This window comes from Lepisosteus platostomus, chromosome 3 (assembly GCF_059453375.1).
Source record: "Lepisosteus platostomus isolate fLepPlt1 chromosome 3, fLepPlt1.hap1, whole genome shotgun sequence".
Lineage (NCBI taxonomy): Eukaryota > Metazoa > Chordata > Actinopteri > Semionotiformes > Lepisosteidae > Lepisosteus > Lepisosteus platostomus.
Genome location: NC_142613.1, coordinates 24,012,127 through 24,292,500, shown reverse-complemented (window position 1 = coordinate 24,292,500; position 280,374 = coordinate 24,012,127). Strand labels below are relative to the sequence as shown.

Genomic DNA, 280,374 nt, shown 5'->3' with positions numbered 1-280,374 from the left:
GCAGTATGTGTCATTCGGGGTCTCCTAAAGTCCACAATGAGTTATTTTGTCTTGTTGACATTCAGGGCTAGGTTGTTGTGATGGCAACAGCTTGTCACATGCTCCACCTCTCTCCTATATGCAGACTCATCATTGCTGATGATCAGCCCAATAACTGTGGTGTCGTCAGCAAACTTAATAATGTGGTTGCTGCTGTATGTGGCTGTACAGTCATAAGTGAATAAGTGAAAAACATATTTAATATTTCATGACCCACTATTTATGATCACTGTAGAAGAGATATTGTTGCCATTGTTCACCGCCTGAATGCCGAGCTGTAATCTATAAATAGCATCCTAACATAGGTGCCCCACCTGTCTAAATGTTCGAGGGATATTTTACTGGAGACATACAGTAGAATCATCAACTGACCTACTTGAGTGGTAAGCAAACTGATGGTTTGGGTCAAGAGAGTCTGGAATAGTACTATTTACATATGACAATACTAGTCTTTCCAGGCACTTCATAACCACCAAAGTGAGTGACACTTGGCAATAATCATTCAAACACTATACCTTGGTTTTCTTGGGCAGTAACACAATGGTAGTTTTACTGGTTTTCACTCTCTTAAAAGCTCCAAATATCTCATGTATATTGAGCTGTAAAATAAAGTCCCCTGGTTCACTGAGACCTTTGATTGTGGGCTCGGTGTTCTGACACTAGCACCACACTGACACCACTTCTCTTGGTGTCAGTGTGGTGCTACTTCACCACTGCCCAACGCGCAGAACAAACACGTTGGACAATGTTTACACTCCCTTCTGGGATGGTTACAAAGCCCTCCCCCGACCTCCTTTCGGCAAATCTGATCACGCCTCCGTTCTGCTACTTCCCGTTTACAAGCAAAAGCTTTAACAGGAGAAGCCAGCGTTAAGAACCATTCAACGTTGGTCGGATGAATCAGATTTTATATTAAATCACTGTTTTGCTAACCCTGACTGGCAGATCTTCCGCGAAGCTGCTGAAAATAATATAAATCTGTATATGGACTATGTTACTGGGTACATCAGTAAATGTAGTGAAGACGTGGTTCCCAGGATTACTGTTCGCACATATCCAAATCAGAAACCGTGGATAAATGGTGAGATACGCGCCAAACTGAATGCTAGGACAGCTGCTTTCAATTCTGGCAATATGGGTAAATACAAAAAATCCAGATACGACCTCAGGAAAGCCATCAAAAGAGCTTAATACAACTACAGAGTAAAACTAGAGTCATATTATCACGGCTGCAACACACGGACCATGTGGAGTGGTATACGCACCATTACAGACTACAAAACGCAACCCAGCTATATCGCACAACAGTCTGCCTCTCTTCCTGATGAGCTAAATTCATTCTATGTTCGGTTTGAGATCAGCAACACAGATCCAGTCAGGAAGATTCCAGAAATCCAAGACGGAAACCCACTGATCACTGATGTGTGTAAAGTTTTTAAAAAGACCAATCCACGCAAGGCTCCTGGCCCCGATGCCATCCCTGGCCGCGTTCTGAAGGCATGTGCAGACCAGCTGGCAGATATCTTCTCGGAAATATTCAATCTCTCCCTAGCTCAGTCTATAGTTCCTTCCTGCTTTAAGAAAACCACCATTGTCCCTGTTCCTAAAAAATCCAGAGTCAGCTGCCTAAATGACTACCGCCCTGTTGCACAGTTATCATGAAGTGTTTCGAGCGGTTGGTCAAAGCATACATCACCTCCTCACTGCCTGACACCCTAGACCCACTGCAATTTCCATACCGCCAGAACAGGGCAACAGAAGATGCTATTGCCACTGCCCTCCATATTGCCCTCTCACATCAGGATAAGAAAGGAACTGTTTGAATGCTGTTTGTTGATTACAGCTCAGCATTCAATACCATAGTGCCCTCAAAGCTCGTCATCAAGCTCCAGGACCTGGGACTGAACACCTCCCTCTGTAACTGGATCCTGGACTTCTTGACAGAACGTCCGCAGGTGGTGAGGGTGGGCACCAACATATCCTCTACCCTGACTCTAAACACTGGAGCCCCCCAAGGCTGTGTGCTTAGTCCTGTCCTCTACTCCTTATTTACCCATGACTGTGTCACCAGGGATAACTCAAACATCATCAAGTTTGCGGACGATACAACAGTCATTGGCCTGATCACAGATGGTGAGGAGTCTGCATACAGGGAGGAGGTTGAAACCCTGGCAGTATGGTGCCAGGAGAACAACCTCTCTCTGAACATCAGTAAGACTAAGGAGATGATTGTAGACTATAGGAAACATCAGGGTGGAGACCACACACCTATTCACATCAATGGGACTGCAGTGGAGAGGGTCAGCAGCTTTAAGTTCCTGGGAGTTAACATCTCAGAGGATTTAACCTGGACCCACCACACCAACACCGTGGTCAAGACAGCACAGCAGCGCCTGTTTTTTCTCCGGAGGCTAAAGAAGTTCGGCATGCCATCATATATCCAGGCCAACTTCTACAGGTGCACTATTGAGAGCATCCTGACTGGTTGCATCACTGCCTGGTATGGGAGCTGCTCTGCACGGGATTGCAAAGTATTGCAGAGGGTGGTGAAGTCAGCGCAGCTTATCACCAGCTGTGAGCTACCAAGCATCCAGGAGATCTACTCAGCTAGATGTCTGATGAAGGCCAGGTCCTTTCTCAAGGACCCCAGTCATCCCAGTCACAAACTGTTTTCCCTCCTACCGTCTGGTAAATGGTACCAAAGCATTCGGTCCAGGTCGAACAGACTACGGAACAGCTTCTACCTCCAGGCAATAAGACTGCTAAATAGCCAACCTGTAGCTCTTTAGCAAATCACCTGTAATCGCTACATGGACACACAATTCTCACTATATTCAGCATAACTGCACTACATGTATGTATTGCACACACCATGGACACATAACAGCTCTACTCACATTGAGTTTTATTCAATTTAAAAAATGTAACCTAAATTTTGTGATTTTTGTGTTTTTGTGAATTTTTGTGATTTTTGTGATTCTTGTAATTTTTGTGAGCTCGCAGAAAAAGACATTTCATTGCCAGCAACTACTGCTGCATGCCGTATTGTTGTGCATTTGATAAATAAACTTTGATTTGATTTGATTTTGATTTGATTTCTTAACCCACTTCCTCTTGACACTTTGTGTCCCTGTTTTCTCTGTGCTTGAGAAGCAAAACCAAATACTTCTGTTTCCACAGAAGGCAGATAGAGTCTCTATGCGTACTGGTAGGTTAATTGGCTTCTGGGAAAATGGGCCCTGGTGTGAATGTACAGTGCCTTGCGAAAGTATTCGGCCCCCTTGAACTTTTCAACCTTTTGCCACATTTCAGGCTTCAAACATAAAGATATAATTTTTTTATTTTATGTGAAGAATCACCAACAAGTGGGACACAATTGTGAAGTGGAACGAAATCTATTGGATTTTTGAAACTTTTTTAACTAATAAAAAAATGAAAAGTGGGGCGTGCAAAATTATTCGGCCCCTTTACTTTCAGTGCAGCAAACTCACTCCAGAAGTTCAGCGAGGATCTCTGAATGATCCAATGTTGTCCTAAATGACTGATGGTGATAAATAGAATCCACCTGTGTGTAATCAAGTCTCTGTATAAATGCACCTGCTCTGTGATAGTCTCAAGGTTCTGTTGAAAGCGCAGAGAGCATCATGAAGACCAAGGAACACACCAGGCAGGTCCGTAATACTGTTGTGGAGAAGTTTAAAGCCGGATTTGGATACAAAAAGATTTCCCAAGCTTCAAACATCCCAAGGAGCACTGTGCAAGCGATCATCTTGAAATGGAAGGAGTATCAGACCACTGCAAATCTACCAAGACCTGGCCGTCCCTCTAAACTTTCAGCTCAGACAAGGAGAAGACTGATTAGAGATGCAGCCAAGAGGCCCATGATCACTCTGGATGAACTGCAGAGAACTACAGCTGAGGTGGGAGAGTCTGTCCATAGGACAACAATCAGTCTTACACTGCACAAATCTGGCCTTTATGGAAGAGTGGCAAGAAGAAAGCCATTTCTCAAAGATATCCATAAAAAGTCTCGTCTAAAGTTTGCCACAAGCCACCTGGGAGACACCCCAAACATGTGGAAGAAGGTGCTCTGGTCAGATGAAACCAAAATCGAACTTTTTGGCCACAATGCAAAACGATATGTTTGGCGTAAAAGCAACACAGCTCATCACCCTCAACACACCATCCCCACTGTCAAACATGGTGGTGGCAGCATCATGGTTTGGGCCTGCTTTTCTTCAGCAGGGACAGGGAAGATGGTTAAAATTGAGGGGAAGATGGATGCAGCCAAATACAGGACCATTCTGGATGAAAACCTGTTGGAGTCTGCAAAAGACCTGAAACTGGGACGGAGATTTATCTTCCAACAAGACAACAATGATCCCAAACATACAGCAAAATCTACAAAGGAATGGTTCACAAATAAACGTATCCAGGTGTTTGAATGGCCAAGTCAAAGTCCAGACCTGAATCCAATCGAGAATCTGTGGAAAGAGCTGAAAACTGCTGTTCACAAACGCTCTCCATCCAACCTCACTGAGCTCGAGCTGTTTTGCAAGGAAGAATGGGCAAGAATTTCAGTCTCTCGATGTGCAAAACTGATAGAGACATACCCCAAGCGACTTGCAGCTGTAATCGCAGCAAAAGGTGGCTCTACAAAGTATTAACGCAAGGGGGCCGAATAATTTTGCACGCCCCACTTTTCATTTTTTTATTAGTTAAAAAAGTTTCAAAAATCCAATAGATTTCGTTCCACTTCACAATTGTGTCCCACTTGTTGGTGATTCTTCACATAAAATAAAAAATTTATATCTTTATGTTTGAAGCCTGAAATGTGGCAAAAGGTTGAAAAGTTCAAGGGGGCCGAATACTTTCGCAAGGCACTGTATACGTGTTTTTGTTTGTGTGTGCCCTGTGATGGATTGGTGTCCCATCCAGGGTGTATCCTGCCTTATGCCTGTTGCTTGCAGGATACTGTACTGTAGGTTCTGGCAACCTTGCAACCTTGTATTAGATAAAGCAGTTAGAAGATGGATGGCTATGTCTCAATTATTGGCATAGTAGTTCCATTTCATACTGTAGGTTTTGAATACAAAAACTGTGTCAAATCATCAGTTCCTTTACATTGACTTTTTGCCATTCCTTTGTGTTTTACATGCTTTATCATATAGAAAGGATTACTATGTTAGCCCTACAAATCAATCACTAAATTTGACAGCAAAAATCAAAAGAAAGAAATTCTAATGAAACATGAGTTGTCAGATATTAATCTAATATTTAAATACACCACCAGTAAAATTTAAAATTATTTAATTCCCTAAGGTGATTAGATTTATGTTACACCACTCTCTATCAGTATATCATTACTGCAGGATATTTTATAATTATACTAATACTTATACTGAGACTAAAATTTCAAATAATTTCTCGTGGTGTTCCCAGGCGTTGGGGAACGCAGGTTTCAGAAATGGGCCATCAGAGTTACAGTGTAAAACCAAGAGGGAGACAAACTCCATTTGCTGGCAAAGCTACTTCTTCAGAGACTGAGCACATAGTTTGCAATGATCTGAAAGTGTTAGGGTAAATATTAAAGTAATTCCACTTACTGTGCTGTGCTCATTTGATATAGGGTAGAGTGCTCCCTAAATAAACATTCCTACAATTGTTTCACACTGTCACAGCTCAGTTTTTACTGAAGCTACACCTGCCCCTAAATTTACTGTCTACTTACTGTACATAAAAGTTTACACTTACAAGGAGCTTTACATCAGAATGTTGTAATATTCTGGTGTAATATATTGCTGCAATATTCACTTTATGAAGGTACATTTACTCACCTGTAGTATAGTGTAATGAGTAAGCCTGTGGAGTAATGACTTGTGGGTTGTAAGTTTAAGGCACTGCCTTAAGTGTATTTGAGTGAGGTACTTTACCCCAATTGCTCCAGTCTACCCAACTGTATAAATAGGGAACGTTTGCTGGGGGGTAGCATCTGCAATGGACTGGCATCCCATCCATTGGAGGAATCTTGTGCTGTCCATTTACTTAACACCATGGAAACCAGGATATGTCTTGGACCAATAAGATGGTCTGGCTTCGATGGTCATGATCTAATATTAACTAATATTTTTATAGCCCAACAATGTTGTCCCAGCAATATTTTGTGAACATTTATTTCTAACAAAAACACCATTGCAATCCATGACGTAAACACAATATAAAAATTCTGACACAAATAGTACTGCAAATTCTCACATGCTCAAAGTGAAGAACAGTATAATCTATACTTCCTACTGCATATACTGTACAGTGTCAAAAAATAAGTTTCAATAAGTTAAGTTTTTAATATAATCAAAAATCTTTTTCTTTTTTTTTAAACAAAAGATTTACTATTACACCGATGCTCAGACAACTCACACAAGTTATTCAAATAGTCTTGAAGTTGTGCAGTTTCCAAATAACCAGAGAGGTAGGTTTGAAAGATATAAACAAAGTTTGTGATGACTCCTGCACAAGGGGCTTTTCAACAAACCCTAATGAACATTAAGGATTTGAAACAGCATTTGTGCAACAAAATATTGGGAAAACATGCCTTGCTCGGTACTCAGTTGTTCTTCAAGTGTAAAAGCATAACATCTTGTACTGTATATGATTACTATTACTGTTATTTGCAGATGTGTGCCACATTGCTGACGAGTACATGAAAGCAATCAAAAACATGCTGCAAATACCTGACCATGTTACTAGAACGTTAACTATAACAATAATATAAAGCCTGAGTTTAAGACTGATGTGAATAGATTTCAAGAGTGACTTCGGATTTAAGTTTGGCTTACTTGTAGAGAGATAGCATTGTTAGATATATCTGATATTCAACAAAGCATAAAGAGGCTTCATTCATTCATCTTCCATCTTGGCAAGGTCTCATCTGGTAGCTCGTTAATTATAAGGAGGTAAAATAATCTAGTACATACTACACTAGGTCATACATTTTACATGTGCTGAAGGCTCAAATACTACTGATTGATTGTTTAAGTGGTGAAATATTAGTAATCAGCACATCGAGTCAAGCTAGATACTGTGCTCTCACTCTGCAAACCTAACCTTAAAATTATGCTGAATTAAGGAAAAACATTAGATAGATCTAACTGTGGAAATCTAGAAACATTAAAATACAGCCAAGACACCAGGGCTAACTCCCCTAGTTACATAAACAGGTCCATTGTATCTTTAATGTCAAAGTAATTAGGCCCTTGGGTCAGCATCTCATCCAAAGTACAGCATCCCTTACAGCACAGTGTCCCTGGTCACCATACTGGGACTTTGTTTTGGAATTTCTGGTACAGTACACATGTAAGTGTGCAACCTACTAGTCTACCAGTACTACTTGTGTTCCATAGAGGCCTGCCATTTCATTACTGACCTTGATTAGCTTCTGACAAGATCAAGCAACAGGGTGGTAATGTTGCTGACAATGCAAACAGTAGCATTGTATGTCAATACAAGGGTGAATTCAAGCTGGATAATATACAGTAGCAAAGTGTGTTTTAAATTACATGAGCATAATTTATTATTTATCCAGGATGTGAAATAAGCTTTTTTGAATATAATATTGCATCAATATATTTTTATCCTTCTCATACTACATAACAGAACTGCATCAGTATGGAAAAATAATTAAAATATATGCATTGTCAAACTATAACCTTGCACCATCACCTTTTTCCCATATTCCCATCAATATATGGAGTGAGATTAACCTAATTATTTTAACGTAGCCTATTATTTATGAGGTCCTCATCTTTCTCTCTTACATAACAGAGGAGGCTGATACCCAGGCAGGCTCTGAATTTGTGACCTTACACCTGCCCATGATATGAGATAAGTAACTATAGTATAGCTACTGAGTCAAAAAACACTACAATTACTGTATAGACTAAAAGAGGACAAAAATGAAACTGGTATGAGGTTGCTATAGTATCATACATACAGTATAACACAGTGGGATTCATTTCCTTGGTAATACTTTTTAAATTCTTAATGGATTACACCTTTATTAAATCCTGAAAATAAACAATTATGAGAGTATAAATACCATTTGGAAAGGCTGCTCCCCTTTTTTAAAAACAAACATTTCTTCGTCTAACTCTTAAAATGTTACAACTGGTATTAAGTTATCAGTAAATGTTATGTCAACCCATCAGTGCATCAGTGAAAAGGTTATCTTAAAATTATACAAGGCCTGGACACTTATGTTGTAATGGTGAGCAGAGCAGTCAGGTGTGCTTCTTATTTTGAATAGTTAAGCATGTTTTAAGTGACTCTGCTTATGTTTATATATACAGCTGCAAATGTATTTGCACATTGTGGCTCAAACACAATTACTATTTGATCAAGTGTAATAAATCTTGTTCATGTACAGTATATGTCAACAGCTTCTCTAGGTCCTAATAATAGATAAACCTAACCTAATGAAAAAAATGACACAAAACATCATACTCTTTTATTTTCAATTGATGCAACTTTCAATATGTGGGAAATATACTTTGTGTGTGTTTTTCCTTCAGTGTTCTCCAGAAATGGCCGTTTTCATCACAATTAAACTGATCTCAAACCTTTGGTGAACTGACTTCTGCATCCCTACCAATTCATGTGCCAGATCTCTCATAACTGAAATTGTTACCTACTGCTTGGGCACATTGTTGACATTTTGTTATGTAGGTAGCTGCATCAGCATGTGCAGGCTGCAAAGGAACAAGTAAAGGTTTATTCAACAGTAAAAACAAAAGAGATACTGTAAAACATTTTGGCTGTGGAGCCTTCTTCAGCCTTCTTCTACTTGTTCATTTCTTTTTACTTTTTATTTAACCACTCTAATTTCCTGTTCCCCTGCCCTTATCTATCTATGTAATAGATCTATCCTTATCTACTGTATGTGATAGATAAAAAAATACTAATAGCTTAGGTGCATTTTCAATGCTTGGCAGCATACTGTACTGTATAGTGTTCGTGTAATGTTTTTTACACATGACTTTGACATAAAGTTAAAGATATATTGTGTTGATACAGTTTTTAGCATCAGCCAAAGCTGAGGAAAAAAACTCAAGAAAAAAAAAAGTTAGATTTAAAAGTTATGAATCAATATATATTTATTCATATTTGTAAAGCAGGAATGCAGAAGAGACCACGTGACAATGCCAGCACACTTGATACCAGGAGACCAACACTGCCAGGTGACAGTTGTTTTTTTGTATATTTTTGTGTAGCTACAGTAAGTGCTATATTCCTGTAAGCTTGCCAGGCCCATTAAATGAGACCTCTCTTCTCCCCCTCCTCCAAGCTAGAGTCTAAAATAAGACTGAAATCCTTTTCCTCCTCACTGGCTTTATAAGCCTCTTAATTAGGTTAGTAGAATGACTAATTTCACACTTTTTGTAACAGTTTTTATCCCTAATGTGGAATTTGGTTCCCTCTGAAGAATAAAACTGTGCCTCATGTTATGTGTTTTTCCCCCTAACAGGTGTTAATTTTCTGAAAGACACCTCTGATAACCTCACAAACCCATTACCTGTCCCTATTCATTATAGTCCTGTTATGATATAACCTTGACAGAAGTACAAAAACTAGCATTAACAAGTAGCTTACATTCAATCCTCTTAAATCTGTTATATCTATATCTATTAATGAGACAGCGTTCAGCCTGCAGTGAATGCTGGGGAGGACAGCTTTGAGTGAAGGCTGTTCTAGCAGCAGGGCAAAGACAGTCCAAGATGAGCTCTGAAAATCCAGAGTAAAGCTGGGAATTGAGCCGGCAAGGCGGAAATCTGAGATTCGAGGCAGGAGTGGACTGCTTTGAGTAAAGGCTGTTTCATCGCTGAGTGAGGGCAGTCTGCAATGAGCTCTCAGATTCCGGAATGACAAAGCTGCTTGGAGATGAAGCCAAGTTAACAGCATGAGTGAGACAGCTGGAGAAGAATCCAGAGTTCCAGACAGAAGTGGACTGCTCAGGAAAAAGCCATCACAGAGTCAGTCCGAGAGAAACCGCCCAGGGGTGGGATGAAAGGATGTGTTGGCAGTATTTCCATTGAACAGTAGTATGATGAAGTACTGCTGGATAAGCACTTCCAGAATTTAAAGGGAAAAGGGGATGATGGACTTATTCGAGTCCTATTTGGTGAGTAAGTGTCATGATCATAATCCTCCCTCTTAAGGGCGCGCCGGCTCTTTCACATTTTAGTTGACTATGTGCACCTGCCTCCTATCTTGCCTGCCCCTACTTAGTTAGGCCAGATGCTCTCTCTACTTGTGGCTCTGCATTGGAAAATGGACGCTTGGAGGCCCGCCTACCACCAAGTCACCCTACGTCTGCAGCTTGAGGGCAAAGGTCTCCTATCAGCGTCCTGACCCAGCTGAGTCCAGGGCTCAGAGCACCTGGGCTCATCATCCCTATTTTTATTCCCCGTCCCTGGACCAGATCCCTCATTTTGTTTTGTCTTTGATGGATCACCAGGTACTGGACCTCTGGACTTCTCCCTGGATTACCCCCTGGACTCCTCTGGACTTGTTCGCCATGGCCACGCAATCCCGAGCACCAGTTCACAGTCTCCACACCCCCCTGTTTGTCAACCTGGTCAGTTCCTTGCCATCTCCTCCCCGTGTCCGTTTCACTTACTTCAGGATTATACCGTCTGCATAGAATTCTGACCTGTGAATCGTTACAGTAAGAGGACAGACCGAAAGAAGGTCCAGTCTCAATGGTGAACCCTGGAAACCAGTGAGCCCTCATGAGAATGCTCCAGTTTCCCAGGGTAACCACAGGCCAAGAGATGGCGCAAGATGGTGGTCAAAAGAATTAGAGCTGTTTTAAATATTAATAGTAAAAAAAATTGTTAGAAAGAAGACATTTGTCAATTCCTCAAAAGTCCAAAGGCCTTTATCTTTAAAACTAGATACATTGTTTGTAGCCTAGAAGGCTCACTCCTGTCATTAGAAGATCATTTTTCCAAATAATCTAATAAATGAACCTTCCATAAATGTTTCCAGATCATGCCAATTTTTTAAAGAAAGTGCAGTAATGGGACTGAATCTTAATTTCAATTTTATTCTGGGGATGCCAGTAAACAATATATTCTTTTACTATGTGTGGTCATTCTACATCTGCTTCTACATTACATTGAGCAATATTTGAGTCTATATTGGTCCATGTTTTCAAAGACCTACAGTAACTTAAAAAGCAATATATATACTATAACAATATAGTTTTATGTCAAAAAGATACAGTTCAAAGCATCACTGACTTTTGTGCTTTGTTAGATAGTTTTAAATGAATGCAGGTACATCTTTGCATTCCAAACCAATTTAGATGTAACATACTGTAATTGCCTTCCTTAAAGAAGGTAGAATAATGGAATGAGAATAGTATTTATCCATCCATTTTCTAACCGCTTCATCCAATTCATGGTTATGGGGGAGCTAGAGCACAAGACAGGACACAACCTGGATGAAACACCAGTACATTGCAGGAATTAATGGTAACATTACAATATAAAAATATCCAATGGTCTGTTTGAATTGTAGTTGCCCTGCCTTGTAATTATAAATGCAGGGAAGATAAATGCACTTCTGCAAGTCTTGTAAAATGCTCGTTTTTAAAAACCTAAAAAAATGTGACTTTAAGGCCTCATCCTTTAGTGGAGCAGCATTCACTAAGGAGCGGAGGGTACCTAGGCCCCCAGAGCAATGTCCCAGAACATTCCTTTTCATCACTTATTTTGTCCAAACAAGATTCTCTTCTTTTCCTTACTTTATTTTTGTCAGAAGACATTAGTCTATTTCTAAGTCGTTGAATCTCCTGTACCACAAATTTTACATTGAGTTTCTTTTGTGAGGCTTTGAATGTGACTTCGTTAAAAGGAAATGTTAGTATGAAGTCACCAACACGAGATGGAGGTCTAATATTCTCTGGAGGGTTTTGGTTCCAGTGGAATGTAAGAGTTCTGTATCTTTGAATGTGAATGGGTGGTAGCGTAGAAAAACCCTGTGATGAATGCTTTAAAATAAGCTTTTTTCTGGTGAGTGACAAGTCTTTTTTTGGTGACACAGGTTTAATACTTGAGTCCTGAATTGGTACTTTGCAAAGTGGAGGACATTTAGATGCCTTTGATACTGTAACATATTCTGAGCTATATGTAGAACATGAAGCATCGCTTCTGCTTCTCCAATCTGCTTTTGAACACTGTAATTCTATAGATTTGAGTTGTTTTGTTTCATCAAAGTGTAACTCACTGCTAAAGTTTAGTTTGTCCAAAAAAGATTTACTACTGTTTGTGTTGTGTGATGTAGAAATGCACTTTGGAAGTAACAGCACTGGAGGATATGTTGATTCCAGAGCCTGTGCACTGGACTTGCAAGGATGTCTATACTGTTCCCTCAAGTAACCACTCTGTCTAAGGCTGTCTATTTTCTTGTAGTTCAGTAAATCAACTAGGTCATGGAGAAGTCTTTTCTTCACAGTCACATCTGCAGCACAGTCCAGAGACAGCGCTGGGCTGTAGTTCACCTCCAAGAGCCAAGGTTTGATGCTGTCATCGATCAAGATGTCAAATCCAAAAAGCTCAATACAGTTGGGGCTGAATGGAAGAGAAGGCGCTATTGTAAGCACAGTGAGAGTTACTATGCTGTTGATTCCCTGCCATAGAAGGATCTCATCAAAATTCTGGCTGTGCAGAAAGCAACGGAACTTACTCATGGTCCACTTACAACCTGGACCTACTCTCTCTTTGTCTGTAGTATAAGATGGGCCAAACTTGTTGATACTAGTGTTGGTCAGATGAGAATACAAATTGTCTAGGCAAGTCAATTGGTATTTCTCTGTTGCAAAACGTACCAGACCCTCTTGGTAAATGTAAATCGTGAGAGGGTGAAAACTTCTCACACAAACATAAATCCGAAGGTCAAACTTGTACCCAGAGATCAATAGAGGATTGCTGATATACCTCTGTACAATGACAGAGGAGTCATATGTCAGTTTTTTAATGTCATCAAAAATAAATATACCTCTTCCCCTGGAGAGATCTACTGGCTTGCAGATCCAATACCCTGGTTTTCCTCCATTTGCTGCCTTTTCTTTTGTGTATTCTCCCAGAAATTTTGTGTAATCATTTGGAAGGATGTAAGCGGTGGGGCTAAAATCATAGAGGGCTGAGCCAAAGGTGCCCTTCATCCTTTTCAGATTCCTTGCCAACCAGTCTTTTCTTGTTATGCCCAATGTTTTGGGATGGTGGTTCAGCCTTTGCCAAGGTAATATGTTTTCAAACTCTACATCACGAAAAACAGAAGTGCGCCAATACAAATTCCAGTCACCTTCTTCTTGCTCTCGTTCACTGTATTCCTTCCATCCACGTTCCAGCAGAACCTCTCGCACCAGCTCAGGTGCATTCTCATGAAGCCGAAACACCATGGGTACAGCTTCAGCTGATGTCATGCTCTGGAATGTTTCACCTGTGGACTTGAAGTAGAAAGAGATTAATAGACACCAAAAATATAACCAAATTGATCATCATACATTCTTGGTTTAGTCGGGTGTAAGAAAAACTAAATACCTAAATAGGATAAAGTATGTACCAATACTCAACTTTTCTCAGCCAAAACAGACACATTAATAAGTAATTTACCATTAATCTCTAAAGGCACAGGTACCATGGTCAAGAAAAACATAAAGTTCACGTTTATTTGTCATTCCAGCCATATACAAGTATGCAGTGAAACTAAATATCATTCCTTCTAGTCCACGGTGCAAATACAAACAGGACACTGACATTGACATTATAGACAGGAAACACATACTGCAAAGTGCAAATAATGCATATTTCTAAGGCAAATACATACTGTAATACAATATACACTAAAACACCGGGGGAATTTAAACCCTGTTTCTGGAATTGGAGTGGGAGCAAGTAGATTCCAGGGTGTTGAGGAGCCTGACAGCCTGTAGGAAGAAGCTGTTACAGAGTATGGTGGAGCTAGCCTGTACACTGCGATATCTTTTTCCAGATGGTAGGAGGGCAAAGAGTTTATGGGAGGGGTGGGAGGAGTTGGAGGGGTCATCTACTATACTGGAGGCCCTGTGTAAGCAGTGTTTGTGATAGATGACAGAAATGGTAGGTAGGGAGGCTCCAATGATGTTTTCAGCTGTTTCCACAATTCTTGCAGGGTCTTGCTGTCTGAAGCATTGCAGTTCGCAAACCAAACAGTGATAGAGCTGGTCAAGGTGCTCTCAATGGCGTTTCTGTGGAATGTGGTAAGAATGGGCGGGAAAGGTTTTTGCTCCTCAGTCGTTGCAGGAAATAGAGACACTGCTGTGCTTTCTTGGCTAGGGAGGTGGTATTGAAGGACCAACTGAAGTCATCTGTAATGTATCTGTGTAATGTGTATCTCTTTTGTTTTATTTACGTTAAGAGATAGGTTGTTGTTTGTGCATCAGTCCACTAGTTGCTCCACCTCCTCTCTGTAAAAATCAATCCACATTAAATCCATTAACATATACTGTACATAAAGCTATGTAATAAAGTCAGGTCTAGCAGTGGTAATGTACAGTATAATACCTGTACATTATGTGGGTATCATATGAAAGCCCTCCTGGGTTGACATCTTAAAGTGCATCAATTTCCCTGTTGAAGTTTTAAACTTTAGTCATCCTGAGCAAATACTAACTATTACAGACAGTTGATAGACAGATAGACTAGATTCCAGTTTATGGGTGGATATAAAAGTGGAAATACAATTAAATAGCATGTAAATCATACAAATTAGAGGAAATTAATTCCACAATAATCTCAGTCAAGCAGGTTGCTTTAAATGATAAAATTCCATTACATGCGAGACCTGGGGAAAGGATCAAATTAAACAGATAAAGTAATTCATTAAATTTCCTACAATAACTAATAGTAGAAACAGAGGGGAGGCTAAGTAGCTAAGAAACTACAAACAGTAGCTACAGTGAGTAGTTCATGTAGCAGTGGAATGAAGTAAATCTTCTAGTTCATTTTTGAGGAGTAAGTAAGACGCAGTAGGTATCCAAAACATGTTATGAAGGGTTTTATGCCTATAAAACCCAGGTAGGCAGAGACCTGCACAGAATACTCAAGAGAAAACTGCAAGATGTAAACTAACTTTGGGACTTTAATTCCAATGGAACTTAAGCTTTTGTAAGTAGTACGTATTTCCAGCTTTCAGGAAATATCTTTCATCTTTTGAAGCTGTGATAATGAGGACATAAATAAATCTCGTATTCTAAGATATTTTCATAAGGGTTTTGAATTATACTGTACAAGTCTGCAGAAGTCTGAACTTCTAAAAAAAAGCTTCCTTGGGACATCAACTGACTTGTTTTTTCTAGTTATTTTTGTGACAAAATAACATGTCAAATGTCATTCAAAGCAAAAACATTCACAGTTGACAAGTTACAAGCAGTTTGCATAATATCTATAATAGACAGGCAATGCATGGAAGGACTGGAAATTTAATAGCACAAGAACCACACTATTTCAAAATTAGAATATAATGGTCACTCTGTGTTACAACTATTAAAACATGTGATAACCCTTGCCATCACATGTCAAATCTTCATAATAAGGAATAATGTTTACATCGATTGTATGTGTGTGATATTTTTATTCACTAAACGTTCACTTAATACTGTTTATAAAGCTAGGATCTTAGCAACCCTGTTCTTGGACTAAATTGTTTTTTTATCACCAGGATTATTTATGGTTACTAACAACAATACAGTACTTGAAAAGATCCTTTTATTCAATTGTCAGAGACCAGAGTAAGTGAATCTTCAGTATTGGTCTTTTGATTCGTTTTTCTAACACTTTTCTTACAGAAGCACCAAACCCCAGCACTCCATCATGGTGGTAACCAGCATCTGTAAAAATTCCTATAATAATAGGTATAATTCCTGTGTATTTCTAAAGGTATATTATTACAATAATACCTATAATAAAAGGTATTATTATGACTTATGATACTACTAGCACAATCAATCACAGTGGTCATCATCGGGGGCTAACATTTGACTATTAATACATACTTATCTTCAATACAATAATCTAAAAATTTTACAGTACAGTAACTATTAAAAGGAAATTAATTTTAGTTTTGTTCACCTTTAAATTCTTAAGACAATTTGCATTTATTTCTAAATAAAGCCATTAAAAATCATCAAATTACATGATTTATAGCAGTAGATTTTATTATTCTATACAGAACTACAGTATGTGTCAGATAAATAATTATTGTAACATGTCATTTAGTAACTGTATTATCCAGGCGGATGCAGAATGATTTTAGAGATGATGTACCATATCATGCCACATAATTAAAAACGCTGGATTTAAAACGCTTGCTCACTGGGTGGCTTCGGTTTTTGAGACAGAAATGCAAACACCTGTAAACTGTTATGTAACATAGACTGCGCTACCTTTTTTCTGCTTGATAGTAAGAACCAAATGTAAACTAGTACAATTTAACAAAACGTTTTTTCTTAGCTTACTAAAACACTTACTATACCTTAATTTCCCTGCAATCCAGATTTCCAGAGCAGCCTCGGTGTCGCTATTTCAGTCTGTGCACCGCTCATTGTTATTGATTGCAAAATTTCTTGCTCCTGCCTTGTAAGTGCTCCGCACCTGTTGCTAGGACGCAAAGTCGTGTGTTCGTTCATTGTGTTTTTGTGCCTACGAAAGCTGACTTCTTACTTTCTGTAATGTGGTCGATACAATACTGTACGTCAGCATTTACAGTAATTAGTTGCCTGAACATTTTTCTAATTAGTATCTTACGTTCTTTTTCTTTTTATATGCGTTCTTTTTGTGCATATACAGTATATAGAAAAAGTGATGTATATAACAATGCTAACAAACTCAAACTATAAGGTAACATGCCACATACAGTATGTACAGTATAATTACAGAGGCTTCCTAATCATATAAAATAAATAATATAAATAATTTCTCAAAAAGAGAAACAATTTAGTGAAAGCTTAGGAATTTCATGATTTCTAGCATTCAGTCTAGGAAAGAATACAATAGAATAATTTCACCCATTCACCCAAGAATTTATAATACCTTTGAGAAGTGTATAAAGTTCTCATAATATTTTGCATAAAACAGAATGCATGAGGCTTGTAAAGATGTACAGTACTTGTTTTCTCCAATTTATTTAGTTGAATTACTTTTAAAACATTAATCTACAGATACCTAAAACTGTTCTATACAGTATGTAAATTAGACATGTACTGTACATGCACACATAAACACTAACCACATTTGTATCCCTTCAAAAAGGGAGTATAGAGCCCTCCAAAAGTAAACAGCAAAGTCAAACTGTTATTTGTGCTTTTTAATCATATTTTTAATCAATTTGTATTTTGATTTAAAAATTATTACAGATGATAAATACAATATACTATACATTTTTTTTGAGTACTGTAATTCAATGCCTATACTTGGTCATATCAAAATAAAAAAATACTTTGGGGTCAACCCACTAATTTAATAAGAATGTGAATTCTTCACAAATAATTCTAAAAGCCTTATGAGTTCTTAATGGATACTCCAATTAGGTAAGCTATTACAGTAGTCTGAGTCTGATAAAATATGGTGTGTATCAAGGATGCTAACCTAGCAGTGTAGTTCAAATGGAGCCCTTGTGATGTTTCTTACATACAGTATATAGGATCCAGGTTTTCAATTTCAGTCAAATGTCTACTTTCAGCAATATCAATAACAAAATCACTAATTTGTGTAGTTAATGTTGGGAGCCATAAATGATATCTGAATATTCTTTGTTAACATGGATTGCTAAATTTTCTTTTATCAGAATACTTTTAGTGTGAAGCATGACAGATATGGATTTTTTTCTAAGTTTATAACAGATAGTATGGTAATAAGGGAGTGGTGTCAAATCCTCTCAAAGTTTAATATTCAGGTACAACATAATATGTATTATATTAGTAGAACAGAATATGAAGTCAACAATACTGCAGCATGGACGAGTTTTAAGATAAAGACTTTTGAGTGTCTCAAAGAAAACTAACCATAATAATTGTTTTTAAAGTTCACAACCAATGGGTTTTAATGTTCTTAATTCACCTGTATGCTTTGAAAAAAAAAAGAAATTCATTCAAAAAGTTTAACACGTTAACACAAAATAGTTTGCTAAAATTTTGTTTCAGAAATGATTAGCTTTTCTGGCACTTTCTTTGATACATTGTCTTCTCTCACTGTAGGATTCTTGTACTCTTTGTATTCCACCAACCCATAGAGTGCCATTGAAACAACCAGAACTCCTATCAAGACATACAGTTTAATGTCCAAACAGATTAAGTTGCTGTAAGCAAAAGCGATCACAAATCCCACCGACTCCCAGAGTCGATAATTGGCAAATGCTGCCTCCTTGTGTTCATGAAAGAGAACTCCATAGAGGGCTAGAAAAAAAAATCATTCAGGTTAGGATAGATACTGAAAATAACACTTAATTTAACTAATCTATAAATTGTAACTATAGCAATGATGAACTGATTGAAACAATTCTTATTTACATAATTACATAATATGTGTAATCCTAACTACCACTTATTTAATGAATAAGAGATTAGTGTTGTTAAAATAATCCTAACAATCCTAATTTTCAAGAATTGTGCATGAAATGTTGGTTACTGTTGTGCCAGCTGCACATGAGCAAAATCAAAGTATATCTGGGAGCTCTGGTAACTTGCCATTGGTTTGTGTCTGCCACACAGCATCTGCCATTCCCCAAAGAGCAGGAAATACAAAGAAGACTGCTAGCTGGTCTGGATGAGGTTTCCACAAGAGCAGGGCTATTATACAGCTAAAATTTGACACGGTTGCTGCAAGAGAAAAGCAGAGATACAAAATGTTTTGTGATCTTTTATATATTAACATCGTAAAGTATACAGCTGCTTGAGTACATATGTCCTTAAAGCAATAAGGTGTAAATGGGAACTTGTGAAGACTGTGCCTTGTCCTGAAACCAGTAGTAGTTTTATCAAAATCAGGGTTAAAGACAAAAAGTCTAAACAAAGATTTATGCTGAATATAAACTTTGTTTCAGGGACGTATACTGTAAAGATGATTCACCAAAGTGATTGAGAGTTTAATCTGTCAATTATTTTACATGTAAAACCTTAACCCTGGCTTCAGTTATGCTTTGATGGATCACTTTACTTTTACCACATCACAAAAACAAACGCTTATTTGTGTTCTGACAAGAAAATGATATTTAGAACACATGTAATCTTGTTCTGGAGAAAACACTTCTTACCCAAGCCAAATAAGGCTGCTCTTCCTGTATACTGTGCCAGCTTTCCAAAGGCATAGGAACATAATGAATTTGTTGCACCAAAGCAGATCATCACAAAACCAACAAAATGTATTCCCAATGCACAGGTGACATAGTACTGGAAAGATAGTTGTGAATAAAAACATAAATGTCAGTTTAAGAAAGTAACTTCCATCTAGTCATAAATAGGTTGATGTATTGTTTCCCCATGTGATTATTCAACACCTTTATTTTTGTAACTAATTAAATATTTTTTTCAAATAAGTCAATCAATACTATTTGTCCATGCAGTTTGATTTCTGCATTTTTGTTTTACTATTAAGATGAAAACATCAAATAAACTAATTTGTCAATTACTACCCAGGATAATGAAGTATAGAACAAAAATCAGTGGCTGAAACAGACAAGCCTAGGTGTACAGATATTTACAGTAAGCAAAAGAAATGCTTGTACACTTGGTCTAGGTGTGGTTAAACGTTTGGTGAAGCTTGGACATTCTTATCACTCTGCACAGTAACAGTAACAAGTATTATTAGTACTTTAAAAATAGTAATTAATTTAAAGAACATATACGTTTCATTTAATGTCAGAGCTCTGAAAAAGCACACAAAGAATATAATCTCTTTTAATACAGAAAGAAGAAACAGAGGCTGGTGGTGCTTTGCTTCTGTCTCACAATGACATTTTAAAAATAAATTGTGATTAATTCCCTATTTTTCAAAAGAGCAACTTTTCTGTTCAAGGGTGTTCTCTTACTTTGGTGTAATCTCCTGCAAGGAAGCCCTGCTCAAAACCACTGTACATTGTCAGAGGGATGAGCAGAATCTGTCGCTTGTCAGAGAGGTGTTTGAAAGTGGCCAGAAAAACTGTCCAAAATGGATCTCTGTTGTCCCTGAATTCACGAGCTGCATCTCTGTCAAGGTTGTCCAGGAAAACTGCCACAAAGATTATAGCCAGGACTCCAACACCTGCAAAGGTCACAAACACAGCCTCTGAGCTACAGTACATTATGCTGTCACAAAGGATTGAGTTGCAGAATATGGGATAAGGAGAAGCACATTCAGCAAGAATGTTGTTGAAACCTAAGAAAGTTTTGAGAAAAATGGTTGCTTTAGAAGTGAATCAACAGATTTTGACTTGTCCTGGGCAGATACAGTATCACAAAGATGAATGAACTGCTTATGAGATGGTAAATTGAGCCACCACCTCCACCGCAACTGCGTGGTATCCTGATGTCCTGGTGTCCTGATTCACTAGGGAATGGCATCTGCTGTATAAGCAACAGGTGCATAAATACAGTATTGCAGTGCAGGAAGACCAGCTACGTCCTGACGTTGCTATAAATATGAATGATTATAATTAATCTAGGTTGTTTAGTTTGTTGAATGGTTTATAGAAGGATTAGGAGAAACATGAAAATACTGAACTCAATTAACAGTCTTTCTTCTTACAGTGTATATGCATTCTATGCAAAGAAATCCATAAAGGTCTTTAACAGTAATGCTTTGTTAGACATGTACTCAGTTTTTGCAAATGCTTTGTTTTGTTTTCATTCTAACATAAATTCTCAAATGCAGATGATTAAACTCTATGCATAAATTGTATTCATTTTATGAAAAACTATATTAGCAATGCATTTTTAAAACCTAGAATTGGTTTATTAGGTTGTGGCTAACACTCAACTCCTGTGACTTCCTGGATGCCTACAGACTTTCAGTGAACCAAATGAGGAACACTTTTCTCCTCAGTAAAACTTCTGTAGGAACTTGTGTCAAAAGATGAATGGTTCTTTGGGGGCAGACTGAAAAAATACATTGTTCCTATCCCATCTCCCCTCTTGCAGTACAGGAATCCTCGCTGTCAGCCAATATTTAAAGAAATATTTCACAGGTACAAACAAGGTGGGTATAAAAATAAATAAAATAACATTTTAAAAATAAACAGAAGACTTAAATGTGTAAAAAAACATTTTACATATGAAATGAATACAATATATTTAACTCTTCAAGACCCAAGCATTGATCTGAGAAAGAAAAATGAACACTCTTTGTTATATCATGTATCATACCATTGCTACTTTTATGTAACACAGGGTCTCCCAGTGTTGAGTAACTGTACATGTGCACAAACTTACCTATATAACTGCCCAGAAGAGTATTGACTAATGTGTCTGAAGGCCTTGTTGAGTTTCCTGCAGCTTCACCAGTGTACTCACAGCTGCCTGCTCCACAGAACTTCAGGTCTTCTTCAGGTATTTCAGCTTCAGAATGAAAAATGAATACCAAGCAATATTTTTTAAAGTGCCTTTTACACAAAGGCATTCCAGAGCGCATTAGGTTGCAGAACTTTTAAAAAGATCAGTTTAAATTTAAAAGAGTGTAATGTTTCAGCAAAAGTGTTTACTGAAAAAGGAGTGTCAAAGACAAGGTTCACGTCAACTGATGGCTATAAACAGAACTATAGTATTAAAGTCATGGCCTTTGGGTACCAACAAGCCTGCAATTTCTAGCCTAAAGGAATAATAATGAATATATGGACAAATTAACTTCTGTTGATAAGGCTTACCCATCCTAACAAGGACTTTATACGTTATTATGCAGCAATACAGTATGTTGCATAACGTTTTATGGTAATCCTATAATATGCCAGAGACTATAATGTGCCAGAGACATTTTCTCAGTCTGTATACTTGTTGCTCTATATTTACACACTCAATGATTAGAAATGCCTGCATAACATCTTGGAAGATGGTTTTATGCTCTTTTTACAAAAGTGGGTAAAGCAATCAGCCGTGAAAGAAGTAAAGGAATTAATTGCCTGAAAATGCCTTTATATTTGTTGTATACAGGGAGGTAAATAAGGGAAGATTATGCATACAATACATGATTTAAAGGAGTACTGCATAGATCTTTTGGAACAGCTATTGCTTCCATCACTAAGGCCAAATGTGCTAGAGAGACTTACGCCATTGCACTAAAATACATCATGACGACAAAGGGCAAGGCATCATCAATGCTTTGATAACCAGCTTCAAGCCTATTTCCCCTATCTACAAAAACAACAAGAAAGCCTTCAGAAAAGAGTTAAGTACAGTATACTCCATGAGACAGGCATTGCAAGTTCAGTTTCAGGTCTAGGCAATGTCACCAGTCAACTGACTACTGTATGTTTCCCCAAGCGGCAGCACACAATTGGCTGAGAGTCACTGAGGAATGGGTTGAAATTAATCAGAACAGCTTTAATAATAATAATAATAATAATAATAATAATAATTGCTTACACTTACATAGCGCTTTTCTGGACACTCCACTCAAAGCGCTTTACAGGTAATGGGGACTCCCCTCCACCACCACCAATGTGCAGGATCCACCTGGATGATGCGATGGCAGCCATAGTGCGCCAGAACGCTCACCACACTTCAGCTTTCAGTGGGGAGGAGAGTAGAGTAATAAAGCCAATTCATAGATGGGGATTATTAGGAGTCCATGATTGGTAAGAGCCAATGGGAAATTTGGCCAGGACACCAGGGTTACAACCCTACTCTTTTCGAGAAACGCCCTGGGATTTTTAATGACCACAGAAAGTCAGGACCTCGGTTTTATGTCTCATCCGAAGGACGGCGCCTATTTACAGTATATTGTCCCCGTCGCTATACTGGGGCATTAGGACCCACATAGACCGCAGGGTGAGCGCCCCCTGCTGGCCCCACTAACACCTGTTCCAGCAGCAACCTTAGTTTTTTTCTCAGTACTCCCATCCAGGTACTGACCAAGCTCACACGTGCTTATTTTCAGTGGGTTGCCAGTTGTGAGTTGCAGGGTGATATGGCTGCTGCTTCTTAGCTTCTGACTCAAAACTGCTTCAACCTTAGTTGTACAACTGACAGGATTATCCTATTGGTTTCATTCTTGTTTTTTTCTGGTTGTGCCAATCTCTGACAAACATCATCAAGCTGACAGCTCTCACACAGACACCATTGGTTGCTTCCGCAGACATTTCCGTTACAGCCACAGCTAAGAGCAACACAACACTTCAATCATTCTCCTCCCCCTCGCTTATAGAAGTGTTAGTGTCCCACATCATATTTCATAGCATTTCTAATTATGACCTAAAGTTAGAACAATTCCAAAGGAAATAAGAGGATCTAATTTTATTTTTTTACTTACCAATTCCTGTATCTTGCCCAAAGATAAGAGAAGACATGAGGTTTCCCCACACTGCAGATGACTGAAATATTAAAAAGAAGATCCCAAAATATTGGTTGACAACATCGGGACCTCTCTTGTTGTCCTTTTCAGCTTGCAGGTTTCCACTAATAGTGAGGTAGGTACACTTTGCAGACCACAAAGGAGAGCCTCCTAACCCCAAAATCACAGAGGTGGTGATTAGAGTTGCCCTGAGAAAGACAAAAAACAATGTTTCAAATACTCTGACGATAGTTGGCAATATTCAGATATTAGCAGAGTTTTATTAGAAGTCCAATCAAAGAAAATATTAAATGGGAATCAACAAATATATTAGTTTGGAATTCCTGATAAGCTAAAGAGAAATTTACATACAGTGTCTTGCAAAGGTGTGCAACTCCCTGCAAAGTTTTCACCTAATGTTACTATCTGAGCTTACAATCATGGAACATTCAAATGGGACTTTATATTTAGAGAATACACAAATCTATTTATAAAAAATGGTACAGATAAATGTGCTAATCATATGCAAATCTAAAGTAAAATTCTAAAGAAATTCCATAATCTGAAGATTCTCAATTCCTTTCACTATTTTCCTTTGCTACAGCAACAGTTAGTCAAATCAAATGTAAAATAGTAATAAAATCTCAGAATGAGTGTACTGCCCTCTGTCTGTGTGTTATCAAAGTGTTTAACTTGATGTCTCAGTAAATACATTTGTCTTTGTAAGTTCAAAACTTTGTAAGTTTGTAACCAGCTACCATATCACCCTGCAACCTCACAACTGGAAACCCACTAAAGCTTAGCATGTGTGAGCACGGTCAGTACCTGGATGTAGACCACCTGAAAAAACTAAGGGTGCTGCTGGAAGAGGTGTTAGTGGGGCCAGCAGGTGGTCTGTGTGGGCCCTAATACCCCAGTATAGTGTTGGGGACACTACACTGTAAAAAGGCACCATCCTTCAGATGAGATGTAAAACTGAGGTGCTGACAGTCTTTGGGCATTAAAAATCTTGGTGTTTCTCGAAAAGAGTAGGAGTGTTACCCTGGCATCCTAGTCAAAATTCCCATTGGCCTTTACCAATCATCGCCTCCTAATAATCCCCATCTACAAATTGGTTTCATCCTCTCCACTGTTAGCTGCTGTATGGTGAGCACACAGGTGCACTATAGCTACCAACGCATCATCCAAGTTGATGTTACACGTTGGTGGTGTTGGACTCCCACTTACCTGTAAAGTGCTTTGAGTGGAGTGTCCAGAAAAGCGCTATATACAGTAAGTATGACGAATTATTATTATTAAGTTCCCTCAAATATGAAATTTCAAGCAACAAATAACATAATGTTATGATAATTTGAATTTGAAGACCAAGGAACCTTTAATTTGATTACTTACTGTACATTATTTACTTTACTTTGTTTGTGATTACAGAAGTTGCTTTGAATCATTCTTTGAGTGAAATTAAATGGAATGTGCATTATGCCACTCAAATGCTATCAAGATCAGAAAAGACTCCAAACTGAGTATTTGAATTAGCAGGGAGCTGGTTAGGCAGGCCACTGTGAAGATATCAATAATTTGAGAGATTTGCTAAATTTGTAAGATGTATGGACAATATCCCAGTCTCTACACAAAGCTGGACTTTATAGGGGGATTGTAAGAAAAAAGCCTTTACTGAAAAAGACATCTTAAATCTTGTAAGAGAGATACTGTGGCAGAGGATTTTATGGACAGACAAAGCAAAAAATTTAATTTATGGTATAAATGGAAAGCATTAAATAAGACGCAATCCATACAAAATTTATCACCTGGTGAGCATCATCCCAACTGTCAAGCATGGTGGTAACCATATTATGGATCTGCGTCTCATAAGAAGGGACTGGGACGTTTATTAAAACTAAGGTAAAAATAATAAAGAGCATAACCTGCTCAGGATTAAAACTAAAAGTGGTAAATGTAGATGTCAAGTACTGTAGATGTCTTTTAGTGGACCAGTAACAGTCCATCAATTATCCACAACAAGCTTGTCAGAAGTGTAACAAGGAAGAATGGACACTTTTACATCAACATACTGAGTCTCTTACCATGTCCTCCTGTCACCACCTTTTCTCTCTTGTACCTGCCTGATTTATCAGCAGCCATATCACTCTGCAACTCAAGAAAGGCAACCCACTGAAGCTAAGCAGGTGTGAGCCTGGTCAGTACCTGGATTGGAGAACTCCTGGGAAAAACTAAGGTTGCTGCTGGAACAGGTGTTAGTGGGGCCTGCAGGGGGCGCTCACCCTGTGGTCCATGTGGGTCCTAATGCCCCAGTATAGGGAAGGGGACACTATACTGTAAACAAGTGCCGTCCTTCGGAAGAGACATAAAACTGAGGTCCTGACTTTCTGTGGTCATTAAAAATCCCAGGGCGTTTCTCGAAAAGAGTAAGTGTGTTACCCCGGCATCCTGGTCAAAATTCCCATTGGCCCTTGCCAATCATGGCCTCCTAATAATCCCTATCTATGAATTGGCTTTATCACTTTGTTCTCCTCCCCACTTATTGCTGATGTGTGGAGAGCGTTCTTGTGCACTATGGCTGCCGTCCCATCATCCAGGTGGTGCTGCACATTGGTTGTGGTGAAGGGGAGTCCCCATTTCTTGTAAAACACTTTGAGTGGAGTGTCCAGAAAAGTGCTACAGTATATAAGTGTAAGTAATTATTATTATTATTATTATTATTATTAGTAGTAGTAGTAGTAGTATTATTATTAGTATTATTATTATTATTATATGAGATCTTTAAATAACATGACTCACAGCTGCCCATTAAGGTAATGAATCACATCTGTTAGCTTCCAGATGAGCACCAGCTGACACCATTGTAGCAGCAAGGCAAATGATTACATTAAGCTTTATTATAGATATCTAAAAGTTAGTTGGACCTTTTGTTGATGGCCAGAATACCAGAGTTTATTTTGTAGTAAACAATCAATAAAAATCAGTTTCAGTAAATACAAGACACTCACATCACTACATCCTGTCACTGTGCACTAACCAAATCCTTCTTCAAAATGTAAGTAAAAATATTTCTGTCAATATTTTATCTAAAATAAAATGGAAAATATTGGTACTGTTCCCTTCGCGTCACTGTTATTGTCATACTGATTAAACACGGGAATATTCCTTTTCTTCTTGTGTTTACTCCTTTACTTTCTATTTTCATCAAGATTACATTACATTTTTTCAAGTTTGAAATGTATTGGAAGCCTTCAGCTCAATGCTGATTGTACGTGCTCATGCTTTCTTCTACCATATGTATCATATTGAACTTTTCAAATTATCTCTTATTTTTCATCAGAGTAATTACTTTAAAATATGTATCATCCTGAATAAAGACACCACATAATATTGGTGGCTTCAACCAGAACAGGCAAAAATGTATTTATAGACATAGTAAAGAAGTAATTGGAATTTACCAGCCAGGGTAGAAGTTGCCGACTGAATATGCCACATAGCAAGCCATGGATGCAACAATGGTCCATTTGCAGCCCAAATTCTTAATAAGAATGGGTGGTAAGAACATTGAAGACAGGATGATAGATGCATAGATGACACTCAGAGATGCTACACCCATCCCTTCACTGGCATTAAGGCTGCTCTGAAACCAAAAACCAAAGTGCAAGTATAAGATTGAGATGATTTATTCACATTTATAGGTCCTTTTTATTATTGTTGTCATGACATAAGTTGAATTATAGCCAGAAATATTACTCTTTTAATTGTACAACTTGTATAAGGTAAATATGGCATACCAGGCACACCAAAGTAATGTATCTGAGAACCACTGACTGCAACACAATGTTACAGTAGTTTTCTTAGGAATTTAGATTTTATGTGATTGCAATTGTGTTTGAAAGAATTGCAATGAATGTACCCCAGTAGAGAGAGGCTGTTAAGGAGGAAAAATGCTGGCAATATATTATTTTCTGGTATTCGAAATAGTTTACTGGCACATGATTTATAGACCAGTCATTTACTGTATTTGATAAATTAGGGGTCTAAAAAACAAATGAACACAATAATGTTCAACAATGATTTCACAATAAAACAGTAAGTAGAGACCAATCATAAATATCATAATTACATAAAAAGTTATTTGTAAAACTGAATAAACTACTAGACCCTAAGCTGCATAGAACAAACTGGTCAAATGAAACAGTCTTGTGGTTTGCTCCCAAAACATACTTAATTTTCAGTGTTTTCAAATTATTTTGATGTATTGTTACATTTTTAACATGTGTTTTGCAGACTTTAGTCTTAACAAATTTGTTATTTTTGTTTCATGGTGGATTGAGTATTTGCTCCCATTCAATGCTGCTTGCTGTATGCAGTCTTTTTGTGCTCAGTTATACAAAATTATATTTCTCTAGTACATCAGGTTTAAAACTTACTGTATGTCTTCAGCATGATAAAGAGTAAACAATTGTCAGGCTTACTGGACTTTTCTATGTATGTTTGTGTCAGTTATAGTATAGTTAAACCATAGCTCATTTTATTCTGAGGTGTTTAATTTAGGCTCTATTTTTTGTGTATAAAAATAAAAGAGATAAGATAAAAAGAGAATATTACAGAGCTGCTTGCACCATGCTTTTCAGTAAAGAAATTAGAGAAAATTAAATTACAAAAGTCACTTCAAACATTGTATTCACTTCAAACAACAACATTTTCAAATTGTTTGTTGTTAAGTGGTTTAATTAGTTATGAAACAACAATTGATATAAAATAGGTTCCATCAAAGGTCATTTGATTTCTAAAGCTACATTTCTTTAAAAAGTACTTGTGTTTTTTTTAAATATATGCAACCTAAATAAACCTAAATGTTTGTTACGATTAGAACACTATAGCTTTCACAGCAAAATGAACTTCCCTTTTCATTGTAATGTCAATAATACTATTAATGATCCACAAAGACACTGTAGCCCTGTCAGAAACTCTCTCTTACTATGTAATGCACTACCTGTAAACTTTGAAGACCCCCATATGCAGTGAAGAGCAGCAAAAATCCAAAAGAGACAACAAGGACATTTTTCATATTTCTTCCCATTTTTTCTCAGGCTACTTATCCTCCGAGAGAAAAGGGAAACAATGCAGCTTTTTAGAACAGCAACAGGTTTCCACAGTGATTGAGACCTAATCTAAACAACTTCTGATTAGCCTTGGTGGAAAAAGAATCATTGCAAATACTATTTGAAGGCAAAGTTCAGAACAGTTAGGTGTCCTCCATAAAGTGCTGAAAACCACCCTAGAATGGATTGAGATTTATATTGGTTTCCTTATCAGCGAGGACAAGGAAATCTTATCTTTGTTTCAGGAATTTTCACTAGCTATATATAAACAATGTGGGTGTCTTAACTTGACAGCATAATAGTCACCAAAACGTTTACAGTAAAATTAAAAAATACAGTAATTTAACTTTAACACAATAACCTACAGAAATAGTCAAATATTTTTGGGAAGGCTCTACAACCAAAACATTGTGTCTCTTTTCTTTTTCTTTTGGCATGGAATAAACCTGTACCTCTTCGTTTGTCATACATTGTTAGCGAAAAAAGTCTGTCCCACGCCATGCCTTCAGCATTTCCGCTAAATGAGCTGCAGTTTGGCATTCATGAAACTAACTGTAATTTTCAATTAGTAAATATATGAACATTTATAGATTAGGTAGTGTATATTATTATTATTTTCTATTTATGGCAGGTGCCTGAAAAAAATTAGACAGTGAGGAACCAGAGTGACTACACTGTGGAATATATTTCAGTCCACTAAAAAAGTGGTTTCTCAAAATGAGCAAACATACACTTTTAAATAAAGGTGTGAGTCAAAATTGTACTTAAGTTTCTCATAGCATGTGAATTCCATGAATGTGAATGTGAATTCCATACAGATGCAGGCAGCATTAGGGAAGAGGGAGGCAGAGGTTCCGTGGACACAATATACTGTGTTTTATAGCACTGGTATGAGTGCAGGAGAGCAGTCTTGAAAGGGAGGAGAGAACATTCCTGTCCAGTGTAGCACCCTGCCTATGAAGTTCAAACTTCAGATAACACACAGAAAGTAACATATTTTGAAGTTAGTACTTTATTATTTGCAAATAACAAAACCTAACTCCATTTAACAGCTCCAAAGACAACGTGCTTTATCACAAAAATTTAACAATAATCCAGTAAGTGGCTTAAATCCTGTATGAAAAAAAAGAAGGAAGAAAACACAACGTTTCGGCTGTGGAGCCTTCTTCAGGCGTGAGGCTCACACATGAAGAAGGCTCTATGGCCGAAACGTTTCTTTCTTCTTTTTTTTCAGCATGGAATAAACCTATTACTTGTTCCTTTGCAGCCTACGCATGCTGACGCAGCTACCCACCTGAACTATTAAATCCAGTATGCTTATTAAAAGATCAACATGGAAGAACTCCTAGCTTCACAGGAGTTCTAGTATGGCTTGTTCCATAATCCAGTAACCCTCTGTGTAAAGAAATGCCTCCCTTTTCTCAATTTTAAATTTAATTCCACAAGAAGATGCCCACTGTGTTGACTTTTTCAATGCCTTTGAGAATCTTGAGTACCTTACTGAAGCCCCATCATAATCTTTGTTCAAGACCTAAAACACAGTTTTAACCTATTAACCACAGTTTTTTAGCCAGTTAGAGTAAAACATTTCTTAACATTTCTAAATCCAGGAATAACCGATTCGACGGGAATATCCTTTTGTATCTTTTGATCAAAATTGAACACAGAGTATCCCAAAATTGCTATACCAGGGGAAAACAATGTGTTCATATAGGCACCTAAGTTTTTTTTTTAATGTAAGAGTAGAATCAATCTTGAATTTATTCAAGTCTTTTATTTTTTTTGACAGATTTATGTTTGAGAACTTAACTTGATTGTTCACAATACCAGGATTGAGATGATATTTACTTGGCAGAGCAGAAGTCCTGATACAGAACTTTACATTACATAATTAACAAGTCACCACTTATGTGTATCTTTTTTCTATCAGTTTTTAATTAAACTACATCTGTTTTTATACAGTTATTTTTCAGCAGTGCTGTGCAGATCTTGAAATTTGTACCTTGCCTCCATCCTTGTTCAACTTATAATAAGGCTTTTCTACATAACATATAGCAAGAAAAAAACAGGTTCCTGCTTAACTATTTACTGTAACTCCCGGAACAATTAACAGTCACGTGTAATCGCATTGATTCTGCCACAATATTCTTGTAAAGGCTTCTTATCTAATCAGCATACAGTAGGTATGGGCATATGAGTGCCCATAATTTGGTTGTTTCCTGGAATGTAAGTGAGGCTTATTCACTAAGGTATTTTGAAAACCAATCAAATTGTCTTTTTTATAACATAATTAATCTTATTTGCGATGTGGTATTTATCTGTTTATTGGTTTAATAGTGTTCCTGTCAAGTGGTGCATTTTGACTCCACCATTACTAAAACAATTGTAAATTTTATGTTGAAAAAATATATAATGCACAAGCTGATTCTACATGTACAGCCATTAAAATATCATAACTCTTTTTTAGCCTTTTTTTATTATAATAATGATAATCTAGCATAACATTTCATAGCATTTTATTTATTGCATTTAGGTTGCTTAGTTCTAGAAAAAAAAAGAGACATATCATTTATGTGTCATTCCTTTGATATAACAACTGTTGCCAACGAGTCATTATTTGGAAAATAATTATCCATCTTGTCACACTGTTTAGATAATGTTAATACGATAATTTTATTTATAATATCTTTCAACTCTGACAAGACTTTATGCTGTATGCTGATTGTCTCTTTTTATCAACTCTGTTAGTGTGTCAACTATAGTTTAGCTATTTATGGTTTTGGAATCAGTCGAAAAACTTATTCAGGATTTTTTGTGACGTATTTGATCCAAATCAAAGTAAATTTGAAGTTTAAGTTCACAACAGTATATTGTTTTCATTTTAAAACTTTATGTACTTTTCTCTCCCATTAATCTCTCCTATCTGTGAACTGTTATCTTCCTATACATATACTGTACACGTTGTTTGTAAACTTTAGACTTTGATTCTTCTTTTAATTACCAAAACAAGGGGAAGCTCTGGACACCATGCTTCCTGATCTGTTGCTCCAAACCTGTGAAAAGAACTCTCAGCACATACTGTATTATGTATTGCAAGTCAGTCAGCACTTTTAAATCTTCACTTTAAAACCTATTAATACAAAGTTAATCTAGATACAATGGGGAAACCTGGCTAGTGTCCACATTTCCAGCTTCAAAATAAGGGGATGTTGACTGTGATATAGTGGTCCCAGCCTCAGTGATTAAAGCAATGGTAAAGTCTACCATAGTTTCCCTTAGTTAATTAAGTTCTAGGTAAATGATTAAGTTTTAATCATCAGTTCAGGAACAGGGCATAAAACAGGCAGACAGAAAAAAAGGGAGAGGAAAAGGGAGATGTTGAAAGCAGGACCTCCTTATTCAGATTGTCCAGAAAGACTAGATGAGAGCTAAATATTTAGAGATTTTACTATTCTGTTGTTTTAGGAAATTCTCCTGTGTGATTTTCTCTGTAAAGAATCCCTTGATTAAAAATGGCCTTTCTTGTTGGTGAATGTATTTTTAGAATAGGGAGGTTCCCCTTCATTTTGTGGCATCTGAGTTTACAGAGGAGATTTAGCTGTAGGTTGCATTCTGTTAAGTATAGAAGGCAGCTCTTCTTTAACTTTATTTCTTCGATTGGATTTGTATGCTAAGTTGTGTGTGTTCCCTTTTTCTAGTGTGTGCTCCTTTTCCTAGGGGTGTGGTCCTTCTTAACATTCACTTGTATAATTGGCCTATTCAGGCTCACAATCTGCTGAATCCTATGGGTGAAAATAGAGGCTTTAGTTTGTTACCCTTTGCAATTGTCTGCTTTTAGTTATATAAATAATTTTAAAGCTATAGGAGATGTGGCCAATTCTTATGGTGTTCTTAATAATTTCACTCCGTGCTTGCAAGAAGTATTTGGGTATTTCTGGTAAACGTTTTTCTGACTCACCTCTTGCTTTTAGTCCAGATATACCAAAAGATATACTGTACCAAATATCCTATGGGAAGTTTGATGAAGTTTGAAGGGCATGGTTTAATAAAGGTATATGATTTAAATCACTATTTAAAGCTATATGATTTTTTGGGAAGCCCATGTTTTGTATATTTTGTCTTCAAGTCAGTTTGTAAATATATCTTTTTCTTTTGTTAATTAAGAGTGGAAGGGGGAGACAGATTTATTGATGTATCAATTTGATTATGTTCTCTTTTATTGTAACAAAATAAGAAAATTGAAATAAAATCAGATACTCAAAGTAAATACTTTTACTAAAATAAATACAATGATATTAAAACATGGTTCTAGGATAAAAAGTTACTTCTCAAGATTGATAATGTTGAGTACTGAATTATACTTATCTAGCAACAATGGATGTATGACTCCCGCACAGAAGGAGAGAGCGAACTGACAGAGTTCACATTCATGAGAATCAATAAATCAGGCATATTTCAATTAGTATGCAGTAGCCTGTGTCTGCTGTTCCTATTCAGGGCCTGTGCAAGCAAAAGTATGAATCTTTAAATGAATCTCAGGTAGCACTCAGACATAAAATGAATACAGTATTGAATCCACTAAGCTTACCTTAAAATAAAACACATTATTTAATATAAAACATCAAGATTAGCAATTATCCTTTAAACAATTATAGTTCTAAATACAAGTTTTTTGTCCTAGGAATAACATTTTTATAGAAAAAGTGCACAGTATTTAAAAGCGACCTGGTTAAAATGGTTTGATGGGATGGTGTTATTAACTGCAGTCTCACAGCTGTGGTGTCCTGAGTCTTAGGTTCCTGCCTTGGCATGCTGATTATGTATAATTTGCATATATAGGCATATACTGTATACATGTATATAAAAATATGATAAAACACGTGTGAGTGAAAGAGTCTACTTTGCACATATAAAGTCAAAGTAAGCTGTCAGAGGCAGCTGTTAAATTTAATCTGGGGCTCGTTAGCGTGGTATTCCATGGTTGATTGTGTATTCCTGTATTGGATGGGACTTCCCATTGACTTCCATTCTATTTTGCTTTATTATTCCAAACTCCACTAAAATGAAATTCCACACTGGAGAAAATAAATCCAGAATATTTTTTTAATTGTGAAGATGACCGAGACAGAGAATGCCTCAACATTGTGTTTGTTGAGGAGTCAGTTTTTTTGGGGACAGTCTCTCCTAACATTGTCCCCCCATTGATAGTAATACATGTCAACACTGAAACAAAAATAAATTATTTCTGATGTAATTACCAATGTTTGGTAGAAATTTCCTTGGTTTTCTCTGACCAAAAGACTAGTGCTGTATGCTTTGTATTTATGTTATTGAGTTTTTCTTGTATTACCTGTATAAGAAGCACTGAATAAATACCAAACTGCTGTCTCTGTGTATTTCAGGTCCCCTTCAAGTAACTGCAAAATAAGAAATTCATTTTTAGTTTCATTTTGGATGTAACATAATCTTTGCATATCGGTAATTTAAAAAAAATAGTTATTACTTAGTGAATATGGCCTCACTTCACAAGGTTATAGATGCACTTGTGAGGTGTTATTTGTTCACTCAGGTTCCCTTTATCTAATATTACATTTTGGTTGAAATCTGCAATAATTGAGTAAATGAGGAAGGGGGCAAATACCTTTTCATTGCACTGTATGAACTTTCAGGATGTGTTTTTTAGGAGTTTATGTACATATTAAACAGGGTAGGAGACAATACTCATCCTTGAAGGAATTTATTTATCTGTTGTTTCTATGTACTTACTTCCTGTCCGGGGTGAACTGAATTGTCTGTTGCTCAGCAGGGTTTGGGTTATTTTGGTTGCCCACTGGGGAGGATGCCGTGAGGTCAAAGACCCAAGAAACTGTCTTCAGCTTTTTTTACAAAAAACATTTTCGATGAAGGAGTTGAAGGCCAGCACCTGTTCTGCTGTGCTGCGTTCCTTGCGGGAACCAGTCTGGTCCACACTGAGGACTTCTTCAACAACTGCCGTAATGTATTGGAGAGCTAGGCACTGAAGGATAATGGAAGGGACTGACAGGAAAGAGACTGAGCAGTAGCTGGCTGAAAATTGAAGGTCTTTTTCCAGGTTTAGGAATGGCAATAATCTTTGCTCTCCACAACTTTAAGGTGGTATTGGAGTTCACAAAAAGCGTGTACAACTGGGCCATCCAGGCAGGAACACATGACCCCAGGTGTTTCGTAAACTCTGGCTTGATGTTGCTGTATCCTGCTCCCTTTGCCACACTTCAGGTGCTGCTTAAATATCCTGGTTACATTATGTTCAATACAATCTGAACTTTACACTTTACATACTGAATTTTCACCAAAATGCTCAGGTTTCCTTCCAGTCCACAGACATACTGGTAGATTATTGACTTCTAGGAAAATTGGCCTTGATGTGTCTGTGTGTGCCCTGTGGTCCTGTCCAGGATGTATCCTGTCTTTTGTCCTTTGCTTCCCAAGATAGGCTCCAGTTCCCCTTTGACCCTAACATGAATAAAATGGTTAGAAAATGGATATAACAAATTTAATGAAATAAGCTGGTGGTCCGGTCCTCCAATGCTATGGAACTACCAACCCAAACAAAAGTATGAAATGAAATGACCCTGTTGCCCAAAACACCCTCCACCACCCACTTTCAGCAACGTTCAGTGAAGCTGAAAATGCAATTTTCCTTTTTTCCTTTAAGCTTTTCGCAGTTGGACATACCTTGAGTCTAAGTTAGCACTTTTTATGGTTTTCTCTTCTGTCTCTGTGTTCTTTAGATGTTTGCCTGTATACAGAAGATTATTTTTCATGTTCATGTACTTGGTTGAACCAGCCTAATAGCAATTGCTTGATAGATGTACACAGTTTTTTTCATTTCAATAACAAATTAAAACTTGTGTGGAACAATCTCCTGAGTATTTTATTTACAGATTGGATCATATCTCCTCTCATCTTCCTGAAGAGATTACACTCTACATGTCCACATGAAAACTACCTCAACATGCCTATATACAACAGTTTCTTGAGACCACAAATCATTTTTATTGCTTTTCTTTGAATTCTTTCTAAAACTGTAATGTCTTTTCTATAGTATATTGACTAAAACACAGTATTCCACATTCTTACTAGTGCATTGTAGAGTTTAAGTATAATTTCCTTGGATTTAAATTCCTGATTGTTTTTCTAACAATAAAACAAAAAATAAAAAGAATTGTAAAAGTAGGAATAAATAATTTATAAGATATTAGGGGATTAATAATAGAAGATGACAAATAAATGTGCTAAATAAATGTTTCATATGGATTTTAGAACAGCAGATGCCAATAGCATGCCTAATGATTAAAGACCATATTACATCAATATTGAATAATAAATACATTTCTTATGTTATAATGTCCTAATACACCAAAACCTGGCAAACTGGGACTCTTGAGTGCTGGAGATTTTTCATTTGCTCTGTCACAGTAAATAAAAAAATGGTGTGTTTCCAATGCTATTTCTGAATTAATGAACTTCAGTTTTTTCCTCAGCTTTTGATTATTTTATATGTTAGTGTTTGATAAAGTCTTACCACTACTTTACCCAAGTGACACTGTAAGAATGTAGGAAAGTGTTCTTGACAGTAACCCAAGAAGAAAAGCTCAAGTGTACTTCACTAGATTATAGTAGTTCAGGTCTCCCACACCTGGGGTGTGAACCCAGGTCACCAGCGTAATGCAACTGGGCACATACCGCGTGAGCTAATGGAGACCTCCCCCAGCCCAGGCAGCTGAGGACCCTGCTACGTGCAGTGAGGGCGCTGACGTCACCACACTAGCTCCGCTACACGGTGACATGATAAGTGAATATAGGTGTTAATAAGTTAATAATGAGATATTAAAATAACATTCTTAACATCTTCAAATTGCTTAGCACATTTACCAGTTGCTTTTATAAAAGCCAACTATTATTTCCAATGCATCTCCTGTAAATGTTTACTGTAAAAAGTGTCAATGCAGCAGAACAAAGTTACTGTACATTTTGTTATACTGGAAAGATAAAAGAAAGTTTTATTAGTAAACCCTTAAATCAGTTCGATCAAGGTACATTTCATTGAAAAAATCTCCCAAATTTTAGTTAAAGTATAAATACAGCAGGTGAGCAATCATATTAAATGCAAAGGAACAAGTTATAGGTTTATTCCATGCATGAAAAAAAGAAGAAAGAGAACACAACGTTTCGGCCGTGGAGCCTTCTTCAGGTGTCACACCTGAAGAAGGCTCCACGGCCGAAACGTTGTGTTCTCTTTCTTCTTTTTTTCAGCATGGAATAAACCTATAACTTGTTCCCTTGCAGCCTACGCATGCTGACGCAGCTACCCACCCAATCATATTAAATGTTCATTTAAATCTGGTCTTCCATCAAACTGCTTCCAGTAACTGCCTCGGGTATGGTGATTTTCAAATAATTATGTTCATTATTATTAAACATGATAATAATGATAATAATACAATTATTATTATTTAACCCTTTACAGCTAGTAACCAAGTCTCTCTTGCATTTTATCCTCAAACAAACAATACCCATTTTAACACAAATGGCATCACACAGCCTACGGCTAAAAATTATCTTTGATTTTGTCAGCTGTCAACATTGTTTGACAATTGATAAGCCATAAATAAAATTATAGACTAGCCTTCATTTTTTTTTCTGCTCACTGTCAAGAAAGCTTGTCTTTTGCTTTTGTTTACTGCAAATTAATTGGATATTGAACCATTTAAAGGTATAACAAATACAGTACTTGCGAGCTAATTTAATTCACTTTTAATTGTTGCACATCACCCTTTCATTCTTTCTCTCTTTTTTGTTCTTCATCATCATCATTATTATTATTGTTGGTGGTGGTGTACAGACAGAAAAGGTGTTATGGATGTTTTTTGAATGGCTGAAGGCCAACCAAAAACTGACACAGGACAAGTAAGGGAGAGGTTAACCAAAGGGTAAAAAAATAAAAATTTTGTGGAGGATAAGTTAGAGCAGCAGAGATGAAGGAGAAGTTGTCTGCCATCATTCCATGCCATGATTGTTGCTTGCAGGGTTAGGCTCTGGCATCTCTCGCTACCAGGTACTCAATAAAGCTGTTAAAAATGGATGAACGTTTTATTCCTAGTGTAGTGGCTGTACAATATCCTCCTAGTCACAATCACAATCAAGAAAATGCTCTCTAAAAATATCACCACTTATCTAATCTTGTTAAGGTAATTTTGTGCACCTTACGCTAAGGATTGCCACAGCAAAAGGTTTGAATACTTATGCAGGCATGTCTTTTCCATTTTCATTTAGTATATTTTCATATATTTTCTTCTTTCTTACTATTTTACTCTGAATTTGTGGAATAGGTCAAACTATATGTGTAACAAATATTAATTCTACTTCAAAGTGTTATGAATGCAAACTTTGAAGCAACAAATTGTGAACACCATGAAAGGGTTTGAATACATTTCAAAGGCACTATTATATATATAAAAAATAATAATACATGAATTAAGTCTTAGGGGTCATGTTCCTAACCTTTTCACTTACCTGCTGAGAGATTGGAAATCAGAACACTCACTTTTTTTAGAAAATGAATCAGCACCCTCACGCACAAGATTTTTAAACTTAGAATGGAAGTTTTAAGTTTTAAGAAGTCACCCATTTAAGTTCCAAACCTAGCAAGATTAACAAAGGACTCTTTATCCCTTAGAGCAGACATGATTTCTCCAACTTTTCTGTCTTGTCTGAGGAAATATACAGGTCTCCAAAATATAAAATATTTTAACTCAAAATGTTACTGGTTTAGTGTATTTATTTTTTCACTTTGAAAAGGGAAAGAGTAGCATATTGCAGCATGGTTTGCCACCTAAATGATAAATCAGAATTTTATTAAGAACAAAGGTATAGTGAGTCCTTTTGGATCCTTAGAGAACATAAGGATTCTTTCCTATATTGTGCTTTTTATTTTTTATTTCCTCAGCTTGGTTTAGTAATTGATTGCCTTTATACTAAGACGATATTATACAGTACAAACTAGTGAATGCTATCAAATATTGTCAGCAACCATATCACCCTGAAACTGGTGTGAGCCTGGTCAGTAACTGGGTGGGATAAACTATGTTTGCTTCTGGAATTGTTAGTGGGGCCAGCAGGGGTAGCTTACTCTGTGGTCTGTGTAGGTCTAATGCCCCAGTATATATGACGGGGAGACTATACTGTAAAAAGGCGCCGTGCCTCGGATGAGATGTAAAACCGAGGTCCTGACTCTCTGTGGTCAATAAAAATCCCAGGGTTTTTCTCAAAAAGAGTAGAGGTGTTACCCCAGTGTCCTGGCCAAATTTCCCATTGGCCTTTACCATTTATGGCCTCCTAATAATCCCCATCTATATATTGGCTTCATCACTGTTCTCCTCCCCACTGATAGCTGATGTGTGGTGAGCATACTGGTGCACTATGGCTTCTGTCCAATCATCCATGTAGGTACTGCACATTGGTGGTGGTGTAGGGGAGTCCCCATTACCTTTAAAGCGCTTTGAGTTGAGTGTCCAAAAAAGCTTTACAGTATATAAGTGTAAGGAATTATTAATTAATTATTAAATATGCCAACAAAAAGTGATTGTTGTGGCAAATTCAATTCCCAATAGGGGAAGTCTGTTGAATATCAATCCTATGAATGTGTTGTGATTAAAATGTATTTCATTTTAACTCCACAGGAAATTATCCACACTAATTGCTTCACATATACTGTAATTACTAATAGGGACACTAATTGTGAAGAGTTACCCAAAAGATTTAACCACTCTGTGTTCATCTGTTAATTTTTGCTCTAACAGACTGTAATGACAGTGCTTACCAACAGAGGGCTTCAAAGCATTTTCAAGCCCCGGCTTTTTACTTTTAATATGAACTTCATACAATAGTTCCAAAACTAATACTGTGTACACTTCCACATCTCAGAACGTCCATCTGTAAAACAACAAAATCAACCAATGATTGAAATATTTTCCAAAGTATTTGGACATAACACTCCCACATAGTTTATTGTTCCACAGTTTAGCCTCTTAGCAGAAGTCAGAGCTATAGGCTGTCATAAGATATTAGTCTGACCTGGAGTGCACATGCTTCACATGTGATGAGGAGCTATGGATCAAGCCTATGCAGCTGCTGTGATCTGTAGTGAAATAAACACCAAACAAGCTGATGAGTCTCTTCACCTGGTTACATCTTGTAAGATAAACTTTGGACAGTTGCAAACTGTGTACCACAGGGAGCAGTTCTCCGAAGTGCTTAGTACTGATGTAGAAAAGTTATAAGTTGATGAACAATTTAGTTTTAAAAACGTCTTGCATAATAACATTCACCGACACTACCATCAATGTCTACACCAGGAAACTAGCACGTCACCACAAAAGTAAAGAATATTTGCTAAATGCCAACAAATTGACTCACAAAGTGAATGCAACTACTGTATGTGATGTAGTTGGAAGAAACACCAATTTCTCAAAGGCAGAATGTTTAGCACAGAAATGTGAAGCTCACGTTGAGAAGAATGTAATTCCATCTGTAACCCAATTAGATTAATTTGTTCTGCTTTATAGTTGTTTTGTTCTCTCCTGTCCTTTTACAGAATTTACAGCAAGGTGGATTCCAAACTTTACCAGAATATTTTATCCAAATCCTGATGCCATCTGTCAAGAAACACAATCTTGTTGCAAATGGATTTAACCAGTAGGATGGCAAAGGTAAAATAAAATCATTATTCTTGATTGGCCACCATAGTCTCCAAATCTCTAGAATATGTAAGGTACTGTATGAGTTGAAGAAAGTAAATCAGACGTATAACCTGCTCAACCTGGAGGAGAAGTTATGAAAGTCAAAACAAAGATTCTCAAAATACTGTCTACAAATAAATTTAAACATTGCATATTTTCTGATAGACTACTATATATACTGTATAGTCTCTTCTGCTGTTTAAAAATGCAGTTATGGTTAATTCCACAAATAAACTAATTTGTATTCTAGAAGCTTTGTACACCACAGTGAACTCAACTTTCCTGTGTTTTGTAATTCAATTCTGCTTTGAGACTTTCCTTCTAACTTGAGCATAAATTAGAAGCAATTATGGAGAGAAGAATGCTTCTCATGAAAATTGTGGAATGGGGCTCATTGTGTATGCATTTGTGAGCATTCCAGAAACATCCAATTAGCTGACAGCAGTCTGCCTCTGAACAAAGGAGTGGTGGGATATGACTGGGTTCTGTTGCTTCATGTCATCTGTTGCTCTCTGTCATGGGAACACTAGCGACCATCACAACACTAGAGGAATGCCTGTCATTTAGAATTTTTTAGACGTGATACTGCTTTCCCTTTTATTTTTATTTTTTTCATAGTCCCTTAGAGCTTTTGTTTTCATATTGAGTTTTTTTAAATAGTCCTACAACACATCAACTCTCCACATCACCTGCAGTAGGTTAATTGTTTTGCACTTTTCAAGTTGTATGATGATTAATTGTAAGTGCTTATGTGGATCTTTATTGTCAGCAAGAGGCTTCTGTGGGAGAAAAAAATCCCCTTAATATTAGGTAAACATCATTTGTGACTGCAATGATAAGTTCCTGAATAGCTCTCCCACTTGTTCTGGGATATAATCAATATGCATAACATGTTTCAGATAAATTCTTTCTATAAAAGCTTGTAATCATTGAAGAATAATCAGGATTACCTTCAGAGATATTAGCTCTTGGAAAATAAAATTGCTCCAAGTGTATAAAAGTGTATAAATTCAGACAAACCTTTATATATATAAACTTATATATATAAATGCGACAAAACATATTTCTGTACATGCATTTCCCCACTATTGCTTTATATGTGCATCTTTTCTCTAGATCTTTTTTGAAAATCTATCTATAAACTTTTCAGACAAAGGTAATGTCAACCCTAACCAACCTCCCCCCCCCCCCCCCCAGAATGTAGCCTTTTTGAGAAGGTTAGAATAAGACTAATTGAACAAAATTGTACAAAGGTTCTCTAAACCACAGTAAGGTTCTTGTGGAAACTGTTTTACACTGTATACAGTATGAGAAAACTGTGTTAATACTACCTGTGATTGTACCTGCTGTTGTTCATCATTTCCTGCATTGTCTTGTGAAATGACCTGGTGTCTCCCTGAACAATTTCCTAGGGAATGGACTCTCAGTCCAGCTAGGAACCCTACTGCTTCCCCAGTCTAATTACATTTCAGTGAATGCATAATTGTTGGTCTCAAGCTCTGCTATTCAGTGCTCTTTCAAATGACACACTGATGCTTAATTGCACAATCTCATAATGGTGGTTCTAGAACAACACTCAGTATCTCCAATGTACAAATATTTCCCTAAGCAGATGTATCCATCTGTATCCTCCAGAGGAGAACTGTTCCATAATTTATAACTGCAAGCAAGATTTAGCATTTAACACAGCCACCCACACACCCTTGCCCCTCTGTATCTTAGATTTCAGAGGAAATGAAGGGTAATTTTACACATATTTTCATACCCTCATAAGGTTAACTTATAAACATCTACAGTATTTTTAAGGAACAAGTAACAGTTTATTCCATGCTGAAAGGAGATGAGAAAAGAAACACAACATTTCAGCTATGGAGCCTTCTTCTTCACACCTGAAGAAGGCTCCATAGGTGAAATGATGTGTTTAGTTTCTTCTCTTTTCAGCATGGAATTAACCTTTATGTGTTCCTTTGCAATCTATGCATGCTGATGCAGCTACCTGTACCTACTTGAACATCTTTAGTCATGTCATGTCATTTACCAAACTGCTTTATACCATATGGTGTCGCGGAAAGCCGGAGCCTACCTGGCAAGCCATGAGCGCAAGGTAGGGTACAACCTGGAAGGGGAGCCAGTCCATCGCAGGGCAAGTGCAAGCCAATTATACTTGGGGACAATTTGGAGGCAACAGTAAAGGCTGAGGGGAGAAATTTGGCCCAGACACTGGGATAACTCCCTACTCTTATCAAGAAATGCTCGGACCTCTCAGTTTAACATCTCATCCAAAAGACGGAACATCTTTAGAATGTTTGCTAATTTGTTCAGTTAATTTGAAGTCTTTTAGAAATATAAAAATATAATCTATTTATTTAACTTAAATGCTGTGTATTAGGAATACTTAAAAAGAATTCTGAAGGCATAATCCAAAAAAATGCAATACTCACCAATTCCGCTAAATTAAAATGATCTTTAAGGGATCATCTCTTCAATCTGCATGAACAACAGATCAAAATGCCTGCTTGGGGAAACACACCACTCCCCTAACAGAGTCAGCCAAGAAAAAGACCCAGACTTGCAGCCACTTAAGGGTCATCACCAGAGAGTATCTCAAGGCATTTCCTGTAGTTTTTCTCTAGATAGAAGCCTTTTGCTGTCTAATGCCCCTACGTTGTTTTATTAAAACATGGTTCTCTAGTGGAAGCATGCTGCTTTATTTACTAAATTGTATAATTTCCAAAAAGTTTAATTAAATAAGCCTGGAACTCTGATAAATGTGATTCTGGTATTTGATTAAATGACTTAAAATGTCATGGGCCAGATTTTACTTCTAACATGTCAATGTTCTGTATGAGGAACACCGTAGTTGCCTGATGGTGCACTAGTCATGACTTACACTAGAGGGAGTGCTTCTACCCTTAAATGTGTGAGCTGGTGACAAAATACTGTACTTTCTAGTTTTCTGTTCACACTGCCAACATCACAACACAGCAGGAGAGCACAGCAGAAAGTAAAACATACATTCTATCCTTGTTCCAGCCTTTTTAATAAGCCACATATACCGTGCATTCACACGCATTGCTTTCATATTATATAGAAACAGCAGTTTTTACTATCCACACTGGTCTCTACTAAGATCATCCATTTCCATGAATCCATATCTTCAGTATGTTGAGTCTGTTGCTAATGGTTGCTCAATGTTGTAAATTATAAATGCTAAATATGGTTTAGCTGTAGTGGAAAAACAAGCAGCTGACAAGCAAAACATTGAGCTCCACTGAGAATAATAATCACCACCAAGTCACAGTGGACTGTATTTACTATCTCCAGTCAGGCTATCTTTAGTTTTAAACACAGCTCGCTGTTTCAGTGAGTTAAATTGGGAGTGTTAAAATTGAAAGCACTGTAATATTCTGACACAGTTCTTCTCAGTATGCGCGAACTCCTCCACTAACAGCTGATTGAATGCCCTAAGGCAAAAGAAAATACACCAATACAAATGAACAAAATACTGACAGCAGCACTGACTAATATTTTTCAATTTATTCCATCACTGTACAATTTGAAAATCATATATCATTGTTCAATACTCTGGGACCTGATCTTCACAGATTGTTTCCACACGTACAAACTGACTAACAGTAACAGTGAGTTACTTTGTGGTTCAGTAAATACCATAAGCCCCTTTTCTCCATTTTCTCATGATCACAAGGATTACAGAAAAAAAGGATGATTCAAAATAAAGTACTCTGGGCAATCACACTTTTTGGGAGATAGAAGGCAGCTTCATCATGAGACAAGATAATATATTGGAAGAATGAGAATTAAGTAATCTTAGATGCTGCTAAAAGTATAAAGCTATATTATTTTTGCTTCTCAGGCCCAATGATCTTTTTTAATCTTCTTTGGAATCACAGATATCCTCAAAAAGTGTTTAGAGTACTACCCTAATTCCAGGTGGATCTTATATGGCTTCATGAAGGAATTTAAAGGGTGATCTGATCAATGACTTGGGTCAACCAGTGCCCAGATTTGTTCCAAAATGCTATTCATCAATTTCCCTACGGGATTAATAAAGTATTATCTATCTATCCCCACCACAAAACCTGCAATAAAATACCATTACTCATGATGCACAATAAACACGGTCTTCAAGTGAAACAAGTATTGTCACCTCCTAATCAATCTGTTTGACATCATTATGACAGGTTGCAGTTTGCTTATAATAAAGGTCAGAGTTCCTGTCGCCTTTTTTCACTCCTCTTTGTGACTCCCTAAGAAATAATTAAAATGAACACAAAAGATGGCTCCCGAGTGAGTTAACCAATAAAGTCATTATTTTTGTTCAAACTGTTGAACTCTCATAAATACAGTATGTGATCCAGTACATTGAGCCTGGCTCATATCACAAGTCAGTTGTGACCAAGTCAGTTTATGTTTCTGCTACCTGAATGTAATGTTCTGCACTTGTCTACATTAAATGTAATCTGCCAGGTATTTCTCCAATCTTGAATTTTGTAAACATTGCTAGTTTCTCTGAATTTCCACCTGCTTCTACAACATTTACTAACCCCTCTATTTTGATATTATCTGAAAACTTGACCACTATGCTAAGTATACCAGATCACTGATACAAATTTAGAATAGTGGTCCATGTACAGTACAAATTCCTGTAACATTCCACAAAGTATATCACCCTAATTATCACCTCTTATCTGTGTTGTTTTATATGACTTATTCAATTCTTAATATAAGCACGTGCATTTCCTTGAATACCTTACAAATTCAATTAGAAAAGTTCTGAAAATCCTTATCTTCATTATAAAATCCTGAATATGCCATATCATGCGATCTGTTCATATACAGTACATTACTGCTATTGCTTTTTCATGGAACACTAAGTTAGGTAAGCAAGATCTGTCTATTCTAAATCCAAGCTGACTACTTTAAAAAATTCTGTTACCATACAGGTGGTCTTCTTGGTTAGTTTCAATTATTGTTTATGTAACTTTACATGTTTCAGAAATAAGTCTTCTTGGTGTAGAATTATTTGATTCAATTTCCTAAACCTTTTCATGATGGCTGAGTGTTACCCCTGTCCTCAGTGACTACTGGAAGAATTTAATGGTATATGAATAACATGTTGTAGAATATCACCAAGCCGTACAGTTTTGTTTATCTTAAGTGATTCTAATACATGAAACACTTTGGGCTCTGTACCAATACTGTTTAATATAGAACTTTGTCTTTCCTCACCCTGAGGCAAGTGGTCGATTTCTTCCTTGGTAAACATAAAAAGTTAAATATCATTTTAATATTAAGATACTTCCCTTTCTTCACCTAAACATTTCTGATACATAGTATTTCATTTTTTGTTCTTCTGCTGTTATATTACTGAAAATAAGTTTTCTTATTTATTTCAATCAGTTTTTTGGCTTTGTTGCTATCACCTGTAGCACCTGTGTTTTCACCTGTGTTTGCAACTTATTTTACCTGTCAGGTCTTATTTTGTTTTATTTTTCTCTGTTCAAAACCTAAAAAGATTCAGCTTTTTAGCCTGTCAGAATAAGATGTTCCTTTAAACCCAGAAATGTATCTGCATTCCAAGTGCATTCCAGCTGGGGACCAAAATCGTACACAGCACTCCAAATAAGGTCTTTCTCAGAATTCTCCAATATGAGTGGTTGTGAATGTCACTTACAGACTACAGGTTGGGATGGTAGAGGACTAATTCTAATAAACTTTGAAAGCTATTGTAATACTGTAATTCTGAAGTACATTCAGAACTGATGTACATAGATTCATACATCTCACTGGTGATCATGGTGACAGTCAGCTAATGCAATGTCCCAGGCTATCACTTGTAACGTTTGAGCCATAGAGCCCAACTTGGATGGTTGAGCACTGTTACTAATTGAGCTACACAGGAGACAAATTTTGACAAGCTACCTTAAACCAAAGGTATTTTTTCTTTGCCAAAAAACAATTTCACTTTTAACATTGCAATTAGTGAGGATAACTAATATGGCTTGCCAGGATCTGTATAGCATAATGTCATTATTCAATGAGAATTTAAAAAGTCTCACTATATCTAAGCACAACACAAGTACTGTATGTAAGAAATGGCATGAGGCTTAACAGATAAAATTCTGCCTTTAGAATATGTTTCTTTGCAGAGGAGACAATGGAGTGTTTTCAGGCTCACAGCAAAAAAGGTGTCACTCTTTCTCTTATGACTCACAGTCAGACTGCCCATTGTTTAGTGTTTGCTGATTTCAATGCAGTCATTCTCCATGGGAGCACAATGCTCAAAGGACAGATGCTGACACACCACAAAAATGTCTTTATTTAGCAAAACCACTCACATCCACTAGCTTTACAATAGAACTGAAAAAAGCTGGGGTTTATTTTATTTAGTTCAATTTTCCCTAACAATTATGTGGCTTGGTAGACTGGCTCTTGCTCTTTAACACCTGGGTTACCGGAATGTTCATTTTGATCATATTGACTCGGCTTTTAAATCCACTGTTCCACACTCATTTTGTAACTAGGGGCCTGGGCACTTTGACCCTTTGAAAATGAGTAAACTTATAGGCATTAAAGGCATTATCAGAAAGTGCAATAGAATAAGACAATGAGTGCAAGCTAAAAAGAGTGATGAAGAAACAATTGAAAAACAAATGATCACTGAGTTTTTCAAGAGATAAAAGCACTGCTTGAAAAAAAAGTTCAGCATATGTAGCTTTAGAGAAAGCTTTGTTTTTTTCTTGTTTAACAAGAAAATGGTATAATGACATGGCAGTTAGTGTTGCTGTCAAATGCCTCTTGGGTGCTGGGTCTGATTCCAACCTGCACCATCTTCTTTGTGGATTTTGCTTGTTTTTCCTACGGGTTTGTTCACATGGTTTTTCTCCAGGTACACAAATTAATTTCCTCCCTCCTCCCTGAGACATGGTGCCAAGGTTAACTGAAGTCTCCAAATTGTCCCTTAGTCTATGCAATGACTGGCATTCCATCGAGGTAGTATTCCTTCCATCTTGTGCCTTGTCCTTCCAGGATAGGCTTAGGCTTGACATGTTCCTTACCAATTAAAGGTGGTTTTCTGCAAATATATGAATGTACAGGTATGTGCTCCCTTCAAGTTGATGATTCTCTACATTTACCCTCCTTCCCTCTGGATTATCTCAAGCATGGTTTCTGTTGAAAGGTTTATCTTCTACAGCTGTCTCCACTTACCAATTGTCTGCATTAGCTAGGACTCCAGATTCTCTACCTTAGCATTGTACATCCTGAACTTGAGTTGAGGGCCATCTCCTGATTGGCTTATTGCAGCAGTTCATTGCTCAGCCTTTCAAAAGTTCTCTCTTCTGTAATTTGTTATCCTATAGGGATGTACATTTCTCCCTCAGTTCATAGGTGATTTTGATGTATTGTTTTCTGAGTTTTCTCAGCTCTGCATCTTGCTGGCTGTCTTATTAACATGATGGTGGAGAGCTTCTCAAGTAGTGGCATTCTGCAGAAAATCCAGCTTTGCATTATGCCTGTCCTCCAGATCACAAGTGGTTTTTGCTACAAGATATTTAAAACAGCTTATGAATTTAGTTTTATAGTGAATACACATTTTGTAAACAATTACAAAGATAAAAAATATATTTTTATATAAAGCTTTTAATACCATGGTCACTATGGACTTCTTTGACAAAGCTACAGTTTTCACCATGTTTTCAATCTGATGTTCTGTATACCAATGACTTTGTTAGCTTGTGCTATGAAAACACAAACTACATTACATGCCTAGTTTAGAGCATCTGCATTGCAAGCTTCAGTGGAGACCTGTCAATTAGAACACTGTTGGCACCTTCCCTTCAAGTTAAAAACAGCAATATGCCAAAACAAGGATTAGAGCAGATGATGATGTGGGTATGTATCATACAAGATGCCAAGTTTACATGCTGTGTCACTGGGTAACCTAAAGATTCAGACAGATTTAAATAGCTCACTAGGTAGGGATGAGAGTAATGAAAAGTTCCTGTTTGTTGTTCAATGACAAACAGACAGAATGTGGCTTCCTATGAGAAACATTGTTTCTTATTCCTAGGAGGGTTATGGTCATTTTAACAACTATTTTTATTATGCTTTGTTTATCTACAGAAATCCAGGATTATTATAAAGTTGGTTGTCTTATTTAGAACATTACAAAACTGTGGTTCAAGTTATCTCTGAAATGCTGCTATCCCATTTCTACAAATTACTTATTTACTTTCTTCTATTTTACCTATCTTAAAGCCTTATACTTTCATAGTCTGATTTCCTGAAGTTTTAAACATTTGTACAGTTTCAAAAATAATTCAAATCATAATGTATTTTGACCATAGTTTCCTAATGGTTCACTCACGCGATTTCCTTACTTTTCTTTGATTGTTCATTTAGGTAAATGAGATATTTCTTCTAGAAAACTGAATTTCTCTGATCTGTGTGAAGAAAATTTAAAAAATAAACGTATGATATCTATATCTCCTTATAACCATAGTTTTCTTATTTCATTACAAATGAGAAAATTGGAGTTTAACAGATTAGTTCAACAGTTGTGTTTTTTTATTCTATTACCTTTCAAATACAGGCTAATGAGTATATTTCCAAACAAACACTACTGTAGAGAGAGCAAAAATGGATGATGGAATCTAAATGAATGGCCTAATCATCTGGGAAAGTGGATAAAAGATTAAAATACACTAGTAAAAAGTAAATTAGGCATGTACAGTGAGTGAGAGCAAAAATTCATGAAACAATTCCCTTAGCCTAAAAAAAAAAACTCAAGGAGCACTTTGGGCCGTCATGGAGACCAGCCTCTCAACCACTTGTTGTGACTATGCTTTGTGTTTCAAGAGGGCACAGCTATCAGTTCCAAAAAAGATGGGGAGGACTTATCTGGCCCAGAATTTAAGTGCCTTACTTAAATATTCTCTTATCCAGGCAATTAAATCAATTATTCAATTCTTCACACAGATCTCTCCTTGCACTGGCTGTCCATACCATTAAACTGGATGAAATCAAAACATTTCTGCTGTCTGCTGCAAAGATTGTGGTCTTTATTTTTTCCTGGGCAGCCAATCAACTCTCCGGGAGGCAGTCATATGACGCCAGGATTAAAAAAGACTTTGATGAAGGGCATGAATATCCAGGTGCTCAGAAGAGGAAGGCAGATGCAACCAAACTCTTTGGAAAACTAGGACGAGCGGACAAAGGAGGCACTGTTGTGGTGTGGCGTAAGGACCTATATATCTTTGAAGCATCTAGACAACTAATCGACACTTCTGCCTACCTCCCTCTCCAACAGGACCCTACCGCTGACTACTTAAAGGAAGTAGTATCCACCATCTCCGTTCTTATCAGCAGTAAGGAGCTCCCCCAGGAGGCGAACCAGAAAATCACTGAACATCCGCAGGTATCTCAATTTTTCCCCAAAATCCACATTCGGCCTTTCTCGACAGCCTCATGAGACTGCTGGTAGAAGGACACCAACCACGTGCTCCAACTTTTTAATGATTTCAAATTTCAGGGCCCCGAATGCTACATTTTTACCATGGACATAACATCTCTTTACACTGTCATTCTCCATAATGACGGCCTCACAGTCCTCAAGCGCACGCTGGACAAACACACAGTGCTTGATCCATCCACCCACACCCTGGTATGTCTTGCAGAATTGGTTCCCACACTGAATGCATTCTCATTCAATAACCATTTTTTACCAACAGGTGAGTGGAGTTGCCATGGGCACCAGAATGGGACCCAGCTATGCCAATATTTTTGTCGGCTGGGTAGAAGAACGCTTCTTCGCTTCCTACACTGGCTCTGTTCCTGACCTCTAAAAGCGATACATTGATGACTGCGTCAGTGCCGACACATGCTCCAACGACCAGCTTGAGCACTTTCTATACCATTTCACAAACTTCCACTCGTTCCTCAAATATACAGTTACCATATCTTCCACTACTCTCCCGTTTCTAGACATCAACTTCTCCATTAACTACCCTCGACTCTACTTCGGTCTATTACAAACCCACGGATTCAAACAGCTACAGTATCTCCTGTATAGCTCATTTCACCCCAAACACACTAAAAACTCTCCCTTTTTCACAGTTCCTTCGGCTACAACAATTATGCAGCAACAACATCGATTTCCAGAACCAAGCCCTCAAAATGTACGCTTTTTTCACCAACAGAGGATACCCTAGCAGTGTTATTGAAAGGGCCCTTGCCCGAGCCAAAAACCCCCCTCGGACCATCAACTTGAGCAGGAACTCCTGACGTAACAACAGCATTCCTTTGGTGCTTCCCTACCACCCCAACACACTTCCTATCCCCAGGAGTATTAACGACAACTTTTCCATCCTACAGAATGATCCCTTCATTGGGGCCCTTTTTTCTGACCACCCCATCATCTCAAATCGCCAACCACCTAATCTGTGTAACCTTCTTGTTCACAGCTCCATTGTCCGCCCTCAGCAACCATCCACACCAGGCACTTTCCCTTGCAACAGAGTTCGCTGTATCACCTGCACAGATCTAACACCACACTCATTCAAGGCCCCTCAGGACAATTCCAGATCACCCAGATGGCATCTTGTACCTCCAGCAAACTTATTTACTGTATCTCTTGCAGTAAATGCCCAGCCATCTACTGTACATTGGAGAAACAGGAAGGAGACTCGGAGACCACTTCAGAGAACATGTTAGGGCTGTGAAGATTAAAGATCTCTCCAAGCCCATTGTTTCTCATTTCATCTCTGACGGCCATGACCACTCTAATTTCTCCGTCTGTGTTCTCAAAGATGGTTTTCCGAACTCATACATCAGAAAGACTACAGAAACCAAAATTATTCTGCAGCTAGGATCACACCTTCCCACTTCTCTTAACGACAGACTACTTTTCTTCTAAATTCTCTCTATTTATTGTAGGTTTCATTTCACACTTCTCTTCACCTATCCTGACTTCACACATCCTGATTGGCCTCTCTTTCTGTCCCCTGCTCCCACCCCTTGCTCCTACATTACCTTTGTTTTCTGCCCTGTCTTGAGCCTGAAGAAGGCTCCATGGCCGAAACGCTGTGTTTTCTTTCTTCTCTTTTCAGCATGGAATAAACCCTTTACTTGTTCCAATAAATATGTCTCTTTCAAGGCTGAATCTCGGGTCACATTGTAGATCTTCCCATTATGTGGTGGTGGATGGGAGTCCCCATTACCTGTAAAGCACTTTGAGTGGAGTGTCCAGAAAAGCGCAATATAAGTGTAAGCAATTATTATTATTATTATTATTATTATTATTATTTTTATTATTATTATTATTATTATTATTATTATTATTATTATTATTATTAAGTGTAAAAGATAATAGTTTAAAAGTAATGGTTTAAAAAAATACCCCTTGCATTTAGAATTTTATTGTTTACATTTCATAATAAACTTATCAAGTACTTTAGTTCCCATTTTAAGAACTTTGAAGCATTTTCATTTGGAAGTTGGAATAGTAAGAAGTAAGTAAAAATTAGTTTATTGTTTTCTGAATAAATGGGTAAAATATATTGTGTTAATACTGTATACTTCTTTTAGAACCACTGATTGCTTGTCTTATTTTGTAGACTGTGGTGACTGAAATTGCCCAGACATTACTAAAAGGTACTACTATGTCTTCTTAAATTGTATCGAAATAAAAATGAAAGGTACTTCCTTTTGAAAGAGGGTAGTCACAGTGTGAAGTCTTTAAACTGGAGCTCCCATTCAGATTCAAATAACAAAACAGACCTCTCTGAATTTAGGTTTATGCTTTCCACCCATGTATCTGGGAGAGCAATTATTATTGATTAAGCATACTGTCTTCAATTCTCAATCAGGATAAAAAATAATACAAATATTAAAGATATCAATATGAATATAAACAATGGACCTTATGCCCCCAGTCAAGCTGGTGAACGGGCCCAAGTCATACCAAGATCTGGTCATTTCAGATGTGTAGCAGGACATGCATTTACAGAATCACAAGGAATAAGTGCCCTCCAACTGGCTCTTGTCTTATTTTTTCCAGATCACAGTGTGAAACAAGCTGGCTAGACTCTGATTCTAAGATAACATTAGATTTTTGTACGCTGGTGCCAGGAGGGAATGAATAGCAATTAGCTGCTCAAACAAGATATAACTTGATTGTAAACATTTAAAAATCTTTCTGTTCTTTGGAAATATATACTGTACATATTGTAATGGCTGAAAAGTAATTGCTGAAGAGAGACATTAAAACAAAAAGAGGTAGACATATGGGAGGCTGAGTAGAGGGGTGTTAATAACAGGTTTGACTAGCTGATACTGGGGGAAAAAAGGGAAACCAAGGTCACCGAGAAAGACACTTCTGAGGAGAAATTAACATGAATAATTCAGCTCTCCTTTGTCTTCAACTCCTCTGCAGCTCTGTGCCTGACAAGATTATTCTAGTGCTGTCAGAGAAGTGAAGTATCTGTCACATCTCTTGGTTTTTAACTATTCCATTTTAAAAGATCCTTTTTAATTAAAATGGCAAATTGCTACCAGTACTTACTGCTGCAAGAGTATGAAATACAGAATAATGCATGTGTTGGAGACTTGATGGTTTGTGCTATGGAAAGAGAAAGATACAATCTCCATAAGTTTTCGTATACTACTTTTGTGTTTTTTCATTCCTGTGTTGTATATTTCACAGTTTAAACTGCTAATCTTTGACAATTTTTATCATACAAGGGAGGTCCCCAAGCTACTGTAACTGACATACTGGCTCACAAAGGTCACCAAAATAAGAATGAATTTCAGTCTTAGATAATTTCATAGAGACTATGAAAGACCATGAAATTATTATACAAATTCAACAACAAAAGAAAGAGTAAATTTGCACACAAAAAATCAACTTAGGAATCTAATAAATTGATGTATTTTTAGGAAATTAACCAGAAGCCCAAGTGAAAACTATGTGGAAGTACATTTGAAACTGAAAATAGGAGGCACTTTTTTACCCAAAGGATTGCGGGAATATGGAATAAACTAACCAACCATGTTGTTGAACTCATCACCCTGGTTTCTTTTAAGAAACATCTGGTCAAGATTAAACAATCAAACAAATAAGAACAAACTTTAAAAGTGAATGTGAACCTTGTCTAAGTCACAGAAATATAATTTTTCATAATTTCTATGAAATCCATTGTGTGTCCACTCTTTATAACATTTATACAATATCTATATCAGGGTGGGATGGTGGGACAATGGTTAGCTTTGTTCAGTCCTGGACAAGGGGGACTATCTGCAGGGAGTTTGTATGCTCTCCCCATGTCCATATGGGTTTCCTTTGGGTGTTCTGATTTCCTTCTACAGTACAAAAACATACTGGTATATTAATTGGCTTCTGGGATAATTGTCCCTATTTGTGAGATTGTGAGCATATGTGTCTGTGTGTTATCGCTGCAATGAACAGGATAGGATCCAGCTCACCACACAACCCTGAATTGGAAGAAGCAGTTAGAAAATGGATGGATGTTTTTTGGTTACTATCATTAGTTTTGGTTACTTAGTAATTTTAAAAAATAATAATAAATACCAGTTTTTGTTTAGAATCTAGAGAGTCTATAAACTCGAGAATTGAAGCAAGAGGGTATGGGCATTTAGAATCTATATGGGTTAAACCAGAGAATTCAAATTGAATTGGCATGACCACCTGCAGTATATAGACCACCTAATGCAGAAATGGGCAAAGGTAGCTCACTGTTATATACTGTAAGACCAGGAAGGTATATACTGTAGCTAAGGTGATGCTTTCTTGCAGAGATTTCTGTTTTTCATACATTAAGTCTTGGATTTCTGGCCAAAAACAGAACACACAGTAATGTACTGTATATACCTGAACCTGTGAAGGCCGAGCAAGTTCAGGGAAGCTCTTATTTTTCCCATATCCTGTATTTGTTGCAGGCAGCAGGGTAGGGGGGTTATACAGTAATTGAACAAATTGTTTGGGACAGCCAAAACGGAGTGGGATGCTAGAGACAATCGAAGGATTACACGGTTTCATTTCGTTCTTCGGTAATGGAAAAGAGGCACACCAGGATAACAGACAAAACTGATTTGGGAGACTGGGGACATTTTTAATATCACAGGGGGAGATGAGACTGCATGGCATGTAAGGAGTGCTGCTTGGGGACTTTTGTTTGGTTACTAGCATCCTATTGTGTTAATTTGTTGTGGTGTGCATGTGTCCCTTATGGATATTTTTTCTCATGTTCTTTTTGAGTGGATGCTGAAACTTTATTGCAATTTCTAGAGTAATAAAAACAGCAATTACGTGATCTTGTGTTGATCTCTGGGAATCCTGGAGATTCTTTTAGCAATCTAACAAACCTGTGCATGGTGAAGGGTCCCAGCCCTTTAAAATTGCTGTGGTTGTTGTCAGCAACAGGACCTACAAGATAATACTGTAACAAAGTGAATTTGTTCTCAAATCAGTGAAAATGTGACCTACAGTACATGGTTTATTGGACACACTAAGAAAAAATCAGAAGGAGGAGTATATTACAAGGATTATTCAAAAGGGTTCACTACTCTGACATACAGTAGATACAGCATCAGAATTATACAGCACGTCTTCCAATAATACAACAGTAAAAGAACAGTTAATGTGGGAGGAACAAGTCTGACTGATAATACAGGATTAATAAAAGAGGACTAAATATAGTTGATATAGGACATTAATAATTCATACAGATGTTTATACTAGAAGCTGACATGATAATCTTAGCATGACATACTGTAAGTATACTGTGGCTCTAGAGGAGGTACGGTAATAGGGTTAAAACTACAGTAATTACTGTAAATCATTGGAGTTTGATAGTGTGTTCCCAGTCATACATGAGGAAATGAGAGATGTTTTTCTTAGACCTCTAGCTAGAATATTTCAATTTCTATTTCACTCCCTCTCACAGTAGAATGGGTGCAGTACCGACATATTGGAAAATTACAAATACTGTATATTATAGCATCAGTTCACAAAAAGGGGAGATAAATTAACTAGCAAACTACAGACTAATCAATCTTCCTGCTGTTTTATAGGTAAAATTATGGAAATGATAAAGCTAACTAGAAGAATGCTTGGACATTTTAGAAAGCATGGACATTTTAAGAGACAACCAACAGGGATTTAGAAAGGAAAGGTCTTGTCTAACTTGCTAAAATTCTTTAAACAATAAACAAGCACATTAGAAAACACTAAAACATTTGACATGATACAGTACTTTTAGATTTCCAGAAGGCATTTGACAAGGCCCCTCATAAAAGGCTGATTCTCCAATTAAAATAAGTAGGAATCTATGCTGGCCTATTTTAGGATCTGTTTTATGCCTGTTCCTCTTCCTGTTCTACATGAAGATCTACTGTAGATTTGATATTGTAAGCAAATTAGACAAATGTGCGGATGATACTAAAATAGGGGGAGTGAAAACCCAGAGACTGTAGCAAGGGAGTTCTAGAAGACTTTGACAGAATTACAGTATGGGCTGAAACTTGGTAAGTGCAATTAAACTCTAATAAGTGTGACATGATCCATACTGGTAGTAGGAACATACAGTACATTATACACACAGTATCACATGGGAGCTCTGGAGCTGCGTGAAAGGAATTTGGCTGTTTTACATTCTTCTTTTTTTGAATGAAGACAATGGGGAAAGCAATAAAAAAAGCAAACAGAATGCTTGAGTTCATAGCGAAAATTTGAAATCCAGAAAAGTTATCCTTAAATTCTACAAGTACTACTAGTATTTGTAAGTACTACTAGTAAGACCTCATTTAGGGTAATGTGTTCAGTTTTAGTAACCATACTACAGAAAGATATTACGGACTTAAAGTAGAACAATAAAAATGAGTTCTGGGCTCAGAAAAATGTTGTATATGGACATATACAATGTTAATGGAGATAAATCTCTTCAGTCTAGAACAGAAGAGAATCAGGCAAGGTTTGACCCAGTATATAAAATCCTGGGACATGGGGCCACAATTGGAAACTTATGGGGTGCTTATTTCTTTATTCAAAGTGTAGGTGGTATCTGAAAAAGCCTTCCCAATCACATGGTTGAGGCCCAAACTCTGGGCATGTTTAAGAAATGGTTTTAGATTCATTGAGTACCAAATGAGTACAATGAGCTGAAACCCCCCTCTCATTTGCAGACCTTACTTATGTTCATGATATTCTACTGTATTTGCACCTTAATGTGAAATGTGTTCTATTTAACAGAAGAATTTCAGAGGCTGGTGAAATAAAAACTTTGGCACTGAGATACTATATTATGTATGAAGTAAAGCAAAACAAAATAATAATAATAATTGCTAACACGTATATAGCGCTTTTCTGGACACTCCACTCAAAGCGCTTTACAGGTAATGGGGACTCTCCTCCACCACCACCAATGTGCAGCATCCACCTGGATGATGTGACGGCAGCCATAGTGCGCCAGAACGCTCTCCACACATCAGCTATCAGTGGGGAGGAGAGCAGAGTAATGAAGCCAATTCATAAATGGGGATTATTAGGAGGCCATGATTGGGCCAATGGGAAATTTGTCCAGGACACTAGAGTTACATCTCTACTCTTTTCGAGAAACACCCTGTGATTTTTAATGACCACAAAGAGTCAGGACCTCGGTTTTTGCATCTCATCCAAAGGACAGCACCTTTTTGTTTTACAGTATTGTGTCCCCATCACTATACTGGGGCATTAGGACCCACACAGACTGTGAGCACCCCTTGCTGGCCCTACTAACATCTCTTCCAGCAGCAACCTTAGTTTTCCCAGGAGGTCTCCCGTCCAGGTATTTGATTAGAATGATTAGGAAAAACAGTAATTCCACTAAGCTTGGGGATCCTCATTTAATAAGCCAGGGTTCAATAGTATTTTTGGCTTATAGGGATCTATCCAGAACTGAATTATCCATCCATTGTATATTATCCAGTAAATTTGCATACTTTTAGTTCCCAATGATGCACTTTACGCTTCTTGAGATATTACTTAAATTTATGGAGTTATTGATATTTAAGTAATAGAGATTTTAGAAAGGGCATAAAAGTAATTATTAAGAATTTTTAAAAAGCAACATGGCTACACTAACACTTGGAAAGGAACACACTATATCTAAAGTATTGTATCCACTATCTTTTTCTAAAAAGGCATAAAGTAATGTAAGATCATTATGCATGATTCATATTAACTACATTTTAAAAATGTATTTGAAATGGAATGCTGACTTCATGCCAAAAGCAATTCAGTCTTACAGGACAGCAGCCCACTCAACTCTCAGCAACTTTAATCCTCTTGAGAGCAATTTATGTTAAACCTAGGTCTGGTAATCATGTGTAGAGAGTAGGCGAGAACAAGAGTTTCAATTCAATGTGGAAATGCTTTGAAAAAGTTGGTTAACTCACACAAGGTGGGCTGACAAATTCAATATAACTCTATAATTTAAAGTGCATTATTGGGAGTTAAAAAGCATATACATTTACTAGAAATGTGGAAAAGTGTAGAAGTGCAGGAAGAGGCAGTCTGTGCCTGACTAAACTAAAAATATTTAATCAGAAAAGATCACACCAATCTGCTCAGCATATGGGATATGTATCCCTTTACATTGACTCACGCTTTCCTGCACTAAAGTGACATTTACGTGTAAAACACTTGCTTGAATAACTGTGACTGTGTTATGGACAAAGCTGTTTTTGCACTATGCAGAGAACTAACATAGCACATTATCTGTAATGGAGCTCTTCACTCGCAAGACAAAGTATAAGACTGACAGTGTCTGGAATAGAATTTCTTGTGTTTTTCTGAAAAAGAGTTGAATATGTGTCATGCTTAATTAAAGTAATATTGTAAATGGCAGTTTTTGAGTAGTATAGCTCAGCACAGGTGAAAAGGTTGCTTGTATTTATTTTACCATTGTTCTATCTTTATAGATCAGTCATGTGACCTGTCTTTTTCAATTTGTTTCTGCGTCACTTCTGTACTGTTATTTCTATTTTGCACTACTACCTAGAAGAGACAAATATAAAAGCAAAAGTCACAAAGGCAATGGGATGTCTGTATTAAGGCAATTACTTCTGTAGTTGCTTGTATTCCAAGTAAATATGGAATTTTGAAGGAGGAGCGAAATTTGAACATTTCAGCTTGGTTTACATCCAAAAATACTTATTAAACGATATCATCTGTAGTCAAAAACCTGCAGGTGTTGTCACGAGCCGCACGCAAGCACTTAAACGTCACCACAAACCCATGAGGACCTCTCACCGTGAAGGTCCACGCATTAATTAATCAATTATCTTTCCACACGCTCTTCCCTATTTATACCCTCTCACTCCACTCAGTCTCCGTTCACTCTTGAGGATCCCTCTTCCGAGCTCAACCCTTGCTTTACCTATTTGGGAAATAACACTTTAAACCTAATCGTCTTTTGGCTCTCAAAACCCTTGCTCAATCCGTTGACTACGGCAATTCTTTACATTTTTAGGATTTGTTAACTTTTGGAACGTAACCTTCCTGGGATTAATCTACCACAGCTTCCCATAGGGTCCCAACCAGCCGCTTCGCTGCAACTCCGGACAGGTTTATTTGGGAACTTAAACCAAAAAACTAGATGGGCCAAATGGCCTCTTGTTTATAACTATTCCTATGTTCTTATAGTCTCATTTAATTAGAGAGCATTGCTTTTCAAGTCATATTATATATGAGAAGTGTGTTTTTGCACAGAGAATTGATACAATTCTTCATAAAGAAAGCCAGAACACTTAAAAAAAGAAGGACAGTGATTACAATGATAAATATACAGTATGTTCAGGTCTCTGTTGTATAAGTAATTATAGAACTCCAAAAAGGGCAAAACAGCTATAATGAGTTTAATTTGCATAACAAGTACTATAAGTGACCTAAAAATAACACACGTACTTTTGAGATCATTTGTGAACAAACGATTACAATTTCAGTCCTACGAATACTAAGCAATCAAAAATGAGCAATACACAGATGTCTGCAATGAGTTAGTGCAAAATTATGACACACAGTATAAGGGGCTGCTTTTCTTCATTCTAAGAAAAGCTTTAAATCATGAAATAGCATTTTTTTTATAAACATACTGTAGATCTGGTGAACATAGATCAAGATGTCATGCTCAAACCCAAAACCTGTAGAAGACATGTGTCATCATCACTCATTGTCCCCACAACCACAAACATATGACTTCATGCATGTTTAGCATACTTTGGCCTTGCTGAATCTCCATTGATAATCCTGTTCTTCTTTGCAAATATTAAGAACTTCTTGAACAGAATGTAACATGTATTCCACAAGATTCTAAAGTATTTTAGAAAAAGAAAGTCACATAATATAATATTTGATTTTGCATAACTAGCATATTTTACAAAATGTAAAAATAAAAGTCTTATGTAGACTTACTAATAATAACTAATATTCCAACTAATAATAACTTCACAAATTACAAATAAAAACTGAAAGAGGAATTGTGAAGGCTATGCACTTGAGAAATAACTTACTGGCATGAAAGGCTGTCCTTATTTAAACAACACATCATATTCATACACTGTTTAAGGGAAGGAATGTGCCAACAACAAATAAGACTTAGAACAGAACTTCAGTGGTTGGGCCTTCTTCCACAGTGCCTGAGGCTTCAGAAACATAATGGGAACAAGGGGAACATTCCTTAGCTGCCAGTGTGTGCCATGGAGGAATGCAAATATATCCCTCCAGTAGCTAAAGCTATTGCCAGGCAGACCAGTTAATCCAGCAACCTATGAACTGATTGATTATAAAACTGGATTATTACTGGATGAAAACAGCAGTGGAGAGGATCAGCAGTTTTAAGTTCCTGGGAGTTAACATCACAGAGGACCCACCACACCAACATTGTGGTCAAAATAGCACAGCAGTGCCTATTCTTTCTTTGCAGGCTTTAGAAGTTCGGCATGCTGTCACATATCCAACATCCAAGATATCTACTCAGCTAGATGTCTTAAGAAGTCCAGGTCCATTCTCAAGGACCCCCGTCATCCCAGTCACAAACTGTTTTCTCTCCTAACATCTGGTAAACGGTACCAAACGATTCGGTCAAAGTCCAACAGATTACAGAACAGCTTCTACCTCCAGGCAATAAGACTGCTAAATAGCCAACCTGCAGTTCCTTCAGCAAGTCAACCGTAAGGATACATGGACATACAGTTTTCATTGTATTTGGCATACTGCACTACATAATATATTCCATACAACCTGGACACATAGCACCTCTATTTATATTGAGTTTGTCTGAGTTTATTTTATTCAACTTCTATTGCATTATTATCTATTATTAATATTATGATGATGTAACCTTATTTTGTAACCTTAATTTTGTGATTTTTATCCCCCCCAGTGAGCTCATAGAAAAGACATTTTATACTCACTTTCCTTTGCCACTTAATGAAATCCAGTCACACCTACACAACTGGGCACAGTGTTCATGATTCTTTACTTATGCATAACTTAAGTATTATGAGAAGACAATAGCAGAGAGACCATCAAAGATGAGGACAGGTCTAAAATTAGTAACATAACAATGTGTACTTCCTCAGTGCTGCAGAACATCCATTATATGAGCTAAGTAATCAGAAACATACTGTACTTACATGCAATTTTACCTTAAACAGCTAAGTCAAATGTATTTGATTTCACTTTATATTGTTTGATTTCCCTAGAACTTGGGTAGATGGAAATCTTGAAATGACAAAAGCAGCAATTCTTTGATTTACTTTTAGGTATTCAGGTTTTCAGGTGAATGATCATCATATCAATGATCATTAATTTAAAGATTGTGAATATTAAGAAAGCAGACATACTGTAGAAAGATAGACACTCATATGTCATTTTACAGATTCTGATTGACCTCTGTCATTAACATTAAGTTCTATGCCTGCTTATCTTAATTTACTTTAGAAAGTCAAAGATCAGTCTTTGATTATGTGAAATCAATTCCCAATGTTTAAAAAACATTTCAAGACATTAAAGACCAAGTGATGGACAATTAAAAAAATGTACTCAACAAATTAAGATTTAAATTCAGTTTCATATGTACTGTAGCTTTAGCATAAAAAAAAAACATGGAAACCCAGGCAAAATATACAATATACTGTATGTACACTCCACAAACTATATGTAAATATTTAGATATAGTTAATAAAGCTCTGATTTGCAGATGAATATTGCCTGGATTTTGAAAAACTTTGTTTTAGTGCTGTCACCTACAGTACATCAAATTTCAAACACCACTAGGGTATATCGTTACAAGGTAGGGAGTGTGAATAATTGATAAAAGATGGCTAAATTATATATAAAAGAAAATCAAGTAATGACACCGATTTGCCTTGCAAGAGAATTATAAAAGCTAATAAATGCAAACCCCCTTAATGTAGTAGAATTCTGAACACTAACACTTACAGTATACAGTATGCACAGTCGTGTTCCCTTTGTTTTCTAGCACAATGTGGTAGTAACGAAATAAAAAAGTGGAAGAAAACATTTAAAAATAAACATTTATTTACAATAAAGGGTACTGCCTCTAGAGATCTAGGAAAATAGAACTCAACCCTGTAATCAAGACACAAATACCAAGGGAATCTGTTTCTTACAAAATTAGAGGTCAAACACAGGACTAAAAGGAATAAGATGATAAACAAATGGAAAACTCACATCACTAGACAAGAGAGAGCTTTCTTTCACAGGGTGGATACGACTATATGTTAATACTGTATGTCAACAGTTTTTGACTAAATCATAAAATTGGTTAATCTTTCATATGACCTAGATGTGTTCTTGTATCTAAGCTGAAAAAAGGATGATATGATGATACCCTCTCACACACAACAACAACATTCTAACTTTGCTGGTAGTTATTTGTACTGATTTGTGCTGCAGATGGGGTGTTATGAGGTGAAATTAAATATTTCGATACCCTCTCACATGCAACAATAACCTAAATGTATCTACACCTCAAACATCCATCCACCCATTTTCTAACCACTACATCCAATTCAGGATCACGGCCAGGCCAGGCACTATACCAGCAAGCAACTGGCGGAAGGCAGGATACACCCTGGATGGGACTTCAGTCCATTGCAGAGCACACATAGACACAAACACACACATGTACTCACATCAGAACCAGTTTTCTCAGAAGCCAGTCAACCTACCAGTATGTCTTTGGACTCTGGAAGAAAACCAGAGCACCTGGCAAAAACCCATGTGAACATGGGGAGGAAAAACTCCACACAGAAAGAAATCGAGGTCCAGAATTGAACCCAGAGTCGCAGATCACACTACTAATCATGGCTGAAAGGTGGGGGTGATTTGTGCACATCATTGTTCAGCAGATTTTGACTTCCAGGGCTTATACAGGTATACTGTAAGTATACTGAACTGGTAGTTCAAGTAGGTATCTGCGTCATCACGCCTAGGCTGCAAAGGAACAAATAAAGGTTTATTCTATGTTGAAAAAAGAAGAAAAGAAACACAACATTTCGGCTGCGAGCCTTTGTTACTATATCCTCAAACCTTTCCCTTTTACAGCATGAGCGATCTCTTCTCATCAAAGGCCTAATTTTTTTACCAGACCCCAAGATGCTGGATATCCCCCAAACAAAAGTCAACCTCAACCACTTTTATCACAGGACTCAGCTTAGAGCACATTTTGCTCATGACTCCTCTTCACCGGCAACTGACAACAACCCAGTTATCGATGCCATTAACAATATCAATCCTAATCAGAGCTGTTGGACTCCCCCTTCCGGCAGTTTTCTTCTCTTCAGAATGGAATAAACCTCTACTTGTTCCTTTACTGAACTGATATTCACTCCTGGTCTAGGTGGATCACTATGTCTTATGATTTCCCTTTCATGGTGAATTCTTAATAACTTTATTATAATCAACTCTTCACTTAGTTGGACTACATTACCCTGTTTTCAGGTCTTGAGTCATTGAAGTTTATAATATTGCCTGTACAACTTGTTGAACTGTAGTGTAGGCCTCCAGGTCCAGGAGTGAGTATTACTGGTCTGCAATATAATCTAGGTAATACAACACATAATTCTTCCTTGTACCTACATCTATGACCCAGGTCTCCTTATTGGTCCAAAGGACCTGGACTGGAGATAATTGACAGTGGCTGTAATGCAGCAAAGAAGGAAGTTTATAAAAATGTACAAAACTCAACCCCAAGCAGACTTTTTCCGAATAAAAAAGCAAAACAGAAATCAGAGCATACAACTGGAAACATTTAAAAATGTCAACAGGAGGCACTTCTTCACCCAAAGGGCTGTGGGAGTATGGACCAAGCTATGCTGTCACGTTAATGAATCTGATACTCTAGCTTCTTTAAGAATACACTGTATACACTGGATGAGATCAATTATCTATTAACTTCCAAATAGGCAAGATGGGACAAATGGCCTCCTCTTATTTGTAATTGTTCTCCTGTTCTTCAGAAAAAAAATAATAAAAACAAGACTGTATAATGAAAAACACTGTATTAAATAACCCTATACTACTTACATAAGTGCAAAACTTCAGTCAGATCCAGCAGATTTTATAGTTTTCTTTAAGTATTCAACAGTTGAAGACCTTTAAAAAGTGCAAGATTTGTCCAGTTAAACAACTCATTTGCTCAATCAGGGGTAGGTTTCCCAAAGATGATTAATTTGAGAGAATAATGAACAAACTAAGGAAGGACGTGAGAAAAGAACTTGTCCAACTTGTGCAAGTGTTTCCCGAAGGGCTGCATAATCTGAAATTTAATGACCGAGTTTAAAGTACTTCTTTGTACTTGACTCCTCCCCTTCATCAGCGTGGAAAAAGCATCGCCAGTCGAAAACTGAGCCATCGACTTCACTCAATGTCAAATATATGTCCTCACTGTTACACCTAAAAAGTATAAACATTTTAAAACCAGTATAAAAAAAGCATTAATTATACACATGCATAAACACACAAACAAAATCCTTTAGTCAATCAATCAATTAGTCAGATATCTATAAATAGGCTCAAAATTAAGCATTCCTTCTCTGCAGAAATAAGGAAGAATGGCGAAAAAGCAGCCATAAAAGTAAACAAAAGATTTTAGAAGATCTGGCACAGAAGTCAGAAAAAAAATGGCACGACTGTTCAAGTTTGGTAAAAAGAAGGGGGGCAGAGTTGAGGAGAGAGAGGTCTGGTGGAGGGCTCAATACTGAATGTCTCAATACTGTCTCAATACTGACAATGCCTCTAACCCCAGAAGATGAGAGGTTCCTGGGCATACTGGGGCCAGCATCAAGGAATATCTGGATGGGTAGATGTGTGTTTGAATGAATTGCCATCTACCTCACCACAACCCAGCTCTTTCCCCCTGCTCCAGTACTGGCTCATCTCCAGGGCCCTCACACGCAGGGCTCAGTCAAAGGACTCCATCTGAGAAGGACAGAGAATCTAATGCTTGTGGGTGTAGACAAGAGCTGATAGCACTGGAAAAAGAGAGGCTTCGGCTAGAGAAAGAACAGCTCCAGCTGAAACGAGAAGAGCTCCAGCAGCGGGAGAGGCACCATTAGTAGCTGGTTCTGCTAAAGAAAGCAATACTTGGCATCCTGGCTAAACAACTCGCATTGGCAGAGGCACAATTCAAAAGGTCCCCCATTTCAGCGCCAATTATATTGCCCTCAGAACAAGGAGAGTTATTAAATCAAGTAAAACTGAAAAATGTATAGTCTTCTGTACAGATCGATTTCTGTATGACAGATCCATAAAAAAATAGCATGACAAGTTGTGGCTATGTCAATTTATGTACTCTCTTTCCAGACACAGGCACAACAGACCAAATGTAGCCTCCCTCGTGAAATATAGTTCCATACCCCAGTTCTCCTTTTTCTTGTTTTGCTTTTCATTCTTTTGCATCTCTGACATAAAGACAATAAAGTTTGAGCTGAGTGGAAACATGAGACGACTCAAGAAACGGTATGCAGTGTATTTAATGATGTAACAAATTAAACAGAACTAACAAATAACAAAGACAATGCGCATATTACAAACATAAATAAAAACACTACACAGATCAAGCAAAAACATTTGTGATAATATGTACATCCAAACCCGCCTGGTGATGTTCCTCTCTCCACTCTCTCGGTAACTCAATAGCGAAGTTTTCTTCCCCTGTCTCCTCGTCGTCATCTTCCAAATGCCCAAAGCACGCTCTACAACACTGTGCGTCCTCCGGTGTGCACTGTGTAGCGGCGAGGCTTAATAATAAGGCAGAATTAAGTGTTTCTGAGCTTTCCCAAATTAGGCCTCATTTCTCTGTTCATCTCTGTGGTGCAGCCACAGAGAAACCATTCATGCAAGGTGATTTAAGGTCCAAGGACAGCTCCCAAAGGGGGATGCACTTAGCTAAGCCTGGCTATCATGATCAATGGTCATCCATTGGTGCCTATCTGTCTAGGGAGTGCGAGTTGGACATCTGGATTGCATTCCTAAGTGTCAGGACTAAGTGACTCATATCTCACCTTGATCAACCAATCAGGGACCGGTAGGGCCGAGTAACCCACGTGGGACTCTGATGCCCATGGAACTTTCAGCCAATCAATGAGCTGAAGTTCCTCCAGGTAAAAACAGGCAACACAGAGAGCCTGGGAGATTCAACAAGATTCAGACAAGATTCAGAAGGAATTCAAAGGAGAATCCCAAGGGCAGGACATTCTCGCAGCGCGCCTCCTGACCATCCTGAGACTCAGCCCGGACAACCACGGAACGGCCAGTGTGTCCGAGTGCCAGAACTTTCCTTTGTTCTAAGAGTCTAGAGTTGAGGTTGCCAGAGAGTAACCAGCAGCAGGCCTCGTGAACAGGTCGGAACTGTGGACAGCTGAATCACTATTCAGAACTAGCTCTTCATCATAACGAACTGGTCCTCTTCCTGACTTGCTGGGACCCACAGTCATCTTTTCTCCTGTGCACAAACTTTGCTAGTTAAAGCCAACAGTGAGCATCAGCAGCGCACCGTCGCAAGCCTCACAGCACAGCCTGGCACGGAGCCAGAGAGCGCGGATTGGACAGCAACAGCCTGCAACTGTTTCTTTGTGCCCGCAGGAGATCTGAATCCCCAGAGATTGGATGAGTATTCAACTTCAATGCATTACAGCTCGAGAATTCAATTGTTATCCCAACCAGTTGATATCAATTTAATTCGTAAGAGTTATGTACTTGTTTGAGTATCTAATGTAGAAGTTGTAACCAAGTTCACTTTACGAAACGGTCTTAATGAATGATATACTGAACGTATTTCCTCTTGATGTGTAACTCTTTGTAACTGATTGAATATATATCTTTTGTATTCTGATAACCCTCTCGATAAGATCTGTTAGGTTTATATGCATATTCTATGTATTAATAAATGTATCCTCGTGTATTAGTACCTGTGTGTGCGCGTTGTTTGAGTTATGTCGCATGGTTGGATTCTAAAGCCATCAAAAGAATCAACTTTGTGATTTACTGCTACAATTAATAATTGTCTCAGTAAATGCCCAAACCCTACAGAACTGGTGCCTTCAGAGAGCCACTTTTCTTACATTATTTGGCGTCCCTGAACCGGTTTTCTCTACAACTGTTATATTGTTTTAATTATTAAAAATAAATATGTGAATGTAATAATAATTTTCCCTCAATTTTCATGCCTAGAACAAGCGCATCAGTGAGTTTTTTTGTACTGAAATTACCGGCCTCAGGCTTTTTGGGGCAGAACTGCAGGCAAGATCCAAATAAAGAAGCACTTTGTGAATCAATAGGTCAGGTTAGTCGTTAATTTACGAGCGAGTTTACATACTACTTTAGTTAAGAAGGGTTTCAGGAAACACCCATTAATTAACAAAAAATCTTAAGATGAAGTTAACGAACTACTGTACTTCGTGTTACGAAGCTTTCGGGAATTACCCCCTAGGTCATTAACAGCACTGACATAATGAAAAGCCACAGAGGCACTGTCCCTGCATAACTGGAGTTGTGCACCACTATTCTGATACAATAATTAAATAATGGAAAACAATCAACTTTAATATAAAGTTTTCTTTTAAAATATTTTTGGATAGCTTAAAAATTAATATACTTATTGGCAATTCTGAGTAAATTTAACACTCAATGTCTAACACATTCGATAATATAACATCACTTTATTAACCCTTTACAATTTCTTGCATTAGGAATGATCTTTTCACATACCCCAGCTTGCTCTTCATGAGACACGCAGACAGGGAGAGAGCCTGGGGTCAGAGCGCAGGTTCTGCCATTGTACAGTATGGCACCCCTGGAGCAGTTGGGGTTAAGGGCCTTGCTCAGGAGCCCAACAGGGAGACACAGCTCTGCCTGGAGTGGAGCTCCATTCTTCCAGAAACCATACCATTCTTTATGCTTTTCATTCCACCTCAGCTCTTAGTGACTTAAAGAAGCTAATTACATAAATAATGTGTTAATTTAGCTGTGTTTTCCAGGATTTAATCAGCTGCTTATTAAAATAGATGTCAGGACCCACCTGGAGGACTGTCGTTGACAACTCCTGGGCCATGTCCTTGTTTTCTCACCCATGTCCATTGTTTTAACAAATTCAATTCACTGGTTAGAGTTTAAAATGAAAAATTATCCCCTGGTGTATATTTGTGTAATCCATTCTGTTAAAATACAGCTATTTACATTTAGTCTGTCATACTTAAAAATTAATATTTTAGCAAAAAAATATTACTTTTTAATTGTGCTGTAAAATACATTTATTTTATGTGTTTTAATTTGATAACATCTATTATGGTCACTATGTTACATTTTTACAGTTGATAGGTTTAATTTCAATTTAGTCTTAGGCTTACATTGCCTTGAAGTAATGCTAATTACACAATAATGTTTATTTAAATAACGTGTTTTCCAGAAACTAAATACTGATTTTTATGACTTTTCTATGTCAAAATGAGTTTGGTTTGTGATGTTTTTAAAAGCTTTGGAAAAAGTAATTAAACACCAAGAATCTATCATGTGACATTGTTGATGTGTCTGTTATTCTGTGTACTGTATAAATTAATCAAATAACTTAGGTCAATGCAGCAAGTTTTAAGTTTCTTAAGAGTTAAGTCCAATACCTGTCCAGAAATATTTAGTGTGTTACCTGCTGTGCACTTTATTTCTGCTGTTAATGTACCTGCATTTCAAATAACATTAATTACTGTAGCCTCAGAAACACTGTAATAAACACGCTGTGTTATAGGCACTATAGTAACTGTAAACCTATATATATATATCCGGATCTGAATATGACATATCAAACATCAATCAAGATATTGATTCAGATACCAATTATGAATCATTACTGCCACACAGCTCTGGGTTCAATTCCCGGGGTGCTATCTTTGTGGAGTTTGTACAGTATGTTCTCTCAGTCAGTGTGTGTTGCCTGCAACAGACAGGCATCCTGCTCAGGATGTATCCTGCTTTGTGCACCTTACTAACCGGTTCTCCCACGGACCAGTAGTGCATAAAGCGGTTAAAAAATCAATGGATGTATTATTCATGCTTCAAAACTTTTGAGGGTTTTTCATTTAATTTCTTTTGATTGCGATTTTATAAACAATTACGGCATCAAGGTATTTTAACTTACTTTTGAACACAGCTGGTAGATAAATGGTTAACCACAGAAATGTTTTCCATTGAGATTTTGCACTTGCGAATTGTGGCTGATTTTACAGTATATCCGGTTCAATACTGAATTATGTATTAATTGTAGATAGTTATCTACAATTAATACTAAAATAGACCTAGTGTTTTTGACCAGTGTGTGTCCAGGTCTGCCATGTGTGAAATTCAATGATGCTTGAACCCCAGTCTCCTTTTAACTTTATTAAAAAATTCAGTTTGGCTTCTCGCAGGATGAAAAAGTGATTGGGTTATTTAATGGCCATTTAGCAAATACATTAGAATTTTCATTGTATTGTTTAGAGCTTTTCTTTATTATAACTCCAAAATAGAATCTCTTTTCCATGAAAGCATTTACTGTAGAAACAGAATCTTCACAATGTTACCAAGAAACAGAATATTCATATCATATCAAACAAAATCAAATCAGCCATTTGATGAAGATTCATTAATACTCCAAGACTGCCAAATGCCAAATTTTGGCAGAACACAGTGAGCCTCAGCAAAAATATCATATTGTTGGGTTCGGTACGGAATGGAGCAGACTCAGGAAAAGGGGTTAAACAACACATTTATTAACCAGAACCGGAGAAAGGTTCACAGACAGGGACAGGAATTACAGCGGTGCTCCTACACTAACACAGACACGGAAGGGAAGAGTCCCTCCCAGCCTCCGTCCCACTATATACAGCCCCGTAGTCCCACCCCCAGGCGCTGTTCTCAGCCCCCCTTGTGTGCGAAAGGCTGAAGCACCCCGCATGGCGCTTCAATATTAACAGATTCTAACGGAGGTACTAAAGATCAAGATAAAAAGCTTTGCGAGTTTTGGGAAGTGACATGTCCTTGTAACGGAGGCGTTCTTTCCGGACCCTATGCAGACGACATAATCCGTGGTAGAGTGAGAAAAACACGGGGCGGAAAGCATGCGGGAGTCGGGAATGAAAACAGGCGGTGTGTCCAAGGTGCGCAGGTGTTCTGGGGGGTGAATCCAAGGCAAACTGTCCAAAAGGGAAATCCAAGACTTTGCAAATGTCCAGAGCTGGGCGGTCCATCAGAGACGAAGACAAACGGGGTTGAAAACTAGAGCGGGATCCGGTGGAGGGTCGGGGGGGAAAAGGGGGGACAGGGACATGACGCTACAGGTCCCGGACTCGCCTGGTACGGGAACCAATGCAGAGCCCGGAACAGAGTGAGAGTCTGGCTTTTAAGGTGGGCTGAATAGGAGGCTGGAACAGGGGGCAGGTGCACAAAATCAACTCAGAAGTGAAAGAGCTGGAGTGCCCTTAAGGGGGAGGGACTACAATCGTGACAGTCCTGTTGAACCAGGTGAAGTGCTTACATGATCGTTTTAAATCCACAACAAAATCTTATATTTTCTAATAATAATAGATTTATTTATTAGTTTACTTATAAGTTACTGTTGTAAGAACCAAAATACCTGAAGAACTGTATATTATATTTAATCCGTAATTAATATTCTTTATATGCTAATACAATATATTTATTTGTATAATTATTTTATATTTATTAATATATATTAAACAAATATATGTGAATCTCCCAAAACACCTCAACCAAACCCAGCCCCTTCTCCATCCAGCCCAACCTTTACCATTTCTAAAGCCTGACACAAAAACTTCTCCCTCTTCTTCACTGAGCTGCAAGTGTTCAATTGAAACTGCTGTCCCCTCCCCACCTGGCGGAGCTGTTACTCCTGTGATTGAAACAGTAGCACTGACAAAGTCCCTGTTAAGGACCACGATTCTCCCAAAGAGAAGAAGAAGAGGTGCAGATGCTGCTTACAGACACTGTGGAGGGTCTGTGGAAGAAGAGAAGGGGCAGCAACCAGAGAGAAGTAGGTAGAGGCAGTAACAGACAATAGACATTAGATATTTTCCTTTGCGATGAAGTGGATCCAATAAAGTTTTATGGAATACTGTATTCACCAAAATATTGCACAGCTAAGATGGAGAATTCAGTTTTCAATATAGACTCATACTGATTTTAGATACAGTGTAATATAAAGGCTGAATCAAGCTGGTACTCATTTACAATGGGCAGAAGACTGGGTAATAATTGCAACTATTCATTTTGTAAAAAACTTAAAATATCAACACTGTACATCAATAAGCACAGGTCCAGTTAATGTTAATGGAAGAGTTCTGCAATCTTGTGCAGATGTGCTGTACAATATTTTCAGTTTGCTTTTTCAAATATCTTTAAATCTATAAATCATCTCTTTTTTGTGGAAGAAATCCATCATCCTCCCTATTCCAAAAACTGCCAGGCCAGTTTAGTTTAACACCTACAGGCCAGCTGCTCTTACATCTCTCCCAGTGAAAAGTCTGGAGAGAGTTTGAAAGCAATACATTACAAAGAACACACAGGACCTCATTGACCCCCCTGCAGTTTGCATACAGAGAGTGGAGGGGGATAGATGGTGCAAAACTCACATTGTTAAATCTTTTTCCTCTGCGTTTATAACATAATACAATTACTGTTGCTTGCACAGAAACTCTTAGAGAATTTCATGCTAAACAGTAACTTGATAAGATGGGTCCTAAACTTTTTATGGGACTCAACAGGTCAAACTGGGGAAATTGGTTATCTGATATTAGCTGTACTTCTACTGGACCACCACAGGGCTGTGTATTGTCCCCTTTACTGTACATTGTGCACACAAACGATTGTAAAAGCAAACACACAAATAGACATCTCATTAAGTTTGCTGATGAGACAGGGCTGGTCATCTTATTTAGGGACCCAGATAACAATCACGGACCCATTCAATGATTTTACTAAATGGTGTGATGAGTTCTCTTTGCAATTAAAAACAAAGGAGCTGGTCATTGATTTTATGAAAAATGCAACCCCCTCCAACCTACTGTAATTAATGGTCAGACTATAGAAATTGTCAATTACTACATGTACATGAGACTGTTCATGGTCAAAAACATTTATAAAAAAGGACAACAGAAACTCTTTTTTTCTAAGGAAACTAAGTTATTTGAAGGTTGATAGAATACTTTTCTACAGGTCTTTTATTGCAAATGTCCTGACATACTGTCTCACTTGCTGAGTTTAGCACATTAGTACCATTAATTATAATAGGCTGGGATATATATTTTAGCAAATTAATTGGGGCAAATCAAATCACCTTAAATATCCTCTACAAACAAAGAAAACTGTTTTATGGATTGTGTCTCTTATCCCCTCCACGATAAGTTCACACTTCTCCCATTTGGGAGATGCCTCTGTGTCCCTAGATGTAAAACTAATAGACACAGGAAATCTTTCATCCCCACTGCAATTACTTTTTCAAAAAATGTATCAAAACTATCTTCTTCCTTATATTGCTTGGTTGGTAAAATTTTGTCTATCATTGTGTGGTTATGCTGGGAGCATGCTGTAAAACTAAATTTCCCCAAATGGTACAATAAAGCTTGAGTTGAAACTTGCCACAACGCAACGTCATATTGAGTTGTTCTCATTTTGCTAACCATCAGATCTAAGCACACACCTTGGATGGTCTTTCCCCCAGATTCTGAAGTGTAGAAAAAGCCACGATGTTGCAGGAGGTGGTTGTTCAGGTACTAACATTATTCCTTTACTGTACTTCCAGTCTTAGAGTTGTGGAGACAATAGAGTAGAAGCACTAGGGCCATAAACACTGAATGAGCATTAGTGGTATGATTCCTGAAGCAAGCAACAGAACATAATACTTACATTAACAGTTATTTCACTTTTTGATGTATAAAGCTTTTGATAAAAAAGTAACCTTTGTAAACGTATGTGTCTGTGTGTTTAGTCATTTAGTTAAGTCTGACACTTCGTGACCTCATGGACTTTAGCATGCCACACCTGTTTGTCAACAACTGCTTCTCTGAGCTCTTGCAAATTGATATTCATTACTTCAGTAATACAAACATATGTACTGTGCCAATATTGTTGAATAAACAATAAAGTTATAAACATTTTGAAATCAAGGTCTTCTTTGTTTACATTTATTTTGTATGCTCATGGTCATGAATGACTTCTTCTATGCATTGGTTTTATAGTAAATGATTATCAAATTGTGAGTCTTTCCATGAAAAGCAGCTGTAAAATGGATGGACTTAATTATTTTCTTTAAAGTTGTGTAACATCAAAAACCTCTCTAGCTATTAACCCTCATCAATGGGAAAACCTAAGCCCTATCGGAAAACATTAAGAAATTAATATTCCAACTTTTACTAATGTGCAACGGGGTCTTTAATGACAAAATAGTCAATACACTGGCTTAAACTCCGACTTTTAAAACAGCATGTCCTACAGTAGTGTCTCTGGCCATCATAGTAGGAAATCATGGTCAAGAGGAAAAAGCACCATCTACTGGTCTATCAACACCACTTACAACAGCAACCTAGTGTTCCTTTGGAGATTTCTAATCTCTGCACTGACCAGGACCAGCCTTGGTTGTCTTTTGAGATTTTAGCATAAACATTGCTGTCAATTTAGATTACATTTAGAATATTGATCTGCTCTACCTGTAATTTGGTTTGTACATCCCACTACCCATATAAAACAACATAGAACATCTATGTCCCACATAAAACATCTAAAGGGTCTGTGGACAATATTGAAGTCAATGCTTTTCTAACATGGTTGAACCTCCTATCAATGAGCAGCATTCATTCCTGCAAGTGGGTATTGTTAATTCAAGATCTATCTTCTTAATACCATGTTTATTCTGGAGCAACTTAATTTCTTTTTCTATTTAACATACTGTATATGATGACCTACATTTTGCAAGGTCTTCAGTAGATATTTATTACTTATTGAATAGAGCTTTTTCATTCTCTTGTCTCATTTTTTTGGTTGGTTTTCGCTCAAACTGAGTTCTCAGTTGCTTCATTGAAGTAAAAATAAGCTTAATTAGAGCTTTTCCATCCTTTTCAGCTCAAATAAAGTTATATACCATGAATGACTCATAAAAGTTTATAGTTGACTTATAAACTCAATCAAATTAAAAATGTCATGTTAAGCAAAACATAAGTTCAATTAATGTGGCAGTTGAGTAGGTGGGCCAGAATGAAACGCTGACGACTCTGTATTACAAAGCCCTGCTCCAGAGGGAATCAACAGTTGCAAAGGACTATTAAAATAGGTATTATTTTGAACAAATGCTTGAATATAAGTGTCCTTGTTTATTTCATTGTAATTGATGCTTTGTAGTATTTTAATGTTTTCGTAACCATGAAACATACTACTAGATCATTTGTAATGAGAATGATACTCCGCAAATTTTTTGCCATTCACTCCAAATGAGTAAACCATTGGAAGACTGAAAGATGAATTTCAGATCTTTTTCTGACGTGCATATAAGAAGACATGTCCATCCACCCATTTTTAACTATGGATTTTATAACTAGGGGAGCTTTTCTCAGCTAACAACAAGCACAAGGCAGGGTACAACCCGAACAGGATACCAATCCATCACAGAGCACACACAGACACACACATAAACACACAGAGATGAGGAGCAATTTTCTCAGAAGACAATTAACCAACCTGTATATTTTTGGACTGTAGGACGGAACCAGGGCACCAAGCGGAAACCCATGCGAACATGGAGAGAACATCCAAAATCCACACAGATGGCACCCCAGGTCCCTAACTGAACCCAAAGCCCTAGTGCTGTGAGGCAGCAATATTAAACACTCTCCAAGAAGACATTTTATGGTAATAAATAAAGACAAAACGATAAAGGACAGAATCATTGTAAAGATATTTTTATTTAATATTGTTTTGGTTGTTTCATATATTGAGAGGAGAACCATCTGAAATCAAATTTGCCAGGAATGGATTCCTAGTCTCAAGAACTGTAGCTGGATTCTAGTCTCTTTTCTCCTCCTCCCCTTTGTTCTCTCTAGTCCTCTTTTGCCAGATCTTCTGTACCCTGTGTCCATTCTCTCATTTCCACATTCTCCCTTTCATTCTCTATACTTGCTCATCAGCAGAATAATGAATTATCCAAACATATAAGAACCGCTCACTTCGTCACCACCTTTAAGACCTTGCTCCAGACTCATCTGTTTAGACAACACCTGTGATCCTTGAGCCCTGAATTACATCCTTCAATAACTCTTACACTGTATTGCACTGATGTTATTAGTTCTCTGACTGGCAATGTAAGTTCCTAATTGTGAAGGTGTTTATACTGTGAAGGTGTTTATACTGTTGCTTTGTATCCACACTATGTGTACAATCTTTTAGTACTAGCTATTTCATTTTGTTCATAGCACTTGTATTGCTCTTCCAACTTGTCATAGGCCTATTGTCATTTTATTACTGTAATTGTATTTTTATTACTTTAATTGCTTGATTGTAATGGGTAATATACTGACATTGTATTTCTATCTCACAGCTCTTGGTCCTGGGTTCAATTCTGGGCTGAGCCACATTCTGAGGGGAGTTTGCATGTTCTCCCTAGCTCTGCATGAGTTTTCTTCAGGTGCTCAGCTTTCCTTCCACCTTCTACATTTTTACTGGCTTGGTTCATGAGTGTCTCTTAATTGTCACTGTGTGTGTGTGCCCTGTGGTAGAGGGAGTGACTGTCTGCCCAGTGTATAGTCCTGCATTGTTTCTGGGACAGGCTCCTGGTTGCCCCAACCCTTACCTAGAATGAGTACATTTATAACAGATGCACTTCAGTGACCATTTTCCCTTTAATTATATATAATTTAAATATTGTATTTATTTACTAAAGCAAGTAAATAACAATAGTCATGTTTGAGAAGCACAAAATCTAAACTCTTCCACTTAATTGCCACTTCCAACTCTTTAATGCCACTCAGAACTGGCTTTGTAAAGATATCTGTTACAAAATGGCAATCGACTAATGTTAAAAACAGAATATTTTTATCATCAGAGTGGGCAGACAGCATTTTTAAAGCTTCCTAAATAGGCTTCCCAAAAGCATAGAAGTAAAATTAAATAATATTAACGAGATTGACTTATTCCTCTGTGTTTCTTATTTTTGATGAGGGGGTTGGTCACAATGTGTGCAAAGACTACACAAGCTGAATGAGATGAAACCTGTGTCTTGCCAAGTAATCTCCATGGAGACCACACCAGGGATCAAAAACATTCTACAGTAGGATAGTTAGGCCCTGTCTTATTTTAATTTATATCTTCATTTATTTAGCAAAGAATAGATTCTCTTGAGAAGAGAACCTCCTCTGCAGGCAATCTCCTATGTCAGAGAAGTCTGGAGTCATGGACAGCTTTACTATTAAATCATTTTAAATTTTCAGTTTGATCAACTAACATGACTGCTGTCATTGCTTCTTTTGCTATCTGTTTGAATTTCACATTGTTTTTGGTAAAAACAGAACATCCATTGACTTTGCAATCACTAAGCATCTTTTTAAAATTGTGGCAGTGTGTAATGGCTCTAAATGGGTCAATGGACAGAGTTCTGATAGAGCTAGGAGCCCCTGCATACTATCATAAAAGAATGGGAATAGCTCAATGGTGCACATGGGAGGTGTAGCAGAGTGATTTATCAGTATGACAATTAAAGAAACCTGTGTGGCTAGAGGATAATCATTCGTCATTCCAGTTGGTGGTGTACCCCACTAAAAGGCCTCTTTGCCCTCTGAAGAGACCAGACATTTAAGAATAGAGGACAAAAAAAATGTTCTTATAGCTTGATTTTTAATTTGCTTTTGTTTTTTGTGTCTTTGTGTTTAAGAAAAGCCTTTTGTGATGAGCTTTTGTGTGATTTCTTTCTCCAGAGATGTAGTATACTACTTTCTTTTGGGAAAGACAAAAGGTTGCATTGCTGAGTTGTAGCTGATGTCCATGAACATCTTTCAAATTGATAAATATTTTAAATATTTCTAACAAAACATGGTTATAATATTATAATATAATATGATAAAATACATATTTTATTTATATGCCATATTACAATATACAGTAGAAACCCTATTGCAGAAAAATTAATTAGCAATGCTGGTTCCCATACAGCTGGGAGGACTGTAGCAACTGGGATTAAAGTACCTCACTCACAGATATACTACTAATGTTGGTAGCAGGGAACTTCAACCCACAAGTTGTCAATTGATAATAAAGTCAATTCACTTCTCCATTTTTGTTTTTTTTTAACAAATGTACAAATAAACAAATGTATAAATATATCTATTATAAGTACTGAGACAATTGGCAGAGAGATGCCTCTTTGTTAGTCATTTGTTTGTTGTTGGGTGTTTATGCTATCATAAAAGTGCTGGAAACATCCTATTAAAAAGTAGAAAAAGATTTTCTGAAGAAAAAGTTCAGCTAGAACCATAATACAGAAACTGGTAGATCTAAATCAACAAATTTGGAATTTAGTAACCTAGGGAGATAGCTTGTGTTCCCTGACACCATTGCAGTGACCACACTCAGGCCAGACATTGCATAGCTTTCATGACCCCCCTGGGTCATGCTACAACTAACAGCTGCCTATTGTAGGTAGACCAGTTACTGGAGGCCAATGAAAGGAAGAGCCAAGTATGAAGACCTAGTTAATCAGGGCCGTGGGAAGGGGTGGAAAGCGTGGTGTGAGCCCATCCAGGTGGGCTGTTTTGTAGAGCAGTAGTACAGTTTTTGGACATAACGGGGTGAGCTAGACACAGACATTCAAACCCACTACAGAGGATACATAAAGAGCCTCAAGACGGATAAAGAGGAGTGATCCATGGGTAATAATGTTACCTGAACACAAGCTGAGGCTTGATCAAGCCTGGATCGGTGGCCTGGGTCTGATCTTGAAAGATACAAATCATCCAGTCACCCCTGGATACATCACTGATGATATGTCCGGGTGCATCAGACAATGTATTTGTCAGAAAGAACCACAAATACAGTAAAATTATCAATCAGCCGAGACTGGGATGGCCAGGAAAAACATATGTAACTGATGACAGATGACTGTCAATGAAAAAAACAATAACCTGCACAGTGCAGGGATGAAGGCATCAAAATTAGGGTCATTCTTTATTGATGATGTTATTGATGATAGTAGTGGCAGAATACTTTCTCTATTCAGCTCATCAGGAGAAATAACTAGACAATCTTTGTCTATGAATTAAATTCAATAGTGCTTTTTATTTAAATGAAGACAAAATACCTTAGCATCAGTCAAAGATTCACAGTAAACATCTCAAATAATGACTCAAAATATTTTGGAAGTTCAATGGGTCACAGAAAACATGCAGTTACTGTATGTCCTGAAAACAAATTTAATCAAATTTGAACTTTTACTGTCTGAAATTTAAAATGAATGTATCCCAATACTTGTTAGTATTCGAAATCACTGTATTAAAAATGTTTTTGTTCTGATAAGATCAAAAGTATTCATAGAATTACCCAAATATAACATGTATTGTATATTTTATTCATATGAACCGTATAATTACAAATATATATGTACTACATTGTGTTAAATTTAAAACATATCTAGAAATTATTTGAATCTTGCTACTTCATAGTTTCCAACATTTGTCAGTTAGAACAGACAGTTGTACATGTATAATCCTTAAAACACCAAGCATTATTCATTTTGTTTTTACTTTTCATTTCAATTAACTCCAGCTCAGAGAAAGTAGACAGAAATTAGAGCATCTCATGTGCTGCTTTGTACAGTTCTAATATTAGGACACTATGTCAGTATTAGGATTAGTATGTGTAATTCAATTAGACTGATGTAGTGCTTTTGTTAAAATTGTAGTCTCGCCTTCTTTTGTTTTCAGATTTTGGCAAAGAGTGAAAAGCAGCTGTTCTATTTACATGCCAAGTCTATTTTATGTAATATGCATGTCTGAATTGTTAGTATAATTCTGTGAAAATATATATGTAAAAGAAAGGCAGACAAACAAAACTGAAAATCATTGTACACAAACAAAAAGTCTAATGTTTTGGACAATTTCTTGGCTCCTGATTAACATTTCTAATGACTTTCCTAAATGGATCAAAACTAATCCAATTTAACAGTGATTTCACAGCTCTATGGGCATCGTGGCAATGTCTGTAAGAGTGAAACAGGATGAAACAGGATGGTAGGGAACCAATCTATCTTATAACCTAAATGTCAGATTCATCCATTCATTTTCTAACCACTTTTTTCCATTCAGGTTAGCGGGAAACAGGAGCAGCAAGCAATGGGTGCAAGGCAGGGTACACCCTGGATTTGACACCAATCCATCCCAGGGCATACATGACACAAACTAGGATTGCATCACTAAAATTGCAAGAATTCTTTTTCTGAAATATTTTTTTTGATGCAATCCTAGATCAAGATCATTTTGCCATGTTATACACTGCAATGATTTGTGAAACCCGTATATACACAAATAATTTAGTCCTTAAGATGATACATTTTCATCAACACATGCTTAAGACAAATCATGATTATAAATGAGGTGAGAAAATTTAACACAACGACCTCTGGAAGAGAAGATACAACAAGATACAGCAGAAAATATAATCAAAGTGCACAAGTGGAGATAGAGTGGTGAAGAGTCCAAATGAACATTACAAGACAAGCCTTGGAATGGAACACATACAATAAGAGAAGAAGAAGGCATTCAGTCACAACATGGGGACAAGCATTGCTCTCTGAACTCAAATCTGTCAATATGTCTTAGGGCCTAGCAAAACAAACAGCACCAGATCTAGACAAGTGGAGTTTATAGTGAAATCCTTGTGTTCCAATTGGAACCACAAAGAGCAAGAACAAAGTTAATCTTAGATCATATCCTGTCAACATTGTGCACATATTTTATTGTTTTACAGTGACTATGATCATCACATTTTACACACACCTATGTATTTATTTTTTTATTTATTTTTATTTATTTTGTTGTCTTTTGTTTCATAATATTCTTATGTCTGTTTTTGCTTGTCTTGGGCTGGACTGCTGTAACCCATTCTTGATTAAATTGATTATAAAACATGGCCTCCAGGCAGAAATTCATAAAAACATTAGAGTCTAATGTCATAGACTCTCTGACATTATTAGACAACATTTTAATTCAAATATTTTTCAGCACTTGATCATTTATTTTGTATTGCAAAGTGGATTAGTGAATGCCACGATCGCAAGTCCCTCCTCTTAAGGGCGCTCCGGCTCTTTACCGTTTAGTTAATTTTGAGCACCTGCCTGCAATCCTGCCCCTCCTTACTTAAGGCGGACGCTCTCGCTACTCCTGGCTCTGCATTGAAAGACGGTCGCCCTGAGGCCCGCCTACCACCAAGTCGCCCTACGTCCGCGACTTAAGGGCATAGGCCTCCTATTGGCGTCCTGACCCTGCCGAGTCCGAGCTTCAGAGCGCCTGGCCTCATGATCCTGTTTTATTCCCCATCCCTGCACCGAATCCTGTTCTGGTTTTTAAACCTTGTTTTGTGTTTGTCTCGTTTGGATTACCCGGCTCTGGACTCTTGGACATCACCCTGGATTTCCCTATGGACCCCCTTGGACTTGCTCACCTGGACCACGCCCCCTCAAGCACCAGTGCACAGTCGTCACGCCCCCCTGTTCATCATTCTGCCCAGTTCCTAGTTGTTTCCTCCCCGTGTCTGTTTCACTCCCTTTCGGATTATACCGTCCGCATAGGGTCCTGATCTAAGCTTCGGAACTGTGAATCAGAGGGCAAAGTATTATGATAACTGTATATAGCAATAATAAGGCTTATTAATAATATTGTGCTGAATTCTAAACTGGTAGTTATATCAGCCATAGCTATACTACGTAATTTTTGCACTACACAATTTTCACAGTTCAATAATTGTTTTGAATGTATATCACCTTAGTTAAAAAACTTAGCTGAAAAAAATTAACACAATAATGTAGTAGAATTTTATAATGAATGGGCTAAGTGATTACATTAGAAATGTTATAAAGTGCATTGATTTCTTGGTCTACCAGTACCTCTAACAATGAAGTTGAAAGCAACTGTCATAGCAGGTAAAAAGATTTCCATAGAGAGGAGGCCGTCCAGCCCATCTAGTCTATTGGTTGAAATAAGCCAACAGGAGGTGAGAGATATAACTTATCATATCAGATATGCTATAATTAGAAATTTTCAAAGAAAATATACTTGCAATAAACTTTACTAATTACTAGCAATGATCCCTTTTCATCCTTCGATTAAAGTCTTAATGCTGTTCATTTGCACTGTTATGACGTTTAAAATATGTGACACTGACTTTTTCAAAAGGCAGTGATGTTTATCTCTTGATATTGATTAATTTATGTGGTCTAATGATTTTTATTTGCAGTTTGTATTATATACCCATAGAATTTGGAATTTCAGTTGTTTTAAGGCTTAGCACTCCAGTAGCTACTCCTGTAGGTACTCAGCACCAAATGAGACCTGTAGACATGTTTTCTGACATATACAGTACACCTGCACAGCTGTTTGTCACAAAGCACCACATTTTGAATGGTCTTCCACTAAAAGAACACATGTGATCTTTTATTATATGAAACACAATTACAACAAACAAGAAACTGATTTTTGCACAATATATTTTATAGCTACTGTATACCCATGCAGTCTTTCACCAATATTCTTTTTCACTGTGGCATCATGAACAATAATAATAATAAATAATAATAATAAACTTTATTTTATATAGCGCCTTTAACGGTGGCTTCTCAAAGCGCTTTACAGAATGACAACAATAAATAAAAAGAATACACAAGATAAAGAAGACTGTGGATGGTGGTACCAAGAAAGGTAGAAGCAGAGGGGCAAAGAATGGAACCAGTTAAGTAAAGGCTCTTCTAAAGAAGAAGGTTTTGAGTCTGGATTTGAAGGAGTTTAGAGAAGGTGACTCTCTGATATCCTTAGGCAGAGAGTTCCAGAGCTTGGGGGCATAATAGGAGAAGGCCCTGTCACCCATACAATGTAGACGGGCTAGAGGGATAGTTAGGAGACCAGAATTAGAAGAGCGAAGGTTGCAAGGTAGGGAGTAGGGCGATGATAGTTCACACAGGTACTGAGGTGTCAAGCCATGCAGACCCTTATAGGTGAGCAGTCCACACGGAATTTGACAGGAAGCCAGTGCAAGGACTCCAGGATAGGAGTAATGTGATCACTTGTACTAGATCTGGTAAGGATTCAGGCTGCTGAATTTTGGACATACTGCAGTTTGTTCAAAGTAGATTTAGATACCCCAGCGAGTAGAGCATTACAGTAGTCAATTCGAGAGAACACAAATTTGTTGATCAGCTTTTCAGCCACGGTTAGTGATTACATAGGGCAACGTATAGTGATATTTCTGAGGTGAAAAAAAGATGTTTTGACAATCTGCTGCACATGTGGATCGAATGTTAAGCCAGAATTGAATATCACCCCAATACCATTGAATTGTACATTCACGTCCTGTCAGTGCAGCATGTGAGTAATTCACACAGTCAGAGCTCACTCCATTGGCTGCCTGATTCTGCCGTCACTCTTAAGTTTGTAAAACTTTTTAAAGAAGCGATGATTTGAAGCCAGCAAGCACTCATAAGCATAAGCCGATTTTCTCTCATGTCATGAATACAATATTGTCTCAAGAGACATTACCTGGTACATTATGTATCAAATTGACTTAAGGCATTCTTTGATATTTAGAATTTTAACATATATTGATCTAGTAAGTGCTTAACCAATCAATCACCACAGATCTTTTTGCTGCTGTTGATTCAAAGAGAATAGAATACCTGCATGATTTTGTCTCCTGGTGCATAGGATTGGGCCCTCCTCTTCTGTTAAGTTGGAATGTGCTGGAAAAGTTACAATTTGTTAGTTCTAATTCTAAAAAAATATTTCTATTAAAAACCTGTTGTCCCCGATTGTAATTTGCAAATTGTTAAGAACTCACAGCTAACCCTATTAAAGTAAAGCAATTAGGAACCCTGTTTGCTAAGCATCTAAATCCATGTTATGCATTTTTACCTCTAGGTTTAGGTAGGTTTAGACCTGTAGGTACAGTATAAGCCAGAATCAGGTGAGAAGTGCTTCAGGCTTGTCTTATTTTAGTAAATATACATAAATGGTCCTTTATCATTAAAATAAACATTACATTTGCTGCTGTTCTCCTTCATTGGTACAGTTTGTACCAATTTGTGTTCTTTGAATCCTGAAATTCATCATAATTGAGATTTTATGGGTTATGGGTTTGTTTTCCTGGGCATTTCCAATGCATACAAAGGTTGTTATGTGTGATAATTTGCTTATAATTTAAGAATTTGTTGGTCTTACCAAATGGCCTACACTGTGTGCCAGAAATGATACTTTCCTATGCTAGCAAAATAATTTGGATCATGATTTGTGCTGGATTGTCTGAATCCTTAGATTGTATTTTTCCAGAGACAAAAGCATCTGATAAATATAGAGCACAGAGCAGTTTTTATTATACTTAAAGTGGCATCACAGTACACCTGGCATTGACATAAGAAAGATTACAAATATACTGTTTTCTTCTTAAAGGTCATAAAATCGTGATCTTATCTGATCTTCATCTCAGATCTCTGATCTTAAGATCAACCCAAATTGCACTAGAATATTTTCTGGAACTTTCCATTCAGGAAATGTGACATGTTCACATTTGGAACTGCATTGTGAGACACAAGTTAGGAACCCATGGTATTCTTCTATCATGGCTCATCATATCATATTTAACAACATTTTTTCATTATATTTAAATAAGTCTTACTCTGTTCTTTCTTCTACAATTGAAGTATGATACTCTGTGGGATGCCATTCCTAGGGAACATTAAACAGATGGGGTGTTAGCAAGGTTCAGTGCTACAAAAACTGCATCATGCTACAGAACTGCAGTTTACTGAAACACAGAGGAAGGACACGGTGTCTAAAATGACCACTTGTGAAATACAGATGTAATCTAGTCAGGCTGAAAATCAACACATACTTCAGAAGAAACTGAAAGGGGTGAACAATGAGTTCAGGGCTGCAGCTACAGCTTCCACTAAGAATGAAAAAATCCTAGCTGGAGATGGAGACCCTTTCAATGCTGGCTGTCCAGTGCTGAGATAGAAGTGTGATAAAAGGAGGAAATTCTAAATCTCAGCTCAGCCAGGCACTTTCTGAAATGAAATGGTTGGCAAAGTGAACTCTCTCTATAGAATCCCTGAAAGAAACTAGCCAGTTGAGAGAAATACAGCTCTTTTCACCAGAACCTGAGACAGTGACACACTGCCCAAATAATATATCATATGAAGGATTGCCATTGCCATCCTGACATTAACCTTCTGACATGGAAGAAACTATTAATTACAGTAGCCACCCTGGCTGACAGGCTTGAAAAAGAGGGAGTGGACATCATCTTGTCTTGATAACAATATCGCTCCCTCTGCAGTTCCTGTCTGAGGGAGAGATCACCACCTGGACAACGGCAGAGCAGGTTCTGTCTGAGGGGAAGGCTGTCACCGGGGCATAGGAACCATTCACACAGACTTGGACAGAAAACCTGAAGCAACTGTCCAGGTCTTTGGAATGAGAGCAGAAAGAAGAAACCTTCTGGCAACATTGGAGGAATGGCTTGCAATGGAGAGCGTTCGACTCAAGGAGAATCTTGCAGGAATTGATCCCTTCCAGCCTGCCCTTGTTTGCGACAGATTGATGCTCCCCCTATTGGGGAGATCCTATGGGGGAGAAGATGTTTGAGGATTGCAGCTGACCTGCTACTAGGGACTGCTATATGGCTTCTAATTCCTGTAAATAATTACACTGGGAGGGTGAATTGCTCAATTATTGGATAATTGGTGAAGGGGTTATGAACTTTATGTACATTCTCCTATGGGTATTATTAGGTTTTGTGTTTGTATATAAAGGAAATGTATGGAGCTACTAATGGTGTAGAATGTTTAATAGCTTTTTGTTATTAAAATGACATACAATAAATACTCCTGTATTTAAGTCACACTGACCAAGAAGTGTGTGCAGACCCTTGGGACCACCCTGGTTGATGGTGGGATCTGTGGCAGTTCTGTTGAATTGTTTTGAGTCAAGCAAATGCATATAATTGTACAGTTTGCTCTAAATTATAAACTATTTTGCAATAGAGGTCCTCAATTCTGATGGTCAGGTCTATATCTTCTTTAATTAAATATTAGATCCTTCTTATTATTCCTTCTTATTTAAACCTTATTTAAACCTGTTAAACTATTTAACAACTATTTTTCTGTCTGACAGTTTTCATTTCTTTAATAACCAGCTCAACAATTTCTTGAAAAAGCTGAGGATAGACTGAAATGAGCTGTACAGTATGTTGTATGTTTAGGTGGCAAATTGCCTAAAGCAAATTCTTTCTGATACCAAGAACTGAATATAGCCACCAATTTCATGCAATTAAGAAAATAGTTGAATTATAGGTTTTATCAACCCAAATAATCAAGAGGTCATCTGGTATTAGACCCAGAAGATCCAGCTGATGCTGAAGACCAGGCCAGAGTAACCCTGATTTACAGTGCTACAATATACAAAAAACTGAGTGAACTTATCTTCCTATACAAACTATTACATATCAGAATATCTTTGTTTGACACAATATGTTTTACTGTTGCTGTTTTTTCTCATGTTTCCAAAACAGATTAAAAGCATATACAGTACATGTAATGCATAGGGACATAGTTGTATCAGAAACAACTCATGTGACAGGCATCAGCATTACACATTTGCCAAATCATGAACTGCGATTGGAATGGTGACATTATAATTTCCTGAAAGAACCACAGTGGCCATTTTAATGGGCATGGGAAAGTACTGTATGAAATAATGTTTTTTTTTACAGTAAATATTTTCAAATTATATTCCTTTATTGTATCAGCTCTAACAAAGTCTTTTTCTATTATCTTTTAATTTTATTACTTTACTCCTTTTTAAATCCTCTAGTTCTGTCTTTTTAAATTCTTGGTTCTCTGCTGTAGACCCTGTTTCTACCAAACTTGAATTGATAGAAGCTTCGATAAATAGATCCCTTTTCTATTATTTACAACAAACTTCTAAAATAATAATAAAACTTTTATTTATGAAGTGCCTTTACAGTCCAAACAGATGTAAGAGATCCATTAGGCAATTGTGATCATAATATGGTATGCTTTGAGGTATGCTTTGAAACTGTACATATTCTGTTCAGATCAAAAGCTTAGTTTCAGAAAAGCATACTTTGAATGAAAGAGCCAAAGTTTAAGAGAAGCAGTAAGAGCTAGGATAGATACATGTATACTGTAGAATTAATGGTGAATGGATACCAACACTTTAAATAGATTCTGCTTAAATCACAGAGCAAAGTTACCCTAAGGGTTAGCAAAGCAAAAGTCCTAAAACAGTGTTTCAAATGGTTCCTCACATAAACTTACAAAAAATATAAGGGAAAAGAAAGTTCATTATAAAACGATGAAAAACGTTCTTAGTACTAAAACAGCAAAATAACCATTAAGGATGATGTAAAATGTATATGAGACAACAATGCTAAATGATAAATTGTCTAGACAATAAAAGGGACATGGTTGATGAAGTTGACATGGTACTAAACATTTTGGTAAGGTATCATCTATTTTTTTACTTTTTTTACAGCTGGAGTTTTTTACTTTGAAATGGTGTGTTAAGAATGTAACAGTATTTTTCCTAAAATGATAGTAAGATGAGAATGTCTCTTCTACAAAGTTTTCTCCTTTGTGCCTCCCAAACCATATGTTTCACAAGATTTTTCAGCTAGAACTCTGGAAGCTTTTGTGGAAAAAGAGACTGAGGTTTAGGTGACTTTTTTCTTAATTAGTCTCTTTAGATTTCTTGGGATTTCTGGTATATTGCTTGCAGATGGTTGGTGTGGCTTTGTAAATTAAAGCAAAGAGATATTCTTTTGTTTTGTTCATATTTTTTTTTTATTTGTGGTAGGTACCTCACCTACTTTCAGAGTTAATACTTAAAATTAAATGCTTTTCAGTCTGTTCCTGCCTTAACTGGAGTATATGTGTTTATTCAGATGGATTTCGAAAGAGTAGTCTCTTGACATCTTCAAGGACTAGAGTTCAGGTATTTCATTCTTCAAAACTATGATGTGAACAAAGGCAGTAGACCTGTTTTATATACAGTAAGCATTCATTGAAACCTGCTCTTCCTATTTAATTGAAATATTTTAATATGTTTTATTAGCAAAATATTCTGTTATGTTTTCTTCAAACTTATGTAATATTTATACTCTGTTTCAACTCTGTGCTACAAACAGAAAAAAGAAGAACAACCATTAGAAATATTCACTAGAGTTCTCATTTTCAGCAGCAGATACAATTTTATCTGCAATTTTAAAAGATATGACCGACCAAAGTCGGTTTTATTTTAATCCTCCTGAAGTACTTTAAGTGTTGGGGACAAAGTAAAGAAATTTACACGGTGGCCTATTTTTGTGAACTTAAACAATTATTATTGTTGTAGTTGTGAAAAAATATGGGGTAGGAGTTACTGAAAAAAAAGTTAAAATTATACAACAAATAAAAATCAATTAAAATTGGCTTATCAAATTATAAAAACTAACATCACACAGCCTCCTGTTCCCAAGAAATATAAATTTTCAGGCTTGGTGGCAAACTTAAAAGGACAAATATTTATTTACATCAGTTTATGAAAATCAGTACACAACTGTTCTGACTGTTTTGTGCAGATATCTAAACTCAAATATGCCTTATATTCAATATAATATCTAATATCTGTGAATACCACAGTCATGTCCTTTTGCAGGCACAGGAAAAATAACTCTATAAGGCAAAATACTGTATAGGGAAAAGAAGGAATCTGTTTCTTATAAAATAAAGATTCTACAAAGGACTAAATTACTTCCTAGAATGGATGCTTAATGAACATGAAACTTTTTCCTATTCAAAATAGCATATCACCAAACAAGAGAGACTTATTTAGCTTGCTGGATACCACAAATAAGAAAAAAATATTTCCCAATTATAAAGTTGCAGTCCCTTGGGAAATCCGTGAGTCTGTGTCCTGATGTTCTGTAGTCCAGTCCTCCAGTAAAGGAGGTGCACTCTTACAGTTATCAGTCTTCTCCTGTTTTGTGTCTTCTAACATTCCTTCATGTTTACTACATTGTTTTACTGTTCCACTATAGCATCCCCATGAAGTCTGGCCTAATGACCTAATTACAAATGAGTTTTTGCATTTTAATGCAAATCAGTTAATTGCTTGGCTACCTGGCTTTTGGGCCATTGTGACTGCCTCAAGTTGCAAGACAATACAAAAGACAGATGACCAAATGCTCAAAGAATGCTTTGTTACATTAAAGAACAGGACATTGTGAGATATTTAATAAAATTTTATTATTTTAAATATAATATAATTAGAATAAAATGCATCTGTATATTTATATGTATATAGTAATAATAATAATAATTGCTTACACTTATATAGCACTTTTCTGGACACTCCACTCAAAGCACTTTACAGGTAATGGGGACTCCCCTTCACCACCACCAATGTGCAGCATCCACCTGGATGATGCGACGGCAGCCATAGTGTGCCAGAACACTCACCACACAACAGCTATCAGTGGGGAGGAGAGAAGAGTAATGAAGCCAATTCATAGATAGGGATTATTAGGAGGCCATGATTGGTAAGGGCCAATGGGAAATTTACACCCCTACTCTTTTCGAGAAACGCCCTGGTATTTTTAATGACCACAGAGAGTCAGGACCCCGGTTTTACGTCTCATCTGAAGGATGGCGCCTGTTTACAGTATAGTGTCCCCGTCACTATTCTAGGGCATTAGGACCAACATGGACCGCAGGGTGAGCACCCCCTGCTGGCCCAACTAACACCTCTTCCAGCAGCAATCTTAGTTTTTTCCAGGAGGTCTCCTATCCAGGTACTGACCAGGCTCACACCTGCTTAACTTCAGTGGGCTGCCAGTTGTGAGTTGCAGGGTGATATGGCTGCTGGCAACTTACTCGTTACTAAGCTGTACTTTTTTGTGAACTGTCTTTGGGGTATATACACAGAGGTATTAATCAGGTCAGGGACAGGCATCTCCAGTGTTTGAGGAATGGATTCCTGAAAGATTTGCATTTCAATCAACAGCAGATTAAGACATAAAAGCAGGAGATTCAACTTCCTATCTAAGTAATTAATATAGGCCTTGAGAGTCACTTTCTGATGGGTTTCCTAGACACCAAATTACATTGTAGCATTTTAATATAGTACTGCATTGTATAGATTCCGTATAATTAAAAATAGTATCCATTATTATTTCTATTACTGGGTCTATATGTACTCTGCAGTATAGTATAAAAGTACCACCCCCTTAAGATTTTAATATATTTAGACATATTTGATGTTCACCTAAACCTCAAGAAGTCCTAAGAGCAAATAAAACCAACCTTTTTTGACAAATAACAGACAATTGTTTAGTTAGTCATTATTTATTTGAAATATTAACCAGCATTAAATATCTTGGTGTGAAAAAGTAAGTGCACTTGATTCAGTAACTTGTGGCACTCCCACAGCAGCAATAACTTGAATTAAACATGGGAGGAATGCTCGCCCACTCTTCTTTATAGAACTGCTTCAACTCTTTGATGTTTGAGGGCTTAAGGGTTCAAGAAAATGTTTCCGCAGGTCTTTCCTCCCGGTGGCTGTCAGGGCGTATAACGCTGCCCTAGGCTAGGACTGTTAGCCCTTCATTTGCTCGTCTATGGACAGCATGTTGCTCCATTGTACTTTTTTTGGACACTCAATCTGTATATACCTATGCACATTTTGCACATATTTTATTGTTTTTACAGTGACTATGATCATATTTTGCACACACCTCTGTATTTATTTTTATTTATTTATTTTATTTTTTATTTGTATTACTGTACGTATTCTAATTTTTCGTCTATTCTGATGTCTGTTTTTTTGCTTGTCTTGGGCTGGACTGCTGTAACACATCAATTTCCCTTCTTGAGGTCCCATCACAGCATCACTATGTGGTTTAGGTCTGGAATTTGACTTGATAATTTCAAAATCCCGAATTTCTTCTTTTTCAGCCATTCTGTCATAGCTATGATTGTGTGTTTGGATAATAGTTCTTTTGCATGATCCACTTTCGGTTCAGCTTTAGCTGTCACACAAAAGTACTCAGATTTTCTGGTAGAACACTCTGGTATAGTGTGGAATTCATGGTAGATTCAATGATAACAAGGAGTCAGGTCCTGAGGAAGCAGAACAGGCACAAACCTTCATACCCCTACTAAATACCATGGTTGGTAGAATGTTCTTCTGGTCAAAGGCAGTGTTTGGTTTCACCAAAGATGGCATTTTGCATTATGACTAAACAACTCCACTTTTTTCCGTTATCTGTCCCGAGCACATTCTTCAATAATGTTATGGAAACATTCATTTAGCGTCCATTCTAAGGATTAATTTAGTCCTCTTTAAGATTTTTATTTTATAAGAAACATATTCCATCTTTTTCCTATACGGTATTTGTACCTCATAGAGTTTTTCATTGTTTTCAAATGCTGTTTTGTAAACTTAACCCACGAAACAATGTACATTTTAGAAAGCAGGAGTTTCCTCCTGGCTATTCTTCAATGAGAGCCATTCTTATTCAATCTTTTCCTGATAGTGGACTCATGAACTCTGGCATTTATCATAGGAAGAGAGGCCTGTAGATCCCTGGATGTAACCTTGTTCTTTGGAGTCTTCTACGAGCATTGTACAGTCAGATCTTGGAGAGAATTTGACTGGACAGCCACTCCTGGGTGGAGTGGCAACAGTCTTGAATATTCTTCATTTGTAGATTATCTTTCTTACCATGGATTGAGGGACTTTCTATTGTCTGGAAATAACTTTGTAACCCTTCCCAGCCTGACAAGCAAGACTGTCACAGATATGTGTTTTACCTGGGCATGATGTGTTACCACAAACCTGAGTGCTTAAGACCAAACTGACAAAGATTCTGATTTTACAATATATACAGGTGTAAATCACTTCCTGATCATCAACTTCACATTTGCACGTTTTGATGCAACTGTTTCTACACACTCTCCTTAAATGAGATGGTAGAACAAAGGGTGCACTTACTTTTTAACACAAAGATATATTATTAGATATATATTAAAGATATTATTTCTCAAATGAGGTTAGTTTTATCTACTGTTTGACTTGGTAAATGTCAAATATGTTCTAAATATGTTAATTCATAAAACCGTACTTACTTGACCACAGGCTTTTCTGGATACCATAATAGAAAGTATGGTTGAAATCATATTAGGTGTTAGGCTTTTGGCTACCGGAAATCAATGACTATTTCTAAAGGTTACTAATTGCCATCTCTGGGATTAAAATCAAACAAGTAATAACGGAGTCGGCAACTGCAACTGAGGAAAATGTATGACACTGTTGATTATGAAAATAATGGAAGTTTTCCCTTCAAACTTTTTATTATACATTTGATACAGTATATCCAGCATATTAGTTTCAAGTATGAACTGACTGAATTAACCACAAAGAAACTTCTATGAGGTTGTAATCCTCCACCTCAGAGACAAGGAGGAAGATACATGTATGAACATTCAGCATTGAATGAACTAATTTAAAAAATAATTACCCTTGACATTCTGGAAAACGGAAAAGAAGCAAATCTTTAAAACAAACTTTTTTTTCCAAAACTGAGACTTTAGACAGCTAAAAATGAGAAAATCCTAAGCAACTTGAAAACTAAAATTGAATCTTCTAATTCAATTAATTGATAAAAACCCCACACAAAATCATTGCATATTTTGTGACATTGCCAGTCAGTCTCTGTGTTGTGTAATGATATCTGGGAGATTAGTGCTCCCTGGATTCTGGAACAAACATTTTAGATGGATGTTTTTATGTTATAATTGTATTTCAGTGAAAATATACTTTTATTAGTTTTCAAACTTAATTACTGCATTACAATTGCTTGAAAATGTGAATTATGCTAAATATATTTGTTTTAAACAAATATATGTGTTTAACCCTGTATCATCTGCTTCTGTGTAGTACAGTATGTTTAAGTTAGTTAAGGATAAAACATCACTAATTAAACTAAGGAAAAAATAAACTATTATGACTATGAACTGTAACTTATTTTTTTCTCATGTTCTTGTTGTCTTCATACAGTATGTATAATATAACACAAACTATATGATTCGTGTTTAAGAAAAATTGAATTTTCAAGCTGTCTGAAATTAATTTCCTTTAAATATTTCAGGACAAGTGCCTAGAAGGGGATGAAGACTAAGCTAACACTGTTACAGTTGTGCAAAACAATACTGTATATACTGTTGTGCCTGTCAACGAAAGACTATATTTGACAAAAGGTTTGAAATACAAATCTAAAGCACTGTGAACTGTATAGCATTACGCTTCCAAAAGCTATGGATTTATGGAATATATTGATACCCTGTAATGCATGTCTCTTAAACTGGGTTTAAAAAAAACAGCACAAATTACAAGACCAAGATTTTTCTTAATGTTAGGTTTCACATACATTATATACAAACACTGGTTTCTAAACTAATATCCCTCTGGTGTTGCTGGTCACAATGAGCCTTTAAACTTCACTGGATGCTACTTTGGAGAATATTTTTAAGCAAATATGTTTAATCATCCTTTAAAATGTTAATCCACAAATATTGTAATGTTGTAATAAGCATTGTTGGTAGAGTGATCTTGAATGCATAAAATACAATGTGTCTTGATACAATAATAAAAAATATTTATTTTAAAGTATCTTTATTAAATATTATTGATTTGAGGTGAACATAAGTATTGAGATATGTTCACTTTAAATACATTGTAGAATGTTAAGGTGGGCAGCATGGTGCCACTCTGGTTAACCTTGCTGCCTTGCAGCACTGGGGCCCTGGGTTCAATTTTTGTTCCTGGGCTGCTCCGATTTTCTCCCACAATGCAAAAACATTCTGGTAGGTTTATTAGCTTCAAGGAAAAGTGTGTGCATGTCTGTGTCCTTGAGTCCCCTATGATGGATTGGGATCCATCCAGGGTGTATCCTGCATTGTGGTCGTTGCTTGCTGAGGTGCTGGTTCTCCTGTGAACCTGAATTGGAAGAAGAGGTTAGAAAATGAATGGATAGAATGTAAAAGCCAGTAATTGGTTACATATCACTATGAGGTAATAAGTTTATGAAATCTGCAATCCACTGAATTCGTTGGATGCTTATGCAATCATTTCAGATGCTTTGTTGCTGCCACTGTCTGTGTCCACTTTCTGTATCCACATACACAACATGTTTATGCTGTATTAAGTTGGCTACATCTGGACATTGATTTGTCAAGTCTAAGATTTTTACTTTTTTCTCCTGATGATTTTTGCTTTGGCTATGTGTCTTGGGTCATTGCCATGCAGTATGGCCCTGTAATTATGGAAGAATTTTCTTTGACATAAGATTACATTATGGCTGTGTTTATTACAGAATTTATGCTGTCATTGCCATTACTAGTTACATCTTACATAAAATAAACTTGAGCCAGTTTAAGAGTTAGACAATATACCCAGGCCATGTCATTACTTCCACCATGTTTCAGAATATGCCTTGAAGTACAAAGATAAGCCAGAAGAGTTTTGGAACAGATAAGATCAAGATCAATCTTTAGCAAGGTTAGTGTGGAGAAAGAAAAGAACTTTACAGTAGATGTTCTAAGTTACACCATCTGATCTGTGAAGCAATGAAACAGGGGATGCCTTGCCTCGTCTGGAACTGGCTCACTTGTCTTCATCACAGGTCTGTTGATTTCTTTGAATTTAGTTTATTGAAGTAGCTGGGTTTTGGATGAGACAATTAGCTGGAATATATAAGAGCTACTTTAGAGATTCATCAGGATTCATCAAAATATTGTCAATTTATTACCAAATAGTGGTGTCAGCTGACCAAGTACAGTTTCCTTACGTGCATGTTTATTGAGAAAGATACACATATAACTTTTGTTTCATGCAACTTATCTAACTAAATATGAAATTACAACTTTATACAACAACAACTGTAAGCAAAGGCTTAATGAAGATTACAGAATGTCTGGATGAGGTTCTCACATTATTGTGAGAATACATGAGGATTCATGTATTCTCACTCATATAAAACATGAGTGAGAATACATGAGGAAAAGAGCCAGGATAGGGACTGGAAGAATAACAGGGGGCATGCCCAAGGGGGGGGGGGGGGGGTCCAGGGCAAACAAGTCCAAGGGAGTCCGTAGAATATCCTGGCAAAGCCAGTCCAAAACCGGGTGATCCATACTGACTCAGACGAATGAAATTAAAAGCCAGAGCAGAGCGAAGGGTTGAGGGGATAAAAGGGGGTTACGGGACCAGGCGCTCTCAGTCCTGGACCCAGATGGTCAGGATGCCATTGTGAAGCTGATGCCATCAAGTCACTCCTGGACTCGCGGGTAGGCAGGCTTCCGGGCGTCCATCTTCCAAAACTAAGCCCAGACTGGCAGGAATGTCTGGCTTTTATAGGATGGGGGCAGGAACCAGAGGCAGGTGCAGGAGATAAAGAATAAACAAGGAAGGAGGAGGGGTTTACGATTGTGACACAGACAAAACCTATACTCTTTTTGGGCCCACTGACTACACTTCTTACCATATTCCCATCTGTACCATACCTACAAATGTATCGTACACAGTACCATAGCATACTGGGTAGCTAAACTGCTTACCAAATTCAATTCAAACTATTCAGCTTCACTCTTTCTCTCGAGACTCTTCACAAACAACTTGACAAACAAATTTTAAATAATTCTTCTAAAAATACTCAAAAACTCCACAGTTCCACAGAACAAAGTTCCACAATCCCTGTTCAGTCTCTCCCTCTGGTGAAGCTGCACACAGAGGACCTGCTCTGCATCTCTCAGACAGCTGATACTTCAGAATTCTTCTGCTTCCTGCTTTTAAAACTGTCACCTGACCAACTGTCTTCCAGCAACTGGTCAGGTAACTGAGAGTACCACCTTATTCCCTCAGAAGGTTCTATCTTATCTGAACCTCCTGTGTTCTTACACTATTGGTAACCACATAAGCTAAACTGACCAAATGAATCTTGTCTGCACCTTTTGTTTTCTTTTTATGGGTACCATATGCCCAGCTGTTTTCTTCATTGAACTTCACCACCACTGGGGCAAGCAAGGAATACTAAATGAGCTCCTTGAAGTCAAACAACACAAACGATAAAAACCAAACACATTTGTTAGTGCTGCATTTGTGCCAGTTTGTGTCATTGAAAGTAGTTTTCCTGAGATATACTGTAGTAATTGGTTTTTGTAGGAGCGTGAAGTCATTCAGCTTCCCTACAACGATGCAGAAAAACTGAACCAGTCTGATTTATTAGTGCTTGTTCCATTGAAAGTAGCATTTGTACTGCTTTCCTTCCCAAGATATAGCACCTTTTGTTTTGGGGTAATCACGTGACTGTTTGTTTTGATCTGCTGAGCTGGTCATGTACAGTAGGTGTTAATCAAAGAGAAAGACAAATGGCCAGATATTATATTGACAATTATTACAAGTATTCTTGGTTCACAAAATAATTGAAAAACTAAATAGGCAATAAAAGGGTCTGCATGAAATTGAAAGGAAAATACAGCTATATAAATCAGTTAAAATTTAAGTAATGGATATTAAGTATTATATGTTTGGATTGTAAGTATTAGCCATATACAATTATAATAATTAATGCTTGAAAAATTTGCAGGTATAAGCCCATATGGAATTGGCAGTAGTTGAGGTGAATTCAGAGTCTGAATTTTAAAGTGTCAGAACAAAAGAAAGGTTACAAAAAAAGGTGACTTTCAACCCTTAGTTATTTGGTTGTTAGTAGATGCATGGTTAAACAATACTGACTATTCTTTCCTCTAAGTATCCCATGTATCCACCTTAAAAACCATTAATAGTTTCACTCAAATCAGAAACAAGAATGCTTAACTAAATCTTGGAAAGAGACTGTAACCCAGACTCGCTCATTTTTCCTCTAATTATATTTTTCCAAAGTTGGTTCAAAAAGCTTGTCATGTCATCACTCAGTCTTTCATCATCAGTATTGCACTTCAACATTCATACCACAGCACAAGTGGCAAGCAGTCCAAATCTCAATGTACTGCCATAACTTTAAAATTTTAAAAACCAATTCTAGCAATGTGGGCTGGAAATGAAAGAAGAGAAAGTGAAAGAACAAGCCAAGGGGTAATGAAAGCAAAGTTTGTGGAGGAGTTTCCCCCTGCATATCTCTTTTCATATTCTGTGGAATATCCTAAGAATTTCTGTCAGGAGAAAAATAAAGCTTGAGATGCAAGAAATACCTTGAATAATCAGGGACAGCTCCTGCTCAGCAACTGCTCTTTTTGCTGGGATATCGCTTTGTGTTTAAATAAAGAATCAGTACTATGTATAACCTTGAAAGGAACTTACCAATGTAGTGCAAAGAAAATCATACATTTCTTATTCTGTAGTCGTTACATTGAGTTAAAAAGAAAAATGAGATAGAAAAGCAATCCCTCTGAATTGAGGTGTATTTCCTCTGACATCCTCATCAATATTCCAGTTCTCAGCTGTCTTTATTATACCAGCTGGCAACTTCAGTCAATAGATGTCAGTTTTGTGTATACAGTGAGTGATGCATATTTGTTCGTAAGTGGTGGCAGTGTGATAAATTCCTAAGAGCCAAAGGTAGAAAACAACAGTCTCCATTCTGTGGGATGACTAATCTCATTAAACCAGGTCAAATTCGTTTGTGTCTTTCGACCCGCACTTTCACAAATTCTGTGTGATTAATTCAAACCTACATTAATTTCATGCTGCCTCTTTCCATGGCCAAAGTTTTTGATCAAATGTCTGTTACCTATGCATGCATGCAATACATGTGAGGTAACAATACATGTCTTATGATGTTAGCTTCTCACATGTTGCCTGACTTCTTAAATATGGGGTTTGGGTAATCAATTAATGTTCATCTCAATTTAAGGATAGGAAGCACCAAAAATTGTTACTCTATTTCTGTATGAATATTTTATAAAAATAAATTTTGTTAGCACAGATCAACTTCAATTATTAACCATGATATACAGAAGTGATTTGACAGTTGCAACACTTTCTAAAAACACTAAATCACCTCATTGTTGGAACATCAGTTGACTGGGCACAACTGATGAGGTGATATATTTCCTTGAATTCTTGAATTTCAAGACTGGTCAAAGTCAAGAAAGAAAAACACAAAAAGTAACCTATATGCCCCACTTATCAAGAGAACAATACATTCATACCACTGATATGTTAAATCAAGACCTCCAGTGGTTAAAACGATGGAGGTACTAGATCTGGACAGGAGTGTCTAGTCGTTCTAGAACTCTTCTTTTAGTGATTTATAGTAAACTGATTGTATGACACTACATCAATCAATTCCTGAAACTTAATTTTTTATTCACTTTGTGGGCTCACCTGAGACAAAAACACTATAGCAAAACAGCATGTCTTCATGCTGCTCAACAGCTCTCCTGTGAGATGAGAATATGACGGTTATGCCATGGATGTAGCATTGTTCTCATACATCCTGGACAAGCATCTGCAACCTAGTGCAAAATCTACAGCTGGTAGAGAAGAGAAGAAACAACGTTTTGGCCATGAGCCTTCTTTGGGTGTCAAAAGATTATTACAGTAATACAGCCAAGATGTGATGAAGGAATGAATTAGGGTTTCTGCAGCTGTGTGATCAAGAAATGACCGAATGTGAGCAATTGTTCTGAGGTGAAATAATAATAATAATAACATTACTTTATTAACCCTTTACAATTTCTTGCATTAGGAATTATCTTTTCACATACCCCAGCTTGCTCTCCATGAGACACACAGACAGGGAGAGAGCCTGGGGTCAGAGCGCAGGGTCTGCCATTGTACAGCACTCCTGGAGCAGTTGGGGTTAAGGGCCTTGCTCAGGAGCCCAGTGGAGTAGGATTCCTCTGCCAGCTGTGGGATTTGAACTAGCAACTTTCCAGCCACAGACGCAGATCCTTAGCCACAGAGCCAGCTCCAAAAGGTGGAGACTTTATACAGTATGTACATCAAAACAGAGCTCAGGATCAAACAGGAACCCCAGATTTTTCCATTAGGGCATCATTTGGGGGTACTATTTTTAAGTTAATAAATGAGATGTATCTTCCCTGGCATATATGCACATAACTTCAGTTTTTGTCATATTTAAATAGATTAAATTTGAGATCACAGGCATGAATTTCACTCACACATTTGAGAGAATCAAGATGTGACACAGAGGATTGGATGAGATGTAATCGATATGAATGTAATCAACAAAAATGAAAGTGGACTCCCTTTTTGCCAATACAACTGCCTAATGGGAGTATGCAGATTAAAAATAGAATACGTCCTAAAATAGAGCCTTGGAGGACACTAGAAAAGATTGGGACAATTGCAAGAAATCATCCCCAGTTTGACAAATACAGCTTACCATTTCAAGCCCAATCAAAGCACATAGTACAAGATTCAAGGTGATCTAGCAGAATGTGATAGTCCATAGTTTCAAATGCAGCTTACAGAACTAGAGCTAGGGTCTAGGTTTAATGGAAGGTCATTTAAAACTGAGACCACAGAGATGGCTGTCTCTGGACTTTGGACTGGTCTAAAACTAGACTAAAACTGCAACACGAATACAGGGAAACATAAACAATTCCACACAGATAGCACCCTAGAACTGGAATACAACCCAGGACCCCAGCACTACAATACAGCAATAACCTAACTACTGCACTACTGTGCTGCCCATACTGTAGTTAAACATTAAATCGGATATTCAGACTAAGATGTTTTGAGTCCTGACTCTAGTTTGAGAACAACTTCTAAAAAATGAAGTTATGCACCCCACTTGTTACAGACTAAAGAGTGAGGTCATGTAGCCCTTTAAATCTCCCATGAACAATTTGGTGGTGGTGAGATAAGCAACCCTCAGCTTACAAAATAACTTACAACACTCAACAGACACAATACAAAGAAACCAATATTTACAGGCTAATATTTATATCCAAGACAATGGCCTCCCATATGGAAATGGCAATAAATTTGTTTAAGAATAGATTAGACTCTTTTCATACAATAATTATTTTTGGTGAGCATGCCAGAATGAATGCTAAATAAGACACAACATTTTAACAGCAATAAATCCAAATAAATAAAGAATTGCATTCTCTTGTCTGCTTAGAAAGGAAACTTAAATAATTCCACTCATATGAAAATACTCCTTTCTCTAAATCCTTTCACTGCTCAACACCTGGTTTCAGTTTGTCAAGGTTGTGATGAGATGTAGTCTGTAACTGTTACTGCTGGCCCACTGGATGATGGCGGGGTCTGCGCCATGTATTGACCGCCAAGAAGACAGAATATTCCCGACACCTGGCTAGCGTTTAGCCTCTCCTCAGCAATCCAGCACTGCAGAACTATTCCCCTCTGAGCCACCATCCTGCACTTCACCACGGAGTCCTCTGTTCCTGTTTTCCCATTTCCTGACTTGCCAAGACTCCTCTTGGCAAACCTTTTTCATAGCCGTGCAGTCCGGGTTTCCTCCAGCCTGCTGAATACAAAAGAGAGGCTGGGATCCTGCTTCAGACCCAGACTCAGCAGGCACCTCTTCCGCCCCGGTCTCTGGCACACCTCCCGAATCCTTCCTGACAGTGTGCGCTAGCCTGGTCTCTGGAGGAGACCCCCGAGAGATCACGCTTTCTGGTCAGCCTGGAATCTGGCGAGCCCTCTGAGCAACCACCCTGACCACCATTGTCCTGTTTGGTCAAAGCGCTGGACCCCTCAGCCCTGCACTGTCCCTTGGAACAAAGCACAGCACCGGACTCTGGTGGGCCTCCCTTTCCTACATCTGTCATCCCAGCACACTTTCCCTGCGTTCCAATTCCAGCCCACCTGCCTGCATCCTAGAAGACTCAAGATTTAAAGATTCCAAGATTCTGGATGAGTGTTCAATACCCCTCTGCAGCCCTTGCTCCTGAAGACCAGCCACTAGGAATATGGACAATCCAATCTGACAGTTCGACAGCCCCAGAGGCCACTGCTGCAGATTTCCCAGTCTCTCCTCAGGCTTGATCTGCTTACATCAGAGGTGCAGTTGGCCAGCCACCCCCCTGGACTGTGACACCCTTGTTCTTGGTCCTTAATACCTCCATGTCCACCCCTGCGGTACTTGGTTTTAACAGTACCTCACTCTCTACCATCTTAGCACTTTGCTCTGCCATCTGCTGTGTGCTTTCCCAATTTGTATTCTGTCTCTTTTTAAATATACCACACTGTCAGAGGAGCTTCAGTTTTAAGCAGCCCCTAATGTTATAAACATTATAATAATGTTATATACTAAGGAGAGGTGTTTAGATAAATCTTAACTGGAGTCTTACACAGTCTGAGGTTGTTTTTGTCACGCTCATTACACCTAGAGGGCACTCTACGTTCCTTCTATTCCTAGTTCCCTGTGATTATTCATGTCTTTCTGGTGGGTCTTGTTGTGTAGCCTATTTATTTCCTGCTTTTGCTCTGCTACTCGCTCAGCATTGTTTGTTCAGTTGCCCTGAGACCCGCCTAGCACCAGGTCACTCCTGTCCTTGGCCTGAAGGCATAGGTTTCTATACGGCTTCTCCTGAACAGCTGAGCCCGGGCAAACCCCCGTCTCGCCGATACGCATAGGGTCTTTATCGCTCTCCTGCCATTCCACGGTTCGTCCTGTCGGACTTACGTGACAGTTTTATGATGATCTGTTGATGTAGTGCTAGGTGGGATGAATGGCCTCCTCTGCTTTGTAAACATTCTTAAATAGACATTAAAAACCTGAAAGATTCCAGACCCCAATATTCAAAGTTGAGATATCCTATTTATAAATAGGTTCAAGGAAGATAGAGAATAGCATAAACAGTTATTTTAAGCACAATGTACCTTTCTTTAAATTGGTCTGTTTCTACAGGCATACTTTTAAAATAAGGAGCTGTGTTTCCTATATATAGTATAATGCATATATCATGTCATGTCATTTACCATACCGCTTTATACCATATGATGTCGCGGGAAGCAGGAGCCTACCCGGCAAGCAACGAGTGCAAGGCAGGGTACACCCTGGACTATCCATAGCAGGGCAAGTGCAAGCCAATCATTCATGGGACAATTTGGAGGCCACTGTAAAGGCCGAGGGGGGAAATTTGGCCCGGAAATGCCCAAGGATCTTTAATGACCACTGAGAGTCAGGACCTCGGTTTAATGTCTCATCCAAAAGATGGTACTGTACTGTATATGTGTGTACTGTTACAAATTAGCACAAAACATTTGGGATACAGTACGTGTACTTAGACACCATTCTAAGAAATAAGGAGATGTAATGAAATTAAATGAAATGAATAAGGGACAATTTAAATGATAAACTGGGTCCTGACACCAGCCTGCAGAGAAGTGAATGTATAGAAGTGAATGCATACAAGTTAAATCATCAAACATTCAATTAGCCCGAGAATGCCAAAATTGGTCGCATGGCTGCTTTGTTCAGGTGCATTGTAGTATCAAAGTAAAAGAAGAGGCAACTTAAAAAACACTAAACATATATTTATTTACAAAATTAAAAGCAGACTCTATTATTCTACAAGTATGAATATTTTTCCAGGCTTTTATAGATCCAAAACATAGTCATTTGGGTCTTTCCCTGATAAATAGAGCCCAATAGCATACAAAAAAGACAGAAATGCAACATCAGAAAGATAATGCATTCTTACAAAATAAAAGTTCTTATTTGGTTCTATTCACTTTAGTCTTTATTATCCTCTAGGATGTTGTGTTTCCAGGACAGAACTGTTCTCTTAACTAATCCTAAACTGGAGGGGACCTTTCAGTCTATGCAGGCTTATACAGATCAAAATTCAGATCAAAATGTAATACCATGACACTTAAAAGGAACTTCATGTCATTTTGGCATGAAGAGCTAATGGAATTTCTTTTAGAACATCTTAAAAATGTTATTGTTAAAAGAACACACACTGAATAAAACATTAGCTTCATGTTAGCTTATATGGTGACATTTAGCTCTGTTCTGTATAAACTGCCTTGCTGAAGTGAAAAATGCAATAGGAAGCAATGTTACCAAAGGCTCTTCCGAGCCTGAATTTTGTTATCACAACCTCAGAAAGTAATTTGCGGTTCATTACACTTGAGCTGATACTGTTCCCTGCAAGACAGCAGAAAAGAGTATGTGGTTCATAGAACTTCATACTCAATGACTGAAACCACAGTTTGAAGTGAAGATCTGATTTTTTTAGGCAGACTCACAAGAGGAAAGATTCAATTTTAAGGTAAAGTTTTGATTACATTTAATTAATGAAAATTTAACCTTAAAGTTAATCTTTCTTATATATAATTTATTTTTAATTTTTAATATTTAATTATATATTTATTATTCAGTGAATTGTATTAAATTTATGCACATTTTTTAAATGCTGTCTTAGGAAAAGCAGGAATTTTATTCAGATTTTATTAAATGTACTACTTATGCATAAAAATGTCCAGTAAAGAAAGTTAATTTTTTTGTCTTCTAAGATTCTCATAACATTTTTTTATTTATAAAAAACAGCATAAACTGTCACAGTTTGATTAATATAAGTTTAAAAGTGACCCAACATTTACTCAGGAAATGAATATACTGTAGTAGTCAATGGGTAGGAAAAATAAAAACATGAATTACCTCTAGTGAAATCAGTACTATTTCTCTTAAACAACAAGTTTAAGATTTATTTATTTTTGTTTACAATCTGTTTATCTACAGAGTTTTACAAAAAACTGAAAGTGTATTCACAGTTACAGGTTTTTGTGTCCTGTGTTTAATTTTGAATATTGCAGGACACACATTTTAAGAAAGGGTCCTTTCATTTTATTAAGCCTACAGACCTACAGTATTTTCCCTGTTGCTTTCCTGAAAGTTTTGTGGATAATATTTGCAAGGATATTCAACTTGTTAGTATCTGCACTATCATTGAGCACTGAAAATTGGAGATAGCAGATTTAGCATAGTAGAAATTGGATTATCTCTTCTTTCTTTTTAAATATATCTATCACACACAAAGAGTCCAATGACTTTCTTGACTATTTTAATTCATATTATATATTTTCATTCATACTGTTCTGTACTATATGTCTAATTTACCAGAGTTATGATTTTTCTTGAATTTGTTCTTTTCTTGAGTTGTCTCTGTACAGGTGTCACTGTTGCACAGCAGCCTATTTAATCAAGTTTATTACAGACAACAATAGCTAGCAAGTCACATACTCAGAGTTCAGAACCAGTGATTAAATTTAAAAAATCCCCATGATTAACTTGCACAAGGGTATATCATCTATCTTATGTAAGAAAGGAATGAATATATTGCATTCAGTTTTGAATGATTTGAGACAAACAGAGCATGTGAGGCTTGATACCAGTCTAGAATTGAGCAGTTCTGATCTAGGTACAGTACACGAGAAATGGTCATTTCTGTTCTATTTCAGTAGACCCAGGAGTTCATTTGGCATCTATTGTGACCAATTCTTACTCAAATAAAGAGAAGCAACATTAAGGGAAAAGAAATATTTCAAATATGGGATTTTACATTTTATAGGGGAATGATGCATATGAAGTAAGGAAGACAAAATGTAATCCAATAAGAGCTGCAGAGAAGAAAAATTATGTGAAATGTAAACCAATTTAGTAGCTGACAAATATGGAAGTATGATAATTTTGTAAAACAATGCAAAACTTGCTCTTCATTAAACACCAATGTGGTTTTAAGAGCATAAATACATTACATTTTACAATGTAATGGACGAAGGACTAGAAGACAATTGTGTAAATAAACAGGGATTAAAGCGTTTATTTCTTATCAATTTCTCTTCAGCACTGCTAAATTGTCAACTATGGAGTATCCTCGGCTAATACAGGTGCTAAAGATTCCATGTTTCTTTCATTAGATGTAATGGAAAAGGAGACAGCAGAGGTTGGGAGATGTAGACTATAATGCAACTGCTTTACTTTGTGTGTGGAGTATCTAGTGTACAATATGCTGGGAGAGTACCTACTGTAGGACACTATTGCTCTGAAGTTTATTTTGTCAGCAAAACCCTTGTTGACACACCCACATTGCTAATTCACGGTTGCCTTGGAAACTAACCAAGCTGAGATCATCACATACTCATGTACTGCACCTCCTGTGCCCGGGTTTTACTTTTTTGTTCTACTTTTACATAAATTCTGACTTAGAGAATGCATAAAACTGGATCAAATCAAGAAACCTAGTTAATTCTTTCTTTAAAATGTGTGGGTGTTATCTTCTTGGGGTATGATACACTGGTCAGTTAACATAATGGAAAAAAAGAAAAAGTATCTGTACAGATCTTTCTTCTATTTTATGAAGATAACCAACTTCAAACATTTAAAAAATTATGTACATTTTATCTTTTGTTTATTCATATCTTATCAAGTGTTTCTTTTCTATTTCTGTGTTAAAATAATTCCATATTTGTTTGTTAAGAACTGAATAAAGACATTAAGAACTGTTTGTTACTAGTTGTTGCTAATGTATTTAGACTCAAGAATCTTTTTTATCCATGACGTTATATTCATGCTATTCTGCAATCCATGCACATGGAATGCAAGATGGAATCTCAATGAAACAATAATACATTACCCAAGTTATTGTATTTTCAACTAAAACATTCCAGATATGTAAATTGCCTCAGGAAGCAGATATATTTTAAAAACATTTTTGTGCAGGTTTAAAGGCAATTTACAATAAAATTGGCATGACACTAACAAAATGTTACAAGCTGCAGGTGAGAGTAACATATTCATTCATAGCATGCTGTATTTTACTAGAGGTATTTCCACACATAACTGCCAGACAGATAACTATATGGTGTTGATTTTTCAGCTTTTCTTTAGACTCCCCCTCTCTACCTTCACCATGGATAACCCTGAGGATTGCAGATTTCCCATGTCTGAACTTGACTGCTCAGTGCTACTTAAATCTTATCAACTACAGTTTTCAATTGTAAACTAGGTTAGCTTGACTTTGTACAGATATTCTCTTTTCTCTGTGGTGTGGGGACACACACACAGTATTTATGCAAAGAGGTCCAGGCACAGGGTGGCACAATCGCACAGTGGTTAGCATTGCTACCTCCCAGCACTGGGGCCTCAGTTCCTGGGGTGTATCTGCATGGTGTTTGTATGTTCTCCCGTGTTCACTTGGGCTTCCTCCCAGTGCTCTGGTTTCCTCTCACAGTGCTTGTCAGGATAGCCTGCAGCCCTGTACTGGATAAAGCAGTTAAATGGATGGAAGTCATTAGACACATTATAGTAATGCATATTAAAAATCCTGCAGTGGGTTATAACAATAAAAGATGCCTTCAAATCAGATCCTGACCATGAGAAATAATCCAGGATCTGATTCAGCTTTGATATTCATTTTATTTTACTTATTATTTTTCTGCTATCCTACTTATTATAAAGATAAGTCTATTATTAAGGAGTAAAAAAACTACTTGTATTTTTTACAAGTAACTGGCCCATAGCTATTTTTGCCAGTTACTGTAAAGCAGGATGAAGAGGATGCTAAGGAGTAGGCAGGGATTAGGAAGCAATTCCCCCACAACATTCTTTAGCAGAACTGAACTCTTCATAAGTGGAGCTCTCAGTCTTATTTCATGGCACAGGGGTGAAGTCACAAAAACTCACAGGATTAAACTAATTAAAGAATCCCAAAGATATACAATACACGCATTATTCTTCATAATTTATATTTATATTATAATTCATAATTGTATTATTAATTAGATATTGCTGGTGGTGTAAATATATAAGTAAATACATACCAAGCATTTGTTTTCTTAAGATGAAGAGTGTAATGCATCACTCTCAATCCCTTTCCCCTTGGATGCAACACATACTTCTCTACATTAAATTTCATAAATACTGCCCCGGAGTCTTAGCTCACTGGCTCTTTAACATTTATTTTAGTATCTGCTGAATATTCAAGAAAATATTTGAACATTTTTTTTATATGCACTCCATCCACTTTGAGGAAATCACAATCTTGTTTTGAAGATCTGCTGGTTCTTGATTCTTCCTCAGCTATTCCAGTTGAGAGTAAATATATTTCAGCTCTCATCTTTCTTTTGGGTTATTATTACCTTTTCTAAAAGTATCCCCACTAACAACAAGAATTACATTCTGAGAATACAATGGCTTAACCACCCTTTATAGTATGAAAGCACTTGGTCCTCAAACTGTCAATGAAATTATTTTTCTATCGCTTATTTATTTACTCTACACTCTGATTTTATACTAAAAGGAAAACAATCCACTCACATCAAACCGTGTAATTCAGGAAAACCCTTTATTCATCATTGTTTGTCTATAAACATTACAAATGTGTGGGAGAACTATTATTATTTTTTTCATTTTTCCATCCATTTTGTCCTGTGTGTGTATGTGTGTTCAAGTAACTGTATTAACAACACAGCCTTATTATGAATTATCATTATGGGGCAGCACAGTGGCACAGTGGTTAGCATTGTTGCCTCACAGCAACCAGTCTCTGTGGAGTTTGTTGTCCTCCCTGTGTTTGTGTAGTTTCCTCTGGATGTTCCAGTTTCCTCCCACGGTCCAAAGATATACTGAAAGATCAATTGGCTTCTAAGAAAAATGGCTCTTGTGTGAATGTGTGCATGGCTGTGTTTGTGTCTGTCTGCCCTAGGATGGGTTAGGCTCTCATTAAGGGTGCATCCTCTCCTGTACCTGTTGTTTGCTGGGGTAGAGTTCAGCATCCCCGTGTCCCTGAATTGGTTATAAAATAGGCAGATGGATTTGTACTAAACTTCTTATAATATCATGTGTATATTAACACATACTTTACTTCCTTGTTACTGTTTCATCCCTTTTAGATAATTGGCCACCACGTGGCTAATTAACCAGTTTGTTAGCGCCAGTCACTATCCTGCAATCTTCTTGTTACTCTTGTCCTCTTTGCCTTTGGCTTGGCAGGCTGAAGACTTGCACCACAGACATCCTGTCAGGCTGCTTGATTCCTTGCACATTGCTAACCCTATTTGAAACAGCTAGGCCAGCCCTGCAGTTGCTTGTGATCCACAGGCATCTGTTGGGTGTTCACCTCAACCAGTCAGAGCCAACTCAGTGTTTTTAATTTCACTTTTGAACATCTAGCCCCATATCCCTCAGGACCTACATTATAAAGTAAAATAACACTGCCTTGTAAAACAAGGTTCATTGAATGTAATCAGCCAGTTACATTTACAGCACCGATCTGAATTCTGAATAGAGTAAAAATCCCTTCTTGAAGGGCCTGACCTTTTGGCGTCATGGCTTTTACTCTCTGATGCTTCGTGCATCAGGTGTTTCGATGAATGCCTGAAACAGTACTTTTAATGTAGATTCTGACTGTGTCCACATGTATCCCAGAGTACCTCAATAACAATAATGCACTTTCAGAGGCCAGAGAGGTTATTCAATCTTGATCAGAAACTCCTGCAGTTCCACCTGCATGTGCTGACTAAATAATCCGGCAACATAAATTAATGATGGGAAATTCTATTGAAGTAAGGTTTTATTCTTAGAACTCCTGCATGGAAGCTTTCATTGCCAACCATTTGAAGCATTATATCTGCATAATGCCTGACAAAATATTTAATGTGCCTTATTGGGGTCTCTTCACAATTTCTGGTTATAACAGTGCTTGTCTCTATCAAAGGGTATAATAAACAATTCTGTGATGATTCCTTTCTGCCCAGCAGTCAATTTCACTATTTTCTGTGCTTATTTATAACACAATATTAAGCTATTTGAAGTAGGTTGTAAACCAGTACTTTTATACAAAAATGCATAAATTATACATATGTACATGATACTCAAGCCAAAAGGCTCACAAACACACAGAATTTGAACAATACATGTTTTGCTAAGATGATCTGCAGCATAAACAGTTTATATGTGAGATCACATTAAGTCCAAAGGCTGAAGAAGAGTTATAAAATGGTTTAATCTGCTGACTTCTTCTGCTTAAAAGACAATTTATTCTATAAACATATACCCTGTAGCAGTTTCTTAATGTATTGTCACACATGACAAAACTTTGAGCTGGGGGGAAATTTGCCTCTTTTGTAGATTTTGAAAGTCATATAGAGTAATTATTCTAAACCAGGTGTCAAATCACAAGGTCAATTTAATTTGCATTTACTATTCATGATTATGTTGATCATAATAGTTTAGATAAGTCACTATAAAATGACCCAAGCATGTCTATAGTACAAACCTCCCAACAGATCAATTGAACAAAGTACTAATTCTTTTCACTTGACAAGTCTGAGCAGGATACAGGAAAGGATGTCAACCCCCTCGCTCTTCTAACCCTTTTTGTATTCCCGAGTTCCTATAGATTGACCAGCTGCCAGGGGAGATAATCAGAAAGGCCAACAAAATTATTTTTGTGTCAAGTGAGGAGCTGTTTGTAAGAGGCATGTCCCTAATATTACACAGCATGTCTGTGAAAAAAACATTCAGTGCATTGCTACAGTACAATTTCACATGGTTTTGTACAGAACATGAAACTGAATGAAGCTGAATAACTCTAATGCTATCAGAAAAGCAACACAGGTGATATAGTGCAGTCCAAAAACAACAAAATGTTTTTGTCCTTTATTAAAACAACTTGTATTTGTGATGATGGGATTGATAAGGAAAGATAAATACAATTGATTTTTTTCCTTTTTCTGCAGCAGTTATCATTAGGGACATCATCAATGAAGACAGCTGAGCCAGTTCCAGAAAAGACCGTGCATGCCCAAGTGTTCTTTAGAACATTTAAGGTTCCCTTCTTTCTTAACGCTCTAAACTTTCCATTGCTTTAGAAAAGGTCCATCTTCTTCTCCTCTGACCAGCTTTGATGAAAGAAATCCTGAAACTTCCTTGATGTGAATGTGTCTCAGTACTTATGGTCACTATTGAAAACAAAGTTTTGTTAATAGGATCAAATGCTTGCTTTTTTTATAATGTAGATAAATAATAAATAATTCATGGTATGTTGAAGGTTTATTTCTATAACTATGCTTAGCAACACAGCTCTGTTTTTATGTAACATATATTTGAAATAAAGGAAATCTATTGTTTTCACTGAAACTTCACTTCCTGTTAACAGAGTGTGAATCAGGTCACATGGTGATTTCAAACTGTGCAAATCACTGGATCTCTATCAGGAGGTTGGGACTACAATAAAAGTGGATATTTTCTTTCAGGAAGGGAAAATAAACAATTGTTGGATCAAAATTTTTATGCAAACCACCTAAACAAAAAATAAATATTCCTGTAGCCAGTTGAATTATGTAACACATTGTACAATGTGCAATGGTATGGAGAATTCCAATGTGGAAAATTAAGTTACAGGGTAGGAAAATAAGCAACACAGATTGCAGTTCTTATCAGTTGGTTTCTATCTAAGAAATTCCTACCTTAAATCGTAACAGAATAAACTCAGTCAAAATTCAATATACATTCAATAACCAATAATGTTTTAAAACTGTGATGGCATCCTACATGATTGCACATAATTGTTTCTAGAGATCACTGATACTTTGATAGTTTGGTTCTGATTCAGCTACTAAACTATAAATCTTGTCTGTTTTAAGTCTGATGTTGTTCTGCTTATTCGGGGTGTTTCTAAAGTTCCTTCTTGGTTATATTATTAACCTTATCTTACTGAGGAAGTGGGTTTAATAGTTAGACTCTCAGATTTACTTGCAGACCAAATAAGACATTACTACTGTGATTTCTGCACTTTACAGGTGTCTGACTGTTATAAAGATGTAGTGGATACAACATAACCTTATTAAACTAAACTGTGACAAGACTGAATTCATTATCATAAGCTTTCAACATCAGCTTCACAAAGTTCAGTGCTGTTGTTTACGAAATCAGATCCTATAATAAAAAAATAATAATATAAAAACCTTTGTGTTACTTTTGACCCTCTGTTACAATGTGTATCCTTTTTCCACCAGTGTAACATTAATAAGTTAAGATCCTTGTTCTATCTATCTGATGCTGAAATATTGATACATACCATTTTAATAAAGATTAGACTGAACTGCTTATCACATTACTTTCTGTTGTTTGTGTGCTGACAGAATGCACTCTGCACCAGCACACAAATGTTGTTCTCTATAATTTTCTCTAAGAAAATTAGAATGGACATTAAAGTTCTCCTGCTTATATATAATGTTATAATTGGTCTAACTCTGTTATTTTGAGGGTCTGTGGCATGAGCAAAGTCAAACACTTTAATCTGAGATCCGATGACTCTGGCTTTCTTACTCTGTTGATGACAAGAACCCACAGGATGGACAATGCAGCTTTCTTGTTTGCAGTACTATGTCTGTCGAACTCATTGTCCAAATCTATCAGAGACTCTGAGACTCTCAAAACTTTTAAATCTTGATAAGAAATCTAACTATTGAAAATAGCTTTCAAAGCAGAATTTAGTTTTGCTTTTGGTTTTACCAGGTCAGTTTGCTATTGATTTCTTAATTATTTACTTCTGTTATATGTATATGTGTGCTATTGTTATGTGCTTTAACTTTCTTGAAAAAAACTAATAAATTAACTGGTATTACTAGTGTATTAGAAATGATTTGTGAAGTGTCTGCATGTACTTTTATTTTCATCTCCACAGTGATAATACTGACATTTAAACCTTACAGCTCCAATTATGTAATCGGCTTAAAACTGATCTCAGGTCAGCTGAACATGGGTTAATTCAAACCATCTTTCCTTAAATATTAGAAAAAATAAAAAGAACATATTAAAAGACTAGTGAATAAGCTAAAATAGAAATACATGTTCATGGGAAAAGTCTGCTTTTTTTAAGTTTAAAACATTATTCATCTTAATGAATGCTATTATTTTATTAAGTGTTGCACTGTAGCATCTTCAAGATCTTTAACATTATTAAATTATTTCATCTGATAATCTGAAAAAACACCTCTCATACTGTGGTATAAAATGCAAAATGATTTTCTTCTTGCACTTACTTGTAATCTGTTTCCAAGACATTCAGAAACTGGAATTGCTTACAAAATGTGATCCTTTTCACTGGGCCAGAATCCTGTTACTATATCTGAACATTATTTTGGTCAAAGATGATTTTTTTGTCTCAGTTGAACTCAGTTAAAATGGGTCATAACATGCACAGTCTGAACAGTGCCTTGCATAAGAATTTGCCCTCTTCCAGGGAACCCCCATTTTGCTGAAGTAGAAAAAAAGTGTATGCATTTCGTAAAACCTGAAGGATCATGCTGTGGGTGTAAGAAGATAATATTGTATTGTCGATAATAAAGGTGTTGATTGGGATATTTTGTCTTAAATAATTGGTGTGAAAACATACTTTTACAAAGAAAAGGTACTTTGGGGGGAATGTTGAGATGAAACACAGTGTCTGCAACACAGAGGCAAGCCTCCCAAGCTTTTCCTTCGCCCCCTAGAGGCCTAGGCTTGTCCTACAACAGGTCTTCTGCAGTGTGAAATCTAGGGCAGAGACACTGTACAAGAGCACCTCTCCATAACCATAATTCCAGAGCTGAAGCTTGTCCCTAGAGATTTAATTAGTTTGCAATGATGTAGATTGGCACCAGTAAAGTGAATAATTGGAAAGAAAAGCGACCAGACCTCATACTGCACAAAAAGCAGAGAATCAACTACTGGAGAGCAGCAGACTGGAAGAGCCACTGTGATCAAAATCCTGACCTGGGCGTCCACCTCTGACTGAGAACTAGATCTCTGCACGTATTACTCTTGTGCTTTCATGTCAGGTCACAAAAATGTTTACATAACTTTGCTTAATAGAATCTGTGAAAGGCTCTACTGAGGTATTTCAACAGTGAGCATTTGACATTTCTTACTAAATAATTAGGAGGAAATCTCCTGTTAATAGCAGAAGATGTGGTCACACATAATTTCCAGTATTTTTAAGGAAAGTAAGTCAGAATGGATAGTACCTATTTTTGTTCCTCTAGTAAACTTCCTATTAACTATAACAGTATGATGGGCATTTGTGCTAGTGTGGGACTAAGCGTATAACACTTAAGACCTTAAGTTTTGGACCTTGGGTGTTATCTGTATGAAGTTTGTACTGTATGTTCTCCCCATGTTTGCATGGGTTTCCTCCAGGTGCTCCAGTTACCTCCCACAGCCCAAAAACATACTGGTAGATATTTTTGTCTTCTGGGGAAAACTGGTGTGAGTGTGTGCGTGTCTGTGTTTATGTCTTTCTGCCCTGTAATGGACTGGTGTGGGTATATTCTGCCTTGCACCCGTTGCTTGCTGGGATAGGCTACAGCTCCCCCATGACCCTGAATTGGAGAAGCGGTTAGAAAATGGATGGTTGGACTTTTAATACACTTATTATAACAACATGAGTATATTAACGCATAGTTCACTTCCTTGTCATCGTTTCATCTCTTTAAGATAAAAGCGCCCACTAGGTGACTTATTAACCAGTTTGTCAGCATCAGCTGCAATCTTCTTGCTCTTGTCCTCTTTGTGTTAGGCTACTCCGCAACACCGGACTGGAAGAAGAGATTAGAAAATGGATGAATGGTGTGGAACTCATAAAAATAAATTCTTCAGAGCTGTTATACAACCATTCAACCAGCCTCCTTTATGTAGAAAACATTCATGGCAAATGTCTTCATATAGAAACCATACAATATTTTTGTACATTTAAATTATTTTTGAAACTGTTCCAAGGATCTCAAGGATTATATAGAATCAAGTAAACGTGTAAACAATAATTAATTATACCATTTGTAGAATAGGAAAGACTCATACCAGCCTGGAATAAAATTGTACTTTCAGAAATAATAAAAGAGCATTGATTTTCCTCAACTTAAAAGTATAAAATATCTTAAATGAGGTGTTCCATTTTCTTTTATATCAAACTAAAAAATGCTTTTAAACTTGCATCTAATAACAGGAGATTACATTTGCCTTAGTTTTGGTTTACCTACTCCTCTGACCTTCCCACCAAAACCATGCTGTGAACATCAGTGAGCATGATGACACTGCACAGAATCAATGTGAAAAGATAATGCATGCTTACCTGGTGAAGAAATTTCCATAAGAGAAAGAGGTGAGGTGGGGTTAATTAGAATTGGTGCAAACTTTTTTTTCTGAACATTGCTCTCTGCGATTTCCCATTCAGAAGCTGTAAAAACTAGAACCTCCATGGACTAGATACAGACTAGTTGATTTTAACACTTCCTGCTAAACATGTTTGCATTTTAAAGGCTCAGATTTCCTCCTGTATTGTCCATATAAAATCATTGGTGTGTGTACAAAAAATATTATTATAGATTTTTCTAGTGTCCTATACCAACAATTTGTAATTTAATAATGAAAATTACTTTATTTCATTATATTTAACAGGAGGATGGCACAGTGGTTAGCATTGCTGCTTTGCAGCACTGTGGGTGTGGGTTCAGTTCCAGATGTGGGGTGGTGCCTATGTGGAGATTGCATGTTCCTCTTGTGTTCATGTGTGTTTGCTCTGGGTTCCTCTGGCCATAGGTGTGAGTGGCTGTGTGTCCCCTGTGAGGGACTGGTGTCCTGGCCAGGGTGTATCCTATCTTCTACCCATTTCTTGCCAGAATACACTCCAGCTCCCCTATGACCTTGTATTAGATAAAGTGGCCAGAAGATGGTTAGATGCTTTTCACGATTTTCACACAATAATAATTTTCTAATCTTATTCTAAACCACATGCCTTGGAATAACAGATAGGTTACAATCCGCTTAGCATTGTTGCATTGCACATGAAAGGAAACAGGAATTTGAAAATTTCTCACTCTGCATGATGTAGCACAATCTAAATAATGTGAGGTTTGTTGTTTTTTTTTTTGTGAGGCTCACCTTAAAGAAAGCTACACTGTTTTGAGCTAATACTGATACCTTCAATATTGTGTTCAAAGCAATCCAGGCAAAATAGGAGTGATTTGTGTAAATAATCTTAAAATTTGATGAGAATATATCGGTTATTTGCGATCTAATACGTGGTTAAGAAATTTTACATTGATCTATTGAACGTTCCTTCCTGTATTTAGTGATCAAAATCAAGTTTTAAAAATAAATCAGCAAAGTATTTATTATTGTCCCTCTTGTAAAAATATCTTATTGAAAATAATAAATCAAAAGAAGGTTTAAACTATAACATGGTCTGAATTCGTTTCTAGAAAGGACAAAACGACCCTAAGCAGTGCATTTCTGATAGTGCGCGTTCCCTACATAATTTATCATTTGTGAAAAGCGTAGTCCCGCTAGATGGACACACATCACGACGCGCGTTCATGTAACATTGTAAAGATGGGGGGTGGCGGGGGCGCGCACAGAGCCAGACGTAACTCTTCCCAGGGAGAGAGAGGGAGGGAGGTAGAGAGATAAGAGAAACGTAGACGGAGAAGGAAACACGGAAATAGAAGGAGCGGTGCAGAGCGAGAGGTGTGGAGGAGACCTACACTCATCTGCTTCAGAAACCCGAATTTTGTGCGTACACTGTAACTCCTTTGCAGTAATCAGACGGGGAATTTTATTGTGGACAAAGGAAGTGAATTTTCTCCCCCGTAAGAGTATCATTCGGGATTGAGAATGTCGGGGAGCCGGGAGGAGGAGCGGCGGAAACTCGCCGACATCATTAACCACTGGAACGCCAACCGGCTCGACCTGTTCGAGATCAGCCAGCCCACCGAGGTGAGTCCCCGGACCTGGCGGGAGTCGCAGGCCTCATCGGGATAAATCCCTGCGGGCAGAAGGATTAAATTGGGATAGGGTGTGAGATAAAGAGAGGCCGACTGACGGATTGCGACGATCAGTCTAATACCTGTAGTTCGTAAATTGCGTGATGTCGTAAAAATCATAGGTAGTCCAGGGAGATGATTTATTAATTTATTTTTGTTAGCCCCAGCTCAGGCACGGGAGCACCAGCACCGAACAAGTGCATGTAACTGCGGAGATTATTATACAAGCTCTCGCTTCTAGGTTACTACAATCACGGTCGTTATCTGCCTGTTTGGATTTGAGGACGTTGCAATCCAGTGTGTCAGTGTTTACATTTAACCATTTATTGACCAACCCGTTGCCCTTAAACGCCTAGTTCTTGCGGGGCAGTGCACAAAAAGCCGACCGTACCCACCAAGCCTGGGAACTGACAAAATTCTGGTGCGCTGTTCTGTTTGAGCGTCTAGTTTCTGGGGTTTTTTTTCCAAGCCTCAAGGGGAGGAGAATTTGGTGCTTTGGCTTTAAAGAATGTGACACGTTTCTCTCCCATATTTTTTTTTCTTTTTAAAAAGTTAACGAGGCTACCAAGATTGGAACTAAAGTAAACATATCGGCTGCTCTTGGTACGACCAGGGGATGTTGTATGCTGACAGGTTTGCAAAGTCTGTCCTAAAACCGCTGAGAAAAAGGTGGCACTGGCTGTGGTGCTCTGATGTGTTTACTGCTGATGGACAGTGCCATAAAGGGTCGCCACTAACTGTTAACCAGTTGGCGACATTGGCTATATATAGTTTCGGACTCTTGTGTATGTGCCTGCGGTGCTTAAAACATCGAGACCTAAATGTCCAGTATTGCCTTATACTAGGTTTAGGTCCTGGGTATGTGTGAGATGCCATTTAGGCGCGCATCAATTAAAGAAATGGGGGTGGGGGTCCGTCAGATTATTCAGCAGGAAGACGTGCAGCTTGCTTTGTGTAACTGCTCAGCTCTGACCCTCTCTGGGGGCTGCTTTTGTTATTCGATTTGTGAGGCAGTTCTCTGCAGTTACTACGGAGGATTGTAATTCAGTTGTAGTCGATTTGAAAAGTCGCAGGTAACTGCTTCATGCGGTATTATGTAGCAATGTCAAATGTTCTTCCCAAACTCTTTTTGCGGTAATTATCGCTTCATTTGATGTTATTCTTTACCACTCACAAGAAACCAATGCATATACGGTGTTCCTTGGGGCGTGTGTTGTCTGTTTTCCTAATGGAATGGACGCTTTTAAAGTGAAAACGAAAAAAATATACAGTAGTATCTTTTTATATACAATTTATCGAATTCGGAGATACGTTTCAAATCCGTCTTTGTAATTGATTGTTTAGATTCAGGGTTATTTGAAGAGATATTTCAACGAATTACCCGCAAACAGTAATTACAAGTACAGTATGTGGTTTAATGAGTCAAAAAATGCAGTTATAAACTTTTTGCAAAGGCGCATTGTTCTTGGAAGTAACTTAATTTGCTTTCCAAAAGCAGCAGTATGCTTGTATTCTGTTTAATATCTTTTATGTGGTTTAAACTAATGAATGGACACACAATTTTAGGCCCTTTGAGTATATTTGCTCTCATATCAATATAATGAATAAAAAAGTAGAACGAACAGCTTAAAGTTATTCAATTACATTAGGGGGTCACAGTCAGGAACTGAAATTTGGGGAACGAAGATGTGTGTAAATGTAGAAGACAGTGGTAATGGGAGACCACATGCTATTTTATGTATAATTTAGTTTGATGTTCATTCCTAGTTCTGGAGGGCTGCTTATCTTCTGATTTTCACTCTACCCTGGACTCTTATTGATTTTATTGAATCAATTGTTCTCTTAATTAGTCTATATTACTTCTGTTTCCAGGTCTTTATGCATTAAGGATGATAAATTACTTATAAAAGCAGGTGGACTGAGGCCTTCCAGAACCAAGAGAATCGCTGCAAAGGGATCACAGCAGATTCTTGTGCAGGATTATTTTCTGTGAGCTTTATTTACTTTAAGATGACATTTTATCAATTAAGAAACTGAGTTAGCTGTTAGTATATATTTAGATGTCGGGTACATTTAATTTTAATCGGGGCGTGTTCAGAGCCATTACTAATTTGCAAGACTGGTGTACTTTGGTGTGTTTTTCAAAATGGACTCTATAGGTGTATGAGGTATATGACTTTTATGTCAGTTGTGGAGTTTTTCCATTATACCAAAAGTTATCCATGTCCCTGCTATTTTGGGGAGTATCTTTTTTCAAGCACTTCATTCCATGAACAGATTTCAGCCCCATAATGAAATAATTTAACCAGAACACATCACTTACAGTTCCTTTAAAATCCCTGTTGTTAAGGCTTGTATAGTCAGCTTGGTGAGGACAGGAAAGTGCCAAGGACATGTCACTGTTGTTCGTTTTCATTTGTTTCAAACCACTAGTGATTGCAGAAGGCATATTTTGCCTTTTTTACTTATTAAAGGGTGTCTTTTCTCATCAAATGTACTTTAATGGAATATTCCCATTTGTTATATATGTTGACCTGTAGACATATTTCTGGGTTATTTTGAAACTGTTTTGCTGTATCTGCACTGCACCAGTGCTGGTTAAGTGTCGATTTAAGTAGGAGATGTGAAACCTCCTGATAAGATAAGATCACTTATACAGTTTCTTGCATTAAGAATTTCTTTTTGCATACCCCAGCTTGCTCTCCATGAAACACTGATAACACTCTAAGACTAGCATGGTAATGGCAGTGCTTGTGATCCCTAAAGTGTTATTACCCTATTATTAATACATGCAATCTTTAAGATTACTCATTAATGCATGCAGTCTTTGATTGAGATTCACCCACCAATATTTTTTTATACACACCCACACAGTCTGCACTTGCCAACCATGTCTCTATTGAAGTTCTCAGCAATGACCCCTCTACCCACTTGGGGAGAGTGCGGAAGTTCAGACGTGCTTCTCCTGTTTGCCCTCCGGTCAAGCCTGTCATCTTTGCACAATACGCACAGTGTCAAGTGATGTCTTGGAGGTTCTGCAGAGCTGGGGGAGTGCAATATCCTTCACTGAAGCTGCCACAAATGCAAGCACTTGGGAAGTTCTAGATTGTTGCTGTTTCCATAGGAGCTAAAAGAGAGCCCTGGCCAACCTATCCCAGTCCATTCCCCGGTGGCACTGATCCAACATGGTGCTACCACTTGGTGAATATTCAACATTAGTGAAGTGGTCAGGCTCGAAACCATGATGTCTTATTCACAGGGCTCAACCTTTGTTTTATGGGTCAAGCTACTGAGGAGATAATGGCTACCATTTTTGTTAATCATTTTAATTGTTTTCTTCTTCACAGTGTGAGTCCTATGAGAGGCAGTGTTGAAGAGTTGTTCTAGAAGTTGTTGCCTGTCTTGGCTATCGCTGTGGAGGGGGTTTTGTTATTTTTGAAGGCTAACCAACAATATTGAAGTGACAGTCCTCGTCCGCCATTTCTATTATTGTTAGGGATACATAGTGATAATCTTTTGCGTGAAAGACGTGGGAAGGTTCTTTGTGTTCTGATAGAGAGCTGTCTCACCCAGGGGGTCCCAGTACTAATCCTCCAGGACCACCTGTGCTGGTTTTCATTCCACTTGAGCTTACATATATAATTAAAAACGGTCTTTGAACTAATAAGCTGTTTGTTAGGAATATTAACAAGTTTTTGTTTCAACTGAAAAGTTGGGGATTTAATTTTACTGGTGAAATGTGATAGTTACATTGTGGAATCTCAACTTACTTAAATGCTGAAAACAGTTGAATAGTTAAAATGAATCTTGTTATTTATTCAGTTAGTTAAGCGTTCAGTTGTTTACCCGAGAAATCGACTGGAACAAGCACCAACTGGTGTGTAGACTCCAGGATCAGGATTGTGGACACCTTGTCTAATCTTTCTGTTTGGAAAATACGGTCCTGTGGATTGCAGGCTGTGAAAAGACTAGGAGCTGTACTGCCATTAAAACATAAAAATCTAAGAAATAACTAATTAAATAATTTACGCATATATATTCTTTTGTGTAATGGGTTTAAACAGTTCAAAATTTCCACATAACTACATCAGGTAATTCTTGTGAGAAGTTCATGGTTACCTCAAACTTCTGGGCCAAATAGTGGACTGTGTATGAGGGCATCTAGATTCTTCTTTTACATTCTGGTCTGAAAGAGTACAAAGTCACAGACAAACAGCCTAGAGGTCTTTAGTGCTTGCGTATAATTAATTTAAGTAATTATATTCTATTCAATTAGTTTGAATACATCAAATCTTCCCCATATCTAAAGCATATAACTCTTTGGAGAGGTTGATAACTCTTAGTCTGTGTCTCCTGACGGACTGGAGTTGTGCAAGTCTTCACTGGCTGGTTTAACAAGGAAGGTGACAGAACTGATGAATTGGCAATTAAGAACAGTTTAAAACCTATAGAACAAATAGCATGTACAATAGCTTGTCTTGAATAAGGATAATTAGAAATACTGTAGATCAAAATCTTATGATAAATGTCTCCAGAGCCATATGTTACATGACTTTTTTATGAAATAACATGTAAAGGTGAGGATAGAAAGCTCCAGATTGTATGTTTTGTTTTTAAGCTGGTCAACATGCTGTATCTCTGCATGGAATTTTGGGCTACTGCAAAAATTCAGCTTTACAAATTTCAGTACATTCCTGTGAACATTCTTAAAGACGGTTATAAGGAGGGGGCATGTCCTGGCACTATAAAATTCAATGGAAACAAGTGGCATCTTGATGACAATATGAAAACAATCAAGAGAGATCAGGTACAACTCAGTGGAGGCGTGGTATGTTCCTATCTAGCATTTTAAGTGAATTAAAGAAAATAATTTAATGCATGTCTTTTGAGGGACACCTGTGATAAATGTTTAATATTTACACAACTAGTTGTCAACACTGACATTGAAACCTCTCCTCACTGAAAGTTTGTCAGTCGTGAGAATATGAGAACATAAGGCCTAAAACAAGCTAAAATGACACATATTGTAATTACATATATAGACATGGTGTCTCCTGTTATGTTGACCAGTGTTGGGACCAGTGTGCTGCTAATAATTTAGTTCTTTGACTCACCTATAAGGTTTTACATGGCTTGGCACCTCAATACCTGTCTGAACTTTTATCGCCCTACTCCCCACCTCGCAACCTCCGCTCTTCAAATTCTGCCCTCCTTACTGTCCCCCAAGCCCGTCTACATTGAATGGGCGACAGGGCCTTCTCCTGCTATGCCCCCAAGCTCTGGAACTCTTTGCCCAAGGATATTAGAGAGTCACCTTCTCTAAACTCCTTCAAATCCAGACTCAAAACCTTCTTCTTCAGAAAAGCTTTTACTTAACTGGTTCCATTCTTCACCCCCCTGCTCTTCTTAATACCACCTTCCACGGTCTCCTCTATTGTTATTGTTGTAATTATAATTGTGTCCTATCGTGTGAAATCTTCTTATTTATTGTTGTAGTCTTCTTATTTATTGTTATTGTCATCCTGTAAAGCGCTTTGAGAAGCCACCTTTAAAGGCGCTATATAAAATAAAGTTTATTATTATTATTATTATTATTATTATTATAGTTTTCTAAAATTCCTTTGAGATTTTATATTTCAAGCTGATTTTTTCTTTATACGTTCTCTACTTTTTTCCCCTCTGCCTCTTATCACCCAATTACCCTCATAATTAATCAGTTCTACTGATTTTTTTGCTGTACAAAGGGATGCAAATTTCACGGTCTTCAGTTGCTTTAAATGAATTTTGAGAGAGGATGTTAATGTGTAACCCAATCCAAATGAAAGCTGTGTAAAAACTGTCTGTTTGGATTGGGCATCACTATAAGCCTGAAGAGATCTCTATGTAGTCAAGAGGTCTGCAGCTCGAAGGTTCATTAACCCAACTCTAGTCTTGAAAGGTATTTTATTTAAAGCCGTCTTGATGCCTTGGTTATTTAGGCATTAATTTTTGGATCAGATGCAAACCAGGATTCTAAGATCCCACTGGCTTTAACTCGATTCACAAGAAGTTGGTTTGCATTTTCCTAGTGTTATGTTCTAGAGTGAAAAACCTCTTTGCCACCCCCTCCAAGTTCATAGAATTTACCATCACTTTAAAATATGAAATTATGAAGACCATTTGGCCCCATCCTCGGTTTAATTAAGCCTTACTTTTGTTTCTCTCTGAAGTGAATGTTGTGCCTGCCCGCCCTGTATGGCTTTAACATCAGTGGTCACTCTTTCCTGAGGTTGTAGATTTCACTTGTCCTTTGTGTGGACTTCGGTTCAGTTGGCCATGGCTAATGTGTCTGACTGGTGAGGTGACCACCTGTTTGCACTGCACAGAAACTTCTATTGTATGTGCTTTCTTTTTTTTCTCTTGTTTTACGTTAAAGTGACTCAACCTCTTCTACTGACAACACAAGTACTATGTAGTTCCATTGTGACTCAGTAAGTTTGGGAAAGTGAGTCATGTGCAAATTATTTTTCAGCCTAGCCTGCACCCATCCCAATCAAGGGGTCAAGATTAGTGAGATGTTTAGTATGGCAAACACAGCTATTCATTTTTTCCCCAAGTTTTGGCAAATAACAGATGATTTGCTAGCCTTTTAATTTTCTGTAGTGTTGACTTTTCATTTTAAATTGGCATTGATTTTGGAATAAGACAAAGCTTTTACCTCAAATTTCTGAGTCAATAGTGGCTTGTGATTGAGGGGACCTGGATTCTTCTCTTTAAGTTCTGACCTGAAAAAAGAGTTCAAAGCCACAACCAAACAGCCGATAGGTCTTTAGTGTCTGTGTATTGTCTATCATTAAACATGACAAATGAGTCATACTGTTTGTGGATGTACATTTGATCTGGTAGGAAGTGTTTAGCTTTTTATTTTAAGGTTTTGGCTGGACATCAAAGTGAAGGCAGTCACTCTAGGTACATGATCAACCTCACATCAGATAAGGAGTGAGCTTTTCCATTCTGAAGTGGTTTCCTACAGGCTTGTGATTGAAAACTAGGTAAGGCATGGCATACATTTAGGAGCTGCTTAACTTTTATTTTGAAGTGTTACTTTAACACATCTCTGTTTCATATTAGGCTTCTCCACAGGGTAGTGTGCATGGTAGGTACTTTCTGTGCTTTTTCGGCTTATTCATAAAGCTGTGCTATGAGAATAGTTTCTTGAACTGAGGTGTTTTGCAAGTCCTACATGTTAAAAAATCAATTTCCAATGCAGAGGACCTGACGGTATGTGAGTGTGGAGAGGGTGTTCTTCATACATAATGGGTGCTGTGTAGCATGGTGCTTATTCTGTCTCTGTGATAGCCTTGCTGGAACTTGGGGTCTTCAGAAAAAGTAGTGCTCATCTCGTGAGGTCATGAGGTACACCAAGAGGTTTGATGAGACAACGTCTTGGAAGGTGACTGTCAAGAGTGTGGGTCCCACTGCCTGTTTGACCCACTGCCTTCCCTCCTCTAGACTCTCAGAGTGAGAGATAATAGATTACAGAGACTGAGGAACAGTTTATAGCACCAGGCATCTTTTTTCTAGGAATATGAGCTGATAAGCTTTTATGCTTCAGTTTTTCGAGTTTCATTCTTGACAAGAAACAGAGCGGCGGAGCAAGTTATTGGATTTGTCAAAGTACCAATTCTCATGTGTCCCTCACTGTTTTTACTGTTTGTTCAAGTGTGATTCTGTTCTGTTGTTAACATTTTCAGGGGTTAGTCTTTACCTGTTAAAGCAAAAGCAAAAAAACTGTTAAGTAACACACTTTACAAGATGTGAATATTCAGATTTACCTAACAAGTTTAAATAGACAAACCAATCCACTGTGTGCTGGATAAGTGTCTGTTTTTATTAAATGAATTAAATTAATATGTAGTATCAAACCCTGTTATGAGTTTAGTTTTTTTATAATTTGTTCATAGGTTAACATTTTCAACAGTACTGATGGCACATTCTAAGACTGCCTTGGGTCCTGCTTGTGCTACTCTTATGTGCTGCCTCAGCAATATATGCGGTAGTTAATTTTACCTATAATGGGAAAAATAGCGCAGACCTGAGTCCATTTGCAATCTGGAAAGGACTAGCGGCATTTTAGGATTAACTCTGATTGTGCATTTAAAAGCCTCTGAAGAACTTTGTCAAAAGCAGATTTAAATTCATTTCCTGCCTTGTGTCTTCTTTAAATTGAATGTTGAAACTGTTAGAGAACTATCTTATTTTAATTAAAATTTTGGATGTATGGTATTTTTGCTTTCTCTAATCGGGTATTTTTTCTCTAGAAAAAAACATTTAACATATAAAGTCTTGTATTCAGCACTTCTGTATCATCCTCTAAATCCGATTCATTTTTTATTTTTTGAAGTGACACAACACAAATTAAATCGTTTCCTCTTGCTGGCACCCATATAAATGCCTGAGTTGCGTGTCTTCACGTATGTGGTAACTAGTCAGTACAACAAAGAGAAGATTGGAATGCAGATGTGCAGGTTTCCTTTCTTGGGTTTCACTCTAGTAAACCTAAGCAGGGATAATGCCTAGTTCTGGCATCAGCTACCCTAGCATTTGAATGGGGTGCAGTTTCCTGTTAATTAATGAGAAGACAACAAGTTTTACTGGTGTAAGTTCATGGTCAATTTCAGGTTTTATTCTGTCACCGTCATGTTTTTAATTTTTTGTAGCCTTGCCTTATCAAGTCTCTGAAGCTAAGCAAGGCATAGTCTAGGATGCCTGACTTCCAAACAAAGCCAGGATGCGGATGTAAGTGGTGTTGGTGGACCAGTTGGTGGCACTCTTCCATCCGGACCAAAATTTCCAATGCAGTGCCCCATTATGGTGACAGGGTACACTGTGCAGTGTAGGAGATGCTGTCCTCTTGATGAGACATTAACCTGATATCCTAAAGACTTGGTCACTGATAATCCCATGGCACTGATATTCATCTTTGTTTACCATTAGAGTTCAGCTCTCTGCTGGACAGCCACCTGTCTCTTTGAAACATATATTCCAACTGTCTCTTCTCTTTCATGCCACTATCCCGTGTATGGAAAATGTAACCAGTTTGAGTTCATGGGAGCTCTGTACTACTCTTCAGTTTGGGAGTTGTTTCTTAGAGAATTCTGGGGTTCCAGTTGCAGTCAGTTGATGACAAAGCTATCTGTGGATTATAGAGCCAAACTTGTGTTCCTAGTGGAGATCGTTACTCCTAGCTAAATTATTTTATTTGTCAGCAGTGTGGGGGGTCAGGGCTTTGGACTCAGAACTGGAATATTGTGAAAGCAGACCATTATATACACTTGAGCAAGGTTCTTTACTCATATTATTACAGTAAAATAAACACATGTATAAATGGGTACAAATAGAGCTGTTAAATCATTCCTGCTTAAAATGTGCATGCCTCATATTGCCTCTCATTATATCCTGGTCTGCTCGGTACACAGTAGTGAGCATTCCACGTTACTTAGAGCACATCTGTTCAGTGTTTTCCGTGACCAGGTGATGAGGAGTAGAAAACGATGTCCCATTTCATGGTGCTACAGAGCTATTAACTAGATTAGGCCCTGCTGTCTAGTAGCCGTGACAAGTAGAAAAGCAGGACAGGTTTTCTACAGTAAACATTGGAGCTGCCTGTAATGATCATGCATGATGAGTTGTCTTTAGAAAAGTGCTTGATGGAGCAATTTGACTCTTCCATTGAAAAATAGCAGCTGAAAATGTACATAACCATTTGTAGAAATAAAAGTTAAAAAGCTCTATGCTAACCACTACTATAATGGTATTTTTGATATTTTAGTTTTTTTGTGAGCTTCTGTAGTGCAGACCCTGTGAAGTTATGTTTGCTTAATTGGAGGCATTAAATTAACATTTCTGACTGGTAATCGGAAGTCCCATAACAGGAGAAAAGTGTCAGAATTAAAAGTAGTTTCATTCAGCAAGCCACTGAAAACCTTTAGCCTGTTAGGGTTAAGAAACCATGTTTCTAGAAACCAGGACATTTGTTTCAGTGTCTTTCATAAGCTTGATCAAGGAATGTTTTAGCCTTGACTGATCAAAAGAGACATTCTTGAAGATACTAGTTGATAATGTGACTATGCAGGACTGCCACTTCTACAGGAGCTGATTTTGACTGCTGACAATTGTTTTCTATATGTGCTGAAATGCTGTGACCTTCAAGAAGACAAATGGATTGAAGACGGATGAATGGATGCTGGAAGTTTACAAAAGTAAAACAAAAGCTTTAGTACTTGAAACGATACATAATACAAGCATTTGGGAAATTATTTCTTCTGTTAGCTGTCTAGCTTATGTTGGGTGGCCCCCATTCTTATTGCAGTGCATCATGCAGAGGTGCTTTCTTGTCTCTCAGTCGCTGCACAAACATTCCTTTGTTTTTGTGCAAAAGAAAATAATTCACTGATAGGACAAATCTCTGAGTAAGGCAATGCCAAAGCATTTTGTTGAGCCTTGACCTGTCAGTCTCCATTAATCTTGAAAGAGGCACCAGTAGTTACTGTGGGATTCTCTGCACATGCATCAGACTTCATTTACTGCCTTTCCTCTTAGCAAACTGCGACGCAGAAGCACCAGACTTGCTCATTGGTTTTAGGCCTCATCACATGAAATGTGTAAATACATACACCTTAGCTCATGACCTGAAAGCTCTTTATGAATTAATGATGCACAAACTTATTTGTATAGTTTTTTTCTTTATTTAACCTCAGTACAGCTGATAACATTTTCCACTTAACTGTTTTTTTAACTATCTTGTGTTAAGCAGTATGATCAATAGTGCTTATCTGTTTATTAAGGGTTAACAGGCTGGCTGTTCAGACCTGCTCTAATCTCCCCTTGCCCACCTCCACACAAGAGCATAAGTTATAAACAAGAGGCCTAAAGACCAATATGGCTTGTTTGGTTGCTTGTATCTAAATAAGATGAGGAACTAATCCAGCAATTTCTTGAAGGTATCAGTACCTTGCCAGGGTATTGGCCTCCACAACTTGGCTCTTTAGCTAGTTCAAGACTATCCAACACAATAAGTGCCTCCTGTTCTTGGTATTATAATACCATGTCATTTTCTATTGTGTCTTCTTGTGTGTGTTTCTCTGTTATGTAGTAGTCCATTGGATTAATTGCTTTTGAGGATTTTGCATTCTTGAATCAGGTTTCCTTTAGTCTTCTCTGTTCAAGACTAAAAAGGTTCAGTTTCTTCACTTTGATCAGATTCCAGAACAGCAATGTATAATTTGTTTTGTATATTTATTGTAAATTATATCAATGTATAATTTCAATATCTGCAGAATATTTTACCTTTACAAATACTTCAGATTTAGGGACATGACCATTCTTTTGTGGCATCCTTGGAATGTTTTTTGTGCCTTTTTGTTGAATTAACCGCAGATGAGTAATGAGTAATGGGTCTGTGGCTCCTGGATATTAAAATGCTAAACCTCTTCACATCTACATAATTTCTGTTAAGTACTTGACCACTTCCTTTCAAATTAACTGTAGTTTGTGATCCGATTTGGGTGTACACGTGCATGGGGCCAGGGAGTTTTCACTTTTTTTTCTCTGCTTTTTAAATTGATTGAGTTGCTCTGAGAAGGGCTTTTATTTGTTGATCTGGTTTGAGTTTTAATTTGTTTTGATGTTCAGCTCCTACAGTATGTAAGTGTGTGCATAACACTCAGTGTATACCTTTGCTATAGGCTTGGTGCCTCTTTCTGCTTCAGGAGTCCAGGTGTGTTTCAGGTACAAGCCCCTTCTCAGTCACTTTGAGAAAGGTACTGTGCCTCCTGCAGTTCTGTCTCCATGTTGAAATAAAAAACCGAGATCCTGTGGTAAGTGACTCCAGAGTTGTAGCCATTCATGTATAATTCAACCCAACCGTTAGTTGCTTTTTCTTTGAGAAAAACTTCTTACTTTATTATTCTGTGTATTTGTTTCTGTGTTATGCTGACTGATGAATATTGTATAAGGTTTAAAGGCTATATGTAGAAACAGAACTAAAGATAATTAAAATGTCTGTTATGTAGTAAGGCCCAGTTTAATTTGTGGGTAATCTAGAACATGTGATCAACCTGGTTTTCAGTCAGTCCTTCAGGTACCCATTAAGCCACTCCAAAGAAGAATAATTAAATTTCCACATCGACTGCCTTTGTATCAGCTGTTGCTTGATGAAAATATTTCCCAGTGAAAAACATTCTAAAATCTTCAGCATTTTCCTATGGTTATTCCCTACAATTTGCTGCAAGAAAAACAAGTAGAATGTTTTCTGCTCTGACTTAGGTTATGTGTAATATGTGAAAGTTTAAGGTATATTGAGTTTTAAGGACAATTCATTTTATTTCCTTTATCATCTAAACCATTATGTTAGAATTAAAAAAAACATTTTTTTAGTTCTTTCAGTTAAATTTTAAAGTTGTAAATAGTTTTATTTAATAGGAATTTCTGATTCAAAACTTTTTTTTGTAGCAGAAAGTATAATGTACTGTAGATGTGTATCCCCAAATGCTACAGTCCACTATAACCTTTGTTGTGTCTATGGAGAAAGTTACGTGCTCTTTAGTCTGCTAAACGCTATAGAAACCAGGATTAGGTCTGACCGGATGAGCTGCTGCTTTCTTTCAGCAGAGCAACTTGTACCCTTTTCTGAAATTACACAACATTAAAACACTACAATGCCTCATAAATGTATGTATAATGATTATATTTAATTGCTGTGAAGACACTTAATTAATTTCAGGTTTGGCCGAAGAAAAGAAAATTTTACATGACCAGTAGGTACAAGCCTTAGACAAGGCACTTGTACAATGATGGCGGTGACAAGCTGAGAGATACTCACAGTGCTCTGAAAATAGTGTTTCACAGAAACCCGATCATTTAAACACAAAAGAAAGGCGAGGGAGGCTTTGCAAAACAAATGCCATGGGAAAAATCTTTTAAATTTACAGAGTTTAGCTGAGATTGCTACTGTTGTGAGTTTCGGTGTCTTGCACTGTAAGAACAAGAGTGAATTACACTGGAAGAATTGCAGTACAGAATCTGATATTAAGGTGTTAAAAATAAAGCAAATGGGTGATTTTTGCAAGAATTGCAGAAATTTAATTTGGGAAGTGTTGTGGTCTGAGGAGTCCAAATCTGAATATTTTGGATTGAAATGCTTCCACTTTATTTGGAAAAGAGCTGGTGAACATTATGTTGCAGAATGTTTATAGCTAACTGTGAAACAAGATTGGATCCGAGACCATTTGGATACGACTCAGCCTTTGGGGTTGGAAACTTTATAAGAATAGGAGGCATGCTAACCAAGGAAAGGGACAAACAAATACTCTGGCAGTTCCATCTGGTAAACCTCTTTAAAATAGGAAAACATTTTGAATGATTATCCCAAATATACTGTAAATATAGTTTGTATGTAAATTACTTTACATATTCAAACATTTGCACAATCCTGTATTATATGCGTGCATTTACAATATTTACACCTTGTATGTATGAGCATATAGAAAACAACTGTGGATTGTCTGTAATTGTCTCTTATTATTCAGAAATGTTTATAATAAAAAGTAATAGCTATTACTTCATTGATGTGGTTTGATTGACTGGATTTAGTGTTAGAATTACCCATTAAGTTTGCAGGTCCTTGATTCCTCAAATAAAAAACATGTTGTTTTTTTTTTTCCACAGCAGGAGACTGTAACTAGCACAGAGATTTAGGATTCAGGTCATAGGTCTGCAAAGCTGTATCTACTTACCACACATCTGAAAAGAAAAGCCTAGACTTTATTCTTTTTATCTTTCCTGCTCCCATATTTCAAGGAAAAAAGATTATGTGCCATAAACTCTGACCTTAATCACATGGGGCCCAGCTCATGATGTCTAAACACAAAACACTAGTATGTTAATACAGCTATATCTTAGAAAAAGGGTTTGCTTTCTGATCGGTACATTTGAGTAGATAATGCCTGTGTTAAAGTCTTCTTTTTTTAGGTTTTGTTAAATTCCACAATGATTTGTCTATACCCAAGTTAGAGTATTATTGTATGGAGGAAAGGAAAGACATTTTTTAAGTGGAAAGTATAATAGAATGGCATTATTATGTTATGTACTATGCTCTTGGTTGCCTTGATAATACATTTTCTGAAATCTAAAGTCTCTAAACAGTTCCAATTTCTAAACTTCAGTTATCAGAGTTCTTACTGAAGTTACTCATGCATCTGATGTCTTTGATTTAAATAAAAGAAATTAAAAGGTTAGCAAGAATGAAGCAGTTGTTTAAATATGATGGTACCACTTTTTGGTATGTGTGGAAATTGAGAGGTTAGAATGGTTGTTGCCTGATGAAATTTTTAATAGCCTTGGCAGAGGGTGGAGAAGTAGCTATTAAAAAAAATTAGGCTGTTTTTAAATGGCAGCACACCAGATGTTAGGGTGTGAGATGTATCATGAAAGAGTAATGTTAAAGCAGTCTGTCATTATGACCTCATGCTCCTTGGAAAGGTACAGTAGCTACAGATAAAGTGGGAAGTCTTCCTTTTGGGGTGACACTGAAGTCTAGGCTATTTTAAATCTCCTTTTAAATCAGGTCTTTGTGTTTGCAGTGCTTCCTAGGTTGTTTCAAATTAGCTTGTACTTAATTGCACCCTCAAATGAGCCAAAAATATAATGAAAGTGTTAATTACATATAAATTTGGCATCTTAAGGTAAGCAGTTTTATAGGCAACTTGAATATCCAATGACTGTAGAGCTGAAAACGGTTAAGAAAAAATCTGATTTAAGGCAAGAGTTCAGGTAAGTAATGTTTTTTTGGAGTCATGTTTAACACAGCTGTGGAGTAAAATAAATTATTCTCAGAAGGTCAATTAATTATGAATAGTTAACTTAACTCCTTTGCATTTCCTTGCTACGTTTCTTGTGTTTTGTCATAAAATGAGCTAAGAGACCCTTGTGGACTTCTTTTCTTAAGTCCGCTATCAGTTCCTTTCCTACTACAGATGATCATTCGAACATGAATGGGCTCCTGTTTCTAACCCAACCCTATTTTTAGTTAAATCCACCATCATAATAATATATTTCAGTGTATATAATAAGGTAGATGGTACTTGGAATCATCCTGCATTCTACCAAACTGTGCTACAATTTAACTGTTGTGTTGATATATATATATACTTATCAGTCTGTGTAACACTACCTTTTTGAATTGATTTTACAAGACTTGATTTGTGTTCCTGTATTTCAGAAGAGTGAGGACACTGTTTTGGTCCTTATGGCAGTGCATGGTGGCGTTATTCATTTTTTTTTGCAAATATTTCTCATTCCTGTGGTTTGTCACGATGACTTGGGTTGAAGGTGATGGTAACAGAGGTGATGTTCAATCTAACATTGTGAAAAGAAAGATTATTTTATTATCCACAAGGAAAGTGCCCTGTCAGTTCAGTTCTTGGTCTTCCTTGGACTACGGAGCAGACCCGATCACACAAGGCCCCTGGGTAGAACAGCAGATGAGTGCTCTGGGATGGGATGTTTGCATGGCCTGATAGCTAGGGTGCAGATAACACTGGAATGAGGATAGCCTGAGTGGAAAAATCTTGTGGCCCATCGGGACAGTCAATTATTCCAAACACTGAATTGTTTTTGCCAGCCCTCTGTAGTTGATAACAGTTTTAGAAATCATATCCACACTTCAAAAAGCTTCAAGTGCATCTCCACCCTAGAGCCCTTTTCCATACTCGCACATATGAAGCTTAAAACGTATCAGTTCCTGCTCCCTCTTTACCCTGGTCATTATTTCAGATGATAGTCACTTAAACTATTTCTGATCGGTACGTACTTGCCTTTTGCTGATTCTGATTTTTATTTATTTCCTTTTTGATCTTTTGTCTGCTTAGGTTTTGAGCTCTTTTTTAAAATAATTATTATGTGTAAATAGTAGGGATTTTAGGTTAAATCACATTACCAAGTGGTTTTTCAACCTTGCTTAATTAAAGAATAATATTTATTCTGTTTTATTTCTTAGTATCTAAGTTTTTATTTTGATAAGGTGCTGCTCATTGAAAGAAATATAACCAGTACTGTACTTAAAACTTTGTAGTTTGTTGTTTATTTCCTGTTTTAAGTTTCACGTTCTATATTTCTGTTTTATATTTCTTTATTTTTTATGATCTAGCATTCTAAAATTAAGATATTCTTATAATAAATGCCAGAATTCAGAAGAGTATTTTTCTAAATTTTGGACACAAATCATAATGCTTGATTTACCTGGAATGAAATGAAATTTTGATTTCAAAGTTGTTTACCTAATTCAGTTTAGTCTGAAATAGTTTTCTCATATAAGTAGTTTCTTTCATAATTTGTCTCTTCTGTTTCTCTGGTTTTCATGGGGCATAGTGTAATTTTTGTGGTCTTTGGCATCCCACAGTGTGTTTCAGTTGTGTCAGTTTCAATTTGCTTATTTCTTTCCTCACCTTGCTGATTGACAGGACATGCTGGGTATTCTCTTTTAAAACTCGGCAGCTGTTAGTGTTTTGCAGCCTGTTTTTCTTTTCAGTGTTGTGTAAGGTTTCAGTTTGCCTGACAGTGGTGTGTTAGCCTGTACTGCACCGCCTGCCCCTTCAGAAGCTCTTTCATCATTAACCTAATTTCCGTACTGATGAAAACTTAGTAATGACCAATGAAGTTGGTGCTGTAAGAAGTATAACATTTATTTTCAGATGTGAACCTTTGAAGTTTGAAATTTCCAAGTGTAATGTGGCTCTCTGCTAGCTGTTAATTTCCATGTTTGGTTTGCACTCTCCAGCAAGGACTGTTTTTTTGCACATTTTGTATTATATTGAAATGTGTGTTGTAAAAAGTGGTGGGTGGAACACTTGATTTCATGTCTTGCCATCGGCATTAAGGCTGTTCTTGTTTAAGGAGCTGTGTGGCCAACAGCTGCAGTTAGTGGATTCAAATCATCTCCATTTAGGTAGCAATTTATATTTTTAAAAACTATAAAATATGTAGCAGCAAAGTTATTTAAATCAAGGAATACATTAAAATGAGTTTTATTGGCATAGTTTACATTTCCTGGGAGTCATAGCAAAAAGCTTTAAATCTGAGAATTGGAGGCTTTCAAAAGGAGGAAGGTGATCTTATGTTGCAAGGCTTTCTTAGCTCTTTTGGACAATTATCAACTAATGCATGTAATGAGGACCTGGCCAATATTTTGTGGTTGAATGCACTTTGGCATGTCACTGGAGCAGGGTCAGGAATGGGGTCATTCTCATTATGTCTGACTTGACCAACTCTGTCATGCGTAGTTGTTTCAAAGTTATTTTGTGGATAAACCATAAATGGGTCTCAGTCCATTATCACAACATCCATGTATCCATTTAACTTTGTGTCCATTAACACATTGCTATCAGTTTGACTTTTCTAAAAAGATAAAAAATCATTGCTAGGCTTACGTTAAAATAGCCTCTTTCAGATAATGTACCTAATAGTCAAGCCAATTATATGACATGTAACAAGTGGGATAATAGTGCTGACTTTAACTGTGATCTTATTAACCACAGTAGTTTAAGCCCGAGTTTATTACTGTTCTTTCCATGTAGAGTCCTGCATTGTTTCAGGTTGTTTGGTAACTATCCTCTAGGCAAACCAGTATCTGCAGCATTCATCTGCAGTGTGTTAAATTTTTAGTGGTTTGAAAAGAGCTGCAACTACAGTACCATTAAAATTGTGTGTGTAAAGCCCCACGTAACCTGTGGGAGACTGCGTGGCGTGCAGTATGTTTGTGGTGTACAATGGATTCGAACCTGGCTTCTGGGCTTCACAGATGGGACATTAGTACCTGAGTAGTTAATAATTAGTACGTTTTTAACCGGAATCAAAAAAAGCTTTTTTGACCATGGCAAACCCTGATATATACCACAAGCCATGCCTTTCCTTACAGTACTAACAGCATTGTTAGAATGTAGGTATGCTTTGTTTTTTAAGTTGAAACAATCTTATCTTTTTTTCAAAATGAAGTCTTTTTATTTTTTATTATAATAGAATTTTATTATTTTTATTGTTTTTTTCCCCAATTTAGTCTTTTCCTGCTATTTGCTGGGGACTGTGAAATACTCTAGTCGACATATTGGAAAAACCTTTCTGAGCCAAATCCTGCGAACAGTGTGGGTTTAACTGGTTTCACTAAAACCATTTCTAATAGTGGTGGCCATCTGATTCATGCAACTTCTGGTCTTTTTCGATTAAGGTGTGCTTATTTGTGTAATCAGACCAGTCTTGTAGCTCGCAGGAACGTACCCACTCATTTCTCAGGGCCTTCATCGTAGCCCACTCTGTACAGTATCATGTTTTACAGCAGAGCATGTTTGGTTGGGAAGCATCCTTTCCCAGCGAGTTGTAGTTGCACTAATAACATATTTACACTTTCAATTTTTCTTTTCATTCCTCTGTAAGACTGTGCTCTATTAATGCTTTTCATTCTGCATTGGCTGATGTTTACTCATCTTAAACTCTGTACTCTGTTCTTTTTCAGAAATGATTGCAAACTTTGGAGTCTTAATGAAAATATTGTGGGAGGGGAGAACATATCAAGTTGATACAACTGAATTTCGAGGACTCTTTCAATTCTTTCTGCATTAGCCACGCATCCTGTTAAATTTGATTCGCTAAGTCAGCGCCCCTGGGGCGTCAGACTGTCCATATGCCACAGGCGGGGGGGAAGTGTGATAGTGGTAGTGTTCTATGGAAAAATAATAATAAGTGATCTATCAATTTGAGTTATTGAAACATTTTGGGAACATTTCAACCTAAAGCCACCTGTAGAGCAAAAACACAACATAATCTTTGTGGTTTTTATTGTTAGATAAACAGTACCTTATTTTCCAGCACATTTAAAATGTGTATTAGCCTTTTTTCACAGTTTGTACACAGTCAATGAAATTGAAAATTCCTCAAGACCTTATCCACAGCCCCTGTATTATTAAACTGATATATCCGGATTTTTTTTTAGTGGAGTTACTGTTTTTTTGCAGACAGGACATATTTTCTCATTAGTGATAGTGCTCTTGTGTAAAGGTTTGAAAACTAGTACAAATTAGAGTTCCTCTGGGAGCAATAAACAGTCTGCTTGCACCGGGCTTCAGTAACAATATTGTGAGTCTAATGCTATCTTGTAACCTTGACTTTCCAATTTATCAGGGTCTGTTGTAAATTGTTAACTGTTTGCTTGGTGATTTGCAGTCTTGTGAAATGATTTATAACACTGTTCTCTTGGCGGTTTCCCATGCAGTGGACAGATTTGTCATACTTCTTACTCTGTGCAGGCAAGGAGTATTCAGTGTGGCTACAGTCTTAATCTTTTTTGAGTATTTAGTGCTCATGCTCTTTTGTTGTTCTTTGACTCCAGACAAAAGTTTTACTTAAGGAACCACTTGCTTCCTGACCAAAAATCTAGTAATAAAAATGGTTCTATGGTCCCTTCGGCCCATTTTTACTTTCCTGGGGTTGAGTCCTGTTCTGTTATTGATAGCATTTGCCGCTTATTAAGCAAGGGAACTGGTGTTGCAGGTGTCAATAATGATGAGTTTCCAAAGTATGGTGGTCAAACTATTATTTGGTTGTGTTTTCATGTTTGCTCCTGTCTGGATTACTGTTTGGTATGGTGCGCTGGACAAACCTTATAATTAGTCTTAATTTTGAGCAAGCTTGGTTCAATTTGTGCTAGCTGGTTTAGTAAAGTTGTTTGCTTGATGAAAGTTAAATTTTAACACAATCTGCTTTTATCAATTCAAAATGAAATTGAATTACAGTGATTGTATTAAGTAGCTGTACAAGTGCACTCATTAGCAGGCTTTCTGTGGAGAAGATGGGCTCATGAATGCAGACAACGAAAACTGCTTGTGACAAGTAAGCTCTCACTCCTCCCAAACACAGGAAGAAGCTTGACATCACCATCCTGCTTTTCCAGTGAAATCACTCACATGGTGTGCTGCAAAAATATTTTCTTTGAAAAGAGTAACTGTCCTTCCCTAAGGATAGCTCATCCATGGTGGTCACGCCTATAGAGCAATTCTTGACATCCCCCTTTGATCTGTTTAAAAAGTTTAGCTTCTTTTGCCAACTTGAGTCTTCTATGACTGAAATTTCCCACACTGATGGTGAAGCTTGAGGTTAAGGCCCTCTGTAGTTTTGCTGTGGAGAGAGACCTGCCTGAACCCAGCAAACTTTCGTTTTTATCTAATCTTTATCTGTTTCACTTTGGCTCATTTTGTAAAACACTTGATATCGTTCGCACATAACCATTCTGAAGGATATTAATATTTCTGGTGCTGTTCAGACCTGGTTCTCATTTGCTGCCCTTGAAACACCTCCTCTGCAGGTTTTTGTATGCCTTTAGCAACATTTCTGGACCAAGCTGGTACAGTGGTTCAAAGTGTTACCCAGGTGCTCCTGGTTCAAACTTCAGCTCTGCTAATAATCTGTTGCATGTTACCCTGAGCAGCTTGCTTAATCATTCGCATGAGATGAGGACTTGTTGGAGACAACTTTGTAGTTGTTGATTGCATACTACATTCCCAAGTCTCAGGGTTGTTTTAGATAGAAATGTCCTGCCTATTTGACATTTCTGTTATGAACATGTTAATGAATATCATAAATATGACAGATGATAACTGCAAGTAACTATTTTTCAAAATGCTCTGTCATGTTTTAAAATAATAATCAGAGCTTATATACAGTTTGTTTTGCCTTTCCCTCTAAATACAAATGATGTTGGGCAAAGGGCACTACTTTGTTGTTCACCACAATGACATACTGTTTGGAGAGCAACCCAATTAAGTTTTGGACTGCATGTCTATTCCCTGAAACAGCCTTAGTTTCTACTAGGGATCCAGTGAAAAAACGATTAAAAAAACTTTGGTAAAAGAGTATTTACTGTTTTTAGAGTATTTACTACTATTGAACAGTTGGTGTTTTAATTAAGATGTTCCAGTTGGGCCTCTGGTTGAGTCTCCATGGACTTCAGGCTGCCCCCCTGAACTGCAGTGCGGTCTGGTACTTGGTTCAGCTAGTTGCCTGTCCTTACCTCCTAATGTGCCCTGCCTGGACAAATAATATTGTGGAGAACATGGAGCAGTCTTTCTCGTTTTTGTTCTCTTCATAGAAGAGTTCAGTCTATGAAATTCAGTGGTAGTAACTAATAATTTGTATAATGGAATGTGAGCTTAGGCTCATGTAAAAAAATATTACTTTGATCCCTTACCGAATTTCCTGTTTTAAAGAGTCGGGCGTTCCAGCCTTGTTCCTCAGACTGTAGCCTTTGAACTCTCAAGTTTGCCGACTGCCTGAGGAGGATTGGTGTCTCTTCACGTTTTCAGCAAACTTAATTGTTAACTCAACATACGTTTATTAATTGGAAGCAATCAGGTTTTTTTATCATGTTTTCTTGTGACTTCAGTTTTGTTGATTTGTTGTTGATTTATTGAGCTTCCACTCATAGCGGGGAATGAATGTTTAGATGTTTAGTCAGCAGTATCTCCTCTTGAACATAGAAATATTAACAGGCTTGGTGGGATGCCTTGCCTTTAGAATTGGGAGGAGATACTTTTCAATGTGTCTCTATAATGCAGTTTACAGCAGGATTGTTGTGGGTCTATGTTTACAGTCCTGTTATAAATCTTTTTACACTCAGGAAGACAAGTCATTTTTTGACAAGATGTTAGGACCTAATGTAAATTCAAGCTGTAGTAGTTCAGGTGGGTAGCTGCGTCAGCATGCGTAGGCTGCAAAGGAACAAGTAATAGGTTTATTCCATGCTGAAAAAAAGAAGAGAGAAAAAACACAACGTTTTGGCCGTGGAGCCTTCTCTCCCTCACACCTGAAGAATGCGTTGTAATATTTGCACAAAGCAGGCCTGTATGTATTGAATATATGAGGTGATAAAATCTTCTTTTAAGCATGATTATGATCCATCCATTCTATCAACAATTTTTACATGATTTCAGGGAGTCTGATCTGGTTGGTGTATTTAGTTGGTTGTTTTTGACAAAAACTGTGGGCCTTTTGAAGTTGTTGTCTATTAATCTCAGATGATGCAGGAAGAAGTGGCAGATAGGGGTCAGTCCAGGTCATGGTGTGTGAGCTGGTATGTCTTGTCCTGTGTGAAGTTAAAGCCTGCACTGGAGGGAAAGTATTCTGTAGACGGGAGGAATGTGTCCAGATTAGGGCAGGGCTCCTCTTTCACACTGATGTGCGTGTGTGCGCCTCTGTGTGTATCTCTGTGTGTGGGGTGTGCTGGATAAGAGGCCATCCAGGGTGTGTTCTGTCTTGTACCTGTTGCTTGGATGAATTGGATGAAGTGGTTAGAAAATGGATTAGTGGATGGTTTTGCTTTCTATTTTATATTGCTTTTCCTAAGCTGCGTTGTAGTAATTTTGTAGAATTCATTCTCCACACTTTTTATGAGGTTTGTTTGTCATTGTTCTTGCTGGTGAATACAAAAAAATAACAGTATTTTTTTTTTCTTGTTCCAGAACTTCAACAGTGGGGCCTCACTTATCCAAAACAAACAGCTATATAAACTGTGTTAAAAACAATAAGTTTTCCTTTTCGTTTTGGAAGAGAATACAATTTTTAATTAACTTGATTTTAATGAATATGGCCCCCTTCTGTGAATTTTGAAGCTCTCAGTGGTTGACCATTGGACTTCAAGTGAGTTGAATTAAACATTATTGGCATAGTACACTTTAAGATACATTTCATTTTTCTTGAGTTCAATAAGAGGACTGTCACCCTGCGTTGGAAATAAAATAAAGCCTTGTGACGCCACACCATAATTGTTAATGATGCCCATTTGGAACACCCCGTGACTTATTTTTCCACCATCTGTAGAATGAATTAGACATATGGTTCATGTTTTGCTCCAAAATTGCTTTTCAGGAACTCTTTTAAGAAAAGCCATTTGTTGACTTTAGTCACTGACATGACAAAGAGGGCAATTGTTTGATCTGTTTCAGCTGCACTGACCCCAATGTGATTTAAAGAGTGCCTTAATGTGGCTTAACATCATTGCAAATTTGTCGTTCAAGCAGTACTCATGGGGAGGCAGCAGATGGGTAAAGAACTTGGATTTCAACATGATAACCCTAAATACAGCCAAGTTCAACTTTAATTACTTCATGTAAAAAAAAAGGGCAGTATTTGCAACTGAGTGTGTTCTCTTAACATATTTGTGGTAGTTCTCTGACCTTTAACTCATGGAAAGGTTTGTTAAAGGTCCCTGGACAGATATAAAAAAGTGTAGTAACCATAATAGATAGAGTGGCTGAAGTTGAGTGACAGAATGCTCAGAGTATTAGGAGCAGTGTTTACTAAAGGGGATATTTTAATGTCAGATGTCTGGTGGTGAGATTCCAGCATCACCAGTTGTCCTGGTAAAAATCCACTCAGGGCTTTTGCACAGTCTGGCCTGAACTCTTAATTCAACAGATGAAGCAGTTTCTCACTTTATCGGATCTGCTTTGTAGTGGGGCTGCTGGTATGAAAAAGCAACTGCATGTCATGTTGAGGATGATGTTGGCCCCCTAAAATAATTAAAGAGCTCTAACTAATATTATCACTCAAATGTACTAGTTGATAACCCATTTTTTTATTATGAGCAGGTTAGAACATTTTCATATAAATCTGTGCCAGTTGTCTTTCAGGGTTTGGATTTCCTATCTTCACATTCTCCTTTTGACCACCAGTGGACTGCCTGTGTGACACACATTCTCATTATTACTTTCACGTAGTGAAATGAAATGAAGATGGGTGAAAAGAAATGAAAGAAAATACAGTCACATTATACAAGTTCCAGTGAATGCTAAAGCTGACCAGCTTTCCCATTAACATGTTAATTTGTTAATCTCCCTGGCAATCTTCCAAATAGCTTGCAGCCATTTTGCAGAGTGAGCTTGCAAGGTCAGGATATCTGCAAGAGAACTGGTAGCTTTGTGTTGATATTAATCACCCACCTCTATGAAGAGCAGGCCAGATATCTGCATACTCCATTGTGCTTAAACGATGTTTGCTTCTGTGCACACTAACATGTAAACCTTAATTGGTTTATAAGCTAATGTATTTCTCTCTGTATATTTTCAAGCCCAGGTCTGCCATAGTACTGGACAAGGTTGGCATTGCCAGTTATGGCAGGTTGACTTATTTTTTGCAGCTCAGTCTGGAAGTAGCTTTGCCCTGAAATTACACTGTCTGGAAAGACCTGGCCCACTCATTTTCTTTGTAGCTTTAAAGTAATTAAGGTTTAGCAGTATGGTAAGTGCTGACTTCAGACTGCTGTTTTTGTGTGACGTGGAAACAGTTTAAGTCAGACACAGAATTAGTGGACTTTTGTGTTTCTTTACATTTCTTGGTTGCAATGGACAGAGTGTTACATAGACAAATGGGCTGTATTGATTGTTGTAAGTCAGATGTTTTTTTTGAGGTAAAAGAAGCAGAACCTTACTGTTCCTCTAAACTAGTGCAATAACCAGGCTAATTTTATTCAGGGCTTATTATATTTTGGATTTAGGTGATTATCCTGGATATTTTCAAAGACCAGTTGGTTTGCACACTCTGTCAGTCTGTTAATAAGCAAGCTGTATGTGAACAGTGTGGAAGGAGGCCAAGTGGACCAGTGGTCAGGGTGAAGCGATTACTATTTTAGGTTTACGCCCAGACCCACTTGCTTTGTGCTGGTTTCCCTGAGTAGGTAACCTCCTTGTGCTTTATGTGTTGGATGTGGTAAAACCAAGATCCTGTTGTAGGTTGTAGACCCGTAGTTGTTATCCATTAGTTTCTCTAACCCGCTTAGGAAAATAGACCTGCAAAACAATTATTATTCCAGTTCTTATCGGCAGTTTAGTGTTTGTACTTTATTCTAAGCTGTGTTTGAATGCAGTAACTGTGGAGCAGACGAAAGTATACATCATAGTTAATACATTTAATGCTTTGTTTTTCCCGACCATACCGTTTACAAATGAAATTAATAAAAAAAATCATAAAAGTGGTAAAAAGTTAGAAAATTAGCTTTAAATCTAAAATTTAGTTTTAAGAGACTAGAAAAAAGAAATACAAAAGTGACAGTTCTTCTACAGTAAATTCATTATTGGTATTACTTGGTATCTTGAGGCTGTTGATTAGATAATTATGTAAGTTCATATTGATATTGTATATGAAATCTTCTTAAAATGACAACTTGTGGTTCTTTAAAGTAGACAGGCTGTGTGTGCATTAAAAATTGTATTTTGCAGAAATTCATGAAAAGGCATTAAAGACAGTATGAGGTGTGCTTAACCTGATTTTTTTAGATCCCAGGAGCTAAGCAAATTGGGCCTGGTTAGTACTATGAAGGGATACCTCTAATCTGAACCAGTTGTTGCTGGTGGTGTTTGTTGACCAGTAGGGGGCAGTCTTCCCTCTGGAGCAGAGTTTTCCATTCGAAACCCCTGTATAGTGACAGGGCACACTACTGGAGATGGTGCTTAAAGGTATGGTTGTACTTTTTGTACTATTCTCTACAAAATTTGTTGGTATTCTGTACCACTTTCTAGTTCCATTTGCTGTCAAAATTTTCAACCAAGGATTTTGTGCTGTCTGTGGAGAAGAATGTTAATTTTTGGTAAAAATAAATATTATGTTAAGAGTCATGTTATGAACCAAAAATATTCTCTTTTAAAATTATTGGTTTGTCATGAGCAAATTGTTGTATGTAAGTTGGCTGAAAACAGTGTAGATTAGTTTGGTACCAGGTGGGAAAGATTTCCCCCTTCAGATCCATGTCAGTTGAAATGAACCAGGCTTTTCTGCCTGAGTAAAAAAACAGGTATTGTGTCTGGAGCTGGAGGTGATGTCATCCCTGCACAGCAAGAGTGGAGGAGAGAGTGAAACACCGACGAACCAATTAAGATCTGTATGATACTGCCAGAGAGTTAAGGCTGAACTCTGCATCACCTTTTAAACCTTACACTGGGGTCACACTAACCTCATTTTTAATGTTTCTGTTATTTTTTGTAATCTTAAGAATTTGCTCTTTGTGTGCAAAATGCCAAAAAATGCCTTGTTGCAGAAAGTAAGGTAACACATTAGAAATGCGTCTCCTTGGCTTTGATTCATGTGACCTCTGCCTTGAGAAGGCGGCACTTTGGGGGCAGTTTTGATAATGGTTCAACAAAATATGTAGGTTTCAGTTGTCATGCATGTTGGTGTCCTAGTTCCTGTCAGCATTACTAATTTGTCTGTGGTATGCAGATTAAATTCTGTTTAAAGATAAGAACGCTTTTAACCAGCTCTGGCATGTATCCAGGGTTCTGTGACAATTCTCAATGTGATGATAAAGTATGAAACGCCTTTTTATTAAAAAAACAAACGGGGAAAAGTTGTGTGAATGGCCCTATTAATCAAATGGGAATAAAACCTTTTTATTTATCCAATATCCAAAATGGTCTTTGGCCATACTGTATTCTGAATTTTACTTATCTTTGAAGAGTAATAAAGAAGCCACATTTCTGTACTCTTAAGAATAGGAATAGTAGTATTGTGTCTTATGTAGCTTTCTTTTAATATACCAATATACCAAATACCTGTAGTTGCCAGTTTTTACATTTGCAGCCTGGATAAACGCCTAATCTGGGATGGGGGGGGGGCAAAAAAGTGGGAGGATTATTTTCTAAACAGAGATTTGTATAGTTTCATTTGAAACTGGGTCAGAGTCAACCTAATAACAATCCTTAGTGTTATCAGGGAAATGTATGTAAATTCTCCCTTTCCCTTGTATAGCAATGTTTTCATGGCAAGCAGATGAATTTGAGTGAACAGCCCCTGTGTCTTTTGAATAACCTTGAGCTTGCAGCTTCTTATCAGGTGTTGCTGGAATAGTTTATCTGTGGGTAAATGTTGACTTCTCTGCCTGTGGTCTCCTAGATACAAGAGAAAAAGTGATAGATAATACCTCACAAGGCACGCAGCATTTGTAATGAGAATTTATTAAGATTTTAATTTTTTGGGTGGTGGGTAAAAAGTGACAAATACAAAGCAGTTCTGAGGTGAGGTGTAATTTGTCACTGGAAATATTTCCTCAGTGTCCAACATAGCATCTTTAAGTAGTGGTTAGGATTCTGGAACGGAGAGCTGTGTTCAAATTTTAGGAAGGACTATATATTGCATATATATAGGGTCTTCATTCAAAAGTAAGTGGTACATACCCTAGAAATGTCTCTGGATTGACATAAATGAGAAGAAAAATTGTTTAGCTTAATATCTGTCACAATAGAAAGGTTTCCTTTGCAACCTTTAACAAGACGACAAAACTTCTGGTGATGTGTGCGGCCTTATTACATTGTAAAGAAGCAGGCTTGTGAATACATCTTTTTTTAATCCAATACAAATGCTGCTCACAACTTTGAGACAGGTTTGCTGACAAATACTACTTCTTAACTCTGCATGCAGATTATATTGGCCGCATCACGTTGCAGTTTGCATGAACTATTGCTCTCGCCCCTTTGTGACAACACGGAGACTATATAGAACTTTCACCAAATTCATTCATTGTGCGTAATTTGAAATTTGTAAAAAAAATTCTATGCTGTCAATTAATTCATTTTGTTACCAAGATTGAATAAACGGTCTGAACTGCAGTTCCCCTTTCAGCCATACTTCATCAGTCCTGACATGTTGTTGGTTTAGAATGTCTACCTGGCTTGTGAGCTCTTTCCCTCCCCAGCATATACAGATAATCTCATTTTAAATTGCCTGCAAAGTAGTGTCATTTTCTCATTCTGCTTTCCTGTTTGTGCAGTAATGGCAGACTAAAGGATGTCTGCCAGGGTTTTTTCCAATGCCAGAATATAGTTCTTTAAGGAGGGGGTGCAGTGCTTTTGTGTAGCATCACAGTGGTCTCCTGTGCGGTTTGTCCTCAGTTGCCTTTGCATCAGAGACATGCACACTGTACTGTAGTCCAGACGCTGTGTGTGGCTGTGTGGCTTGCACCAGTTTGTCTAATTAAGGGTGTGAATCATGAACGTTTCTGAAAAGAGGAACAAATGAAGCTGTGCCCAGTTAAAAAGACCACTACCACCACACAGACTGATTTGAGCAAACAGTTTAACATTTTTTTTTATCAGTTTGAGCTGGTGAGACGCTATAGCTAATGTGAGGACTTTGTCGTCTGGGTTTTAAGCCCATTTGCCTGACTTTCTTAATGTACTGCTAAGCACAGTGGCTGTTTTGAATGCTTTTAAAACCAGGCTACAGCATTTTTAACATGTTTGATCATGTGTATCATACATTGTGTCCAAGGAAGAAAATAGTTGGTAAATGTTTGTCCCTTCTTTCCCTTGAGATCAAAATCTTGGTTGATACAAGAATGAGGTGAATACTTCTTTTTGGGAGGCTGTAGCTATGGCCAGGAAAAAGCCCATCTTCGTGACATGAAAACCATTAAAAATGCTTTGTTTTATCCCTATAGCTTAGACCTATAGTTCTTGCACGTGTCCCTAATGAGACATTGCAGTTTGAATAAATTGTAGATGATTATGTAAGCAAACAACATGCTAACTATGACGAGCTTGTTTACTTGTTTGCAGTGAAAACCTATAGACCAGACATGGATAACTAAAATATTGGATTTTTCACCTTAACAAGTTTTCCAAACAGAGGCTGCTAGTTGTAAAACCTATTATGGCTCAAACAGCTCATCAGTGAAAGAGCTATTTTGGTTTTCCTGTAACAACTGCATGGTGAATTGGACGATAAACCAGCTGTGAGTTTCCCTGCTAGAGCTTGTAGTGTGGTGGAAAGTGTGAGGGGCTGCTTTTTGTTCACAGGCGACGTCACTGGCATATGGTGAAGAGCTGCCCTCCAGCCTGAGAGCTTGCACCATGCTTTCCTACAGAAAGCACCTGCAACAAGCTGTGCACTGACACATTTCAGGAGGGAGAAGGAAGAGAAAGCCATGAGTTGGCTGCGTAATAATTCTAATTAAATACATTAGAGCTGAAAGGATGCTAGTTCTGACAAAGGAAATTAAAATCATTATCACCACCTGCTGCAGATGAGAGGAGAAAGCTTTAATATCAGCATGCAGTGCTGAAGCTGTGGCTATTTTTATCTGCAAAAATGGGACTTGTAATGACTTTACCATTAATTACATTTGCTGGCAGGTAAATGCTTCTGACTAAGATGCCTTAAGGTAGAACAGTGTTTCTTGAGCTACAGGTGTATTTAGTATTTTATTGGTAAGACAAAGATTTTAGTTTTAAAACAAATATTTTAATTATTTGGAATTAAATAATAACTAAACGAATGCCACTCAGTACCTTGGTATAATGTCAACTTACCCACCATCCTATGACTGAAATGCTGCTTTGGCTACTGATATAATCCTGGTTGCCCATATGAATTTAACATTTGTTAAACAGATCTGTTTTAAACTTTAAAAATGATGCTTTTAGAAAATCCATGTTATATAACTTACATAAGTTCAGAGCTAAGTAATATTTACTAAATGTGTTTGTATATTATATTAGAATTACTTGAGAGTGATGACGCATCTATGTTTACTGAGCAATAAATGATATGGCTTATTCCATTAAATTATAATGTAATTTCTGCTGAGCTACAGCAGTGCCACAGCAAACAAATCCAAGTGTGGTCGTAGAGAACAAATGGGGAACCAGAATCTGCTAACTCAGGCAAAGATCTGGGTTTTTGATTAGAGGCCAGACTAGACCACTAACTCAGTGTGACCAGCAGCGATGTACCATTGACCTTGGACTGCTGCTGTTTGAGCAGGATCGTGGCTGGCTGGACTTCCTTTGTGCCTGGAACTTGAGTTGGCAATTAAAAGATCTGTTCCCATCATTAATGTTCTTAAGTCCTGCATTTTGAATTAGCAATAAATGTAATAGTGCCCCCACTGGGATTTGATTATGGATATAGGCTGGCTACAGAGCCATACAGTGCCACACAGTGAAGAACTCCACTATGCCATAAGGCCTTTCCCCCCTCATTGCTGAAGAATTCAAATTCAAATGCTGTTCACGCTCCAAAGGGGAAACGTCAGCATTTGTAACAGTTTTACTGTGAAATGAGCTATGTTACATACTCCGGGCAAAAAAAGAGTGAATAGATTGACTTGGTGCACTCTTGTGCTGCCTTCATATTTCCCAGGTGCATTTTGTTGTAACAGCAAGTTTGAGTGAATTGTAAATGTCCATTCTACATTGGTGGTATCAAACAGGTACATTTCTGTGCTGTTCTGTAGATTTTGAAACAGCGAACATGATTTACCTTCAGCGATAGTAGCCATAAAATTAAGGACAGTATATACAGAAGGTTATTTCCTAAATGCAGGAAAACATCAATTTTCTAGCCTCTTACCCCGCTAAGGTTTGTAGTGTAACAGGGTGAGTCAAGTTCACCTGACTGCCCTCTCCCCATTAACAGTCTCCAGCTCTTCTCAGGGGCTTCCAGGTCAGCTGAGGGGTATAATTCCTCTAGTGTGTCCTGGGCCTGCCCTGGGGTCTCTTCCCAGTGGGCCGTGCCCTGTACACCTCAAAAGGGAGGCGTTTGGGGGATCCCTCACCAGATGCCCAAACCACCTCAGTTGGCTCCACTCGATCCAGAGAGGTGACTGTAATCCGAAGTCCTCCCGTATTGCCGAGCTCCTCACCCTGTTATGGGCAGTAAGCCCAGCGGTCCTACGGAGAAACCTAATTTCTGCTGCTTGTACCCACAATCTCATTCAGTCACAACCCAAAGCTCATGATGATTGGATCGGAAAACTGAGTGCTTCAACCGCATTACTGCACCAATTCACTGGTCAATCTCACTATCCCTTCTAAATGTTGCAAAACATTTTGCAGTTTATTTCAGGTAGGTAGTGGGCTATCTGAAAAGCAGACATAAACATCCTTGTTTGTTAGCATGACGGAAGGAAAAATAATTTCATACTTCTGGTTTGAAATTTGAAGGGATTTAGCAATTTTGTCGGAATGCTGTCGGAATGCCATTGGAATGAGGTTATACATTTTTATATAGCAATCAGAAATATGACTGGCATATAACTTACCTTCTAGTTACTGGATGACTGACTTGAAATTTAAAGATAAAAGGGGAACTACTTTTCTGTGGGCAAAAGTCCTATAATTGACAAAAAAGGAAATATTCAGGGGAAATGAATCATATTTTAAGTGCAGCATGTTTCCCAGAGATAACAGCCTACGGAACATAGGAGTCCAAGGGTTCAGGCAGCACTGTAACATTCATTTGCTTTGTGACTGAAAGGAGATGGAGGTTCTCTCCTGGAAGATTTATTGTAGAGCAGTGAATCACAAGGTCATGCACTTAGGATCATTATGCTGAGATGCCCAAGACTGATCATAGTGTGGTGTTTGTGGTGTCTTTCTACTGCTCTACCAAAGTCATTCTGGACAGTCCCCCAGGGAGTCAAGAGCTTATTGACTGAGAAATACTTATTAATCTGAGGCACTCTCTTAGACTTGCCATTAATTTAAGAAATGTCTATTCTAGCAGTGTAGAATGTTAAACGTTTTTATCCTAAAATGTGTTCTAACTTTTCTACACAGCCCTGTATTTCGAGGGCTATATAGAGAGAATTCTGTCCTCCGAGGCGTGTTCTTTTTGTTCAAACTTAAATGATCATGATCCTGGTTACAGAGTACAGGAGACTACGGTATGTTTTCAGCTGAACACCTTTCCATTGCTTTTTGAAGATCTAATGGTTAACCAATCAAAAAGTTTAAAGATTTAATCTTGGATACCAGTTTTTGGGTGTGTTTTTATCTTTCCTGATTCTTTTAGAAAATATTAAGTTGTCATGAATGAATTATTTGTATAGAAGTATTGAAGAATTACAACAAAGCATCTCAGATGTAGCCAGAGTAACTTGTACTTTGTAATGTGAGATGAGTGTTAGAATAATCTTACTGTAACTAAACTTTCCTTTTCATACAATATTGGTATTGAAGATTTTCATGTACCTTAACCCTGAATTCATTCTTGTTGCTGTGATTTTGCTTTTCATTTTTTAAAAGTATGCAAAAAGGCTATCAAAGTGAAATAAAAACCCTTCAATCTAAAACCACATAAAGTATTTTGACAAACCCCTGTGCTTTAGTATTTTGAAATTTTGACATAATAAAGAACACTTTGTTCTCATTTATAGTTCTTTATTGCTTTTCTTTGTTTAGCATACCACAAAGACATTCTGAGAATGGGCAGAGTCTTGTGTTGTTATTGGCAAAGGACGCCTGAAATTCTGTTATTTGTTTAAAATTTTTGGGCTTAACTTTTTTGCCAGTATGTTTCAAAAGCTATAGCTTATTTTTGGATGAGGTGTAAGCTGTAGTTTGGTACAAATATAATGCTTTATTTTAAAGTCTTATTGACATTTTTAGTAACTGAGAAAGGTGCCCACCTATTTTTTTTTATTAGACAAAATCGGTAATGGTTCTGACAGGTATATAGAAATGCATTAATGGGTGTGCTCTTAACTTCAATAAAAAAGGGACAACAGCTGTTGTGCAAAACCTTAAAATCTTGGATGCAATCAATGGTCGCAATTCATATTTGTAATGAACATGAACATCGAAGCTTCCACTTATGTTTTCTGCTGTTATAACTTTCACCTAGGTTGGGTAAGAAGAAATTAAGCTTGCCATTTAGCAAGCTTTAATCCACATGGGTCAGAACCTTCTAAAAAATGATAACTCAGACTAAACATGAGCAGCCAATCTGCAGTGTTACAGTATCTTTGTACATTTAATGGTTAATTTGAATCGATCATTGTCAGGTGTTTCTCATAATTAATATGACTTATTCCTCTTTACACAAACTTAAAGTTAAAAAAATACTTTTGGTGTGTTAGCTTAAAACACAAATGGCAAAAATGTCATTAGAAGATCATAATAGTAGTAGTAATAATAATTGCTTACACTTATATAGCTCTTTTCTGGATACTCCACTCAAAGGCTTTAAAGGTAATGGGGACACCCCTCCACCACCACCAATGTGCAGCATCCACCTGGATGATGCAACGGCAGACACAGTGTGCCGGAACGCTCACCACACATCAGCTATCAGTGGGGAGGAGAGCAGAGTAATGAAGCCAATTCATAGATAGGGATTATTAGAAGGCCATGATTGGTAAGGGCAAATGTCTTTGCATACAGAAAAAAACTAATTAAAAGAGGTAAGTGAAAAACATAAAGAACGTCTGTACTGTAGTTTAGAATGTGTATGTTTTAATTTATTGAAATATTTCTGCTGTACCTTCAGACACCTCTGGCATGTGATTTCTTTCTGCAAAAGCAGTTAAAGGTTTCAGTTCTTCAGCAGCTATACTGAGTACTTCTGCCTTGCTCCCATGTGTATGGAGTGACAATTACAATGCTTGATCCTTTCAGGCATGGGGTGTTCTTCAGGTTACCCAATACCTTTACATGCTCTGCATTGTTTTCTTTCAATCATCTTCTTTTTTAGTGTACCTTATGCAACCTGAACTTATTTTGTTGTAACAGGAGAGGATTACCAACCGAATGTCTATCAAGTTACAATAAATCAGTCGTGATCGACATTGGTTCACTTCAGTTCAGCTTTTCTCCTATCTTCAGTTGGTTGAAGATGAGTTAACTGTGTACTGTACTAATTCAGTTGTGTTTTTTCCTGTTGAAAAAGGTTGAAAGAGAACCAGTGAGGTGTATCCTATATGTTTCACAGTTCTGTGTTAAGCACTTTGGTAATCTTTAACCCAAAGGGCTAACCCTTTTCACAAACTGTGCTAGAACCTTTTTGATTATTTAGAGAGCATAAGTAACAAAAAGCAACTGAATCAATAAATCAAAACAAAAGGACATAGAAAAGTTTGCTGAATCGGTTAGATATCACTTATAAAGATTAATTCTGTAGATCACAGCATGTTTTTTGTAAGTATGTAATGCTCTTGAAATGGTAGCATGAGGATCTTTAAATCTGCATTTAAAAGAAAGAAGATCTTGGTTGGCAGAGTGGGGCTAAGTCTGCTCAAATGTGAGCTGGTCTGCTCCAGTGTGTCAGCTTCTGGGCTGACCACATCTAAGATAATAAAAATTGGTTTGTTCCAGCTGCTTCTTCCTCTTCCAGAACCTATCAAATTATTTTTGAGTGTTTTACTTAAATCTATTCCCAGGAGCCTGGGTTTGAGACAACAGCTGAAGGTATATATTTCTGAAGGAACATTTTTATTGAATGATGATTTTGTTTGTCTCTTTTAAATTTAGAAAAAACATCTAATTATATCTTTAATTACTTCATTATTAACCCTTATCATGGGTGTGCTTATTCATTTTTTCTCTCATGTGGTGTCTGTTTACATTGGTTGGCACAAAGAGCAGCAGAAATTATAGATGAGCATTGTTTTCTTGTCCTGGCGGCTGTTTCATCTGTACTCATTTTTTTAAGCAAAGCAGTAAGTCTAGTTGTTTCACTCTGATGTGAGGGGAGAGGATACTGCAATATTTTGTTTGCCAGTTTAAGGAATAAGGCTTTGAGGTCAGATACATTCTGCCTGCTTTACGTTAAGCACAATATTTAGGTCTAATTCTGTCTTTGTTTCCAAGCTACAGATGGAGAGCTCACTGCAGCAAGAAACGTGAGGCAGTGTACAGTTTCTAACAATATTCTTTACCTGATAATATACTGTCTTTAACTTTAGTATTTACCACTCAGGGGTTACTAAAATAATTCCCCTGATATCATGTGTTAACCTGTTTTAAAGTTGACGTTTAGAGTGCTTCTGAAAGGTTGCTATTGTGGGTTTTTGCGATTACATTATTGTTACCTTAGTCTAAAATTAGTTGTTGCACATTTCAAAATTAACAAAAATTAAACTGAAGTACAGACTCAGGTGTATCTGACTTTTATTGCTGTGCAACCAGTGAACACTTCTATTGAAAATCACAGCATGTTTTTTTTTCCTTTATATATAACACTCTTGAAGTGATGGCATGACAGATCTTTAAATCTGCATTTAAAAGAGAAAGGAGAGCTTGCTTGGCAAAGTAATGTTGTGTGCTAAGATAGCAGTGCATTCCTGACATGCCTTTAGCTCAAGGGTCAAACTCCATGTACTGGTGATGAATATAAGAAACCACAACACTCATTTGATAGGGATTTCTTGAAATTGTTGAACTTCTGCTCCCATTCAGTAGGTTTTTTACTTCTCAGTTTACAGTTCTAGTCAGTCCTTTAGTTGTTCTTACGCTGATATTTTTTTTTGAACGAAGTGTATCCTATTTCAAAAGGTGTAATTTGTGTGGTAGCATTTTATCACATCCATGTTATTTGTTTTTAATAGTTACTGAGAGTACTTCAAGACTAAAACTGTGTTCAAATACTTTGCAGCATAATAACATTCCCGTGAGACTTTGATTTTGTGAAAGCAGTCCAGTGGGGAACAGGGGCATAGCCCAAGATTATTCCAAACTATGCTGTAGAAAATTGCAATGATCCAGTGAGTTGTGGTGTTTTCTGATTGACTGCCTGCTTTGATTTGCTTCCCTAGAGATTTGGATAAGGGTCCGGTGCTTTGGGAGACAGGAGAGGAAATATTTATTTTCTTTTTGTTAGATGTTTGAAGCTAAACGTTTCCTCTTGCAGTGTGTTAAGGATTTTCTAAAAGCCAACAGTTGGTGCCCTGCAGGTGAAATTTCTGTAAGAAAAAGTTTTTTATGTTGTCAGAAATGGTTCTTGAAATTTCCAAAAACAGGGGACTGTGAGATTGTAAAGGTTATGCCATGTTATTCATGTCCCATAATATTTATTTGGGGGACAGGAAAATCTACTATGAAACTAAAGTTTAGTAATGTAAGGTTTATTACAATTTCATTATTTTTCCAATGCAAAGTGATCTGTATCTTTGAACATAATTGAGACTGCAGACTTCCAGTATTATTATCAGAAAATGAATTTCTCCATTTGGATGATTTATTTGGCTTACGTGTCTGTATTTAAGTACAGACATTCCCCTTACTGCTGTTGGACTACTCCCAAAGATGGGTGCTTGTATTTGGAGCATTAAAATGATTACAGGAGTAATGAAGGGATGGTTTTTAAAACATTTCTGCTTTGGGTTATTTCATAGTCCCTCTTTTGAAATTCAAACAAGAAATAAACTGAGCTTCACAAGAAACCCTATCCCATAAAACTGCAAGAAATCATCAGGATAATGGTGTTTTTGTAGCAGGAGCATTGACATAACATAGGTAAACTGATTAAAATTCACTGTTTTTCAGCAGTTGGAATGATCAACAGGAGGCCTCTTGTGAAGGTGGGGAATATAAGCTGTAGACTTCATCTGTAAAGACTCCTATACTGTCTTGTGGAATTGTCTCAAATTCCTCTCACACAGGCTCTTTAATCATGTGTCTGTTTAATAATATTCGAGCCCAAGATGGCTGAAGGATCATAACCTAATCACTCGTGATGATTAGCAGCTATTACACAAGCAGCATGAGGGCCTGTGTTGTCTTATTGGGATGTCAGGGCAAACCCACATGAAAGGGAGCAAGTGAGGGTTGTGGATTGTTTCAGTGTAGCTCTGTATAGCCAGGCTGTCATCAGTCACTACTTCAAGTAGAGTTTAGTAGTGACTAGACATTCCAGACCAACACACTTGGCTCTCCCTATTCATTTTGGCAAGCTGTCATGATTCATGGTCTCCCACATTGTGACTTATTATCGGTGGACTGTGTTTGGGTCTAAAGTCTTGCCAGGTAAAAACATTGCTAGCTATGAATAACCAGGATGCTGAGTGACCGTATTGTTAGTCCCGGTGATGGCATGAAGGCGTTGTTCTTTTGGTAAGCGAGACATTCTGTCTCTCTGTTTTTCTCTCTTGATTTTTATGAGGCTTAACATTTAGCAGGTGAGATCACCTTATCAGCTATCCCCAATTGTCTCTGTCACTAATAAAATGATTTAGTATTTGTTGTTTCAGTGTATCATGGTCAGCCATGAATGATTATTTTATCAAAAGTGATGCCAAAACAATTGATAAACATCCTAAATGTGTATGTTTGACTTAAAACAGATCACTATGCATGCATGTGTGTTTGTTGTGGGGCTTAGTATATATAAGTAGAAGTTCTATATAAAAGACTTAGATGTAAATGAAAGAGGAAGTGACATATTTATCTATTACTGTTTATGAAATAATCAAGCTGAAAATAATTTGATCAACATGGTTAAATGTGATGCAGACATTGAACAAGTTTTAGAATTTGTTGTTAATGCAAACCTTGCTCACCTGAAACCCCAAAGTTTACCAAGTCAATTTATGTGCAAGACGTAAGCATTTGATCAGTTTTAATTGTAAAATGTTTTTAATTATTCTAATTAAAGTTTTAGAATTTAATAAGATGACATGAATGATGTGCATTCACACCTGCTGGTAGCCTTTTCCTAGTGATTTCAGTTGCTGGTGTTACCCATATCTGACAGCTGTAATGTAAAATCCTCTTATCACTCACAGACTGAAGATTTACAGTCCCATTGTTTTCCTTAATAGTGTACTTTAATAGAAAATTATTCAGACTGTTATGGTGTTGCTCTTACATTTGAGTTTTTGCAGCATAACACTAAAATATAAATAGTATCACAAATCCAGGGTTTACAAATGCAGTTATATGGAAAATATCAGTCTGATGTTTACATCATTATTTAAAGTAAGCCTCTTTTGAAATCAAACATAATGATTCAGTAAACAGTATGTTCTTCTGGTATGCAGAAATGATAAATTGAGGCCTAGAATACTGGTTTACTCTAAATTTATAATTATTCCGATTTTACCAGGCTTGGCAGCCTTCCTAAAATTGTGGCCTAGTAAATTGTCATGACAATTTGGCAAAATAAATGTACCTTTCTTCTCCTGTGATAAAACTATACTCTTTTTTTTTATTCTGACTGCTGTATAGATCGATGGATGAAAAGAGGAAAAAGACAGTATACTACAGCCAGCTCCTCTTTACTTGGGACTTTCTTAACATCTCCATTTGATAATAAAAGGCTGTAACATATTTTACCTGAGTCCCTTTCTGTAATGGAAATGATGACCCTTTAGTTTCTAAATCTAAATCTAGAACTAAACATGCTGAATCATGCAGGCTATTGGTCATTGTGCATACAAGAGACTCCTTGACATGAAATAATACTGCAATATTAATGTTGTTGTAACAGACAATTCAATAATGATGTTGTGTATACCTGTTCAAGTAATAGTAGCTGGAATGTTGTTGTTGCCTATTGTGGTTAAGGACTACATTTCCAATACTTCAGCTTTAAAGATTATTCTGTAGTATATTATCACATGGTATGCCATGGTTGTAGGAATTCCAGAAATCATTCAGAAAGCTTTAGTTAACATTTGGAAACAGAGAGGATGTTAGGTGTTTCCAGGCAGAGATGGTTGTCAAGAAACCAGATAAGAAATAAATCAACATCTTTAACCCTGAAATAAACTGATCTTGCAACTCTTCTCCTCCAAAATCTGTTTAGGATTACTTGTGCGAATACAGTGGTGATAGAGGGAAACTTAAAGGGTGTTTGTAATTCCTACTCATGCCAGATCGCTGGAAGACACTCCTGAGTAACCACAACTGCAAAAGAGTTACTGTGACAATCCGATCTGGGTAAAAATCAGTCCCACCTGTTCACCATTAGCTATTACTTACCTCTGTTCCTCTGGATATTTAAGAGCAGATTTCACATCACGTCCACGATCAGTCTTTGAAAGTTCTATCACTTGTATCCGCATACATTATTGTTTCCCTGTGCTTGAATTCCCTTCTCTCAGTTTCGAACTGTGCTTATTCTTGACTAAGCATTAGGATTTCCCCCTGCTCTCTGTTTGGCTTCACCCAATTTTGAATTGTGCTTGTGCTTTTGGGTTATGCTTCTGGATTCCCTCTGTGCTTACATTAGATTACGGCTTGCCTGCTTGCTCTGCTTTGTACCTGGGTGCACCTCACTACTTCAGACTGCTGCTCTGTCAGGTAAGAGCAGACGAACTATAGTGTCATGCTTCTGCAGCTGCTATCTGCCTTGGAGTATCGGAAGCCAGTGTTCACAGCAGTCAGATTTATATCCACATCTGTGGTTGCAAGACCTGCTTTATTCACTGATCAGCATCTCTTTGTAAATGTCTTGTCTACAAAACAAAATTGTCACCTTGTTTTAAAATCAGCTTTTGCTTTGGTAAAATATTACGATATTGAAAGATTCTTCCAGTTCTGATTGGAGGAAGTGGATCAGTGTTGCTAAGATTTCAGTTCAGAGTTTTATACACATTCATTCCTTTGTGTTGTATTGCTTTACTTCCTATTTGCATTTCACATGGGCCATGAAGAAGTTCTTTTGGAACATATTTTTGAAGGATTATTTCCTGTGCATGGTAAATAATTCAAAGAGAAAAGGCTGAGAGTTCAATTTTAATATTCTTGTTGACTTACTGTATATTAAGAATTAACTGGCAAGCTATAGATTTAAGTTCTTGCCAATGGTATGTGCATGAAGTTAAGAGTTGTATCTCTTCAAAATCTTGATCTTTCACACCCTTAACTTGTCCAAGTACCATGGAAAGATACACCGTTCAGTTTTGCAACTTATATCTCCTTTTCTTTTGCTTTATTTTACTTTTCAGAGAGGCAACACATGAGTCTACATTTTTTATGGTACAGTTGTAACATTACAGTATTCCTTTCCTGAGAATTTGGGAACATGCAAATGCATTAAGCAGTTGCAAGCAGATGGTGAAACGAGAACACTTGTTTTAAGTACTTAATATAGACACTAGAAATGATGATGTGGAGGTCTACATGTTTATTTCTGCCTTAAAATGTAATTATATTAATTACTGTGCCTGTCTTCACAGTTTTATTTTCTTGAAAACAGCCCTATCAGTTTTTCCAGTATCATGTATTTTTTTACTGGACATCCATGGGCACTCGTTTGACTTTCCCAATTAGTTCACTGCAATGGTTGGGTGAAAATATTTGTCATCTGATGCAGCTAGGCAAGTGTTCCTCCAGTCCTTGAGGGCCATGGTCTGATGTGTTTTACAAGGTGTCTTAATAATAAACCAGTTTAGGCCCTGGAAAGAGTGTTAAATAAGTTCAGGTAAGTGACTGGATCAGTGTATTTATTTTAAGCACTGAGCTGAAAAGAAAACTAGATGACACTGTTGCTTTCAAACACCAGACACAAAGAATGACCTTGCTTTTTTTTTTAAAAAAATATTTTTCCATAGACTGTCTATATACATCTTGTTGCTTTACAGCTCACATAACCAAGAGATTTAAAAGTTGAATCTGTTTTCTTTTGGCCTTTTGTTTACCCTCCAATGAAATTTTGTGCTATTCTTTTACCACAAAACAAGCTCACACCAGTAGGTATAATGCTGAGGTAGAGTATGACACCTGCAATTACAAACATTCCTGCCAAGATCACATTCCTGAACCAGGGTGAGCTGCCTGGGGTAAAGTAGACTTTATCATCTGGGCAACGTGGCTTTGGCTGCTTAGGTAACAGAACAGTGTTTATGAGCCACTCCCAGAGTGTTTGGCATATAGCCACAATGGTGAATTCTTACAAAACAAAAAGAGAAACAGGCTGAACCTGATTTGCGACTGAAGTTCGGACTGGAATCTGCTTTCAGTGAATCGAATGGAATGGGCTGGAGGCAGGAAGTCGTAGTTTTTCAGTAAAAGCTGCATAATCATTGACTTAGCATAAAGGGAAATGCCATGACCAGCACATGATTTCACACAGCAGGTTCAATTATTTGGAAACTGACATTCCAGTTATTGTAGTTGTAATTAAATTTTACTTGTAATTTTAATACATAATTGAATATACAGTCGTGGCCAAAAATACACTTACACTTTCAGCATATAACTCACACTTTTCTCTAAAAATAAGTTGATATTGACCAGTAGTATTTGGTCTCCACAATTCTTTATTTCACTGTTAATATTACAGAACCTTTGTTTTTTATTCAGAACGTAATATATCCTTTTAAATCAGAAAATAAAAATAATTGGCATTGACAAAATTATTGACACCCCACTCTCAATATTTGGTAGCACAGCCTTTCGTCAAAATAACTGCAATCAAGCGCTTCCTATAGCCATCGATGAGCTTCCTGCACCTCTGTACTGGCTGTTTGGCCCACTCTTCTTGTGGTAACTGCTCTAGTTCTTCCTGATTTGAAGGGTGCCCTCTTTTCCGATCTCCCCATAGTTTCAGATCTGGACTCATTGATGGCCACTTCAGAACAGTCCAGCATTTTGTCTTTAACCATTCCTGGGTGCTTTTTGAAGTGTCATTGTTGTGCTGGAAGACCCATGACATCCAGCTCCAAAATTCCTTGGTATTGTCCTGATTTCATGATGCCATGCAGACATTCAAGGCACCCAGTGCCAGTGGCAGCAAAGCAACCCCAAAACATCTCTGAACCTCCTCCATGTTTCACTGTAGGGAAGGCTTCATTTTGTTTTCTGTAAACATAGAGATGGTGTGTATGTTTTTGGACTGTGGGACAAAACTGGAGCCCCCAGAGGAAATGCATGTTAACATGGGGAGAACATACAAATGTCACACAGATAGCACCCCAGGAATTCAGCCTAGGGCCCCAGCACTGCGAGGCAGCAATGTTAAACACTGTACCACCGTACCGCCCTGAACCAGATTTGATATCTAGCATAGAGTGTACTGCAATAGCAAGTTCAGCAATTAAATTTCCTTTCAGTTACTTTAAAAATCATCCATAAATATAAACAATCAAAAAGTCTAATTTGAAACTTGAGCAAACCTTAATTTTTTTTTGCAAGAATACGTCTGTCCTATGCATACGGTGTTGACTTTTAGTGACTGCCTTTGTAAAGTACAACTTGTCAAGTGATCATGTTAGCGGTGTGGCTATTGTCCTGTGCCTCAGGGAATTTGGGAGGGGAAGAAGTAAAGTGCGTGTTTTTAAGACCTTTTATGGGGTTATGTCCATGGGGATTTTTGGGAACTGGAGTGTGAAATGTAGGTTTGTGGGTGGCCCCTCAGTGCTTGGCCTTAATTTTCATTTCTTTTAAGAGGGTTTTTTAAAGAGCAGGAAAGGAAATTGAGGTTTCCTGCAGGTAGTGAAGAGGTCAAGTGGCTTTTCCTCTTGTATTGGTTAGCAAAACAGCACAGACAACCCCTGCCTCCCTCATCTACTCTGTCCCACAGAATTTGCTTTGGGAATTAAGGGACAAGGGGGAGCCTAAACCTGTAGCAGAAACCACATTTCAAACAAACTATTATGGTTTTTATTTTATGTATATTTCAGAATTTATATTGGGTGTAGGCATGTATTGACGGGTACAGTCCAGGTGCATTGAAAGATGATGAATATCTGTAAATATTTTAAATTTTGTTTAAATTCTCTGCCAGTGTGGAGAACAGAGCATTTTTTTAAATGCAGGCCTTGTGTTTTTTCCTTGGGTGTGAAAGGGATTTAAAGGGGAACTGCAATGAAACTACCAAGTACACGGTAACGTGTGCAAATCGAATTAATAGTAATAGTAAACATAGATACTTTTAAGTATTGTAAAAAAAGAACAACCAGACAACCAACTAAAGTAGTTGGCTGTAAAATAGTGTTTCTCTTTTGCTTACAACGACTAGTTAGCAGGACGAGCTGTTTTCACATCAAAATTTGCTTTAACTCTCACTCTCTCCCAGTGATTTCTCACCTTCCTGTGACAACAGGGTGACCATACAGTAGTTTCAGAAAGTTCACAATTTTTCACTTTATTCAGAATTTGTAAACTTTTGCGATACCGTCAATTAATTTATTTTGTTACTGAGTTTTAATTACCGGTCTGAGGAATTGGGGCTGAGCTGAGAGATATTCAGGCACTTTGAGTACTGAGACCTGTTTGTGACTAGCAGAAAGTGTTGAATGTACGTTTTGGACAGTAGTGCATAGTGGCCCAGTGGTTAGCATTGCTGCCTTCCAGTGCTGGGATCCTGGGTTCAGTTCCTGGGGTGCTATCTGCAGGAATTTGTATGTTGCTATGCTCACATGGGTTTCCTCCAGGTGTCCTGGATTCATTGGTTGTTGTAGTGAAAGAAGCAGTTAGAAAATGGATGGATATTAAACTTACTCAATTCTTAATTTTAATGTAGTGTTTTGTTCTGATTTTCAAAAGAAAATTGATGCTCTGGAAATTGTCATTACACGTGTTTTACAGTACCAGGCTAAATGAATGACATATTTTTCATCTTGGTGAGTTGATTTGATACAAACAAGTGTAGTAATGGAGACAAACTAAAAGAGGTTGTCAATCTTAAAAATGAAATGTAGACCCAAGGTCACACATGGAAATCAACAATAAGTGCACTTAGCACTGAACATAGATGGCAGAAAGTATTGGCTGTTTGGAATTAAAATTCCCAGCTGTTTTTGTGAAGGTGACTCTCAGCTGGATGAGATTCTTGATTGATAATCTGCTAGTGTCCAAATGAGCACTATATGCCAAATGGCCTACTCTGATTTGTAACCTTTCTTTTCAGTTTGAGACATATACAAGGGCATTTGAGGCAGGATAACATCCATCAGAATGTCGTCTCCAAGTCTGTAGAGGAAAATAAGGCAAAACTTGGTTTTATGCTGGTCTCCATGGTAACTTTGCAGATCATGATCAGCTATGATCTGCTAGCCCTTTTAATATGGTTAGGGTGTCTGGTTTTCTGATCTTCAATTTAGTTTACATTTCTACCTCATACTTGTCATGATCTCAAATCCCGAAACCTGATTGTATTAAATTTATCTTATTGGCAGAGAAGTGAAGCTGTGGGTGTCCTAAATATATATTCTACCTTTTTGTGTGCATATGTAATTATTCAGCTCTTTCTGGCTAAGATTTCATTTTTGCTCATCTGTTTAAAAATGGAAAAGAATATCTTTTAAATTTGAGTATAAATTGTAACAAATGTCACAAACTCCATAGAGAACCATTAATAAAAGTTCTGTGACTGTGTATGCAGCTCTTTTTTGTGAGCCTTTCCAGGAAGGAGAACCGTCATGCAAAAGTGGAAGAAATTAACGGGATCCTTCCCCAACCAAAATCTCTTACTGAACCATTTTTGCAGTCTCCTATTGTACTTTAATTGTTAAATGACCATATCAGTCTCCAGCAGAGGAAATGACAAACAAGAAACTTTTAATTTAACCCCCAGAGGTGTGAATAAGAATAGTTGAAAAGATATATATATATATCTTTTAATTTACAGCTTATTTTTGTTCAAGAAGTCATTTTAAGAAAAACTTTTTTGGTTTTTGTAGGGTGGTTTGAGGATGTTTTGTTTTCCTGTCACGTCAGCTGTACGGTTAGAAAACTTATCACGACTTTTCACTGCTGAATGATTCTTCTCCGTTCCTGTGGATTTATAGCTCACCCACCTTTAATCCATACTGTGTAGAAGTGGGAGGCTTCTTTCAGCTCAAGTGCAAAGAAATAGAGCACCACAAAATCTCTAGTTTTCTTTTATGATGGCGTTTATCACAGTTTGCATCACAAAATGGCAGATTTGTAGTCCACTTCTGGTGCACTCATATTGGATAGTGAGGCCTTAAATTTCATTTGTGTTCAGGGTTTTCTCCCCATTCAGAGTAAATTGGGGGGTGGATAAAAAGGCTCTGCGTCTTATTTGTACGTACAAGTAAATACAGTACAGATTATATTGGCATTAAACAAACATTTGCTTAGCAACAACAGAATCTGCTTGAAACCAGCCATGCTTGTTATGTGTAACAGGTTTGTCTGTCTTATTTAAACTTGATGTTCCTGAGTGCAACACACCTTACCTTTCCTGTTGTGATTGTCCAGCTCTGCTCTGCACAATAACAAATAATAATTTCACTTTATTGACCCTTTACAATTTCTTGCATTAGGAATTTCTTTTCGCATACCCCAGCTTGCTCTCCATGAGACACACAGACACAGATAGGGAGAGAGCCTGGGGTCAGAGCGCAGGGTCTGCCATTGTACAGCGCCCCCGGAGCAGTTGGGGTTAAGGAGGAATGGAACCATATATGAATGAGGTACCATATATATACAGTACCTCAGGTACAATTAGAAATAACTGTGCAGTCTGTTTTTAATACTTGTCTTTGGCCCACTGCTAATTTTAACTTTTTTTTCTCTGCTTTAATAATTAAAATGCTTACAGTTAATAGTCCAGTTTCTTATTACACTCCAACAGAGTACATAAAATACAAATAAAAACAGTTACAAATGGGAGGAGCCTTTTGGCCTGTTTGGTACATAAACTCCTGTGGTATTAGTTCTGGGGTAAACCCCCCACAGAGAGAGAGCAAGAGGAATGTTTGATCCAGAGACTAATTAGCTTTATAGGACTTAAAAGTCTAAAGTTGTCAGTTACTGCCTTAGTTATTTCTGTTTTCCTGGCAGTTTTTGTCTGTCTCTGCGTGTTATGTGATTTCTCAACCATGGTTTTTAAAAATATTTTTAAGGTGATTAACCTTAATTAACAATTCTGCCTGTTTTATGTCTGTGTGAGAGGGTGACATGAATTTAACTGTTACTGTTTGACTGTAACAATTGCTGTTAAATAAGCATCGATTTGGTTTGGCTTCTGTTTCCAACAACATTGCTCTCCTCAATAAAAGAACCTACATTAAGCACTTTATGTGGCTCCAAAGTGAAAGCACATGTTTCTGCCCCTGAAACTGCAATAGAAGTAATTTGCTGGGCTGAAGGACTTGTTTTATCGTTGAGGAGGACACAAATGAAACTAATTGCATGTGCAAATGCCTGTTGCCGAAGGAAAAAAATGTTGAAAAGTTTAACGAATTGTTTAGATTTTTGCAGTGCATACATAAATGCAAGGGCCTGCACCCCCCAGAAATCTGAAAAGCTGCAGGGAGGACTCACAGTGGGATGCTTGTTTTTGAATGTCTGTTGGCTTGTAAAGTTGCCAGTCCTCTCGATAGTAGACTGTAATATTGTTTCTGCAGATTTCAAGGTTCCAAACAAGCTTTGGAAGTGTGGAAGAGTGAACCACATGTAATGACTGTACAGTGACTTGCAGGAAATCGGTTTTGGCTGAGCTGGATCCTGCTATGTGGAGTTTGCATGTGCCCCGATCTATGTTGGGATTTTGCCAGGAATTCTGGTTTCCTGTCGTCTCCAGAAGACACGTGGGTCAAGGCGTATTAGCTATTTCCAACTTGTCCCTTTCTTGAGGTGGTGGAGTTTCAAGGGGTTGCATGTTTTCATCCTAACACTGTGCAACCAGTTCTGGCCATGGGATTATGGAGGAATTAAAGCACATAATCTCAATGAGACAAATAGCAGCCTTTCACATTCAGCTTCCATGTCAGCTTTTCCGATTTTCTTTTTGAAGTCTTTAAAAGTGGCATGTGAGGCACGTCATCAGTGGAGTGCCAGGTTCTTTTTCTTGTAGATGTTAGAGACACCTTTCAGCTTGTATCTGACTGAGATCTGGAGGAAACGGGTGTTTTTGCCATCTCATCCTTTAAGTTCAGTTAGGGCATGAGATGGAACGAACTCGTGAAACAAATGTGACACTCCCAGCCTACAGTTTCATAGTCTTGCACTATTACCTGTGTATGTCTTGGTTTCAGGTACCCTCAGGCCTTGTTGAAATGTGCCATTTAGACTGAGATACATAGGTGTTCGTTTTTGTTCCTGGGATTTCTGTGTTCAGAGTCAAGTTCCTTGCATTTATATATTACTGATATAAGTTTACGCCAGCACCAGAGCAAAACAAAGGGAAGACACATCACCAAACGTTGACATCAGCATTCACAGAAATTAAGATGGAAAAGTTAGGGGCTTAATCAAGTTGTCTGTAAATGTGAAACATCAGGAATGTTTTTGACAAGATTTTATCATGTAAGATAATATTTTTTGAAAACTTGGTGCCTATGGTGATTACTATTCAAAAGAGGCATGTAGTCACCCATGTTTTGACCGTGAATCACTTGGCTAATTCAGGCTCTACTGTCTTGTGTAAAGTGCTATTTCAGCCCTGTACTGATAACTCTTTAAACATTGTTCATCACCCACCCCAGTATAAGAACTAATAACCGTAATAGGACTGAAAGTCTCATGGTTAATGAGTCATTTTAAGATGGATGATGAGGGGGAGGATGTACTGTAGACTGTAAATGCCACCAGTAAAAAAAACTTGTCTTCCTTTGGACTGTTCAGTTAAATATTATTTATTAAAAAAGTGACTCTTGCTTGTTTAACATCGCACAGCATTGCATGAGTCTTAAAATAAAAATAATGGCATCTGTATTTCCCTTTTGACAGATGAAGAGAAAATTCGGATTGATTGAATAAGGCGGGAGTGTTCACCAAGGACTCAAAGATGGTAGCCAGGCCTTTAGGCTAAACAGCTGTTTTTTGGTGTTTGACGAACTCCAATAATCCAGAAATGTGTGATCTACAGCCCCAAACATTAAAGATTGCCGCACAGTTTCTTATATGGCTATAATTGATCACAGTTCATTTTATTAACCCCTTGACACTTTCCCCACCTCTCTAGATGATTTTAAAATTGAGCTGGTCTTTTTTTTAAATCTCAAGCCCTTTTCTGGTTGAAATCAGTACAATAGGTAAATTGTGGTAGTCTAGACACAGAGTATATATTTCCACACATGTGCCCTAGAGGTGTCTGCTGTGCTAGGTTTTTAGTTCCATTCCTCCTTTTTAAGCAACCACGCATCTCTTTAGATCTTCTTTTGTTACTTAAATAGTTGGGCCCTGCGCGGGAACAGATCTGTGTAGAACAGACATGAATATTTCAGCATGTCAGCATATTTTTTGGATTAAATGTAACAGGAAAGGTATCTGCATGCTTTTTTTCTTATTAAAATACTGCTGTAAATAATGTATTGCTGGCAAGGGCTCACAGATATTTCACACTTATCTTTCCAATCCCAGACTGTGTTGCCCTGGGTCAGGTTGACTAATTCCTGTATTTGTTTTCACATTCTCATGAATCTAAAAATATGTAGTGAATCTTGTCCTGGATTTGATTTGTGCATGATCCTTTCACACTTCTATTTTTATCTGTGTTGAGCACTGTAACAGAAGCTAAATGAACCCCCTAATGAGACTACATACTGTGATATCAGGGCGTGGTCAAAAATGGCACATTTCCAAAATGTATTTTGTACTTTTTAGAAATGAAGTGAAGTGTTTTGGTTTTGTTCTATAGTCCATCTTGCTTACTACTTTCACTACTTGTAGGTTTCAAGTTTTCGTAGCATTCTGTTGTACTGAGGTGGGTGTGACTTTTTGATGAAATTCAGTGTCATTCTCTGTTATATATATATATGCCAATTCAGCAGTGGTTTGACTAACATTTAAATATGCAGTTTTATGGATACATCTATTCAGCTCACAAAACTGAATTTATAACAGAATTACTTAAAACAGTATAAAACATTACTGCAGCACAAGGGTTCTCAATATTAGCCTAGAGCAGCAGACCTGGAATGTGCTGTGCTGGCAGACAGAATGGCCATCCTAACTGGGGAGAGTATGCTCATTGCTTGTTTTGTGGCTACTGCCAAACCCCTTTCTAACCTGGGGCGATCATCATGCTGTTGCATCCACATTACAGTTTTCCACCAGAGGCAAGCATTTCACTGTGAATTGAAGCCGAGCTCTGTAAGCTTGCAGCGGTGAGTTCAGCCTGGGTTTAGAGCTTCACCCAAGGTTAAGAATGGAATCTGAACACGCCTGTCATGCTGACCTGGGTGTGTGAAGATCTACAGTTTTTATTGAACTTTTTCCAGCTCCCTGCCCTGCCATTTTTTTAAAATGTTGAGAATTGTTCAGTTCCAGATTTGTTTTGTGGCAGATCTAATTTTCACAAAAACAGAAAATTCCCAATGATAAACTAATCCCATTTTTTAGTAGCAACTACATGAGTTCACAGCAGGTTCTCATGCAAAAGGGATTCTGGTCCCACTGCAAATGTTTTTACTGTGTCTAGACCGGGCCTCTGTGCTTTCAGGGTGTAGCTATGAAGGCAGTTGAAAAGTAATTTAGACAGCTGGCTTATTTTCTGTTGGAATTTATTGTGAGAATTGTATTGGGTGTGCTTCATCATTGGAAATACCGCTTTACCTTTTGTTTATTCCTGATTCTGCTAATCAAAATTGCTGTGTAGTGCCAACTCTATCAAATTGTGCAGTTAAAATTGTGCTTCAATATGTTCTGTACTCACTTTGCCTTAAAACTACATAATGGAAAACATTATTAATGATGTTGTTTTGGTGCTTTAAAACTAATCTCTTTCTGAAAATCACACTTAAAGCATTCCTGGACATTTTGTGTCCCAGAGGTTCTGGATTGGTTATCCTGCTTTTTTCATGATTGCATTCAGGGTTTGGTTTAGGCATGAACGATGAGAGGCCTGCCCCAAGATGGAGCTGTTAGAACGTGGCGTGCAAAGCATGGTGCAGTGGGAACATTCTCCCAGATGTCCTTTGAAGCTTCCTCCCTCCTTTCACTCTTGACTCCTTTTACTCTTTTTATACTACCATTGGTTTGTGTCTGTACTATCTGTATTTGTTTGTATTATGGATTGCTAGATAGATTTCATGAGCTGTTAAGACTGAACCTTATCCTACAGTAGATGGTCATCTCAGAACACAGAACTCCTGTGGAACTCCATAGCTTTGTGGGAATAGAGTGGCTTACTGAATGACATTAATATACTAAACTAAACCAAAGGCATAAAATTGATTATTTAAACAATTATTTGTTTTCATTGTGGAATGGGCAAAATATCCCCTACTTTCGGTGAATAATTTTTCTGTGTGGATTTCTTAAGATTTGCAATGTATATAGTTTTTTTAAAGAATTCTCATCAGAAAGTGATAAAAGCAGAATTTGATATGTTAAACTTTTACTCTTTGTTTTACCCTTTCATTTTATTTTTATCTTGTATATTCAAAGCTTTCACTTTGCGTTTTGAGGCTGTGGATCAGATCAGATTGCTAGACGTGGTCTACCCTTTGTCATCAGATCACCAGATAGGCTGTTATGATTGCCAGAATAAAAGTGCCAGAGTGTTGAATTACAGTAGGCTGTGGGCAGTCCCACTGGAAGTGGCACTGCAGTTCATGTATAGAGTTGGGTATGGCATGGCAGAGCGGATGGAAATGTGAGTGTAATCCTGTCAAATTTGCTTAAATGCATATTTCTGATTGTGTTGTTAAACAGTATAAAAAAACAATGAAAGCAAATCTGCCTTACAGTTTAATTAAAAATAATAGTTCAGAAAGGAAATATTTTAGCTATTGTTTTATTTAGAATTATGCTATTTGAACATCGTTTAAGTAATGGTGACAGACTAACTGCACCAGTGTAAATTACCTTTCTCATTCTGGTTCTGATATTACCTCTCATAGTGTTTGCTGGTACTGTAACAGCTTTACTTTTACTGAATGTCTTGTATGCATTTTCATTTCTCCTCTGTCTGAACATGTGTGAATTCATTGCAGCATAAGCTCAGAAAATGCAAGTCGCAGTCATTTGTGTGAAATCTACTCATTTATTTTGGATAAGCTTTCAGTTGAATATGAAGACATTAATCGCAGTACTCTCTGGATCACCAGATCATTCTTCTTGAGGAAATATTAAGATTTTTCCAAACATAAACTGCTCCAGATCTCTCAAACCTCCATTAATAATGCAGCAACTTGCCAAAATTAGCCCGGACCACATACAGAAGGTTTTATTTTCAACCTTAAGATGAATATCTTGTTGGACTTTGTTTTAGAAGGCTCAGTATGAGCATGTTTAGGACAAAAAATAATGTTGACTTAGTGGTCTGATTCTTGCAACTTCTGCAAACTGATTTGTATCTTCTCTGCAGCAACCATTATGGAAACCTCAAAGTTCTCTGTCCACTCATGATCTAGCTACTTTATAGGGAGAAGAAGAAAATCCTAGAATTGCCTGGTGAGAAGCCAATGAATTAATCAGTCTGTCTTTTAAAGGTTTGGCCTGGCTGTTAATGTTCCTGTGGTGTGTTGCTTGAACCTCCTGGTATATCAGCAGGTGGTTGTGTGTTTTAATTATATGCACACTGAATTGTCTTGACAACAGATGGTGGGGGATGATAGGGGTGTTTTTGGGAGGATTATGAACAGTATTTACAACTATTTATGCAGACAGTGTGGCATTTCTTATTTTCTTGTGAACACCCATATTGATTACTACAAAGAAATATCTATAAGTAGGAGGCTATTTAATTTGTATACTCATTAAATTATGTGCAGAATGTGTGTAAATATTTATCTTTTACCTTTTTTTTTGCAACATCTGCTCATAACTATTGAGAGTTTAAATGTTTGTCAGGGACACTATTGATACTGTCTGTATGTTTACATTTCTTGCTGATCATCTCAGGTTCTACCATACTTAATTTGTTTTGGCTTAAATTCCAGAAAGAGAGTTGCCTTTTTGCCTTCAACATTTTATTTCCCTTCTTCTTTCAATGAGTGAAACAAATGTTCTTTTTAAGATTCCTTTATCATTTTCTTAAGTTGTTTTAAACAAAAAAAGGCAGCCTATGTATTTGGGTTAAGTGAAAGGCTGTTGAAAAACAAACTGTTCTAAAATGATTACTGTATCCTGGCAGAAGCTGCTGCTTTTTGATTGCACTGATTAAGAACTTGTTTCTAAGAGCCCATCCAGTGCTTCATCCCTTCTTGGTACTGTTCTTAATCTTTTGCCACTATATTCATACTAGTTCCTGCACAATATGTCAAACATTTTAAAACATTAATTAAAAAAAATAAAAACTGTCTTTAGAATTCTAATAAAAACATGACAAGAAAATAAACCACAATATTTGACTAATTGCTTTGCCAAGAAACTGTGACCTTTCAATGTCTCCACATCTCTGAAATGCTAATTATTTCATCCCGGATGGTCTTTAACAGAGCTGTCTGCTCTGCAAGTACCCACAGTACCTAAAACATTTAATTGCAGGGCCAAATAACTCTGAACGCATTTCTCACTGGTGTCATGGGCAAGGTGTCTGGTGAGAGCTGTATGAGGGTTGATAGTAGGTGCTTGGAGAAAAACTCACTTCTGAACAAGTGCTGGACACCAGGATAATGACAGTGTACCACTGACTTGTGGGAGAGGAGCTGACCTGTAGGCAATTCTTCCATTACTCCACAAGCCCCACAGACTGCAGATGATGTGGGATTAAACCCATCGTGCTGCAGCCTGGCTGTCTGGCCCCATGCTGGACAGTTTTCAGCCTGGGTCAGCAGTAAGGGATCAGTACACTCACAGCAGACAGGAAGTCATTTCAGAGATGTGCTGTATTGTTTCATTCAGACATTTTTATCATTGCCACTGTCTAAATGCAGCATTTTAATGACAAAATATAGCCTAAGATTGTGTAGTTCTTGAAGGAAAGTATAATTGAAATCATTGCTTGTCTAGAAGGTCAGGTTTATATTGTCTGTATTTTTAATTTCATGCTTAGAAATTGCCATCATAATAACAAAAACATTGCATTTTCAGTTGCATCATTAAATTAAATCTTACACCAAATCTTGATTCTTTATAACAGTGTTTCCCAGACTTTTTCAGCTTTCAACACACTTTTAACATGGTAAACTGTGGGTGTCACAAATCACATTTTAAAATGATCAACAGAAAATGACATTTCAAACTGGAATATAGACTACTATTTTAATTAGAAATATAGACCCTTACATCTTTCACTAGAATTTCGATAGGAAATGTAAACTTATTTTGATGGACATAGTCATTTGATATTTGACTCGGATGAAACTCTTGATCCAGACTCAAATGCAGTCTCCTTTGATTTGACTTTTCTTCTTCATAGCACTGTGCCGTGGCACACCATTTGGGAAGAACTGCTCTATTGCACTATTGTGTCCATCAATCTGTTCGGGCCGGCAGATGTCAGTATGTACTTTGTTGTTTTTAAGTTTTGCTTTTCAGCTCCAGTATCCGGACATTTGTGACTCTTCCTCTAGAGCTGTCTGTCATCCTGTAAATATAAACCCTTTTTTGATGTAAATACATTCTGGGGATTAAAGGAATGTCCTGTTGACCCAAACAGAGAAGGTGGCAATGGAAATATTTCATATCCACAAAGGAATTGATTAACCAGGGCTTGGATTGTGCAAGGGATTGTGGGTATGCCGCATAATTTTAGTTATTCCCCCAAATCCAGCATTTATAATGCGGGAATTTCCCACACGCATTTATTGGCAAGCTATCTCCCAAGTAAAATTAGCTTAAATCAATCCACATGTATTCTCTGTCAGATTGAGGTTTTCCAGCATGTTGCACGGCACTACTGCGTGATTCGGTGACGTTACACTATTTCTGTGGTTGCGTTGCACGTCGCATTCATTATAGGCGGACGAATAGGATGGGGAAAAAGGGCCAATTCGTGATTCGGGATCAGTTAACGTTAATTCAACGCGAGAGCTTCAAAATGTAGCTTATACATTTAATCAAAAAATGGGGCGTTGGCTGAAAATTAAGTCCTGGTCCTACAGAGCACGAATTTTTCAGCTCCCTTGAAGGTAACAACTTTAAAGGAGACAAACTTGGGTTGCTTGATGAGGAAGAGAAAAAAATAATCATCCTTCTAAGCTATGTTATTGTACCTTCAATGGAGAAAAGGTTGGCAATAAAAGACAGACTGACAACAAGGTAGGACTGTATTTACAATGAGCTTATGAAGCTGATGTTATTAATTGTTTTAATTATTTTGATATACTCGTTTCATTAGTCTACTATTATTCCCCCCCAGGATAAGGAAATCCCCCTAAATGAGCTTCATGTAAAGGGGGAATTCCCCCTCATTTTCAAAAATGAATTTCAAGCCCTGTTAACCCAGTGAACGTCTTCACAATCTGCCGAACAGTGCAGTTTTGGTTTTCATAAAAAGCAATGGCCTCCTCTCATTTGTAACCTTATTTGTGTTTTTCTTCTGTCTTTACATTTCCCAAGCTGGATCAGTGGGATGCACGTTACAAAAAGACCAAAAATAGTTGCTGGTTGAGCATTTTGAAATGTTTCAATAACTTGCAGAAGCAATTTAATTTTATTAATTTTAAATCTGTGTTCAAGTTAATTTCATGGTACAGTAGTTAAAATAGTATGCTAAACCCCATTTATATGATATGTTGCCTAACATTTGCTTATTATTTGAATTAATGTAGTTTTTAAATATAAGAATCAAACATACAACAAAAACATTTAATTAATGTAACTGTGTTATGCAGAAGCCCCATGACTTTGTCATTGATGAGTACAGACCGCATTAGTTTATAAATGAAGTCACAGCAGTACTCTTTTTCTGTAGGCATTCTTCTACCATAAGAAATGGGGATCCCTTGGTTAGCGAGATTTCAGCCTCCGTTTGCCGGCCCGTTAGAGTTTCTTTCAATTTTTTTTCTCTCTAACAATGGGCTGTAGTTGTATAATCTGTGCTGAGTGGGCATTTTGCACTCGCCTCCAGTATTTGAAGCCTATGTGTCTGGTGATGAGGCAGTAGTGACACTAGCTTTATGCTCCACAGTGGGTCTGTAATTAGCTACTAGCAGATACATGTGACTGCAGAGTCTTATTCCCATAAAGATCTCAGTTCTGCCAGCTGCCAGTATTCAAGTAGGTGGAGTTTCTTGGTGTCCATTTGAGTTTTCGCCTGGTGCTTTGGTTTCCTCTCAGTTTTTAAGGACATGAAGGGCAGATTGGCTTCTCTGAAACGTATATTTCTGGGTGGTTTTATGGGGTTTGTTCCCAGCGCAACCAGTACTAGCAATGGGATAGTAGAGATACAAGCATGATGGGTCGAACGACTCTCTTCCCATTTGTCTTGTCAACAGAACTGTGCCTTCTTAAAGGGGAAATCTAAAACTGTGATAGTTCTATAGCTGTGGTACAATGTAAATATTAGCCTTTTGTATGACCACGTGAGTCAAGCCCTGCCAAAGCCATTCAATGTTTTTTCCTTGCTCTATTTTAAGCTTAGCATTTCGACAATTATTTCTACTTCAGAATTGCTTGTGTCTTCAGTATCTTCAAAGCCAAGTGCCAGCAAACAAAGTCTATCTCACTGAAATCCTAGATTTTCCTCAACATGTTGATCAAAATCTTTATTGCTTCTTTACCCATGAAGGGCCTGGGTATATATAAATGTAACCTGTTCTTATAAAAATAGAAGCCTACCATGTATGAAATGATCTGACTTAACAAGGCTGAGTAAATCTTGATGTGTAAATTATCCTGAAGGGACATTTTTCATTGCCAAGTGTTAATTGTGTAAATAAGTACATTAAATTATGGAAAATCTTTATGGGGTAAGCAGTATTATTAATTCTTATTTCAATGTTATGATGGGAATAACTGTAAAGATGGCAGTAGGCTGAAACAAATCGCACAGTGTATTGCATAGAACGTAATCTGGTGAAGAAATAGGTTCATCTAGAGTTTAGTGCTGTACTCATGGGAATTAAGTGCTATTATTCAGAATTAAGTGCTATTGTTCACGCTGTGTATACAAATTGATGGCTCAGGATCACAAATTTGAAGACACTCACTACAGCTGAGTCATGCGTTGCTTGTCCTTTTCCTCCAATATCTTACACTTAGGTAATCTTTTATGCATTACTGTTATTAATTAATTATGTTTGGTGCTCTGACAGTTCTCATCCTGATGTGACTCTTGCTTTGTATTGACTAAAACTGGAACTTTGACTGTTCTAGTCCATACAAGCTGTACTTTATGGTGCATCTGAACTGGCTCTTGCACGTTTCTGAAAGTGGTCTCTTTGGGATGAGGTGAGATTCTGAAGCCTATGGGACAAAAATCACTCATTTTGAGGTCCTGAATTCATCTGAGCTTTGCATTTGCTTTTTTCTCCTCCTCATAGGGAAGGTGAATGTCAATTGCACAACAGATTGATCCATTTAATTCTGCTGGCCCTTATTCACCATCTGGTGTCGGCTTAAAAATGTCACACTTGTTACCTTATTATGATTTTCCTTTAGGATTGCAAAGCACTTTACATGTAGGAGGAAATGTCATTTAATCCACCACTGGAAAACAGCACCCACCTGGATGAAGCGCTTCGCTAGCCAGTAGATTGGACAGCGAAGCAGGAACTTACTATTCCAACTGAATTATCAGGCTATGTAGTTCAACCCCAGAGTGGAATTTAGGCAAGACACAGGTTAACACCGTGCTTCCTAATGTACTAGAAAGATCTTTAAAATATTAGGTTTGGCTTTTGTCAAATTACCAAAAAAAGCATACTTTGTCCTTTGAAGGAGTTCAAAGAAGAACAACATAAATGATTCTTGGTCCCAAACGATTGTCATATATGGCTAAGGGAGTTAAGACTGGCTAAGGGAGTTAAATCTCTTCAGTTTAAAACAAGGGAGAATGAGAGGAGATGTATTATTATACTTTAAAGTATAAGAAGTCCTAAGGGGTATAGTAATGTCAACCCATGGGATTATTTCACACTCAATAGTGAACATGCCCATGGGTTCACAGCTGGAAACTAAAAGGCAATACAGTCAGGAAATATAAAAGCAAAAGCTTCTTTATATGAATTCATCTGGTTTTCAGTTCATAGGACTTGACATGAATCAAGCTGCTGTGTAACTAGAGTGATAATTGTGAAAATGAATGAGGCAGTGCCCGAGAGCAATATAAAATGTCAGTTAGTATGTACCTCTCCAATTGTACCTCAGCTTCTTTCTCCCTCACAGTGTAGTAAACAGTACAATTCTTGAATATGAGGTGTGTTCACTGAAGGTGGAGGCTCAAAGATAAAAGGCTTCGTAAATTGGCATAAACTGTGTATAGTCATATGTTTTTAATTTTTTTTTTACTTTATCAAGGGAAGGATTGCACAGGGTATGAGTGGGTTGATAATGAATGACGTATTACAAAAAAAGTTACTAAGTAGTAAAATAAGTTTGGTTTGGGAGCTGATGATAATAGTGTCTGTGCAAATCATGATCTGGAAGGGCCACTTTCCAAGATCTTGCCTAGGGCCCCAAAAAAGCTAGAGCCAGCCCTGATAATAAGTAAGGTTTTTTATACACAAGATATTTGGAAGAATAAAACGAATAGGTCAAGAGAAAACAATTCAACTCAATTTAGGGTCCAAAACATGTTGTAAAAGCATGGTATATGTGAAAAGGTTTCAAATGTTCTGTTGGATGCAGTTTAAGCAAAAAAATCTGGGCTGACAGTGGACAGCTGCAGATGGAATTTTTGACAGCTCTGCTCAGAAGGGCAGAATATGAAGCCTCACACCTCACTGTGAGGAGAACAGTGCACTTTCCTTTCTAGGGGGAGGGGGGTTCAGCAGAGCTGGCTTGCTTGCTTAGCTACCGTGTATCGGGGTGTAGTGAAGCAGTGCAGGAATGCAGAAATCTTGCCAGGCTGTTCCCAAGTGTCTGTGAAAAACAGTCTCGTGGGGCTTTGAGAGGAGCAGCTGGAGCCTATGCAACACTCTGAGGAGGTGCGGGGGGCAGCCGAGGCTGCTGTCAGATGTAAGGACACAGGCTGATGTTTGTTTAGTGCGTTTGGCTCCTTTAAACCAGTCTTCATGGGGCTTAAGTGGTATGTTTGCAGACCATATTTCACAAGTTTTCTTTATAAAACGAAGTACATTTTATTTTGATTTGCCTCATTTTCTTACTGTTAATGTATGTGTGCAACAGTTTTTCAGTTTAAATCTTTAAATCTTCATCTTAACTGCGACAAGACTGAAGTCATGCTTAGTGGCACCCCCCATCAACTTCGTAAAGCCAGTGCTGTAACCCTATCTGTAGATGGCTCTGTACTTGAGCTTCAATCAAAATTGAAAAACCTTGGGGTTATATTCGATTCTGGCTTAACATTCGACCCACATGTGTAGGATACTGTCAAAACATCTTTTTTTCACCTTAGAAATATCGCAAGACTATGCCCTATGCTATCATTAACTGTGGCTGAAAAGCTGATCAACATATTTGTATTCTCTCGAATTGACTACTGTAATGCTCTACTCGCTGGGCTATCTAAATCTACTCTGAACAAACTGCAGTACGTCCAAAATTCAGCAGCCAGAATCCTGACCAGGTCTATTGCAAGTGTTCACATTACTCTTATCCTGGAGTCCTTGCACTGGCTTCTGGTCAAATTCCGTGTAGACTTTAAAATCCTCATGCTCACCTATAAGGCTCTGCATGGCTTGGCACCTCAGTACCTGTCTGAACTATTATTGCCCTACTCCCCACCTCGCAACCTCCGCTCTTCAAATTCTGCCCTCCTTACTGTCCCCCAAGCCCGTCTACATTGTATGGGTGACAGGGCCTTCTCCTGTTATGCCCCCAAGCTCTGGAACTCTTTGCCCAAGGATATCAGAGAGTCACCTTCTCTAAATTCCTTCAAATCCAGACTCAAAACCCTTTTTTTTTTCAGAAAAGCCTTTACTTAACTGGTTCCATTCTTCACGCCTCTGCTCTTCTTAGTACCACCACCCACGGTATCCTCTATTGTTATTGTTGTAATTGTATATTGTAATTGTGTCTTATTTTGTGTATTCTTCTTATTTGTTGTTGTTATCATCCTGTAAAGCGCTTTGAGAAGCCACCTTTAAAGGCGCTATATAAAATAGTTTATTATTATAAACTAAAGTATATGAACATAATTATAAAGCACACAACTGTAGTATAAATCTGGCAAACAATAACCTTATGTTTGGGGATGAATATTTTGTTGTGACAATTATTTTTCTTATTCCATGATTTAATCTTTCACATTAGTATAGCGTGCATCACAGGCTGTTCAAAGTTTCCTCCTTTGCAATTTAGCTGGGGAAGGGATAGGATGTGATGTAATGCTTAATATTTGGATTTCATGCGAAGTGGAATGGTGATATTTCCCAGTCAAGCCCTCTTTTCCCGTTCAAAAATGTACCTTTTTTCATCCAACAACTGAGAAAAAACACATGTAGGCTGAACTTATGGTTTCCTGAGGGCAGCACAGTGGTGCAGTGTCTGGCAGCCCTGGGACTCAGTTTAGTTCTGGATCTGGGAACCTATCTATGTGGAGTTTGAATGTTTGTGTCTGTGTGCGCCCCATGATGGACTAGGATCCCGTCTATGGTGTATCCTGCCGTGCGCCTGTTGCTTGCCTTGATACCCTCCGGCTTCCTCGTGACCCTGTATTCAATAAAGCAGTATGAAGATGGATGAATGATGTTGGCCAAGGTAGAAAGAGTGATCCTAAGCTTACTATCACCAACGATTTGCTGTCATCCATGATGTGTCACAGCTTTGTGAGGACCAAATTTGAGAGCTTGTCTTCAAAAAGATAATAATTTCTGCAAAACAGGTGTACCAGTCCTCATTAGAGCAATTACTTTTATAAAAAGCAACATAGCACAGTCTAAAAATGCAAAAACTGTTTTTTAGGTCTACTTTTACCTTGTTTCAATCATGCATTTCATTTAATGTGTCTGCTACACTAAAATAGAATGAGTGTCAATGGGAGGTCCTCACAAGCATAGAAATGCAGTGCATCTTTACCTCTCCTGCTGTGCACTGCTGTATGGAGCTGAATTGGAATGCACAGCAATTAATTATTCCATATTGATAGACATACAGACAGGGGGAAATGGGCAACTGGTCAAAGTTGATTTCAAAGACTACAAGTATTGTGTTTTGTATCTCCTTCATATTTATCTTTGAAAACAAATGGTTTCAGATGTGGTTGATTAATGAATATTGTGATAATACAAAGAAACAACAAACAAGTACAGTTCTGTTGTAGCTTGTAAGATGAAAACCGCTTACGTGTTGTTTGCACTAAATTATGGCTGCTTTTTCAGACACTCTTAAGGTTTATGTTTTGCCATAAGTATGCTAATCATATTGGTAGAAATACGATGAAAGCTGACAGCAGTTACTCTACTTAGCCTCTTGTCTGCCTGCTATGATCAATGCATCCTGTTATGATTTAAGTCCTGTGCCTCTGTGAATCTGGCTTGAGCACTTATTGTATTTGAAGAATGGGCTCTTTGCTTTTTGCACTCTGGGTTTTGTAATGCAATTGTTTTTTTTTCCGTATAGAATTGAGTTTCTTTAAGAAATAGGATACTAAGAAATGATGTGCAAAACTGATAAAATTGCCTCTTTGGTTAACATTATTTTCTTACTAGAAGTTCTTAAATCACTGCATTGTAGAAAAACATGATAATTCATTTATTCCCACAATTATTTTACAATCAAATCCAAGGCAGTCATTTTTCTTTCACAACTAGATGCCCTCTCAATATCTCCAATACACTTGGAGGATTTGTGAATGAAGGTTGTTTTTCTGGTTTTAATCCAACTGAATTTCGGTTCATATTTTACAAAGCTTTTCTGATACCACATTAGGTAAAGGAGATCATGTATGGCATATCTGTTCTGTTCCTCAGCACATAAAAAATATTACCCATTTAGTTATAAAATTGACAAAATACACATCCTTGGATATTTACTTCATTGAGCAGGAAGACCTGTTTTTTTCCCTCTTTTACATGTTGATACTACCTTAATATTTGAGTGTTTAGTGCAAAAATGTGTTAAGTTAACTGGCAGTTTAAACTAAGCTTAACTTATCTTTATGATTGTTATCTGAATAGAATTGCAGCAGAACTCTCCTTTCTATCACCTTCATTTCATCAGCTGAAGCAGGAATGTCAAACTCTTAAATCGATACAAAACTAGGGGACAGTGGTGCTCTGATGCCATCTGCTGGCAAGTTACAAAAAAATGAGATCTATGTAATGATCAGGTATTCACAATAAATTAGGTGTCAGAGTGGAGTATCAGAGCCTACAGTATTGCTTTGGACATTTTATGGCTACGGTACATCTTCACAGAAATCTGAAATGAAATATTTTCATGTTACTAGGGCAAGGAAGCTCACAGCATGTGAAGATGTTTCGTTCCTCACTTTTAAGCAACATTATGCCAAGGATGGAGTTTCATAACTGCATAATCCACTTAATAAACACAGAAATATGTGAAAGTCTTATGTAGCCCTGCTTTCTAACATGACATTGGAACATGGCTTTTAAGTGTTTTTCTCCCCTATTTGACTCCATTGTTTCTTTCGGTTCTGTAATATGTTTACAGAGCTAAGCTTAGAGGAAGAGATGCAGGGGAAAATCTTAGCTGCAAGAAATAAGAGCTTGTAAGGAATGGGTTTTGAGTGTGGATTCCCGTTTCTTGGCTTTAAATAGCACAAGTCTGCTGCTTAAATTCTGTCTGATGGCTTAGGCTGTTTTGGGATATCTCTGCAATGTTGAGGGTTCAGAGGTCACTAATCTCTGGTCCAAGTGGACAAAGGCTAAAAGCTCCAGTGAGAATCCCTCCCCCCTGATTTTCTCCCAGTGCCCCTTAAGAGAACCTTCAAACTGTACATCAAAGCATTCCTTAGACTCTGCAGGGGAGGGGGTTCAGATGAGCCCAGGGCAGACTGGTCTTCTGTGTGCAGGGAGGCATTGATGGTGCATTGAATTCTTGAGGTAAAGGGGCTGCTGAACTCTAATGTTTTTTCTGATGAGGAAGTAAGCTTTGCAGGAGGCCTGTTTTTCAGCATGTAAACAACAAATAGATTTCTCTGGGTAGCTTGTAGCATGGAGAATGTATCTGATGCAGCTTATGGAAAGTAAGAATTTTGAACAAGTTTGTTTTACTTTATTTAGGATTCGGTTCCTTAATTTCTCCCCATTTTCTAGACTGATAGCATTCTTGGACAAATAGCTAACCATGCTTGATGAACCTGCCCATTTTCCCTAGTTTTAAAAATAGCAATTCAGTGAAAGTGTACTGGTAAAACTTTCATTAGTTTTTTTCAGGCACCCATAGGTGCCATTTCCCAGAATGTATTTGTTTTTTAAATTACGTCAAATAAGATAATTAAAAAAGTTTTGTTTTAGTTTACCCTTCTACAATTTTTTCTTTTTGAATGTTCATAATATCTGGTAAATGGGGAAACAAATAGTTGTTTACCTCACAAGCTGTGACTTCAACTTGTGGACAACGTGCATTAAAGACAAAGTAGAGAATTGTGTATTATCTCTGTGGGTTGTACACTGAGGAACACTTGAATTTCTACAAGGTTAAAAAGGTAGGACTACTGTTTCATCTTTGGCTTGTTCCTTCAGAGTAGTCTTTACTACACAGTAAATGTAGTAACAGTAATGCAGTGCTAGATTTGCTTTATATTTGGAGTCTGCGAGGTCACAGCTTGGGTTAAGTCAATAATCAGGAGCAGAACAGATTAGGCAGATTTTGTAACCTATGAATCAAGTTAAATGACCTGCATCACACAAGAGTTAGGTAATCTATCTTCAATATCTCATCAAAGTATTCACATACTATTTAGGTGATCTTTGTGGCTTTTTTCGTTTATCATTTTCATCTATTTAAATTGCTTTACTGTCTCTTTATTTTAACGTTTTGCACTTGTGTTTAGTAATTAGAGGGTAGATGAATGTGTCAGAAGTTAGTCATTGATCCTGTACAAATGCAACAGTAGAGGGGACTGTGAAACTGGAAAGCAGCTTGAAAGTCAAGTGGCTGTTGCTTTTAGCAGTGCCATTATTATGTCCTTGTGTGAATGGCCTTACTTAACTCACTATCATAACTAGGCCAGTGATGAGCAGTGTCCAATGAGAACAGTTCATCACAGAACAGCAGGCAGGGGAGATTCTCGTCAGCCTGGCATTTTGGTTATTTGTAATATCAGTGAGTGTATATGTAGTGAGCTGTATTTTTAAGACTGGCATTTTTCTGTATCTGACATTTCAGCTAGCCTCTTTAGATAATACTTTATTAATCCCGTAGGGAAATTGATTATCTTTTATCTTTATCTTTAGGGTGTGTTCTTAATCTTAATCCTTGAGGTGCTTGGTTTTACAGAATATATTGTTCTGTTGTCTTGATCCTTTTAGTTGTGTGTGGCCTATAGGTTTTGATCTCTGTGGTTTGCTTTGGCATTGATGATGTAATATCTCATTTTATCTAACTTCTGGAGAATGATTTCAGGAAGCAGTTTGCTGTGCTTTCAGGAAACATGCGGCAACTTCCATTAGCACTTATTGTTCTCTCTGAACAATGACCTGTTCTTCCATTAGCTTTTTGTCAATTTGTTTAAAATCTGCTATATAATTGCCAAAGCCACTACATGGCATATCAGTGTGAAATAGTTTTCTCCAGTCTCATTTAACTGTTTATAGTATAATGAGACAAATACCACTTGAAGTTTTATTTTTTAATATAGATGTTTTTTTTCATAATTCTATGAGCCATAAAATGTATTTTTCCTTCAGTTTCTTTGCTTTTGTACCCTGTGTTGCTTGTGCAGAATACCACTTTCTGACTGGTTGATAGTTGTTGTGCAAGCTTTCCTCTCAATAATTATATACTTTTTGCATGCCTAGCCAATCACATGGAGTGCTTGCCCATGTTCTTGTCCAAAGTACTGATCCAGACAAACTTCCTTAGCTTAGCTTCCTTGGATTGCTGGAGTAACGCCTGTTGAGCTGCGTATAAATTATTCTTCTGCAATATTGTGGTCCACACTCCCAAGGGTTCAGTAGTTAAAATTTGTTTTTGTGAAGTCTGGTACAGTAAATCTGCAGAAATGGAATCCAAACATACCCGGGCTGGATTAAGGCTAATCATAAATCTTCTGTCAGCGAATATTGATTCTGTTAAGTTGAAAGTGCAGTGTGACCTGCATTGATTCATGTTCATGAGAATCGATGAACAACTGGCACATTGCCAATCAATTTTTGACCTTTAAGGTCTTTAAAACTGGCTGCTGCCAACCGTTATTTTCCATAACTCATCTTTTATGTTCTCTGATTGAGGTATTTAATATAAGGCAGGCATTTAAACCAGTACACAATCATCACTCAGGTTTTATGGAGGGTGGCCAATAGTTACATGTTCTTGTCTCATCATTTCACAAGGTGAGAGGGACAAAAACATTCTTCTGGAGAAGTGTGTTTTACTAACATTTTGTTTGTTGTTTTCTTGTTACCTTAAAAGAGTGTTAATTTTTTTGTGTTTAAGGATTTCAAATCCAGGCCAAAGTGACCTCCCTACATAGTAGTTTGTCACGAGAAAAAGTGTTTTTATTTGAACAAACTTGAGAATATTTGCTAATCAGGTCATGGTCTCTTTTTCATCATCTGGAAAGTTTTAGCTGTGAGTTTACTTATAGATTTCTCAGTCATTTTTGTAAAGTGACCTTTATTTATACAATGTCTAAGTAAACGTCTAAGGTTTTAATTTTCATAAATTGGTGGATTTTTTAAGGCAACAATGTAGGGCAATGAAAGCAGTTCCAGGGAACTAGGGCTGTAGCTGGGTGACGTTGGGGTTTTGGGTTTAATTTCCTGCATGAGTTATTAATGACATTTTAATGGGTTTCACTGAGTGACTTAGTCTGAAACTGTTGCAGTTTCTTACATTCCAAGCCATTGATATGTTGGAGGCTGGATTAAGTGCACTGTTTTTCACTGTCTGGTGATTTCACAACCTGCAAGTTCTAACATAATAAGGTGTTGCAGACAAACATAGTCTGTCTACTAACATGTTTTGGGGGGCCCAGTTACAACACCTCTCCTAGATCAACACATCATTCAGTGTGATAGTCTGAGCAAGAGTATCAGGTCATTACTCCACTTGCGGTGATAGAGGCAACCTTACTATACAGAGGCACACTGATAATGTGAGGATCTCACTTTCTGCTCTTCGTGCTGGCTGATCCTGACATGACAACATATCTGACAGACAAATGTAAGTCTTTCTGCTGCTTGTATAGTAATGACATTCTTCCCAGATGAGCTACAGCCCAGATTAGGCCATAGATGTCCTACTTACCAGACTTCAGCCTTATTGAACGTTTGTGGGATGAACTGGGATAATGTGTGACTTCGGGGCCTACCAGACCAGTGAACAAGCACATTCCAGGCTCTCAGAGAGGAATGGCTCGAATTCCCAAACGATAACATCTGCAACCTGGTGCAAAGTGAGCATCACAGATGTACAGCTTGTATCGCTTCCAGTTGTGGCCACACACACTACTGTCCTGTGACTCTCATAGTCAAATCCCTGTTGATCTTCCCTGTTGGAGACAAATATTAATCAGCATAAATCAATGGGGCCTGTGTCACATTTTTCAATAAAATGGCAGACTTCCTGGTAACAAAAAAAAGAAATTTCCTTGTAATACGTTTGTGAGTTTGTTGTAGTTATTAAATGGTTGCTTTTTATACTCATTATTTTTAAGGGTTTCAAACAACATAGAAAGTATCACTTGACATTCAGCAAAAGCATCCACCCAATTCCTATTGAAATTGCACAGGCCCAAGAAGGAATGCAGATCCCTGACAGTCTCAGGTGGGTGGGTGAGCTTTAATTGCTTTTGCCCTGTCTTCTGTCAACTCACGAGATCCCTGACTAATCTTTTGCCCTTGATAGATTACAGTGGCTAGGCATATTTGGGCCTTGTCATAACTGGCCTTGCAGTTGCAGTCAAAATGTCATCAACATACTGAATAGATAGATACTTTATTGATCCCATGAGGGAAATTGCAGGAATTGCAATAACGAGAGAGGCGAGGGGAGGCAGGTCTCTGAGGTGTGTTCTGGTGTACTGTTTGCCGTCTCCTACAAATACAGTACAAACCAGTCCTGCACCTCGAGGTGCAGAGGCACTGACCAGAACCTTATCTCATGATCAGGGTTTAACAGCTGAAATATTGTGGATGAGTCCGCTACCAGGGGTGTCAGTCTGTCGATATATTTGTTAGCTTCAGAATAGTCCACAGTGAAGCACCAGGCCCCACTGGCTTTCTTTATTGGCCAAATAGGGCTGTTGCTTCACCTATGAGTGCACCTGATGATTCTGTTTTAGCAGTTTTTGCACAATGGGCCAAATTTCCTCTTCAGCTCCTTTTTTAATCTTATATGGTTTAATGTATAGGGGTGTTTTCCCCATAAAAGTAGCTAGTTCCATATCAAAAAGGCCACACTCATCTTAAGTCCAAATTGGATGATCTTTTACTTCGTCTTTCTGAAGAGACCAGATGTTAATATTGACCTTCCCTTCTTGGACTATCAGAGCGATGCCCTGTAAAGGTTTGAGGGCGTCCCATCCCAAAATATCTAGTGTTGGACCGACCCACATTGCCATGGAAATAGAGACCTGTCCCCCTTCCTCATTATTCAATTCCACTCTAAGTGGTTTAGTTTGTTTGAGAGTTACTTTCCCCCCTACACCAGTAGCCACCAGCTTCCTCCCTGTATATTGATCTTCGCATCGTTGAGCGTTTTTTCAGACAAGCATGAATTTTGGTATCCCATGACAGAGAAACATCTTCACTATTTATTTAACATTTCAGTTTCAATTCTTTTACTCCTAATTTTTGAGTGAGGCACAGGGAGGCTATTAGGGGGTCTTCTAGTTTAACAGATCTCTCAGAAGACCGTTTATCCTCCTCAGACAAATCTCTTAGCTGGGAGAGTACATTTTTTTCCTTTTCTTCCATGTCAGCTGAGGCACAGGGCTGATCCATGCTTTCTTCATCCTGTATGCGCTTTCTGCAGTTTTTCTTAAAATTACCTGTATTTTTTTTTTTAGCAATAATTGCACACCGGACATCTCCCCCGGAGTTTAACCAATTCTGCAAATTTTACAGTGGCATTATCCAGCAGTCATATTTCTGAATCTACAGCGTTTTAGCAATATCTGATTTCAAGCCACTCAAATAAATCTACTTAATTACCGATGAGGAATCACACCTTTAATTGAACCTAAGGCTAAGCATTATAACGCACAAATGTTAACCACTACGGGACTCTACTGTCCCCATATATTTCAACTTTTGTTTCAATTAATTTTATACAAATACTATGTTTAGATAACTAATTTGGGTCCACCTGTGCTGTGCTGGTATTTGTACTTATACATTTTAGACAGTCTTATATTTTGTAGTCACTGAAGTTGCTTTTTATTTGCTATAGTCAAGTCTCTAGCCAGTCTGGCTACCTTAACACACTCACACCATTTACAGTTACGCACTGAGGTCTTTCACGCACAATATGCACACACACAGGCACACACACGTATGCCGGCACATAAATTCATAAAACACACATACACATCTGGAAAACATCTTTTGTACTACACCCTTAAGTTATTAGATTATATGTTATGCCTCATGAACATTATAGTATTGGTTTTAGTGTAAATGCGCTGTTTTACCTTTACATGTACTGTAACTCCTTTAACCTAATTTTTCATAAACACAACACCACTTATTCCAATATCCCTCTGTTTAGCCTTACACCACTGTTCAGACACTTTCCGACAGCCCTGCTTAGACCAAACACCATCTGACAGTCTGTACCTTTTTTTTCCAGCTTTTCCTTGCATCCTTTAACTTGCAATTGTCTGATACATAATCAGATACCTCCACCACTTTCTCAAATAGTCAGTTAACACACATGTACAGTTTCTGAAGGCTTACTGTGTCGTGTGAGGTAGCAGGTCATAGGCAGGTGCTTTTCACTTGGAAAACCTGTGCATTGCTGCACTCATGCAACTAGGGGCGCCTGTTACCTCCAGATCTAAATGCCTCTCAGAGTCTTTAGAGAGGGCTTACAATTCACTGTTCACAGGTAAGGAACGAGAACACAAGCAACCCTCTTCCTGAATCAGTAATTCACCATCCCCAGAACGCCAGCATTGCTGCTTTTGCCCCAGGGTGGACTTAAGCACTGGGCTCCAGTCAGAGTTATTCTTGGCTCCCAACGTCCTGTAAATCCTGCTACTGAGTGATTCGCTCTTTTATTATGAGGTGTGTGTATGTGTGTGTTCGCAAACAAGAAAGCATCTAAAAGCGTACACATTATCTACTTCCCACTTTCTTTCACATGACTTTTTATCCATTCTGAAAACAATGAAACAATGAAGCGCCCCTGGGCTTCCCGACAAACAATAAAACTCTCGCCAGGGCTCAAACCGGGGCTTACAGCTACCAACCCACCACTGCACCAGTGCCTTCTCTAGGGCCAGGGGAATACCTGCTGGCTCAGCAAGCTTACACTCAGGCGGTACTCTTTGGACAAGGGAAGCCTCCCCACCACTGCATGAGAGAGTTGGGACCTTTGGAAAGAGGAGTCCTTACCTCTGATTTTGTGCGCAGAATTCCATATTGGGTGCTGGGTGGGTAAGTCTCATGTCGTTGAAGTACCTTTCTCACAGCCCCAAATTGTAGAAACCAAGCTTTATTGTATGCATACCAGGAACAAGTTAGCCATGTCAATCACTGAAATTTTCTTAGGATCAGCTTTTAACAGCTGAAATATTGTGCATGGGTCTGCTACCAGGGGTGTCAGTCTGTTAATATATTTGTAGTCTGGTGCACAAATTCATAAAACACACATACACATCTGGAATACTTTTTTTACTACACCTTTAAGTTATTGGATTATGTGTTATGCCTCATGAACATTATAGTTTTGGTTTTAGTGTAAATGCGCTGTATTTTGTTTTACCTCTACATGTATCTCTTTTAACTGCCTAACGTTTCATAAACACAACATCACTTATTCCAATATCCATCTGTTATCCTTACACCACTGTTCAGACCAAACACCATCTGACAGTCTCTACCTTTTTTCCAGCTTTTCCTCACATCCTTTAACTTGCATTTGTCTGATGCATAATCAGATACCTCCACCGCTTCCTCCAGCAGTCAGTTAACACACATGTACAGTTTCTGAAGGCTTACTGTGTCGTGTGAGGTAGCAGCTCATAGGCAGGTGCTTTTCACTTGGAAAACCTGTGCATTGCTGCACTCATGCAACTAGGGGCGTCTGTTACCTCCAGATCTAAATGCCTCTCAGAGTCTTTAGAGAGGGCTTACAATTCACTGTTCACAGGTAAGGAACGAGAGCACAAGCAACCCTCTTCCTGGATCAGTAATTCACCATCCCCAGAACGCCAGCATTGCTGCTTTTGCCCCGGGTGGACTTAAGCACTGGGCTCCAGTCAGAGCTATTCTTGGCTCCCAACGTCCTGTAAATCCTGCTACTGAGTGATTCGCTCTTTTATTATGAGGTGTGTTTGTTTGAGTGTTGTGTGTATGTGTGTGTTCGCAAACAAGAAAGCATCTAAAAGCGTACACATTATCTCCTTCCCACTTTCTTTCACATGACTTTTTATCCATTCTGAAAACAATGAAACAATGAAGCGCCCCTGGGCTTCCCAACAAACAATAAAACTCTTGCCAGGGCTCGAACCGGGGCTTACAGCTACCAACCCACCACTGCACCAGTGCCTTCTCTAGGGCCAGGGGAATACCTGCTGGCTCAGCAAGCTTACACTCAGGCGGTACTCTTTGGACAAGGGAAGCCTCCCCACTACTGCATGAGAGAGTCGGGACCTTTCGAAAGAGGAGTCCTTACCTCTGATTTTGTACGCAGAATTCTGTCTCGGGTTCTGGGTGGGAAAGTCTCGCGTCATTGAAGTAGCCTTCTCGCAGCCCCAAATTGTAGAAACCAAGAGATTCGTGCCTGATGTGTCCATTCTCAAGCCAAGCTTTATTGTGTGCATACAAGGAGCAATTGTTGTATTGCTCAGAGGGGTTATGGCTCTACACAGCTTATATATACTTTTCTCTACAAGTTTTACTTCTCAGGAAACTCAAGGACTCAGAGAGCAATTAAAACATTCCTTCCTTATCAGGAAGTTTGGTATAGAAGATGGGAGTTTAGTACAGAGAAGTAGAAGCATCTGTGCTAAAGCAAGCGTGAAGGTTAGAGTTTAGCATGTGGATTCAGCTGGAGTTCACAGCTCCTACCACTGTATAGGTACAGAGTAACATACAGATTCTGTTAGGGGACTCGATCAGGCCCAACGGAGTAGGATTTCTCTGCCGGCCGCAGTATTTGATCCGGCAACCTTCCCCCCACAGGTGCATATCCTTAGCCACAGAGCCACCGCACCGCACTGGCACTGGCCTTGAGACAACAGAGAACCAGGATCTTTATCTGCCAACCTTTCTCTTATTTGTGGTCTTTCTGTTGTTACCTTTCAATGTGTTTACTGCAATGATACGACCTGATATTACCTGACAGTGGAAATTGTGAGCTTCTTGGGGAAACAGATGTAGGAAATTAGTCAGAAAGGAGTTTTCCCTCCCTCATTCTGTTTCCTGATTGAGAGGTTCTCTCTGTCTGTGTGGTAGCAGGATATACATATTTCCATTCCAGAGTTGTTTAATAGACTGCTGAATGCTCCACTTTGATGCTTTCTTAAGACTTGCCAAATTTAGTTTCTCCCTGTAGAACAATACTGCTCTCTGCATTACACTGGGTGGCTGAATTCAGAGCTGCAGGTTGAGCTGTGTCAGCTTATCAGAAACAAGACCATCTCATCTCATTAGCCATTCATAATCAACAATGTGCCCATTATCTGCCACATTAGGCTTCAGCTTGCCATGCCCCATGTTTTGGATTAAGCAGTTATTAAAAAAGCTTACTTATTGATGATGACAGATGTCTTTTATTCATCTGTCATTTTATGCATCTGTCTGTGGTGTTTTTGTTGACACGTTTCTTTCACGCAAACACAGTTATATGAGCAGCACTGTGAAATGTGTTGTTCGATTCCTGCTTTAATGCCATTGTCGAGGATCAATTAAAGACAAATTAAGATATGTTGGGTATAATGTAAACAAATAGTAGAGCATATTAACAGTACAAACATGAACAAACTACTGGAACTCTCTAGACTTCTGTCATTTAAGGCATATCCTGTAATTCAACATAAATATGATAACAAGCAGTGGTGTCTTTTTTGATAATTAGCATTATCTGCTCGTTAACCGAGCATGTGAAGTTGAAAGGGCTTAAAATCATAACAAAAGCTTGTGAATGTATGTTGAATTCTGCAGTGATAGAGAAATTTGAAAGTAGATGGGGTTGCTTTTAATACCCAGAGTATCTTGAGAGTTTCTAATGCCCTGGATGACAGTATGACAGTCTTGACTGTCTGGATCTGCGAGGTGCTATGCGGTTACGTCTATTTTTGGACACGCTGATGCTCTTTCCTGTGGGCGAGGGGAGTCTGCTCAGGCTTTTAGTGTCTGCCTGCAGGCCAGATAAAAAGTGAAGTCTGGAACGGTCTTGTGTGTGCTTTACCCACTGCACCATATTTTCTCGCTTTGCTGTTTAACAGTTTCATGCATTGCTTGAGGATGACATTTACAGTGTTACCTTTGCTAGTGATAACAATAGTGTTCACTCTGGAGGACATAGCATTGGAGTACTGTACTCTTCCTGAAATGTAAAAAATAACATACATTCTGGTACATTTTTACTGGGTGCTTTTGAATGATGCTTAATAGACATAATGATATTTTGAACTCAAGGATACCTTTAAAGAGCTTTTTTAGTCTACTACATTCTACTGTTTGTCCTGAAATTGTAAGGCAATGTGTTGAAAGGGCACTGACTGCATATATCCTTCTGTATTAGAATTATAGTCCTATTTAATTAGGTTTACTTCCTACCTCTGTCTATACAGGTTAGCTAATAGGTTTTGCCTTGGAGATAAACAGTTTGAATGTTATTTTATCTCTGTCTTTTTTTCCCTTTATTTGTATATAATGCAATTTTTATTTTATTTTTTGGGGTTGTGGCTTTGTTTTAATCCTGTAGAGTGCCTCAAATATTGTACATGTGTACATAAACACTGAAATAAATCTGTATAATCCTTGAATGTTAGCCTGTGAAATTTTATCAGGACTTCTGCATTTTCACTACTGTGCAGATTCGGGGACAGAGCTTGTGCTTAAAAGCAGACTGGCTTTAATATTTTTGTACAGTTATCTGAAGATATTGCTCATGAATTAGTTTTTCCACAGTTTTATTTTTCAGAATGGAAAATCAAGCCCATGAAAGTTCCCAATAGTTAAAACAATAACTATTAGGGCTTGTCCCTTAGCAAGAAAGTTTCTCTTTGCTGTTTTTTATTTTTTGTTTTTTCCTGCAACATTTAAATCTCTCAGGATTATACAACAAATGAAGTTGTTTAATTGAAGATAGTGAACTTTACCATGAATATAGGTCTGTATCACTATAATAAAGCTTTCGTTTAACAGTGTTAAGATATAAATGTTCTTAATGTTCTGAAATACTTTTACTTTTTTCCATGGATATTCACTCAATTTAAAAACCTAAAAATACACTGCTCTCAGATAGCTTTTACCTTTAATTTAAATTCAGTAATATTCTTTGTACATCTGTAATATGAAGCTGGGTTGTTTCTGGCATTCATTTTCACACCATAATGTTTGTATGCATTTAATGTGTTTAGCTGTAAACATAGATTGAGACATTTTTGCTTTATGTAATCTTTCTTTATTGACAGGAGTAAAATAATTTCTAAATGTACACTGCTTTCAAGCTGAAGAAATTAAAGATGGATATTTCCATCTAAATGTAAACTGTTGCAATAAAACCATGAAGAAATCTCTTAGCTGGGAGTAAATTTTTTTCCTGTTCTTCCCTGTCAGCTGAGGCTCAGGGTAGATCCGGGCTTTCTTCATCCTGCATGCGCTTTCTGCAGTTTTTCTTAAAATGACCTGTATTTATTTATTTTTTACAATTGCACACTGGACATCTCCCCCAGTCAACCTGTCTATTTACACACCTTAGCGTACATATTTCTCTCAATCTGTAGACAGAGTCTAGCCAATTCTGCAACTTTCACAGTGGCGTTATCCAGCAGTCATGATTCTGAATCTACAGCGTTTTAGCGGTATCTGATTTCAAGCCACTCAAATAAATCTGCTTAATTACAGATGAGGAATCACCCCTTTGATTGAACCTAAGGCTAAGCAGTATAGAGCACAAATGTTAACCACTGTGGGACTGCTCTGTCTCCATATATTTCCACTTTTCTTTCAATTAATTTTATACAAATACTATGTTTAGATACCTCATTTATGTCCACCTGTGCTGTGCTGGTATTTGTACTTATAGATTTTAGACACTCTTATATTTTGTAGTCACTTAAGTTGCTTTTTATTTGTTATAGTCAAGTCTTCTTAGTTAAGTCTCTAGCCAGTCTGGCTACCTAAACACCATTTTCTGTACCAAACTCAGTTACGTACTGAGGTCTTTCTCTCTCTCTCTCACACACACACACACACACACACACACACACACACACCGGCACATAAATTCATAAAATACATATACATCTGGAATACTTTTTGTACTACACCCTTAAGTTATTGGATTATGTGTTATGCCTCATGAACATTATAGTTTTGGTTTTAGTGTAAATACACTGTATTTTGTTTTACCTCTACATGTATCTCTTTTAACAGCCTAACTTTTCATAAACACAACATCACTTATTCCAATATCCCATCTGTTATCGTTACACCACTGCTCAGACCAAACACCATCTGACAGTCTCTTCCTTTTTTCCAGCTTTTCCTCACATCCTTTAACTTGCATTTGTCTGATGCATAATCAGATACCTCCACCACTTCCTCCAGCAGTCAGTTAACACACATGTACAGTTTCTGAAGGCTTACTGTGTCGTGTGAGGTAGCAGCTCATAGGCAGGTGCTTTTCACTTGGAAAACCTGTGCATTGCTGCACTCATGCAACTAGCGCCTGTTACCTCCAGATCTAAATGCCTCTCAGAGTCTTTAGAGAGGGCTTACAATTCACTGTTCACAGGTAAGGAACGAGAGCACAAGCAACCCTCTTCCTGGATCAGTAATTCGCCATCCCCAGAACGCCAGCATTGCTGCTTTTGCCCCGGGGTGGAATTAAGCACTGGGCTCCAGTCAGAGCTATTCTTGGCTCCCAACATGTCCTGTAAATCCTGCTACTGAGTTATTCGCTCTTTTATTATGAGGTGTGTTTATGTTTGAGTGTTGTGTGTATGTATGTGTTCACGAACAAGAAAGCATCTAAAAGCGTGCACATTATCTCCTTCCCACTTTCTATCATATGACTTTTTATCCATTCTGAAAACAATGAAGCGCCCCTGGGCTTCCCGACAAACAATAAAACTCTCGCCAGGGCTCGAACCGGGGCTTACAGCTACCAACCCACCACTGCACCAGTGTCTTCCCTTGGGCCAGGGGAATACCTGCTGGCTCAGCAAGCTTACACTCAGGCGGTACTCTTTGGACAAGGGAAGCCTCCCCACCACTGCATGAAAGAGTCAGGACCTTTGGAAAGAGGAGTCCTTACCTCTGATTTTGTGCGCAGAATTCTGTCTCGGGTTCTGGGTGGGAAAGTCTCGTGTCGTTGAAGTAGCCTTCTCGCAGCCCCAAATTGTAGAAACCAAGATATTCGAGCCTGAAGTGTCCGTTCTTCAAGCGAAGCTTTATTGTATGCATACAAGGAGCAATTGTTGTATTTCTCAGAGGGTTTATGGCTCAACACAGCTTATATATACTTTTCTCTACCCCCCCCCCCCCCTCCTGTCTTTGAGGTACCTTCTCAAGAAACTCAAGGACTCAGAGAGCAATTAAAACATTCCTTCCTTATCAGGAAGTTTGGTATAGAAGATGGGAGTTCAATACAGAGAAGTAGAAGCATCTGTGCTAAAGCAAGCGTGAAGGTTAGAGTTTAGCATGTGGATTCAGTGGTCTTTCTGATGTAACCTTTTAATGTGTTTACTGCAATGATAAGACCTGATATTCTCTCTGTCTGTGTGGTAGCAGGATATACATATTTCCATTCCAGAGGTGTTTAATAGAGTGCTGAATGCTCCACTTTGATGCTTTCTTAAGACTTGCCAAATTAGTTTCTCCCTGTAGAACAGTACTGCTCTCTGCATTGCACTGTGTGGCTGAATTCAGGGCTGCAGGTTGAGCTGTGTCAGCTTATTAGAAACAAGGCCATCCTCCTCTCATTAGCCATTCATAATCAACAATGTGTCCATTATCTGCCACGTTAGGCTCCAGCTTGGCATGCCCCATGTTTTGGATTAAGCAGTTATTGAAAATAACTTTAATTCATCTGTCATTTTATGCATCTGTCAGTGGTGTTTTTGTTGACACGTTTCTTACTTGCAAACACAGTTATATGAGCAGCACTGTGAAATGTGTTGTTCGATTCCTATTTAACGCCATTATCGAGGATCCATTAAAGACAAATTCAAATACGTTGGGTATAATGTAGACAAATAGTAGAGCACATTAACAGTACAAACATGAACAAACTACTGGAACTCTTTAGACTTCTGTAATATAAGGCATATCCTGTAATTCAACATAAATATGATAACAAGCAGTGGTGTCTTTTTTGATAATTAGCATTATCTGCTCGTTAACCAAGCACATTAAGTTGAAAGGGCTTAAAATCATAACAAAAGCTTGCAAATGTATGTTGAATTCTGCAGTGATAGAGAAATTTGAAAGTAGATGGGGTTGCTTTTAATGCCAGGTGTATCTTGAGAGTTTCCAATGCCCTGGATTCACCTGTACTTGTGAAAGTCGTGACTGTCTGGATCTGCAAGGTGCTATGCGGTCACATCTATTTCTGAACACGCTGATGCTCTTTCCTGTGGGCGAGGGGAGTCTGCTTAGGCTTTTGGTGTTTGCCTGCTGGCCAGATAAAAAGCGAAGTCTGGAACGGTCTTGTGTGTGCTTTACCCACTGCACCATATTTTCTCGCTTTACTGTTTAACAGTTTCATGCATTGCTTGAGGATGACATTTACAGTGTTACCTTTACTAGTGATAACAATAGTGTTCACTCTGGAGGACATAGCATTGGAGTACTGTTCTCTACCTGAAATAGAACTGGGTCCTTTTGAAAGATGCTGAATAGAAATAATGAAATTTTGAACTCAAAGGATACCTTTAAAGGGCTTTTTTATTCTAATTCATTCTACTGTTTGTCCCAAAATTGTAAGGCAATGTGTTGAAAGGGCACTGACTGCATATATCCTTCTGTATCAGAATTATAGTTCTATATAATTAGGTTTGCTTCCTACTTCTTCTATACAGGTTAGCTAGCAGGTTTTGCCTTGGAGATAAACAGTTTGAATGTTTTTTATCTCTGTCTTTTTTCCTTTATTTGTATATAATGCAATTTGTATTTTATTTTTGGGGGGTGTAGTTTTGTTTTTACCCTGTAAAGTGCCTAAACACTGTGCATGTGTACATAGGCGTTGAAATATATCTGTATAATCCTTGAATGTTAGCCTGTGAAATTTTATCAGGACTTCTGCATTTTCACTACTATGCAGATGTGCTTAAAAGCAGACTGGCTTTAGTATTTTTTTTACTATTATCTGAAGATATGGCTCATGAATTAGTTTTCCCACAGTTTTATTTTTCACAATGGAAAATCAAGCCCATGAAAGTTCCCAATAATTAAAACAATATCTATTAGGGCTTGTCCCTTAGCAAAACAGTTTCTTATGGCTGCTTTTTATTTTTTGTTTTTCCCGCAACATTTAAATCTCTCAGGATTATACAACAAATGAAGTTGTTTAATTGAAGATAGTGAACTTTACCATGAATATAGGTCTGTATCACTATAATAAAGCTTTCATTTAACAGTGTTAAGATTTAAATGTTCTTAATGAAATACTTTTTCTTTTTTTCCGTGGATATTCACTCCATTTAAACACCTAAGAATACACTGCTATCAGATAGCTTTTACCTTTAATTTAAATTCAGTAATATTCTTTGTACAGCCATGATGATATGATATGGGTTGTTTCTGGCATTCATTTCCACACCATAGTGTTTGTATGCATTTAAAACATAGATTAAGAGAACTTTTTGCTTTATGTAATCTTTCTTTATAGACAGGAGTAAAATAATTTCTAAATGTACACTGCTTTCAAGCTGAATAAATTAAAGATGGATATTTCCATCTAAATGGAAACGGTTGCAGTAAAACCATGAAGTGGCCTTTACTGAGATGATCAAAGCTATATCTTGTATAACCATTTCAGAAGTGAAAGGTCTAGACAGTTAATTGTAATTGGAATTTTAATTGTAATTGACAGGACCTGGAATTCCATGGGGTGATGAGATTTTATTTCCAAGACCGAGTAGCAGGAAACTTCGCCACCAAATGCATCCGGGTATCCAGCACAGCCACCACACAAGATGTAATAGAGACGCTGGCGGAGAAGTTCCGGCCCGACATGAGGATGCTGTCATCCCCAAAGTACTCACTGTATGAAGTTCATGTCAGCGGGGGTAAGTGTCACACTTTGTGGTGGGGCGAGGGTGTCCAAATTTATGCTGTCGTCAAAAGTACAGACACAATCCAAGCCTTCGGAAAACGTTTGTTTAAAGAACAGCTCAATTTGGTTATATATAAAAACATATTTCGCCTTCATCTAATCCTCACGAAGTCCTAGCAGTAGATAAATCTAACCTCAGGTGACCGATAACACACATAAATTTTACTTTATCATTATTGAACAAAAATCAGCCTATATTCAGTAGCCTTGTGTGAAAAAGTAACGTGATTAAATAAAATGTGGAACCCCCTTTAGCAACAAAAGTTAATTTTTCCTGTAAGAGTTCTCTTGCATCACCTGGGAGGAATTCTGGCCCACTCCTCCTTACAGCTTCAGCTTGGTAATGTTTGAGGGAATTTGCTTATGCACAGCTCTTTAGGTTTCTCCTCAGTATCTCAATGGTGTTGAAGTCTGAGCTTTGACTTGGTTGACTTGGCCTAGCCAAAATTCTGATTCTTTGGTATTTCAGCAATTCAATAATAGATTTACTGGTGTGTTTGGATCATTGTCCTGTTGCATGATCCACTATTGACTAAGCTTTAGCCGTTGGATGGATAGTCTCACATTTTCCTCTAGAATGGAGGATAATCCCTCCAGAACTGGGGAACATGGAGTTCTGCATGGAGTTTGTATATTTACATGTTTTCGTGGGATTCCTAATACTGACTTCTGGAAAAAATGACTCTGGTGTGCTTGTGTGCGCATGTTTGTTGTCTGTGCCTACCCTGTGATGGACTGAGAAAATTGGCCCTGGTGAGTGTCTATGTTTGTGGCTGTATGCCCTGTGGTGGACTGGTGTCCCATCCAGGGCATATCCTGCATTGCTCCCGTTGCTTGCCAGGATAGCCTCTGGCTTTCTTGCAACCCTGGATTTGAAGAAGCAATTAGAAAATGCATAAATGGATTAATCACTTACTTTGAAATGTTATTTTTGTTCTATCATATATGGGGCTGTTTGCCAGTTCCTCCCCAGCTCCCAGTGACACAGAGGTTTGATTAGCTAGTCTTAGTTGTCTTTTTCCTGCTGGCCCTGTAATCATCTGACATCCCATCTAGGGAGAGAGCAGTCTAGTGTGATCCTAGTCTCTTTTTGTGTCCTGTGTTTGTCTAGGTTATGGCTTGCTTACCCAGGATTTAGCATCTGTCTGATAATTAATAGATGGAAAATTGATCTGCTGTGCTATTGGCTCCCAAATATATTGAATGAATAGCTAAGCTTGGCTGTGTAATGAAGCATTCTCTTAGTTTGTTCATTTTTGCTGACACAGAAGTGCTCAAGACTATATTTTTTATTAGACCATTTAAACATTGAACAGTCAGAGGGCTCCTGGTTGACTCAACTGGTGTAGGTGCTTCCTTGATCCGAAGTCCCTAAGTGGAGGCTCAGAACGGGCATTTACTGATCAGGGCTCCCTGGCTTTCCATCAAAGTGCCTCCCGTGACTTCCTGGAGTCCCTCAGGTTTACATTGACGTAGGTGACACATACTGGTTCTCAATTCAGCAGCAACTCCTTCTGGCAGGCCCCGTGGAATTTTTAATATCTCAAAAGAATAAACAGCTTGATAGGTGGGCATGTCAAAGGAGCTTGTCTGCCCATTATTCTTCTTCTGTAAGCTGTGAGAATCATTCTATGAGCCAAGCAGAAAAGAAACATTTAACAATGATTAATTAGATGGGTATTAAATGAAAAGTACAACATTATTGAAGGAAGAACTAAGCAGTACAATTGTCCAAACTGATAGTTTGACTTGAGGCATAACCTACACATGCACTTTTTTCATTGGAAGTAATTTTGTGTCAGCACTTGGACAGCACAGAAGCATGATGGTTGTTATTGTTGCCTCCTGGCTCTGTATGTTCAGTTCTGGCCTAGGGCGCCTTCTGTGTGGAGTTTGCATGTTCAAATGGGTCCACGCTTAATATCCCAGCTTCCTCCCAAAGATATTCTGTCCAAATTAATTAATATCGCTATACTGTCTCCATGCATCACATATCTTGCTGTCACCATCATATATATATATATTTTTGTGTGTGTGCCCTGTCATATCTTGCCTTCTTCCCATCGTTAGCTGGGTTAGGCTCCAGCTCATCATTACCCTGCATTGGACTGTGAAGTAACTGAAAATGAATACCTGTTCATAATGCTACAATTGGTCATTGCCACTGCCATACTATTTCACTTTCGTAAAACAAATCTAAAATTCCTTTACCCTGTATTGTTCTTTATACTATGTATGCTAATTTGTTGCATTATTTTCTCTGCTGCATTTAGAGAAAAACGTCTAGCATCTTTTTACCTTTCTGGTAGTTTTTTTGACTGAACGTCCTGTTGGATAACTAAACAAATCAGTAAGAGCAACTGTCTTAGAGAGTAAACATTTTATTTTTAACACTGTGCTCTCATGTGATTAGCTGAAGAAATGATCATAGGTATGTAGAGGTAAGCTTTATTTTTCTTATTAAAGTCAGAAAAACATGTTTTTGCATTTATAATTGCCACAGAAGTGTAGAAGTATGAGTCAATACACATCACCCTTTAAAAGTATCCTTAATGAAAGGACATTAAAAAAGAAAAATCGAGTGGAAAACTCTTTGCTGGGCATGGGTTGGGGAAAGTGTTCCTATGTTAATTTTATGCTTTGAGGAATGTTGTGTATATCGGAAGTGGTTGAAATTGTTACAGCACTGACACCTGTGCTCCTGGCATACCTCCGGATTGTTTGGGTTAGCTGTCTATTTTTGTCTTTGGCAGAAGAACGGAAGCTGGACCTGGATGAGAAGCCCCTGGTGGTGCAGCTGAATTGGAACAAAGACGACAGGGAAGGCAGATTTGTCTTAAAGAATGAAAACGACATTGCCCCAAAGGTAAAGCCACTGCCACTCCTACTCCTCTTGTAACCCTTGTGACGAACGCCTGATGTTGAAGAAGTGAGGAGAGATCATAGCATGGTGGGAGGGAGTGGGGGCGTCACCAGCATGACGGTTCTTGGGAAGAATAAAGTAATGATTTCCTTAAATCTTCTGTTAACCAAGACTTGTTTTCCACCTTTTGATTCACTAAATCATGTTACTATTACATTTTTCAAATAAATGTCTAAATAAATCCTAAACACGTACAGTATATGTACTGTAAAATACACCTAAATGATAATCAATAGTCAGGTAATGTAGTGTGTTCATTAAATAATTGGTATAATTTAAGTCTTGAGGGAACCTGCCATGGGTCCTATTGAATGATATGTAAAATATTTTTTCTTAATGTAATTGAATAAAGAATAAAGACTCCTCATCCTGGGAATATTGCTGTCCCAGTTCAGGATAGATAGAAGGTAAATAGAGTATTAGAGTATTCCCTAACCTAAGGAGAATCATTTCATGCATGGGTTAGGTGACTTAAATAAATGCAGTATCCTAGTCTGTTTTAAGATCCAATATATTGCTTGGGTAAGACATGTTTGCCTTCTGTAGCATCGTGATTGGATGAAGACAAAAGTAATATTCATATTCTACTACAGCTGTGACTGTTGCTAAAAACTCCCACCCTCATCTGAAAGGGTTTTCTGTTCTTTAGAACGAAGTGTATATCTATATGTAACATGGTGTAAGCCTTAGATCATCCAATGACTTTAGACTGAGAAATCGAAACCATGTTGGATTCAGTGTCGTCAGCTGAACTTTGCTTATTGCAGATAAGAATACTTGCATATTTTTTGGCTGTGATCTGAACTGAGTTACCAGTCAGTTGTTCCAAAGTGGGGAAATGAAAAAGAGTAGCGATTTAAAATTTCAATCAATGAACTACTTGCTGTATAGTTCCAGTAAGGTACTTCTATTGCAAAGCAAATCGTGTTATTTGGTTGTTTCATTTTGTTTGCTTAATTTATTATAGCCCGCAGCCATATCACTCTGCAACTCACAGCTGGCAACCCACTGAAGCTAAGCAGCTGTGAGCCTGTTCAGTACCTGGATGGGAGACCTCCCGGGAAAAACTAAGGTTGCAGCTGGAAGAGGTGTTAGTGGGGCCAGCAGGGGGTGCTCACTCTGCGGTCCATGTGGGTCCTAATCCCCAGTATAGAGAAGGGACACTATACCATAAACAGAAGCTGTCCTTCGTATGAGACGTAAAACAGAGGTCCTGACTCCCTCTGGTCATTAAAAATCCCAGGGCGTTTCTCCGGTGACCTGGCCAAATTTACAATCCCATGGCCCTTACCGATCAAGGCTTCCTGATAATCCCCATTTATGAATTCATTCATTACTCTGCTCTCCTCCCCACTGATAGCTGATGTGTGGTGAGCGTTCTGAAGCACTATGGCTCCAGGTGGATGCTGCACATGGTGGTGGTGGTGGAGGGGAGTCCCCATTACCTGTAAAGAGCTTTGAGTGGAGTGTCCAGAAAAATGTAATATAAGTGCAAGCAGTTGTTATTATTATTATTATTATTATTATTATTATTATTATTATTAATGTGACTAGTCTGTGTGCTTTGGCCAAATCCTCAGTGGAATGTTTGATAAGGGACATCAGTTGGATGCGTTTCCTTCCTGGGAGCAGTAAAGAGCTGTTAATGATCTTGTCCACTTGAAGTGTAACAAGAACTCCAGAGCTGTATTGTAGGTTGTGCACTCCAGGCCAGGCTGATTCAAACTTGGCTTCATTTACTGTATACATACTTGTACATAAGTTATTTTTTACAGAACTCAGTAAAAGTCTACTATAAAGGTACGTCATTTGTACTTGAAATTAATGACTGTGTAATGCATTAGGGTCACAACGGTGCTGCTAAATACTTAACATGGTATTAATAGTAGTGGAGCTCAGGTAAGTGTGCTAAAATACAAAGAAATACTGACATTATGTTTCATGTTCCCATTTGTTGTTTTAAAGCATTTCTGAGCTGATAAGTAAAAAATAGAAACTTTAACTCCCCAGATGCCATTAATCTTAAAAATCTTGCACCAATAATACACTTTCGCATCCCATGTCCTATCATTTATCTCTGAACACCTGACAGAAGATTGTTTTTCCGGCGCTTGTATTGTACCTGGAATACAACCTCATAAGCAACAGCACATCAGATGACAAGCAAAACTAGTTAAATACAAAATTAATTAGTAATAGAAATTACTAGTGTTAGAAACTTGGCCTTTGTCCTATTTCCAAAACTCAGTAATAGGAGTGGCATCACCTCCTTGTACAGTATCTTAGACATTGTCAGTCTGGACTCTGAGCAGACAGGTTCGTTGTTTTGCTGACTGCCAAAGCATAACATATTTTTATATATTCTGAAATAAAGAATAAAGACTAAACTTGCTTATTGTACTAAATCCTCACAGTGAATGCATTCCGTGATCTGTTAAAGTGCTTCTGCATTTAATAGATGTGATGAGGGTGCTTTCATATACACGTGCAGTGCATGTTTCTATTTCTTTATAGCTTTCTCTGTATTTTGTCCTCCTGTATGTTGATTATGCTGATTTTTCTTTCAGAGACAACACAGGGTACAAACCTTCTCTACCTAATTAGCTTAAGACTCAGTTTGACTGCAGTTTTAATGTTTCATGGGGTTAGCACTACTACAAAAAAAAGCTTCAGAGCTCTTACCCAATGGCTAGGAATTGCTTTGTCATGAACACTCTTGTAATGCAATTCTCGATCCTATTAATAGTCTTACCTTTTCATTTTTCTCACCGTTTCACAGAAAACACAGAGTAATGGGCCGGAAAAACAAGAGAAAGAGGGGGTGATACAAAACTTCAAGAGGACCCTGTCCAAGAAAGAGAAGAAAAAGGAAAAAAAGAGAGACAAGGAAGCCTTTCCTCGTATTGTTGATGGAGATGAACGATCTTTAAATAGGGAGGATGGGTAGGTGCCACACTACCTGTTAACCTTAACCTGTTACTGCTGAGTCCATCTACAGGACACTCTTCTCAGATGGAAGTTGTGTGGATTCTAAAAATGTGGATATGTACCTGTAACCTTATTGAAGATGCAATTGCTCCTCAGGAACAGCAAAAGTTCATATAAGTTCAATTATTTCAGTAATTCCAGGTCCTAAATCTGATGATGGAAGAAATGTTGTTTGTTTAAGAGGGACGTGGAAATTACGTGGTAATTGGGGAAAAGAATTGGAATATTTTATATTATATATATTATGATTTAATATAGAATAGTTTATTTATTTATGCATAATATATATATATATTATAATATTCATATGTATTTGCTTCAAAAGCATGGAAAATAAAAATTCACATGTTACACAAGAGTTTCATGCAACATCTGAAAGGTCACTGCATGGTTTAGAAAATAAAAACTCCGGGTGTTTAATTCCAAGCTTTCTCGCATCTATCTTGTGAACTGGTCATGAAGCTGGAGGAGTAGTGATCTAATTATTGTTAAGTTTCAGAAGCAGAGGAGAAGAAAGATGTGAAACATTAGGGACCTAATGAGTTAATGCCAGTCTGGTAAAGAAACATTAATAACACAGACGAGGCCCTGGGAGGCAGGGTACCCAATGGTCCCTTAGACAGAGAGGGGTTTAAAAGTTAGTGACGTCTGGTTGTCTCTCTTGCAGCGAGAACTCAAGGTTAGCAGCTGAGGTGTACAAAGACATGCCAGAGACCAGCTTCACACGTACCATCTCAAACCCAGAGGTGGTCATGAAGCGCCGGAGGCAACAGAAACTGGAGAAGAGGATGCAGGAGTTCCGGAGCAGTGATGGACGGCCGGACTCTGGTAAACTTGAGGGGGATGTATGCTTTCTCAGTACTCCAGTTTCCATTAAAAAGCCATCTTGGTATCAGCAGGAGCTTTGTGGTTTGCAGGACTTTTAATTAAACAAATACACACTTTTCTGTAGTTTTGTCTTAATTATAGTTTGAAAATCTGTACTTTGTTTTCATATTGCAAGAATTTGGTAAATTGTCAATCTCATCTTCCTGGATGGGATTCTTTATGCTTCAAATAATACCGTTAAAATCGAACAGGTGCTGCTAGCCCAAAGGTAACTGCCATTGTATGCTGTGATCTCTCCAAAGATGATAATTTCCTGATATTCTGCTTACTTGTAGAAATTTGGCATGAATGAAGCTTGTTAGTTTATTTCTGACATCAGCTCATTTTTTGTCCTTTAATACTAAGTGTGCATTCTAAATTCACTTATGTTTTTATCATTTTGGTTGACAGTTTATACATCTATATATAATGTAAAAAAAAAAATCTTATAGTAATAGCACAGGTGTGACACAGTTTGCCAGTATGTTTTCTGTCCTGTTTTAGGCAGTGTAGATGGACCTCTTTTGCAGCTTCTCAGTTATCTCACTGTTTTATCTTTTACACTGCCCTCTGTCCATCTTCAGCTCTTACTCAGGCTGAAGCATGCTGGGAACAGATGGTATTGCTTGAAATGATGCCCTGATACTGAGAAAATGCTAATTTCACAAAGTTAAGACTCAGCTCCGCAGCCCAAAACCGCTTTTGTAAATGTCCTAATTTTAAGCAATAAATTGGCATGATTATGGCAGACATTCTGTTCCATGTGGCTTTGGATTTCCTGCGGGACAGGAAGAAAAACAAAATGAAAACAATGTTTTCAGAATAAAGCTTTGGTGAGGCAGTAGGAATCTTTCCCAGAGTTCGTGAAGTAAATACACCATTTCCTCCCCTTTGCGGTGGCTTTGTATTTCAATTGTTGCGTTGTTGTGGACTAGGGTCCGGTTTTTGACTACTTTTCTTCTTTTACTTCTTCATTGCTTTGGCCACAGTACTCAGAATTAAAAGGCAGACAAAACACAGCTTTTATGGTACATAAACAATATTGTAATGAAATTTCTAATAAAAGTCTGAGTAAACTGGTATAAATGTAAGAAAAATCTGAATTACTGACTGAACTCTGTTTGTATTAATGTTTACTGATGTCAGTTATTTTAGATGATTAAATTAGTATACTAATCTTTAGTAGAGACCTTCTTAAAAAGATTTTGCTGTATAGCATATAATGTATTAAATTCCTCACCATTTAAATGAATAGGCTTTACAGCTATGTTTGGAGGTAGAAAAGATAGGTTGACTCACCCTGTCGTAGTGGTTGGCCATTAAGGCATCTCAGTCTTGCTGTTGTGCTTTAACAAGTGGTTTATTTTGGGGAAACATGCCGTCTGTGTCATTATAACTCAATTGAGAATTGAAAGGAGTTGTAATACTCACATGATGGGCTGCACAGAGAGAGAGAATGTGGAACAATATGACATGAGAATTCTTTCTGACTCCTTATTCAAAGATGTGTTGAGGGCTTTCATCTGACACAACTACCGAAAGCTTCTACTATCCAGATTCCTGCCTTTTGAATCTAGACAGTTGGGTCAATGTCATTAAACTGACTAAATATGAATTCCCAAGCAGTGTTACAATGTTCAGCGAATGCTGGACCAACAATGTTGTACAGCAAAGGGAAATGGATTTACACTGATTTATGTGACACAACTTATACTTTTATTGGTTAAGCCACTCTAGACTTCCCTGTTTATTGCATTTTTTTTAATTTGATTTTTCAGGAGGGACGCTGAGGATCTATGCGGACAGTCTTAAACCAAATATTCCCTATAAGACAATCCTTCTGTCCACCACGGACACTGCTGACTTTGCTGTGGCAGAAGCTCTAGAGAAGTATGGACTGGAGAAGGAGAATCCCCGGGACTACTGTATTGCTCGGGTAGGAGTTTCAGTCTCTGCTGGTGTTAGAAATGAGCTCAGGATAAAGTGCATGGTGCAGTGCAGTGGTGTAGGACTGTGGTATTCTTATTCAATATAGATTATAGTTACTTGAGTGTTTTGTTGTCTAATGTAACACAACCTTTACCGCCTTAGTCCTGGAATCTATTTTTTTATGATATAAATCAATGTAAGACAGTGTTTGCTTATCTCATGGACAGAAAAAAAAGAGTATAAGAGTATACTATAGCTTTATATATCACTACAGGGTGGAACAGTTATTTAAGCTACAGTTCTCTCTTTTGTGCAGTGATATCCTTGTAGGTTTTCAGACGTGTAAACACAGAATGCTCTCATGAACATCCAGGTTACATTTGTGTTCTTGAGGCTCTGTCTGCTGTTACCCTTGGAGTGTGCAGAACTGCATAAGAAGTATCCCCATAAACTGTAACTTAGTGATCTAGTGATCTGACTTTTTTTAAATTACCTTTCTTGATTTGAATGCTTTCAGTGAACACCACCTTTTTATTCCGTGAACAGATTGCTAATACTGTTCTTCTACCATAAACAAACCTTAGCTCAAGCATCATCGTTCTTTTGAATCTTGTCTACTGCCGCCACATGTTTTTTTTATTTGGTTGTGATGGGCAGATTAAAGTATGAGTTTGACATTTGGTAGAGATCTTTATCTGATGGTAATTGAATTGCATTTTTCAAAAGTGCCAAACAAGCACATGCATTGCACAGTGGGGGAGAGCGCTCCTGTAGTGTGTAGCTGCAGTTAATATGACTTGTCATTGTGTTACAAACAAGTCTCAAGTAAAGTGATGACCTTTGATGGCAGCACCCTTTTATTGCCTTCCCTTGACAGCTCCAGTCAGAGCCAATCACATTAAAGCACTTCAGAGAGTAATGCAGGCTGTACAGCTTCCAACTCTGAAAGTTTAACATTGTTTAGGTGACCTTTGCGTTATCAGTAGCTCTCAAGAGTTTGTAATTACAAGTGCTGGTTCATCAATAAAGCATAAATTAAATTATTAGAAACATCTATTTTGCAGTATAAACCAATGTGAGCATGATTTGATTGCATGATTCTGTTAATACTGGTAATATAACCTGCCAATCAAACTTTTGTGCTTTTTATAAGGTCAGTACAGTACTGGGCTTTATGTCATCTTGATGACAAAAAGCTGTTCAGGGTAGACCTGTGAACATCCCTGCAAAGGTCAAATAAGAAATGCTTTGGAGTTTGTCACTTGTGTTATGTTTTAGTGGGTTAAGTCCAGGATGTGGTGTTGCCGAAGGCTGATAGTGATTATGGAGCTTGTGCAAAATTTGGTTTTGTGATAAATGTTTTGTGAATGTTGACATAATCTGTTTTTTCTTGAATGGTGAATGGTGTCTGGACAGGTGGTGCTGCCCCCAGGGTCTCAGCAGTCAGATGACAAGGGGGGGAAAGAGACCATCCTCGATGACACCGAGTGCCCCCTGCAGATTTTCAGAGATTGGCCTAGTGACAAAGGTATGGAACTATAGTGTTTTTGTCTGAGCAGCATGGCTGTTAAACGGGATGGAATGCTGTTCATGTGCCACATAAGCAAGGCTAGAGTTATTCCCCTGTGGTATATTTTGCTGTTTTGACGGACTAACATCCTGTCCAGGGTGTGGTCTCGTCTTGTGCCCTGTGCTTCCAAGATGTGCTCTGGGATTGTTTATGACACTTACCAGGAATAAGCAGCTTTCTGATAACAGGCAGGTGAAAATTCTATGTATTTTAAGTAAGTTGGTGAAAGCCTCCCCAAGACTCCTCTATGAAAATATATTTAGCTATTCCAGACATCTCCTGCAAATATTTTAACTCCATCCTACCATTTTACCCAAGGTTTTCTCCTAGTTTTTGTTGGTCTTTGACTTTTATTGCAGTATTTCTGTTGTTCAGTGATGATTAGGCCATTACCAATACCATTATAGTACATTTAATAATAATAATAATAATTGCTTACACTTATATAGCGCTTTTCTGGACACTCCACTCAAAGCACTTTATAGCTAATGGGGACTCCCCTCCACCACCACCAATGTGCAGCATCCACCTGGATGATGCAACGGCAGCCATAGTGCGCCAGAACGCTCACCACACATCAGCTATCAGAGGGGAGGAGAGCAGAGTAATGAAGCCAATTCATAGATGGGGATTATTAGGAGGCCATGATTGGTAAGGGCCAATAGGAAATTTGGCCAGGACGCCGGGGTTACACCCCTACTCTTTTCGAGAAACGCCCTGGGATTTTTAATGACCACAGAGAGTCAGGACCTCGGTTTTACATCTCATCAGAAGGACAGCACCTGTTTACAGTATAGTGTCCCTGTCACTATCCTGGGGTATTAGGACCCACATGGACCTCAGGGTGAGCGCCCCCTGCTGGCCCCACTAACACCTCTTCCAGCAGCAACCTTAGTTTTTCCCAGGAGGTCTGGGAAATAAAAATTTGCTCTTATAACGCTGTTACAGACACTTGTTTGAGCTCTGAACTATTACTTTAAATCTGTTTCCATCTTTGCCTTTTATTCTCAATGTCTCATGGTTCATTTTTGTATTTGGGCTTCATTTTGCATGTATATATATATATCAATACTGGGATAATATTACTTTTATGTCACATTGTTAAAAATAGTTGTAGAAATGTGTTTCTCCTCTACAAAGTTTTTGCTAACATAATGTTTCTTATTATTTCATTTTTGAGATAGCTTGATAATTTATGAATTTGTATTGGGTTATGTCAACTTTTGAAGTTACCTGTTTTTTAGAATCTGCACTTAGCATGTACTGTAGGTCAAAAGTTGTAATTGGGCCCAAGTCTTCCTAAATACAATGCATAATCATTCAAATTAATTTAGCTACATTTTCGTTTTAAACTGAGACTGTAAACTGAGAAAAGAAAGTTGCAGGAACGTATAAACTGTAACAAGTACAGGTAAATTCCACTCTGTGTTATACTCTGCATCTGTGTTGTGATCAAGTAGTTTCTTCTGGACCTCTTCTTGCACTTCCCTCTCCTGGTGCATTGGAGAATTTATGTGGATTTTCTTTCAGGAGCCTTAGTTTTTCAACTGAAGAAACGCCCTCCTGATTACATTCCAAAGAAAGCTCGTAAGCCAGAAGAGAAGGTATCCAGAGGGAGGTCAGTAGATGTCCCTCTCCACAGCTCTCTACCTCCTGAGAAGCTCCCTTACCTGGTGGAGCTGAGCCCAGGTGAGTTGTGGGTGTCAGACTGTCCAGTGTTTCCCACAGGCAGTATAGATGTTGCACTCAAAGAGATTTGTTCTAGTGTTTGTTTTATTTAGTGAAATGATTAAGCCAGAAAAAACATGATGTCAATGTTTGTAGCATGTTTATCATTTAATATGAGCTCTCTGTTGCCAAATGTAGCACATTCGGTGACTTCTCAATACGTATTGGTTTACATCATAAAGGGTAAATGATTGGGTTCTGAGAATAGTTCAACATCTCCTTGTGTCTTTACAAGTACCTTAAAAACATCCCTTGTAATTGCTCTTTAAGGGTTATCTTCCAAATTTTTAAACAGAAATATTTGTGCATGGACACAACCTCAGGGCTGCTGTCTGACGTCACTCACAGCTGTTTGAGAAGCCTGCCGACATGCACCATCGAATCAAGGCTTGAAGGAAGGGACTTGTCAAGCAGCTGCGGCTCAGACAGCCAGCAGCCTTGAGGCATCGCCAGTGCTTGTTTAAACATTCACATCTTGAAAATGAATGCCATGGTATCAGAACTTCAAAATTCAAAATCGGCAAAGGAAAGCAAAAACGAGAAATGAATTAAATATTCATACGAGACTTGTTTGTGTACACTGTACAGTGCTATTTTTGGAACTCAACTGCTTTCGTTAAATGTAAAGCTTCTGCTACGTAAGTTACTCTTGTCATTTGGATATTTAAATGTAGGGTCTTTAAATTGTAAGCCTCCATGGACAAGGGAACTGTCACCTTTGCTCCAGGCATAGTGCAAGGCTGTATTGTACAGTGAAACTCACATTATCTGTTAGAGAGTGAATTGATCAATAAACTCAAGTAGGTTTCATTGAGTCCCAGCATGCCCAGGGTCCTTTGTGCTTCCCATGGTGCCTAAAGATTTGGACACAGAGGTGGGTGATGCTGAAATATTCTTAAAAGTGATTACAGCTCCTTCCCCATCATGTGGATCTGTACATGGTCTATAAGACCGCTCTTTGTGCATTATATGAAATCTCTAAACAATGTTGCAATAATACCTTTAAGTTTGTTCTAATGCGCTGCTTGCCACTTGCTTCCCCTTTGCTAACCTTATCTGACATCCACTACTAACATTATTAGAACAGCTGACTCTTATCTCCATTTCACGGGTTGCAATGCAATGAGGTTATCTATATCTTTATAACTTTGTGAGACTTTACATTCAGTTTGACAAATTTTAGATGCAATAGTCATCTCTGCCTGGAGACTACGGCTGGATCTCTTGTGCTTTATATCTGTGTATTTCTGAAATCCTTATGGGCTTAGTTATCCCTTGGGACGAAAAGGAAGCAGAATTGTTTAAGTGCTTAAATTTAGTTTCCATTGATCTTTACCTTGACAAGGAACGTGTCTATTAAAAGTTTTCATCCATCCCTCAAATGTTTATTGGAATCTGTGTAAAACTGTGGTATGACAAATGTGTAGCAGACCTAAATTAAAAGAAAATGTTCTTCTGTTCTGTGAAACCAGATAATCTTCTAAATGTTGAGAAAGGTAACGACATTAAAGAAGACCGTTAAACCTTATCTCTACTGCAAATAACTTAACATCTATGAATAGCCATCTACATTATAGGTTTTGTCTGACTGGCTTGACATTTCACATTAACAGGGTAAATGCACTGATTTCTTAATTCCTCAAATTGTTTAAGTTGATTTGGGATAAATTTAATTTGATTTCTCGCATTTACTCATAAAATTAGTGTCAAGACTTTGTTTATTCTATAGTTGTGAAGTCCTAATTCTAGTCACAGCCTCTGGCCAGATCTGTATACCAGTTTCATGTATATCATGTCTCAACTAGTGGGAAGTATCTGTCAGTCTTTCCTCCAGTTAATGAGGCAGACTGCATTGCATAAATGTTCAAATTTCACCTCCACTCTGGAGTGCACAGGGTAACATCCTTAAAAAACATAACTCTGTGGCTTTAACCTCTGAATGTGAATTGAAAGAGCCTGATAATCAACCTTGTTTCTCAGCTCATTTCAAGGAGGTGGTGCAGAAGCAGTGATGCATGTTGGTAGCTTTGTCCTGCTGTGTTTTCACGCTTTACTGTCTTCTCTCTCCTGCCCACCTTGGCCTTGGCATGTGTTATGTGATATCTCTCCCGCTGGTCTCTATACCTGGCTCCTCTGCATGTGTCCTCACCCTAGGGAGAGGGAATCACTATGCCTACTACAACTATCGCCACCAGGAAGGTAACCACACCTTTTCTTACTGATGTTTTTAATACCATTTGTAAATTTTAGGCATAGTGTTTGTGAGTCATATTGGTTTAGATTTAGTTTATCACAAGTTATGGTGCAGGTCAGGTTGTTGCTATGGCCCTTTGTACTATCACAGGGAGAATGAGGATAGTGACTGCCATCCTCTGGCATGCCCGTTGTCAAGCCTTTGGCTAATTTGCAGGCTGCAAGCTTTGCAAAGCCTTAGGGGTGTCATTTTGCACCAACTGAAGAAGTGATGCAATCTCTTACCGATGTCACCGCAAGCTCACAGGTGTCCTGGCACGTTCTGGGGTCATAGTTGCATGGCAATTTTAGAATATGTGCGAGCTGCCTGACATAGCGTGGGTTCAAACTGTTGATGTCTAGACTGTGACTCAATCTGCAGTGTCAATACTGGTGATCCTGCAGAACTTCATTGTCTTTTAAGGTGAAATTGAAAATGCTAAGATCCAGCATTTTTTGCTGAAGAGTGTAAAATCTTACATCATTACTTGTACTGTTATACGGCACATATTTTGTAAAACTAATCCATTTTTTTCATACATTTAAATAGAAAACCTTAAAGACAGAACATGTGGATAACTGTTTTTAACAGTTTTTAAACTGTAGAAATTAACTGGTTGCCCTTTTCTTTTGCATTGTTATCTGCAAACATTAGAGGGTAAACCTGTATTTTAAAACTTGAAAAAATGTAACTAATAAACAGCTAATTTGTTCTTATGAGTGTAATACCTACATATTCAGGGAGTAAGCCAGCAATTATATTAAGTCAGTTTTTATAGCCCTAAGCCTGCCAATACTCCACAGTCCCTTAATAAATGTTTATCTTGGCATTTTTGCTTTCATAATTTAGAGAGATGTTCTTCAGTTTGCCTGTTCTCTTACAGTGCTGAATGTCAGTGAAGGTTAATTCTTTAAAAGTAAATCACTATCCTTTTCTAATTCTGGCATTAAAACAAAATAAATGAAAGTCTGCATTAAGAGTTAACTTTTTAATCCAGCAGAAGTCCTGCTGTATTTTTCTGTTGTCATGTATAATATATTTTAAAACCTTGATATGCCTTTTCAAGTATTGATGAAGGAGTTGGCAATTCGTTATATAAACCTTATTGGAACTGGCATAGAAATGTGTATTCCAGGATGTAAACATGACTATTCCTCTTACCCAGTCTTGGCAAAAATACGTGTAATTTTATGTATTCACCAGAAAGTATTGGGAACAACAAGACAAGAAAAATATTTCAAATACCAAGTTCTGTTTTGTTGCAGAAAGCAACTTGACTGCGAACCTCAGTGGAATGAAACTGTGAGCTTTGTAGAATGTGGTCCTGAATATTAATTCTTTCAAGATGTGTCACCAAGTTGATAAATAAAATCTACAGTAACTGTGTGTCAACTTTAGAGGCATTAATCTTAACATTTATTTAACTTTAGCATGGCCTGTGTTTTTATGTCAGTCTACTACCAAATAGCAGGCACTATAGTTTTGAAGAAGTCATTTTGACCATAAAAAAGAAAAGATAAAGAAAAATGACACAGTTTAATGAAAACTATGGGATAATGGTGCATGCATGGAGCATTAATGGTAACATTTTTCTTTGAAAATCTGTATTTAAAGCTGCTCTTTTGGCTAGTGTAAAGCAGTTAATCTGTGAATGTTCTGCAGAAACACTTCCATTAAAAACCCAGGTGCAACAGTGATGCCTCCTGATTTTAAGGCTTGAAGTTGTAAACCACGGGGTACTTTCACAAATTGCCATTGGAATTAATATGGGAGATGATTCTTGTCAGTATATTAATACAGAAAGTATTTTATTGAAACTTGTTAATTATTAATGAGTTGTTAAGGCTGTCATGGACTGGGCTCTAAGAGTAAAGACTTTTGGCGATACAGTGGAATAATGGCTCTCGCTGCTGCCATCGACTCCAGTGGTCTGTTTGGGACCAGCCAGGTGTCCGTCTGTGTGGAGTTTGAAAAGTCTTCCCATACTTGCGTGGGTTTTCACTGGGTGCTTTGGGTTCTCTCATCATCAAAGCTAGGTTGGAAGCTAGGTGTTCTAATTATCCCAGTATCTCTTGCTGTGTATTGAACTACCATGCTGTCCAGCTTACTCCTTATGCCCTAAATTCCAGATGGGACTCTCACCTGGATAAGCGTCTTTCTCATGTCAGTTGGAGATGTTGAGGAGTTTGAGTCTGCAACTTCACGAGTTATTTCTTGAGAGAGTTTTCTCAAGCATTTGTAATGCCTTAGGGAAGACTGTTTCAAAATGCAGAAGTCCTGAGAGAATGCTTTGAAGAAAACGTAGTGTTATGTTAAATCCAGAGTGCTGTAATGATTGAAAACAGGTTTGGCTCATAACAATCCAAGAGGCAGAAGTTTATTATTTCCAAGAAAGTGTACTTTACCCCACCACACATCCATTCATCCTGTTTTCACCCGTTTTGATGATGATTGACAAGCCCTTAACAGCACCCCCTCCTCTTCTCCCAGTGCACTCATTTGCTGTGTCCTGCATTGCTTCTGCTTTCTTTGCATTTCTGTTTTGAGTTTACACTAATCGGATAATTTTCTGAATTACTTGTCAAGAAACAGGTCTAACAGTGAAATTAGCCAAAGTCACAGATAGATAAAAGTTTACTTTGTGGGTTTTTATATTTAAAAATGTTGTTCAAAGTTTTATTTACTTTGGATTCACATGGTTTAAAAATACAGATTTATTTTTTTGGGGTGATTTTGTTATAATTTCTTGTTTTCTTCTTCTCTCATAAATTGCATGGATGTTGATGTCATCATCCTCTCACAGAAGTTATTCAGTGTTTTTGTATACATAGCAAATTTGAACCAAGATTACAATGGCAGAAAAGTAATATCTTGCTCTCCATATTTTTGCTTTTGCTCTGTTTTTTAATAGTTATGGTTTGTAGATTCTGTGTTGTATTACTTTCATCAACAACGTTGACTCCTGGGCCAGGCTGAAGGTTTGCAAGCTTGCACCTTCTTGAAGATAAATGATTCCTGTCTTCTGCAGATGGCTCTGACTCCAGGGATAAACCAAAGCTCTATCGGTTACAGCCGAGCATCACTGAGGTGGGAACTGAGAAGATGGATGATAATTCCATCCAGGTAAGAGATCGCTGTTCCTGTGAAGGAGAACTGGCAGAGGCACACCCGGGTTCTGCTATATGAGGATGCTCATGTGTTTAGAATTACTGTGTGTGCCAGTGTGAAGCTCCATCACAGAGGAAAACCAGGCTGGTTATCTTAAGAAATATAAAACAGAACCCGTTTGCCCCTGCTGTCAGGTGCGTAGATGTGGTAGGAAGCTTGTTCGTCCCACTGCCCAAGGAATAAGCATAAATGCATTAAGGACCAAATAAATATTATGAGTCAAAGCTTCATCTCTTTTCTGAATAGTGACACCTGGTCTGTGAAATCTGTAGTGGTTTGCCTTTTGTACATTGGATATCAAAAGACTGCACACCCTCATTGAAATGTCAATTTCTGTTGATTGAAATCAAGACAAATCATGTCAGACCTTTTTTAATAATAATAATTAAAAACAACTTTCAGTGCCTTAGTTTTAAAGAATAGATTGTTGTGTAAGTGTTTGTATTGCATTTATTCCTGTCAGTTAACCTAACACAACATTTTACAACCTAAAAAGTTCAGTATGGTTCAACTTTAAATTAAAGCTCAGTGTAGAGTGACTCCACTTTGTTTCTTAGCTCTTCGGGCCTGGAATCCTGCCGTACCATTGTAACTTGATGCATGCAGATGGCCTGGTGACTGTGACACCCCGCAGCTTTGAAGCAGAGACGTTTGTAGATGGGCAGCGCATTACAGAGACCACCGTGCTTAGGAGTGGCATGAAAGTCCAGTTTGGAGCCTCTCATGTCTTTAAGTTTGTGGATCCCAGCTATGACCACAGCTTGTCCAAGAGGAGCATGGACTCTGGACCCATGGTGAAAGGACCGAGGAGTAAATCAGGGTAAGTTGTGAGGAATTACAGAGAGACAACTTGATGGTGAGCTTCCATCTTCTGATTCACTGAACCTTTTTTTTCTATCGACTGTTGAATTTAAATTGACAATTATTTTTACGGTATACATACCACCCAATTGGGAATGCCAGTTGTTTCCAGATGTGATATTCCTGCAGTAACTCCCACCTCTACATGCAAGAGGAGGAGACGCATAAATCCATGTAGTTTGTTTTTTTTGCCCTGGGATCTAGACCATATGCATCAGTTGCCTGGTTTAATCATTTGTACTAATTGGGCTTAGCCTCTAAGATCAGTTGATCTGGTGAGATTTTATACTGCTTCTCTTTTTTGCCAGTAATTCCATTTTGACTGGATTTGTTACAGATTAATATCAGTCATAAAATGAACAGCTGTCAGGGTTATGGTGTCTTTAAGAGCAAGCACAAGTCAGTGCGATATATGGGACATGAATATTAATTAGATTTGTTTCCTGTGTTATAAAGTAGAACCGTCCAATAATAGAAACAACTGTCATTGGTTCTTTACTTTAACTTAACATGCACAATACAGCATCAAGATGCAACTCTGTATTTTGTGAAATGCTTAATATTCATATATCCCTTAAACATCTGTGGTTTCAAGGGTACTCAGTATGTTTTAACTTTTTAAATACAACAGGCTTGATTTATTAGCAATGATAATGCTAATGATAAGGTCACGTGTTAGCTAACATTGTATCACATATTATGTTGTAACAAGTATGCTCTTTCTAAAAATATCCACTGTTAGTATTTAAAAATTGTATTATTTATAGAAATTAAAAGGCTTAAATTCATCAGTGGTCAGTGCTAATCTGAGTATGAAACATGAAATTTAAACTTCACTAAATTATTGTTTGAAAGAAATAACAGCCGTTTCCTGTCAAACTGTACAGCTAAATATTAGCTCACACAGACATAGATTAGAGCAGTGTTTAGAGCAGTATGTGGAATGCTAGTGTTGGCATGTGTCCATAGTTCTGACAGCCTGTCAGAGCCCTGATGTGTTCATGGGGATTGTAAAAACACAATACACAATTTTAGGACACCCCTCTTTCAGTTGGCTTCCTGTGCACAGTCTTGAGTTTTTGTTCATTGCTGAAGTTTGCCTTCAAAAATTCTGCTGTTCCGCAGGTTGCAGTAATCAGGACTGTTTATAAGATGCTTGATTCCAATTTTTTTTTCATTAAACTAGAATTACTGAATGTCTTGTTTTAGTTTCATGTTGGATAACTTCCTACAACACCATATGATTTTTCTTGTCTTCTGCACTCACTGCTTTGTCTAAGAGAATTATTTATTTGTGATTTGGAAATAAATACCAAATTGCTTCTGAAGATAATCTCGTAAATAAAGGAAGTATTTAAATTTTTGCCTATTATTTTACTAATTGGCTAGAGGAACAGTCATTATGAAGTGCAAAAGCTTACAAATTTAAAGCTTAACCAATTAATCAGTTAAAAAAGACAAAATCCTGAATGATGTGATCGTAGATTGTTTCTCTTAAATTGAATAACAAAGCACTTTCATTTCTTCACTTTACATACCAAATACTGTAGATTATAAGGCAAGTGGAAAACCTTAAAAAATAAAACTCCAAAGCTATCAACTCAAGCAAAGCTGCAGATGTTTTGTTATATAAAAAGGCACATTTAGTACATCTCGCATTATACCAGTCCAGCTCATTCCATTACATTGAGGTTATTGAAGGCCATGAGATGGGGAGTCTAATCTGATCAGGGATATTTCTGCAGTGTCCAGCTTTTCACTTCTGTTACTTGCGTACAACTGGAAGGCAGGTTTAATGCAGCCAGCTGTTTCAGAACCTGGTGCTTTTTGCATATAGTTACAAGAGCTTTGAAGAACTGTGGTTGCTGTCTGGGTAAGTAGGATTTCTGAACCTGTTTGGGATTAGTATATTCTAAAGATTGTACATTGACTTCAGTCCTAGTATGAAAATAGTGCCAGCCTACTCTGTTTTTCAGTTGATTAATTTACTCACTGTTTAGACACTGTTCTGAATGTTCAAATGTATAGCCTCAAGTGTGTCTTAACTGGACCCAGGCAACAAAAGATACACGGCTTATAATACATCAGTTTTAAATACAGTGGATTTCACTAATTAATACTTTTTAATGCTTTAAGTGTAAAGATATTATACTTTAAAAGATGTCAGTGGGAAACATTTCTCAAGGCCTCTTATATTTCTGAAAGGCATGATCCAATAATGGAATTGCTCTATGATACGAGTGCAATGCAGTAATCTGCAGAAGGACTTGCTGATTTGTGTTAGTTAAAGCAGGAGCTCAGCATTGTTCAGAATGAGTATAAAACACTGTACTGGGTGGGAACAAACTAGATGTGTGATGTTTTAGGAGAGGAGAATATTTTTTTATCTTGGCACATGCACCAAATATAAACTTATTTTCTTTGCTGTATCACTTTTAGCATACTAGCTGGGGAGAGAGAAAATTTGGTAAAAGGCCCTAACATGTACACATTTTGTCTAGAACACATTGTGCAAAACAGCCTTGAATACACTGAAGCTCATGCACTTTTAGTAACGTGGAGCCTGTACTGCCTGGAGGAATAATTTACATTTGTTTTAACTACGGCTCTCCCAATTAATTTTGTCTACAGTAGCTCAGAAGTAGATGGTTTTGAATTGAAGAGTTTGTGAGCTTCGTTTACAAGCAATACATAAGCGTTTTGTAGGCTCATCATTGAGCATGATGGTCCTGATCACTTAAGAACCTTCAGGCCAGTAATGCATGAATCTTCCCACCAGGTGGTTCAACCAAAACGAGAATATGTCATTTATTGGGAACTGTAAGCAGACGAGTCCATCTTTTGCTGAATTGAATGTGATGTCTGGATAAAAAACTTGACTGCTTAAATGTTTTTGCTCGTTCTAATACTGACAAGAAATTGGCAACAGTGGGGGAGCTTGAAATTCAGTTTAGCACTGGCACCGATGTAGAGAGCTATAGTAAAGATATAGATCCTACAATCAAGCATCCTGAGCAGGTCTGGAGAAGTGTCTTATAGTTGTTCTTTAATCCTCAACCTCTAGTCTTGCCACCTGTGAGTCTTAGTTGAGACTATGAAGAGATTTACCATTTGTTCTTATTCTTTTATATTTATATTCTTTTTTTAGATACATTTATATCTGGATTAGTCAACATTTGCATAGATCAAAAACGTAAAATCCCTCATCCCTCAAAATCATGACTGCTTTTTCCTGAAACTCCTTATTTAAATCACTAAGTGCAACTAGACTAAAAGGTTGTTTGCCAGTTGCTTTTTCCTAATTGTATGATACAAAAGCAGGTATCATCAATATTATGAAAAATCTCTGACATCATTTAAGAATAACACAAGCCAGAAAACAAATGGAAGCAGAGGGTGTGAATTTGAGACTGAGAACTGGATGCGCTTCTTTCTTTAAAGTTGTGTGAGTTAGGAACAAGCCATGTTGTTGAAACTGAAAGCTTGGTTTCCTTCTAGACATGGCTTGGGGAGAGCCTCAAAACTAAACCTCTTAGCCCCCAAATGAACTAGATGAGCTAAGTGACTCCCTCTCATTCATAACTTTTAGTGCTCTGGCCTGCTTTCAACATAGTTGCAGTAAGTCTACCACCTCTAGAATACAGAGTGTTCTAATTGTCCTCTTTTTTCTCATGTAGGAGTGTTCCCGAAACAACCTTTGACCTGCATGGGGAAATCCACAGTGGAGCGGCCCTCCCACCAAGCAAGGTACCTTATCTTTAAGTATTTAAGTATTTTTTATTTTTAAATTAAGGCCTTATGTTGCTGGGCTTCCCCTGTAAGCTTATTTTTGTGGTCATTACGTTTTCCCTAAGATTTTTGTTTTGAGACGTCACCTTATGATTACATTTGACTTGCTTACCTTACTTACACCTTACACAGCTGCATGAGAGGCAGATCCTGTTCTCCAACTGAATCAGCTGATTTTAACCCATTGCCTAAATTATAAAAGCTGCCATAACTTAGCTTTAAATAATCCCTTAAAAGTGTTTCCACTGCTGCTGATATCCCTATCTTGACCTAATTCTCATGTTATCGTGTTGGACAGATTTACACCCCATGTTTACATTTTGAAACTGTGACCTTTACCATACCTATTAGTCACTGTACCATGTTTTTGCAAGTGTCCTCTGTGCCAAAAAGAACATAAGTTCATACTTCAAACCAGTTTTCAATGAAAAATTAAAGTGTTTCTATTTGGCAAAAAGGTTGGATGTTGCAATAGAGGAACTATGGCCACTGTTAAGAGCATGTTTCAAGAGGTATTAAAGACTCAGATGAAAACCGTCTCACTGTGCTGAGCAGTAGAGGCTGATGGGATAATGACAGTGGTTTGGTCTGTGTTTTTGAAATGTGCTTTACTTGATTTCAATGAGTTGTCATGTATGCTTTTATAATTGTGTTAAAATTGTATAATTGTGAACTGGTGGTTGACAGAAATACCTTTGTACAGTGGACTTTACCCTTACATGACATCAAGCCTGACCTCATTGTCCCCTAGCTTATTATTGATTACTTAAGCATAAAGCGAAGGATTAATTAATCTGATTTACAGTGTTCTTTGGGGTAGTAGCCCAGTGTAGAAGCATTCCCATTTGTGTTCTAAGCAAGGATCAACTCCCCTGTTTACATGTTCCAATGATTGTTACACACTGTCCTTGAACATTAACTACATACGGTACAGTCTGTTGCTTTCTTATTTCACTTTCATGGCAGTTATATGGGAATTTTTTTCATGGTCAAGACTAATGCATTTTGAGTAATTTCATCTTCTTGTAACATTTCAGCTAAACTCAAAAGAATCAAATGGCACCTGGTGAAGTTTTTGTTCATTTCCCATGTAGGAGAATTAAAAATATCTCATTGTCAGTGAAGGTGGAATCAATTTGTCACAATGTTTTTGTAAACCTCAATTTTAGTAACCACAAAATTTAAATGTCTTTTTTTTTTCTCTAAAACGTCTCTGAAGTTTTTACTACTTTTTTAAATCACTAAAAACTTGGTTTCTCCATTACGGAAATGTTTTTGGTCACTCTTGAAAGGTTATGCAGAGGACTGTGTAAATCAATATAAATATCTAATCTTGCCAAGTCTGTAGGAATATAAAAAAAATAAAACTCTTTGTACAAGATTGATCATCACATCTGGCCAAACAGTGGAAAACCACACATGATTGCGAACGGCATATTTGTATTTATTGTTCATCAAATGCAGTAAAATCTCATGTGATGAGCCATTTGGACTAGAAGAAACCGTTGAGTTAGACAGTCTTCAATAAATAAAGCATAATTTATCAATTGTGCATACTCTAACGATGTATGTTGTCTGGATAAGAAAATTATCCTTAAAATTGTTTTTAATCAAGCTGTCATTTGTCATAGTAAAATTATTTTTATGTCTCAGATACCTGTGAGAAAATGAGAAATCTTTAAATTGATACAGAATCTGAAAATCAAAAAATAATTTAAATGAAAAACAGCATCTGGTAACACTCAGACCTACAGCATCATAACACTAGTTTAACATGTCCATTACATGACTTGCCAATGGGAAAAAAAGTGACTCACTATTTTCATACCACATCACACTGGCCTTAGGCAGCCCTGGTGTGGCTGGGATGTGCCAGTGGAAATGTGCACGGGAACAATTGCATGAAAATGACCTGTCAGTTTAAAATAAATAGAGGCAGACACCTGCCTGTTATGAGACACTCCTGTTTATCTTTAATACATCCTGGTGAGCTTACGAAAAACAAGGTCTGCCATTTCCTGCTTGAATGTGTGCTTCACGGTTAGTAGGAGGGCATCTTCTTAGTCTCTTTGGGATGTGACCTTTGTTGCCTTGATTTCAGAGCTCCGGAAAACTGGACATGGAACATTCAGGCCCCACATCTAACCTGAGTGAGAGAGGCATGGTGAAGCCCATGGTGAGGGGGGAGCAGCAGGATAACAGGTGAGAACAGTCTGGCTCAGTCTAGAGCATGTGGCTCTGCTTGTGAGGGATTGTTATTATTGTTACAAATGTGGTCCTGTCCTGAAAAGCAACCATGCGGACACCTAGGACAGATTTTAAAGTTGTTCTACCAAAAGCCACATTTCTTTTCTGATAATGATTTCGTGAACATAAAGTTGGTTCTAAGCAAGAGGGGGGATTTTAAATGCAATAACCTAGCAAGAGAAAAATTAATTTGTTATTCATTTAACCTTAGTTCTAGAAAATCAGTTGCACTCCATTAGGAAAATGGTTGTAGGTTTTGGAGGAAGAAACAGTGTTCAGCAAACAAAAATTGAAAAAATACTGATTAACTAACTTGTAATGGAACATTGAAGGATATACATAGTGTGCTAACCGGATACGTGTAGTTTGTTTTCAATTATTACATTTGTGGTAAACTGATATGAGCAGAATGGGGTTTTGTGAGCAGTGGTCACAAGACAACATATAGTCTTGGAACATTGTTTATAAAATATTGTGAAAGCTTTAGAAAAGCACACTTGCGAGAACCTTCTTTATTTAAAATTACCTTATCTCCTCCAGCAATAGAGATACCTGTGAAAACATACAACAAATTCTTATTCTACTGTAGGTACAGAAAGTGCAATTATGCTGAATAGTATCTTTGGGTAAAAGACTATTGTATGGTTATTATTTCAGAAATAATCAGATCCTACAACTGTTTCACAGCTTTAAAAACAGATTTTCATCTCCTTCAGAGAATTTGCAGTAAAAAATACATAGATTTTGCTGCCCAAAACTGCATTCAGATTTTGCTTCTAGATTACAGTTCATGTGAGCTATTAAATTCAATTAGATGTACTAAGAGCTAAGTGGTAAGTGTAAAATTAGATTTTTTTTATAGACAAACAGCAACATGACAGGATTGAATGTATTTTTAGCAATATGATTTCCGTGGTTGACCTTCCCCTGAGTATATTAATTATATCTACAAAAGCTGTCAAAGGAGAATAATATCTGTACCTCTTGAGCCTTTAAATATTACAAAGATACTTATGAAGTGAGGTGCAGTGGATAGTGTGACACTGCAGTATGATATCTGATCTAGTTTGCTGGGACAGTTAGAAACTGAACTCTCTGTGTGCTTTAACAATGGATAGAGAGGTTTCTCTCATCAATAATAGAGTGCTTTTCTAGCCAGGCCTGTACGGACCAGCTGTCCAATAAATGCTGTGATGTTTTAAAAAGGCCAAGTGGGTACGGACTATACTTCATGCCTAGGATTTAGAGATTTATGCCCAGGATGCTGTACAAGAAGTGCAGAGCCCAGCCCTTGGAGAGGTGGGCCTCTGTTGACAGTGGCATAAATGTGCTCTATGTCACCTGGTTCACTGAAAATCAACTCTCTCTCCACAGATCCCAGGATGGACTGGGGCCAGAATTGACACTACCGGCCAGCATCGAGTTCAGGGAAAACTGTAAGTAGCGGGCTTTATCACTTTGAACAAGCTCCATTGATATCATTAAACTGTTTGAATACCTGAGCTTACAATTAATTTTGATATTGTACAGTGCCATCTTATCAGGCTTACTGTTGTAGATATTGTTTTTTTATTAATTGACTCTCTCAAACAGAAGTATATACCTACACACAGACCTGAAAAGTGAAGTTCAAATGGATCTACAATACTTGGTAATATTTGTGTCAGAGATGCTGAACCATGTTTTAAATTTCTCTTTTTATATAATTATAACAGATATTCTGAAATGTCATTAGAATTTAGGATTTATTAGAAACAAAACAGTTCAGTCATTAAATATATTAGGGCTCTTTTCTGCCCGTGTTGTAATTGCAATGACAGCTTTTAGATGTGAGCTGAATCCTTTGCTTACCAGCTGAATGTCATTGTTCAGGTACACAATCTAGAAGCTTTGCCATCACTCTCAACATAATTGAAGCCTGCGTTACCAAGTGATTTTATTTTCTTGCAGCTGAAGATGCTTTCCTGTCGGCCATCATCAACTACACCAACAGTTCCACCGTCCACTTCAAACTGTCTCCCACATATGTGCTGTACATGACCTGCCGCTATGTGTTGTCCAGCAACTACAGGCCAGACATGAGCCCCTCCGAGCGCACACACAAGGTGATAGCCATAGTTAACAAGATGGTGAGCATGATGGAAGGAGTCATCCAGGTGAGTTGCCTGTTCCTGTTTGCTCATGTATAGTGTGCTTTTCTGCAGCTTGAGAGAAGGACAGTTATGCTGATCAGCTCGTGAAATTCCTTCCTTTTGGCTCTCCCACAAGTTCATTTCATTCATTTAGGATCCTTGTTTGATGTTGACAGCACCAGTAAAAGACCTTTTTATGGACACCTGTCTAAAGTTTCCCTTAATATTTAAAAACATGATAAATGCATGGCTACTTAACTAGCCATGTTTGTTGTTTACAGGTGAGGATTCAGATATTTCCAGTCTGGATTGGGTTTTTTCACCTGTACTTTTAAGTTAAACATGCTTAGACAAGTTAAACACTTGTTCTATTGTCAGGTTTCTCCATTTAGGCACATGTGCCTTAGGCTCTTCTCTGTATTGTTATTGTCCTATGCATTACAATTTTTGATTGCGCATAGTTCAGTCTTATACTTCTATTTCTGTCTTCTACTTGTTCTTCATTTTACTTCATAGTTACACATTTTATTTGAACCATAATTATATCTCTTCATTTCTCACTGCAGTATGATAGATATAGACAACAGCTAAGTACAGTGTTTAAGAAAAATGCATTACATTCAGATTTAGCTATAGTGACAGCACCTCCACAGTTCTCCGTAGAAGAGTAATGTCAAAACTCCTTGCTCACCAACACGTCAGATTTGCTACAATATAGAAGAAAGAGTTGCCTCATATGAAGTCCAATAGAGACTTTCCCAGATTTAATTTGTATACGTCATCGAAATGTGTTACTTAGTCTAATGAAAATTATGTTATACATGTGCTGCTATAGAAGTTCTGTAACAGCCAGGTTGATGTCTGGTTGGAGTGCATCACAGCTCCCTCAAACCAGAATTACATTCTGATCAGGAGAAAAAGTGTCTTTACAAGAAGCAATGAATCCTTATCACTCCCAGTCCTCTTGTGCTTTTTTATCAGTTCTATATCACTGACCTTTAATATTGGGTGATTTTGCTCTGTGAATGAAAGTTTGCCTCTAGATATCTTCGGCTTTTTTCTTGTTACTGGCCACCTTTTGTGATGTGAAACAAACTGGTGTTGCATCTCGCACTTAAAAAATAAAACTAAATTAAAAAAAATTCTCTTAATCAAAATATTATAGAAAAGTGGTCTTTTGTACTGTACACAGTACAGTTAGAATAATGTTGCTGCCATTGAGGCCACCAGGACAAAACACGCATGACTTTTCCCCTCTACATCTTTCATAAAACCTTTGCTTCTGATGTAGTGTCTTTAAACACCATAGATGAGGTGTTTGCTATTTGCACTTTTTTGAAGTTGTTCAGAAAGACAAAGATGAAAAATATTGCTGGTGCAATATCTGTGCTGCCTGCAGTTAAAATTGTTTTTAAAAAGCAGAACAAGAGGTCTCCCAGGAGTGAGGCTGGGAAGCATTGCTGTCATTAACACCTAGCCAACACAATTAGTTCATTTTTGTTAGATTGCTGGTGAAGTGTTCTTTCATATTCTCTGTTTTTCTAGTTTTGACAGGGGTGTTACATCCCATTCATTACTTTGATCATTTTTTTTAACTTCAGGATCAAATCTAACATGCCTTCATTCAAACTCAAAACGCTGTTCAGAGAGCCAAGTGTGTGTGATGTTTGTACATGCCTGTGAATCTCTTGTCCATGCCATGACTGTTGACAGTCTCTTTCTCTGTCCTGTTGGGTGTTGTTTCCCTGACCTATTTCTGCAGGAGATTGCCGAGGGGGATCAGGTAGGAATGTCTTCTGCCAGGGGTCTTGATCCTGGCTTGGTCAGCTTTGCTCCGTTTCTCATGCTTCTTTCCATCAGAAAACCAAACAATTCCAAACAAGCACACAACAATAATCCCTTTCCAACAGCTGGACTTGAAACAGTACATAACCCCTCATTCAGCAACTTGGAACATGGCGGTACTAAAACCTTTTTGACTGTGCAACTTTATTATTGGCATTCCATGTATTTCTGCTTACGGCACTTCAGTGTGGATGAGAAACAACCCAAGTTCTTTTGCTACCTTTTTTGTTGTCATTATTTTGTCTGTGGTTCCTGTTCTTCTCTGTTGCCGGGGGTGCAATGTTTGTGGGGGGGGGGTAGATGAGTGCCAAATACACACCAGCTGGCTTCTCAGAAAAGACAGCTTGTGTATTTGTTTATTTTCAGATCTATTTTTTGTTTTTGCAAACTGGGGGCTTTAACACACATGATTACCAGATACAGCATTCAATAAGCCACCTTTCCCATAATTAGAATCACATTTGACCTTTGTAGTAAATTTTGTGTTCCCAAGCTAAACATTATAATTATTTTTATTAAGAGAAGAACCGGTTCGGTATTCAGAAAGCTAGAGAACTTTTAAATGTGTACAGATTTTCAGTTCTTGTAACTGATTTGGGTGCAATTTTAGTCATTTTTTATGATTTTCAAAAGAGCTTTGAATGGCACGAGGTTGGGTGGTATGCACAGCTACTGGTTTTGACCTTGAAGAATGTAACAAAATGCAGCATACTGCACTTCAGAGTGCCATGTATGCATGTCTGCTTTGGCAATAAAATCAAAAACAGTCATCTGTCTTACTAGAGAGTTTTAATTTAATTCTCAAAGCAGGTGAGGGGTCAGTCAAGGGTCAGGGAACTGCTCATAAACAGTTTATTAGGTGTCGTTAAAAAATCAGTCCCTGATGGACAATCGAATATATATAATCAAATCAATTTTGGGGAATGTTTTGTAATGTTAATCCTCACTAAGAAATTACCTGGTCACTTTTACCAGGGGCAGTGAAAAATGAGGACTGTTATGGTATTGTTTTTGTTTTTAATGTCATCTCACTAATATTGTATACTTTGAATTTTAATCATAACTGGTAAATTCATTAGGGATAGATTACTCCTTCATCATATGGGATAGCAGCCATTTATGAAAAGTTCACCAATTCCTATGTGGTGTAATTCAGGTCATGTTGACAGCAATGGAGCAGGTCTCTTAGCTCTCTTCATGCAATGTTACCAAAAGGCATACGTGCTGGGAAGAGTAGTTATACTTGTCTAGTTATGGTACTACATATTTGAATTAGGTCATTAGGAGCTCAGCTTGGTTAAGAACATTAAAACAAGATAGCTGTACATTCTTGGATTGGGCAAAACTAATAAGAAATTTTACATTTTATTTTGCCTAACTCATCTCATCTGTAGTCCATTCTCAGGAGAGGTGTGTGATACATAGCCTGAAATCAGCAGAGCCCTAATGTTGCGTTGACCTGTTTTCTGTGCTGCACGCAGTCTAGTGTTCCTCTCAAAGCAGACGAAATCTGGGGTGTGGCTGTGAAGCCGTGTCTGGTATCTGGGGGATTAAGGCGTGAATGGGGCGCTGGTCTATCCCTGAAGAGCTGATACTGGTTGTAAGGTTGTTTTGGATCTCTCCTACCTGACATTCACTCTCAACATTTTTTTTTGTTTGTTTTTCTGGACAGAAACAGAAGAATATTGCTGGGGCCCTGGCGTTCTGGATGGCCAATGCATCAGAGCTGCTCAACTTCATCAAACAGGACAAAGACCTCAGTCGCATCACCTTAGACGCTCAGGATGTCCTGGCCCATTTAGTCCAAATGGCCTTCAAGTAAGACACTTCTATAGCACAGTTCAGTTTACTCTTAATTATTATTGAACGTGAATAAAAAATATGAGAGATTGCGTATGATTGTTTATATTGCCATATACAATTCTGTAGAGATCAAACAGGGTAGGTTAACTCAATTATGAAGTTTTATAAGGGATGAAATATGGGCAGTTGCAGGATTAAAGAATCCAGGTGTTCTATGTTAGTGCTCTGTAATGATTGACTGTGCTTTTGAAGGACCTTGCTTGCGTGTTGTTTATTGGATATCTGTACCTCATACCCCTGAGGCACTGTCCTCTCCTCTGGTAGAGGGAGGAATGAATGTGAACAATGTGGTTTCTCTTTCCCCAAGGTACCTGGTGCACTGTCTGCAGTCTGATCTCAGTAACTACATGCCTGCTTTCCTAGATGATCCTGAAGAGCAAAATCCACAACGTCCTAAAATAGGTAACAACAGCTTATGGTATATGTCAATGTGTTCTTCTAAGACAATGAAAGCTTTTTGCTCCATTGTTAAATTTGCACTCTTTTTGTTTCATCTACCAATAGCATCTGATTTTTTAATGTAACAAATGTATCATGCTTATGCTTTGAAACTTAGTAGAGTTATAGACTCTGTTTAGTCATTCTTGAACCCTTTAAATTGACCATAGAGTGTCTTATGACAGTTAATGTAAGGTTCATTAATTGTACATGGTAGTTATTGCAGGTAGAAATAAACTTAGATGCATATCAGTTTGAAGGGTTTATTTGTAAAAGCACAGCATTTAAAGTGAGACATGTTATCCTAAACCTGTATGATGCACTGCCAAGATCTCATAAAAAATAGTGTTTAGTTTTGATTACCAATATACAAGAAAGCTGTAAAACAGCTGTCTTGAACTGTAAAGGAACAGAAGCTTTTTAGTCTTTAACAAAGAAGACTGTTATGGGACCTGATTCAAGTATTCAAAATTCTTAAGGGCATTGACAAGGTCAGTGGACAAAGGACTTCTTCAGATTCTACAGTAAAAAAATGTACACATGGAAGTGCAAAGGGTTGTGGGAGTCTGAAACAATCTGACATAAAGCTGTTATTCATGTTTCCTTCTGGATGTGTTTGATTGCGAATTGAATCAGCAATTTAATTTTAGAAATTAGCTGAAAAAAATCAAGCTAGTTAGGTTAAATGGTCTCGTATGTTCATTTGGTCCTTTAAAGCTGTTTAAAGCGCATAGAAGTTGGCCAAGGCAAAGACTGTATTCTGCGTGGACCAAGAGCAGCTGGTCCAGGTCCTTAGCTGGAGTTTGACTTTTGTTTAGGTCTGTTGTTTTAGTCATTGGGTGTCTGGAATTTGAATAATTGGATCCTCTAAAACTCCCTTACATGGGAGTGTTTGACAGAATACAATTCCCACCTGTGTCTAGACATTGTTTTTACAGCTTAAAATGGAGAAACAAATTAAATTAAGGACAGGCTGGAGAGATTTCTGTTTTGTGAATTTATTACCAGCTGTATACATCTTATAGCATGGCATTCCTGAAACCAATTCAGAAAACTTTTAGTCTAATTATGATACTAATTCATTTTAGGCTTGTGATTTTAGTTGACACCAAACCCAGAGGACTGGCTTGTTAAACAGACACAGCTTCAAGCATATTTTAAAGAGAGGGAGCTCAGTCTACAAAAATGTATTTTTTGTAATAATAATTTCTAGCTTTTGTATTGTGCTTTGCATCCCAATGGAACTAAAAGCTCCTCTTACATAAGAGGTTACTTGGCTTCTTTGGATGCACAGCAGAAAGGTTTTGGCACTGTTAGATTTAAAAGAAGATATTTCATTTTTATTAAAGTAATTTCTCTTGTGAGGTCCTCCTCATTGACCCCCACAACATCTGTTTTGCAGAAGTTGCTATTTCGGTGAGGAGATTTAGATTTGGTGTGGTTCTTTAACCTGCACATACACACTTCATTTACTCTATAAAAGCTTGCAGAATGCATTTTGTATTCTTGCTAAGGGAGCCCTCTGGTGGGAACTTTCATTTATTACACAAGAGTCCCTCAAGATGTATTGTTATTGAAGCACTATGACAGAAAAGAATGTAATAAAAAATCTATATGGAAAGCTTTGACTAAGTAATATTCTTTTTATTAGTCTTGCATAATACTACAGTATCAGCAAACCTTTTGAGGAGAGTTGCATTGTAGCAGTACAGACCTTTGTATTTTGACTAAAGTGGAGTTTACTGCACTTACCTTTAGCAAGGAAAGACAGAGCTGCTGAAAGCCAAATGGTGACATTACCAAATATGAAAGGAAACTGCTTTGCCAAGATTTGCCAAGATTCTCAGTTTCATCAGAGTTTGGCTTCTATGATGTTATCTTGACATTAACATCTTTCTCCTCCCATGACAGAGGATGTGCTCCACACCCTGACAGGAGCCATGTCCCTGCTGCGCCGTTGCCGTGTCAACGCTGCCCTTACCATCCAGCTCTTCTCCCAGCTCTTCCACTTTATCAACATGTGGCTCTTCAATAAACTGGTCACCGAATCCGACTCGGGCCTGTGTTCACACTACTGGGGGGCCATCCTTCGCCAGCAGCTCAGCCACATTGAGGCTTGGGCTGAGAAGCAGGGCCTTGAGCTCGCCGCCGACTGCCACTTGAGCCGCATTGTACAGGTCTGCCTCAGGGAGGAAACACCCTTCCAAGCCTCCGCTATGTTTTCTTCCTTAGACGTTAGCAGCAAATCATATTGACTTCAGGCTTGGAGAGAATTTGAGCTGAAACCCCCCCAGAAGTACCTCCTTCTCCCAAATTAAAAAAATAATAATTTTGTGTGGCTCTAGAATAGTATGGGGGTAGAATTGTCTCTACCCTCTGTAGCTTTTCTCCATTTTGTGTAGGGGAAAAAAGCCCAAGTTAATTAGAATTATTTTAAGTTATTAAGCACAGATGTTGTGAATGGCAGAGTGGAGTGAGTGGACTCTTGTGAGACCAAATATTTGTGCTGGAAATGTATTCCTTTTTGGCAAACTAAAAGAGATATGAAATGAGTGTTTTTTGTTTTTCGAGGAAAATATTATTTTGGAGACCCCAAACAGAAGTTTTTTGTTCTTTGTCAAAGATTGTGGAAAAGTTTAAAACGATCTTCAAACAAAGAAGTAGTTTGTTTTAGTTACATGAAAGCAGGAGGACCAAAACACTAGAGGACAAGCAAAGACTACCAAAACCTCAAGGTTTCAAGTCAGTAAAATATATATATATACAAAAGCCTGTTCTTTAGTTTAACACTAGGTATAAAACACCACTGGTTTAATACCAGTGAGGAGCCCTGTCTCTCAAGGTATTAACATATAGGATTAAAAAAATGAACAATGATGATGTTTAGTATCATGGACTATAATCAGACATATTTTGAATTTGACATAGTTACAATTATGAATGATCACATTATTAGGGAACTTATTTAATTCTGAATGCTAAAAAGTGCCAGGACTTGACAAGAAGTTCTGGTATGCAGAAATCAAAAAGTCAGATGTAGCATTATTGTCTAGCAGACAGAACTGGCCCCACTTCAAGTTCTGATTTAAAGTGATTTTTGTATTTTTTTAGAATTAAGCCATTAACACAGTGCTTGACACAGTTATTTGTAAATGGTATACAGCTTTTTTTCTGCTTAACAAGAAAATAGAAGATTGTAGGTATTTGTTTTACCTTTTTTAACCCAATTAAAAGGTCACAAAGCCAAGTAATGTTTAACAACAAATTTAATTGCTTGTCTTGAAGTAATGTTCACCTTTTGAAAGGTGGTACTGTCATCCACAGTAGTTACATATTTGCAATTTAAATAGGCGTGTACCAGTCCTAGTGTCATCCTTAACAAAGGAAAATTCAGGATAATGAAAACAAAAACACATCAGAGTTGTTGAATACGGAATAATAATGAACCATTCCAGGACTCACTGATGCACGTACATTGACCATACTTCTGATTTTTTTCTTATGTAGTTCATTAGTATTCTTATTAAAACATCTTTATTTCAACATTAAACTTTTTTGGCGCTTTTCAGTTTTTCAAACTACCCCTTAATTTAATCTGATCATAGTGTCAAGGTTACTGTGAATAGAAAAGGCATGAAGTTAAGGCAGTAGATATCTTCTCTTGATGGTGAAAAGCCTTTTGCATAAGAAAATAGATGCACATGCTGTAAGTGACGCAGAAAGCATCTCCCCCAGACAGCAGCTGCAGTGTGTGTTTTAATGTTCACCCTTTTATCTTGTAATGGCTTCCCTCACTGACTCTCTGGTACCTTTGTTTTCTGTTCATTCATGCAAATAATGGGTGGAAGTAAAATCTCCGAAGGGCAGGGTGTGACCAGGGAGACAGTACAGGCATTGTGCAGTTAATAACTACCCTTTTTGTAGCAACATTACCAATTAACTAATGCTTTGCTCTACATTATGTGGAGACATAAATATTAAGGCATAATAATAGTGATTTTTACTATTACGCCTGCTTTGAGAATGTAATGTCAGAATCTAATTAGCTTGTCTGGGTTTGACAGCTATTTTTGGTTGATTAATTAATTTCATTAATATTTGTTAAGAGAGTTGGGAAAAATATGTTGTTTGTTAAATTTTCAGGCCACAACTCTCCTCACCATGGATAAGTACGCCATGCAGGATGTTCCCAGCATTCATAACACCTGCTTCAAACTGAACTCCCTGCAGCTTCAGGCGCTACTGCAGAATTACCACTGTGCCCCAGATGAGCCCTACATTCCTCCTGTAAGTGTCTGGCTAGTAACCAGGATGTGTAAATCAGTTCTGAGCCAGATCCTGATTTTTATATATTTTTTATTCTCATCCATTGCTCTTGTTTCCATTTCACCTTTGCACTTTTTCTCCTGCTCTTGTTGCTGTGGTCTGCAGTTGAAGACTGAGAGTTTTGGAAATAAAAAGGTTAATAAATGGTACACAAGAGCTTTGCTAGATATGTATTAATTCTAGCCAAATGGGAGTCATTTGATTTTTTTTACAATTGTTTTTACAAAATTCCACCTTTAGGAACAAAACAGCACTTGTGAAACTTGTAAATAGTCAGATGTGTTTTCCATAGTTGCTACCCTGTAGAAATGAAAAATGTCACACACTAATCAGACTCATTAGTAATAAGTTGTTAGATGTCTCTGAATGAGAATGTTCACATATTACTCAACTTTCCAGACGTATATGTTCTCTCCTAGCTATGTTTGTCTTCAGTGATGCAAATGTAACTGGCCGTTCACCTAATGTAGCCTCACAGAGCTTTTATATGGCCTTGAACACATTATAGCCCAAAGTATATTGCTTTGAATGTGTCAGGGCACAAGTCACAATGTTTGTAATTGTAAAACTCTGGAATCCATCCTTTTTCACACCAATTTATCCAGTACTGGGTCACAGGGTAGCTGGAGACTATCACTGCGTGCAACAGGTGCAAGACAGGATACACCCTGGACCTGTCCATCACAGGGCACACACAGACACAAACACACATACTCACACCAAGGCCAGTTTTCCCAGAAGCCAATTACCCTACAAGTATGTCTTTAGATTGTGGGAGGAGACCAGAACACCTGTAGGAAATCCATGCAACAACCACTCAAGGAACTGCACCCAGGGTTTCAGCAGTACTAACCAGTCTGCCACTGTGCTCGCCCTGTAGAATCCAGACTGGTAGATATTGCATTTACTAGTTGGTCTTAAATTGATATGTGCATTTCCAGAATTATCTTTTTTATGACATGATTGTAGGGAATATATTTCAGTCCTGTAGGTGCTGTGCAAGATCTAACAAGCATGCAGCAAGCTACTTTACCCCTGGGTCTGTGAATCCCTCTTTACTTTTAAATAGCTCCTTTCATAGTGCATTGCTTCAATGCATTTAGGAAGGACAAAACGTACAAGTACATGTAAAATGTCTGCAACAAAAAAGGCAGATGAACATAAATATGAATATAAATATATTTTAAATATAAAATATACAAGTAGTGCATATATATCAATAATTGTAACCAAGTACAAGAGTATACTAAAATACATAAGTGAAACTCGTGGCAGCCTCATCCAGTAGTGTGCCAACATTAGGAGCTTGAATCCACAAGTGGCAAAACAGTATCCACTTGGACTGAAACTATAATCCCCAAGATACAAGACTCAAGGGGTTTGATTGAGAATATTTTTAAATCATTCATTGTAAGCAATATTAAATGGGCACAAGTTAGCATTCGGAATTTGACACTGTAGTTAGGAGTTGCAATCAAAGAAATAACTGGAACATCGGATCAGTGGCCCTCTGCTATCTGCCAGCCCTAACCAGTGTTTGCTGTTTCAGGAGCTGATTGACAACGTGGTGGCTGTGGCAGAGAACACTGCCGATGAGCTGGCACGCAGTGATGGGCGCGAAGTCCAGCTGGAGGAGGACCCCGACCTGCAGCTCCCTTTCCTGCTGCCTGAGGACGGCTATTCCTGTGATGTGGTCCGCAACATTCCCAACGGTTTCCAGGAGTTCCTGGAGCCACTTTGCCAGAGAGGTAAGCAGTCTGGCTCCTTCTTCTGACCGAGGTACTCATTGTCCTTCCATTTGACTTCTGGGCTGGAGACAGCAATTAAACACACTGTAAGCTGGAAACCACAGACCCTGTAATTGTAGAGTTCAGATTGAAGTCCAAGTAGTAGGGTCCTTTGATCTATGTAATCAGTTGCTTTCAATAATAGCTATTATTTATGTCTATTCCTCTCAGCAGGTTTCACAAGACGTTTTGAGCCGAGTTATTCTTTGGTATACTTGCTCTCCCCAGACCGGGCTCTTTAAGGTCTGTTCCCAGTGTTAAGAGTTTTATCTCTTTGATGAGATCTAAGAAAATATATCCTGTAAAGTAGCCAGAGTTTGATTTTTTTTATCTTTATAGAAACAGCCTCACAAACTCAGGATATTTACATGACAAAATCTGCAAAAGAGCCAGAACTGTATTTAACTTTACAGAAATTACCTCATAAAGTCAGGATATTTCAATGTGCAAATCTGAATTAAATCTCAAACATAGATATCAGTCTGAGAGTGTTTTTTGTTTTTTATGTGCTGAATTTTACAAAATTGTTAACTTTTACCAAGCTTGATCGGTGTTTGCATTTTGGTAAAAAGCTTACAGCCTGAAAAACCAAACACAAAATCCGTACAAGATTTCAATTATTTAAATCTTTATTGCATTGGAACATTTAGGTAATTTGAGTTTGTTATGCACCCTATATATAATTGGCAGATGCCCCTCTCCTTCCATCATTTGTTCCTCAGCATCCCTCCACCATTGTCACTGCCCTTGGAGCAGTGCTTAGCTGGCTGTTCCAGCTACCCTGAGGTCTTGGCCAAGCTGTTGACCCTTCAACCAAATAGATTAGGGACAGCCAGTGAATGTCTGTAATCCCTCTTTTTATTCAGTAGACTATGCGACAAACATGACTGACTGTTTTCTGTTCTCTGTGCTTCATCAGGATTTAGACCTTTTCCCATTCCCCATAAATCCATACTTCTAAAATATTATGGGATCTGTGATGTCCAGAACAAATGTGAATCGTTACAAAATCGAATTTATTCTTGAGGATATCCAACAAGGTTATGGCATTCTATCCATGAGTCTTGTGTTATAAATAATATCTCCTCAGTTTTATTCTGAAGGAAAATTACGGTTGAAGCAGATGGAAAAGAGGCTAATATCTGTGTGGCTACATGTGATGTAAAGGGGGTTTGTTTTTCTCTATCAGGTTAAGTACAGTTTGAACAGAGGAGTGGACACACCTGCTAAGCATTGCAGGGCTCGGGCTTGTTCAGTGTTGCTCATTAAGATAGTCTTCGCTCTGTCAGACAGTGTTCCTTCTCTCAGGGTTTTGCAGACTGATTCCTCACCCTCGCTCACCTGGCACCTGGACCATCTATTTTGAAGGAGCTGACTGTGATAGCCATTTTTCTGCTGATAACGCAGATCTGGTATGTATGCCAATTAGCAATTCCCTCGTGTACAAAATGATATCTGCCCTTGAGAGTCTTGTCATATTGAAATATGCAGCAGTGAAATTCAGACTCTGCAGCTGTTACAAAATACATATATATATAAATAAAAGGGAAGCATTGACAATCACTTCTTTATCAGGTAGCTTGGTTTTGTGTATGCAACTCCTTAAGAAAATGGTATCGTAGGAAAGCTTGCTATTGTGCTACATGAATACTGTATAAGTGCTGTGGAATCTGTTTTGCAGATGAGAATTTTAAAATGGAAGGGTTCTGTATATGTACAGAAAGGAAGATTCTGTCAATTCAGAGTTTTTATGATCGAGTTAGACACATGAAGGGGTCTTTTGTGTACTCTCCAGAATCTGAGCTATATTTTACAATATACCCTTTTGAGATTCTGCCCCAAAGACACTGTGTATGTCCATAACAGATCCGTAAAATAAATGTTTATTGTTAATAACAGTATGGAAAACCGTAATGTTTGCAGTAATGCAGAATTTCAAAGTGTAACTGGTGTTTTTTTTCAAATTATAATTGGGTAAAGTTCTTGAAGTGGGTATAAAAAACATATTAATTTGAAAAACAACATTTTGTTTCTAAAGGCTTAAAAGTTATTGCTAAGGTAAGTGGGACAAAATAGGTAGTTCCTTGAAGATGTTGTAGAAATGACCAGTATATGTTTTTCAGTTTTTAAGTTTCTTGGATCATAATTATATTCTGACATATTTTTATCTACTGTTAATGGAAAAATGGTATGACATTTTTCCTACTTTGATGAGCACAGGTAACAGATCATAATGTGTACGGTAACACTTTTTCCACTTGGCTAAGCTGGTTATGGTAGTGGTTTATTTATCCCAGATTTAAAGTTGATGGGTTGGTTTATACACTGACCATTTTTTGTTTTACTTTTTATTTCCTTGGGCTTTTGAATGTGCAGAATATTTGGTGAGTGGAAACGTGGAATAGTGTTACAAAAGTACTGACAAATGTGCTGCTTGTTTTATGGCATTATTGCACACAGAAATAGTGGTGTAGACTCAGAGCTCAGGGTAAATTCTTCAACCTAGACTTTTGAATCTCCAGAATGGTTTTCAGTATATCAGCATTAAATGAAACATCAGAACTGCATTAAGAGTTGTTGTGAAAAGAAAATTAGTGAAGTTAAAAGAGCCAAAGATTTAATGGATCATATTGCTAAACCAGACAGTTCCTTCCAAGCATTCCTGCATCTCTTCCAGCCAAGACTTCTGAATTGTGTGGGTGATTTGGGATTCTTAAGTTTGGTTTTGAAGAAAATTGCGCCTGGTGCAAGATAAATGTTCAGAAAGAACATAAACAAATAAACATAAGCAACTGTTGTTATTGTTTGAAGTCCTACAAGCATGAGTCTTGAGACCTTCTTTTCTAACTTATGGAACCCCCTTAAAATGTGTTCCAGCACACTGGAATGACACTTTAAGATGTTCTTTACATTCTGGAAACCTACAGTAATCCCTTCTGCCTTGGAAGTAGCACCAGAGCTGTTTCAAAAAGCAAGAATGCGCGTTTAACCAAATAACTTTAGTAAACATCTGGATTTTCATTTTCACATAGCAAGATTGAATTGTATCTGGTTAAGGAGCTTTAGCAACATATCCTTCTTTTCTTAACCTGCTCTAAGACAGGTTATGTCAGACTTAGTCTGACTTTAAGAGCTTGACTTGTAGACCAATCAATCCAACATTGTTGACCAAAAAGGGATCCAGTGGACATTAGAACTTTGTGGAGAGAAAGTCTAGAGATCACCAAAATCACATGCAGTTCACTGATCATTTTTATTTGAAAGATATCTTTTCAGGAGGCAAAGTATACTTTACATTCACAATATCTTAAGCCCGTACGTTGTTAATATTGCTTGTCATAGCTCAGTATTAAAATAAACTCAGACTATGTTCAAAGGGTAAGATTCCTTTTTTACTGTATTTTTACTGTATAGGTCTTCGGTAAAGTGACATTGTGTCATGCAATGAGGAAAGTGGTGTTTCCACTGAAACAGTTTTTGCGATCATTCGTAAAGTTACCTGGCCATATTGTACATTAGTGAATGCCATCAAATAGGGATTTAAAGTAATAGCTGGTTATATTCTCATATATACTTCTATCCACTGTAACTGAAGCTTCTTTTCCCTGTAACTGTGCATTGTGAACTAAACATTTCTTGCAACATTTCCTAATATAATTGGTGCTTTGGACTGCACAGATATCTTCATTCAATTTTGTTAGCAGAAAATCAATTCACAGCATCAATATACAGTTAAAAAATAAAACAAATTTTATTTTTCAATGTGTGCCCCTACAATTGGAGTACCTAGACTTCATTCATAATGAATATTTTCCATCATTGCATTGTGTCCCGTCTTATACCAAAATATGTATGAGGCATGTCACATTGCAACGTGTACTTGACTCTGTGTCTCTTAGTCTTTGTCTAAGAGAGTATCCTCAGACAGAGCATGTGACCTCATTAAGAGTTCCTCCCCTCTACTGGTGTACCTCCATCACAAACCACACTTTAATGACCTTACATTCATCTTGATCAACAGAGTGGAAGAGCATATGTTTTTCTAATTTAATTGCAGGAGATTATTTTTTCCCCAGTTATAATTAGGTCACATTTTTACCTGGTTTAAGTCTTTCAAGCTTGGGGGGAGTCACTTATATTATTTGATTCACACCACAAAAATGTTTTGGGGGAAAAAACAATATCCCAATAAAGGAATACATTATGTATTGTGTTGATGATGATTCTTCCTCCTTTAGTCTTACTCTGCTCGTGCTTCTTCTTGTTGGCTAAAATTAGGGAACTTTCATTCAGAGGTTTGCATTACACTATATTGTATACTTCCATTGTGGATGATATTCTGGTCCAGCAAATGCATAAATTACTGTTGCATGAAATCAATATTGTACAACTATACAGTGACTTTAAGATGACTTCCACTTCAGTGCCGTAATAATGTGAATTAAGTAATCCCAACACGTGTGCTTATGCAATTTCTATAGTTGTCTTATCTTGAGATATCTTTCACATTCAGTTTGTCTGTTCTTTGCCAGGCGACTTCTCTGGCTTTTGCAGTGGCTGAAGTATATATCTTCACAGATTTGGTCTCATCATTTTCTGTAAAGAGTCGTAATACATGGTAATTGCAAACTTTCTAGAAGTATAAGTTTCTGTAGGGGAAGAGTTATGCAAAATTATGAAAAGGACATTTTCCAGTGCCTTTGAAATCCAAACCCATGGGCAAAAGCACATGAAATTTGGCAGGATTGTGTCAGAATGAAAGTTACTCTGGCCGGGTAAACGGTTTGGTTGCCATATTCCATATTTTAAATATTTTTAATTCAGTTTTCAGATTTGATGTTCTCTCAGATTAGTAGGTTTGAAACTTAGTGGGAAATGTCCAGCCTGTTTGAAAATTTGCATTGAAGATCGGTAATGTGATTTAGATACCGTATGTCTTTGGTGCAAAACATTTGAATGATTCTAAATAGGCCAAATAAGTAAGAATTGATATACAGTAGAACTTCTATATCAGACTTATTCATGGTAACATGCTACCTTATGCTAACTAACATGGGTTCCATGAACCAGTCTAATTGAAGAGTTTTAATCACCCATGTAGAAATGTACTCAAATGGGCTGGACAAAAACTCGTCGTCTTTCTAAACGCCTATCGTGATTTCTGTTTCTTAAGTTTCTGTAATTTGAGGATCTGCATTGAAATTTCTGGATGTGATAGTTTGCATAACTGTTATGTAACATCATATTGTCCTGGAGAGGCTGTGTAGAAAGACCCAAGTGCACATTACTGAGCAAAGTTCATTGCTCTTCTTTTCCCAGTTAGGCTGTCTGTGGTGCAGTAGCTCCATTAAGTGGGGAAAAAAGACTTATTTTATATTTATATATATAAATATTTTAGGGAAAGTAGAAAACAAAGTTTCATCTGGAGTGTTTCCAAGGTTTGAAGCAAAAAGAATTTCACATAGGATTATTTATTGATTTAATTTGTTTGGAGAATCCGTTTTATGGGGGCAGTTCTGTGATTCTTTAGTAATCTTTCAGTCTGATAATTGAGAGTGCAGCTAAACTGGGGATGAGAGGACACATCCCCAACAGAAAGTGAATTGTCCAGTTTGTTTCATGGAATGTGGTTGAAACTCTGAAAATTGCCATTAAAGATGATCCAGTAGATGTTGTTTTCTTTATTGTTTCTTCAGTCTAAATGTACAATTTTCTTTTATTTTTCCATCACTAAGCAAATGCGTAAGGAGCCAGAAGTTGTAACTGTCACTCTAAAGAAGCACAATGGAATGGGACTCAGCATTGTTGCTGCAAAGGTAAGGGGCTTTTTCCATTGTAACTTAAATTGCAGGGAGTCGGTTGATGCAAACATGTCATGGTTGATGTACTGTTACACTGTGTTACTGTACAGTAAATAGATTAGAATACTCCATATCATCTCCCCTACTAATTGTATTAGTTGATATTACTTTGTCTCTGTAGTTTAATATTTGGCAAAGATTGAAAGTAGTGTTGGTTTGTCGATCTCTAAAGGTATGATGGCAAAAGCGAAATCCTCCACTAATTTAAATGTTGCATTTAATTTTGCAAAACGGCTTTAACTTGATCATTTGAGCATTGTTATAGTTGTTGGTGTGAAATATTCTTTGCAAACCATCTTTAATGTGGAAGTTCACATGATACACTAGTTGTATAGCTAGTTGATGCTATAGAAATCATTACGTTAATGGTGAACCTGCAAATTCAGTTATTTGTACCTTTGATGTGTAGAGTTAGGTTACTTAATTATTATGCCTCAGTCTAAACATGTGAGTCCTGTGGACCCGTTGTGAAAAACACCCTTTTCTAAGCCAAGTCAGTTTCTTTTTATGATCGTGATAATTTCCTAACGAGTATCCTTCAGAATGATGAATGCGGGAAAGAAGCAATGCAGCCTGTATACTTGATCTGGATATACTTGCAAACTGGGGTACTGGTTTTGCATATAATGCATACTTTCTGTGAGTACTGGTTACATCTTGCCACTGGAATATATTGGTGCATGGTGCAACTCAGGTGTGTCCAGAATGTAGTACTGTATGTAGGACATACTTAAAGCAGTATGTCTTTTCTGCTTTAAGGTGCTATATGTCTTCATACCGGGAGCACATTTTGTTTGGTGTTGACAGATAAACTGGTACAAGTGCTTCTCAAATCATTCTCTCTTTGTCTTGTCAGCATGTGAAAAATAAGACTTTGTCTTTTTGGGCAAAATAGGTGACTTATAGGAAAAGTTTGACTAAGAATTTACCTATGAAGTTTCTTTATCACTTGTGCAATTCTGGAGGTATCTTGCAGGTTTAAGCTCTGTTTATTGTAGTACTGTCGTAGATTTAAGAAACTGTGTCTGTTTATACAGAAATTCTTTACATATTAGTGGTTTAGTACAAAGTGCTCACCAGCTCAATTTCACATAAAAAACGAGTAAACAATTTCCTTATCACTTTAAATACATGAGCTCTCTATTTATTCTCCAGAGAGACCAGTCCAGTATGTTGAACAGGTTTCATAATCGGCATTAAAAAGTTCTGTTTCGTACTTTAGTTACTGGAGTTTTAAATGGAAGACTGAAGGACAAATGGTTTTAAAATGGAAAACAGATTAAAACTCCTTTTTTTAATGTTATTTGAACATTTGACCTATAAAAATAGGTAAAGTGATAGGAAATGTATCTGATGCTCTAATACCGGAAGTTCTATCCATTTGTATCACAACAGACCTTTAATGATTTTCCTAAAAAATGCTGGCCTGTTTCCAGTGATATAAATTTTAGTTGATTTTGATTTCTAAAGACAATCATAGAGGAATTAAAATGCACTAATGGTTAGAAAATATTATTCAATGTAATAAGTGACATGTTTGTAAAATATCATAATTCCTTAAACAAAACAATATATTCTATAAATTCAGAAGATCTGGGTGATCCTTTTTAAGAGGCCAGTTAAAATGTTTCTTTCATCACTGATGCACACCACAGAGCAAAAACATTCATAGAGTTGAGTAGATAGCATCTCTCTAAGATTGCTAAATAAGAAGCAGAAGCCCACAGTGTTTTGTGGACTTTGTTTTATTTCAAGTGATGTCAGCACACCATGAAGCAGTGAAAGAATTCAGCCAGAAATAGAAGTACCTTTCATCTAATATTAACAAAGACAAATTTAAACAATCTCTGTTTCTAGTGACATATTACTATAATGCATCTCAGAATTTCGTATTGCTTTTTTAAAACTAAACATCAGTGTGCTTAAAAACAGAAAAATATTTCCAAATGAAGTTTGTTTGAAATGTTTGAAAAATTTGTCTGTTATTTGTTCTTTCCTGAATAATATAGGTATTTTCTGCATTTAGACTTAACATGAAAACAAATGTATCACTCTGTTTGTCACTTGTCTGATTGTCACTCATTAATGACCATGTGCACTCAGTTGACATTGACAGCTGCATTAGCCCTAAATGAACCTCATTAGCATGACTGTTAGCTGGAAACCTTGTATACTTGCATTGATGCCTTATGTACAATACTACACAATGAAATTGGTGTACATCTTACAATGAGTTATTTTTGGCAGGAAAAGTAAAATAAACAAGATGTTTTCCTTTTGTGTTGTAGTATGTTCACGAGGACACAGGCAGCAATGTACACTTCTCTGTGTTGTTAACACCCATTTAGTAGTCATGGCTGGAAGTTCCACTTTGAAAAACAATATACATTTTAGAAGCTTGTTTTCTGTTGTTTTTTCAGTACACTAGGAAAGTAAAGGTGGCATAGTCACAAGTTGACCTTTCATGGATTATGGCACACTGCGTAACATTTGTGTGGTGAAAGACCTGCTTTATCTGCAGGCCTGTTTCAATCGACAAATATTCAAATTTCTGGCAGACTGTCTAGGCAAATGTGTTGTCTTAGGGTGTGTGCATTCACTTTTTTGCCAGGTGCTCATAGCTTTTTGAAGGATCAAAGTTTTCTTTCTAAAAGACTGGGTGATATTCAGGATCGCTTTATTGGATATTCAACATGAAGAAAAAAGTTAGATTTCACTTATTTAATCAAAGTTTTTCTACAGTACAGGAGATCTTTTTGTTTGGATGTGTGTGTAGCTTCTGTGGGTGGTGCTGAGACCAGTTGACTGTGGTCGCGTGTTTGGAAAGCATAATAAACGAAGGGTCAGCTCCTGTTTTCCTGCCGTCTGCTGGAAGGTCTTCTGTTTACTTTAGCTCTTCTGGCTTGTGTGGAACACAGAGGCCAGGCAGCCAGTTCACTCGCCGTCTTGATCCTGGCCATATGTCTTCTATGTCTGACCGTCCAAATGCAGTTGGCTTTCTCTTTTTTTGTTATGGAATCCAGATGATTGGGAAGTAGGGGAGATGGGGGTGGGGGGGCACGCTGTTTTTTTTTTCATGTGCTGCTTTTAGACTTCCACTTCCAAAAAGAGAGAGAGAAAGCAGAGTAATGATAGGTTTTTGTAGAGCAGAAAGCGCAGCTGGGAAGAGCTTTGAAAGTTTAACCAAACTATAGCAGAGTAATGAGGGTCTAGAGTGGCTTGGCAGGTTACGTAACAGTCTGGATATGGTATTTCCTAGGACGAGCTGATAAATGCCATATGGTGTTCTAGCGTGTAGCTCAGAGTTTTCTCCATCAGCATCACAGAGGCAAGGCAGCAAGCCCTCGTTCTTCGTTTCCTTTTTTTTTTGCCTTCCGTGCTTTCCTCAGCCGTGATTTTACAGCCTCCCTCTGTTTCTGAAAGATCAGTGCAGATAGGGAAAGACTGCGACGCGATGTGGTTCTCCGTTGTTGGGAGGAACGAGATGTCGGTAAGCCAGCTCAAAGTCCTTGTTTGCTTGTTTGTGTTGTGCCTTCAGGATGTGCACTGTGGAAGGGGGAATATTGTACTCCTGAAACAGCTACAGCTGCACAGCTGGGCTGCAGCTCCCATTCCACAGGAAGGGAACTAGCAGGGCTGTTCGAACTGGCTGCTACATTTATTAATTCCTGTTTGCTGTGACACTTGTCTTTCCCCCCCATCTATCCTTCATCTTTAGTTATAATAATTTTCGGAAAGTAAATAAACTGTTCATCTCTAACATAGTTATAGTACAGTATATGTAAACATCATTGAATTTTGAGCTCTTATGGATAGAACATAGCTAACATGCGTTCCTAAAAAAGCAGTTCAAGGTTAATCCTCACTTATTTCATAATTTTTAAAATTATATATATTCCAACAGGCCAGGTAGTGTAAGATTTACTACAAATATATAAGGTGCCTTAGCAAATTAAATTTTGAGCTCTCTGAAATCTTGACTTGTATTTTATGCAAGATTGGCTGCATTAAAACTTTATGCTATTTCATGGTACTATAAATCACCTACCTGATTTGTGTGGTTTTGTTTTAAGGTAAAAAAGTTTGAAAGATAACTGGGTGTTCAGTGTAAACTTACCAAACCAGTCCGTGAGAATTGTGTGTCGGAGTGATAGGCAATTCCCATGAAGAGTTTATACTGAAGTCTGGAAGTCCCAGAGAAAAAACCAGAACTAAAAAAATAATGCATGTGACTTGAAGCCAATTAAATCTCTATGAAGATCATTCTGAGGTTTGTATGGTGTGTGTATGGAGGTTGGACTTCAGTTCACAAGATTTTTATTTATTTTCGTAATGCTGTTTTAAATCACTTATTGAAATGTCATAGGAATTCTTACCTTATCTGTAATACAGAAGCAGGCAGTTATAGGAGCCAGCAACTTTTCGTTTCTGTTCATTTTCAATAACTTTCATGTGGTTACACCTTTGTAGTTAATCAGTTAAAAGAGGTTGTTAATTATGAGATTGTTTGTATAATTCTCTGCACGTGTTGGAATTAGAAGTAATCAATGATAGATTCGTATCCTGTACGTGTTACATAATAGTGGTGTTGCATTTAGTATAGTTTAATAAAACCCTTTACTGCTTTTCATTTTATTTTTTAATGTTTTTAATGTGTTTTGTCTGTGATGGGCAATACTGCATTTTAAGCTATAGCTAGCAGTGTGATTCATATTCTACTCTCTTTCAAGTGGTTTATGTTATGATGGAAATTGGAGTACTTTCACATGTTGACACTTGTTTACAATTAAGTTGTAAAATACAATGATTTACATTATTACTAAGCTTTGTGTAATTGCTGGTAAGATTGAAGCAAAGGGGGCAGTTACAGCTTCTAAGCAGGAGTACATTAAAAAAAAAATTTAAAATCAGTATTTGTAGGTTTAGCTCTTTAGACCAGATCTAAGTTAATAATTGAAATATATAATACAGTAAGTCTCCTTCCAATAGCGCGTTGGAAGAACTTAAGATCTTATGTATTATAAACTTACTCTTTATGTGCAATAATATTTATTTCAATAATATTATTTATAATACAAAATAAGTTCAAAAGCATGTATATTTGATAACAATGTAACATAATAACACTAAATTAAATATTCTCAGTTTATTACCAAAACAAACATTGTAACTAAAAAGATCTCTAACAATACACATAGTAACGTGAAAATAAAAAAGGAAAAATCATGGAATTTAAAAAATAATAATACACAAATATACAAGCAAAATGATATATTTTTAAAGACATCAATTGTGTTTAATGCTACCATGTATTTTCTAGGCACTTTCAATTGTATGGATGATAGATTCATTAACGCCATATTTACAAACTTGTCAAGCTGCCGATGCCAAAGCTTGTAGCCTTGCAGTCAAGAATCTTTCTCACTCTCCTACGTTTTGTGCTTCCACCAGTGGTTGATAATGTGCATTTAGTGAACATAAAGCAGGAAAAACATGCTACTGTACATATTGTAACAAAGGCACAATGGTACACACTAAGAAGCGAGAGTGTGGACTGGGAAGCTAGATGCGAATAGCAGCACAATACTACTCAGTAAAACTGCCTGAGATCAGAGATATTGGAAAAAACTAAATCTTGAAAGCAGGCATGCAGCCTAGAAGAATCCATTTCATGGACTGACCCACGCTATAGTAAAACCCCCACGCTCGTTGAAGGGGGGGGCATACTGTATATATAATATTTCTGTGGAGAAGTAATCTTTATCACACAGTAGCAGGAATTTTAACCCTCTCCCCCTTAACAGCATAAAATTCTAGTAAGCCACTGCTGTACACAGCCAGTTCTAGTAATACAACAGTGAAACATAGTTTTGAGAGGTTGATGGCTCCAATCCCGAAACTGGACATGGCATCTAGACCAAGTGACTCCAGATTTAACTTCAGAAATATAACCCCCTGATTAAGGATACAATGTATGCCATATATCACTATATTAGACTTTATTACAATTATATCCACATTGTTTCTTTTTAGGTTATAGGAGCAGTTTAAATGGGGGGAATTTTGAGTGGCTCTAGAAGTCATTTAGTGTCTTAAACTAGATCAGTCTCACTTTGCTGCTAAGTAAAAGCAAAATGACTTTTGACAACTACTTTGATTGCCAAATCAACTGTTACTTCTAATTGTCAGTTTTCATTTGTCACAGTATTTCATCAGACTTGCTTTCTCAAATTGGGTTTGACGTAAACTGGTAAAGAGACTCTTTTTTAGGATGGTACGTTTTGTTAAATAGTGACTTTAGGAACAAACAGACCAACAGTACAAATTAGTACTAAATCTCTCAAGCTCATGGAGCTTCCATGAAAATAAAATCGAATTTCAAATGTCCGCCGGTACCATGTTGTGCCTCATGTACAAATTGTGAATCAAACATTGAAGGCCCTTTTGTGTTTACATAATACAGTCTGAAGGAGAAGATCTAAAAACACTTCCGCTTATTAAATATTTACTCACACAAGCGGGGTTGAAAGCCAGCAGTATAGTGCAACTGTATCCGCAGTTTTGTTTAGACTGGATGTACGTTTGTATCATTACAAAATAAAAGTCCTACAAAGTGCAGGCAGACCTGCCATTGGAACTATCCTAGTGATCTGCACATTAATAAAATACATGTCTGTTCTTGTTTTTGGTTTCTCACTCCTAATTTCATCTAAGTTCTGTGGAGCATGTTGAGAGCAGGTGTTTTTTTTGTTTCAGCTTAGGTCTCTGTTTTTTTGCTCTTCAGTCCTAAAAACTGAAAGACAGCTTTGCAAAGTGCAGAAGCCATAATTTCCCTCTGACGTCCTGGCTGTGAGCTGGGTACTCCAGTCCTGGCTCCTGCTCTTGTTCCCCCACTGCCGTGCACCAAAAAAGGAGAGGGGGCTTTGTGTGTGTACTCTGGAGTTCCTCTTCAAACCCACATAAAAAGTGCAGCTGCGTCTGTAGCAGACCAGAGTCAGAACACGGTTTAGACAAACAACTCTGTTTTCCTTTTACAAATGTTTTAAAACTTTTAATTAACAAGAGTTTAACAAAAATAAACACTAGTACTGAGACCTGACTGAAATTCTACTAAGATCTAAAAAACTGTTTTGGGATGGCTCATGCAGTAAACTGTATTTTCTTGAAAAGAAAGAATGAAAGGTTCTGTGAAAATCTGAAAAACACCAGCATTGGCTTGCTGTTGCTTTTAATTAGGGAAGTCTGAAAGAAGTTTGTAGAGCAGTGTGTGATAAAGCAGATACAATAACACAAAGAAAGAAGAGTAAATTTTAAGTAATTTTAAGCAGTACAATAAAGGATATTCTCCATATTTGCATTCCCCATGACAGAGTGTGGATCAAAGTAAGAGGAATCACGGGTAGCTATGCTCAAAGAGCTGGCCAAGACAGAAAACCAAGATTGATTGAAACACTCAACTCAACTATGTGCACTGAGGGGTGTTTCAAAAACCATAAAAGGCTAATTCTGAACTCTGTTGCATGTTGTTCTTTGAAGATGAATCTGTTTTTGTATAGATCTTTAGTTTTCTGATTGTTCCTTTCTTATTTGTATTTCAGTAAAGGGTCCTGGAGTTCTCTCAGTTCTTCAGTGTGTAGTGCATATCCTCATCTAGAGTGTGTTGAAGTGTGAAGCATGTACATGAGTTGGGAGGCTAGTATAAACCATTCTTCCTGCAAGACCCTGGTCGTCTAAAGTCAAAATGGAGACCTACTTTGTCTGATTCATGAGAACCTGACTCAGCTTTTCACACTCAATGACAAGAAATTATAGAACGAGGAAAGACCTTTTTAGGTGTTTTTTTTATTATCATTTGCAAATGCCTGGAACAGCATGCAATTTCCCAAGGAATACAATTGTTTTAACACTTGGAAAAACAAAGCAACGTATTTCAGCTTTATCGTGTGCAATAGGCATTCTGAAACATTTCTGTATTCAAGCTTGTCGCATTTGTCTTTGACATATGACACTGCTATTCTGTATTCCAGTGTCTCTGCTACACTAATGAGCCTTACTGCTTCATGCTGTTTACAAATGTTTACTTGAAGTAAAATAACAGTATGCAAATTGAAGCATTTGTCTGTAAGGTCCTGATCCATATGAATATATGTAATTTTTAGGATGTTTTTAATGGTAAAAGAAGACTATAACACAACCTACAGATTCTACAGACTATAAGCAGTTAATGTGCTACTGTGATGCTACTATTTTAGAGAAAATGAGATAAGTCACTTTTCATAAACTTGTTTTAAAGACTATCATCTTAATTTTTTGTTAAAACTCGCTACTTAAAAAATTTACACAGGTTTTTTGTGTACGAAACCACTGGCCAGTTCTCCATTTACATAAATAGCCTAGTGGTTCCTGTTAGTTTCTTTACAGTCACTTCATTTGGCATCACGTTTATATGGTTGCTTAAAAGCGGGGACTGATCAAGAAAGACAATGAGGATGGAAAAGTCCCTTGAAAGTACGCATCAATCTTGGTAATTTAGTGGCAGGTCTCCTGCTTTTGCTTCCAATTTCCTGTATTCACAGAGCTAGGTTACAGTTAATTTCCGTGAACAGGAAGTGTCTGGGTGGAGACAACCATGTGTTTGTTTACTAAGGAGCCAAGAGGCATAGCCCAAAATGTTTCTGTGACAAGTTTTCACTCAAAAGTGAAGACATTTAAAAATATCTTCAGGTGTTTAGATCATGAATCAGGAATCTCAGGTCTCTGTTCTCTTGTCAAAGCAGGTCCAAAAACAGACATCTTTCATTAAGCCTATTTTCATGCCTGTGGCTTGTTGTTTATCTGTATTACTTTTTGCCTTAACAAGAGATACCACATTCATTATGTTTAAAGAACTCAACCAAAATCACAGAGCAGTCTTCTTGAAGAATGTTGTACATCTGTAAGCATTCCTGCTCCCACTCCTCTGACTCCCAAAAAAAGAAAACAAAGAAGGAATGGATATGCAAGGCAAAGCTGGTGCATTCTGTAATGTAATGTAGAGATTGATAACATTTCTGATTCAACTGTGGTATTTGCTCTACTAAGCATTCCCGAATGTTAACCCCTTATCAATAAGGCTGGATCATGAACACCCAGCCAGCGGTTTGCTTTCAGGAAAGGAAACAGGTACAGGTGATACAGGAAAAGAGGGGTGTACTGTAACTAGCTAGTGAGCTGATGCTGATAATCGACATCGGTATTACGTTTCATAATGTTGTCTGGTAGTAACTTTGTTCAAGGTGCAGAGCAGATGTCATGGAGTAGAGTATGGGTGCAGTTTCTTAAGTCAAGAGTTGGATGTTTTGCTTTGTCACCTTCTTCAGTTGGTTTCATTACGTGCAATAACAGAAAACTCTCACCTTGCAGAAAAGAGATGTACTGTAGTAGGATTCTTCTACATTCCAGTTGTATGTTAAAAGGCTACACTGTTTCAAATGGCAAACATTATCTGTATCACTCTGACAGTATGCATTTTTCATAAAGTGACTCAAATATTTTTTTCTAGGGGCAGATGCAATAGAGTGTATAATGTGTTTTTACATTCTTTTCCTTTTCCCTAATAATAAACACGCTCTAACTAAGGCAGCTGCTCATTTCAAAGTGCATCACTTCTTTCACTGATAAATTACATAAGGCTTTGCAGCTGAGAATGAGTGATTTAGTACAAAGCACGGCTACTGCTGAAATATGATTCAAAGGGAAAATAGTATTGGCATGCACCCTGCTAGTCGAAGCTTGTGCTTCCAAAAGATTTGAAAACATACAAATATAGATTTTTAAACGTAATTTATATAAGGTTTTATGCTTGACAGCCTGTCTGACAACTTTATGAATATACCTTTTATTAGACATATGTTTTTTTTTAACTGTGCTAAATATAGACCTACAGTAAATGTAACAGTCTGTAAATAATTTTATACACTCTCAACTGGAAAATGCATTGTATGTTTTAATGTAATATAGATCTAACACCTTGGCCATTCGTGACTTCTACCACTGTGAAGGTTCTGTACATGTTTCAAACATATGGTCGTTAATATTTTCAATCAGGAGGCATTCACTGGGCAGTTCCATAAGTGTGTGACTGATTGCTGCTTGCTTTTCATTTGCTGTGCCTTCCTAAGTTCAAGAATTTAAGAGTGAGAGAAGCGCCATGCTGAGTATGTGGGAGATTTTGGCTGAGGTGAATATTGTATGTCTCAGAGTGGCCTTTTACCACAAGTGAAAGTCTGATGTACTTTTAACCTCTTCTCTCTGGTTTACAATGGAAAGCCGTAAAAAGCTTACTCTTATAGTAGTCTTCAGAGCATTCCCTTCAAAGCAAAAACTTAGCTTTTTTTTCTCCTATGTGCAAAGACTGAAAGGAAAATGTTTTAAGAATTACATACATATCCTAAATGATTAATTTTATTTTTAATTAAACATAAATTACAATTTTAAATCAAATGTGAATTTGTAGTAATGAATGCACCACACAGATTATGCACAACAACATAGATTTGTACTTGTTTAATAGTGAAGGTGTACAGTAGGTACATAGAAAATGTGTTTACTTCACAAAGGACAAACTTCAAGATACACTGGAATAGTTATGGGTAATTGCTTGTTAAGAAGACCTGTTCCTTAAAAGCTGTTGATATGGTGAAGAGAGAGTATGCTAAGTCTGCTTTTGTTCCTCTGTATGTGTCTGAGTCACTGTTTATTGTGGCTTAAGTTGCTAAATGTATTTTACTTTTTCTTGGATGGTTCACTTTATGGATGGTTCATGTTTTTGTCAATAAGCTCCTTATTTTGTGTTGTTTATCAATTGTTCATATTATTGGAAATATTCTTTAATTATACATTATATCCATTCCTTATTGTTGATAAGCACTGTCTCCTACTTTATTCACTTACCCTGTCTGAGGTTTGTCCATCCAAGGTTTTGGGTGCTTTGGTACTTGTGGCACCAGGACAAACCTGGCCAGAAGGCATCCTCAGAGCTTCTAGAACATTCCCTGTGGCCAGAGTCTCAGTTCTGAATTTGCACTCATGCATTTTCCTCATCACATCTTGAAGATTACTGCACTCAATACCTGTAAAGGTACTGTGTGTGCTATGTGTTCCATTTATACTATTCCTTTTAATACGTGAAAACTCTTCCTTTCTCTTCCTTTTTATAACAGAAAATATATTTTCATGTTCTTGTATTTGAGAACACTGGGTGCAGTTTACTTGTTGTCTACAACACATGACAACAGGACCTCATAGAAATGACATTAAGAAATTTAGAAAAGATCTGAATGTTCTTCAGTAATTTCAGCATCCTTGGAAATGTGGCCTACTCCTGGGTGTTTGTTATATTCTTAATATTGTATAAAATTGAGTGATTCAACAGTTTTGTTCTTTTAACGGTGATGCATTAATTGAGCGTACTGCCACAGGAGATGAATTTGTGATAAACATATATGATACACTGTAGCAGTAAGGCATTGCTTCAATTTAAGTAAGTACTGCACTGCAATGTGAAAAGGGCAGTAAAGTCCTGGCAGTGGGCATTCTGCCATATTCGTTTTGATAAAGTAGCATGCAGTCCACTTTAAGTCTTGTTCATTGTATGCATTTCATGCTGATGTAGCAATATTTTTATGAACCCCTGCAATTAAAGATGATGCAGTAAACCATTAGATACACAAACTCTGAATGAAACTGACAACATTTTATCAGCTGCAGTCTCCTGCATTTTCATTTTATAAACAACTGTGCTTCTCTCCTGGCATCCCTGTCAGAAAGCAGTGGGTTCAGCTATTGTCCTGCTGTTTAGTGAGCTCAAGTTACAGTAACTGTGGAGCCATAGCACAAGACCAGAATATAATTCTTTGCCAAGTGCTGCTGACTCACTGAGTGACTGTAGTCTGAGATCTGTGGAGTGAACATCTCTTCCTGCTACTTAAGAAATTGCTGCAGTTGGGGAAAACAAGCATAAAATTAAATGAGCTGCTCAGCAGTCGGTATGTTATCCTTGCTTTGTGCTGCTGTGTTTATCTGTATTGCGTAAGTATTGGATCTGGGATTGTGCTTTTTGAATTATTTTCTTGCCAGGAGACAGGAATACTGCATAAGAACTTTGAAATATAAGGGTTTTAAAAAAACAGATGAATTGCATGCCTAGATTATTAACTAGAAGTTCACATATGGTGTTTCTTAAGGGATTGGATTTAATATGAAACATGCATGTTTTTTAAATGGCTGGTTATTTTCTTGGAGAGACATGAAAGTGTTAACTGCAGTTAATACAGCATTGTAAAATTTTGCAAACAGTACTCTGGTTTACTACTTTGCATGCACTGGTACTGAAGGAATTGAGAAATGAAAAATTACTTATTTGAAAGGGAAAACGGTGGAGTCACAATTTATTGTGAGTTTGAGTTACTTAAATGCTAATTTGAATTAGTGACTTGATATATATAAAACAGAAGCAACTAAGGAAAAATCATTTTCTGAAGTGCATTTTATGAGCATGGGTGCTACTCACAGCTAGTAACAGTGCATTTATTTTAAAGATGAGTCAGCACACAGTATGCAATTGTCTCCTTATGCCTGTATTTGGATGATTTGAGTTTTTTCTGCAATGCAAAGAAAATTCCAAGCAGTTATGCATGCAATTTTTACAAATTTTTCCACATTTAGGAAGCTGATAAACTAAACAAATACTCGGTATGTTTGGATCAATTTGAGTTTAACATAGGTATTTTGTGCACATCATTGAATAACACCTTTTCTTTCTAAACCTGCAATTGCAGGTTGTACTTATTAATTTTCCCCTCTTCACTTGAATTGCCATTTGTTAATCAGCTCATTTTTATTGCTCTGACCTTTATGCACCAGTACAGAATAAGTAATAGGTTTATTCCATGCTGAAAAAAAGAAGAAAGAAAACACAATGTTTCGGCTGTGGAGCCTTCTTCAGGTGTGAGTCGAGTGGAGAGGCACCATTAACTGGAACACACTATGAGCCACACTGTGAGCTTGCAGGCACCTAACAAGTGCCTTGAATCTTGGTGGCATATGTAGCTGAGCATGAAATCCAATACCACCCAGCCAGTAAACACCACCGCTTGGAGAATTGCAGTAAATGGCAAAGACTAGGCAAAAACTACCAGTGTTTATACTATAAGGTCTAACCTGCAGTCTAAGCAAGCACAATTAGTAGTTGACCCAAACAGAATATATTATATTACATATAATATATTACATTTTTAGCTTACTTTTACAGATCATACTACTGATATCTCTTCTCTGTTATATTAAATAATTACTTAATAAAATTGTTCTCTTTATCTTTTTCTCCTTTACTTCCTTTACTGATTGAACAAGCATTGTTGTCACAGTGCTATGATTTTCTGTCTTTTTAAGTAGAGGAATCACTTTGTGATCAATAAGGCCTTATTGAGATGTCATTTGTCTGACTCCTCTATATTGATTTCCGGTGAACACAATTGAGAGATGCTGTCTTGGTGTTTCATGAGCTCTTGTCATTAAAGCTATTGAGAGACTTTTTCTGCAGTTCACTAATGATACAAATTATTTGAGTAACAAAAAATGAGTATTTTAACCAATATAGTAGTGTTTGCAATGAAGATGGGTGTAAACAGTCATGCAATTATTCAGTTACTTAATAATATGCTTGAAAAAGATGCCAAAGATAAAAATGTAAATTATTTTATCCTTTACTTGAACAACCCCTTGACCTAACAAGGCAGCCATGTTGTTTTGCCAGTGAATGAACTCAACAGGTAAAGATCACTGGCCATTGCGGAGAGCTGGAGCTGAAAAGCCACTCAGCTTTCTCAGGCAGATCATGTTACTGGGCCAGGCTTCTGTAACTCACCCTTCTGTGTGGACTCCACCTGTGTTACCTGATGGTAGTTAACTAGCTATTCTTTTGTGTCAGTGCTATTCTGCATAGTTTCAGTAGTGTCCGTCAGTGTTTTAGCTAGGGAAGTTTAAAGCATGACTTTCACTGCTTATGTTATCATTGTACTTTTTCTTGGCATAAATGTGTTTTCTGTCTTTTGATTGCACAAAGATCATTTCTAGGCAATTTTCAGATCTGTTTTATTATTTAAAAAGTTGAGGATAAACATTGGACATTTATGATTCTTTTTATGATACATTTTTACAGTGAGATATTGTCCAAATTAAAAAATGCAGGTACATCAAAAATCTTTAAGGAAGAGTGCTGACCTTCTGATAACAGAGTGACAGGGAACATTTTTATTTCTTCTGTACAATTTGGTTTCCCCCCTGGCGGCAGTGAGTGGTTAACTGGTCACTTCATGTTGACGGTTATTTTGCTTTTATTTAGTCAGATTCTGGAAACTGCAATAAAAAGAGAAGTGGAAAATATATCTATTGTATCTACTATACATTCTTTCAAAAACCTTCAGTAAAACATGCACCCTCAGTACTGTAACATTTCTGATTCTGATACATAATACACTCTCAGTTTCGCAGCCCTGAAGTCCCCTAAGAAATTAAATTTAACTGAATTTTAGTTATTGAGCTTTAATGTGCGAGATACTGAGCTAGTAAAGTTTAAGGATATTCTTTGGTCAGAACAATTTCAAAGTCTTCTTGGGCAGAGAGTTAGAGTGGATTTGAGGGGTATTTGGAAAATGTTTGCAGTAATCTCTCTCTGTCAACATACCAAAGTTAATCATGTGCTTCATTCTTACCCTAAGACAAACTCTCTTTGAGTACATAGGCTTTTTAAGACACAGAATTTATAACATGATATGTGTTCTATAAGGGACATTTAAGTGCTGTATATTGTTTTTTCACTTGCATGAATTTTTCATGAGCTAGTAGGTTTTTAACTTAGAGTACAATATTGTGCTATAACGTAAATTATTTGTGGTAGTTCTGCAAGAACTATAGGGTTGTTGACTGCATACAGGTTCTTTTGTGGAGGTATAACAAGATGCTGTCTAGCTGATTTGTATTTGCAGTATTATTTGCAGTTACTTTAAAAGGACCAGAGTTTTGGAAGAGTAATCCATATTGTTTTCTTCATTTTTTAACTTTCAAAAAGCAATTGATAAACACTGTTCTTCAAAAGGAGCAGATCATTTTTAACTCTCTTTAGAGGGTTAAACATTAACAGTTTTTTCCAAAACAGCTATTAAAATGTTTGTTCTCCTTGGAATTGTCCTGGGGATTTTTGTGGCTGGAAACCTGTATACAGTACTAGCAGTACTGATGATATTTATTTTTATGTTTGCCAAAATTGTTAAATCAGAATATGGGGACAGAGTTTGGTTATTTACTAGTAATGAATACAGTGAGTGGCTAAAATCCCACTGCAGTCTTTGGAGGTACCTAGTATTTGACACTCTTAATTGATCTTAGAAGGAACAATTCAAAGTTAACTCAATGCTGAAATCTACAAAGCATGTTAGGAATGAATTGTGCAGACAACTTTTCAGTCCATTTTTCCTTCACCTGAAATAAGTGCTTTCAGCATTCTACAAAAGAATTAGTTCCTTATTAGTTTAGCTGCCTGAAAGTAGTGTAATAATAAATTACATGATTTGTAGTTTATAATATAGCAGTATCAGCACAAGGGGGAGAGTGGGGAAATGCCATTAAATTAAGATATCTTTGTTTATGCCACAATAACCACTTTATTTCTGTTTTAAAGGCCTAGCACAATGTTGACAGTACAAGAGATAGAAAGAAAATACATTTATACTATTTATACTTTGTAGTAAAGAAGAGAAAGATGTGTTGTGGCATAAACTGAGCCTATACTGTAACAATGTCTGAAAAACAAAAGGAAAGCATGTATTCTAACGAACACCCTAAGCATATCAAATTATCTTTTCAGAATGTTGACCCCTTTCTAGAATGTATTTTTACTTGTACCAACTAATACCATAGTGCTGCCTTTTCTGCATACTGTTTCCCGTGGCCTAAAATAATGTCTGGTGCACGGGGGTCTTTATGGACTGATGTTGAGACAGGCCTTGTGGGTATTCCAGAGTGGAATATCATGCTGTAAATCTGCAGCGTGTTGTTTCCAGACAGAATTCGACTCAAATGGCCAGCTCGGCGATCTAGTGCTGTGGGGTTGTTCAGTAAGTAACCCCTGCCAGGACGACTGTAGTGAAGCTGAGTCCTCATATCCACAGGAAGCCCAAGGGAGGAATTCTGAGAAGTACATACATGGTGTTGTTCCAGGTGGTTGCAGAAGGCCGTCCAGCGGACTTTCTTAGCTTTCCTGGATTTATAGACTTATGTGGGCTGGCAGTACTGACTCCAGATGCCACATTTCTTAACTAATATAAGCAACAGCAGGGACGTGGATTAGATGACCTTTAAACTCTCCAGCTGTTTGTGCTTATTCAGTTTCTAAGGGTGGCTTGGGGAATCTCCAAAGCTGGGGAGAAAGGTCTAACTTTTTCTATCCCCGAGACTGAAGCTCCCACTAAAGGATGTCATATTGGAGGGGACTTCAGACTCATAACAGTTCTTGGCTTCTTTAAGTTTGTCAGACTTACTTTTGAAAATGGAGGAAAAGTAAGTTGTTACATAGTCAAGTTAAAACCTGTGACTCGCCAGTAGGATATATTTAAGATATTAGTAACAACCCACAATCTCATGCTGCCCTCTTATTCTGGGGTATATAATTAAAAAGGTGTGTTAATTATTAAAAGTAGGAATGCTACAAGTGAAACATCTCAATTGTGATTAATCTGTTTTTGAAGTTGTAGAATTTTATGACTGCTTGCATTTGTGCATTGACAATGAAAAAGCCAACACAACAGGTCTGAGTGATTTACAACAGGTGAACTTTATTTTTGAACTACGTTATTTCAATACAGTGAGGCATCATATCAAAAATGTAATTGTGCATATGTTCCCCTACTGAATGTATTCTTTTCCTTTCTCTAGGGTGCTGGACAGGACAAACTAGGAATTTACATCAAGTCTGTTGTGAAGGGTGGAGCTGCTGACATGGTGAGTGTCAATGGTCTGGTTTTGAGCCTGTGGCTGAACCTGGCAGTTGAGAGGAAAACACTTTTCACTGATCTTCAAGTTTAAAGTGTCAGTTGGGGTGGAAAACATAACTTCATAATGTGCTTTGCTCCATCCTAAGAAATATTAAGCAGCACTGTAAACTTAGTATTTTATTTAATTATTTTAAATTGTCTCTTCCATTATGCAGTCTCATTATTTTGTAGTTTTATAAGACGCTCGTTACAATGAGGGGTGATCAGTTGCAAGAATTACAAGCTACAGACTCTTTCTACTGGAGATATTATTGTAAGTTATTTGTAAGTCTCTTCAAATCCAGTTCAAGTTTGGCTTTTGCACATTTAGTTCAATCTATTTAGCTGAATTCAAGATGACTGATATACAGGATTATAATGTGAAAATAAAAGTCAGACCTCTCTGGTGACTCAGTCAGTAAAGGCACATGCCCAAAAACAGGTTGAGCTGTATGGCCAAGAGGTTCTGGGTTCAACTCAGGATCATATTACTAACCAGTCTGTTGGGGCACTCTTAGCTCTCGACAAAGACAGTTACCCTGTGGTTTTTACTACATTTAAGGGATGTGCCTGTGCTCTGTTCAGCACTGCATGTATGGGTGCTACATAAAATAGTGATTCTGCTTTTTTGAAGAAATAAAATCCTAGAAATCTATGTATAAACAAATATGACCTTAAATTAAATGCATTGCTTTTTATTACTACATCACAACATGCACAAAAGACTGCAGCCTAGAAGTGGTGTTAGAGTGGGAGGGAATTCTTAATCTGTTTTCTGTGAGATTTTACCAGAAATTCACTTGAATCCATCAAAATGGCACTGAAATACATTTGTTTGTCAATTGGTCTCTCACAAAAATGTCCCCTGTACGTATAAAATACATGATGAAAATCAGCTATACTGTTGTCATCGGTCATAGTAGTAAACATATAGAGTATATAGCCCTGCATGTTATGCTTAAACCAGTTTTAAAATAATGTAGTTGAACACAAATTAAGTTTACATCGCTTTACGTATGTCTCATTGTCAAAGTTTTGTCCATCTCAGGAGCACAGAACTAGAGTTGCTTGTTTTTTTACTTACAGTACATTATCAAAACAGGTTAATTTGTTTGTTCAGGCTGATAGAGAATTCAGTGAGCCTTTGGAGTTAATCACTGAATAAAGATGCACACTGACTGACCTGTTAATTGATCTAATATTTCTTAAATGTGTTTAAAAAGCACATATTTTAAGTGTATCCTCAAAGCTGTTTTTTTTGCACTTCAGTACTTTGCCGAGTTTAACAGGAACTGTGTCTTCAGATAAAATGTCTTTATTTTGTGGAACCAGCAGTCTGTGGCATAGAGACTGGAAGAGCAAAGTAGTGTTCTTTAATCATTGTATAGCTTGAAAAGTGAGCTTCTTTCATCATAGTCACTTATAAAAAAAAGATGATTAGACAAGTATCAAGTACAACTTTGGAGCCAGTTACATGTAACGTGTTGTATTTCAGCTGCATTGGGTTATACCAGCCTAAAGTGAAACCTACATTTTTTTCCCTCTAGGATGGCCGGTTGGCGGCAGGAGACCAGTTACTCAGTGTGGATGGGCGTAGCCTTGTGGGCCTTTCTCAAGAAAGGTAACATGTACCCCTTGTCACACTCAACAGTTTCATCAGCACTTTCAGTAACAAGGTTTTGTAGTCATGTAAAAACATTATTACAGCCTCTCCATGCCATATTTCTTTAAAGAATATTTTCATTGTATGATGTTTGAGGTTCTGATAGAGGGGTTCTAACAAAATGGTCTGTTTCAGTTTGAAATATTTATAATTTACTACAACATTACTGGTGATTAGACAGCACAGTGGCACAATGGTTAGCATTGCTGTCTCGGAGTGCTGGAGCCCCAGGTTCAATTCCAGGGGTGCTATTTATCAGGAGTTCCTTTGTTCTCCCATGGATCGCATAAGTTTCCTCTGGGTCCCATAGTCCAAAAACATACTGGTACTTTAGGTTAATTGGCTTCTGGGGAAATTGGCCATAGTGTGAGTGTGTGTGTTTGTGTCTGTGTGTGCCCTGTGATGGACTGGAGTCCCATCCAGTGTGTATGACTTAGGCTACTGAAAGAATTTAACCTTTAATCTACGTTTTTAATTTAAAACTACGAAATTAGAAAGCCTGAAGTACATTTTTGAATGGATAGCAAGAGTGAACAAGATTTAATTGGAATTTTCTTTGTTCTTTATTCCCTTTGAAAAAGTTGCCAGAAGAAAAGCCTTGTTGCAGCCAACAAATATGTCATTTGTTAACTAGAGTGGGCATGGCCAGTCCAGATCTTAAAGAGTCACAAAGTTTTTTATAGGTCGTTCTCAAAACAGTAGGTCCTAAACATACACACCACTTAATCAAAATATTTGTTCAGTTAAATAATGTACAGATTATGTGAAATGAGTGCCCTGAGCCTTCAAGGATCACAGATGACCCATCCAGAATTTTGTGAACAATTTAACTCAAAAACACACATTTTTATAAATTGTGTCTTGTATTAAGTATGACCTGTAAGACCTCTTGGGCACATTAAGTGTTAGAATTAAAACAAATTTTCTTTTAGGGCTGCTGAGCTCATGACACGAACAGGCTCTGTTGTAACACTAGAGGTTGCCAAGCAGGGAGCAATTTATCATGGACTGGCCACACTGCTCAACCAGCCCTCACCAATGATGCAGAGAGGTAAGTACTATTCATGTCTTTAAGGATCACTGAGCACTCTTCCTAACTCCACTGGATTAGTGTCAACGTATTAAGCCCCAGTCATAAGCTAGAACACTGAGCAGAAATGGAAGTATTAGACAAATTAGAAACCTTAAAACCAAATAGTGATCAGGTCCAGATGTTAAATACCCAAGCAGGCTTTTGTTGAAAGAGATCAGCAAGGTCATTTCCATTTTTATGTAATTGAAAACTGGAGAAATTCCAGGAGACTGGACAATTGCCAATGTAATACCATTATTCAAAAAGAGGAATGTACTAATCAAGGTAGTATTATAGGTCAGTCGTTTAACATGCATATTAAATAAAATACCATTAGGGACAAACTAGAATCAGATTTGTGCAATTATGTTATAATTGGCGAAAATGAAAAGGGATGTTACAGAGAGATCTTATTTGAAGAATACTTTAGTACATAGTTATTGATGTATAGAATACATTACAATAACACATAGTGGAAGCAGAAAGAGTGGGGATTTTTCAAGTCTAGACTTAATACTGTGATTGATTCACTATGTGTGTAGCAAAATAATGAGCATGGAAGAGCTGATAAATGTCCTGTTCTTGTCATTTTTTCTTATTTTCTTATAACTGTACCATTTCCCAGTTAAATTACCAGTTATCCCAGTTACATTACTTATGTATTTACTTTCCATATGTTTGGTGTGGAGCAAAAGTGTATTGGTCAAAAGCAAAGGTTAGCATAAATTGTAGGTGTGTTTGTAGATAACATAGAAGTGAGGTTTTGTTGAGAAGACAGTCTTACAGAAATTGGTAAGTAGTACCTTAGAAAAGGTGAAATGAACATATGGTCACTGACATGTCGTAGTGAGCAGACGTCAAATGGTTAAAGAGTTGTTTGTGTTGGACTGTGAAATAAATGGTACCTTAAGTGTCATGAGTCTACGTGTCCACTGCTGACAACTTCTGTACTGTCTGAGGGTATTTTTATCCTTTAATTGGTTAATGCTCTTACCAGCAAGAAAGTTGAAGACCTTTTTTACACAGAGCAGAATCCAAAGACAATCCCGGTAGATAGAAATATTGTAGTTGAGCAGAATTATCTTGTGGAATGTTATTCCTTGCTTGACACTGCCATAAAAGGTTAGGAATGCTAATGAAATCCACACAACTTGACTGCTTGACTGAGTGAGTAATGAGGCACCTTTGGCATAAGTATTGGCTATCAGCTACCTATTAACAGATAATATCCTCCATATGTCAACATGCTGCCTAGACCATACAATAAAATTTAAAGACCATACAATTTAAAAGCTATTTTAGGAAAGTGAAATGCCTCTATTTTTAGAACTAACCTGTTAGGTGCAGAATAAAGTAGATTCTCAAGCTGTTGCAAGACGAAACAAGACAGATATGTTTGGTGTTATATTTTAAAAGGCTGAGTTTTCTTTTGCATTTTTGAAAGATAGATACAAAAATGTCAGTGTTTACTTTTATTAATGTTAATTGTAGCAGAATTGCAGTGTGTTCTTCATGGAGTTTGGACTTGAACCAGATGAAATTAGTCTGTGGATCCTCACTAGAAACACAAAGATGTTTTTAGAAATTTCATAAATTGCTTAATATTACATCCTGTATTTTGGACAACAAAATAGTGCTCCATTAAAAGCCATGTGATCCTTTTCCAGGCATTTAGCTGATGGTCTTTTAAATCTCCTTTTATTTTTATTTTTCTGCAACCTAAGTTCCCAGTTTAGAGTTGCCACTTGTCAGTTAGCTCAATCTGATTCAAGCAACTTTCTGCGCAGGGCGAATGAAGAACTGAGTGCACAGTCCATTGCCTCACCTATCTATCATAGCCAGTTTTCATTTAAAATGTGTGAGCTCCACATACCTTACGGAAGAGTTTGCACCGTTTGAAGGCGGGGAGCTCACATGTACCCAGCAAGATCCAAGGGTTGCTGTGCTGTGGCAAGCTGAGGGTTCCCTGCTTGAATCAGACCAAGCAGAAAACAAGTAAGGATCAGTGTCAGACATGCCCACATGTTTCATTTTGTTCTCTTGTTTCACAGCATCAGACCGTGGCCGCGGCTCAGGTAAACCCAGACCAAAGAGTGAGGGCTTTGAGCTCTACAACAACTCTGCGCAGAATGGCTCTCCAGAAAGTCCCCAGGGCCCGTGGGGCGAGTATCACGAACCAAAGAAAATAACCGGTGAGGAGAGGCTGCTGAAGAACAGGGCTGACCACCGTTCTAGCCCCAATGTGGCCAGTGAGTACGGCCCAGGTCAGACGCCCCCTCTTTGCATTATCATTGGGAGCATCTATAGTGGTTGGGAAAGTGATGGGTGACTGAGGAATGCATTTAAGCACCTCAAGTATTTTGAAACTTCATGATGTTAAATCATTATTCCACAAGTTGTAGCTAACTGAGTGCATCTAGGTGGGAATTAATAGATGGGTCTAATGTCAATCTGTTTTACCAATTGTAGAATTCATTCTTTTGTGTTCCTTTCTACAAATTTGACTCTCACTTTTTGTTATGGTTTTAAAATATTTGTGGTTTTTGCAAGCACAAAGTAACATAAAATAAATATGTATACTTATGAGGTAATGTATTAAAGTATGTAATTAAGGTACCTTTTTTAGTGGATTGAAAAATCTTGTAAATGATAGAAAATAATTTTGATTATAAATGATCAAAACTACGTGGAAACTGTTACTGGGTTTTGATTGATTGCGTAGATTCTAACAAGTTAGATTGTTCTCATACTGTTTATAAGTGGTCCTTTAATGAATATGACTGTGTCAATAGCCTTGTTTGCAATATATTTATAAAGTATAGTCTGCAACTCCTACACAGAATTTTTCCCACAATAAAAATGAGCTTTATATTCCAACTGTGATTTGAAATAGTTTTCAAAGAAGTTAAGTAAAACCATTCTACTTTCTTTTTGGGTGTGTACGATGCATACATTCAGTGCTATATTTATTTATTTTTAATAAATTTTATTTGTGAGTTCTGAGGAAAAACGTGCTCTTTACATTGATAGCTACTTTCTCTTCCACAGACCAGCCCCAGAGCCCAGGAGGAATGCCTGTTTATTCAGGGGGACCGACAGCGAAAATCACCTCAGTCTCGACTGGCAACCTCTGCACCGACGTAAGTGGAATTCTGTGTGACATAATCTCTGTTCTTGTAGCTGTTTCATAACTTCTCCCACTCAATTACTGACGAGGGCAACAGTGAAATCATGTGCTTCTGTAGTCTATTATTGTTATTATAAATCCTCATTTTCTGCTATTAGATAAGATATAAAATAACAAAAGCAGCAGCAAAACCATTTGCCACAGATTAATTGCTTTGATTAAAATTCTAAATTTAATATGAAAACAGCTGTGGTGATTATAAAATAATTTGCAAAAATGTATGTTAATCATAATTCTGTCTAAACCCTTCTAAGCAGAGTTGCCAGTTTTGAATTGGAGTTAAATGTGGACCTTTCTTTTTATAATGGAAATCTTTTTTTTTTTGCCTTATCCCTCTCCCCCCCCCCAGGATCAGCCCCCTCCTCCCCGTCCTGAAGCCTACCCTATTCCCACCCAGACCTACACTAGGGAGTACTTCACCTTCCCAGCTCCTAAATCTCAGGACCGTATGGGCCCAGGCCCGGGGCAGCAGTGGCAGAGCTACGAGGACGGAGTCCCAGGTCAGCATGATGACCGTCACCCTGGCAACATGGTGATACAGGTAAGAAGGCGGACTGAAGTCTGGTGTCATTGTTGGCATTCCTTCCAGACATATCTGTTACTCCTAATCACTTCTCTGGGACCTAGAGTCAGTCAGAACCACCAGTTTCCTCAGGTCCAAGTAGTGGAGCCCACCCCATATTTAGCTGAGTTTTTAAGTTTAGTGTATTCATCTCCAGTGTGCTCAAAAACCAATGATGGAGGTGCTTACTGTGCACTGACATTAAACTTTTTAACTCTATGCAGGAGTCATACACATTAGCCTGAAATGTTTGTCTATAATGTTTTGAAAAAACAGGAAACCTTAATTACTATTTGCCAAATCAGAAAAGTCCAATATATATTGGTTGTCACACTTACTAACTAAAGTTAGTGACTGACTAAATGCTAAATCTACTGGGTTTTGATGTCAGTTCTTTAAGGGAGTAATCTAATATTATTATCCTCTTCATTACTCAGGACATGTCTAAGGATGACATTGGTGACTAATCTCACTATAAATGTCAGAAATGTTAGTACTTTTTATGGAAGAGAGTGTGCTCATTGTGTTTGAACATTTTGCATTCTGATGTAGTCATATTAAAGCAAAGCCTCTAGTTTTAGTTAACAAAGGCTGACATCTCCTTGCTGCTGTTAGCTGTCTCCTATGGAAGTAATTGAACACAACACTTGAGTACACGCCATGGCATACAATTACTGACATGTGCTGTGTGTCGACAGCTTGTTTAGATGTGGTTGCCTTAGTATGTTCAAGGCCGTATGTTATTTAGCAAGGTGTGACAGTATTTGAGTTCAGGTAAATAAGAAACAGTTGTTTCTTTAACACTGGACCTAAGGAGAAAGGAATTTAAACTGTGGAAAAAAATATTACAAAGTGTATAGAATTGCATACCTTAGAACATTCACATTCAGTAAGTCATTATACTAATGGTCTTGAACATTCTGTATTATTATTTAATCAACTTGACTTGCTGTAACAATTTTTTTTTAAATTATAATTTCTGGTGTTTTGATCTGTTAATTTCTTGTTATACAGTATGTCATAAACCTACACATTTCTTCAAAAGGATTTAAATCCCCGTAATTTGTTGTGGAGCCAATAGAAAATTTCCCTTGTCTAAACAACAAAACAGTCTCAACCAGTTTTGTAAATTTTGGTGTTTTGACAGGTAGCATGCTAGTTAATGGGTTAAAAATCAATCTGCAATTAATAATAGGAATGCTTTAAGAAGTAGACATGAACAAACTGTTTAGTTGATGAACTGCTTTAACTCATGATAACATCGCTGTGAGGCGCTGTAATATTCATTCATGGTCAGTCTTATTTGCTAGTGTACCTCAAATCCTTTCCCCAGCTGTTGTTTATCACATCTGTCCTCTCCCGCAGCGGGCCACTCGCTCTCAGGAGGAGCTTTCTGATGACAGGGGTTTATATTACTTGGAGAGGGGCCGCCAGGAGGACCTGGCTCACCTGCAGCACCGAGAGGCAGAGTACCAACGAGAGCATGGCAGCGGAGAACACTGGAACCACCAAGTGTCCTCCTCTGTGGAGTCGAGCACCTCCAGCCAGGAGCACCTCAACTACTCCTCTTCCTCTAAGAACGCCCCCAACCACAAGAGTGGGCCTGGCCGCTGGAAGACACCTATAGCCCCTCACTCGGCTCCTGTGGCTGTCTCCCAACCCATCCGCACAGACCTTCCACCCCCACCTCCACCCCCTCCACCTGTACAGTACGCAACCGAGTTTGACTCCCAGGCCGAACTGCCTCTTCCTCCCCCTCCTGCCCAACAGGCAGCTGACCGCAAGAAGCGGGAGGAGCAGCAACGTTGGTACGAGAAGGAGAAGGCGCGGCTGGAGGAGGAGAGGGACAGGAAGAGAAGAGAACAAGAGAGAAAACTAGGCCACATGCGCAACCCTCCAGGGCCTGTCCCTCTCGCCAACCAGCAGATTGGGCCTATGCCTCCTCCGCCGCAACACCAGCAGTTACCTCCCCCTCCAGCACCTATACCGATGCAACAGCCACAATCCTACCTCCCGCCTCAGCAGCAGCAGCCCCCCAGACCAGAGAAGTTATCCAGCATCCCACGGGCGCCCCCTCCTCCGCAGGAGACAGTAATCCGGGAGCTGCTTCCCCAGCAGCAACCTCGAACCATTGAGCGCAGAGACTTGCAGTACATCACCATCAGTAAGGAGGAGTTGTCCTCCAGCGACAGCCTTTCTCCTGACCCCTGGAAACGGGATGCCCGAGAAAAACTGGAGAAACAGCAGCAGATGCATATTGTGGACCTGCTGGACAAGGAGATCCAGGAGCTGCAGGCCAAGCCAGAGCGCACAGCCGAGGAGAACGACCGGCTGCGCAAGCTGATGCTGGAGTGGCAGTTCCAGAAGCGGCTGCAGGAGTCTAAGCAGAGTGAGGAGGATGAGGAGGAAGACGACGACGAGGATGTGGACACCATGATGATCATGCAACGGCTAGAGGCTGAGAAGAGAGTGCGGGTGAGGTCCTACAGAAACAGGGCGGGGAAGGTGGGAGAAAAGGGTTAAGATAGAAGTGAAGCAATTATGAAGTGAAAGATGGCAGTGGCCAGTTTGGAGACCAATGTTAGAGTAAGAAGCAAAAAAAAAAGGAAAAGTAGAGGAATTGGCGGTGAAGGCTGACTAATTGACCAGAGGAACATGGAACATTATTTATGAATATGAATAAGGCAGAAGGTTAAGGGGTGGGTGGAAAAGATAATGTAGAGAGACTGGAAGGTGGGAACACTGGGCTTAGAACCAAAAGAGGATTTTGAGAAAAAAGGAGGGAATGCAATTAAGACAGTAATAGCAGCATTGAAATTTATAAATTGTGCAAGGGGAATGATAATTTGAGAGTGTAAGAATTGATTAGGAACCATTGTGGTAAGTCAGTGAAATATGCCAGTGGATTTTTACACTACTTTCAAAGAGATATAGGTTAGATATAACCTAGTGGGAGTTCACAGTGATTGAATGATTTCCACGATGCCATGTGAATATGACACAGGACTACGATATTGTTATGCCATTTGAAAAATTACCCTCTAAATATAACTAATAAAGGAACATTTGGTTCCTGGGTGCTCAGATAGTAATGACATCATGCAAAGAGGTGATTTGATTTGTAGGATTTGGAAAGGACTCGGGTGTTTGAACTGCCTGTCCAGCTGCTCAGGGTGGCAGTGTACATCTTTAGCCAGGTGGAATTAAGCTGGCAGCAAGGATGTTTGGATCATGTACTGGTGATTCCTTTCACTGGCAGGACACCAACAAGCCTTATGGGCCTGTCCTCTGGCAGAAAGAGCAGAGCAGCTGGTGTTTCACTCAGTGTTAATAAAGACATGTGTCTTGGGCAAAGTGTTTTTTTCTCATCCCTCTCCTGGGGTAGTGCAGTCTATTGTCAGAGTGAGTAAGGATTTGCTGCTCTAAATTGGACAGCAGTGCTAAATGGAGTAAATTAGCGTGACAAAAAGTAATAGGTGTAACTGCTGTACTAATCATGCAGTGTAGGTTGTAGATTAAAGTTAGATTTTCTTATTGGGAAGACGTTAGGAAGACTAAGAGGTACAGTAGGATTCTATGGTGAGTCCCAGAATCCTTAAATTCATCAAAAAGATCCAGCAAAATTGGTTACATAGTTCTACACCCTTTTTTCTTGACCATACACAACTATAAATGTAATTTTTCTTCTAATTTCACTGGTTTAAAGACGCCTTCAGGTATGTCTTACAAGGATGTAAATAGCCAATTACACCAACACAGAATTTGTGAGATATGGACCTATTTTGAAACAAATCCTTGCACAAGCTTCCAATGCTGCTCTCATGAGGTGAATAGATGTTTGTGCTTTCTCCCAATTCAGGTGCAGTACATCTTGATTCTCGGAAATGATGTTTTATTTCTTCCTCTACAGCTCATTTCTCATTATTTTCTTTCTGGTCTTTTTTTCAGCTAATAGCTTCTCTAGCAGCATCGTTCACCATTACTGAATAAATGCCTGAGGCTGCTTAGTATCTACGGTATACAGTATGTCCTTGTAAAATTACACTTTAGAATGATAATTTAGAATATGAATATTCTGTGCTCCTCTTTACCAAAACAGCAGGCAAAGATATAATTTTTTTTGGTCAAAGACATTTTTCTTAAACTGTGTGCTAATACACAGATTTTGTAAAATAAAAGTAACCTTCAGTGCACAGTTTTTGGGCTTTGAACAAGGAGAGTCTGAAGCATTTTTTAAAAGGTCACAGCCTCTGGATGTTTGAAGGAAAAATATTGTTTTTGCTACAAGTGGGGGCTCTGGAATGAGGTGGAAATACCTTCTAAAACCTCATGCATTACTTCAGTTTCATCCTGAGTGTTTGCTGAGGGGAAGTTGGGCGTTGCTGCTAATGAATCCCATGCTTGTGAGGAATGTTCTTGGCACCACATCACTGACTCAAACCGAAGCAATGTTTCACTTTTATCCACTTTTATTCTTTTCTTTTCATTTCTTCCCTTCCTGCAGCAGACTGCTGTTCCAGCAATCTCTGTTCTAGACTTGGTATGTTCTTTACACTTTTCTTCTTTGTGCTGAAATGCCACCTGTGTTTCCCTTCTGTCACTCATTTCATCTTGCCTTGGTGACCCATGATCTTGTCTCAGGGTGCAGTAACTAAGGCCAGAAGCTGCACTTCAAGTTTCACAGCAGCCATGGTGAAATCAACTTGGGAAAACTGAGTTCTTATAAGGTCTGTGCGACCCTTTCCTGCATCTGACCCACTGCTGCAGCAAAATGTCTTCCTCTTTTGAAGCATAAAGTGCAGATGCATTTCAGATGTCCTCAAGACATGTGTTAAATTTTGAGTTGCAATGCTCTTTAATGGTCCTTGTCATCATTTCCATGAAGCAATTTTTCCAATTACAGTTGACTTGAAGAGAATATGCTAGTAATTAATGACTTCTGTCTTCCAGAAAGTCAAGAGAGCATTCCCTAATATCCATCAACATGTATTGGTGCACCATTATTGGTGAAAATTCTGGTAGTCAGATCTGTGTAAAGCAGTGAAATCAAAGCAGCAGCTTTCGCAGTGCATTGAAAGCTGGAGCACTCCTGCATGGAAAGGACCCTCTCCAAATGTAGAAGCTAGAAACAGAGTTAATGTGACTTTTCCTTCTGCATGTTTGTATCATAACTGTGTTACTGTTCTCATGCAGTTATCCAGTGTTTCTCCTGCCTGTGATTCCTTTGACTATCATCCCTCATTGAAATGTTCTTTGGGAGTTTTTTTTTTTCCAGGAAGCCGCAGACTCTTTCTGGGTGATCTCACAGTATGGAAGGAAGTCTCCGTTTACCACAAAGTGTTTTTTGTGGGCTTGTAGTGGTTATTATTGTTGGCTGCCCTAAACAATCCAAATAAACTGTCACTTTGCTTTTTGAAAGACCTATCTGTAACCCAGTTTAATAAAAAAGTGAAGAATAAATATATTGAAAGGACAGTTAGTTGATTTCTTTAGTGTGGTGTTCTGTTGTGTAGATGTGTAGGACACAGTGTCTCATCTGTCTGTTATTCTAAAAACTTGCCTTTACTAGATTGGCATTGATGGAGTCCCCTAGCAGGATATGCATGTTACTCTGTACCTATACAGTGGTAGGAGCTGTGAACTCCTGCTGAATCCACATGCTTAACTCTAACCTTCACGCTTGCTTTAGCGCAGATGCTTCTACCTTGCTGTACTAAACTCCCATCTTCTGTACCAAGCTCCCTGATAAGGAAGGAATGTTTTAATTGCTTTCTGAGTCCTTGAGTTTCTTTATAAAGTACCTCAAAGACAGGAGGGGGGGTGTAGAGAAAAGTATATATAAGCTGTGTAGAGCCATATGCGTTGCTCCTTGTATGCATACAATAAAGCTTAGCTTGACGAAGGCATACTTCAGGCTCAAATCTCTTGGTTTCTACAGCATTAACTAATTATTTTGTTATATAACTTTTTATAAGCATTTGTGTTCAGGAATTACATCTAGTTCTGTTATTGCAGATACATTCAAGCTTATTTCTTGTCTTGCCAAAGTAGTGTAGCTTCAATACAGAAGAAAGACAAACTCTACTTTTAGCAAAGATCAACGTGGGAGTATTTAATAGTAAAATTAGTTTCAGTAGTCTTCAGTAGTAGTTTCTGTAGTAGTACTTTGGCAGACTGTGTTTGTGTCTCCTAAAAGATCTGACGGAAGTGTTTGGCATCTAGAGTCTACTCCCCTGTGGAAATTTGTCCGCATCACAAAACTTATCAACAGTGTTGACAGGACAGAAGTTGAGAGGATGCATTGGAGGTTTTTTTCCATGAAGCTAAAGAGAATAGTTCAAATTGTGGATGATAACTAAAGACATTTTATATGTATATAAGTTAAGCATTTCTTTATCCATCTCAAGACCATGCAATATGACATGTTTCTAATCCATCCTATGCTTGTTAGAAGTAATATTGTCACAAAAGGTTAAAATTCAAAATACTGCTATTTTAGAATTTTATTTGAATACTTTTACTGTTGCTATAATTGTATACTGTACCATTAGGACTTTGATTTTAGAATTACTGTTTTAATGTTTATTAAACAGTATGTTTAATCATTTAATGTTTTAATTATTATTTCAAGCATAAGCTTTCATTCTCATAGCACAGAGTTTAATACCCGTGCAAACCAATTACTTCAGTAAATTTCAGTAAATAAGGTAACTTGGGCATTATTGCCACATTTACTGTGACTGGGATTTTTTAAAAAAGGAGTTGTGTTGTATCATATATTAAAGGCATACAGTTGAGCACAATGAAGAAAATGGTGTCAAAGCATCTGTAAAAGGATAGTGTTTCTGATCTACTGGTGTGCATTAGCTGTTTCTGTCACTCAGCCATGATTCTGAATGTACATTGGCAGGTTTATCTATCTGTGATACCACTGGGCTGCCTGGCAAACAAATTTATATTTTATGAAAATTAATTGTGGAATATAGTGACAAGACTATTATACTGCAGTTATAACTCTTATTTTTGTCCAAAATAAAGCAGTTAGTGCTAACTTCCCTTATAATAAGTGCTGAAAATGAGCCCCTGGAATTAAAATTAACGACATGGAGTAAGGGTGTGTTCTGGCTTCTGCCTTCACACGTGCAATTAATTAATGCAACTCTGGTACAGCACATAAGTTTTAATTAAATTTATTTTAAAATGTAAAAAGAAGGGAAATTAGGGATGATATGGTCCATTTATTTCAACAAATGTACACTTAATGATAGTGGCTTGCAGTTTTGTTATACATATTCAAACATATCCAGATGTCAAAAATATGAATAACATTGAAAGAAACTTGCTGTTATCTAACGGTGATCCAACATAAACACAAATTATATATCTGTTATTGTTAAATGCTTATAGAAATACAACACCCTATTCAAACGTATTTGTTTCCTTCCTTCTTAAACAGTTATTACCAATACACTTTTCCATGTGAGATTACCTGTGTGAGCCATTGGGCTTACATCTGTATGTTATGGCTCACGGTTTATTACTTGTAGAACAAGAGGTCCTTATGCTAATCAAGGATCTCACACAGAAAAGTAAGAGGCAAAATGCCACTTTTTTGGAAAAAACTGTTAATGGAAAATAGATCTGTTTTTTGTCATTCTGTTCCTATAACCCAGTGCATTGATACATCATCCCAGCCCTAATATGAGCTGTTAGTAAGCAACTTTGTCACCCTGTGGGTTCGTAAAGATGGAAGCCGGAAGAGACTGATATGTTTTTTTAGACCACAGTGCCACTGCCCATACTTTTTACCTGCTCAGCGGTCACTCTTGAGAGATGAAAAGTTGAAATGGAGTTTAAATGAATAGATAAAGCACGAGACAAAGAGTCCATAAAAATTAAGTTAATGTATTTTATTTATTTATAGTTTGGGATTTATGCATGGCTTGTATGTTGACCCCATTAAGAGTCTGTAGGTCTGACACGTTTGCATGAGTAAAACTTTCCTGGAAGCAGATTATGGTTCTTCTGCATTGATATCAATATTGGAGGCTACAAGTCCTGATTTTTACAACTTCACCATAAGGATCACTGCATTCCTCCTCACTTCTGCATTGCCACATTCTTGCATGTTATCATTTGCATGTCCATCTGTGTTCTTAACTGCAGTTTTCCAAAACTTTTGTTTTTATTGTAGGCTTGTAAAGCTCATCATGGTTGAAGTTGTAAAATCAAAATGTTAAGATCTTGAAACATTCTGACAAGGCAAAAAAAAAGCCATTCTCTGAAAAGCAACTATGAAGAGCAAATAAAACCTAAAAGGCCTTTTTATAGATGTATTCGTGCCACACTTATGCATAGAGTATTGCTAATAGAATAGTAGTCGTTTTTCACTCTGAATTCTTTTAATCTATAACATCCCTACTTAATTGAAGTTGAATTAATTTCCAATTCAATCAAACTTTCTAAATTCTCACTGTGGAGATGATTCTGTACATTGATAATCACTATCCTAGATACTCTGGGGTGTAACATCACTAACTAATCAGCTAACTTTATACCTTTATCATAGATTGCAGACATAAAAGCTATTTGGACTACAAGATGGTGCAAAATGTTTCTTAGAGGACAGGTGTCTCACTGTGTACCTGTCAATTTCCCCTTTAGAGGCAGTGTACCTTCCTGTGGGAAGTCACATGCAGAATGCTTATCAGTACTGTCACTCCACTTTCAAAAACCACTACCACACACTGTAAGAAACTACAATACACTGTGATGGAATCGCTAGATTTTTTTAAAGCACCTGATGAATTGTGCAATATGCGCTATTTAAGCTAATAATTAGCTTGTTTATATGATTTCGCCCTCCGACACCAGGACTAGATACCTCTGTTTTAAGAACGTACTGCAGCATACCTAATACTGATAAGTGATTCAAAGTCATTCTGATTTATTTGCCTGCTTTTGAATGCATGTCTTAAAGGCTCATAAGATGTAATGAGACAATATTACATCGTTTTGATATTAAACATGTGCTTAGTAAATTGTTATTTTTCACACTGTATTCAAATATTGTTTTAAAAATTTGTATTTAATTTAGGTGTAGTAAGTTGTTAAAATGAAAGTACTGTGTTAGGCACCAAAGTCAGTATGTAGTTATGGTACACATATAAGTAAACATGTATGGTAAAATGATGTCATATACAGTACCATTGGTCTCACCCTCATTTTGTGGAGGGCACAGTGTTCTCAGTTACATTGTTGGTCTATGTTTTATTAATTACATACCTGACTGACTTCTAGTCAAGAGTCTGAGGTGATTTATAAGTGTACCTTTAATAAAGTGAATGTCTTGTGCAGTCAGCTGTACAAAATCGGAAAAATGCTATTTATGCATGATTTATGGGATAATTAGGTTGTGTAAGTAATTATTGAGCTTGTAACAAAAACCCGAAGAGACAAAGCCCTGTGGAAAATGAGTTTGAGTCCCCTCCTAATGTATTGGAATCAGACTTCAGTGCTTCTAACTATGGTGTAGTGCAGTTTGGAATCAATAATGCTAATCTTTGAAGGACAAAACCATTTTCTGCCTGTGTAAAGCTACTGTACAGTATATCTCAGCTCATCAGTGGAGCTGAGATAACCCTGCACCACTTTGATCTCATCAGTTAATTGAGTACTAGCGCGATCTACCAGTGTGAATTTGAAGCTCCGATATACAGTAGGAACAACAGACTGTGGGCGCATTAGTACAATAACGATACCCATCACTAAAATGACAGCAAATAAAAGCGAATGACTCATGCTACAGTGAACCAGTAACGTTCCCCATTTTAGAAAAAAGAATATCCTACCTTAATGTGAGCATTGGCACTGAGAAGCTTACCTGAGAACGCTTGTAATTCTTTTTTTAGCATGTTAACACTGTTGATCATGTCGATTACTTTATTTTGTCCCTGCAGCTTGACATTCAGCTCATTCAGCAGTTCAGTCAAGTCTGTGAGGAATGCTAAATCCAGAAGCCACTGGTCATCCTCTAATTGGGCATATTCACCATGTTTAGATGACTTGAAAAACTCTTTGATTTCAGGCAACAGCTGTCTGAACCTAGCCAAAAATGTTTGTTTATGAAATCTCCAAACAGCAAGTCAGCAGCCTCAACAAACGCTTTTTTTTTATTACTTCTCGATCCCTGAATGACTTTTTTGTGTTTAGCCACGACATGGCTCACACGGAACAATGCGATGATTGCCGCTTTCCCTCTTGTATCAAGCCTCGTGAAAACCGACTGCTGCTAGTTGAGATTTAAATTTTTCTACTTTTCCTTTCCTTAGCTTTCTTTTAGCGGGAAAGTCCACCTCATACATTTTGTGTGCAGTTTTGAAATGTTGTTCTATATTACCTTTTTTTCCCATAAATGCTAGCATTGCAGATTTGAATGTGAAAGTACAAAAAAAAATCATGCTCCCATTCCTTGTGGTAACGGTAAGTTTTTGGTCTCTTTGCTTCATCATTTTCACGCAAACACTGCTCTATCAAACAGGCAATCAAACTTATCACAGCCACAGATTTGTCACGGACAGTCTGTTTTGCTCCACTTTGCACTGTAGCAAATGTGGGTTTCGTGCAGTAATAACCAAGAGAGCATTCTTGGGTAGCACATACAACACTCTACAGTATGTATGGAGCTCCTGTAGCCTTTTTTACAGTGTCAGCCAGCTCTCATGGAAGAGACTTTTCCAACCCATTCGGCAAGTGTTAAACACACACAAGGGCAGTAAAACGTATGACATTACATGCACAGATCTGAATAAATTGTTAGGCTATTGAGAAAAGTAGACAAATAGCCATTTATTTTTGCCAAACATTCTTGCGATCGACTGGCAAGCACTCCGAGATCGACTGGTCGATCGCAATTGACTGGTTGGGCACCCCTGCTTTAACTCAATATTTGGTAGAAGCACCTCCGACAGCAAATACAGCCGCAGGTCTTTTTGAATAAGTCTCTTTCAACTTTGCATGTCAACTTAGTGCAATTCTTCTCCATTTTGCTCGGCAGATTAGCTCAAGTTGTCTCAAGCTGCTTGGGGATAGCTTTCAGACAGCAGTTTTCAAGTTTGAAAACACATTCTCAATAGAATTCAAGTGAGCACTTTGACCAGGCCAATCAAAGAAATTCACTTTCTTATTCTTAAACACTCCAGTGTAGCTTTGGCCTTGTGCTTTAGATAATTTTCCTGCACTTTAGTGCCATAGCACTTAAAATACCTTTGCTTTTCATGTCTGGGTTCCAGGCCAAAAAGTTGTTTTTGACACAAGTCAAGACCATGACCTTATCATATCTCCACAGATGATGCAGTTCTCACAGCAGAAAAGTCCTTCCTCACCAACATCACATCCCAGTTAACTGGAACACAGGGCTAAAATAAATACCTCCTGCCCACAAAGCTGAAATTAAAGCTCTGTTTGTTCTGTGACAGAATGCTGCCAGACCACAGTACGAACAAATCTGGCTGGCTTGTAAAGTATGGTTTTGGAAAGATGTCTATCTTTCACCCGAGAAAGTTGTTAGACTTTTACATTACTTCACACCAGATATACTCTTGGATTTGTTGTTCAATTTGCAATAGGAAGAATTCATATATTACATTTATTAAGCCAATTATTATTATATTACTCAAAAATGCAAACAATTTTGCCATGAAACCACAGAAAAGCGGGGAATGTGGTCTGTGAGTGATAAAACGGAAGTCTGTGTAAAACTTCTGTATACAGTATATAGTATACAGTATAGTCGTGTTGTACAATATGACTGGCTTTAGGCTGGCATTTATATCTCAGGAGACTATGGTATAGTTTCAGAGAAGTATGTACTGTGTGTTGTGTGGTTGCAGGTTAACAGTTCTTAAAATTGAGTTTTAAGATACTGGTATTATGAGTGGAAAGATGCCAGCACAATTTTGTATAACTCGCGTAGAGTTTTTATGTTCTTTTCATAAATTTCCTAACAGTGGTTAAGTTGTAGTTGTTTCAAAACTTAATAGCTGTCAGCCAGGTCATCTTTGCTGTAACCTTCCAATCTTTTAAAACATGGCATGCTAACATACAGCCAGTCAGAGTTTTTCCTTCTCAAAGTGGCACAAGAGAGCGGTGGTGTGATAACTGTTGCTAAACGCTGAAGGGCTGAAGGCTCCGCTTCACCTCTCAGTTGCAGGATGAGGAGCGCCGGCGAAAGCAGCAGCTGGAGGAGATCCGAAAGAGGGAGGCAGAGGACCGGGCCAAGCAGGAGGAAGAGCGGCGCTGGAGAGAGGAGGAGAGGGCTCGACGAGAGGCCGAGGAAAAGGTGCAGTTGTGCGTTTTGCGGGGAGCAGCCATGCAATAATGAAAGCAAATTTATGCCTGTCAGCAACTACCCAGATGCAGCATAACGTTTTAGAAGAAGGCATTGCAGCTATCGTCAGACACAAATGTTTGCGTCCGTGGATGTTTACTGAAACCAAGGTGGTTTCAGTAGACGCCCATATGATTTAAGAGCATAATTTTCCCTTTTTCTAATTCTTTCAAGTTTATATAGAAGCATGTTCTGTACTTGTGACCATACAAAATGTAAGGCTTCTGTGATTAAAGTACAGAGCCGGGTTCTGGCAGCATCCGCAGTACTGGATTTACAGAACAACTAGTAAAATTGAAATATCCTTTCCTTGCTTACAAGCCTTTTTTAAGGCTGAGGAAAACCTTACATAGAGATTATATTGTATCACATGATCATTAATAGTATTGACTAAGGCCAACACAAAGTTGTTTATATTAATGTTTTTTCAGAAGAGAAGTTGCTTTAAGCAAGCCAGATTGAAATAATTCAGTCAAGCCTACATGTAGCCAGTTATGGTTATGTATGAGTAATGGTGCAGTTATCCACTACTCTACATGTTTGTGCATTGTAGCATATTTACCCTTTATAGACATTGATTTAATTGGTGCATCTGCTTTTTTTTTAGAAGGCGATACAGTATGTCAATATAAAAAATCTAGGCATTTTTATCAGAAGATAAAAATAGATTTTTGTTGTCTCTGAAAATGCATTCCAGTGCTAATGGAGACCTCCTGATTTTCGTTTTGTTATAATTACAGTGATTTCTTCATGACAGGCATTTCAACTTGCAATTACAGCAAAGCCTGTAGAGCCATTCATTTCTGGATTTAATTGTAGTGTACCTACAAGGACCATTAGTTTTACCAGTCCTTTTTAAAACGCCCCACTTACTAAAAAAAGTATTTCTAATGTTTAACAATAAAGGTTACATTTGAAAAATATCTATATTTGACAATTTAGTTTCAGGTATACAGTATCTGAAGGCTATTTAGTCTCAACAAAAATATTTGTACCAAATTCTGAAGTGATTCTTATTTACCTTCATTTGTAAGAGACCTTGAAGCCTTCAGTATTCTTTTTAAAACCATGGATGGTTGCGTTACAATAATTCTCATAAAATTTCATATTTCATATAAATATTTTCAAATAAACGAAATACATTTCATATAAATGTGTACATTTACCAAGCATGTCAAGAAGACAGTTCTTTTTTTAACAAACATTGATTAGAATTCAACATTTGTGGCCAAAGCATTTTTTTTTCAAACTTTAGAGAGCAAAAGAAGAAAACAAACTGTGTGCTGTGATGCTGTGCAAATGCATCATAAATTTATCCGATGCAAAAATGTCATTTGTTGAATTGTTGTAAGGTGTTTTTTTTTCATGGAGGCTGGGATGATGAACCCACTTTTTAGTATAATTTAACCATAGGTACCGTACATGCTGAGGTTGTTGCTTAACTTTATGATGTTACCTCAGGGTTTGAAGTTAGCAGTGGCCTGATTGAAGTGCTTTCAATTGTTATTTTACCGTAACAGAACTTACTTTAAATAATTGAAATTATATTTTATTCACCTATAGTATTTGTTCAAGCCAGTCAAACATCCTTCACTTCCTTCAGTACAAATTATTATAATATTGCCTGAATTTGCTTTAAATATGATTTTCCATTATAACATGCTGGATCATAAAAATGTAAAAGCTGTTTTCTGTGGGTGCCTGTCAGGCCACTGGCATTTCAAAACCCTGACTTTTATGCATTATAAATGGCATGTGATTATAAAAGTTTTTCTTTTTATTTTGGTCCCTTCAAGCATGGAGTAACCTCTTTTCGTTAGGTTGAACAAATGCTGTGTGCTGGGAAATCATCATCATCATCATCTCACCAGGCATTGCTTTGTTCTGCTGTCCCTCGCTGCAGTTTGTGAGAGCCATAATATCACAGACCATTTCTACTGCTCATTGTACATGAAACAAGAATGTGCATGTATTATATAGTGTAAGACCAATCTTACATTTGCTAGCTCACATTTATTCCAATAGAAAACCATCAGAGTTTTAATTTAAAATGACTAGCACATCACACACTGTAGTCATCCCATAAGATTTTACACATTACAGCAGCAATGGCGGAGAAAGACAAAGCAGCCACATTCTCTTTTCAGTCTGCGTATATAATTACTCGCTCCCTTCTGCTAAAATAGTCAAACTATGGCCCTCATGCAGCAGCAGATTTTTTTAGAATGTTTTATTTAAGAAACAATCTTTCACATTCCCGCAGTGGATTTTTTTACCTATTAAAAAAAGATGAGAACCCAGATTTTCAGTAAACTCACACAAGCCAGCTACAAGTGAGTTGTGCGACAGGTAAAAACGCTCCGCGGCATTCGCCGCAGTCCACGTTGACAGTGAGGTGCTAACCGGCTCTCCCCCTTCCTCCCCAGAGGAGACAGGAAGAGGAGTACTACACACGCCTGGAGGCCGAGAGGCGCCGGCAGCACGAGGAAGCTGAGCGAAAGCTGCTGACGCCTGACGAGCCTGGTCTGTACAGACCTCCCCTCCCCCGGGACTATGAGCTCCCCCCTCCCCCGCCCCCTGCCACTAACGCTCCTCCACCCCCGCCTCAGAGAAACACCTCTTACCTCAAAACCCAGGTCATCTCCCCTGACGCGTTGTACACTGCCAAGTTTGTCTCGTACACTGATGACGAGGAGGAGGACGCAGGCCTAGCAGGTCAGGTTAAGTTCTCCGCCACCCGGAAGTCTTATGGCGACCTCCCTCCCGCGCCCAAGCACCAGCAGCAGCCGCCATCTGCCCGCCCGCCCCGCCCGCTCTCTGATGGGATCTTTCTGTCGAGCTCATTCCAGCTGCCCGCAGCCAATGCCAACAGTACTGTGCCCAAGGCAGGCCCGCCCCCTCCCCCTCCCGCCAAACCCAGCTTCATCCCAACAGGCAACTCGAAAGGTAGAGACAGAGAGAAGAGAGGGGACCAGATGCAACTCGCTTGTTCTGGTTCATTTAAAAACCATTTTTACCTACTATTTTTGTGTGTTCGTTGTCTGTGTTCTTTATTGGAGGGAGATGTTTGTCGTCCTCCTTCCCGCTCCCTCTCTCTCTCAATCTAGTAGATTCTTTTAGTATCGCCAATCAATTTGTGATTTCACCTTGATTTTATTTTGTTTTGTTTGTTTTGTGGTGTCTTTTTTTTTTGTTTTATTTTTGGTCTTTAAATTAAATTAGCAATCAGGTCCCGAGTTTGATTCTCTGTCCACCAGTTTTCCTCTGTCCTTACCAATGACCCTTCTTTCAGTCATCACTTTTGAGTAAAAGCAATCGATAACATAAAATCATCTGCACTCCAAATCAAAGTACTGTTGGTTTTGACTCATTCATGTTTGTTTGATTTTTGCTTTGGGGATCGCGCCCGCCTGTCATGCTGGGTGAAGGGTAAAAGATAGAGCTTCTAGTTTCACATTGTTGCTGAGGGCAAACTCCTCAGCTTTCAGTTATTACTTGGCAAAAGGGGAAAAGATCTGATCGAGGAAGCATTTTCTTTGTAAGTGGCTGTTGAAAGGTCCGAAAGAGGAACAATACATGGTTGATGCAAAGAAAGAAAAGGACCAGAAGGATTAATAAATTCCCCACAGTGCAAGCAAAGCCATACAATCAGGAGACAGTGAGGTGAAATCCTGTGTGTCTGTCTTGACTGTAACAGTGGCCTGAGTTACGACACATAGCTTAGCTAGTTAAGTTGCGTTTATGGTGCCAGCTTTGAACTACTGGAGGCCAATTCAGTAGGGGGACCTGGTCTTCTTAGACTGGATTGCAAAGATTAGTTCTTTTGGAGTTTTGATTTTTGTTGTACTTATAGTACATAAAGTTTTTGTGATTCTCTTTTCTTTTTGGTTTATGGTATTTTCTAACAAAAATAGAGATGGTTAGAGTAAATTATGGGTTGTGCAGTCTTTTTTTTTCCCCTGGTTGCCTCAGGTCACAATAGGAGTACAGTAGCAGTTAGATGGAAAATATGGTTGTTTCATTCCTTAGTTTAACATGCTCTCCTGCTTGATACAGAGGCAATTAATAAGATACTGGGGTTTATATTGTATATAATGAGCCACACTTCAAGAGTTCTATAACTCACCACTTGATCTCAGAAGCAATGAATGCTTAGGCCTGGTCAGCAGTATGATAAAAGATCTGTAAGAAAACCAGTCTGCTGCTGTAAGTGGTTTTTGTGGACCAGCAGATGGCACTTTTCACCTTGGACCAGAATTTCCCAATGAAAGCCCCTGTCTGTTGACCAGGGACAATTTCTCATTTCTCCCCTAGATGTACTGCTTTGTGGTGCTACTGGTACAAAACGTTACGTTGTGTCACCCTGCTCTTCAGTGGTGGAGAAAGAGGACCTGCTGTTTGTGAAGTAATTTGCAGTCCTTTGAGATTAAAAAACACATGAGATACAAGCAATTCAATCAGCATTTATGCAGATTTACTTTCTTAAAATTTATGTTCATAGAGAACAAGTATGCTGCCAAGGCTCACCGTTTCAGTTAAAACATTCACTATATTATTCACTATAATAAAACTGAAACCGGTTAAACCATTAAATGGTTACCATGAGTAATCATTAGTTAATTTTATTATTTTTTGTAACCTTTCAAGTGGTAGATATTTTTAAGGTCAGCATAGCTAAGATCACACCTTCAACAGCCACATACAAAAGTGCTTTTAATGCAGCATAGTGTGGCTCTGGCTCTCCTAGCTGGGTTAAATAGCTACAGAGTGCAGAGCGTTGGAAGACCACTTTTCAACCCTGCATTGATAATTTACCTTTTCTCTCATTGTGGACCTTGCTACATTCTATGCTGCATTTAGCATTCTAGCTCATGTATGAACAACTAACCTTGCTGTCCCGCACAGATAAACGCACAGTCCCAGCTAAAGCAGCTGACTACAGCTAGCCTACTATCCATTGCTATTTACTGCCACTGCTTTGCCTTGCTCTCCTCCTTTCAAATCCATCTGTTTGCACTTCCAGCTCTGTTGTTCTGTGAGTTCTCCTCTTGTGTCAAAGGACTGGCCCTTTTCATGCCACATTGTAAAACAATATCAGATTTATGTCATTAAGGAGCTCTGGATCTAGTAATCCAGTTGGGGAATCAAATAATTATGATTGTGATATTTTTATGTCTTTAGAAAATTGCCAACATTTCATCTTGCTATAGTAGAATAGTATGCTCCATAAATTCTGCTGTTTGTATTTCTGATAAGATGTGTTGATGATGGCACAGCAAAAATGAAGCACAGCAACAGATTGACTGTACATGTGTGCCATTCCAAAGGGTGGTTCTTTGACAAAAACTCTTGACTGCTTCTTCAGTCTTACGTTAAATGATATGAGACTTTACCAGTCTGGTGCTTTTTTCTCTACAAACTGCATCTTTGTTTCTGCTTTGGATGTGTGTCTGGTTGTGCTCTGTGTCTATGTAATGTCTGTGTGCTACTGGTTTGTGCTACAACCCCCAGCTCGTGCTTTCAAGGAACTCGTAGCATTCCAGTGATAATTGAAATGCTACCTGGTCCAGTATGAACGTCAGCCTTTACAGAAACTGAAAGAACATTCCACTGTCTCACAGAGGCAAGAAAGCACAAATTTAAAGTAGATTGTTGCAAAGCACAAATGTTTCAAGGCTTCTGTAACATGAAACCAAAAGCAGATTGGGTTAGAACACTGTTTTACAGTATATGCAACATTCAATTTCTTCTTAAAAACACCCCTGATTTCTATTTTAAGACCAAAATGATTCAGAGTCTGAATCATAAGCACTAAATGCGTTGACTTTTCTTCAGAGGAGGCTGTAATGTGAAACTGATTTTGTTTGATTTAGACAATTCATTTGTGGAGCCTTGAGCAGACCTTATCTGTCCTATGCTTGTTTATTGTTAAAAGTTTTACAATTCTGCTTTTATGGCTGATTGCAGTTGGTGTCACTTAGGCAAAACACACCCTCTGCCAGTGGAGTGGTTCCTGTGAGCTCACATTATTCAATGAGTTTGTTTTGCTGCTGTCTTTTAGTTTGTATTGTCCTTCTATACATATTACATTTCAAGCTCCTTTTTAGAAACCAGAAAAGTACCAAAATTGTCTGATAGCTTAGGAATACAGCTTTGTATTTTTAAAACTTCTAACAGACACATTGACATGTGAGCATAATATGAATTGTATTAATTTGTGTTAATTATTACAGCCGGTGTGAATCATAAGTGGAAGTAAGATGTAAGCAGCGCTGGTGGTATTATATTTATAGAGCTCATAACTTCTAGGCTTCCTGAAGACTTTACTCATTTTCATGGAGGTTGTTAATATTATTTATTGAGGTGTCACAGTCTCATGTTTTCAGAATCCTTGATGTATGTTGGGTTTAGGAATGTGAAAAAGAGAAGCACATGTGTCAGTTTGGGGTTGCCTTCCACTTGTGATTTCACATAGGGCTTCAGTGATTTTGTTAGCTGTTGGGTAGCTGTAAAAAAGCAGGAAGCGAGGAAGTGAAAGGAATTAGCTTTTGAAATTAGAGGTTGCTGCATTCAAAGTGCTATATTTTTGGGGTCATTGGAATAGCTTGGTAGAAAGCAAATGTGTTTCACTCAGAATCCTGTTTCCCAGGGTCCAGAAACAGGCAGGTTACAAATATGCCTTGCCCGTGCTTTTAGAACAGAAAAGGAGGTAGACTGTTGTATTTGGTTGGGTTTGATGTTACCAACTTGTTACCTCCATCTCAAGGTAAGATGCTCTGGATGTGACCTACACAGCACTCAAAGTGAATTTAACAGAACTGCTCCAAACGGGGTTGTTCACTGTTGTCACAACAAATGGAGCTTTGTAAGCATTATTCTTTTATATATTGTATCTATATCTTTGGCTATTCTAAATTAAGTATGAATGGAAGTTTTTCAGAAAATGTTTGTCCCCAAAAACATGCACATTATTTATAGTTTTGACAGTGATGAGACTATAGGTTTTAAAAACCTTAAATTAGCCAACATAGTTACCCAACAGCTTTTAAAACTCATGAAGGATAGCTTTTGTTATATCTGTTTTCTTCGCACCAATGCATTTCAAAATGTTTTCCTTTCATTTTCAATTTAGGATATAATTCGTACACTGGAAATGCAACAGGGGTTGTAGGATCGCATGAAGTTTACAAGGACCCACGAGAAAAATGGGGTAAAGGGTAAGCATTGCAGTGCATGCAGTTTCCCATGGTTCCCTTTCATTTCAGCCAGAGCCATTGGTAGTTAAACACTAAATACCCTGCTGCCTCAATGTGCACACTGGACAACACTTTGTTTTCAAGACCCTCAGGGCCATGCTGGGGACTTGGTCATCCAAAGTACAGTAGTTAGCTGGTTTTTGCCAGTTAAAACAGAAGGAAAAGGGAATTTTTATCTCTGGCAGAGGGTTTTCTTGTATTAAAGCACACAAACTGCTTCATTTGCTAGTATGTAAAAATGAGCCATATTCTAAAACATGAATCCAAGACCAGTTGATATGTGTGGAAGATTGTCCTGAATGACGTAAAGATCTCAGGTAGTGACAGAAAAACAGCCTTGCGTCCAAAATGGTAGATGAGATTAGTTAATGAATAAACGAGAAGAGAGAGGTGAGTTTTCTTGCCTTCCATTGATGACAAACACTTGTCAGTGGGATGGGATATAAAGAGAACTAAATGCATATCTTCTATGTATGTATTCATCTGTTCTTGATATAATGATTGCTTTACAGTGGCCAGGAACAAGATAATTCTGTAGGCAGTGAAGCCCCGGAGAGCCTGACTTTTAAAGAACGCCAGCGACTTTTTTCCCAGGGACAGGACGTGTCCAACAAAGTCAAAGCATCTCGGAAGCTAATGGAGCTGGAAAATGAACTGAACACAAAGTAAAGACTGGAGCCAAGCCCTCCAAGCCCAAACCCTCCCACCATCCTGCTGGGAAAGAGAACACCTTTATCTGCAGAGAGTCATTTGTTTCTGAAGTAACTGGACTGTTAAATATGATTTAGGTATTCTTTTGCAATAGGAGAAGAGGCAATATTGCTTACTTTCCATGAGAACTATCAAAGATATAATAAAGCACTGTATAAAATGTTTTAATTATATTCAAAAAATCACATGAAGGGGGTTCTATTTTTTTTCCTTTAACGGTTCTGGGTTAATGGTCAATATATTTTTTTTTAATCGCTAGTAATGTTGAATCTTTAGAATGTTATTTTTTAGCTGTTGCTGCATTACATATTTCCAGATTTTTTGTTCTGCTGACAAATTGAATTCCTGGGCTTAATAGACCAATATTTTAATAAGTTGCCTAAGTTAACCTGTTACTAAAGCAAAAAGCAGTGCATACTGGTTAAGACTAAACAGTAAGTAAAAACTGTTTTTTTTTGCCCCTTTGGTGTCAGATTTTTATGATGAGACCTTAAGAAGAATTGGAACAGAGATTTAATACAGACAGTTTTACATTGGTCAAGCAGGTTTCTGTTGGTTTGCTGCACTGAAAACATCCTCCTACCTTCATTTATCCTGAGGGGAATTGTCACATTCTCTTATAGTTCTAACGAGTTTGCTAGGACAACCTAAATTTCACACTTATACTTAAATTGCCCACTATTAATGTTTCTTCGTCATTTGAAAATAACCTGCTTTTTATCCTGTTTCAGTAAGTAATGCTAGGGTGCGCAGAAGAGGCTTGAGAAGATAGTCTGGTTCAGTAGCTGGATGCTTTCATCTTTTCCTGTTCTCTGACTAGTGGTATAACAGAGGCACAGAGGTAAAAATGAAACGCTGCCATTACATCTGGGAGACCACAGATGTTGAGTGTTGTTTGAGAATATGGGGCAAAATGAGGATTCAGGAAATTGCTGAAAATGATCCAGATATCAATAGGCTTTATTCTGGCCTAATTAAAAGTGCTCATTAAAAGACTTTTGGAAAGATGTTTTGATGAGAACAAAACCTTTACTGTGATAAAAATGCTGAAGAAACCTTTTGACATCTCTGGATTACAGCCCTTCCTCCTGGGTTCTGTTAGATACCAGCGTCTTACTAGTACTTCGCTGTTTTTATGTTCAAGTCTTAATGTAATACTGTACAAGTCCCCATTTACAATAGTTTGACACTTTTTTGCTCACTGTTTGCGAATATT

At 37.6% G+C, this 280,374-nt stretch overlaps 3 protein-coding genes and 2 long non-coding RNA genes across 26 annotated transcripts; 2 read left to right on the top strand and 3 right to left on the bottom strand.

Moving 5' to 3' along the window:
- Positions 1-9,157: 9,157 nt before the first annotated feature.
- Positions 9,158-17,272, bottom strand: ttll2 (tubulin tyrosine ligase-like family, member 2). Its single transcript, XM_088625074.1, has 2 exons — positions 16,612-17,272; positions 9,158-13,546 (listed from the first exon to the last, which is right to left on the bottom strand). The coding sequence occupies exon 2, from the start codon at positions 13,520-13,522 to the stop codon at positions 11,720-11,722; it is 1,803 nt and encodes a 600-aa protein (XP_088481200.1). The 5' UTR covers positions 13,523-13,546; positions 16,612-17,272; the 3' UTR covers positions 9,158-11,719.
- Positions 17,273-17,997: 725 nt separating this feature from the next.
- On the bottom strand, positions 17,998-28,859 carry LOC148674681 (N-acetylglucosamine transporter UNC93A-like). 2 transcript variants are annotated; one of them, XM_088625076.1, is made up of 8 exons: positions 28,588-28,859; positions 27,047-27,228; positions 23,571-23,800; positions 21,539-21,664; positions 20,161-20,372; positions 19,387-19,522; positions 18,821-18,952; positions 17,998-18,529 (listed from the first exon to the last, which is right to left on the bottom strand). In XM_088625076.1, exons 1-8 carry the CDS (start codon positions 28,672-28,674, stop codon positions 18,261-18,263), a joined length of 1,374 nt encoding a protein of 457 aa, XP_088481202.1. In that variant the 5' UTR covers positions 28,675-28,859; the 3' UTR covers positions 17,998-18,260. The 2 variants fall into 2 exon arrangements, with proteins under 2 accessions (XP_088481202.1, XP_088481203.1); XM_088625077.1 differs by lacking the exon at positions 27,047-27,228.
- A 2,928-nt stretch (positions 28,860-31,787) lies between these two features.
- Positions 31,788-51,367, top strand: LOC148674680 (uncharacterized). The gene is made up of 5 exons (XR_015935584.1): positions 31,788-31,949; positions 34,099-34,174; positions 40,332-40,446; positions 49,808-49,915; positions 50,229-51,367. It is a non-coding gene; the product is annotated as an uncharacterized LOC148674680 (long non-coding RNA).
- A 63,423-nt stretch (positions 51,368-114,790) lies between these two features.
- Positions 114,791-279,826, top strand: afdna (afadin, adherens junction formation factor a). 21 transcript variants are annotated; one of them, XM_088625053.1, is made up of 35 exons: positions 114,791-115,126; positions 192,453-192,648; positions 195,452-195,561; positions 198,398-198,561; positions 199,274-199,434; positions 201,252-201,409; positions 202,819-202,930; positions 204,503-204,661; positions 206,855-206,899; positions 209,962-210,056; positions 210,659-210,921; positions 214,640-214,709; positions 216,853-216,953; positions 218,373-218,434; positions 218,949-219,154; positions 220,893-220,913; positions 222,648-222,793; positions 223,146-223,240; positions 225,188-225,453; positions 227,420-227,563; positions 229,152-229,350; positions 230,698-230,801; positions 235,125-235,205; positions 252,222-252,287; positions 253,867-253,940; positions 254,915-255,033; positions 257,106-257,318; positions 258,103-258,194; positions 258,591-258,782; positions 260,169-261,278; positions 263,308-263,343; positions 271,009-271,143; positions 273,618-274,137; positions 278,324-278,408; positions 278,960-279,826. In XM_088625053.1, the coding sequence occupies exons 1-35, from the start codon at positions 115,025-115,027 to the stop codon at positions 279,114-279,116; spliced, it is 5,859 nt and encodes a 1,952-aa protein (XP_088481179.1). In that variant the 5' UTR covers positions 114,791-115,024; the 3' UTR covers positions 279,117-279,826. The 21 variants fall into 21 exon arrangements, with proteins under 21 accessions (XP_088481179.1, XP_088481188.1, XP_088481180.1 ...); XM_088625062.1 differs by having other exon boundaries at positions 195,449-195,561; positions 257,106-257,246; XM_088625054.1 differs by having other exon boundaries at positions 195,449-195,561; positions 257,106-257,303.
- LOC148674679 (uncharacterized) lies at positions 114,942-115,553 on the bottom strand. The gene is made up of 2 exons (XR_015935364.1): positions 115,257-115,553; positions 114,942-115,175 (listed from the first exon to the last, which is right to left on the bottom strand). It is a non-coding gene; the product is annotated as an uncharacterized LOC148674679 (long non-coding RNA).
- Positions 279,827-280,374: the final 548 nt, after the last annotated feature.

Coding starts and splice junctions, on each gene's coding strand:
- ttll2 (XM_088625074.1), bottom strand. CDS start 13,522: ATGACATCAGCTGAAGCTGTACCCATGGTGTTTCGGCTTCATGAGAAT.
- LOC148674681 (XM_088625076.1), bottom strand. CDS start 28,674: ATGGGAAGAAATATGAAAAATGTCCTTGTTGTCTCTTTTGGATTTTTG. Junction 27,229..28,587: donor GGGGTCTTCAAAGTTTACAG/GTAGTGCATTAC, acceptor TTTTGGTTTCAG/AGCAGCCTTAATGCCAGTGA. Junction 18,953..19,386: donor AGCAGCCTTATTTGGCTTGG/GTAAGAAGTGTT, acceptor TTTCTCTTGCAG/CAACCGTGTCAAATTTTAGC.
- afdna (XM_088625052.1), top strand. CDS start 115,025: ATGTCGGGGAGCCGGGAGGAGGAGCGGCGGAAACTCGCCGACATCATT. Junction 115,127..192,452: donor AGATCAGCCAGCCCACCGAG/GTGAGTCCCCGG, acceptor TGTAATTGACAG/GACCTGGAATTCCATGGGGT. Junction 219,155..220,892: donor TGATGGAAGGAGTCATCCAG/GTGAGTTGCCTG, acceptor CTATTTCTGCAG/GAGATTGCCGAGGGGGATCA.